This window comes from Antechinus flavipes, chromosome 3 (assembly GCF_016432865.1).
Source record: "Antechinus flavipes isolate AdamAnt ecotype Samford, QLD, Australia chromosome 3, AdamAnt_v2, whole genome shotgun sequence".
Lineage (NCBI taxonomy): Eukaryota > Metazoa > Chordata > Mammalia > Dasyuromorphia > Dasyuridae > Antechinus > Antechinus flavipes.
The window spans coordinates 306022148-306265940 of record NC_067400.1 but is presented as its reverse complement, the minus strand read 5'-3'; the positions used below and the strand labels follow the sequence as shown (position 1 = coordinate 306265940).

Below are 243793 nucleotides of genomic sequence, written 5' to 3'. Positions count from 1 at the left end.
AATTTTAAAACCAAAATATTTGCATCATATGAAGTTTCTGAGTTACCTGTAATATGTTGAACTATTTTGTTTCTTAAACCTGAACACATTTTCTAACATTTCTAATACATTTTCTAACATATGTATACTTGACATTGAAGTCATTAAATACCAAGTATATGTTGATTAGATTTCAAGATTTCTGTCATGATTTTTGTATTTTTCTCTTCCTTTTCATTCTTGGTAATTGAGGTTCCATAAACTGGAACTGTCTCCCATGGTAACTTATTTTGTTTATGTCAAATTCATCATTGAATGCTCCAAGTTAGGATGATGAAGGAAGCTGTGAAATGATGATACTTACTGTTTTGGGGCACTTCTGATAACTTCCTTGTTTGACTCTTAATGGAGAACCTGGGTATCATATTTCATTTAGTGGCAATTTTTTTGAGATTTCTAGTTTCATTCATGACAAGCACATCAATATCAATATTGTGCCACAAGTACAAAGAATGAAATAATCCCTGCTTGCAATAGCTCTGCAAAGTTGAAAGGTGACCACCTCCTTCCCTCAGCCTCCAGCTCTCCTCTTGTTCATTATACCCTTATTCCAATTCCTCCTCCCAGCCTTCTTGACAATTAAAGGATTCTTCTGCTAGTCCTAGTATGTTCCTTTAATAATACACCAACCTCCTTTTTTGAGGGGCAGGTGCAAAAACCTCACATTTAGAATCAGTGATTAAACTGCTATTTATAAATGATAGTATCATTAAGGTTTCAATAGTGTCAATAGAGGACAGCAGAAGCCTTGTTCATTGCTGGCCGTATAGCCCCAGCAATGTCTAGCCATGGTACAAAGAATCAAGAGCAAGATAGAAAATAAGAATATAGATCGACAGTGTGAGATCCATCTAGCATGGGAGGTAGAAGAGACTTGCTGAAGCCAGTTGGTTTGTGAGATAAGTTGTAGCAGAGACAAAGGCAATCTTTATATTAATGCAGGCAGACATAGTACTAGGTAAGTTGGGTCAGAAGAGAGTAAAACTGAATATTGGCTTTGAGAAGCAGGTCCAAAATTGTAGTCAATGTAGGTTAAACATACAAAATATAGTTAAATAATGTGACAGGCACATAGCAACCAGTCTGTTAAGTATTTATGAAGTATTTTTAATTTCAGGCACTTTGCTAGGCTCTGGGGATGCAAGTACAAAGCATGAAATAATTCCTGCTTTCTAAAGGGTTGAAAGGTAACCATTCCCTTTGCCCCAAACTCACTGCTCTCCCCTTGTTTCTTGTACTGGTGCTTCAATTCTTCCTCCCAGCCTTCTTCTACTACCCCTGGTCCCTGACACAATTTGTTTATCTCAGGTACACCTTAAGGATGGGGATTTCATAGCAACTTCATGGCTTTTTGTAGACTGATGGGTGTCCATAGGAGTGAAAGAATTCTGATAAACTTCCCATTTGTTTTGTTTCCCCAACTCAGCTATAAGCCACAGAGGAACCTTATCTGAGATTTCTTTTACATTGCTTCCAGTGCCTGTCACAGTGCTTTATTCAGAGAAAATATCCAATAAATACTTCCTGAATGATTGAAAATGTTATAATCTTGTCATTTTTCTTCCATTTCCATGATGACCCTAAAAGTAGGGATAATAGCATCTACCTCACATTTGTTGTGGTGAGGATCAAATAAGTAAATGTATGTGAAGAATTTTTGCCTTAATGTGCTATTATAAATGCTAGCTGTTATTATTGTATACATTTTCATTTCATATTGGCTTTAGAATACTTAAAATTTTATAATTATTTTTGAATATAGATAACTCTAGCATCTACTCTGAAATATTTTCTATCTATACTTAGCCCTTTTTGAGAAGAAAGGAATTATTTTAAAGGCAGAGAGAATACTCTTACTTCCTGCCATCTGTTAAACTGGAAAATATCTTCTTAATACTAGTTTAAATGTGATTCCTACCCCCATCCCATTCCTCATCCCTTATTGTAGATAGCTTTTACGCAAATTGAGGGCTAAGAGCTAGGTAGAATGAATAACCTCTAAGACAAAAATTTCAAATTTTCATTTTCTTCCTATCAGTTTCAAACATGGATCAAGACAAAGAATCAGAAAAACATTATTATTCAGATTCCGATGAAGATGAATCCCCATCAGAGTGGGAAGAATCTGAAGAAGCTTCTGAAAGAGCTGACTACGCACCAGACCGTAGGAGTAGACGGGATGGGTTTGGGAGTGGAGTGTCACAGCATGGAGTAGTGTAGATAAATAATACTATTGTTGCATCATTTCCCATCATGACTTTGAGTACATCCTGATCAATTTTCTCTGTAGAGAAGTGAATTATCATGAACTAATACAAAGATCAATAACAGTAGCTTACATTTATGTAATGCTTTAAGGTTTGCAAATTTCTTTAGAGTATTATCTATTGTGATCCCCACAACAGCTTTGGGAATATAAATACTATTATTATTCCCATTTTACAGAAGAGAAAACTAAAGGGTCCCATAGCTATTAAGTGTCTGAAGCTACATTTGAATTCAGCTCTTCTTGATCTTAGGTTCAGGCTCTCTCTAGGTTACAAGCCTTAAGAATCACCAAGAAAGACTGGTGATGATTGCAGAAAAAAGATTCTGTTTCGTGTTGATGTTCCCTAAAAGATCCTAATCTCCCAGTTCTTCACTTCATATCCCATGATCTTTTCCACTCTACAATAATGATATTCACTTCTATGACTTTAACTATCACCTCTATGTTATATGTAAAAGTAGGAGTAATAGCATCTACTTCACATGGTTGTGGTAAGGATCAAATAAGTAAATGTATGTGCAGAATTTTTGTCTTAATGTGCTATTATAAATGCTAGCTATTATTATTGTCTCTAACCATTCTGTCTTCTCCACTCTCTTTCTGTTTTCTTCTAATATGGGTGCTCTCCAAGGTTCTGTCCTTAGCCTTTTCTCTTTTTTCTACATTCTCCCCCTTGGCAATATCATTCATTCTAAGGGCTTCAACTATAGTTCTATCCATATTCCAGTCCCACTATGCCTTCAGGTCTAAGTTTTTTGAGTTTTAGACCTGTTATCTCAACTTCCTTATTACACTCAACAAAATCAAAACCATGATTATTACTTTTATCCCTAAATCTAATCCTCCTCACTTCAAAATTTATGTCAGTGCACCTGGGATACCATGCTCAAATTTTTGTGTTGCCTTCCCTCTTCTTTATGTTCAATGAGACAGAAGAATATATTGATCATTAATTGTTGATTATTCAGAGTGCATGGTGATGCAAGTGCCAGAAATAGTAAAAGAAAGAGAACTAGGTTTATGGAGAAAAATAAAATAATAGCTTTTTATGTTCAAAATACATGCAAAGACAGTTTTCAACATTCACCTTTATAAAACCCATGCTCCAAATTTTTCTTCCTTATTCTCCTCCCCCCTAGACAGCAAGTAATCCAATATAGGTTAAATATAAAATTCTTCTACACATATTTCCACATTTATCACACTACACAAAAAAAACCAGATCAAAAAGGGGAAAAAATGAGACAGAAAAAAAAACAACAACAAAAAAAGGTGAAAATACTATGTTGTGATCTTCATTTAGTTCCTGTTTCTGGATGCAGATGGCTCTTTCCATCACAAGTCTATTGTAATTGGCCTGAATCACCTCATTTTTTAATACTTTTAAAAATGACTTTATTCAAGGAGTTAAAAATGGAAAATATTAACAAATAGAAAACACATGAAGAAATATAAACACTTAAATGAAAATTTTACAAATGATCTCTGAAATCAGGAAGACAGAGTTAAAAAATAACTTCAGATACCCATTAGCTGTATGATCCTGAACAAATCACTTAATGCTGCTTGCCTCAGCTTCTTCATCTATAAAATGGGGATAATATCTTTCTTTCAAAACTGTTGTGAGGATCAAATGTGAAAATGGTTTTGAACTTTTCATAATTCCTAGCACACAGTGCTATATAATTTTATTATATTATCATTATTATTATGAAACCCAGTGTAGGGCTAAGAGTAGCCTGATTCTCAGGCTTGGACCTTATCACATGTGAGATTGTGAAGGTACTATGTGTGTTCTGTAAGACTTTCTGAGGACTCCTAGGTTTTTTTTATCCTCAATTATTTTTTCATCTTTCAGAATCTGAATTTTCTGAAGATCAATTGCTTGAAGAAGCAGAAGATGAAGAAGCAGTGAAGAAAATTTCAGAGAGTTTCTTCTATGATTCTGCTCAGGTGTTTTCAGTTCCTTTTGTAACCCCAGACTCCAACATACCTTTAAATCTCCTCACATTGATGTATCCTGTCTAGCTGAAAATGTATAAAAATAGAGGTTTTTCCATTTGTTGAATACTTTTTTTTTTGAGGCAATCAGGGTAAATTGACTTGCCCAAGTTCACACAGGTAGTAAGTGTCTGAGGCTGGCAGGTCTTTCCTGACTCTATGGGCCTGTGCTCTCTCATTGTGCCATCTAGATGCCCCCATTTGTTGAATACTTTTTAAAAAGTGGCTTGCTAATTAGGGAATTTTAGTCAGGGCACATGGTTAAAATTTGTATTGAATAATTATTTTGCCATAGAGAAAAATAGAGCGAACAAAATCCACTCATTACATAATTGAGACAGTCTTTGTGTGCTTTGCTTTGAGGGAAACTAAAAGGTCCTCTTCCTTACCATATACTTTCTAAACTGTTGCTGAACTACTGGGTCTAAGATTCTCACTATGTTTTTAAGGTACTGAAAGTCATGTCTAAAATATAAATATGTTTTCTGGGAGGTTTAACATACTATAACCATTTCTAGTAAGAAATGTATTAGTAAAAATGTATGGAGAACCAGAAAGACATGGATTCTAGGCTAATTATGTCACCAATTTGTGATCAAGTCTTAAAATTAAATCACATTTTCTCTCTGATATTCCCTCAATACCTTATCTGGAAAGGGAAGGGGCTGTGTCAGATGAGTGCTTTCAGCTTTATGATTAGAAGTAAGAACTCATACTCCATGTCAGAATACTAAACCCCACTTGCCACTATTCCCCAGTCATCAAGGTAGGGATGAACAGAAGACCTCAACATCCAAGGATATTATTAGATTGTCTTATTGTGCCCTCCCATTGCTGACTTGTCACCCTGAAGCAAACAAAGTCTGTTTTCTCCACACTCTCAAAAGAAAATTTTTGAGTCTTAAAACCCTAGCCCCAATTTTTCAGTTTTTTTTTTTTTTAGCTTTACATCATTATAGTCTATATACAGTCAAAAGGAAAGTTTGTGCTAGAATCTCTAGGTGTCCATTTCACCACCATATTCAGAAAGTTTGGGGTTTCAAACCTTCAGGACCAGCTTCCAGATGTCTATCTTAGCCTAGCTTTAAAGTCAAGTTTCCTTGGCTGATTTTCCGCCTTATCACAACAGTGAATCAAGTTTCCCGACAAGGTTTCCACAAGGTGGTCAGTATTAGTCAAAGGGAATATTTGAGATTGAGACTGGAAGAAAAGGTTCTTAGCATAGCACATCAGGTATCTCCTTTGAAACATCTTTCTTATCCTTCAAAGGGGCCTTAAACCAATGTGTTTATCTCTACTTTCTTAATCCCTGTAGAAAGTGTACTTTCATTCAACCTTTGCAAAACACACCCTTTTCCCATTCCTCTAATCAAATTGGTCTCTATTCAGCCTTTCCCTTTCCTCTCTTCTCTGTGTCTTTTAAAAGTAAACTGAATCTGAGTTGAAAGTATTTGACTGTTCTAAACTGAAGTGATTACACTTCAGAGGGAATTCAGTAATTTACTTTGTGCACTTACATGAAGCCAAGACATAGAAACTCAATTAAAAAGAAGTCTCCTTCTTTTCCACTTTCCCTTCCCTTTCCTTTTTACTTTCTTTCCTTCCCTTTCTTTTTTTCTTTTTCTTTTTATTTATATATGAAAAAAACTTAGGCCCATGCTTTAATCATTTGGCTAAAGTCAAATAGGTGTGTGAGAGAGAAGAGCAAGAATTTGAATCCAGATCCCCTGATGCCATATGCAAATCTCTTTTCATTTTATCATGCTATACTGGGACTGTGTTAACTGTTGGGCAATAGAATCTCCAAAATCAAGGATTTGGTTTGGGTGGGAATAATGATTTAAGAACTAAATATAGACAATGAACAAACTGAAGTGGTATTTAGAGACGCAAGTCTGGAGAGATAATGAAGGCAGGGAAACTGTTGATGAAAATATCTAGATCTTTGTTTTAGTCCTATCACAGAAACTACTCCAGCTGCAGTCAGACCTAAACATCATGGTTTGAAGAATGTACTTACAAGCCCAAAAACAATTTTAGAAAGTGAGCCTTGCCCAAACCACCAGATAGATTGATAACATTACTTGAGACAGTGGAAACCTTTGAAGAAAAAAAAAAGGACCAGAAGCAGGAGATTCTAACAAGTCAAAAAGAATATTGCCTATGCTCTAAATAAAGATAAGAAGCAGTTATGGTAGAGTGCACATAGATGATAGGAAATTTAACAACATACCTTGTCTTCAGGTACTCGGTGGTGACTATGGAGACTCAAATTATCTATGGTATTATATATATAGGTGGAAGTGCTGTAGGCTCTTCAGAACAAATTGTTTACTTGTGGAAAAGTCAAGACTACTGAAGACCCTCAGATATTGACCTCTGTGAGTTAGCTGAAGCTGTGAATGATTCTATTGATAGTTGTTCAGATCCTGTTACTTAATTCTCAGAATGAGAAGGTTACAGAGTACAGGCCAATTTCTAGAGATCTAGAATGGCTTATAAAACAGGCTATAAAATGCTTTGTATATGTGTACCAGGGAACCAGCAATATACCCCTGCATATAATGGTAACCCTGTTGACATTCATAGACCTCAACCAAGATGTTGAGAACATCCAAGATCTCCATTTGTAAATAATAAAAAGACTTAAATTTCTTTAGTCCCATATGCACATATTTTATAGATCTAGGCAATGTTGCCAACCTATACCAAATGCAGCAAGTACTCTTTTTGCTGAAGATTATTGCACTGAAGGGCAGCAAGGTGACAAAGTGGTTAAAGTGCTGAGCCTGGAGTTAGAAAGGTGAATTTTTCTGACTTCAAATCTGGCATGATACACTTACAGTGGTATGATCTTGGGCAAATAACAAATCTGTCTGCCTTAGTTTCATCATTTATAAAATGAGCTAGAGAAGGCAATAGGAAATCACTCCAGTATCTTTGCGAGGACCCCAGATGGGGACATAAAGAGGAAAACACAACTGTAATATGGCTGAATAACACAGATTGCAAAGTTTCATATGAAAGCAGCAGTTTAAAAACGTTGCTGTTGATATGTTGAGTCCTATGATAGATGCCAGTCGGAGCAAGGGTAGTAGAACTAGTATACATTAAGAGAAGTCATAAATAAGCCAGAAAATACTCCAACCAGAAAATAAAGGCTATTTCCTGGAAATAAAACTGCACGTCAGGTTGGTCACCCAAAATTTCTAAAGAAAGCTGCTGAAGAGAAGTAACATTAGATGATTAAGAGTAAGAGAATTAGATTGCTTTGGGATTCATTCCCTAAAGGAGATTATTGTTTAAAAAACAAACAAACAAACAAACATGTATTGGTAGCTTTTGTTCACTTTAACTCCAAAGAATCTACCAACTCTGAGATGGGACTCTCAGGTCCTGCTTGTGAAAACTTGCATTGAAAAAAAATTTTTATGTGAAATCACCCCCTCTCCAATAGAATATATGTCTGAAATTTTATACAGTTGGAAATGGTAATTTTTATCTGAATAAGTACCTTGCTTTCTATCAGTAACAGAATAATGAAAGATGTTGCAGATCTGGAGACAGAAGTGAAATTGATTAATTCTTCCACTGCCACTATTTTTACTCAACTCAGTGTGAGTGTCTCATGATTCAGAGTAACCTTACAGGACTTTTACTGGGTTGATATTTGAAAATAACTGTGACAAACTGGTGGTACATAGAGGGAGGTAATGAGAATTTCATAAATTTAGCAAATCTGGGAGCAGGTGACAGAACATTGGAACTCCTGAATTATCTGCACAGTGACATTATTTTAAGAATAGCTACTATTAAATGTTGTAGTTATAACAATCATGTTGTTGAGGACCAAGAATGCTTTTTGTTGGATGACCCCGGACCAGCCAGGTGACCTAATCATAGTTCTTAGGATATATTTATGTCTTGTTAACCTCCAGCACCAAGTAACAATGGACTACATGAGGATGAAAGGGTTCAGCAACCTGAGAAGCAGCCATGTCTGTATTCAGGAGAACATTTTCTAGGGTAGCTACCTAATATAATCCTTTTGGAATTTGTGGATAATGATGCATTTAGTGGGAATTATGCCCCAAACCCTTCAAATTCAATCATTAATAAATTGATTCTGTGATTTTGAATGTGTAGGCAAATAGATTCTTGCTGATCCTTTATGACATGTTTGAAGCTAGAAACTGAGTATCATATGCTGCTGGTGAACCACACTGAACACTCTGAGGGCTACATTATTTTCACCTTTGACTTACCTCCTGATTAGTAATTGTTGGACCATTAATTGCTTATTGAATCAGGAAATCTGAATGCAGAAAGATATTTTGCCAATGCCCTCAATGACCCATAATCTCCTTCATGTATGATTGCCAAACAGAAGTTGGTTTCATCTCTGCTGGTTTGTAATCTTCCTATTTACAGTGCTGGTTAGTCTTAGGTTCAGTTTATTGGAACTAACATGGGCTTATTTGAATCATGCTTCCTCTTCTATATATAATCTCCATGTCTGCTGCAGCCTATGACCATCTAAAAAGTCCTGCTTTGAGGTCAGCACTGGCTGCCTCCCTCCCTTTAAGCATGTTGGTGATTGATAGGCAGCTGTAGTTCTGATTATGTCCATATGAACCATGACATCAAATACATGTGTGCAACAATAAATACTTTTATAATCAACACTCTATGATAGGTTTTAATTTTCTGTGTGTGTAAAGTCCATTGTTCCTTATCATCATCATTATCAATCTCAAGGGGTAGACCTTTGAGATGACTGGATTTAATCTACACCATTTTGGCAAAATGGTTTATATATTGTGTCACATCTACCTCACCTTGTATCTTGTATCGCTGTTGAGAATAAGGGTGTATGTAAATCTACTGCCTTAACTGAATCTGGGCAAATCCCTGCTTTGTACTTTGTCCAGAAGAGAACATGTTACATAGATATAGGGACAGCCATTAAAATTTTACTAAAGGATTTTATTTATATTATCCAGATGGTCAAATAAAAATTCTTTAGGGCCCTAAAAATCTACATGGGTTTCTCCAATTGCCTACGTCTTTCAAGAAAGACTTTGGAATCACAAGGTTTGGATATCTAGACACTGGAGTAGGAATTCTTGTGTTGCTTGGGATGTTTTTCTCAGATTCAAAGAACTGGGATGACAGGTGGATCTTTTAATTCCTTTTGGGATTTCCTGAACCCAGTTGGGGTATATTATAATGAAATAAATCATGTTTGGTCATGGGATGACCTTAGTTTTGATGATTTTTATTGACAACTCCTGTTTCAAAGGGGAAGGCTGTCTCTAGCATACTATTAGACCGAGGCCATGAACTTCATTGGAATTTTATCCCTCCCTGACTATTTATTAATTAGACCAGAGTAAAAGTAGTTCAGTGTTAACATTATCTACTCAATACGAGAAAGCATTTTTACCTGATGTCCATTCTACCTCCTCACAGTTATATAAACCACAGACCAAGAGTTTTTCAGTTGCTCAGCTACAGTATTTGAGAATCAAGAGGGTTACCAATGTATGCTTGAGGTTGAGATGTGTTGCTGCATGCCCTCATTCACTCCCACATAAAGCTGCTTATAGTTTCTTCCCCAAGCTACTATAGATCCATAAAGCCTGAATAGCCTCTGTGACATTTTTACCTTTAGGATTACTTAATAGAGCTAGAGGACTGTTAATAGCTCTCATTTGTAATTTTAGCTAACTCACAATGATGAACATTTCTTCTGAAGATTTGATCCTTCCACAAGTAAACAATCTATTTGGTGAACCAGGAATATTTGAACTATAGTACCATGGCTAATATGTTCCTTCATGCTCATCATTGAACAGTGTGACATGTGAACCATGAACTACTAGTTTTTTTAAAAATAGTATTTTATTTTTCTAAATACAAAGATAGTTATTAACATTCACCTTCTGGCTATAAATCTTTGATCCTCTGACCATGCAATTTTGAAAGTTAAAAATGATTTTGCCAAACAAAAGTTGAGTTCAGAGAGACAGAGAGACATAGAGTCAGAAAGAGAGGAGAGAAGGAGACAGGAAAGAAGGGAACAGAACTCATTAAAACATTACATTAATTCTTCGAAAATTGACTGGCTTAAATTCCCTTTCAGTCAGTCAGACACTTTCCCCTCAAATTCAATGCTCTTTTGACAGACAAAAGGAAGGGGTGGGGAGAGAGGCCAATTATTGAACAATTTAAAGGACCAGAGCTCAGATGGGGTTTTGCAAAGACTGATTAAAATTCTTTATCCCTGGAGGTGATAAATCAGGAAGGGATGTGAGTGTGCAAATTAATGGCAAATTTTCTTGAAAAGATGGAAAGAAACTGAAAGAAGACACCTGGCCTGGTAAGATCACAACTTATTCTTCTTGTCTTGGAGATTCCTTTTGAGGCATGTTGTCAGCCAAGAAGAATTTGACAAAGCTGAAATTTGACAAAGCACTGAGGTACAATGGAAACTTGGAAAGGCAGTAGTGCTTTGGCGGTCAAATCTTCCTTCTATCTGGATATAATGATGGACACTGGAAAGCAGGCAGGCTCAAAAAATTTTCTCCTAACCTTAGAGTATAAAGGGGATTCGTTTCAAAGCATGTAGACAATAGGTCTTACTTGAAACATTTGTAGATAATGGTGACATTATTAGTGAGGGGAGGAATTCCTTCATTGAAAAAATGGCCTGCCCATTCTCATCTGAGGTGAAGGCAATGATGTTACATGGTAAGTAAGTCTTGAATGGAGTTAGGGTCAATGATATCCTCAGGGGAAATTGGTGAGGCAATTAATGATGCCACTGGGCAAGTCTGGTTTAACTTTTAGGGATAGTTGTAGAAAGAACAGCATTTTGACATATTATAATTTTTTTACTACTATGATTTCTTCCACATTATAGAAGCTGACACAGTTTTAGAGAAAGAAAGGAAAATTTACCCATTTATTATCTGAAGAGACTAATTAATGATTAAAAAATTGAAGTTGTTTTTTTTAAAGGTGAATTCAAGATGACTTGGGGAAATAAAAAAAAAAAAGATGAAAAAGTATCAGTAAGATTTTTTTCTACCTAGAAACAAAACAAACCAAAAAGTATTTTCTTAGCATCATTAAATAAAACCTGAATGTTAAAGCAAAGATCAACCAGGCTGTTTTATTTTTATTTAGCAAAGGGAATAATTTATCAATTTGTCTTGTTAACCTATTTATTAGAAGGGTGGCTTGCCTACCTTGGCACTTGTATTTTCCTTGACAGTTTTGCTTTAGACATTCCTTTGGTTATGATTCCACCAGACGATCCAATCTGCATCTTCTGGACAGTCAAACTCTCGTTTTTGTAGCTGGCAACCAGTTAGTCTTCTTGGATTTAAGAAACTATGAGCAGAATTACCTCCGGAGCTCCAGTGGTAGAGGAATTGGTGCTGTTGCGGTATAGTTTTTCATAACTTTTTGGGGGTGGAAGGATATTCATAATTATTTGAATCCTTTAAACAACTGCTATTGTCTCCTATAATTCAAATCCAATCAAGAAACATTTATTAAGCTCCCACTACTGGGCAGCGAAGTGGTATGTTAAACAGTGTTGAGTCTGGAGTCAGGAACACTCATCTTCCTGAGTTCAAATCTGACCTCAGACAATTACTAGCTCTGTGATCCTGGGCAAGTCACTTACCCTGTTTGCCTTATTGTAAAGTGAACTAGAGGGGGAAAATGGCAAACCGCTCCAGTATCTTTGCCAAGAAAATCTCAAATGGGGTCATGAGTCAGAACTGAGTGAAAAATGATTGAACAATAATTATGCATCAGGCATTATGCTATTATTAAGCTTTTATTCTATGTCAGGAACTGTGCAAAATTCTTGACAGCAAGGAGGGGGTTGAAGTGAGGGAGAAAGGAAAAGAAAGAGAGAGAAAGAAGGAAGAAGAGAGGGAGGAGGATGGAAGGGAGGGAAAAAGAACAGTGGCAAACAAGTTTGAACAAATTGTGGGATATGATTGTGATATATTGTGCTATAAGAAATGATGAGCAGGTTGATTTTAGAAAAACTTGCATAAAATAATGAAGAGTAAAATAAGCAGAACCGAGAGAATGTTGTGTCCAGGAACAGAAATATTATTTACAACTTTGAGTGAGTAAGTCATTTGGACTCTTATAAATACCCAAATTAACTACAAAGGACATAGGAAAGATGTTATCTGTATCCAGAGAAGGAAATATATATATATATATACAATGAGATATATATCTATATGTGTATATGTATTATGTGAAAGTATAGATACATATATGTGTATACACACATTTATATATTTGTGTAGTCACTGACAATATATAGTCATTTTGGAGGCAGGAAAGAAGGAAAAATATATAACTTTATCATATATTTATTAGAAATAGCAAGTTGCACATAATAGATTTACACTTTTCTGTGTCTATGTAATTTTTCTGTGCTCATCAGTATTGTACACCAATTTCATGATGGCATGTTTGCATGGATGCTAAGTGAAGGATGCTGTCATGCTACCAAAGTAGAGGGTTGGTGTGAGACTTTTTGTTCACAGATAATTGCACATTCAGTGAAGCTTCTGATGATAAGATGCAATAGAGTATGGGCTGATTCTCTGCCACTTGTGCTAATTTTGATCTGAAAATCAACATTAAGAAAACAGAGGTCCTGCACCAGCCAGCATAGCACCATCCATACACAGAACCATTGTTCACAGTAAATGGAAAAACTTTGAATGCTTTGGATAAGTTTTAACTTACCTTAATAATATAATTTCCAGGAATGTCCACTTAGAAGATGAGGTTGTTGTTTGAATTTCCAAAGCTAGCTAAGCATTTGGAAAGTCCCTAAAGAAAGTGTTGGAGAAAAGAAGTATTGGGTTGCATACCAGGTTGAAGACCTATAGAGTCATTGTGCTGATTTCACTGTTCTATGCCTATGAAACCTATTTAATGTATCAGTGCCATGTCAGAAAATTGACCCATTCAGTTGATAAATGGTCAAAAGATATGAATAGGTAATTTTCATAAGAAGAAATCCAAGGGATCTGTAGTCTAAGGTACCATTTTACACCTATCAGATTGACTAATCTGACAGAAAAGGAAAATGACAAATATTGAAGAGGATATGGAAAACACTGATGTATCACTGTGAAGTTACAAATTGATCCAGTCATTCTAGGGAGCAATTTGGAACTATCCCTAATGGGTTATAAAACTGTGCACAGCACAGCAATTTCTACTTTGATTCAGCAATACTACTACTAAGTTTATATCCTAAAAACATCTCTTACTTTAAAAAAAAGGAGAAAGAACCTATTAGTACAAAACAATTTTTATCGGCTCTCTTTGTGGTGGCAAATAATTGTAGTTTGAAGAAATAACCATAAATTGGGGAATGGTTGAACAAATTGTAGTATAGAACTGTGGGGTTTGAATACAGACCTCTCACAAAATAGTCAATATAGAAATGTTTTTTAATGATTCCACATGATTAATATCTATCAGATCACTTACAATCTCAGAGAGGGGAGAGGAAAAGGAGAGAGTGAAAGAATATTGAACAGGCCTGAGAGAACTGTATCAGTGGAGCAACTATTTTAACTTTTACTGGCTTGATACAGCTGTGAGTCTGACTCACAATAGGACTGAAATAGCCCTAATACTCTCAGGGGTCCTCAAACTTTTTAAATAGGGGGCCAGTTCACTGTCCCTCAGACTATTGGAGAGCCGGACTATAATTAAAAAACAAAAACTTTTGTTTTGTGGGCCTTTAAATAAAGAAACTTCATAGCCCTGAGTGAGGGGGATAAACATCCTCAGCTGCTGCATCTGGCCCATGGGCGGTAGTTTGAGGACCTCTGCAGTCTGGATTGTACTCACAAGTGAGTTGTAAACACTCATCTATAATTCATCTGTGTTACAAGTTATAAATAGTTACAATTTATCTGTGAACTAACAGATGATAGGTACAATTCAGCAGAGAACCAGAAGATGACAGAAAAAACCTAGTAGAGAACTTATAAATGGCAATTCGTTCAGTAGAAAATTTGTAAATGTCTATAGCAATATAGCATCATACAGAATCAGAACATCATGGTTTATCAGAAAAAGGAATTCAGCAGGTGATATCAACAGTACATAGCTCAACAGAGATGGCAAAGTGCAATCAGTGGGAGAGAGTGCTTCCATGAGAAGTGAGTAGAACCTTTTTCTTTTCAGATATTAAATTAAAAAGATCTATTGATGATTTATCTTTTCACGGTAGTTATTTTACTTCCCTTTCCATTGTGATAAAACAACTTTTACTAAAGTGTGTGCTCTGTCATAAGAGCTAAATATTTTATTATTTGTTTTCTTATAGTTTCATAAGGTTTTCAATTACTCATAATTTGATTATCTTTTCCTGATTTTTTTCATTTGTGATATTGTAATGATATTGTGCAGTATTCCATGGTTCTACACAGATGATCTGGTTTTACATGTTCATTGTGGATAGGCCCCTCATGTGTGTTCTCTATTCATGCTCACTCTTCCAAATGATAGAATATATGTTTATAATAGTGTGTGTCACAGGTTTATAGGAAGAATGTTTTATTGATACTTGTCTTGATGTGTTATTTCAGTAAATGCTTTTGCTTTGAACAACTTGTGTTTGTGGAAGGTTAGAGAAATGCAAAAACATCATGAAGCCTTGCAAGTTATGATTTGGGGATAGATAGCAACTCCTATGGTACTTTGAACCCAAGATGTCTTAAATAATATTTTATTTTTTCCAATTACATGTAAAATAATTTTTAAGACATTCATTTAAATAAATTTTGAGTTCAAAATTTTCTTTCTCCTTCCCTAAAATGGTAAGCAATTTGATATAGGTTATATGTGTGCAATCATGTGAAACATATTTCCATATTAGTCATGTTATGAAAGAAGAAACAGGACCAAAGGAAAAAAATTCAAGATAAAAATAAAAGTATAAATAGCTTTGATATGCATTTAGACTCTCCCAGTTCTTTCTTTCTATGTAGATAGCATTTTCTATTGTGAGTCCTTTGGAATTTTCTTAGATCATGGTTTGCTGAGAAGAGCTAAATTATTCATAGGTGATCATCACACAACGTTGTTGTTACGTTGTACAACATTCTCCTAGTTTTGCTCATTTAAAATCACTTTGCATAACTCCATGTAAGTCTTTACAGGTTTTTCTGAAATTCACCTGCTCATCATTTCTTACATAAATATATATACATATATAGTATATATTCATATACCACAGCTTGTTTAACCATTCTTCAACTAATGGGCATTTCTTCAATTTCCAATTCTTTGTCAAAAGAAAAAGAACTGCTATAAATGTTTTTGTACATGTAGGTCTTTTTCCCTTTTTTCTTTTTGATCTCTTGGTGATACAGACTTAGTAGTGTTATTGTTGGATCAGAGAATATGCAATTTGATTGCCCCTTGGGCATAGAAGAACCTTAAGTTTCTAGGTGCTCATTCTGGACAAGAAGATGGTATTCCCATTGCTACAAATGTATTTTTTTTTTCTGTAAAGTTTCTGAAGAAACCTACAATTTTTATGCTAATATTTATTAGCATTAGCTTTGTTGCTTTGTTTTATATCCAGTTGAACATTAGCCGTGTCTTCTTCATTCAGCTTGTTTGCATTTGTCTGGAAAAGGAAAATTTGTCAGAAGTGGTGTTTTGGTAAAGAAGAATATTTAAAGGGACCAACCCCTTAGACAACATATATTGAAACCTATATTTTTACATAGAAAAATTTAACTTGACCTAGATATTGGGTCAGTTTATACTCCAATGTTATATAGTATTTAGTTAAACCACTAACTACTCACATCTATTTGCATAAAAGTACATATGTCAGCATGGCTGGCTATATGTCTAAGATAAAATCCCAAGCTAATATAACTTTAAAATCAATATGTTCATTATTGCTAACAAATATTTATGAAATGCCTATTTTTGTGCATGATCCTATAATTATACCTTGAATTGAGTGGAATTACTAATGTATTAAAATGACAATTGCATATAGAAGAATCTGATTCTGGTGGATTAATGAATTTTTTTTTACAGGTCCACCCAGACAAAACATACTTTTTAGTAGCTGAGAAAGGAACCTATCCAAATGTTATCATCTATGATTATCCTCTCCTGAGGCCCTACAGAATTCTCCGGGGTAAGTTCAGTGGAACTTTAGGCAGAACCCTGATCTAAATATTAAAGGTTACAGAATATAGCAGGAAATTTAATATTTTGCTCTTAAATATATTGCCTTTCATTCCCAACACAGGATGTCCAGAATTCTGTAATTTGACTTTGAAATATATCTACAGAAAAGTTTTAGTCCTACTTTCTATGTCTCTGTTACCTTGTTCCTCTTCTGTATAAGCTGATATATTAGTTCAGTGAATGCAACCAAAAATCTATGTTTTTCCAAATAAAACACAGTACTCTTCTAGTAAAAGTGAATCCTGTAATGCTTTCCAAAGCCACAGACAATGATTCAGATTATATGTAATTCTGGATAATACTTGGCATTTTTCCTCTTTCTCTTTCAAAAGAGATAATATTTGTAAAGTGCATAAGATATCTGGCATATAGTAAGTAATGAATAAATGCTAGTCCCTCTTCTCTAATATCAATAATCAAGAAATATGATTAATATGGTCATTAGGGAGATCCTGATTAAAAATGGCATAAATACAAATAATTTTCCTGGTGATATAGTATAAAAATATTTGAGATTTTTTTTCCTAATTACTATTCATTCTTCCAGGGGGGACTGAGGAAGCCTATGCATTTGCAAGTTTTAATTTTACTGGATTGTTGCTGGCTACTGTGGGTGGCTCTCCTGATTATACAATAACAGTGTGGAACTGGAAAGATGAACAGCCAATGCTGAGGACAAAAGCATTTTCCCAGGATGTTTTTAAGGTCACCTTCAACCCTGAAAATGAAGAACAACTTACTACAGCAGGATCAGGTCATATCAAGTAGGTTAAGTGCACGATACATCTAGCTCTCCGGGAAGACCAGTTAGGGATACCTTGTGAAAACTTCATCGAACTGGGATTTATTTTTCCAGTTAATCTTTGGGTTATTTTAAAATGTCTTATTTTTTCTGCTAACAGGCAACATGACTTTTAAAATTAGTCTTAGAATGTCATGGCAAGAAGTCATCTAATCAGCTCTTTATCTTCCAAGGAAGTCTTTACCATCTAAGATGTTTATTGATTACATTTATTAAATGTCTGTGAGCCATGCACTATGCTAAGCACTAGAGATACAAAAGTGATATAAATAATCCCAAACCTCAAGTAGCTTGCCTCATAATAGAGTACACAACATATACCTACGTATATATGTGTATGTGTGTGTTGTGTGTGTGTGTGTGTGTGTGTGTGTGTGTGTGTGTGTAGAATATATGCTCAATAAATACAAGGTCATGTTGGGAGAGGGCATGCTAGCAGTTGGGGGATCAAGGAAGGTGACATAGAGAAAACAATGCTTGAGCAGAGGCTTGAAGGAAACCAGGAATTATGGGAGGTAATGGGGAAGAGGGAATATATTCCAGGCACAGACAATCAGCTATTGCAAAGTCACTTAAACAATTATGTATGGGAAATAGTTTGTTTAGTAAAGCGGTTCTGCAGAATATATAGTGAGAAGAATGTGTAAGGAACCTGGAAAGTAAAGAAGGGACTAGTTTGTGAAAAGACTTAAATGCCAAATAAAGGAACTTCTTTATAATTCTAGAGGCAACAGGAGAAATAGGAATTTTCTGAGTGAAGATAGGGAGGTGATGTAATTATATCTGTTCTTTAGGAAAATATACTTTTTTAGGAGAAATCAGTATAGAGGATGGGTTGGAGAGGGAAGAGGTTTGAGGTAGGGACGTCAAATAGGAAGTTGTCTTCATAGTCTAGATGAAAGATGATGAAGTGTGCTGTCCAGCAAGTAGAATAAATGCAAGACATTCAGTGTCAAAAGTGACAACATTTTGTCAACTGAGTTGATATGCGAGATGAGATTGAGGAATCAAAGATGAAGGCCTGGAAGGAATCTATAACTACAATAAGGAAGTTCAGAAAAGGGATGTTTGAGAAAGGGGTAAAATTGAGTTTTGTTAGATGAGTTCTATTTTCAACATATTGCATTTGAGGTACTGATGGATATTTAGTTAGAAATGTGCAGTGGTAGAGTGTGAATCCTGGGCTCAGGAGAAAGACTTAGGCAAGAGAGGTAGGTCATCTACAAAGAGATGATCATTGAACCCAGCCCATGGTGGTTGGTGAGCTTTCCTAGTGAGAGGCCAGAGAGAAAAGAGAAAAGGGTAGAGTTTTGGACACTTTTTTAGTATTCAGGAAAGAAAAGGTCAGAAAAATGGGAAAACCAGGATCTATCAATGCCACAAAAACACAAAGAACAGTAAGTATCCTGGAGGAGAGGGTGGTCAGCAGTCAATAAACATTTATTAAGCACCTACTGTATGCCAGGGACTGTGCTAAATGCTAAGAATGTAAAAATAGGCAATAGACAGTCCTTGCCTTTAAAGAACTCACAGAAGGGAGGATTCTGGGAAGATGATGGAGCAGATTAGTAATTTCAAGCTCTCCAGATTTTCCCTATAAACAGAACATATTTGAGCCTCAGTGCAAACATGGGGGGGAGAAGGGAGGGGATTTGAGAAGACTTGGGGTAGAACAGGGGTTCTCCTGATACAACCCAAGAAGTTCTGAAGAAAGACGCCGGGCTGGGGTGGGAGGGGCTTAACCTGTCTGAAATGCAAATACTTTTGCGCTAGCTCAGCAGAAATACCTAGTGGGGACCCTTGGGGCTAGGTGGGTATGTCTTAAGCCTCAACAGGAACCACAGAGACTTTTATCTCCTGGACTGTTTGTGGAGTCAGAACCCCAGAAAGAGTGAACCTGGACTGATTGGGAATATCAGGCCTTGCTGAGACAAGGCCCCGGGGAAGAAGGAACAAATTCCTGGTGAATGCAGAGGCAGTGGGGTAAGGGCATTGCTGGCTATCGGCACTTGCAGGAGGATGTCCTCTTGGTTTGGGATTCCTGGTCAGAGGGAAGAGCTGAAGGGAAGCTTCCATAATTTTGAATGAGAAAAAATGGACATTTAGCGAACTTGTAGATTTTCAGGACTTTCTATCAATGAAACTGAACTTAATGAAAAATTTAATATATGCACCAATATGAAAGAGCAGTTTTAAGGAATTTAACTTGGATAAACTGTTTAAACATGGACCAATTATACATATATACATATTTTATATATGTATATATAGTGTATGTTTAAGATTCATAATTACAATAGGGTAACTCAAAAAAGATTGGCAGTTAAAGTAAAAATAGTAATCATGTTATATAAATGAGGTGCAGAGGAAGAATAGACACAGAGGCATTAGAGGGGAAGAGGAAGGCTCCTGTTCTGAAAACCCACTCACATCAGTTATGGGTTCAATAGGCAACATGACATATATACCATGACGGGTATGGATAGTATTTTCCAAAATCTATACAGAAATAATGGGGGAAGAGATGGGTGGATGGGGAAGCAAAGGGTGAAGGAAGAAGACAAGGAAAGAATCCTTGGGTGGGGGAGATTAAGAAATAGCAAGGCAAGTTATGGAGCAGAATCAAAGAAGCAGCAGGGATAGGAAAGATGTGTGTGTATGCATGTATGTGTGGGGGTTGTGTGTAAGTATGTGTATGTATATATATCTACATATGTATACATAAATATATCTTTTCTTAACTCTAGCTTGCTTGGAGGTAGTGGGGGGAATGAAAGGGGAAAAAAGAATAAAGTAAGTTAGGTGCACAACAGAGAACTGAAGAATAATTTACAAGGAAGTAAAAAAAGGACATTCATGAATATAATTTCTTCTACTAATAGATATATTCTTTCTTGATCTGCTAATTTGTTATATATTTTGAATCCTCCCTGATGTTCTGCTGGGCACATGATAATGTTCTCTTTTGTTTTGCTTTATTTTGTTTTGTATTTGTTTTCTGTTTTTCTTTTTTCTTACTCTCTTTTTTCAAATAAAATAAAATTTAAAAAAAATCTCACAATCTAATTGGGGATGAAAACAAATTAATATATACAAAGCTATCAGCAAAATAAATAGGAAACAAAAGAGAGGACTAGAATTGAGAGAGGTTGCGAAGATGGGATGTTAGTTGGAATTTGAAACTAGGAAAGGCAGAGATGGGAAAGGAGGACATTACAAACATGAGGGAAAGCCAGAGAAAATGCCTGGAACTAACAAGAGTGTCTTGTTCAGGAGTTTCTCCCGGAATGGCCAGGGGACCAGAGTCACTGAATGGAAGACTACATAGTGAAGAATAAATAAGGCTTTTTAAGAATAAGGGAGAGATGACCATATTTATAATTAACCCTAAGAGCTAAGAAAAAGATAAAGGAAATGAAAACTTCTAGAAGAACAGAAAGAATATCATATTCTTGAAGATTTGTTTGAAGTTAAAGAGGCTGGGGAAATCAAGTCACTAGGGGAAAAAAGAAGAAAAGTTAGCAGGAACCAAAAATATCAAGAAGATTGAAGGGTCAGACCAAGGCTACTATTATAAGCCCAGAATAAAGAAAAATCTACCTAAGAAATTTCTGTGGATTGAATGTAGAAAGGCAAATAGGTAACAGTGAAAATTTGGAATTTGCATCAGAAGATTTGAGTTCAGATCTCAACTCTGCCATTTATTACCTGTGGGACTTTGAGCAATCCACTTAATCTTTTTGGAGCTGAATTATCTAAATGCTAAAGTTCCTTTCCATTTCCAGTTTTTATCATTTAATGGATACCAACTGAATACAGAAGCTTCAAGAGGCTTTGTGGAATTCAGTTTATACTTGAAATCAAAAGATCAGATTGAGAGCCCCAGCAGAAATAGATCTTGATTCTGCAGGGACTAAGAAATGGAGTTAATGACTCAGTCTTGGAAGATGGAAATAAAATGAGTGAGTGAGAAGAATGCAAGGCATTGAGGGAAAAAAAATCAAAACAGGAAGTTGGAAGAATGATTAAGCAGTGGATGATGGAAAGGAATTCTTTTGGTTTTTAAAATCTAAATTAGTAACTAATTTTATTGAATAAATGGAAACTAGATACCTGTAAATCTTCTAATCTGTATAATTTATACTCTGAATTTTGCTGGAAATACTATAGAAATAGATATGCATTCTGTAATTAATTACTTGTGCATTTGACATACATACATACATTTGACAGAGCAATACAGGGATATACCAAAAGGAAGCGACTGTCCTCTCAATTACCTTTGTGATAGAAATGTTAACTCTCTATATATTTTTCTATTTGGGGGAAGGGTGTTTTTCTCTTCCTGAGAAATTCCAAACATGTAATTTTTGAAAAAGAAAATCACTTCTTCCCAATTTTTTGAATATCATGGAATGATTGTGGAAAATTCCAGAGAAATAGTAGAGTGTGGAGAGAGGAAGCCTTTTATTTTGAGGAAATACTAAGGATAGAGGGGGGAGAGGGCAATAAAACTCCTCATAGCACCTGCTTTTACAAAAATTGTCAGCCTGTGCCATTTGGAAAGTGATATAGATGGCAGCAGTTGTTTGGTCTTTAAAAATTCACTCTACAGCTAGAAAGCCCTCACTCAAATTTGTCTACTCAGCAGGAGAGCAGAAGCATGAAGCAAGAAGATGAAAAGACTGAACAGCAGAAGGGAATACAGACAAAAGCAAAGTACTGAGAAATTAAGTTAGCAGAAATGAACCCCATATTTGAAAATTGACATCAGCCTCATGACATTCAGGAGAAAATTACAGAAATAAATATGAAGGCTATTTAAACAACAGAATTGACTAGTAGTGACAAAAATCAGATTGTCATTGAACAGTTGTCTCAATCTTGCATTTATCTAGTAATCTTTTATGGTCTTAATTTATATGTGATCTTAATTTTTTTTTTTTAGAGGAGAGCGTTTTAAACTTTTGGTTCTAAAGTCAAGCTCTTTTTTGTAATCAACAAATAATAAAAAGTTGAGTTTTATAGTCTCTAGTGAATATATAACTGTGAAGATGTAAATCTGCCTCATACAATAATGTGTAAAAGTCTTGCCATTTTCATCTTATATTTTCATTAAGGACACCATTTGAAGAATGTGTAGATCAATTCTCAGTGATTTTATTGACATCAAAAAGAAAGGATAGGGATTGTTGTTTGCTGATGTTCTCTCAATCATCTTTTTGATAGAAATAGTATCTTTATATATATTTTCCCCATTTTGGGGAGTATTTTCCTCTTCCTGAGATTCCTTATAAAATGATCTTTCAGTGCTTTCAGGAATATTCTGCCTTCAATATCAACTTCCTCAGTTTGTAGTTGGCCTGGGGCAATCAGTCTTCCCAACTTCCTTAAAGGTATTATTTCCACTACTTCATATGGCAAACAGGTATTAAAAAGTATGAATGTCATGACACTATTGCTATTGGTAATGAAAATATATATAATTATAAAAACACTGAAAAATCTGCTCAATTTTCCTTTGCCAAGAAAAACCTTATCTTGCTCATGTAGAAACATGTCACAGCATAGAAGGAGAAAGTAAAAGACTTTATTGATGACCATTTTCACTAAAACTTTACTATCCAAACTAAAGTTTTCTGGCTTGCCTTTCCTATCATTTTAAGTGAAAGACAGAAATAAAGGGACTGAAGAAGGGAAGCAGCTATATTAAAATGTATTCTCTTCTTTAGTAAATAACAACAAGCTAAAATAGCCTTTTGGTGAATTATGGAGGTGGGGGTGGGGAATGGGAAGGGTGTTTGAAATAAGTAGTATTCAAACAGAAAAAGGACTCAAGATTGGACTGTTTTCAAAAATATTTTTTAACGTGATTATTAACAAAGATGGACGTTACAGTATATGAAGAAAAAAATTGAGTGTGACACTGAATTATTATAGTATAGCTTGCTTTTCAAAATGTATATCAAATTTTGCACAATAGTAACAAAACTGTCCTCATTCTGTCCCCTTATGAGTTTCCTTTTATTCTTTTAATTTATTTTTAAATACATAATTAATGTTATTTTTCTTTTGTATCTTTACCACTGTACACTAACTCTTCTCCCCAAATAGAAATCTTCCCTCATAACAAAAACGTATAGTCAAGCAAAATAATTCAACACGTTGATCTTGTCTGAAAATGTCTCATTTTGTACTTCTAGTCCATCATCTTTCTGCCAAGAGGTCATCACCAGTTTCTGAAGTCATGATGTTTACTGCATTGATCAGAGTTCTATAATCTTTCAAGGTTGTTTTCCTTTACATTATAGTAATCATTGTGTAAATTCTTTTGCTTCTTTTACTGTTTCTCAGTTCATAAAATTTTCCTATGTTTTTCCAAATTTGTTGTATTTCTTATTTTTTATGGTGTAATAATATTCCATTACATTCATATACCACAACTATTCCTCAATCAATGGGAGCCTAAATTATTACAATTTACAATAAATTATAATTACAATAAAAAAAAGCTTTACTATAAATACTTTTGTACATATAGGTCATTCTCCTCAGTCTTTTTTTAAAATTTCAATTTTATTTTATTTTATTTTTAGGCTCACATTCTCTCCCTCCCATCTACCAAACCCTGTTTAAAAAGTAAGAAAAACAAACCCCAATACAAATATGTATAATCAAACAAAACAATTTCCTACATTGGCTATATTAAAAAAAATTAGGTTTCAATATGTACATATGCACTTTAAGTCTATGACTTTTAGTGGAAGGGGTAAGTATGCTTCATCATCAGTCCTCTGGAATTATGGTTGGTCATTGTGTTGATAGAGTTTTTAAATTATTCAAAGTTGTTTGTCTTTACATTATTTTTATTATTATATAAATGTTCTCCTGTTTCTGCTCACTTCATTTTGCATCAGTTCATACCATTCTTCACAGATGAATGTTTTACCATCCCCTTCATCATTTCTTACAGTACCATCATATTCTATTGTACTCATATAGCATAATTTATTCAGCCATTCCCCAGTTGTTTATTTTCCTCAGTCTTTGAACCTGTGACTGTGCATGACTAGCAATAGTATCAATTAGTTCAAAGACTTTGTATAGTTTAGTGGTATTTTTTTCAGTTCCAAATTCCAAGTTTTCCAGAATGAATTCAAATCAATTCACATTTTTACTGTAGTATAACAGTGTTCCTGTTCTTTCATATTCCCTCTAGCAACAATTTTTCTTTCATTATTGTCTATGTGATAAGTATGTAACATGAAATCTGAGATGTTTTATTTTTCATTTCTCTTAGCAATTTTTGGAGTATTCCTGTCCTTTGAGAATTGAAAAACTGCTTTTTTTTCTTTTAAAATTATGCCAATTTCTTATATATCTTCAATACCAGACCTTTATTAGAGAAATTTTCTATATTTCCCCCAGTTAATTGCTTCTCCTCTAATTCTAGCTGCATAGGTTTGCTTGTTCTAAGGTTTTTTAATTAAATGTAATAGTAATTTTCCATTTTATTGCAGTGATCACTTGAAATTCTTGTTTAGTCAAGAATTCCCCTCCTGGCAATACTTAAACAAAGTTTCTCTTTCCTCTAATTAAAAAAAAAAATGACCTTTTAAAATTAAGTTATTATACATTTGGAAGGGACAGCTAGGTGACAGCGGATAAAATGTTGAATCAGGATTCAGGAAAACCTGAATTCAAATCCAGATTCAAGACAGTCACTAGCTATGTGACCCTAGGCAAGTCACGTTATTATATTTGCCTCAGTTTTCTCATCTGTAAAATGAACTGGAGAAGAAAATGGCAAACCATTTAAGTATTTTTGCCAAGAAAACCCCAATTCATGTCACACAGAATTAGACATGGTTGAAATAAGTGAACAAGAAAATCCATTTAAAACTTATTATGGTATTTATGGTGAAAGAGGCTGGTTTATAGAAAAATTCTTCCAGACCATTTTCTAGTTTTCTTTGCAGTTTTGATCAAATAAAGAGTTCTTATCCATTAATTGGTTTTTTTGGTTTAGTGAACATTGTGTTGCTGTTTTTTATTACTGCTAGGTCTTACCTACTCTATTCAGTTGATTGACTTTTCTATTATTTAATCAATACTGGATAGCATTGGTAAGTACTGTTTCATAGGATACTTTGATATCTGATAGTACTAGGCATTGGGATTCTTAATTTTTTTATTTCTAGAGATTAATTTTATTATTATTTTATATATTTCTATAATATAACCATTTGTTAGTTTGATTTCTGTGATGCTATGTAAATAAATTTAAATACTGCCATCAGTTTTATTATATTGGCACAATCCATCCATTAGCAATTAATAGCTTTCCAATGATTCAAATTTTCCTTTATTTCTATAAAGTGTTTTGTATTTATATTTATATAAACTTTGAGTATGTCTTAGTTGGTTTATTGCAGATATTTTAGATGTTTTATCATTTTTTGAATGGAATTTTTTTCTATCTAATATTGGATTGTGTAAATAATATATAGAAAGACTGAAATTTTTGTGAGTCTATTTTACATCATGTTATTTTTCTGATTATTGTTACAACTGATTGTTAGTTGAATCTTTAGAGTTCTCTAGTAGAATATCAATAAATTCTTCTTTGACTATGCTTATTCCCTCAGTTTTTTCTGTTATCTTATTACAACAATTAGTATTTCCAAGACTATATCAAATAAAAAAGAATAACATGACAATGGACATCCTTATTTTACTTCACCCTTAATGGAAAAGCTTCTGAAAGATTAGCTCCTGATTTTAGATGTATAACTACTTTCTTACATTTTGAATTTTTATTTCTGAATTTTTATAATCATGATTTTTGACTAAGGTTACTAGTCATATTTCTTTTAAAATACATTTTTTATTAATTAGATAGATAAAGTTTACTCTATGTAGTCAGAACAATATTTAACATATAGGCCAAACTAATTTTCCCTTAAAAGGTATTGAAACTATCTTAAAGACTTAACTTATTTGACTCAAGAGACCAAAGCTTGGGCTGTGGACATAGATTTCCAGGGGCTTAAGTACAAAAGCCAGGAAGAATTCCAGAGTTTTTCTCCTGAGCTTGATTGGTCAGAATAGCTAAAATAAAATCAGAGGAGCTTCACTCAGCTAAATCAAGGTTATAGCCTTGCTGAATATTCTCCTGTTACAGTTAAGTAAACCTCTTTTTATTAGATAGTCACAAGTATATTATTTCATTCAAACTCTGATGGAAATATCAGGCCTAGCCTTTCCACATTGAGGAAAACTGCATCTATTCCTGTGTTCTTTAATCTTCATTAAAAAAAAAAAAAAACGTAAATGAGAGTTTTGTCAAAAGCTGTTTCTGTTCCATTGCTATAATTTTATGTTTTTTATTTTTTCACATATGTGTCTTCAGAAACTCAGTAAAAGTGAATGGCATTATTTGGATGATGTTACTCATTAAGACCATATTTGATGTCTGAAAACACTCTAGAACCTGATTTCTTAACTCCTTTTTTTGTATTGTAGATGCCTTTGACACTTTAGGGAAGTGTCAGAATGATCAGAATAGTATTTTAAAGGCATAAAAAAAATACAAATTTGTATTATGAAGGAAACCAATTATCTTGAAATAGTTGTCAAGATATTTTTAAAAATTTGTGGATCTCCAGATTAAGAACCTTTGATCTAGAGCAGTAATCCTAAAAATTTTTTATTTCAGAACTTCGCTACATCCTTTAAAATTATTGAAGATCCGAAAGAGCCTTTACTTTGTTTATTTATTGATATTTTCCATATTAGAAATAAAAAGATAAAATTAAAATATTTGTATTAATTCATTAAAATAATAATATTCTCTTTACACATAAATAACATTCTAATGAAAAACAACTATTTTTCCAAAACAAATACATATATATATATAAAATCATTATTGCCATACCAGAGTTATACGGCTTAAAACACCAAAAAGCACCAAAACAAAACAAAAAAAATTATTGGAGTAGTGGCAATGTTTTTCTTTTCTTTTTTTGATAAATTTCTTTATAAATAGTTATCCTAGTAGAAGACAGCTAGATTCTTATATCTCTTTCTATATTCATGTGATATTATGTTTGGGTTGAAATAAATGAAGACAACCCACCTCCACACAGATATGTAGTTGGAAAACAAAGAAGTATTTTAATAGGCAAATAACATGTTAGTCTTGTTATGAAAATAATCTTGACCTCTCAGACCCTATCAAAGGTTTTGGGGATCCTTGGTGTCAGCAGATCACACTTAGAACTGCTGATCTAATTTTTACAGACCACTGATTCACTATCATCATTTTTATTCATTCCAAATCCTTGACCAAAGAGATCCTACATTTATATATGATGATGTCATGTTTATTGATATTTGTCAAATTCTTAAATATATATGCATATATTAAAAAAAAAACAACTAAAAAAGTGACCAAATATGATAGTATAATAGGGAACTGGCTGGTGAATACAACCACATTTGACATTTTCCATATCGCTAAATCTACTAGTTCCTCTCTTTTCAAATTGCAATTATTTCCAATGCACAAAACTCATGACCTAAAGCTCTTTCCTTACAATGACTAAATTTCAGATAATATTGGTGAAAGAAGACTCAAGTTTATCTAATCTATTGCTACCATGTTGCCCTGTAAGCAATAGGATTCTTTTATACTAGGAAAGGTTTTAAAAAAAGATATATACACATACATAAATGTATGTGAATACACATATACATGTGTATACACACCTAGACACACACATTTATCATAGCAAGGGAATAATTCTGATTGGACAGTATCCAGTACCTGTGTGTTTTTTCTGGAACTATCTATATTCTCCCTATATCTGTGAAATGAGTTTCCTTTGAGATTGATCAGTTTTTATAAAAGCTTCAATGTTATTTGCCAAAATTTCATTGTGAACTTGAATTTGAAGGGATATATAGTGATGTATAGAATCATATGTGAAATTTGTACCAGTATCCCAAATTGAGAAATTGAAGTATGGCTCTAGGATGGTGGAAAGTTCAGGATATAGTTAATAGAATTGGTGTCCTATCTCACAGGATTTGGTTAGAGGTAGGGCCAATTTTCTGATGGTCTAAAAATCTATCCTATGGATAGATCCATTCTACTGGATTTTCCTTTGTGAAATCTAAGTAGGTACAGAATGATATACACATGGGTAATCCTTACCCTTGCCCTTCCTTATTATTCATCCACATAAACAACTTTTAGAAATTTGAGTCTGTGCCATTCTAGTCTTCAGAATATGGAAGAGATAATTATCGCCTTAAATTAATTTTAATCTGCTTCTGACATGTATTAATTTGTGATCCTGGGCAAGCCATGTTCATCTCTCAGTGTTCAAGATAACTTTCTATGGCTGACATATTACTAGTATTCATTGGTGAGTTTCTTCAGTGTGAACTGCCTACATGAATGAAGTCATAGGTCCATATAAAAATAAGAAAATTTTGTACATTTGTCCAGTCTATACAACCTTTTAGATCCCAGTGATGTCATCTGACATATTTGCCTTCCTTCCAGCTTTATGGTGAGCAAAAATTTGATAATGGTGTAATTCATGTCTTCATCTAAGACATTACTTTATAAATCTTAAAAATGCTGTATGAGTACAAATTATTGTTATAATAAACTGACGCTGTATCTCCTGTGCCACCCCGCTGCCCTAATGGCACATTTAAATAGCACTTAACAGTTCAAAAATATATTCCTTATAACAACTCTATAAGATATATTGTACAGGTATCATTACTTCCATCTTATACATTAGGAAACTGAAGCTCAGAGATGTTGTCAATAAGTATCAGAGGCAGAATTTGAACTCTGTGTTCATTCTATCACAGTAAATGGGACTAAATTCATCTTCTACAATATTTCATTCCATAGAATTTCAAGCTGGAAGGGGCAATGGAGGTTACATTTTATAACCTCCTCCTTTCTTATTGAGATTGTGTCTACTAGAAGGTCACAAAGAGCAAGTACTCCATTGAATCATTAATATTCAATAATCCAAATATTGTTTGGTATAATTATTCACCTTGTTCTATATACAACTAACTATGTAGTTGCCATGTGCTTCTTTTTTCCTTTTTATCTATAAAGATATCTTGAGGAAGATTCTGATGAAGGAAGGATGGGGGGAATTCCACAGAAGTTATTCTCATTGGATTGATGGAGCATTTAGATCTCCTTCATCCAGGGGGCATTGCCCACAGATATGGACACAAAGGAATATATTTAGCTTAATTTTCTTATTTAACAGCCATTTAAACTTCTTTTCCTTTGGAATTTTTTAGAGGGAAAAAAACTTAAGAGGAAAAGTATATACAACAGAACAGGAATTGAACCACTGGTTTCATTTCAACCTGTCAGAATAAAATGCTATGAAAAGAAAGAATATTTAGTCTGAGAGATATTTGCATCCTGTTTTTTCTTTTCTTTTCTTTTTCTGTGTTTAGGTTCTGGTTAATGGCCTTAACATTCACTGGTCTCAAACTCCAAGGATTTCTGGGTAGATTTGGCAAAACAGCAGTGACTGATATAGAAGGTTATGTGGAACTGCCTGATGGGAAAGTAAGCACTATTTCTTGTGAACTTAATCAACGCTGCAGAAATAAGGAAGCCAATCAACTTCAAAATCTAAAATATTTATCTTTAGGTTTTCTTTAATATGAATTAATAAATTTTCATTGTAATAATCAGTGTGTACATACATATTATTTTCTATTCTTTCATTTAATATTATTTAACATAAGCATTTTCATGTATTAACATACTTGTGATTTTAAATAATGATCTTATTTTAAATAGTATATGTGATATAATATTCAATAATATTAATTTGCCACTCCTTCTGTAAGCAAAAGTGCTTATGTGTAAGAGGCAGCATGGAATAAGATAGAGATCAAACCTAGAAGTGAGAAAAAACCTGAATTAAAATTCTGCCTCTGGTTCATATTAGCTGTGTGACTATAGGCAAGTTACTCAAACTCTTAAATGTCCTAGTTAGCTTTCTAGAACATAAATTATATGGGTTGCTTATCAGCATTGCATCCAAGGTGTTTCTTGTTATTGCTGTTGTTGCTTCTATTCAATTGTGCCCCATTCTTTATGACCTGTGGACCAAACTGCCCATTGGGATTTTTTGGTGGCAAAGACGCAGGAGTGATTTGCTATTTTTCTTCTCAAATGGATTAAGGCAAAAAGAGTTAATTAATTTTTCCAGGGTCATACAGCTAATAAGAGTTAGAGACTGGATTTGAATTCAGGTTTACATGACTCTAGGCTCAGTACTCTATGCACTGAGCGAGCTAGATATAAAGGTTTTCTTATTAATTCACAGTAGTATAAATGATGATATAATGACTACTACTAATAGTGCTGCTGTTGTTGCTACTACTACTGCTATTTCTATTACCCCCCCCCCCCACTTTCAACAATAATGATAACAACAACAACCTGAAAGTCAGTGTTCTAGGTATGGGGAAGATATAAAGGTAAACAATATTTGATTGTCAATTACCAGGGAGCAGATTTTATCGTGTTTTTTTTAATTCTGTGGCTTCAACTTTTTTTTGCTTTTCACAGTAGCAAAAGAAAACAATTATTTATTAAGCACCCTATTGCATGCTAGATGTTTTACAAATATTACATCATAGGATCCTCACAACAACGTTGTGAGTTAGGTACTGTTGTTATCCCCCTTTTATAGTTGAGGAGACTAGAGCAGCTAGACATCAAGTGACTTCCAAAGCAAAACAATTAATAAGTGTCTCAGGCTGAATTTGAACTCATATCTTTCTGACTCCAAGCCCAGCACTTGATCTACTGTGCTACTTATGGTACTGTTAGGAATATGTTGTACAAATTATTTCTCTCCCCATTCCCCATCCCTTCCAGTGGTTCTCAAACTTTTGTTTTCAGTATCTTTATCCTATTAAAAATTATTGAGGATCTCTCCAAAGCGTTTTTGTTTTTCTGGATTATATTTATAGATATTTACCATATTGGAAATAAAAACTATTTTTGAATTTGTAGACCCTCTAAAAGGGTTTCAGAGATCCTCAGGATTCTCTAGACCATACTTTGAGAACCATTAAGGCTTATCCCTTTTCAGTTATTTAATTATATAACCTAGAGTGAAACTACTAAATCCAAGAAGATGAATTGTTTTGTAGCTAGCCCTCTGGAAAAAAATAAAAAGAAAATGTATAATATCACCAGCATCTTTGCCACTAAGAAATCACATCCTTTAAATTTATTTTTTATTTGTGTAATTGGTACCTTAAAGATGTTTTAGTTTGCATATCTTTTATTGCTAGTAAGGCTATGCAATTTTTTTTTTCATGTGATGAGTCCCAGTTTCTTCAGTGTATACTGTATTCATCTCCTTTGACCATGTAAAATTTAAAATTTGTTAATATATTATAGATTATATATCACATCACATTGTTTTATGGTTTCTATAAGAACCTGAATTCCCAATATGTTTTGTCTGTAGGCAAACTTATTCTATCAACTTAATGATTCAGTGGGCACTAGACTAGTCCCCTTAGTTTCTTCCTAAAGGGAAATATCATCCCTGTTGAACTGGACACTGACTCTCCCTTTCCTTCTTTTCTCCCTCTCCCTCTCTCTCTTCTTCTACCTCTTCCTTTCCTTCTCTTTTTCCCTCTCCCTTTCTCTTTCCTTCTTCTTCTCTCTTTGCCTCTCCCTCTCCTCTTCCTCTTTCCTTCCCTCTCCCTCTTCCTCTTCCTCTCCTTCTCTGTCTTCCTCTCCCTCCCTGTCTCTCTCACCCTCTCCTTTTTTCTCTTCCCCCGCCCCCGTCTCTGTCTCCATCTCTGTCTTCCTCTCCCTCTCCCTCTTTCTTTTTTTTTTTTTTTTTGAGTTCAAATCCGGTCTCAGACACTTAGCACTTCCTAGCTGTGTGACCCTGGGCAAGTCACTTAAACCCAATTGCCTCAGGAGGAAAAAACCATCAAAGACTAAAGTAAGGGACTCAATAAGGACAAACTTTATGTTTTATATATGGAAATGTCTAAGACTGTCATTCGTTATTAAGTAGTTGAGTATGATGTGATTTTAAAAAGCAAAACTGTATAGGAAAAGGTAAAAATGGTAATTATGTGTACAAATGAAATGTGGGAGGAAAAACTGACAGAATGAAATGGGGGGAGGAGGACTGATAATTCTGGAACCCAACTCATATCAGGAATGGGTTAAAGAGGGAATAATACCTACAAACATACATATACCTAGAAGGGAATAAAATTCTTCTAAATTTATAAAGAAATAAGAAGGTGAAGGAATAGGATAAGAGAGAGAGAGTAATAGAAGAGTGTGTAGATTAACAGAAATGGAATAACATATATATTTGAAAGACTATAAGAGTTTTCTAAAGGGCAAGGGGAAAGGGTAAGGGGAAAGGATACTAGAGGGGGCCAGTAACAGGAGGGCAGGGTAGTAGTTAGAAGTGCAGCAGATTAGATAGGAGGGTTTATATGCATGTATATATATTTTGCATGTATGTGTGCATATGTATATGTGTGTACATATGTAAATATATCTTGTCTTATTCTTGGGGGAAGGGAATAGGAAGAGGGAAAAAAGAATAAAGTAAAAAGTACACAGCAGACAACAAAAGAAAACCTTTAAGGAAGCAAAGAAAAGTTGAACAGTTCTGTACACAATGTGTAATATTTATATACAGGTTTTCTTGAAATGGAAATTTACTGCCTTATATTGAATTCTCTTACATTCTGCTGTGCATGTAGCAATTTTTTTCTTTAAAAAAACATAAAAAACAAACATGAAAAAAGAAAGAGAAAGAACTTTTCAAATAAAGAAAGAATCAAAAGGGAAGTATTGTGGTGGAAGGAAGTAGTTTGATTTTTATGGTGACACCTAGAAAACTATCTTGATTGGACCAATTCATTTGTGCAAGAAAATAATAATAAATCAGCTGAGCAAGAGTAGGGCTAGATCATCAAAAGAGGTGTTAATCAGACAATTTATGCTTGATGTAGTAGACAGTTGAGAATCTGAATAATTTTAAATAGAGGAGTTACAGATATTAGTCTGGTGGTCAAATGTAGAATGGATCAGAACAATTCTTAATTTTTTGGTATCAAGGATAGTTTTGATGATCCGAAAAAATGTCTGGAGAGACTCCCTTCTCAGAATAATGCTTTAAAATCATCAAATAAAATGCAAAATTTCAGTTAGAAGTGTGTGTGTGTGTGTGTGTGTGTGTGTGTGTGATGTAATTCCTCATCCCACATCTCAAGTTCAGTAATTCTTTGATATCTAATCACAGACCACTTAGAGTCATGCCAAAAAAAAAAAAAAAAAAAAAAAAAAGTCAGAAGTCAGAAAGGAGGTTATTTAAGCAATCTAGGCATAAGAGCTTGAATTAGGATGACAATGGAAATGGAAAAGAGGTTATGGACAGAAAAGACATTTTAAAGGATGGATTTACAGAACTTTGTGACTGACTAAATAAAACAAGTAGGGAAAAAATAAGTTAAATTGACACAAAAAGACCCCCTCGAAGAGAATAGAAAGGTATGCATGATGTGAGAGGTACTCTGAGCTTGCTCTTGATTTAAAATATGGCATTGGCTTTAGAGTAGGTGGTAGAGGACCATTGTTGGCATTTTATTTGTTACCTGGAGTTTCTTAGCTCAAACAAATACTCCAACCATTTACTAAATAACCTGTTAGTAGAATACTTTCTCAGAAATTATAATTTTCACCAAAGAATTTAGAAATAAAAATTTATTTCTTCTCCCCATGCCTGAAAGGTGCTCACAGGATCACAGTGGGGCAATTTGCTGCTCTGGGAGGGGGGTCTCATCAAGGTAGAACTTTGTCGACATGCAAGAAGAACCTGCCACATCGGCCCCATTAACCAGATAATGATAGACGAAGGAGAAATCATCACAGCTGGAGATGACGGATGCATTAGGGTGAGTTTCTTTGTGGATTTGAACAGAATCCTATTTTTTAAAACCTGCAATTCATCTCTTTTTTAATGATTGGAAATAAACAAGTAAGGTTGAATTTTTCTCAAAGATTGTTCTATAAATGGGGTGATATAAGATCAGATTCTCTTTAATTCTTATGTTCCTTGTCTAGACTTTTTTCAATCAGGTCTGACTCTTCATGACCCCATTTAGAGTTTTCTTGGCAGAGACACTGGAGTAGTTTTTTACCACTTCCTCTGCCACCTCATTTTACAGATGAGGAAACTGAGGCAAGCAGAGTTAAGTGACTTGCTCAGGGTCACACAACTAGTGAATGTCCAGGGCTGGATTTGATCTCAGGAAAACTCATCTTCCTTACTCCAGGTCTGGCACTCTATCCCCCTTATAATAAGAAACTGCCAAAAGGAACTGAGTGTGCTATATCATAGTCCTGAAATTTTCTTGGACAATTCCTGGTGATTTTTGTTGTTTTTTTTTAATCAGTAGCCTTGATATATTAAAGAATTCTATATACACACAATAAAGGCATTAAGAAAAAGCTTCATTAATAAAAAAAATAACAATATATTTTATATAGCCTTATATTAGCATTTATATATGTGCCAGACACTGTCTAAGCACTTTACAAATACTATTTCCTTTGATCTTTATATCCACCTCTCGAGGTAGATGCTATTATTATCCCCATTTTATAGGTGAAGACACTGAAACACGGGATAAGTAATTTGGCCAGTCACACAACTGATAAGTGTCTGAGACTGAATTTGTTCTCAAGAACTTCTTGATTCTCTGCTCAAGCATTCTGTGCACTGTGGCTCCCCCCAGTGTCCTGTTCTGAGAGGTTCATTTTCTAGAAGCAAGGATATCAGGGAATTTTCACTTATAGATATGGAAACTTCCTAAAATAGTTTACCACTTGTGTTTGACATAGTACTAGAAATTTTAGCTATAGCACTAAGGTATAAAAAAGTAATTGAGGTAATAACATAGGTAAAAAAGAAACAAGATTATCATTTTTACAGATGATACAATGATAGTATACTCAAAGAACCCAAAAGAGTAACAGTAATTCAATTACAAATAATTAAAACAATGACTGCTGGAAAATTCATCAGCATTTCTGTAATACATCAAGAAAAGCCAAAAGAGAGAGATAGCAAGAGAAATTCCAGGTAAAATAACTAAAGAATATGTAAAATACTTGGGAGTTTACTTACTAAAATATACACAGGAATTTTAGAAAGATAGCTACAAACCACTGTGGAAATAAAGACAGACCTAAATCATTGGAGCAATATTATTAACACATGAATAGACCTGGTTAATATAATAGGAATGGCAATATTATTTATTTAATGAATTACTTTAGAAGAACTAGAAAATGATTTATTAATAATAATCATAACATTAAATATTTAAATAAATATTATATTAATGAATAAATTAAAAATAAAATAATTATTAATATTATTATTATATGTAGAAAAGATCAAAATTCACATAGAGGCACAAAAGATAAAGAATCTCAAGGAAAAAAAAGAAAAAAAAAGTGGGAACTAAAGGAGGCTGGATAGCAATGCCAGATCTCGAGTTATACTACAAAGCAGTAAAACACAAAATAGTTCAGTATTGATTAAAAAATAGGGAGATTGCTAAGTGGAATAAATTAGGCACACAACATATAGAAGAAAAAATATCTAGTAGCTTGGTATTTGATAGACACAAAGATAGCATTTAATGGAATAAGGACTCACAATTTGATTAAAATGTGAGAAAACTGGACAACAATATGGAAGAAATTAAATTTAAACCAGCACCTTATACATTATGCCAAGAGAAGCTTCGTATGAATATGTGCCCTAGATATGAGACACATCATAAACGAGTAAAAAGTTAGCTACCTATTTATAGACAAAAAATTCATGACCAGTCAAGAGATAGAGAGGATCACAAAAATAAAATGTACAATTTTGTTTTGATTATATAAACATAAAAAAGTTCTTTAAAAGCTAAGATTAGAAGACAAACAATTAAATGGGAACAAATCTTTGCAGCAAGTTTCTATGATAAAGGTTTTATTTCTAAGATATATAAGGAAAGGATTCAAATTTATAAGAATATCGAGATACTCCTCAATAAATAGTTTAAGGATATGAATACATAGTTTTCAAGAGGGAAAAGACAAAAACTCCAAGCTAGCTATAGCCATATAAAAAAAATGCTCTGAATCAATAATAATAGAGAAATGTGAATTAAAATTGCTCTGAGGTTCTACTTCACATTCATCAGATTGACAAAGGTGACAGACATAAAAGGAAAAGGAGCAATGTTGGAGGAGCTGTGGGAGAAAAAAAACATGCACTGATATACTCTTTTTGTGGAAGTATGATTGGGTCTAAGCATTCTGAAAGGCAGTTTGGAATTATACATAAATAGTGCATGGTCTTTGATCTAGCTATACCAATGCTGGGAACCTATCACCTCAGAAATCAAAAAAAGAGGGAAAAGTCCTATTTGTTTAAAAATATGCATAGAGACTTTTTTGTGTATGTAATGGCAAAAAACTAGAGCCCAGAGATTGTGATCTATCATATTACCTCCTTTGATTAGGCTATGGTCAAGGCAACCAGTTATTACAGTCGTAAGCCAGCCTCTGGAATCCATGATCATCATCTGGACAAATTGTAGAATGTGAATACAATAGAAATGTCTTGTGCCACAAGGAATGAAGAAAAAGATGATTTTCAAAAGACATGCAAAAACTTATGAACTGATAGAAACAGTGAATGGAGCAAAACTAGAGGAACAATTTATACTATGAAATCAATATTATAATGAGCAATTGTAAAAATTTGATTGAAATGAAGAACGAAATGAGCAAAACCAGAACAATTTATAGAATTTTTAGAGTAACCAACACCCTAAAAACAAGCAGCTTTGAAAGCCATAAAAATTCTGATCAACCTTAATGATCAAACTTTTTATGAGTCCAGAGGATAGTAACCTAGTGAATTCCTAATTCCAGAGACTGAGAATGAAGCATGCTATCCATCTTCTAGAAGACAGTTGATGAACTTAGGTTGCAGAATGAGAGACATTTTTCTGAACATCGTCAAAGGAGAAAATTGTTTCATTTGACAATATTTGTTACAAGATTTTGTTTTGCTGCTTTTTCTTCCCAGTGGGGTGAGAGTAGAAAGGAAAGCAAATGGAATTCTGTTCAATTAAGAAAATAGAATTTTATTGAAAAAGAAGTTAATCAGAGGTTGTAGCTAAAAGGGAAAGGAGATTATTAAGACTTCAATTACAGAATATTAACAAGAAAACATATTTTAGAGGCTTTCTTCCTGATAAGACTTGGAAAACTAAAAGGACAGATCAAAGAAAAAGCTATAGAAAGAAATCTAGATCAATACTAAGTACAATATATTTTCAAAATCGTGAACTACAAGGTTCTCTTTCAAGCTGAATTTGGAGTGCAGATTTATTGTGATAAAACAATTTTTAAAAGTTCAAGCACTTGATTCCTATTTCTACTTTACTCTGACTTTTTAAAAAGTTGGGATTATCTTTTCCTGACTATGTGAATGTATAGAAATTATTGATAGATTAAAATATCCCCTTTTTCCTCTATTTTTTATTCTGCAAAGATATGGGACTTTGAGACAATAGATACTGCTGATGCTATTGATGAATCTGAAATGATAGAGATGGAGCCTATTAATGAATTGCAAGTAGGCAAGAATGTCAAGATATATTCCATGGTGAAAATATTTAAACCTGGGAATTCTATTTGGTATGCTCAGGTAAGAGCCATTCACCCTCTTAGGCTTTTGCATGTATTAGGTAGAGAAACTTGTTTGTGGTATCATTATTTGTCATATATCCCTTTGCTATGTTTGCTGCATTGAAATATTTCATTTATCCTAAGGAGGAAATCTCACTGGACGTTTTCCATCTTCATTGATGGAGATCAGCACCAGGAATCCATTCAGCAGATGATTAAGCTCAAATAATAATAATAACATTTACATAGCACTTTAAAGCTTGCTAAATGCTTTCTAATTATTATCTCATTTGATCTTCATAATGATTCTTTGAAGCAAGTGCTATTATTATTCCTATTTTACAATGAGGAAAATTGAGTCAGTCATAGATTCAATGATTTGTTCAGGGTCACACAGTCAGTAAATGTCTGAAATTGAATTTCAACTCAGGTCTTGCTGACTCCAGGTCCTGTGTTCTATCCACTGCACCATCTAGCTGCTTGTAATAAGAATTTTCTATAAGCATGGAATGAATTTTATCACCTATTAGAACAACACTTGCCAACCTGATCTTTAGGGAGACTATAAAAATTGAGTTGCATTACACAGTCCCCCAGCTATAGATTGACTGCTGGCTGTCTCAAGAACAAGAAGACTCAGCATGGGTTGTCTGTGAAGGAATCTCAGTTGAGAACCTTAAACCATTAGTCTGGATAGACAGATAAAAAGAGTGCCTTTGGGATAGATAACTTTTTGAGTTTCTAATAAATGTTTTTATTATTCTCTACATCAGAAACTTAAATGAGATTAAATATTCATTAATCTTGTAAAACTGAATTGAAGTAATTGAAAGTAACCTTGAAATAACCATGGAAGTACACTGTGATTCCCTGCCTATGGACATTCATTGTGGTTATGGAGGTTCCTATGGATACTCTATCAGTGGCTTCCTAGAGTTCTTTTTATTGTCAACTTAACATTTTCATCACAGCTAACTGGTTCCAGTAGAATGACTTCATTCCCTTCCATTGATTATAGGTATTAGCAGACTGTTTTGTTTATTGTGCAATTTAAATAGTCTTCAATTCTTATTTGCATTTGGAGAGTTAAAAGGAAATTGCTTTGATCAAAGTTTCAAACAGATTGTGATCAGCTAACTGCTTATATAAGTATTCACTTATGGTGGAAATGCTTTTTACTTTAAAGCTCTTTATATTAACTAAATTCATTAAAATCTTCATTTAAAAAAGTTTAATTAAAAAGTCAAATTGTTAGAAATATCTGAAAATATTTTGCTTTATTTCTTTAGGATGCAAATGGTGCTATATGGAAGTTGGATCTTAGTTTTTCAAATATAGTAAGTCTCCTTCCTTTGATTTTTTCCCCTTTTTTCATAACTAACTGCTAAGATTTTGAATTTTTTTAAAAAAGAAAAATTGTTGTTTGTTTTAGTGAAGTATTAGGTAGCACTTCTTTATGTATTGGTAATAGTATTCCCAGAACCTATTAGAAATTTCCTCATATAATAAAAAATGTGTTGCAAATGAGATTTTTGTGAAGTCCCACCCAATTTAAACTTTACTTCATGATTTATAGTGTTTACATATTTTATTTCTTCAGATAATATAGATATATTCTCATGGAGCATACCATTTAAAGAAATAATTTGATTATTTTTAATCCTTAACTTTTTAAATTTTATGATTGTAGGGGGAAAATTACAATATTTTCATCAAAGGAACATGTCTTACATTCTGGTATTTGTTTTATTTTTATTTTTTTCTGTTACTTTTTAGAAAAGTAATATCTAAATTCTTAAATATTGAGTAATAGAAGGAATCCCATAATCTTATTGAGTAGAATGCGATTTTAGCAGAAAGTGGGGAGGGGCTAATTGGGTTACAAAATTAAGATGACAATTATTTCATTAAATCATCCATCTAAAATCTGAAGAAATCTCAGAGGACATCTAACCCAACCTTCCTCTTCCCCCATTTTTATAGATGAGAAAATTTAGGCAAGCAGAAGTTATGGCTTTCTTGTAATAATTGGGACAGTACTTTGGGAGAGATCACTTTTTGAGTTTCTAATAAATGTTTTTGTTATTCTCATCAGAAACTTAAATGAGATTAAATATTCACTTTAGTAAAAATCACTCTAGTAAGAATTAGAGATCTCTATTCCTCTGATTCCAAAGCCAGTACTAAACTAACTTTTTTTTTTTTAATGAAATGGCACATCTACATTTTCAAACTGGTCTTTAATTCCTTATTAACCTAACTTTCAGTTCTAGAAATGGTTATTTCTGTGGTTTTTTTTTAGACCCAAGATCCAAAATGCCTGCTTTCTTTCCACACTGGACCTATCACCGCCATGGCTGTTTCTCCCTTCACTTACCTCATGGCCACTACATCCCAGGACTGTATGTATGAGTATTCTTTCCCATCAAAGTTATTTTTAAAAATTTGATGATTTTTCTGAAAAAAAAAAGCCACAGTTTTATGGTTAGTCAAAAAATGTTCATGAGATAGTCACTGATTACATTGCCTTTATTGGAGGTAAAGAGAATTTCTGGGATTGCTTGCAATACAGAATTCAACAGCTTTGGTTTTCAAAAGAAATTAAATTCAGTCAACATACAGTCATTTGTGACAGACACTGTGACTGGCATTTAGGATGCAAAGACCAAAATAAAATGGCCCCTGTCCTCTAGGATTTATTACACAAGGGGAATTGGGGTGTGTGTGTGTGTGTGTGTGTGTGTGTGTGTGTGTGTGTAAAACACCAAAATATATACAAGGGGATTTCAGGTTCGAGGTCCTAGCAGCTAAGGGATAAGGAAAGATTTCATGGAAGAGATAGTTTTTGACCTGAACATGGAAAGAAGGTAGAGATTCTATTAAAGATGAGGAAGGAGTGTCTTACAGAAATGGGACACAGCCTGGAAAAAAGCATAGAGACCAGAAGTGTAATGCCATATGTCAGCTTGAAAAGAAGGGCAATCTGGTTGGACCAAAGAGAATATTAAAGTGGGGAGTGAAATGTAATAAATACAAGTTGCAAATGCAAATGGAAAGACAGGCTGAAGCTAAATTGTAAAGGACTTTGAGTGCTAAACAGAGGAGTTTCTATAGAGATTTACTGGAACATCTTGAATAAAAACTTGGCCTGGTCACACTTTTGGTTTGGAAATAAATATCTTTGACAAACAAAGGATGGATTGGAAGAATCTTGAGGCAGGATATGAATTAGGAGATCCTTCTTCTTCCTTTTTAAAACAATGGAGATTAAATGACTTGCCCAGGATCAGACAGCTAAGTCTGAGGCTCAGTTTGAATTCAGGTTCTCCTGTCTTCAGCTGGTATTCTATCTACAGGAAGCTCTTTCAAAATCTCAGGCAACAGAAAGACTTACATGAACTAACTGATGCTGAGTGTAGTGAGCAGAACCAAGAGAACATTGTACATGGCAACAGCAAGAGTATATGATGACCAATTGTAATGGACTTGGCTCTTCTCAGCAATTCGGTGATTCAAGACTTGGGCCGCAAAATGCCATCTGCATTTAGAGAGAGAATTATGGAGGCTTGTAGAGGGCCAAGTGTACTTGAACAAGTAATTTTACAACAAGGTGTTAAGTTAGTGGAATTGAGATAATGATTTTCTAATTTATATGTACTTAGTATCTCAATATAAGTAAAAGCAGTTTAATAAGTACAAGGATAGACGAGGAAGGAAACAACCCAATTCTCAGGTGTTTCAGAAAAGCCTTTCCATGGGAGGTAACACTTACAACCTGTGAGCATTGGTAACCCATTAACCATGGGTACCACTCCTGATTTCTGGCTTGCAGGGCTTTCTATGAAATGAAATCATATTTGTAAAGTGCTTAGTACAGTTCCTGGAACATAGATGGCACTTAATCAATGCTTTCCCCCATCTGCATAAGCAATGAACTGAGATCCTTCATTAGTTGGTACAAAGTATGCTGAGGGCAAAGATGCAAGGTAAAAATACTTCAAAAAGGGCTATTTATTTTTAGTTGTTAGTTTTTCATGAAATCTCTGTCACTTAGTTAAGAATCATTATCATTTAAAAAAATTAGTATACATAAGCTAATTCATTCTCTCTCTCTCTCTCTCTCTCTCTCTCTCTTTCTCTTTCTCTCTTTCTCTTCTCTCTCTTTCCTCCCCCCCAGGTACAATACGCATCTTTGACTTTGCTGCTAAACTTTATTTGACCGAGATGCAGTTCAAAGAAGGAGGAACAGCCCTCCTTTGGGCCCCCCGAGTGGTAAACTTTCTTGTTAAATGGACTCAAGCAGGATTGGTTGCCCTTACAATATACAAAGAGACAGTGTGGGAGAGACAGTAGGGAGAGAACTGGGTTCAGAGTCAAGTAGCCCTAAATTCAATCTCTAACATATATGTTTTAGGTATATGTATATGTATATGTATATATATGTATATGTATGTGTATGTGTATGTATATAATGTAATATGTAAACCTATGCACATACATGTATGCATAAGTGTGTGTGTGTGTGTGTGTGTGTATGTAAATAGGTCACATTTATATCTATATACAGATAGTGGATAGAATAGCAGGCTTGGAGTCAGGAAGTTTGTGAGTTCAAATCTAGCCTCAGTTATTTGCTAGTTCTGTGACCCTGGGCTAGTAGAATCAAATTCAAATAGAAGTGGAGGCCATTAATCTATCAAACTGGCAGTAAGAACACCTCCTGAAGTACACAATTCCTTTTCTGAGGACTCCCATAGCTATCTAGACTAGGTACCTAGTCACATTACTTATTGTGCTTTACAAGATATTTTCTTCACAAAAAGTCTATAACATAGTTATTCTGGACATTATCCCCATTTTATAGATGAGGAAACTGAGGCTTATAGAGGATACCTAATGATCCCACAGCTGGTGCGGACTTCACCCGAAGTCTATCTGGTTCTGGGGCCACATCCCTATTACACTCTTTACTGCATTTTGGGGGGACTAATCCGGTCCTTTGTCATACTTTATCTCTCACCCTGCTTCTGAAAACTTGGTCAGAAAGCAAAGATTCAGATGTTGTCACGGCTATCCAGCATCTAGTAAGGAAGCAGGATGTGGCCCGGGAGTAGGAGTTAGTTGCTAGGAGATAGAAGGCTTATCTATCTTGATAAGAGACTCCCCAGTATAAAGTGAAAAATCACTGGACAGCATCTGGGGGAGGATGGTGGAAGAGTCCCCTTGTCGTGACTGCTGCCTTCTATTCATTTCTAAGGTAAGCTACCAAGGAGGACTCATTATTGCAGGCTTTGAAGACGGGGTCATTCGCCTTCTTGAACTTTTTGATCCCAGTGGACTTGTTATTTTTGCTGGGAGGAAACAGGTGAAGGGCGCCCAGCTACGATTGAGGCAAGCTCTTAAGCCTCATACAGAAGCTGTTACTGCACTAGCATATGAACAGAATGGGGAGGTCCTAGCCACAGGGGTAAGCAAAATGTTTAAAAATGTAATATTTCTAATGGAAAGTCTACAGCTAAGCTACTAATATTCACTAATCTCATTGTATAATCCTGACTAAAATAATAATAGTAATGATGATGATAACAATGATAGCTAGCATTTGTATAATGCCTACTATGTGTCGGCCATTGTGCTAAATGTTTTGCTAATCTCATCTTATTTTAACAACAATCCTGGGAGGTAGATGATATTATTCAACCCATTTTATAGTTGAGGAAACTGAGGCAAGCAGAGGCTAATGATTTGCCCAACATTATACATATGTTGACTCTTGTGATTCTCACAACTACTTAGGAGGTGGGGTAGATATTATTATTATCAACAGAGAAGCACATTTTTACAGATGAGGAAACTGAGGCACCAAAGAGTTAAATGATTTGCCCAGGATCACTCAGCAAGTATGTGCCTGAGGATGTTTCAGGCTGATTTGGAACTCAGACCTTTCTGAGTGTAAGCCACTTGTACATATGTACATATGTCCCATAGAGCCAGCTCACTGAGGTCTTAGAGTGAATGAAATTAATAGACTAAATCTTTCTGGATCTATTCTTCCTTCGAATTTAGATTTCCCACTAAAGATTAAACTGGCTTTTGCTACTTGGATTATAGTGTTACCTTTTATTTCGAATGAATAGATTTTTTTTTTCAGCTGAGAATCACAAAAGAGACTGTTAACACAATTAATACGCATGCTTTTCGAGAATAATTTATTTCTTAAAGAACTGCTGATATGTCAATTGTCTAAGTTCTTTATGCAACAATAAAGAGAGCATGTCATAGAATCTTAGGGTTGGAAGGGATCACCTTGCAGGTTTTCTAGTTGAATTTTCCATAGAATGAAAGAATCTTCTGTTCCTCATCTCAGATTTCTTAGACGAGTTCTCAAGTCTCTTAAAATTCTGATCATGCAGGCTTTTCTTGAGCGTTTTCAGTGATAGGAAATTCATTCTTACAGAAGCCAGCCTATTCTATTTCAGACAGCTGTAACTGTTAGGAAGCTTTTCCTTGATTGCAAACCAAATCTATCCACTTTCCTATAATTCTCATTTGCTGGTCTTAGTTCTTCCCTCGATTTTTGTGAAACCAATTAAGCAATGAAAACATCATTCAAAAGTGGATAAATGTGTCCTTGCAAAATGTCTTTATTCACTGCAAATATATATTTAAACTAACAACTGTATTTTTGCTGATTTTCTTTTCACAGAGTAAAGATAAAACTGTTTTCTTCTTTGTTGTGGACCAAGAGTATGAACCAATTGGTTATATTAATGTTCCTGGGCCTGTTACAAATTTAACATGGACTCCAAAATCTCATGTAAGTTAATGAGTATATTTCTTTTTCCAAAAATCCTATTTGAATAGAGGAAAGGGAGGTGGGTCTGATGAAGAAAGCTTTGAATCTAGAATCTGTTACTTTACACTAGAGTGAAGACCATCTGGCCTCTGGGCCATATAAGGCCTGTGAAATCATTTGGTCTCACCCTGCCAAGGCAACTGCAGGTGATGATGAGCTGAAAGCTAGCTCCAACAACCTCTGATTCTTGAAACTGATAATTTTGCATGGACAGCTAATGATTTTATAAATATCCAGATGGCCCTTGGCAGAAAACCGTTTGGAGGAAAACAGTTCCTCACCCCTGCTCTACTTTGACTTAATTGGGTTACTTAACTGAAAAATAGAGGCAACGATACTCACCAACACAAAGAAATATTAGAATTTTTGAATTAGTATACAAACCGCTTTGAACAATTACTTGAGAGAAATATTGTTTATCTCAGAGACCTCTGTCATTCCTTTGCTATTTTTCTAATTCATAATTAGGTGAATTAGGTAGAAATAATAAAATTGCCATAGGATTGGTTGTTGCTGAATGATGTCTTCTCAGTCACCTTGCAGAGGGTTGTAACAATGGAAATGTTTTCTGTGTTCTTTTCTATTCTCATTAATTCTTCTACTCTGAGATATCTTGAAAGTAGATCTCTGAGCATCTTTAACATTATATCATCTTCAAAATTTAATCCTTCTATATCTATTTGGTAGAATTCACATTCTTCCTAGCTTCATTGATTTCTTAAATATCATTTCCACTTTCTCATATAGTCCATCAAGTACCGAGATGTTAGAATTCCATACTGGTAGTTTAATTGTCATCAATGAGAATAAATCACAACAGAAATGTGATCTGGCAGATCTGTTGGATTTCACATTTATTTGTTAACAAAACAATTTTGCATGTGAGATACCTATCACAGATGAAATACCTTCCAGCTTTTAGGTATAGCAGTTTGTATATGTAAACAGCTTAATTTGAAATCACACCAAACTTCCTTTTTCTGCCTTGTGAGATAAAACTATTGATATTTTTCCATTATATATTTTCATAATGTTTTGTAATTGAGGTTATATTCTAAATTGGATCATAGACCCATGGATCTAGAGCTCAAAAAGATCTCTAATGTCACTTATTACAACCCCCTAAATTTTTCAAATGAAAGAATTAAAATCCAGTAAAGATAAGTGATAAGTCAAAGTCAGAGGTTTAACAATCAAATCTCTCCACTTGGCAGGAAGATCAGGCATTTTTGGCTGGCATTATTTGAGGCCTCTTTTGGCCTCCTCATTGCAACAACTATTTTAGGATGATTAAACTTCTAAGATAATTAATGATAACTAGAGGCAAGGTCTTCACTTTTTTCTGTTTTCCATTTTTAAAAACTTTTCTTTCTGATTTAATATTGTGTTTGAGTATTGCTCTAATCAATCAATAATCTAAAATTGTGCATTGATAAATGGTTCTGAAATGACTGAAATTAATAATCAATTCTTTACTGTTTGTTAAAATAAATTTCTCTTCCTTTCTTCCTCCCTCCCTCCCTCCTTTCTTTCCTTCCTACCTACCTTCTTTCTTCCTTTCTTCCTTCCTTCTTTCCTTCTTACTTCCTTCCCTCTTTTCTTCTTCCCTTCTCTTCCTTCCTTTCCTTCTATTCTCTTCCTTCCTTTCCTTCTTCCCTTCCTTTTCCCTTTCTCTCTCTCTTCCTCCCTCCCTCCCTCCCTTCCTTCTTTTTCTTTCACTGGATCTACCAAGACTTCAATCAATATATATAGGTATAGGTACTCTGAGTAGTCTGTGGATTTTTGGCCTCATTTATTTCTTGATCATGTCATATTATTTAAGAATTGAAACTGTTGAAGATCAAGCTATGTTTTGATGCAGTTTGAAGGGGCTGGTTAAGTTCTTCACAGAATTTCTCTACTTCTGTATCTTCATGATCTATTTATTTATGCTTATCATGATCACTGAAAAATCTTATGAACAAGTATCCCAGGAAATAGTATTTCTTGTTTCCTTAGGTTACATAATGAAACCAAAATTCCATTTGTCTATCTGAAAAGAATCTGTGTTTATTTAGTGGCACCTTCCTTATGTTTTCTGGTTTCATCTAATCATAGTGGTTGTTGTTCAGTTATGACCTACTTTTTGGGATCCCATTTGGAGTTTTCTTGGCAAAGAAACTATAGTGGTCTGCCATTTCCTTCTCAAGCTGATTTTACAGTTGAGGGAACTAAGACAAAGAGAGTTAAGTGTCTTGCCCAGGGTCATATAGTAAGTGTCTGAGGTCAGATTTGAACTCAGGTTCTTCTGACTCCAGATCTAACATTCTTATTTAATATGCCAAATAATTGTCCTCATTTTAATAGAAATTATGTTGAAAAAATTTATATAGAAATTTAATATAAATTTTTATATGAAAAATGTGAACTTATGCTGAAGTGATAATATATCTTATTGTATTTTAAGGTGTGATGGTACAAGTTAGCCAGGCTAATACTTTTGTGATAAGGTGTGATTAAAAAGTTTCTTTGTGTTTTTGCTTTTTTTATCCCTTCTAGGAAGAAAGTTTTCTCTTGATTTTGTGTGAAAATGGCTATGTCCTTGAAGTTCCTATTCCACCAATCAAGGATACAGAGTCTTTACCAACCTTTGAAATTAAAGACCTGCCTATAAAATATTTTCATTTCCTGAGCATCAAATCAAGGATCCTGGTACAGAATACCCCGGTGAAACATAATCTTGCTAGTTTCTCCCTTTTCTTTAAGGGACCAAATTTTGGTAAACTTGAATAGTTATCCTAATAGAAAGGATGGTAGCTGGCAGGATTTTCTGAAGAATCGGTGCCTTAGAATGATACTGCAAACTCTATCAGGGGTCCTCAAACTATGGCCCACGGGCCAGATGTAGCAGCTGAGGACGTTTATCTCCCTCACCCAGGGCTATGAAGTTTCTTTATTTAAAGGCTCACAAAACAAAGTTTTTGTTTTTACTATAATCTGGCCTTCCAACAGTCTGTGGGACAGTGAACACACCCTATTTAAAAAGGTTGAGGACCTCTGCGTCTAGATGGTCCTTTGATCCTTGTACTCCCTCAGATGCGGTGCCCTCCTCTACCTTTCATAGAGGAATTTTCAGACAGAGATTTTCAAGGGAGCTACCAAGGGATACCCAAGTTTTATGTGTCATCCCAAAGTTTTTAACTCTGACTCAGAACATATATGATCCTCCAGTCAGTTAGCATTAAATACCAGGCATTGTGTTAAAAAATATAGTCCCTCAAAAATGTGATGGAGGATAAAACAAGTAAAATATGAATAAGATATATCCAGGACAATATATACAAATCAGATATATATACAGAAGAAATAGGAAGTAATTAACAGAAGGAATGCACTAGAATTAGGAAGTGGCCCAATATTTACAGATCAGGGAGTTGTTCTTATTACTCATCTAGTGCAGGCTGGAAACCAGGGAGGCATATATTAATTTTACAGATGGGGAAACTGAGCCAAACCTGATGAAGTGATTTACTTGGGATTACACATCTATTTAGTAAGTATCAGATGGTGTCAGATTTTAACACAGGAAGATGAATCTTTTTGATTCCCCAGCTCCCTATCCACTGTGCCACCTACCTGAGGGTACTAGAACATAATTTTAGTAAAAGAAGTGTTTTTTTTTTTAATTCTCTGGCTCTGAGTGATCTATTGTACCTGATTCATGCTACCACCTCCATATCCTCATTGCAACAACAAAAACTTTGCTTTTGAAGCTGTATTAAAGTCATTAAAAAACTAAGGAGGATCCCCATCATGATATCCCTTTATTATTTTTGAAATGTGAATTATGAATAATTAAAAAAGATGCTTTACACTAAAGACTATTGTAATAACTTATATGAGACTTTTATCATAATTTAAAGAGTTAATATTATCTTCCATTTTTATTTATATGTCTCTAAAAGGGGGAAATTTAAGGTCCCTTGAGAATAATCCCTACCAATATAATGTGATATAGTATGTTATTATAGTATATATGATATGTACAATATGATATAGCTTATATATTTATATATTATTTGCATTTCTCTGATTAATAGTGATTTGAAGTGCCTTTTCATGTGGCTACAAATAATTTCAATTTCTTCATCTGAAAATTGTCTGTTCATATCCTTTGACCATTTATCAATTGGAGAATGGTTTGAACTGTTATAAATTTGAGTCAGTTCTCTATATATTTTAGAAATGAGGCCTTTATCAGATCTTTTGGATGTAAATATGTCTTCCCAGTTTGTCTCCCTTCTAATCTTGTCTGCATTAGTTTTGTTTGTACAAAACCTTTTAAGACTTAATATAGTCAAAATTATCTATTTTATGATCAATAATGATCTCTAGTAATTCTTTTGTCACAAATTCCTTCCTCCTTCACAAATCTGAGAGGTAAACTGTCCCGTGTTCTTCTAATTTGCTTGTAGTATCATTTTTTATGTCTAGATCATGAACCGATTTTAACCTTATCTTGGTATATGATGTTAGGGATGTTAGGTATGGGTCTATGCCTACTTTCTGCCATACTAGTGTCCAGTGTTCCCAGCAGTTTTTGTCAAATAGTGAATTCTTATTCCAAATGATGAGGCTTTTGGGTTTTTCACATACTAGATTGTTATAATCATTGGCTATTTTGTTCTGCGATCATAACCTATTCCGCTGATCAACTTCTCTATTTCTTAGCCAGTACCAAATAGTTTTGTTGACCCTGCTTTATAATATAGTTTTAGATCTGGTACAGCTAGGCCACTTTCATTTGATTTTCTCTTCATTAATTCCTTTAAAATTCTTGACCTGTTGTTCTTCCAGAAAATTTTGTGGTTTTTTTTCTAGTTCAGTAAAATAGTTTCTTGGGAGTTTGACTGGTATAGGACTAAATAAATAGATGAGTTTAGGGAATATTGTCATCTTTATTATATTTGCTTGATCTATCCACGAGTACTTGATATTTTTCCAATTGATTAGATCTTACTTTAGTTGTGTGGAAAACATTTTGTAGTTTTGTTTATATAGTTCCTGACTTGCCTTTGGTGGATAAGTTCCCAAATATTTATATCATCAACAGTTATTTTAAATGGAATTTCTCTTTGTATCTCTTGCTGTTGGATTTTGTTAGTGATGTACAAGAATGCTGATGATTTATGTGAATTTATTTTATATTCTGCAACTTTGCTTAAGTTGTGGATTATTTCTAATAGCTTTTTAAGTAGGATCTCTGGGATTCTTTAAATATATCATCATATCAATTGCAAAGAGTGATAATTTGGTTTCCTCATTACCTACTCTAATTCCTTTCATCTTTTTTTCTTCTTTTATTGCTAAAGCTAGCATTTCTAATACAATATTGAATAGCAGTGGGGATAGTGGGCAACCTTGTTTCACCCCTGATCTTATTAGGAATGGTTCTTGTTTATCCCCATTACATATGATTATAGCTTTTTTTTTTTTTTAAGTAGTGTCAGACCTCTAATAGGTCAGTCAGAATTGATTAGTTGATTGTATCATCAGGGATTACTAGTCAGTGGATCAGAGCCTCTGGTCATTTCCCTACTGCCTGTGGTACACAGACACTTAAAATGTTAGCAAACTGTGGCAGCTAGATGGCACAGTGGATCGAGCATTGACCCTGGAGTCAGGAGAACCTGAGTTCAAACAGGCCTCAGACACTTAACACTTACCAGCTGTGTGGCCTGGGCAAGCCATTTAACCCCAATTGTTTCACCAAAAAAAAAAAAAAAAAAGACTTCTGAAAAAAGGTTAGCAAATAAAAACTTGGGTAATAGGAGAAACTGCCTGCAAACTTTTATTTACTGAATACATTTACAGAATTTACAGAAGTATTCCACATGCTAGCCATCTGAAATGCTAGGAAAAAAAGCAACTATAGGTAGGCATTGCAAAGGTTCACAGATTAGAGAGCATAATCCTCTCTTCTTGCCATAGACATTTTTGGTGAGGGGAATGATATGGCCAGAAACAATCAAACTTCAAATGCTATTTGCCAACACTATCCCAATCTTCCACGAGTATTTCCAATCAGAAAGTGAACATAATTATAAATTTCAACTTTGATCATTGAATATAAATACTTGTGTTCATATTTGTATGCCATTTAAGTTTAATTCTCAAAAAGATACTTTATGTATGCAAGACTATGACAAAACTAAATAAAATCTCATATCCCAAACATGCATTCCATGCCAACTGCCTGTTATAACCTTTCTTCTAATCTGCATTACCCTATCTCAACATTCATTGAAAAGGCCTGAAAGGGAAAGGAGCAAAATAAAGAATTTTTATTCCATCCTGACCATTCTGTGGTTCATAAGTAGTTTGAACATTTTGGCTAGAATGAGACCATCCTTGCTGTAGAAATCACATATTTAAATTTGAAAACTCAAAGGACACAAAAAAGTGGGGATGCCTTGGTACAGGGGATATTTTCAAATGTATCCATACATTATAGAAAAATATCTTGTTTGCAGGCTGATATTTGAAATTTTTCCATTGCTGGAACTGAAAACATAAGTTCTGGAGACATGTTGTGGATTATTATTGTCTCATTACAATTGTGATGGGGATTTTTAATTTTTAATTTTTTTTGTGACGAGTCTTAAAGTATATGTAGTGATTAGCTTTTGATTAAAAACTATATCCAACCTTCCCCATATTTGACATAGAACCCTTGCAGATTTCTCTATAACACCAGGATCTGGGAGATAAAACAGAAATGGTTTGTTGGGGCTCCTTGTCACTTTTAATGGTACAGTGACCTACATGGTGGCAACTCCATTATCCTGCACATTATCCATGCACAGTAATAATGGTTAAAAAAAATAAAAATCATGTGATCAGTGAGATCTCACTAGACTTGGAATTTTTTCTTCACTTAATAAAATGCACATAGTTTGTACTTAGTAAACTCAGATTAATGGATGTAAACTGTGAGTTAGTTTTGTTCTCTTTCATTTTAGAGGGACATAGAGATTGAACGCAGAAGGAAAAAGAAGGAAGAGAAGGAGAGGGAAAAGGAAGAAAAAAGAAAGCTACAGCTTCAAATGAGGAAACAATTGGAAGAATCAGAAGGTGAAGAGGAAGGAGAAGAGGAAACCATAGAAGAGGAAGAAGAAGAGGTGGAAGAGCCCCTGCCTAGAATTTTTATTCCAGAGAAACCTTGTCCCATCCTCTGTGGATTTTACTCTGTACGAACAAGTTTCTGGATTTCTCTGGTAAGTTGTAAGGTTTTGTATTTTTCTGGTTCAGTCCTAACATAACATTGGAAGCTACTGTCTTCCAATACATTTTTAGTTTAGTATTTATGATTCTAACGTATAAATATATGTTAACCAACATCTAAACACCAAGAAAGTTAATTTATAATGCTACAGCATTTATTATTATGTTTATTATAAAGAGTAGCTAAGTGGTGCAGTGAGTTGGACTAGGAGTGAGGAAAACCTGAATTCAAATCCAGTCTAGACACTTGCTAGCTGTGTGACCCTAAATAAGTCCTTTAACCCTGTTTGCCTCAGTTTCCTTATCTGCAAAATGAGTTGGAGGAGGAAATGTCAAACTAGAATCTTTGCCAAGAAAACCCACAATGAAGTCGCAAAGAGTCAAATATGACTGAAATCACTCAGCAATTACAAAACTATAACTCACAGCAATTTTGTGTTATGGCCTTCAAAGATATATTGCTTAATCTTGCTAGTCAAAAAATATTATCTTCACTTGCCTTCAAGCAAGTTTTTATTATGATAGTTATGATTGTCAGCCAATAATAATTAAAATAATGATATAAAATGATAGTATGAACCACATTGTGTGTTATAAGAGTTTAACAATAATCCTTAATTGGATGCTTCAGAATTGTTGTTCAGTTGTTTTTTAGTCATGTCCAAATCTTCATGATGCCATTTAGGGTTTTCTTGGAAAAGATACTGGAGTGTTTTGCCATTTCCTTCTCCAGCTCATTTTACAGATGAGGAAACTGAGGCAAAAAGGGTTAAGCAACTAACCCAGGATCACACAACTACTAAGTCTGAGGCCAGATTTGAACTCAGGAAAATGATTTGATCTAAATTCAACCCCAGCACTTTATCACTATACCACCTACTTGCCTTCTTCTTCAAAGTATAAATCTAATCAATTATCATATAATAAATAACACATAACAAACAATTCCCATACTACATAAAACTGAATTTTTAAAAAAAGAAATCATTACTTTTTTTTATCCAACTCTGTTCAGTAAAGCAAACATTGTCCTAATTCTCAAGTCAACTAGGGCTAAAGATGAAAAAAAGAATTGTAGACAAATGTTAAATAAATAGTTGATAAATAATATATCAAGAAAGATTGACCATCATAAAGTTAAATTTACATCAGTAATGCAAACATGTTTCAGTATTGAAACATACTTGCAACAAACAGGAAACATAATAAATCAAAGGGATTTCTTATAGATAGGGAAGGCCTCAGAACATTTAATACTGGAGGGATCTCAGAAGTTCTCTAGTCTAAGCACCTTATTTTACAGACAAAGAATCTAAGACTCAGAGAGGTAACAGGTATTGTTCAGAGCTAGGATTTTGATCTGGGTTATCTTACTCATATCTAATGCTTTCTTCTTACTAAGTGCTTATGATATTGTACTGATCTCATCAAGTCAGATCTTTTATTATGTACTCATAATGTGCCAGGCACTGTTGTTAAGATAAAAAAAATCAAACAAAAAATTAAAGTTTTTGCTCTCAAGGAGCTCACAGTTTAAATCTAAAAATTTGTTTTAATAAGTAACAGAGAAGCAGAAGCTTTTTTTAGTGTATACTATAAAGCAAGGGTCCCATTCTCTCTTTGATTACTATTCTATGTAGTCTTGAGATACCAACTATAGCAATAAGCAAAACAAAAAATTGAAGAAAAGGCTTCAGTAAAGAGAATTACTATAGACCGAGGATATAAAGTAGACATTTTAAAGTCTATATTTAGGACTATATTTAAGTCACATATTCAAGTGACATATTCTCTATCCTTAACTCATTCACACACATAACACAGACAGAGACACAGAGACACACACACACACACACACACACACACACACTTATACACATGAGCATCTCCAAGTTGCCAATAATTACTCATGTCCAGTCTTTGGATCCAATGATTTCTCCAGGGTCTCTTTTGTCCTAAGGATACTACTGAGTCTCAGAACTAGGCCATTCATTTATCTTTATCTCCCAGAGCTTCATTATCACAGTCCTCAAAATTCTGATGTTGTTTTTTAGGATCTGGCTCAGAACCTACGGCCTTCAATTTCTCCAATTTCTTTATAGGCAGAGGTCAACTAGAACCATTTTCTATGTATCCCAGATCAAGTTAATCCTGAAGGCAATGGATTGCTTCTCCTCCCTTATGTGACAAAAATAACCATAACCAAAAATAAACACAATAAGGTACTTTCTCCTTGTTGTGTCCTGCTTTCTAGAGCCCCCATGTTGGAGTGGTTAAAACATACCATCTTAGTAGAGGAGTGATGAGGCAGGATTCCCCAAGATGGTGGAAAAATGAAGTCCGTTTATTCCAAGTTCTTTCACCCTTATATACCCTAATACCCTTATCTAACCAAAACAACACTGGGCATGCACCCAGTATATACTGTGCACGTGGGACCACATAAACAACTTGCTATTGTATGTAGTTTGCCACCAGATAATCTCTCTTCCACCTGCTAACACTCTGCTTCAATCTCAACACAAGCTGTCCCCACCCCCTGACTTCTCAGGAAGGCCGAGAGCCCTTAGGGGAGATGGGAGCTGAACCAGACATTATCAGCAGGTTCCCTCTGGGCTGAAGGGTCTTATATCTCACCCAGAGTTCCCTCACTGTCTGTGACCTTTTACACCTCCTAGTCTCCTTTATTTTCATCCATCCTTCCTTCCTTCCTTCCTTCCTTCCTTCCTTCCTTCCTTCCTTCCTTCCTTCCTTCCTTCCTTCCTTCCTTCCTTCCTTCCTTCCTTCCTTCCTTCCTTCCTTCTTTTCTTTTTTCTTCCTTCCTTCCTTCTTTTCTTTCCTCCTTCCCTCCCTCCTTTCTTTTTCTTTTTCTCTCCTTTCTTTCCTTCCTATGATGTAGCTTGATATCTGGTATTGCTAGGCCTTTTCATGTCTATTTTTTTCCCATCATTTTACTTTAAATTTAGCATCTTTTATTCGACCAATTTTGATTTATGTTCTTTAGTTTTGTAGTTTATAGTTTATAGTTTGATTGGCATTCTACTAAATCAGTAGTATCATCATTTTTTATTATATTGGAATAGCACAATCATAAATGATTGATATCTTAAGTATTTGTCTTCCTTTATTTCAGCAATGTTTTATATTTGCAGTCATATAAATCCTGAATATGTCTTGATAGATTCCTAATTATTTTAATTTGTTATTTTATGAATTTTCTTTTTCTTTCTCTTCTTGCTAGGTTTTTGTTAGTAATATACAAAAGGCCAAGGATTTTTCATGACAAATTTTGTATCCTGATTTGATTATTTCAATTAATTTTTTGTTTCATCTCCAGGATTCTTTAAGTAAACAATCAGAAATAATTTTACTTCCCCTTTGCTTTTTCTCTCAATTTCTTTTCCTTGGCTTATTTCCTTGGCCAGCATTTCTATAATTATGTTGACTAATAGAGAAAATGGGCATCCTTACTAAACTTGATCTTTTACTGGAAATTATTTCTCTATTACAAATAAAACCAGGTTCTGGTTTTAAACAGAGATGGGGCAGTTAGATGGTACATTGGATAGGACATTAGGCCTGAGTCAAATCTGGCTTCAGACACTGAGTGTGTGACTGTGGATTAGATACTTAACCTGTTTACCTTAGTTTCCTAATCTGTACAATGAGAATACGAATGGCAGCTACTCCCTAGGGTTGTTATGAGGATCAAATGATATAATAATTGTAAAGCACTTAGCACAGTATCTAGCTTGTAGTAAGTTCCATTTAAATGGTAGCTATTATTATTATTTATCATATTAAGGAAAAAGTCTATTGATTCTTATGTTTTTGTAACTTCCCAGAAATAAATTTTATACTTTGTCAAAGGACTTTTCTATTTTTTTGACGTAATTTTTGATGTGATTTTTGTCTGTCATTAATATGACCCCCAGACAAGTCAGTTAACTCTGTTTGCCTTAGATTCCCCATCTGTCAAATGAGCTGTAGAAGGAAAATCTCTGCCAAGAGAACTCCAATTTGGCCCATGAAGAATTGGGCACAACTTTATAAAATGACTTGACAACAATAAGCAATACCATCAATTCGCCAGGTTTTATATCATGAAAAGTAATATGTCCAAATTAGGAAGGAATGAGAAAAATCTTCACGATAAATTAAGAAGGAAAGAAAGATACTGAAAAAAATCTTCATGATAAACTTCAAGATAAAAATTTGCTATTTAAATTCTAGCAGGAACTGATGAACTTCTAAGAGTTAATCCTGGCAATTAAGTGTTCACACAAATAAGGCATTTTCAAAATAAACAACAGAAAGCATTCATAACAATAACAAAAAGTGTTTAAACTCTCTGATAATCAGAGAAATGTAAATCAAAACAGCCATCAAATTAGCAATGAGTTAAAAATTATAACTTTCAACTTTGGCACAGCTGCAGAAAAATAAGATGCAGTCACATTATTCACAGCTGCTACAGCTGTGGATTGGTTCCATGTCACTGAAAAAGGATGTGAAATTACAGAATAATATCTTTAAAGTTGTTCATGTATTTTGGACCAGTCATTCTTCTACTAAGGCTATAATTTAAGGATGTTACTGACAAGAAAAAAGAAAGCATATCTATATAAAATTATTACCAGAAATTACCTATGTGCCCAATGATTGGGGAATGGCTGATTCAATTATGGTATATTAACAAAATGAACTTTCAGTGCACCATAAAAAAGATCAATAAGAAAAATACACAGCAATTTGGGGATTTTTACACAAACTGAAGATGTAAATAGTGGGAAAACACAGCCACAAAATCTGAACAAGAATATGGAAACAAAGTTCAGAAAAGGATTCAGAAATAAACAGTATAACTTTGTTAGTACCTTGTTAAAGTAAATGTATACATTAAAAAACCCAAGTTGTAATAAATGTAGTTTGATGTCCCATCTGTTAACCCTTCTTTTGTTGTGTATTTCAGTTTAGTTCAGTTAACATGTATTCAATGCTTCCTATGTGCCAGGCATTGTACTACATGCCCAACTATTTGAAAGTGTTTTTGGTTATGGAAATTAATGGAAAATTTTTAAAAGTATCACAAAAGTCATATAACACTCATTCTTTTTGACAGGAGAAGATCTGGTACTGTTGTGAATGGAGAAAAAGTCAATCTATTGCCATAGAGTCCCTAACAGTCCCTCTTCCTTTGTGGAAAATTTGTTCCACTTGGGCCCAATAGAACTTATTCTATTGTGGTGGGGGGCATATTTTATCTCCCCATTCCATTGCTATCACTATCTGTTGTATTTGAATCTTAACAAAAGGGTAAACTGAGGCTGATTTCAAAGCAAAATAGCATTTATTAGCCATACTACTTATCAATAAATACATCAATGGATTGACTCCATATATGCCAAAGACCCTGAGCAAAAGAACAATTTCCCTTAAATAGGTTTTGAGGAGTACAACCTATTTAAGGGAAATTGTCCTTTTGCTCAGGGTCTTTTTTGGGGGGAGTTTTTGAGGAGTACAAAACACAGAATAGAACAGAATAAATGACATCATGGAATTATGATTGCTTGAAAGTTTGATAAAGGAAGCTAGTAATGATTCTCCTTCTTTCATGAGACTGAAAAGTACTTGTTGTCTGAGTGCAGGGGTGAGATAATGGCTTTTACAACTTTTATTAGTTTTGGACATCCATATACTGCAAATGGATTTATTTTATTACTAATCATTTTAAATACTTAAAGTCAACCATTTCTGCCATTGTTGTGATAATCTCAATGTGCCTTCCTTTTTCAGTTTTCATCACCCTCTTTCTGCCTTACCCCTCTCCCCCACTAAATTTTATGCCAGATATGTTTTAGATATATTATCATTTTGGGGGCATCTAAGTGACACAGTAGATAGAGTACTATGTCTGAAGTTAGGAACACTTATCTTCCTGAGTTCAAATCTAGCAAATCACTTAACTCTGTTTATCTCAATTTTTCATCTGTAAATGAGCTGGAGAAGGAAATGAAAAGCACTTTAGTATCTTTGCCAAGAAAATACCAAATGTGGTCACAAAAAATCAGACACAGCTGAATCAATTGCTCAAGGAAAAACACATATTTCCCTTCTTACTCCATCTCTTTTTAATTCTCATAGAAGTTTGTGAACAGAAATGCTCATCGTCATTGGACAGTCAGTAATAAGTATTTTGATCATTATTGTTCTTCTTTTATTGTAAGTAATGGTGATAGATAATGAACAGCATGAAAATAGCAGATGGCCTGGCAAATGGAAATAAAGTATTTGCATTGAATGTATTTATAAGAGTTTTATATAAAAGCTATCCAAGAAGCTAACACTCCTTGAAAGCGAATACTTTTTTTATTTTGCCTTTCTTTGTATTCCCAAGACTTAGGCCACTATAATAGGTACTTAACTGATGTGGTAGGTGCTTAACAAATGTTTGCTGACTTGACTGACACATAGTAGACATTTAATAGATACTTGTTGACCAGATAAATTCTTCCCTGATCACATGTGACTGAATGCATAGTCCTTTTTCCAGACTTACTTTTGCATCTCTTTTCTAGGGTGGGTATGATTCTGGTTTTCTCTATCACTGCAAGTTTCCAGTTGACTCAGAAAAAACAATAGAAGAGCAGAAAGATGAGCCCTTTGATTTTCGCTTTGTAGAAAATTCAGATGACAATCCCATTCGAGTTATCAGTTTCAGGTAAACAGATTTTTTTCCCTTTGGTGAGAGAAATGATTATTAAATAACAAATTATCAGGGAGATCCCTACCCTTTCCCCAAAACTCATCCTTACTATCTTATTTAAGTGGAGTTGTTGCTTCACCCAACTAAAAAACCTTAAAAAAATTTTGATGTAAGGTGAATTCTGACCCATTGTGTTCCATGAAGAAATGTTTGGGCAGAAAATGGTAGATACTTTGTCCACCCAAAGTGGGAGTGATTTAGAAGTAAGTGATGTGATCAAAGTCACAATCCCCCAGCCCCTCATTGGAATAGGTGCTCTTCTTATTATAATATTCATTCTGTCATTTCTTGTTAATCAATCAGAGTCAATTGCCACCTTCAGGAACATCCACTCTTCTGAAGGCATATAAGCATTCAGCAGGTCCCACAAGAGATCTTTGGTAAATTGAGAGTGTCATTGACTTCTTTTATTAATTATATACTAGCATGATGAATAAAATGATTAATTACCAGGAAATTATGTCACTTGAACTTTTTATACACCACACTTATAATAATCATTTTGTAATGAAAAGAGTACTTGAAATTTAGGAATAGAAGCCTGGATTGGAATCCTACCTTACTTATTAATGACCCATTTAACCTCGAAGACATTTCTTCTTATCTTTGAGCTTCAGTTTTCTCATCTGTAAAATAAAAATAGTCATTCCTTCAATAGTTACCTCACAGAAGTCTTTTAAGTGATGTAACAAATGAGAAAAAAATTTCATTAGCTGTAAAGTACTGGTTAAATATCTTTTTTTTCAGAGTTGGCATATATAATTTCATAGAATTGTGAAATCTCATTAACTGTTAAAGAGATCATTTTATTTTATTTATTTGCTGAGGCATTTGGGGTTAAATAATTTGCCCAGAGTCACACAACTAGGAAGTATTAAGTGTCTGAGGTCAGATTTGAACTCAGTTTCTCCTAACTTCAGGACTGGTACTCTATGCACTGTGCTACCTAGTTGCCCTGATCATCTTATTTTTTACCTATTGTTAGAGGTACTTTGACTAAAAATCAGTATTCTCAATAAGAAATGTGGTCGATTTTTGATCATGCTGCCAAATATAGAATAGGGAAGCATAAATAAATAAAAATGCATTTTTATTTATTATTTTATTCCATTATTTCCAAGTCCTCTCTTTACTAAGGGTAAAAGTAGAGGAAAAAAGGTACCTTGGTAATTCGCAAATATACTACCTAGGAACGTGGCCACATGGTGAACTTCTGGGAGGACACAGGGTGAGCAGATGAATGGGTTATGTCTAATCTGCATAAAAATCAATAAGATCACATCCATTGATCCTTTTGAGTTCATTAGCTAAGTGGCCTTTGATAGCGTCTTTAACCTTTTAGGAGCCTCAGTTTCCTCATCAGTGAAATGAGAATAGCCACACTTGCAGAATAGCCACAACTTGTAAGGTTGTCATGAGAAGGAGGATATATAGAATCAATTTACAATCCAGGAGAATGTTAGCTCATCCAACAGAATGCAACTATCTGTAGAATAAGAACTGTTCTTTAAAAAAAAAAAATCTCCCAAGTAGCCAGCATAGGTTCTTACACATAATAAGTGCTTTAAGTGTCTGGAAAATTGATGACCAGGATTAGTAGCTCAAAAGTCTCAGTTTTGTTCTCATTTTCCTATTTACTACTTCTCAATTTGGTTATTGTTAATATTTTCTTAATTCATTAGAAGATAAGCAATTTGAAGAACATCACTCAGAATGGTTTATTTTTGGTTTCTTTTCTAGCCTTTCCAAAATGATGATGTTTTGCGGGATGCAAAAGGGACAGATTAGGGTTTACATCCTAAAGAATAAAAGCTTAAAACTGACCGATATGGAACACTACTGGGACTACAGTATCCACGACAATGATTATGGACAAATCCAAGCCTTATATCCTAGCTATGATGACCGTTTTGTAGTGAGTTGTGGAGCTGATGGCAATATCTTTGTCTTTAATATCCTGTCTGAAGAAGAACTTGAGGAAGGTCTCAAAGCCACAGTGCCCCCTCCCAAGGTATGCAACCTTTCAAAAAAAATCTCAAACTCTTCTAAACTTTAGAGTTTCTTTGTAAAATAGAGTTAGTCTTTGCAGACTTTTACCTTAAGTCATTGGCATTGAGCATTCAGGTGATCTGATACAATACTGTTAGATTCAAATAGAAAGGGATCCATCCCCGTGGAGTTAGAAAACAACACATTAACATTATCTATGTTGTATTGTATTTTTTATTTATTTAAAAAAATTTTTTCCAATTACATTGTTAATCTGGATCAGAACTGCAGGCTCTGTGGTTGTGAATTTGACACTTCTGCTTTAATGGTAAGAGTCTTAGATGTAATATTATCAGAAAAACCTCAATTGAAATCTCAATTCAGAAACTTAGTAACTGTGTGACTATGGGCAAGTCACTTAAGCTCTCTGTGCACCTTCATTTTCTCTTCTTAAAAATTAAGATAATAGTGCTATTAACCTTAACATGGTTGTTCTGATGTTCAATGAGATATTGTATATAAAACATGTTAGGAAATCAGAAAGCTCTATATAAATACTAGCTGTTGTTATTGATCTACCACTAATTACCAGGGGAAAATCATACTACTTTTGTGGTTTTGTGAACTTATACATTGAGCTTCCACATTAAAAAAATGTTTTCCATATTTTCTTTTTAAAAATGAAAAAGTTTGCTGAGCACAAGTGGGGAGATACAATAAATTAAACTATTGCTATCCCAAGCAGCTGGCAAGAAATCTTGTGTAGTTCTAAGCCATGCATATTAACAAATTATTTTACTTTTCACAGAGTGGTATTGAATCAGAAAAACGAGCAGAAGATATTGAAGACCCAAATGCTTTTAGGTACCAAAGACATGACATCCAAGTGCTTTCAAACCCAATTTCTATACCTTATGAAAACAAAATGAATTTTTAAAAATGCACTAATTTTCTCATGTTTTGTTTCATTTTAACATCCATATTTCTTAACATGCTGGTTTTTGTTTTGTGTCTTCAGCATTGAGGGTGCCAGGCAAAAAAGGGAATATGACCAAATCATGAGGGAAGCAGAGGAAGTAAAGGCCCAAAAGAGGGAGAAGCTAAGTGAATTGAGGAGTGAGTTCGAGAGGTTACTGGTGAATAATTCTGAGTTACCAGAACACATGCAGCTTCACCGGACTGTAGGTTTCATGATATAGCCTATGATTATCTATCTGGGGGGAAGGAACTAGATATTTTTAGATTTCAACATAATTTGTATTCTAATAGATCCTTTTCCAATAATTTCAGAGATAACATTCATCAGTTAGTGAATGTTCAGTCAATAAGTATTTAATAAGACTGTTCTGTGTGCTAGATGTCTTAATTTTCAAGGTTGTGTCAACATTCCTCAAATCATAGAAAATTGCCTCGTCTCAGAGAGAGTCTCAGAGAGTTTAAATTGCTTATGGTCACAGAACCAGTGACTGCTAAAGGCTGAATTTGGATTCAGGTCTTCCTATTTACAAATTCAGCATTTTACTACATCATGCTATCTTTCTGACATAATAATAGTTATAAAGAAATGCTGTGGAGTAGTAGCTAAGGAGGTCATATCAAGAATCAGAAAGATTTGGATTCCAGTTCTATCCCTCAAAACATATAGATTGTGTGATCCTGGGTAATTCATTTAAATTCTCAGTGTGTCCAGGCAACTCTTGAAGATGATAAGTTGTAGAGAAAACATTTTTTCTCTGGCAAAAAAATTTCTACCTGAGGACTATTGACATTGATGAACTAATCCATCTGTTCAATGAAACTACACAAACAATTAGAATAGATACTAGTATAGATAGTTACTGAAGATGTATCTTGTAAATTCTAAAGCATTATATAATTGTAATAATTATTCCATATTATAATAATATCAAATTAGATATTCTATTATTAATCTGGAGAATAACAGCCAAATGGTTATAACAAAATTTCTTCTTAAAACATTTTGTAGGGGAGAAAACCCCAACAATCCATGTGATAGTTTGAGTTTTTCCATTTAAACCTATTCTTAAATTAAACTTCCATCATTATCCGTCATATTGTCTTGTTCATGTATTTCAGTCATATCTGCCCTGTTTAAGATTTTCTTGGCAGAGATACTAGAGTAGTTTTGCCATTTACTCCTTCAACTCATTTTGTAGATGAGGAAACTGAGACAAATGGGGTTAAGTGACTTTGCCAAGGGCCACACAGCTAACAGATTTGAACTCAAGAAGATGAGTCTTCTGGACTTCAGGACCAGTGACTTGTATACTATGCTACCTAGTTGCCACTTATATAAATCATATATTAATTTAAAATTTGTTATGCTATTCATACTAGTCCATCTAATATCATGCCCATATTTTTACTAAATAAAACTACCCAACCAATTATACTTGATAGTTTTTAAAGTATCATCTACTCAGGTGAATTCTTCATTAAGAAGCTATTTTTTTCTCTTTAACAAAAACTAACTAGAATTATGAGAAAATGGATCATCTCAATATGAGAGAATGTATGTATGAAATGTATGAAAGCTATCTACACAGATATACTTCCAACACGGATTTATGTTAAAATATTACCAAGAAAAAGTCCTATGTTGTATAAAAATATAGAAATGTTTTTGAAAATGATTAAAACGTTGTGTGCAAAGTAGTGTTTTTGTTATAATGGACACTCAGACTTTTAACTAGAAAAAGTGGATACATAATGAAGGTAAAACCCTGAAAATTGTGTTTAATGTAGTCCCCATATTTAGCAACATTCATGATAGTGAAACTCCATTCTCCATAGGAGTTTGATGTAGATACCAGAGTCCGAGAACAGACTGAACGAACGACAGTAAAGAAAATTAAACAAGTGGAAAGGGAACTTGCGTGGGAAAAAGAGAAACATCGACTTGCCCTGTTGAAATTACAGAAACGGTAAGATCCATATTGATTGTAAACTAACACACCATTGTAATGACTGACCATTTCTCTTCTCATTTCACCATTGTGGACTTCACGCAGTAACTCCTACTTTGATGGTTTTTTTCCTTCATTTCTCTTTCTCTCTTGAGCTTGGATTCCCTCACTCATTCAGCCTACCCATAGAGAAAGGCGTGTTTCCTCCTCTTCTCTTCCCTGCTGTTTCTGAAATCCATATCCAGCCTTTCTTTAAACTTTTTTTGAAAGGTGTTTTTAACATAATAACTATGAAGAAATATGCAGGGTTTGAAAATAGTGCCTCCCTCCAAAAATTTTCTAAAACTGAAAAACAACCTAGCCTTGCTATGATAACCCAAAACAGTGACCCCATTTGGGATTTTCTTGGCAAAGGTATTCTTTTTCCAGCTCATTATTAAATAGATGATGAACCAAGGCAAGCAGGGTTAAGTGACTTGCCCAGAGTTACAAGTGTTGGGGGCTGGATTTCAACTCATGAAGGCGAGCCTTCCTGATTCTAAACTCAGTGCTTTATTCACTACACCACCTAGCTGTCTAATAGTTTCTGACTTTTTGTTTGTTTTATTTTGTTTTTGAGAGACCATTGGGATTAAGTGATTTGCCCAGAGTCACATAGCTAGTGTTAAGTGTCTGAGGCTGAACTTGACTTCAGATCTTCCTGACTTCAGAGCCCATACTCTATCTACTGCACAATCTAGCTGCCCCTAGTTTCTGACTTTTTATGACTCTATTTGAGATTTCCTTGGCAAAAATTCTGGCATGAACCAGAAAGAGGATTATAGAGACTGAATATAATCCACAACATAGTATTTTCACCTTTTTTATTGTTTGCTTTTTTCTTATTTTTCCCCTTTTTGATCTAATTTTTCCTTTTAAAAAATAGCTTTTTATTTTCAAAATATGTACAAAGATAGTTTTCAACATTCACACTTGCAAAACCTTGTGTTCCATATTTTTCTCCTTCCCTTCCTTCTACCCCTTCCGAGAGAAAAGAATCCAATATGTTTTAAACATGTGCAATTCTTTAATTATTTCCACATTTATCATGCTGCACAAGAAAAATCAGATCAAAAAGAGTCCTTTTCCCTTTTTTATGATTTTTTTGGGATACAGATACAGTAGAGACACTGTTGGATCAAAAAGTATACAAAGTTTGATAGCCCTTTGGGGGTAGTTCTAAATTGCTCTCCAGAATGGTTGGATCAGTTCATGACTCCACCAACAATGTATTAATGTCCCAGTTTTCCCACATCCCCTCTAACATTTATCATTATCTTTTCCTGTGATCTTAGCCAATCTTTAGTGGTACTTATGAGTTGACTTAATTTGCATTTCTCTAATCAATAGCGATTTAGAGCATTTTTTATATGACTAGAAATAATTTTAATTTCTTCATCTGAAAATTGTTCATTTCCTTTGGTCATTTATCAATTGAAGAATGGCTTGCTTGTATTCTTAAAAGTTTGAGTCAGTTTTCTATATGTTTTAGAAATGAGGCCCTTATCAGAACCCTTGAATATAAAAGTTTTTCCCCAGTTTTCTGCCTCTCTTTTAATCTTGTCTTCACTGATTTTGTTTTGTACAAAAGCTTTTTAATTTAATATAATCAAAATAATCCATTTTTCATTTCATAATGTTCTCTAGTTCTTCTTTGGCCATCAATTCCTTCCTTCTCCACGTGATCTGATTTTTCTTGTTCAACATGATAAATACAGAAATATGTTTAGAAGAATTACACATGTTTAATCTATATTGGATGACTTGCTCTAGGGGAGGGGAGTGGGGGGAAAAGAGGGAGAGAAATTTGGAACATAAGATTTTGCAAGGTTAATGTTGAAAACTATCTTTGCACGTATTTTGAAAATTAAAAGCTATTATTAAAAACAAAAAAGAATAAATCTGAAGAAGAAAAAAGACAAAAGAGGAAAAAAAACTATCAAGTAAATACCATTGTAAAAAATACTGGCATACTCTGCCATTTCTATTCCAGCTCATTTTATAGAAGAGGAAACAAAAGCAAATAGGGTTAAGTGATTTGCCCAGGATCACACAAGTAGTAATTGTCTGAAGGTGGATTTATATTCAAGTCTTCCTAACTCCAGGCCTGATAGCATCAATGTACTGGGCCACCTAGCTGCCCAGAACTTCTTTAGTTTCTCCCTACTCTCTGACAAAAAAAACCACATTCATCTAGATGTTGTGCCTAATGTCAACACAATTTGAAACATTTCTTTTTTATTCCTTGGAACTGCATTCTATTGGAATTTATCCATCTATCTTTGGATCAATATTAAAAGAATACAGATTACCTTTAAATTCCTTCACTTTTCAAATGGTACTAATAGATTTTAAAGTGGAACAATGCTAATTTCACATAAGCAGGATTCTTTATATGTCAGTAGATGTTTTACACTGGGAGACTCCATGAGAAGTATCATCTTTTTATTTCTACATAGTAAGGTCACCTTGAGCCATTTTCTAACAGAGGCAAATAATGTTAAGTAATTTGGTCAAACATTGTATTCAGAAATATTCAGGACAGAAGGTTTACCCAAAGACAGGGGAAGGTCATTTGGCAGCTTTGTTGTGGAATTGGAATCATTTCCAAAGAGGGGTTAGGCTGGTTGGCCTTTAGGGTCCTTCTAATTGTGAGATTCTCTGAGGATGTTATCTGTGAACTCCTTAGATCCTACAAAGACACTTCCTTCCTAGTAGATGTCTGCCTCAGAAATCATCAAAGATTCCTTCTGCTAGATTAATAGAAGACAGTAAATTCCTTAAAGGCAGGAACTGTTAAATCTATTTTATTATTATATTCTATAATTTAAACAATAATATTTATTATTTCATATTTAATAACTAGCATCTATATTATACTTTTAGGATTTCACAAATATCACCTCATTTTGATCTCACAATTGTGAGAGGTAGGTGTTATTACATTTTACAGATGAAAAAACTGAGGGAAATGGAAGTTAATTGATTTACACAGATAAATGTGTGTCTCAGGTGGATTGGAAATAAAGTCTTTCTGACTCTGGTCCAGTGCTCTATCCACTCTGCCAACTAGCTGCTCTCTTTCTGTAGCTGTTCAGCAAATATTTTTTAATTGATTTCTCTAACATTGGATTAATAGTTGGTTATCTCTAAATTCAACATTGCAAAACCTTTTGTTCCAATTTTTCTCCCTATCTTCCCCATCCCCTCCCCTAGACAGCAAGTAATCCAATATATATGTCAAACATGTGCAATTCTTCTCTACATATTTCCATATTTATCATGCTGCACAAGAAAAATCAGATCAGAAAGGGGAAAAATGAAAAACAAAAAACAAAAAAGGAAGCAAACAACAAAAAAGGTTAAAAAATTATGTTGTGATCCATACTCAGTCCCCACAGTCCTCTCTCTGGGTGTAGAGGTTTTCTTCATGACTGAACAAATGGAACAGGTATGAATCCCCTCATTGTTGAAAAGAGCCATGTCCATCATATTTGATCATCGTGTGATCTTGTTGTTGTATACAATGTACTCTTGGTTCTACCCCCCTTCACCTAACATCAACTCATGTCTCTTCAGATCTCTCTGAAATTATTCTGCTGGTCATTTCTTACAGAACAATAATATTCCATAACATTCATATACTGAAATTTATTCAACCATTCTCCAACTGATGGGTATCCACTCAGTTTCCAGTTCCTTACAACTACAAAAAGGGCTGCTTCAAACAGTTTTGCACATCTGGGTTCTCTTTCTTTTTTATGATGTCTTTGGGATACAGGCCCAGTAGAGACTACCGCTGGGTCAAACGATATGCACACTTTGATGGCCCTTTGGGCATAGTTCCAAATTGGTTAGATCAGTTCACAACTCCACCAACAATACATCAGTGTTCTAGTTTTTCCATATCCCAGCAAGAAAGAAAGAAAGAAAAAAAGAAAGAAACAAAGAAAACTCTAAATGGAATTGGACATGACTAAACAACAATAACATAATGTGCTTTAGGAAATTTTAATGTGTCAAATGGCAAATAAAAGAAACAGAAGGAACTCTGTGTAACTTATTCATTTTAAATGGTTTTGTCAGTGAGTGTAGCTAGACTGGTACCCTGGATCATATCCCAAGTGTATGTAATCCAATGTGAGAATCTTTCTGTGTTGTCTCTGAAAGGAAGGAGAACAGGTCCTATGCTCTGAAACTAGCTGAATATGAAAGTTAATTCTCAGTGACCATAATACATTTTGATACATTTTGATCTTAGAATCTAACAGCAAGTGGCTATGATTTAACAGACACTGATTGAGCTGGAAATCTCAGAGAAACTCAGAAGGGCCAAAGATTGTTGGTGAGCTTTTTTTTTTTTTTTAAATGTGTTGAGACTTTAAAATTTAGTTTATAATTTGTAGGGCATTTTCAAGAAATTCCCTTAGATTCTTTTGTTCTTTACTGTATAAAAATATGTATATCTGTAATAGTTGCCAATTTTTTGCAATCATAAGTAGATGATGTAAATAAAATTTCCAGAAAGTTGAAGATTTTCCTTAAACACCAACACTTAATAAAAGTTTTAAATTACTTTTTGTTGGCCCTTCCATTTAATTGCTTTGTGTCTCTGGTTTAATTTATAGTTAAAAGATCATTATTGACATGATTAGTTTACACTAGTTAATGAGTCATTTGATGACAATTGTGTAATGAGTACTAATTGTTAAATTATTATTTGTGGATCCTGGGATGGGAACAGGACATTCAGAATTAGATCGCTGTGAAATATGATCTGAAGCTGGCTAGATAAAGTGGGTTAGATGAGTTTATAGTTACTTAGCCATCAAGATAGCTTAGCCCCAGGAAGAATTCCAAATTGAGGGAATTCATTCCCCTAAAGATTTTGGAGATCTAGTTCAAGAGATGCTGTTCTAATATGAAAATAATGATCTACCTGTTGGTAGGCAATATCAAAGTCTTAGCTTAGGCTGTATTATATTTTTGCTTCCAAAAATTTTGTTACTTGTCTTTTAACTGCTTGTTTTAAGTTTTTCCTAATTTCCTAGCTCCATGAAGTTGCAGTTCCTTGTCCTTATCCAATTCGGGTGTCTGCAATGTATCCCTGAATTTGTTGTTTGGGATAATATAGATATATTTTGGGATAATATAGATATATTTGTTTATCAAAGTATTGTCTATTCATTGTTATTTAGGTTATGAAAACAATGGGTCACAAAGAATGAGAAAAATGTGAAATGATTGCAAACTTTACACTTGAATAACAACAGGACAAACATTTCCTTTATTTTCATTTTCTAAGATTTCGAGATGTACTAGAATTTGACACCGTTATCGTCCATGCTATACAGACTGAACACAAAATTTCCACATATCGGCTTTTGAAACTCTCAGGGAAGTACACCAGAGCCAGGCAAATGAGTCAAGCAGATAGAAGAATAAGCAAGTTTGAGAGGAAAGAAAAAGAAGTATCTCTCAAGAAAGAGAGCCAAAAAGATACAGGTAATCTTAATGGAAGAACAGCATGTTGATTCTTTTTAAATTTGGATTTCAAACTTTTTTCTGTATTTGGTAAACAACTTTTGGTTGTGTCACCAAATCTACTTCAAGGTCAAGCTTTTGGTTCCTTCCTTCCATGCTAACAATTAAAAACAGAGTGCTGGAAGCAAAAGATCAGCAGTGATTAAAGATGTGGTATGGCTGGAAATGAGTAACTCAGTTCATCTAACAGTTTTCACTTCTAATTTCTCTTTCATGACCACTCCTTTATATACTGTCCTGTTTCCCTGCGTAAACTTAGGGAAAAAGTTTACTTTATGTCAAATCATAGAAATAGGCTAAGGATGTGAGATGTTTACATCAATAATCTGTTTTTCATCTTCTAATCCAGCAGTCAGCAAACATTTATTTTTTAAAATTTATGAATTATTTTCTAACAATTTTTTAAAATTTTGAGTTTCAAATCTCTCTTTCCCTTCTACCCTCTCCCTATTCACTGAGAAGGTAAGCAAAACAATATCAATTATACCTATAAAAACATGCATATTTCCCCCAAAATAAAAAAAAGTAAGTGACTTTTGTACTTATAATTTGCATTTAATTCAATTTAATTTAATTGCTGGAAGTGGACAGCACTTTTTTTATGAATCCTTTGGAATTGGGTTGGACGATTATATTGATCAGAGTAAGCAAGTCTTTCACAGTTAATCATTATTTCAACATTGCTGTTACTATTACACTCACCACTTGGTTATTCTCATTTTATACTACATCACACAGTTCATTTAGATTTTCTGCAAACATTTATTAGGCAATTACTGTGTGCCATGCATTGTACTAAGTTCTGGGAATACAAAGAAAGATAAAAATACCATCTTTGTTCTCAAGGAGCTCACATTTTAATGGGGAAGATACTATGTAAATAACTGTACATGAGATATATTCATTATAATTGTATGGTAATCTCAGAGGGAAGGCAATTGTTGAGGGGAGTGAGAAGGGAGGATCCTGGGAAAGGCTTTCTGCAACTGTGTTGAAGAAAGTCAGGGAAAGTAGGAGGAGGAGAGGAAAGGAAGAGAGAAAGCATTTCAGGCATGGTGATGGGAAGATGAAGGAACATTGAAATTTATGAGGAATAACAGAGGGCCAGTGTTACTGAATTATAGATTATGTGGACAGGAGTACGGTGTAAGAAGTCTGGAAATAAATAATTTTTGAAGGTCTTTAAATATCAAAAAGAGGACAGATAGATGGTATAGTGGATAGAGTGCCACAGTTACATTCAGGAAGACTCAACTTCCAAAGTTCAAATCTGGCCTCAGAAATTTACTAGCTTTGTGGCCCTGGGCATGTCACCTAACCCTATTTATCTCAGTTTCCTCATCTGTAAAATGAGCTGGAGAAGGAAATGGAAAACCACTGCAGCATCTCTAGCAAGAAAACCCCAAATGGGATCACAAAGAGTAGGACAGAATTAAAAATGAAACAACAAAAATAGATTTTTATATTGTGTCTTGGATAATAGGGAGCCCCTGGAATTTATTGAGTAGCAAGGTGAGACTTGCGCTTTCAGAAAATTGTCCTTAATCTTAATGTTCCACCTGCTTCCAGGGCTTTAACAGTGAGGATAAAACTATTTGGGTCATAATTACAAGAACTTTTCTTTCCTTCTTTTCCCAATCACCTGCTTCCTATGACAATGCACTCAATGAGTATTAAGTGATTTGGAAACAGGGAATGACAAAAATGTTCAAATAACATTACCAGCTGCTGATCAGGCAATTCTTTGTGACCAGTTTCCCTGAAAACAAGTGACTATCACTTTACTAAGACTAATTATAATCACCCTCCTTCAGCCAACAGTCAATAAAACAGTGACCTGTCATTAACTGTGAAATGACTTACCGAGTATCACACAGTTAATAAATATTTGAGGTGAGATTTGAACCTTCCCGCCTCCAACGCCAGTGCCCTATCCATTTATCATATTGCCTTTCATTTAAACCCTCAGAAGGGAGAATTTCCACAGATTCTCTGAGAGCAGCAGAATTCTGTGTTGACATTTGGCTTAAGGTTGAAAATGGAAAGATGACAACAAACAGAAAAGATTAATATCCCACTCCATCAATGAGTAGAGTATTACTCTCCTCCAATAAAGGAGAGAGTCCCCCTTTGGGAGTAGGGCCACAAAAGAAAAATGGAAGACATCTGATTATCATATCAAACTAATTTTACCATCAAGGACAGCAGAGCCGACATATTTGGACTTTTACATTATAGTTCAGAATGCACTCATAGGGGATAATAAATATGAGGAAAGCAGTTAGATTTAATGATAAAGGAGGTTCATGCTAGAGGCTACATAGTTGGCAACAGAATAAGGTGCTGAGAACTTGATACACTACATATATGAAGGAAGAAAAATACAGAAGAAAAATATAAGAAAAAGAGTCTCAGACCTGACTATTATCATAAAAAGACATCTGAGAGAACATCATTTTCTATAGACCTTCATATTCTACCTTCCTAGTTATGCAAAATCTTTGTATTAGTCACATACATATGAAGGCCTCCTCAATAAGAGTGTTAGTAGGGAAGAGGCGTACTTTCACAAACAATTCAATAAACCACATTATCATTTCATAATTGACTGAAAGATTTACAGATTATAAGATTGTGCTATGTTTATTGTTTATTGATTATGAAAATATATTTGATTCTACAGACCTGAAATTCTTAAAGTGGGGCTTGTGACCCTATATGGGATCTCATAAATGAATATGAGAACCCTAGAATTATGATTTATTATTAGTAAATATTTGATTTGTATACCTATTTTATCTATCTATATACCCGGGGTCATGTAAAAATGAAATGTCATTGCAAGAAGAAAAATTTAAGAAGCTCTGCTGTAGACCAGTGAGGAACTTCAAAAGCTTACTTCCAACATTCCTCAATTATGTATTAGAATAAATCAAAATTAATCAAAAGATATAACAAACAACTCTGTCCATCGACCTTCTGATCATGAACATCAATCAAAGCATAAGGCAGGGACATGTATCCTCATCAGAGATGTTCACCATTGGGATGGAACCTGTTCAGCACAGAGTCCAAATTGGATTTGTGAATAGTATGGATCTCCAGACATACCTATTTGTAGATTGCATTATGGTATTGTGTTTATCAAAAGATGAAGACATCAAAAGTCTCTGAAAGATCCATGAGCATCTGCTTCCACCATGAACACAGGAAGTAACCAAGTGAATAAAGAACATCTACTGTTGAGATTATGATTTGCAATTGGATAGACAACTTATAGAATTTGTTTATCAGTATACATATCTGGGACAGACAGTTCAGAGGGATTTTGAAATGAGGAAAAGGAGCTGAAGGAGAGAACCCAGAGTTGAACAGGAAAAGGAGAGGAGACTATATTACTTTTAAGAGACCATAGAATTCCATTAATTCTCTGAGCTTTCCCCAAAACAAAGGTCTATCTTTTTAACGCTAATATTCTGCTGAAGTTGTGTAGTTGAGAAACATGAAGCATAAGAGTCTCTGAAGAAGTGATGATGAATATCACATAGAAGGCAATGGAAAGTCTCACGGTAGGTGTAAGACAATCTTTCCTTCTCCTCCCTCCTTATTGCCCTCTGGTTACAGGCTTAAAGATCTGCTTCCTCAAAGTATACTCCAAACTTGGCCAACTCCTGCTGAAATCCTTTCTTTGAGATATGTAGAAGTATATATTTATATATGTGTGTATGTGTATACATAGACATGTATATAGGTACATGTGTGCATGTGTGTGCATATTTATAATATACATACAAATATATTATATATAGTTTCAGTTGCATCTGAGTCTTTGCGACTCCCATTTGAGATTTTCTTGGCAAAGATACTGGAGTGGTTTCCCATTTCCTTCTCCAGATCATTTTACAAATGAGGAACAAATAAGGCAAACAAGGTCACACTACCAGTGAGTGTCTGAGGCCAGATTTGAACTCAGGAAGATAATTCTTTTTGCTTTCAAGTCTAGAACTCTGTCCCCTGCACCACCCAACTGTGATATAGATAATGATGTTGATATAGATTGGATTATAGATATATAAAAAGACAGAAGGGTCTAATTCTTCCAAACAATCTTCAAATACTTCCCATGTATCACTTTTTGATTTTATGAGATGGCTTGAAGCACTTCCCTCTTTCCAGATTAATACCTGATTGGCCCTTAGTTTTCTACTTTGATTGATTGGGTCTACAACTCTATAGAGAAGTTGTGTTAATTGATAAAAGTACTAGGGAATAGAGCACCTTAATGATTATATTAATTGGAATTGTGGGATATAAAATACCTATCTTATAATATCCTCCAGAATTTTAATGAATATATTGGGCAGCCAAGTGGTATAGTATATAGATGCTGGGCTTGGAGTCAGTAAAATCTGAATTCAATCTGATCTCAGACACTTAACTTTGGGACCTGGGCAAGTCACTTCACCCTGTTTGCCTCAGTTTCCTGATTTGTAAAATGAGCTGGAGAAGGAAATGACAAATCCCTCCAGTATCTTTTCCAAGAAAACCCCAAAATAGGGTCATGAAGAATCAGACAGAACAGAAATTACTGAACAACTAATGAATATGTTGGAATTGGAACATTTGCAATTAAAATGCTTGATGGCTTCATTTTGTTCTTCATTGAAAAGATTTTTAAAATGTTTTGAACAGTGCCAGTCACTACTGGACCAGAGGAGATTTTTGCAGAAAAGGAAAAGAAAAAGCGATACAGGACCCTAGCTGATATCATGGTGGAAAACCAAATCGCTAAAATGAAAAAAATTATGATAAAAGCTGAAAAAGCCCAAAATAAGATTTTACAGCGGAGAAGAGAATGGGAGGAACTGTGAGTCTTATTTCAGAAACTCTATCATTCCATAAAAGGATGTTGCAAAAAAAAAAATTCCTTACTTTTTTTGGGGAAGGAAAGGGCAATGTAATTGGGGGTAAGTGACTTCCCAGGGCTACACAGCTAGTTAAATGTCTCTCTCTGAGGTCAGTCATATTTGAACTCAGATCCTCTTGACTCTAGGTCTGGTGCTCCATCTACTGCACCATCTAGCTGTCCCCCTACTTTCTATTGTTAAAAAAAGACAAAAAACATATAAAAATAATAGTAAATCAATAAACATTTACAAAGTGTTTACTATGTGCCGGGATTATAAAGGCTAATTCCTTCTCACACACACACACACACACACACACACACACACCCCATAAAATAAAACACAAAAATTTTAGGGCAGCTGGCAGCATTATAACATTGAGGATAGAATGTTTGTCCTTGAGTCTGGAAGACCTGAGTTCAAATCTAGCCTTAGATATTTTCTAGCTATATGACTGTGGGCAAGTCATTTCACCTCTGTCTGCCTCAAATTTCTAAACTTTAAGTAGGCATCCTAATGTCAACCATAATATCTGTAATGCATTTGACACAATGCCTAACACATAGCAGGTGCTTAATAACTGCTTATTTCATTAAATGCTTTTCATGATACAAACAGTTCCTGCCCTCAAGGAGCTTACATTCTAATGAAAAAGAAATTGTGTAAACCATGTAGTATGACACAGGAAGATAGATCAATTAGTTGATCTATAGATATACACAAATGTAAATGGGAAGTAATCTCAGTGGGAAGGTGTCAGGTTCAGGATTTATACCTAGTTTTTTTTATTCCAAGTCCAGTGCTTTTGTCCTGGACCATATTTAGTTTGTTTTTGTTGTTTAGTCTATTTTTCCTCTCCAATAGATACAAAAGTAAACCTGAGGATGATTATGAAGATCCCAAAGATGTACTGGCCATTAAAGAAGCCCAGAATAATATGGGTGACTTCAACCTCAAGACTGCCCCAGACTACAAGATTCCTGAACAAATGCGCATAAATGCTGCCAAGAAAGAGGAGGAAATTGGGATTCTAGAAGCAATGGTACAGATTTTTTTTTTTAACTGAATGTTTTGAGTAAGGAATCTTTGCTTTTAAAAGTTTAACTATGACACTAAGTATTAAAGAGAACATAGGAGTAATAACTCCTGTTAATTTTAAGGTTCACAGAGCATTTTCCTCACAATCCCTATGAAATAGAAAAATATAAGTATGATTTTTCCCATTTTAGAGATATAGCTCAGAAATGGCAAAGTGACAGATTTGGTCAGGATAACATAGCTAAAAAAGTACTAAAGAATAGACTTAATTCTATTCAATGTCCCTTCATTGGCCTCGGATATAAGAAGATATAGTCAGAAAGCCCGGCTGAACCGTATCTAGTACATTTGGAAGAAATCTGTAATAGAGATGATAAAATATTTGAAAATACAGAGAGGTCAATTTTTAAGATACTTCAAAAAAGGGATCATAAAATTATAGATTTAGAGCTGGCAGGGGCCTCAGAAGTCATCTAGTCCAACAATGGGAGCCCAGAGAGATTAAGTCACCTAGGAACAAAGAGATACTAATAGGATTTGACTTCAGATACAGGATGTCCCAAAAGTTGTAGTACACTTTTAAGCTATTTATGCTTATTTAATTAATTTATTTAAAATAATAAAATCATAAAACATTTAAATACAATGTTTTTCCACTGTGACATAAAATATCAAATCATTGAAAAAAAATCACGTATAGCGTTATTTCTGCCCCCTTCCCTTAAGTGTATTTCAAGTGTATGTCAGCAACTACTTACCCATAGGCATGCTTTACCATCCCTAGAGAATCTTTATTAAAATGATGGTTGTTGTTTTGTTGTTTAGTTATTAGTCATGTCTAACTTTTTATGAGCCCACTTGGGGTTTTCTTGGAATGGTTTGCCATTTCCTTCTCCAGCTCATTTTACAAATAAGAAAATGGAGGCAAACATATGTTAAATGACTTGACAGCTAGTAAGTGAGATCATATTTGAATTCAAGACCTCCTGATTCCAAGCCAACTGCTCTATCCACCATAGCACAGTGGTTCCTACATGAATTAAGATTTACCTCAGTGAAAATAGAAGGAAACAGAATTTTTTTTCACAAATGATTTTTACAGTAAGTCACATACAAAGGTATAGAGCAGTGGTTCTCAAAATATAGTCTAGAGAATCCTGGGGATCTCTGAAACCCTTTTAGAGGGTCTACAAATTCAAAAATAGTTTTTATTTCCAATATGGTAAATGTCTATAAATATAATCCAGATAAACAAAAACGCTTTGGAGAGATCCTCAATAATTTTTAATATGATAAAGATATTGAAAACAAAAGTTTGAGAACCACTGGTATAGAGAATATAAGGTATATTGTATATATAATATAAGGTATATGTTCTATATTACACAAAGGTATAAGAAAATATAAGATCCCATGTATTTATGTTTGATGATTACCATTTCCCTTCCTGCCAAATTATTTTTAAATTAAAAGTTACCCTCCAGTATAGCTGAGTTAGGGGTGAGGTTTGCATAGGTTTGGAAGCTGGTTAGGGGAGCATTATGAAATGAGGATAGGTATAGTTTTATTGCAGATAAAATCCTCAGTTGACTATCTTGGAGAGGATGAGATGAAGCCTATTATTTCAAGTCTGCTTGAATGATCACCTACCTTTAGGATCATTGAACTGCTCCAACTTTGGACATTTTCACTTTAGGCTTAGCATCCCCAGTATCCTAAGTTAAAACTTCTTAAGCTGTGAATTGTGATCCCATATGGGGTCACATAACTGAATATGGGGGATTGTGAAAAATTTGACAGCAGTAAAAGGTATCAAGTATAATTATATGTGTACCAAAGAATTGTTTTAAAACAAATTTCTTCATGATTTATTATTAGCAAATATTTGATTTATATGCTGATTTTATATACCTGTATAACTAAGGTCACAAAAATTTCTCAGGCAAAAAGAGGTTCTTAGTGGAAAATGTTTAAGAAGCCCTGACCTAAGTGATTTGTCTGAGATAATCAGGGTGCTCTATGGTAGTCAAGATTAAAACCCAATTTTCCTTTTCTTCTACTTAGGGCTCTTCTTTCTTCATAGAAATATAAAGGTATATTAAAATTGTAACAGGAAGGTGACTGATTATACTTACCCTTTAAGAAGTTTATATGCTGTTTGAAGGATAAATTGGAGAAAGGATAGACTTGAAGCAGGAAGATGAATTATGAGACTATTGTAATCTCCTGTAAGAGGCAATGAGGATTTAAATGAAAGTGATAACTGTGTGAGTAAAGAGGATACAAGTGCAAGAAGAGATTTGAGGACAAAACTGGCATGTCTTGGCAACTAATTAAAAATGGGGAGTGGGAAGAAAATGAAGAAGAATGACACTGAAGTTTTAAAATAGAAGGATGGTAGTGTTTTTAACACTAAAGAAGTTTGGATAGAAGGAGGGGGTTCATGGGAAAAACAATGAATTGTACTTGTGAGAGAGAGAAAAAAAAGAGAAGGTGAAGAGAGAGAAAGAGAGAGAGAGAGACAGAGACACACACAGAGAAAGAGAAAAAGAGAGCGAGAAACAGAGAGAGACAGAGAAATAGAGAAAGAACAAGAGAGAGAGAGACAAAGAGACAGAGATACACAGAGAGAGACAGAGAGAAAAAGAGACAGAAAGAAAGGGCACAATATGAAAACTCACAGAAGATAGGTCCAGGAGTGTGAGAATTAAAAATAAATTGGTAATTAAGAGGATCATTGATGACTCAGGAAGTCCACTTTCTACTTGAGAGATGAGGTCAGAAGTCAAATTGCAAATTTTTGAGATGGAAATAAAAGAAATAGAAGTAGCATTTTTTCCTAATAGTTTGTCTGTGAAAGGAAAAAATGTAGAACCATAATTTGAGAGGCTGTTAAAGGTCAAGTGAGAGTTCTTTGATGATGGGAGATAAATGGATTGTATATTTGCAGGCAGCAGAGGAGCATTAGATAGGGAGACACTGAAGATAGAGGTGGGGAGGGAGGGCTATGATTCTGGGCAATCTTCTGGAGATTATGGGAGGGTATAGGATGGATGAAAAAAGCAAGAGAAGTTGACTTTGTTGAGAAAGGTTACCTTTTCATTAGAGACTGCAGTAAAGGAGGAGAGATATACAGGACTTTTATATTCTCATAAAACTTCAGAGACATCAGAGGGATGCAGGCGCATGTACACACACACACACACACACATACACACATCTCTTGGACTAAGAAATACAATAAAGAGGCAATCAGTAAGCAAAGCTGTGGGAGAACAAACAGGGGCCCATATGAATCCACTACATTATAGTGTCATTAGGAAGAAATTCCTTGATTGACGTGGGAGGCAAAATACATCCTTAGACTAGCTCTGTGACCCTGGATAAGGAACTAATCCTTGTATGTCTCATTTTCCTGATCTGTGAAATAGAAATAATAACATCTACCTTTTTTATTAAAGTTTTTTATTTACAAAGCATATGCATGGGTAATTTTTCAATACTGACCTTTGCAAAGCCTTCTGTTCCAATTTATTCCCTCCTTCTCCCCCACCCCTCCCCTAAATGGCAGGCAGTCCAACACATAATATATGCCCTCTTAAGGGTCTCTCTGATGATCAAATAAGATATGCTTCACCAGCCTTAAAACACTATATAAAGTGTAGCTATGATTATGATTACAATGTCTTAAGTCTACAAGGGAGGAAAAAAGTAAGATTAGTAGGGAAATAAGCCTGTTCACTGAAATAACATGACTTAAGCTAATTATGTTCCAAGACGATAATGTTTGACCTTACCATAGATAGGAAATCCTCTACTGTGTGACAATTTCTGTCACTGGGTTTACTTTTTCTTCTTGTTCCAGACTCACGAAAAGAAGTTTAATATGAACAAGTGCATCATATCTCTTCGAGATCAGAAAATTGCTGTTATTGAAGAGATCCAGTGCCTGGTACAAGAGTTGAAAACCATTCACTCCATCTTGCCTGAAAATAAACATCTTCCTATACCTGAGGTACCCCAATTACATCCTGAGGAAGTGCCAGAAAGAAAATACCAGTATGATGAAGAAATTTTATTGGAGTTTAAGCTAAAGCAGGAGGACAGACCTGTGGAGGAAGAGCAGAAAGAAGAAGAGCCAGAAGTTGTTAAGGGCTTTGCTGGAGGAATAACTAAAGCTACTCTCAGGGAAGCAGACTTGGGAAAGCAAGAATCTAAGATAGGAAAATTTCCTTTACTGACTTTACCAGAAGTTCAAAAGCCAGTGGAGTTTCCAAAGACAGAGCCAACTGAAGTGGAACTAGAGATCATGAAGAGGGAAGAAATCAGGAATACATATATGCAGCAACACTTAATCGACAGGGTAAGGGAAAAGGACAGTTATCTATGAAGAATTCTTCCCTAACTAGGGCTGGAGTTAAAAAAAAAAAAAACTTTTACTTTAATACTCTTCCCTACTCTCCCCTTTTTAGCTCTCTGAAATGTGCTTCCTAGCTAGGTAACCTGGGCCCCAGAATTTCTGCAGGAACAGGGAAAGGATTTACCACCCTACAGTTGTTTGTCAACCAGCTAAAAACAAAGCAACAGAAGAAAATGCAGTCAGAGTTAGTAGCAGGGATGCTTTGGACCACTTTTCAGGCAATCAGGATTCAAAAGTAATCAGATCTCTCCAAGGAACCTGACCAACATTATGTCCCCCCTCAAGCTCTATTCATAAGTTGATTATGTGATTAGTACCATAGGGTAATAGCAATATTTGAAATGTGTTCTGAACTACTTTCTCTCCTTGAGAAACATCTATTGATATTTTGAGTTGAGTTGAGTTGATACTGAATTCTATAATGATTTATTATTGCCAATCTATTTAAGTCTTTCCTCTGCTTGACTTTCAATGAAAGGTCTTCCAAAATCTGTTCTTACTTTCTCCCATATAAATTCTACAAAATTCTAGATTCACATGAAGGAAGATCAGAAGAATATTAATCAAGGGTGAAGTTAGGGAAGCATGGATAGAGTGGAGTTTTAAGTATTCATAAAGAACCAGTTTATAAGGATTAAAGGAAAAACTGGGGGATAGGAGACTGTGGTCAGAGAAAGTTTTTAATAGTATTTTATATGTATATATGTTATAATTTTTAATATTCATTTTTATAAAATTTTGAGTTCTAAATTTTTCTTTCTCCTCTCTCCTCTTTCCTAAAATAGTAAACAATTTGATATAGGTTATATATGTGTAATCATGTAAAACATATTAATCATGTTATGAAAGGAGAAACAGACTAAAAGAAAAATCATGAAAAAAATTGTGAAAATACTATGCTTTGATCTACATTCAGAGTCCCGATGGACTTCCTATGCATGTGGATAGCATTTTCCATCATGAAACCTTTGTAACTGTCTTGTATCATTGTATTGTGGAAAAGAATTAAGTCATTTCTATTTGATCACCACACAATGTTGTTAATGTGTACTATGTTCTGGTTCTATTCATTTCATTTTATGCCATGTAAGTTCATATATTTCTTTCTAGGCTTTTCCCCCCTGAAATTTGTCTGCTCATCATTGCTTATTGCACAACAATATTCTTTTACATTCATATATCACAGCTTGTTTAGCCATTTCCCAACTGATAGGCATCCCTTCAATTTCCAAATTTCTTGTCACAAAAAAGAACTGCTAAAATTTTTTTTTAACATTTAAGTCCTTTCCCTGTTTTATGATCTCTTTAATTTATAAACTTAGTAGAGATATTGTTGGATCAATGGATATGCACAGTTTGGTTGCCATTTGGGGCAAATTCCAAATTGCTCTCCAGAAATGTTGGAGCAGTCCACAATTTCACCAACAATTCATTAGAATCCTAATTTTCCCCATATTCTCTACAACATTTATCATTTTCCTTTTCTTTCATATTAGTCAATTTTATACATGTGAGGTGGTATTTGAGAGTTGTTTTATTTGCATTTCATAGAAAGTTTTTTAAGAATTTTGGATCATAGAAGAAGAAAAATTTAAGATGATGGGGAGATAAAAAGATGCCATTTGTAAGGTTCTTATGAATCTTAAAGGAAGAGAGTTTGTTGAATGATAGTGGCAGAGGAACTAGAAGTGACAATGAGGATCTAATATTATGTTTCCTCCTTTCCAGAATATTTCCTCTCCTCTAGAGTTAGTTACTCCTCCTCATCTAGTACTTCAACCACTTAAGTACTAGGCAGGAAATAAAGAAATCTAGGATAAAGAGGCATTTGTTAATAATAGCTTTAAGAAGCTGTAACATATAATAAGATATTATATATTATATATGTAATATAATGTAATAAGCTTCAATATTTGTTAATAAGGTCTTAAGGGAATAGGAGGGCAGAAAATGATGTGGATAGTGGAGGGGTAGTACTGAGAGAGTTAAGGAGAAGAGTATGAAAAAATAGGATGGGGAGAGGATATTTAGCAGATGTTGACTCTGGAATAAGTGCAAAGATAACTCTGGATAAGAGAAAAAGGAGTTAGAAATTTTTCTGCCATATAATGGGAACAATGACTGAACATGGAGAAAATATAATTTCTCACTGTCACTTGATTTCCAAAAGACCCTAGATATCATAGTTCTAAGATCCAGGTGGTTGAAAACAAACAAACAAATAAAAAACAAGTTGGTGATTAGGTCCCTGGGGACTTGGCTGAATTCATTCCATATAGCTGTTCTGTATCTTCATCGCAAAATAGCAGGGGATAGGGTACATCTATAACATACTTTATAAGTGGACAGTCTCTCACCTCTTGATCTCTGAGTCCATAGCATGTGTGTGTATAATTCACATATAATATATATTATATTAATATATTCTAATTTATTGTTGCTTTTGGCAAATAATCTCTTTCCACTTGATAAGTAAATCAGATGTTTGTTGTTAAGCACTTTCTGGGCTCTTTTGATATTCTTGTTGTAACAATTAGTTCACATTAATTAAACTTCCTGATAAAATTACAGTAGTTGGTATTGATGTCAGTTCTGTTGTCTCTTTTCCATTTTTCCTTTTTTTACATATGTTTTATAAATTGACTCAGATATTTTACATAGTTTTGATTTTTTTGAAAGATATTTTGTTTATCACTTCCTTTTGGTTTTTGTTTTTGCTGCATGAAAATGCTCATGATTTTGTCCATTTACTTGATCAAAAAGCTTGCTACTTTTTGAGTACTGTTATATCATAATTTTCTAATTAAAACATTAGGTTATCTACAGTTAAAGATAGTATCATTTTCTCTTTATTGATGTTTATGCCTTTAATTTTAATCTCTCATTTTGTGGCTATTTCTAGAATTTTTAGAACTCTGTCAAATTATCAACAGGAAAAAAAGCATCTTTACCTTGTCCATGTATTTCCTTGAAAGGCTTCTAGTATTTATTCATGTCAATTTATCATATTAAAAATAGCCTTTGTGTGCATGGTACAAAGGATAATGCACAGAATCTGCAGCCAGAGAACCTGAATATGAAGCTCAACTCTTCTACTTACTCCTTGAATAACAATAGATAAGTTTTTGACTTCTTTGGTCATCTGTAGAATGATGTGGTTAAATTCAGTGATGGCTAAGGTCCCTTCTCATCCTAAATCCTATAATCCTATGTTTTCAGGATTTGTAGTATAAATGAGTTTGGTACTTATTTTTTAAAAGTCTTCTCTGCATTTTGGTATAATCATGTATTGTTCTTCATTTGAATAATTTTGTCAATATTTTCCTGATGTTTACCCATTTTCCCTATTATAAATTCACTTAGGTTAGAGTGAATCTTTTTTAGAAACATGAATTAATGCACTTGTTTTGCTAGAATGTTTAGCATAATGAGAAAACAATAAAAGCTTTAGTTTAAAAAGAGGCATTAATTTACATTCCTATTTTTTTAGGGAAAAATATTGTCTTTTCTATTTTCTTTTACCTTTTCCCACTATTTTTTCATCTTTTCTCAATTTCAGATCAGAGAACTTATTATTACATTTGATGCAGAATTTCGTCTTCTGAGGCACCAGAAACTTAAATTAGATATTCAGATGAAGTTAGCTGACCTGCACCATATAACATTATTTCAAGAAATGCTTCTCCTCAAGAACTTTGAAAAACAAGAGAACATACTTCAAGAACGTGTTAATTCATTGGACAGAGAACAACAGGACATGAAAGTATGTATACGTTTTTATACTTTATGAAAGTATGTATATTTTAAGGAATTTAGTTTGATAATACTGTGTTAAAACCCCTGATCAACTAGGGATGGATAATCCAAATATTTTTATCTCTTTTTTCTCTTGCCTTTCCCTTTCTTTCTTTCCCTTCTCTGACTACTCCAACTGTTTTTTTTCCCCCACCTTCTTTTCTCCTTCCCATCTTTATGTATCATTCTCCTTAATTATTATACTTTGATTATTTTGGAGAGATAACTATTCAGGTCAAACTCCTATCCAATACTCCAACTCTAATTCTTGATATATCAGAAAACAATAAATCTATTTAAAAACATTTAATTTAAATATGAAACAGTGTAAATAATAAGAAAGTGAAGCAAGTAGTCAAAATATTTTTCATATTCCAATACATATTTCCTGCATCTCTGAGGGATTTATAATATAATTCCCCCTGATTCATTTAAAGCTCGCCAGCATTTCAGAAAAGCACAGCCATGTAGCTATGTGTATGTAAAGTGGTGTTTCTTGGAAGAGATATGGAGAATAGGTATTTGTTGAACTGCGATCTTTCTTGAAATGGACAAATGAAGGTTAAAGATGCAAGTCACAAAAAGTTAGTTGTAGAAATAAAACAAACCAACAGATAAACAAACATGGATAGGGAGAAGAAGAAAGCAGGAGAGATAATACCAGGGAAGGGATAGTCATGAGCAAAACAAATAATCTGATTCTTAAGGGAAGATTAAAAGGGGAAAAAAAGAGATGTTCATCAATTGAGAAATGACTGAACCAACATTAGTTTTTCAGTGGAATATTTATTGCTCTGTAAGATAAAGAAAGGGAATTCCAGAAAATTCTGGGTAGTATGAACAACAGCAGAAGTGACCAGAACAAGGAGAACAATTTATTCAATGATAATAGCATTGTAATAAACAACAACAACCAAATTGAAAGATTTAAAAGTTGTGATTGCTGCAATGACCAACAGTGCCTCCAAAGGACCTGTGATGAAGAGATATATTACCCATCTCTTGATAGAGAGGTGAAGGACACATGATGCTGAAAGAGATATACTTTTTTGGAATATCACTCCTGTGTGGACTCATTTTGCTTGGCTATACTTATTTATTACAAGTGCCTTTCCCTCTTTCTTCCATTATTATTTTTTAGGGGGAAATAACTGTGTAAGGAAAGGAGAGGTTAGCAGGAGTGAAATCCACAAAAAGTCAATCAACAAGTCTTTTTTTTTTAATATAGCTTTTTTATTTTAATAACTTTTTATTGATAGAACGCATGCCAGGGTAACTTTTTACAGCATTATCCCTTGCACTGACTTCTGTTCCGATTTTTCCCCTCCCTCCCTCCATCCCCTTCCCCAGATGGCAAGCAGTCCTTTACATGTTGAATAGGTTACAGTATATCCTGGATACAATATATGTTTGCAGAACCGAACAGCTCTCTTGTTGCACAGGGAGAATTGAATTCAGAAGGTAGAAATAACCCGGGAAGAAAAACAAAAATGCAAGCAGTTTATATTTATCTCCCAGTGTTCTTTCTTTGGGTGTAGCTGCTTCTGTCCATCTTTGATCAATTAAGGCTCTTTTTATCGAAGAGATCCACTTCCATCAGAATACATCCTCAAACAGTATCGTTGTTGATGTATATAATGATCTCCTGGTTCTGCTCATTTCACTCAGCATCAGTTCATGTAAGTCTCTCCAAGCCTCTCTGTATTCATCCTGCTGGTCATTCCTTACAGAACAATAATATTCCATAACGTTCATATACCACAATTTACTCGACCATTCTCCAATTGATGGGCATCCTTTCATATTTCCAGCTTCTCGCCACTACAAACAGGGCTGCCACAAACATTTTGGCACATACAGGTCCCTTTCCCTTCTTTAGTATCTCTTTGGGGTATAAGCCCAGTAGAAACACTGCTGGATCAAAGGGTATGAGCAGTTTGGTAACTTTTTGAGCATAGTTCCAAATTGCTCTCCAGAATGGCTGGATGTGTTCACAATTCCACCAACAATGTATCAGTGTCCCTGTTTCCCCACATCCCCTCCAACATTCCCCATTATCTTTCCCTGTCATTCTAGCCAATCTGACAGGTGTGTAGTGGTATCTCAGAGTTGTCTTAATTTAATATAGCTTTTTATTTACAAGCTACATGCATGGGTAATTTTACATCATTGACAATGGCCAAACCTTTTGTTCCAATTTTCCCCCTCCTCCCCACCCCCTACCCCAGATGGCAGGTTGACCAATACATGTTAAATATGTTAAAGTTTAAATTAAATACAGTATAAGTATACATGTCCAAACAGTTATTTTGCTGAACAAAGAGAGCCAGACTTTGAAATAGTGTACAATTAGCCTGTGAAGGAACTCAAAAATGCAGGTGGACAAAAATAGAGGGATTGGGAATTCTATGTAGTGGTTCATAGTCATTTCCCAGAGTTCTTTTGCGGGGTGTAGCTGGTTCAATTCATTCCTGCTCTATTGAAACTGATTTGGTTCCTCTCATTGCTGAAGAGGGCCATGTCCATCAGAAGTGATCATCATATAGTATTGTTGTTGAAGTATATAATGGTCTCCTGGTCCTACTCATTTCACTTAGCATCAGTTCATGTAAGTCTCTCCATGTTGGAATCCTTACTAACTGCTAACTAATTAGAGTTGATCTAATCTTACAAGAAGATGTTTTGGGCAGAACCTGAAACAAGGTACTAAGTAGAATTAATTAATACAAGGCTTGTGTTCACACCTTTACTCATTGGAGTTCAATAAATTCACACCTCCCTTGAAGCTCTTTGGGAGCATAAATAGAGCTTCAATGGGCCAGTCAAGGAAGTTCTTCAGAGTGAAGAAGCTACAAGTCGAGATTTCACCGGAATGACATGAAGAGTAGAGGTGGCTGGAGGCTGAAGAAAGCAGAGGCAGAGGCTGAAGGACCAGACCTTTGGATTTAAAGACATTCGGAGAGAGCTCTTGGAACCAAGCAGAGAGATAGGCCTCTAAGCTAACCGGGCTATATTGGAGATAATAAAAGATATGAACTTTTATCACCTGGCTGCGTTTTGAGAAGAAAAAGCTCACCGCATCTCCAGGCCTAATCAACGTCTTTATTAAAACTTACTATGTTTGAGTTACTGTGCAAGGCACTGACTATATAAAGACAAAAAATAGTCTAAGCTTTCAAAGACCTTTCGATCTACTGAAGATAAAGGGAGAAACATTAAAATATTTTTTAAAATTTACTGAAAGGAAGAGAAGGAAGTTCAAAAGGAAGCACAGATAAGCAGAACAATTTTGAAAGTCACATGGAATTCTAATACATATATATTTTAAAAGTAGACAGTACAAAATGAAGATTTACTCTTTTATATAGTCTTCTTTTATGTCCTGATATGGAAATTATTATTATTATTATTATTTAGCATTTAAGCTCAGAATAAAACATTTAAAGAAAAGGAGATATTTAATTTTTTAAGCAAATGTAGCATAACTTGATCCAAATTTGTGCTGTGCTCTTCCACATAGTTCCTTTGAAGAGCTAGCTATACATGTATTTCAACAATACTGCTAAACTGTAATAATACTGTAAAACCTTTTAAATCTGTTTTTCAGAACTGGTTATGAACTACATAGAAAAATAAGTCTCTGCTTTATTTTTCACACTTGTTAATAAACTTAACACTCTAGACCTATTTTAGAACTAATATGTGTCATTTTGGTGGGTAACAATCACATAAAAGAAGCATAAACTTCTTTAGGCATGTAAGGGAGTCTTTTTCTCCCTGAGAGGTTACATAGCATAGTAGTCTGGAGTTCTGAGTCAAAAAGATTTCAGTGCAAATTCTGCTCATGATACATATTAGCTATAGGACTCAAAGCAAATTACCTAATAGCTTGGTGTCCTTGGAAACTCTTAAGATAGTCAGCTGCAGCTTTTCATTGGCAGGAGTTCCTATGCTAGGAATTTTCCAGTGCTGATGATATCATAGATCTGGATCGAAACCAAACTACCAACCAACTAATAAATAACAAATATCACTCTCACTCTGAGGGAGTTAGGGTATGGCACCCCTTTGATCTGGAAAATCCAAGTAAAATTTCTTTACCCTTCCTTTGAACTAGAGATGTCTGAATTTTTCTTTTTCTTTTATGGGGTACTTAGAGTAATAAAAGATAAAATATATCTATATTATATAATACTATACATATATTGTATGCATTTCTGAGTTTCTAAATTTTTCCTGTGGTCATCTGCTGGCCTTTATATGTCATCTGTGGCTTTTACAAAACTCTCCCAAAATTTCCATTTAATTTCTTGTGTCAACCAGGACCTATTGAAACCATAATGAGGAAAGTCATGATAACTATAGATAAATAAAAAAAAGAACAAATAAATAGATAAATGAATAGATGACCATAAAATTCCCACTAAAATTTGTAATACACATGTGTCCCAAGTAACAACTACCAGTATCTGGTCCTGACAGATTAAAATTTTATTTTGTGGTTTGCTTTGTTGTTGTTATTGTTTAGTGGAAAATAAATGAGAACCTTGCAGAGATGGAAAATAGAAAGAATGAAATTAACAGACTTCAGGATCAAGAAAAAGCAATTTATGCCAACTTCCAGGCAACTCTTGGAGAAAATAACAAATTTGCATATTTCCTCATGAAAGTGTTGAAGAAGAATATTAAGCGTGTAAAGAAAAAAGAAGTGGAAGGAGAGGAGGGTTTGTATCAATCCTTTATAGGCTCTTATAGTTCAACATAGAAGTGGCTATCCTTTAAAATATTCTCATTTCTGTTGATATTTTTGAATTTTATATCATAATGATTTCTAAATTTGTATCTTTCCACTCCTCTATGCAGTGAGCCATTCCTTCTTACAAAGAATAAAAAAGAAAAGGACAAATAGTTCAGTAAAACCAACCAACACGGCTTGGTTTACAATATAGTTAACATTACAAATTCATTGTCAATCTCCCAACTCTGCAAAAGAGGGAGAAGGAAGATATACATTTTCTTCATTCTTCCTTGGTGATATTTAAATAACTCAGCATTTTCTTTTTCATTCCCTTAACACCATACTTGTCATTGTATGCATTGTTTTTTTTCAGATTCTGTTTATGTCATTGCATCCATTCCTACCCCCTGCCATGTGCTTCTCTGATTATTTCATGTTCATTTCTTACCCTTGCAGTAAAGGTGGTATAGTGTATAAGTAGGAGTTGGAGTCAGGAAGACCCAAGCTCAAATCTGGCCAGGACAAGTCACTTAATCCTGTCTGCCTCAGTTTCCTCATCTGTAAATGAATTAAAGGGAATGGCAAACCACTCCAGAATCTTTGCCAAGAAAGCCCCAAATGGGGTCACAAAAAGTCAAATGACTGAACAACACTATAATATCCCATTAATTTTATGCACCATGATTTTTCTTTAGCCATTCTCCAATTGTTGAGCAATTGCATTTCCAGTTTTTTTGATGCTATGATTATTTCAATATGTAGGAGAACATTTCCATCTTTGATATCCTTAGGGTATATGCCTAAGAATAGGATCTCTGGCTGTATGGACATCTCAGACATTCTCCTCCCAATCCTCCCATCTCCCCCTCAAATTTTTTCCAGCATGATTGGTCCAATTTCTAGCTCCACCAACACTGGAGTAGGGTGAGTAACTGTCTTATATTAAAAAGCAACAAAAGCATAAGATTAACGGAAGATGTTACTTTTTTTTTTATCATACACATTTATGCAGATTAGTAGAGTAGAAAGTGTATTAGATCTGGAGATAAAAGAACCCCAGACTGATCATTCCCTATGTGAGAGATCTTAGCTGTTACTTTACTTGTCCAGTCCTCATCTCCCTTGTAAAACACAAATACTTCAGAGAGTCATATATAGAAAAACTATATAGAGAAAGAAAATATAAATATATAAATATTAATATAAAATTTAACAATAATAAGAATCATATTGTAAGAGGGGAAAGGAATTCAGACACTTTCACAATAGTCCTGAAAGGTAGGTGCTATTTTTATCTCCACATTATAGATAAGAAACTGAGGCTGTGAGGGGGTGACTTTTGCAGTATTGCAGCTGGTAAGCAACTGAGATAAGATTTGAACTTATATCCTCCTGATTTCCTGATTTCTATTTACAAAAAGCTGCTTCCCATTATAATACTGGAGCACCCAACTTCTCAGGTCCAAATTATTTGAATACAATCAGTAATAAATCATAAACTTTTTTTTTCAAAAGGAAGAACATAATCAGACACTCCTATCAAACAATTCAATTTTGTTTTATTCTGCATCTGATTCCTGTTACTTAGGCCTTGGGATTTTGATCTTGACCTGCATTTTGACCCCATCTTTTGTTGATGTTGTTATTCTGAGTTGACACTGCCCCTCAACCTTACCCCCCTTAATTTTGATTACTTACTATGACTCTGATGAAGCATCTGAAGTAGCATGAAGTCATTTGGCTAGAATGCTGGGTTTGGAGTCAGGAATACTCTATTCAAACTGCTTTGGAAACCTGTTAGTTATGTGAAACTGAGCAAGTCACCTAGCCTTTTCTTGAACCTCAGAATTGTCATGTATAAAACCGAGAACATTTACCTTAAACGGCTGTTTTGAGGATCAAGTGAAATAATGGCTGTAAAAGTTTGTCAATCTATTGTTGACACACGTTCACTGTAGATAGCTAATAAAATTAACTTATCATTATTGTGATATATGTAATAATAATAACTATTATTATTATTTGTTATGTCATAGCTCTTGGTTACCTACTAATGGTTACTTTTGGAGCAACTTTATTTGTTTAAATATTGTCAAAAATGCTAGGAATTGAAGCTATGAATACTGCTGAAATGAATAGTTCAGATTTCATAGGATAGGCACAAGTCATGGATCCTAACAGTGACATTTTAAAAGTGGTGTTTATAGAGAGTATTCTGGCATTTATGCTTAGAATAGAATGGTGCCTGAAGAGACTGATAATATTATTTTTACAAATATAATAGAGAACTAGCTAATGAATGCTTATGGCTCATCTCTTTTAGGAAGTCTTTGATACTGCCATTAGTTTTTATAGGAAACACAAAAGGCATGTCCAAGACTTTCAGCCTATCTGAATATATTTCCTCTTGCACCTATACAAGTGTCCAAGCCTTGTTTATAGCCTCTAGTGAATAATACAAATCTGTGTTAGGTGATTCATTGGATATACTGTAAGGAAGAACTCAGTTCTTATCACACCTCAAGCACTTGCCGACTGTGTGACCTGAACCAATCATGTAATCTTTGTCTGCTTCAGTTTCCCTTTTTGTAAAATGGGCATTTTAATAATTGTGAGGGTAAAATGAAATATTTGCAAGGCATTTTTACAAGCTCTAAAGAACTATAAAATACTAGGTTTTATTATTGTTATTAATAAATATCATGACACATCTTGACACATTTTAACTGGGGTGGAATGATTTGATTTGACTGATTAATTTAATTAATCCTAACCTTACATAAGCAAGAATAATGAATCAGTATACTAATTTTACTTTCATTTAATTTAGGGGACAAAATAGGGATAAATGAATGAAAATACTTTGTTTTGTTTTTTTTTTTGTTTATTTTCTTAAATTCAAGGAATAGACAAGGCTTTGAAATTCTCCTTTGTAGTTGTTCCTAATAGATCTATTTTAAACTTGCTTTTAACAAAGATATATTTTTATTTCAGAAGAAGAAGAGAGTAGCCCAGAAGACAGTGATGAGGAGTCCAGTTTTGAAAGTAGTGAGGAGGAATCAGAATCAGAAGATGAAGCTTTTGATGAAAGCATGGGTTTAGCAAGTAAGTTATACCATATTAATTCCCATATTGTAATATGGTTGTACCATATTAATTGAATACAGCAATTATAGTCTGACCATATAATTCAACAGTTATTTTTAAGATAATAGCTGATAGGTATGTGTCCCAGTTGATAATTGATGGAAAGCTTTCCTAGCTGAATCACTTCTAGAAAAGTCTCAGTCTAAAGTTATTATTATTCAGCGCAAAGCAATTTAAAATATATATATATATATATATATATATATATATAAAATGAAAATTTGTATTTTTCCCAAAAGGACTATATTGTTGAGCACCTATTTGATTTCCTATATTGCTAATATTTTGGGTTACTTTAATTTGTACTCATTTTTCAGTAATCCTGGTTAATTGTACTCACTGTTGTTTGGTGAAATCAGCTCCAAAGAGAGGTCAAGTTCCTTAATGTTCTTGGTATGTGAATAATTTTAGTAAAGAAAAAAAATTATTTGATGTTCTAGGATATTTCATCTAGGATGTACCAAAAGTTTTATTATACTTTTAAGAGATTAAACTTTAAACTTCACTAATATTCTTGGGACATTTTATATAAGTTTCTAATAAATAGTCCTTGGAAAACAAGGGTTATCGGTATTTTCACGTGGATGAGGGGTTAACATAATTGTTATTATTGTCTATTCTAGGAGTGACTATAGTAGAATGAGCAGCAGGTCATTAAATGGAATTTCAAATTTCAAAATGGGCTAGATTCCTAGAACTTCTGAATTCTGTATCAAATAAGCCATCTTATGTACCTTTGTGTCTCAGATTGTGACCCAGCCCTTTATGAAATGACTCTTCAGCTTCGAGAGAAAAGGCTAGATATTGAAGAGGCCTTAACTGATGAGAAGAAAATACTCGAAAATCTCAGAAAAGAATATGAAGCAATGGGCAAAAAAGTACCATGTCTTCTTAACTTCTCCAACCTCCCTTTCTGATTATAGATTAACTTTTACTTTGTTGCCATGGTAGCCCTTACAAATAAAGGTTTTAGGTTTTAGATAGTTCTTCTTGGTTCATAGGAGAAAAAAGTTTTAAGGACAGAGTCAGTAGTTGTGTGGACTTTCTTCTTCCTTTTCTTTTTTTTTCCTGTCTTCCTTCCTTCCTTCCTTCATTCCTTCTTCCTTCTCTCCTTCCATCCCTTCCTTCCTTCCTTTCTTCCAGCCTTCCTTCTTTCCTTCCTTCCTTCCTTCTTCTTTCTTTTTTCCTTTTTCCTTCTTCTTCTTTCCTTCTTTCCTTTCTTCCTTCTGTTCTTCCTTCTGTCCTTCCTTCCTTTCTCCCTCCCTCCCTCCCTCCCTTCTTTTTTCTTTCTTTCTTTCTTTCTTTCTTTCTTTCTTTCTTTCTTCTTCTTTCTTTCTTTCTTTCTTTCTTCCTTCCTTCCTTCTTCCTTCCTTCCTTCCTTCCTTTCTTCCATCCTTCCTTCTTTCCTTCCTTCCTTTCTTCCATCCTTCCTTCTTTCCTTCCTCCCTCCCTTCTTCCCTTCCTCCCTTCCTTCTTCCCTTCTTCCCTCCCTTCTTCCCTTCCTCCCTTCCTCCCTCCCTCTCTTCCTCTCTTTCTTTCTTTCTTTCTTTTTCTTTCTTTCTTTCTTTCTTTCTTTCTTTCTTTCTTCCTTCCTTCTTTCCTTCCTTCCTTCCTTCCTTCCTTCCTTCCTTCTTCCTTCCTTCCTTCCTTCCTTCCTTCCTTCCTTCCTTCCTTCTTTCCTTCCTTCCTTCCTTCCTTCCTCCTTCTCTCTCTCCATTCCTTCCTTTCCTTCTTCTTTCTTTCTCTCTTTCCTCTCCAGAAGACTAGTGTGATGATTAAGTAACTTTGTTCTCTCCCTCTTCATTTCCCTCTGAGTAGTTCTGAAACAACCCCATTTCAACTTTATTCATATTCAGGTTTCTTTTTAGAAGAAACTACATCTCCTTTTCCAAAGGGGAAATTATTTGAAAACTGCATGTCTTACAAAAGATGAAGAATGTGCATTTTAATTCATCATTTGAATTCCAAGTTTTGTCCTTCCCTGATAGAATCATCTTTTCTGTTAGTCATTTCCCTCCAAGTTACAAATTAATTGAGTGTTATTGACCCCAAACTAAACAATGAAGTAGGTATCCTACAGAGATTTTTTTTTTCACCTTGATGTTACTCATGTGGGGAGGGACAGAGAGAGAGAGAATATACATTTATTAAGAATCAACAACCCTGGAGAGTAGGTAGTATTATTATTCCCATTTTACATTAGAGGAAACTGAGGCAGGCATAAGTTAGGTAACTTGTCCAGAGTAACACCGCTGATAAGTGTCTTATGGCCACATTTGAATTCAGGTCTTCCTGACTCCAGGTCCAGCAAGAAAGTCCAGAGGACATTTAGAACTTCTCTGATCCCTGATTGATGCCTCTGAGAACTGCAGGATATTCATAGATCCCTGGGGCATATGGATGAAAAGAAAGAACTATACATCAGAACTTAACGAAGAAAAAATTAATGGAATCTTTTCAGACTATCAAATGTAACCTTCCAAAAGAAGAACATTCAGTAAAGCTGACATGTTCTTATCGATCCTCTGTGATGGCCTGTTTATGAAATCCAGGATGAATTCTCTCAGAGGCAGCTAGTTGATAGAATTGTCTTTGGAATCAGGAAGACCTGAGTTGAAATTCTGCCTTAGATGCTTAATAGCTATTTGACAAGTCACTTTATCTCTCTTGCTCTGTTTCCTCATCTATGAATAAAGATAATATCAACCAAGTCACAGAGTTATTGGGAGAATCAGATAATCCATATAAAATAAAGGTTTAAACAATGTATAAATATTAGGGGTTGTTAGATTTCACTTATGATTGATTTCAGGCATGGTGACTTTCCACAGGTAAAAGTAGTGGCAGCCAATCTGGTAACAGCAGAAGATGCCCTTGAGGCTTATCAGCGGGAGAAGCAGCAAAGACTGAATGAACTGCTTGTGGTGATACCTCTAAAGTTACACCAGGTAATGGGCTACCCAGTTACATGGAAGGAAGGAAGGAAGGAAGGAAGGAAGGAAGGAAGGAAGGAAGGAAGGAAGGAAGGAAGGAAGAAAATCCACCTAATTACTGACTCTGATTGTCTATAAAACTTTTTTCTCCTATGAAAAGTTTGGGCTTGCATCTGCACTCTGAGCACAGTAAACTCAAGCTATTTCAAAAAGAGAGTCAGAGGCCACTAAAGGGAACATATCCCTACATTTCTGAGAATCCCAAGTCTGTTCGGATCAAATTCAATTTGATTCTACACATGTTTATCATGTGCCTACTTTGGGGAGAGCAGCATATCATAGTGGGAAAGAGGGTCAGCACGTGAGTCCAAAAGAACTTGCATCAGATCCTTTATCTGGCACATGCAGGTGGTATGACTGTGGTTAATCACCTAAAGTCACAGTAGTCCAAAAAATTTCCTTAAAATAGAAGTTTCAGAAAAGTTTCCAATCTGTATTGGAGGAAGTTTCCACATTTGGAATTCTCACCCTTATAAAAGTCTTGACCCTTTAAGAAATCTATGTGATACTATACTGAACAAAGAAATGCAAAGATGAAAAATAATACATTCCATTCCCTACAAGAAGTTGTAACAACATGAGGAAGATAGTGCATGAGACCAAGTGAGTATGTGTAATGTAAAGGTAGTGGGTTTAAGTGGGAAGTGGAGGTGGTCAGACGAGTGTCCTTGAGAACTCAAAGCTTTGTGATGATTATTAAAATGGTCTGGTATTGGATAAGAAACAGATTGGTGGGCTAGTTGTATAGATTAGGTAACACAATAAACAGTAGTGACTACAAATATCTAGTGTTTGGTAAGCCCTAAGGGCCAAGATTTTGGGACAAGTACTCACTATTTAACAAAATTTGTTGGGAAAACTGGAAAGCTCTTTAGCAAGAAACTAAGTATAGACCAACATTTCACACCTTTATAAAATCAAAAAGGGTGATATCCTGAGCAAATTAGGGGAACATGGAAGAGCTTATCTGTCAGACCTAGGGATAAGGGAAAATTTTATGACAAGACAAGAAGCAGAGAGCATTATGTAAAATAAAATGGATAATTTTGATTACATTAAATTAAAAGGGTTTCGCATAAACAAATCCAATGTCATCCAATGCAAGATTAGACAGAGGAGGAAACTGGGGAAGGGAAAGGAATTTACAGTATGTTGTTTCTAATAAAGGCCTTATTTCTCAACTATATAAAGAACTAAGTCAAATATATAAGAATATTAGGCATTTCTCAATTGATACATGGTCAAAGTATATGAACAGGCAGTTTTTAGAAGAAATCAAAGTTATCTATAATCATATGAAAAATTCTCTAAATCATTATTGATTAGAGAGATGCAAATTAAAACAACTTTGAGGTACCATTTCATGTCTATCAGTTTAGCTAATAAGACAGAAAAGAAAAATGACAAATGTTGGAAGTAAAAATTAAACCACTAATGTGCTGATGGGTGGAGTTGTGATCTGATCAACATGTTCTAGAAAGCATTATAGAACTATGCCCAAAAGGCTATAAAACTCTGCATACACCTAAACCCATCAATAGCACTATAAAATCTATATCCCAAAGAGATCAAAGAAAAAAAAAGACCCATATGCACAAAAACATTTTTGTGATGGCAAAAATTGAAAATTAAAGGATGCCCATCAATTAAGGAATGGCTGAACAAGTTGTGGTATTTGATTTTGATGGGATACTTTTGTGTTATAAAAAATGATGCTAAGGATGCTTTGAGAAAAAACCCTGAAAAACTTATATGAACAGATGCAAAGTGAAGTGAACAGAAGCAGAAGAGCATTGTACACAGTAACAGCTATATTGTATGATGTTCATCTCTGAATGACTTAGCTATTCTTAACAATATAATAATCTCCAAGATAGTTCTGAAAGGCATGATAAAAAATACTATCCATCTCCACAGAAAGAACTTATGAAGTCTGAATACAAAATGAAACATACTTTAAAAAACATTTTTTTCTTGGTTATTTATTTATTCATTCACTTATCCATCCATTTGTTTGTTTATTTAGGTTTGTGTTTACTATATGGCTAATATGAAAATATTTTTCATGATTGCACATGTAATCTTCCACAAGAGGGGAGATAGGAAGGAGAGAGGGAGGGAATTTGGAACTCAGAATTTTAAAAAAAGTTAAAAATTGTTTTTATTTTATTGGGAAAACAAACAAACAAACAACTCATTGCTTTGGAAATCAGCTTATCCTGCTTTTGGTTAGTTCTGCCACTGGAGGGCATCATGGGAAGGCAAGATGGTTGTCAAGTATTCCTGTTTTAGGGTTTATCCTAGATAAATTTAAAGAATCTTCCCAGTGCTAAGATCTATGGTGGAATGGTAGAAAGGACACTGGATTTAGAATTAGGAGTTCAAATACTTTCTCTAATACTTAATTGAAGTACAACCTTTAATCTCTCTGTAGGCTAAACCACTTTATTTGAGAAATGGAAATTTAAATAATGCTTACATTATCAGTCTTAAAGGTTGTTATAATCAAATTAGTAAAGAGATAGCAAACACTTGGTAAACCAAAAAGTATTATATAATAATTAGTTATTATTTGAATAGAGGGTGTAATAAATTTGATTTGAGACAGAATGGTCTGCAGCAGACAACCTCTTAGCTCATTTCCTTCAGGCATCTATGCACCTGAATGAAAAAGACAAAGGCTATAATCAGTTTATACCTTTTTTAAACCTTAAAATCACATCATAAGTCAATGTTTCTAATGTCCTGTTACTAAGAATAGGATTGTTTATTAAATCTATTTTATTGAACATAATAAACACTGTCTTTTGCCATCTGTCAGCCATATAAAGCAGTCACTAGGAAAAGTTATGCCCAGGTTACTTATGATGCCCTGTTAAAGGTGAGCCATTTCAATTCTGAGGATGCTATGACTTTCATTTTATATATCATCTTCAGTAAAGCCATAAAACAAACCCTCTCTTCTTTCCCCTTCCAAGAATCCCTTTCCTCCCTTCTTTCCCTCCCCACTCCCTCTGTCCCTTCCTCTCTTCCCCCCTCCCTCCTTCTCTCGTTTCTTCCCTCTCTCCCTCCCTCCCTCCCTTCCTTTTTTCCTTCCTTCTTTCCTTCCTTCCTTCCTCCCTCCCTTTTTTACCTTCCTCCTTCTCTTGCCTCCCTCTTTCTTTCCTCCCTCTTTCCCTCCCTTCCTTCCTTCTTCTCTCCCTTCCTCCCTTCCTCTTTTACTTTCCTCCTTCCCTTGCCTCCCTCCCTCTCTTTCTATTCAGTTTTTCTCTCCTTCTCCCAACTCCCACCATCTCTGTCTTCAATAGAATTGGCTTTAAACTGCATTAAACTAAGAGCTAGACTTTAAGATCATGACAAACAAAATTTATCATAATTTAGAAATAGTTTATTCTGTCAAAATAGAATCTTATTTTTGAAGAAATGGGCTTAAATAATGTATATTTGAGTAATTCTGGTTACCTTTGATCCTGCTTTATTGGCTTGAAGGTGAAATAAATTTTCTTAAGATTTTTCCACCTAAGGAAAAAATCAGCAATCTGGACCGTCAAGGAAAAGTACAGGATCTTCCTTTAATTATATTGTTTATATTCAATGCTAAGTGGCTCTCACCATAATCCCTTCAGTCCAAGTTTTTCTTCCAAGATTCTGGGGCCAAACCACCCATGCCTACCCATTATGAATATCCTCACATTAATTCATCACTGGAGGTTTTAACTATGACAATCCATCATTTAGATGTAGAACCAAATTTAGGTCTAGTTAGACACCTGTATAGCATTTTCCTACTATATTAGGGAAACATTTACCTTTAGTTTTTAACCAGAATTGGGACAAAAGTTTAGCGACTATAACAATCATATTAGGTACAGCCCTTATGGGAGATGAAATTTTGCTGTCCCTCCCTGACGCCCGTATAGAGTTGAGTGGTGAAGGGGAAAACCAAGATATAGCTATTGCTGCTCTCAGCCCCTGGCCTTGCTCTTTCATATTTCCTTAGTTATTCTCAGCTGCAGATGAGTATTTGCAGGGAGTTGTTCCTGGTCCTTTCTAATGCTGTAGTACTTTCCCCTAAGATTTTTCCCAATTTATCCTGTATTTTTTTTTTTTTGATTACACATTATTGTTTGCATATTATCTACCTTATCGGCCTATGAGGCAACACAGTGATCTGGAGTCAGAAAGACTTGAATTCAAATTTAGTCTCAGACACTGTGTGATTCTGAACAAGTCACTTGAACCCCTGTCTTAAGTTTTCTCACCTGTAAAATGGGGACAATAATAGCACCTACCTCTCAGGGTTATGGTGAGGATCAAATGAGATAATGAATGCCTGGCACATCCTAAGTACTTAATGAATGCTTATTCCCTTTTTTTTTTTTCCTCTTGCAGAAGTGACTGATGAATATCTTTAGGGAAGCCATTCCTGATCCTCCCTAATGCTGATGCCTTTCCCCTGACTTTATCTCCAGTTATCTTGTATATATTTTGTTTGTGCACATAGTTATTCCCGCATTAGATTGTGAGATCTTTGAGTCTAGGGACCTGATTGTTTTTGTTTTGTTTTTATTTTTCAATTTCTTTGCATCCCCATAGCTTAGCATAGTCTTTGATATACAGTAGAGGCTTAAAAAATTTGTTGAATCAATTCTGATGGACTTGGCTCTTTTCAACAATGAAGTGATTTAGGGCAATAGACTTATGATGAAGAGAGCCATCTACATCCAGAGAAAGGATTATGGAAACTGAATGTAGATCACAAATAATGTTTTCACTTTTTGTTATTGTTTGCTTTTTTCTTTTTTCCATTTTTTTCCTTTCTCATTTTTGATATCTGATTTTTCTTATGCCGCCTGATAAATGTGGAAATATATATAGAAGAATTGCACTTCTTTATAACCTATATTGGATTACTTGCTGCCTAAGGGGTTGGGGAGGAAAAGAGAAAAATTTAGAACACAAGGTTTTGCTTGGGTGAATGTTGAACACTATCTTCGCATGTATTTTGAAAATAAAAAGCTATTATATTTAAAAAATGCTTGTTGATTTACCCATGGCTTGTTAGAAGCAGTAGATATTGAAGAAAAGGAGTGTTTTGTGTTCTTTCAAATCATAGATTTTCGTAATACCTTTACCTGTCGTTTCCGGCAGATAGAGTGTGTGGAATTTGGAGAAATACCCCAAGACCTCTCCAACGCTTTGGTATTTTCTAATACTGCCCTGCAACGTCTGCAAGAAAGAATTGTACAGCTCCAAGAAGAGAACATAGAGCAACAAGAACTCAACAGAGATTGCCGGGAACGGCGCAAAAAGCTTATTTTTGAAAAGAGAGAGATGGCCAAAAAGATCAAAAGTGAGTCCCTTAGAGGATCCTGGCTTGAATCAAGAAACAATCAGGAACTTTGGGGATAAAAATGAAGAACTGGAAGCGACTTTCACTGACTCCCTAACATTCCCAATAAATACAAGTGCTTTAGATGGCAGTGATGATGAAAATGACTTGTTCTTCAGTTGTATTTGACCCTTCATTTGTGTTTTTCTTGGCAAAACAAAAACAAAAACAAAAACAAAAAAACTGGAGTGATTTGTTATTCCCTTCTCCAACTCATTTTATAAATGAGGAAACTGAGACAAACAAGGTAAAATAACTTGCTCAGAGTCACACAGCTAATAGCCTTCTGAAACTGGATTTGAATTTAGGAAGAGGAGGTTTCCTGTAGCATCTAGCTGCCCTTCTAACTCAGCTGCCCCTCGATTTCCCTTGATTTCCTTTACTTTTCCGACTACTCATTTTTTGTTTATTTCCTTCAGTGATTCCTTAAATCATTAACTTATATCCAAGGGTCCAGTTTTTGCCAGCCTATCAGAGCAAAACTTGGGCCAGGGACTCGTCAAAAGCACATATCCTGTATTCAGGAAGAGCTCCCATGATTTTAAATTTGTGCTCCAGCATCTGGGTCACGCTAAAATCCCTTCAGCTTCTTGTATGCTCAAGTTTCTGAGAAATTTTGGTTCCTGGCCTTTTCCTTTATACCCATTTTAATCCCCATTTGGACTCAGGTCTTCTTTATTAGATAGGAAGCTCTTTTCTTCTCGAGCTCAGTAAGGATCCTAATCCCTTGCACTGGCGAGCCTTATTATCCCAGTGGCCAATAATCAAATGATGTAGGATCAATAGTATCAGAACTTCTCTTTGTAATGATTATATTGTTCCAGTAGAGGCCTCCAGAGACCTCTGAGTAACCGTAGACCTCAGGCTCTGAAACCCATTTGCTACTTTTGCTGTTTTCCCCACAAAGGCCTTCTGTTGTCAAATCCTGTCGTTTCTACCTCCACTAATTTTCTCCTCCTCTATTCACACAACCACCACCCCAGGACTGGTGCTGACACACTTCTTATTTATTTTTATTTACTATTTTACTATTTAGCCTCAGGCAGTGGTTGGCAAATAGGTAGCAAATGGATAGAGTAACAGGTCCAGAGTCAGGAAAACTCCTCCTTATCTGTAAAGTGAGCTGGAGAAGGAAATAATAAAATGGAGTCATGAAGAGTCAGATAGGACTGTACAAGAACACATTGCATATCATGTACTTTCTGCCTTGGAAGGGGTGGAAAGAAATGAAATATTTTAAATAGAAAACCATCAGAACATGGAAGAGTATGATAGAGATCTAGGGGGAAGGAGAGCTTTTTAATGATAGAACAGAGCTCAGTAGAGGAAGAAAGCAGAGGAAGGTAGAGGGGTCTTATAGGGCTAAAGGGAGATGAAAGTGTGCAATGAAATAGCATTTTGGCAGATGACAACTGAATCAAAGGGATGAGAAGAACAGAAGGGAGGAATTTGCCAGTCATAGGATAAGGAAAACCACCAAATATGGAAAAGTTGATAGATTGTATTGCTCCCAAAGTTCTAATACAGCACCCTGTTCCAAAACTTTGATTCATTTATTTCCCCTTAAATATTTCATATTTATTTTGTGTATAGAGGCAGCATGGGTAGAGAGTCAGCCTTGAGGTCAGATACTGCTGCTATTGTTTAGTCATTCAGGCACATCTGCTTTTCGTGACCTTGCGGAGCCCTCTGATGCCATCCATGAAGATTTCTTGTCAAAAATATTGGAGTAGTGTGCCATTTTTCCTCCCAGTGGATTAAGGCAAAATAGGTAATGTGACTTTCCCAGCTAGTGAGTATTTAAATTTGAACTCAGATCTTTGTGATTCCAGGCCTACTACTCAATGAATAAAACATCAACCAAGATTTTGAAAGGATGTAAAGAACCACCTTTCCCTTCATTCTCTGGGCATTATGTATGGGCCAGATGGAGTTCACAGGACCAAATCCTGTGAGATATGTGCCTGAGTGTAGAGTTAAAGCTTTGCAAACTATATACAAAATCCTAGGCAGCTAAATGTCATGGTGGTGGATAGAGGACCAGGCCTGAACTCAGGAAGATTCATCTTATTGAGTTTAAATATGGCTTCAGATGCTTACTAGCTGTGTGACCCTGGAAAAGTCACTTTACCCTGTTTGCCTCAACTTCCTCAACTAAAAATGAATTGGAAAAGGAAATGGTAAAGCAGTCCAGTGTATTTTTTTTTTCAAGAAAACCCTCAAATGAGGTCATGAAATCCAACCCAACTGAAAAACAATTAGACAACAACATAAAATCCTAATTTTGCCCTAATTTGCCCTAAAAGGGCAAAGAAGAAAGTGAGTCAGTGTATGAGAGAAAAAGGAAGCAAGCTTCAAACAAGATTTTGAAAGGAAGTAAATGACAAATGCTAAAGAAAGTTGTAGAAGGAATTTAAATCCAAGTCCAGTGGCATATGAAAAGGCATGGAAATAGGAATTATGATAATACTAGTCGGGATTGATATAGCATTTTAAGATTTATGGAATTTTTTTTATATTTTGTCTCCATTCAAATCTCAGCAACAATCCTTTGAGAATTGTTATTCTGTTTCACAAATGAGGAAATTGTGGCTAAGACAGGACATATAATTTTCCCAGAGACATATAGTTAATAAAAGTTTAATGTAGGATTCAGATTCAGTGTTCTATCTAATGCATCATCTGGCTGTTTATTTGTTGCCAAATTCATTATGATGGCTAAAGGCTAAACTGGTCACACAAAATATTTTTGTCATTTCCTTGATATGAGTAATATGATATGAAATGGGAAAGATGAGAATAACTGGTTACTTGGCTATTTTCTTTTAGAAATGAAGGAGACAGTTACTCAGCTGATGATTGACAAGTTTGGGAAAGAGATAAATCTGGAAGCCCTTCAAACACTCTCCGTTAATAAAAAACTTGAAGAACTAAGGATCAAGAAAATGAAGAAAGAATTGGCAAATGCAAAGGAGATAAGGAACTGGGAGGTAATGTTCAAGAATGCTGCTCCACACTACCTATCTATCAGCTTTGGTTAAATAACTCCTGATCACTTTCCTTAATATTTGCATTTATCACAGGAAGGAAATTATGGGAACACCTGAGTCCTGGTGTTAATACTATAAAAGGAAGCATGTGGTGGCTAGAATACTGAGTCTGAAATCAGGAAAACATGCATTAAAATCTAACCTCCTGTGTGACTCTGGACAAATCACTTGATTTTTTTGCCTTAGTTTCCTCATTTGTAAAAAAAGGGATAATGATTGCACCAACTCTCTCAGAATTGTTATAAAGATCAAATGAGATAATATTTATAAAATATTTAGCACAGTGCCTAAATACATGGTAGCTGTGATGTGAATGGTAGCTATTATTATTATTATCTGTGGAGATAGCAAGGCAGTACCCATAGGCATATACCAATTTTTCTGCCAGAACTATCCATCCACAGGAATGGCACTTTCCCTGATAGTATTTGACATAGTCCTCATGTGCCTTTGAATAATAGTAATAGTTTTGGAGGATGATGAGGCAAGTATGGCCACATCAGCGGAACAAAATGGCTGTGGGTTGAGTTACTCAGCTGGTTCCTGACATATGCCTGGGTATCTGCCACTTTGTGCTCCAGGTGTGTTTCTTGGGAGGAGTCCTATGGACTATTAAGCTACCTGAGACCAGAGGCATAGAAAATACCAAAAGAACTGGCACTCATGGGTCTGTGTTTCTGTGGAGTCTAGAACAGTTGCATTCTTAGAAGTAATCACTTCCTTTAGGGGTGTCAATGGTTGCTCAATGATGCACACTGATGGCATCTAATGATGGGGACCCACTGAAGCTCGGTGACCCTGACATTTATTCTTGCACCATCTTCAAGATTCTTCATTTTTATTTCTCTCTTATTTATAATAAAGAGAAAAGGCAATAAATCCAGGGTGAATTTAATTGGAATCTAGATCCATCCCTAAAATTTCCTACTTCCTGGATTTCTTCAACAAAGAGAAGATCTAATTCAGTTCCAATTGACCAAGGATGGACAGAAGCAGTTACACCCAAAGAAAGAACACTGGGAAATGAATATAAACTGTTTGCATTTTTGTTTTTCTTCCCAGGTTATTTTTACCTTCTGAATCCATTTCTTCCTATGCAATAAAAAAACTGTTCAGTTCTGCACACATATATTGTATCTAGGATTTACTATGACATATTTAACATATATAGGACTGCTTGCCATATAGGGGAGGGGGTGGAGGGAGGGAGGAGAAAAGTCAGAACAGAAGTGAGTGCAAGGGATAATGTAAAAAAATTACTCAGGCATGGGTTCTGTCAATAAAAAGTTATAATTATTTTTTAAAAGTTCCCATTTCCTTCAATAAGTCATCATTTCTCTGAAAAATAGAAAAATATGATAGTGAAACTGACAAGCTTTTAAGAATCATAGAATCTTAAGGCATAGACATCATAGAGGTCATCTAGCTTATCTTTATATATAATACATTAATCTTCCTAATAGACTCTCTAACACACTAGTCACAGCTTTGGTTCAAAACTTTCTAGTGATAGGAAGGTTTTCTATTTTTTTTTATTTTTTAAGATAGCCTGTTTTATTGTTAGATAGCTTTGATTTTTCCCTAATAGTGGTATTTGTCTTTCTGTAACCAACTATTTCTGCCCTCTTCCACTTAAAATGTGGCTTAGGATTCACAGGAACACAGGAGGAAAAGCTAGAAAGGACCTTCTAGGATACTTGGGTCTCCTTCCTTAAGCAGACACAAGTTGGGATGGCCAAGGTCTCACACAGGCAGGAGCTAGTTGCTGCAGGATTTGAATCTATATCCTCTTGATCTAAGATTTGGGAAGTAGCACAGTCCAGTGGAAAGTATATTGGATTTAGATCAAAGGCATTGAGGCTGGTTTTAAAGTAGAATCTTCCTAATTTCAAGTCCAATGTCTCAACTCTAAGATGACCTGACCACTGATTCATCCCTACTGAGTTCTGAGCTTACGTCTCAGACACATCCCAGCTGTGTGATCCTGGACAAGAAATTTAATCATTCAGATCTTGCAGTCTGGATTTGGTACAAGGGAGATTATGTGAGGGAGAAGGTGTTTTTCAAGTGGAAAACTCTTATAGAGATAAGATGGGCAGGCCAATGACAATATCAATGTGAGAGGCAACAGGAACAATTGCTGAGTGTCAGATTTGCTCTTTCTGTAAGTTTGTTGTCGAAGTCTGAGCAGGTGTATTAAATAAGGAAGAAAGTATCAATGGTCAAGTTTGTTAGCCCAATAACAATGTATGTATAATCTATTTGAAAAAACAGATCTGTATGAACCACTACATAGAATTCCCAATCCCTCTATTTTTGTCTGCCTGCATTTTTGATTTCTTTCACAGGCTAATTGTACACTATTTCAGAGTCCAACTCTTTTTGTACAGCAAATTAACTGTTTGGACGTGTATACATATATTTTATTTAACTTATACTTTAACATATTTAACATATATTGGTCAACCTGTCATCTAGGGGAAGGAGTGGGGGGAAGGAGGGGAAAAGTTGGAACAAAAGGATTTGCAACTGTCATTGCTGAAAAATTACCCATGCATATATCTTGTAAATAAAAAGCTATTAAAAAGAAGAAAAAAAACAGGTCTAGTGGTCAGGATGTTTTTAGCTCAGTACTGCTAAGAAGGGCACATGCTACTCATTAAGTCATCTCTTCTCATCTCATCTCATCCCTTGTTTCCTTGACCATTTGTCATTTGATACAATTTCCATGCCTCTCATTGTCTTGGTTACCTTCCTTTGGGCACACTCTTGTTTGTCAATGTCTTATAAATTGTGATACCCAGTATATTCCAGAAGTGGTATTTGTGGCTGTTGAGTAAGACAGAAAGAGAATTGTTTGCAAGTAATTGAAAAGGGCTCCTTGTTTCTGAGTCACAAATGATGTCCCCAACCAATTTGTAGTAATCTCCTAAGTGCTAAAAACAAATGAAATGAACTCAAAAAACAAGAATAAATGAATGATGGGGACCCACTGGAAGCTCACACATATCCAGATGGGAAGCTCAGAACTCAGTACGGATGAATCAATGGTCTGGTTGTTCAGATAGAAATAGATGTGGAGAACACGAAACCTTCTATTTCTGTTTTTCAATAGATTTATGCCTTCATTGTGTTTAGGAATGATCAAACCATGAATGAATGACTCTTGTGGGCTTCCCTCCTCAGTGACTGGGGGTCACCTTTTGGAGCCTATTAAACTCTTTAGAATCTTTTGAGAAATGGAGAACCTTGCTTATGTGTCAGTAAGACATTTCAGATCTGAAGGACACTTAGGATGGGGCATTTATACAGTGTTTTAAGGTTTACAAGGCATTTTACAAATACTATCCCATTTTATCCTTACAACAACCATGACAAAGTAGGTACTATTATTATCCCCATTTTACAGATGAGAAAACCGATAAAATTTAGATCTGGTGAAATTTGTCTTTAGTCTCCTTTCACCATCACCTGTCCTCTTCTATTTTGTGAATCATTGCACTCAACCTCTATTACATTTCTCTCTCAAAAGTCACTATTGATTTCTTAATTGACAAATCTTTTCTCAATCTTCATCCTTCTGAACCTCTTTGCAGTCTTTGACACTGCTGTTCACCTTGTCCTGAATAGTATTTTCTCTGTAGCTTTTTGTGATGTTTCTCTACTTTCTTTTCCTACTAATTGTTCTTTGGTTATATTTCCTGTATTTTTATCCTGCCTGCTAACCTGTGCACTTTTCCCTCTTTATATAATTTTACTTGGTGATAGTATCAGCTCCCAAGGATTCTGCTACCATTTTGTTGCAGATGATTCTCAGATCTAGGCACTGAGCTCTGGTTTCTTTTCTGAGCACTATTCTCACTATCTGTTAGGCCTGAAGTATCCCATGTCATTTATTCATTCATTATTTGGTCATTCCTAAACATAATAAAGATCCCACATTACTGAATGCCTTTGGACATCTCAAACTAGATGCCCTGGAGGCATTTCAAACTCAATATATGCAAAAGGGAACATGTTATCTATTGAACCCCAAATCCTCCCTTCTCCCCAGATTTCTTAAAGACTGTAGAAAGTACCACTATCCTCCCAGGGATCCAGACTCCCATCTTAGTGTCATTTTTAACTCCTGCCTTGCACTCACTCCATGTATTCAATTAGTTATCAAATCATGTTATTTATGTATTCATACAGTATCTTTTGCATATCTCTCCTTCCTTCCATTCATACTGGGAACACTTTAGTTCAGGTCATTATCACCATTTACTTGAATTACCACATTAGCTTTCTAACTAGTTTCTCTGCTTCAAGTCTTTCCCCACTTCAATCTATTTTTCACTCAGCTGCCAAGATGATCTTTCTAAAGCATAAATCTGATCATGTCACTCATTCCCTAATGAACAAACTCTGCTGAAAATACTTTCAGCATTAAATGTTAAGTCCTCTATCTAGTATTCAAAGCCCTTTATAATTTGGCTTCTGGAAATATTGCAGATTTGACTCTCCATTCTTGTCTATGTGCCTCTACATCAGTTACTCCCATGACTAGAGGGTACTGCTCCCCAACCTCATCTTTTTAGTTTTCTTGGCTTCCTTAAAAACTCAGCTCCAATCCCACCTTCTGAAGAGAGCCTCTCCCAGTGATTTGCAAAGTCTTTCCCTTTAATACTAGCTTCATCTACTCTCTTTGTATTTTGCATATATCTAGTTCAGGAGTTGGGAACCTTTTTTCTGCCAAGAGCCATTTGGATATTCATTCTCAGGCCATATAAAATAATCAACATAAAAACTCAAGCAATGGGAGGTTGTTGTGTATAATTTTCAGCTCTTTATCATCTGCAGTTATCTTGGCAGGGCCAGACCAAATGATTTCATGGACATTATACTACTTGCAGGTTGAACAGTCCCCATTTCTGATCTAGTTATATAGATTATATATTATGTAATACATAATATTATATAGATTAAATATATTTTATTTATGATTATTTATAATTAAGATCAAAATACATATAATATGATATATTATGTAATCTACATAATATATAATATTACATAGATTAAAATGATATATTATTTTCAGGTAATTCACATTAGAATTTGTGAATATTTGGAGAATAGGGAACTTTCTGCCTTCCTGTATTTAGTTCAATTACCAAGTCTATACTTAATTCTTAATAAAGTGTTTGGAAAACTTTAAAGCACTATTTAAATGCTAGTTATTGTTCTTAGGTATTATTATTATTATTATTATTAGTTATGTTATACCATAGATTTGAAATGGCCCTCTAGAATTTTAGAACTGAAACTAGTCCACCCTTTCACTTTAAGAAGGGAAAATGAAGATTCACAAAGATTAATAAATGATTAAGCCTGGGTTCAAATATGCAATTAGGAAAAAACCAGAACTGAACCTAACACCCATGGTATATAGCTGAATTTTTTTTTTACCTCCTGACACATAAAATCCAGGCTTTATATGCTGCATTCCACAGTTAACATAATTTTTTTATATATATAAGTAAATTGCTAATTCACTTAGGTCTCCACCCAGAGAATATTAATCATTTTTATATTTTCAGATCACATTTCTCAAAGCTTTAGAACAGAAAGGGGATTAGAAACTGTCTAGTCTAACTCCCTCTTTTTAAAGATGGAATCTACTTCACTGAGGTACAAAGAATTAAAATGATTTGCTCAAGATTATACAATTTGTATGTGTTAGAGACAAGACTTGAACTCATGTTCAAAAGCAATACTTCTTCCTTGTTGCTTCTCTGAAGGCCATTTAAATATATGTGTGTATTGTCTCATACCTATTTCTATTCCTGAATATACTTATTTTATGACCTTTCCTAAAATCAAACCAGATGGCATGAGTTTGTTTAGTCATTTTCAGTTATGTCCAATTCTTCGTGGCTTCATCTTCTTGGCAAAGATATTCCTTCTCCAGCTCATTCTATAAATGATGGACCTGAGGCAAACAGGTTAAGTGACTTGCCCAGTCACACAGCAAGGAAATGTCTGAGGCTGGATTTGAGTCCTCCTGACTCCAGGCCCAGCAGCTCTATCCACCATACCCGGCTGCCTGGGACATGAGAGTATTCCTTATTCATTTTCCTAAGTGCATTGACCTCTTCCATTTGCATTGTGATTTTTGTAGTTCACATCTGATTATGTCTCCCATTCTTTCCAGCTCTTTTTTACTTACTTTCTTTTCTGTCTTCTTGATATTCCAGGAAAAGGTTTCTAAAGTGCGCTGGGACCTGATGATGAAGACGAAGGAACACACTAAGAAACTTCAGCAAATGAATGAGTTATGTATTGAAAAGCAGAAGCTCGAAAGCCGTCTGAATACACTGCAAGCTCAGCAGGTATGCTTCTGCCCTAGTGTTGCTTGGCACTCTGTTGGCATCTTTGAGTAGAATCCAAAGGGTTGGTAAGTCTGCTGGTGACTGTTGAATGCAGGGACACTTTACCTTCTCTTTGGTACTCTCTCCTCCTTGACTTTTCAGTCATATTACTGAACACAAGGATGTCTTCCAGCATTCTTTCCTAGGCACTACTACTTTCTCGATACCCTCTCTCCACAGAACTCACTATCTCCATGGATTTAATGGTTCCCCTAGGCACATATGTGTATATATATATATATACTATATATATGTAGCATATATCTTTATATCTAGTATATATATAAAATCTATATATCTAGTACATATATATATACACATATATATGTATGTATATATATGTGATATATATATAGTATATATTTAGCCATAATTTCTCACTTAAACTCTAGTCCAAAATTACTTATGATCTCATAATAGCTCTAACTTAATATGTCCCAAATGGAACTTGTTATCTTTCCTCCCAAAATCAGCTTTTTTCCCAACTTTGCTACTTTTGTCCATTGTACCACCATCCTTGCTGATATTGTGGTAACCAGGTCCATATTATACATATAATTTATCTCCAGTAGAAGGAATTGGAACTATTGGGATTTTTTTTTCCTTTTATTCCTTTATTTGTTTAGAAGACATTACCTTACAAAGCACATTAATAAATGTTTGTTGGATAACATATAAATTGGCAGCTTGTGAATTGTTGAAAACTGAAGATCACCTGTTTAAGACAAAGTCCCTGTTTTCAGAGAGTTTAAATCTATTTGGAGGTGGGAAATGATGCATAAATATGTTGAGTTAAATAGTAGTACAAGAAGAACCCCTTGAGAGCAAAAATTACGTTTTTGCCTTTCTTTATAGCTGAGGACTTAGCACAATGCCTCATACATAGAAAGTGATTAATAACTGCTTTCTGACTGACAATCCACTCTAGCAATTTAAGAAGACTTATTAGCTGCAAATTAACGGCTATAGATGTTCAGAGGAAGTTAAGATCATCATTTCTGGCTTAAATTCAAGGAAACCTTTACTGAAGAGAAATAATAATTCAAATTGAGACTTAAAAGAAGAGAATTTGGATGGAGGGAGGGAAGGAGCAAGTGCTTTAGGAGAAGTGGTAATAGGTAAGGTAAAGATGAACTGACAGGTGAAAAAAAAACCCTATAGTACCAGTTGTGTTCAAGTGATGAGCGTGAGGTCAACTTATGGGGAAACTTGCAGTTTAGACTTTCATCCTATAGACAGTAGGGAAATAATGAAAGTTTTTCAGCAAAGTAGGTAGTACCATCCAAGCAGTATTTTAGAAGGATTAGCACCTACTAAGGTGCCTTGAATGAAGTGAAAGCTCAGCAAATATTTATTAGTTAGAAGTAATTAGTCTGGGGCATTGGATAGGATAAATTAAAAAGCTGACTCTTCTTGAATACAAGAAGAGTTAGAGGAGGCTTTTAAAGTAGGCTACACAAACAATGATAAGGGCTAGAACAAGGTGTTTATGGTTGAACAGAAATGGCCATATTCTCTCTGGTAAATGAAATCCAAATAAAGTTCTTTTATTTGTTAATGTAAAATTAAGGATCATACTTCAAATGAAGGATCATTAGATTATGACTGTCAGCTGGGGGAGTAGGAGGTTCAAAGTATCATTATCAGAAATTATAAAGTTGGGAATGTATCATTGTTAACAGGATTATCTAATTCCAATAGACTTGTCATGGAAAGTGACATCCATATCCAGATAGAAAACTATGGAGACTGAATGTGGAAAACATCACCTTTTGTTGTTGGTGGTGGTTTGCTTGGTTTTTTTCTTTTGATATGAATTTTGTACAGCATGACAAATATGGAAATATGTTTAGAATTGCACATATTTAACCTATATTGGATTGCTTACTTCTTGGGGAGAAGAGGGAGAAAATTTTGGATACAAGATTTTGCAAAGGAGAATGTTGAAAATTATCTTTGCATGCATTTGGAAAAATAAAATATTATTTTAAAAAAGAGAGAGAGAGAGAGGGTCATTAGATTAAATCAACAAGCATGTTTAGAATGCTTATTATTTGCCAAGCACTCTGCTAAGGATTAAAAAAAAAATCTCTGCTTTCGAGGGGCTTATAGTCTCATGAAAAAATCACTAGATACTTACAAGAAATACAGGACAGATGCAAGGAATTCTCAAGAGGAGAAGTCACTAGTAGCTAATGAGAGTGAGGATGATGAAGAATCTAATGTGAGATTGGATATTATTCTTTAAAAAGGTAGGGGAACTGAGAGGAAGAGAATTCTTGGTATGGGGAGAAACCAGTAGAAAAAGCACAGAAATATATTAGGGGAGTACATTTAAAATTTTATTTAAAACAAGTGTCTGACTGATAATTATCCAAATTTTCCAACTCAGGACTAGGATATTTTATTAGTGTCATTTTTATATATACAATGTCCCTTAATTTGTCTTTATGTTTATAAGACTCTTTAACTAGGGATGTTGTTTTGTTGAGTTGTTGTGTCTGCCTCTTCATAACCCCATTTGGGGTTTTCTTGGCAAAAGTACTAGAATTATGGATTGACATAACACTTTCAAAATATTGTTTTATTCTTTTAGTAACCCTGGGAGGAAGTTATTATTATCCCCATTTACAGATGGAGAACTTGAGGCAGACATAAGATCATACAAGTGTTTAAGAGCATATTTTAACTTGGGCCTTTCTGAGGCTCTATCCATTATACTCTGAAAGATATTTCTTTTTAGATAGATCCCTCAATTTAAGACTCTATTTATCTGTTAGGAAGGCTCTTTTGTTAAGTGGTAGAAGAGAGAAAAAAATTATCATTTTTCAAATGGGAATAAATCAGATAGAATGTGGTTTTTTTCCCCCCAACAGGGCAATGCCTTCCAGGGTCTTCGGAAAGCAGACATTTTGGCTAGGGAGAAGATCACCGAACTGATCCAAATCCAGGCTGAAAAGATTCTAGCTTTGAAGGAAGAAATTGCTATCTTGCGCAGGAAAGGTGGTCTTATCCTCCCACCAATTAATAATCCCCATTAAATAAAAGTGTACCTTATTAATTGCTGTTTTCCTATCTATCCTCTCCAAGTATATCACTAAGACTTGTTTCTCCTACCTGATGATATCTGTAAGGGAAAATGTATGTACATACACACACACATACACACACTCATCCAAATAAAAGGGGATCAGTCTTGTTTGTTAAAATTTATCATGTCCTATCTACATGCTATTCCTTGAAAAAGCTCGAGGCCCAGATTCCAGCTTGAGAGTCTCCCATGCAGAATCAGCAGCTAAAGTCATTCTGGATAAAAGTCCCAAACAACAGCTCTTTTAAAGTTTAATAAGCAAGAAAAATCAGCAATGTGTGCTTCCTCTTCCCAATCTCATCTTGGGAAGATAGATCTGAACATTTCATAAATAGATCTTTCTGGTTCTTCATATATTCAGAAAAGATGCTTTAAGAAACACTTAGAAAAGATATGGATTCATTTTCCTGAAGAGTTTTTATAAATGATCAAACTAAAGGTTAGAGAGAAGACTAAACATTTATTTAGAAGTTACGTGTTTGTTTTTACAGAGCTATGTAGCCACAGATTATTGAATCTGGAAGGTTTGTTAAAAGTACTGTACACATTTTAGTCTGTTCTCCTGGTCATACCATGAAAAAATCACTTCCTGTTGTACCAAATTCAGCCGATCTGTTGAGTTGGATTTTTTTTTCCTCCATTATGTGTTATGATCAACCATGTTTAGCTCTCACAGAGGATGTGCCTAATATATGTTTTCCTTTCCTTTTTTCCTAATGGGCACTTGGGATTATCCCTGGTAGTTGTGAAAGTTGGAAATAAAAGGTTGCTTCTGTACCCAGTATGTGTCTGTTGATAATCTCTCTTGCTTTTTTCTTCTCAAACTGCGGCTTTAACCCGGTACACTTCACTGGATGGGATTCCATATGTCTCTCCAGTATGTTAAGGAACATATACATTTATTTACAAGTGCATAAATATATAAATATGGCTGTAATAGAAAAATAAATACCCATTTTTCTCTGTCTCTTTAAAACAATGTAGTCTTTTCAGGGAAGTGGCTTTAGCCTAAATTGTGGGAGGTGGAGTCTCAAAAGACACATGTATTGGTGGGCTGGATGAGAGTCTCCTTCCAGGGTCCTGTCCTAAATAGGTGCCTGGGGGGTGGTGAGGACACCATTCTCCTCCTCTGACTTGCAAGGAGTGAGGGCTATCCACTTCTTCAACTGGCACGAGACCCAGGCAGCAAGGTGGACCTAAGGTGAGAAAAGGAAGGAAAATTAAAATCCAAGCACTAAAAAGAATCAAAGTGTAGCCTGATAAATTATTCCACCTATCAGTAATAGAAGACAGTTAATCTGGCCCTGAAAGGTCAGATTTGCATGTAACATAAATCTTGTTTGTTATATATTCCAAAATGATCTTCCCCAATTAGCCATTTCATAGATGTAGAGAAAGAGCCACTATTATCTGGGACATACCTAAATATTTCTGTGGCAGAAGGAACATATTCCCAAACTCAGGAGCAAAGGCTTTTTTGAAAAAAACAATTCTGAAGAAATCCTAGCAACATTTTAACAGCTCCTAGCCCCAGAGGGCTCTTTCTCTCCCAAGCTATTCACATCCCCATGATTAATTATTCCTATTTGACATTTAATTATCCCCAAGCCAAAGGGATTTCATGTGAAGCCAACTTCAGCCTTTTTATAATATCATGTCCAAAAAAGTACCAAAGGACTCATGATGAAGAACACTATCCATCTTCTGACTGAGAGGTAATGGACTAAAGACACTGATTTCTGGACATAAGCGATGTGCAAAATTGTTTTGCTTGGCTATACCTATTGTTGAAACTTTTTTCTTTTTTTTTTTTCAAATAGGAAGGGATGGGAGGGAAAGAAAATAAGTGCTTGTTAACTGAAAAATAGAATTAAGTTTAAAAAATAATAATCTCCAAGCTGGGTAAGGCCTGTGTCCTGTACATTATTCAGAAGCATGCTATAGCTACTCAATAAAATGATAATTGGCAATATTCCCCAAGTCCCCAACTTTTACTAAATCCTTTGGAAGACTAGGCCAAAGAAAGCAGAAATAGGAATGGCTTTAAGGAACTTGAAGAAAAGGCAGCACAAAGAGTTATTATTATGTTATTTGTAAGACTTTGGCTCCTGTTTCACTGATTAATGTAAACCTTATTCCTTAATTAAGAAACAAGACACAACAGGGCAGTGTATTTGTGGGTGATTAGAGGCTGCCTCAATGTGAGAAAAGGCAACAGTAATTTGATAATAACCCTGAAACTCGTAGTCCAGGAGAGCTTCCTACTTTGCTGCCATGGGATGTTTCTGTTCTTACTGGTCAGCATGGCCCAACACCTGCAGTGTTACAATATGATCTACCTGGAACTCCCCCTCTGCACTTCTTGCCAGAGTTCCACCCCTTTTCTTCCATTTCCTCTCAGTTTAAAAGCTATGGAGAATGCCCCACTATATCCTATCAAGGATAGAACTTTACTCTGCCACAGACCTGGATGAAATGGAGAGTCCCACAGTCCTTCCCGCCGAGGGCTTTCAGATGTATTCCTTATCCCTGACTGGCAGATGGCAGCCGGTTGTTCCTGAAGATGGTAGCATTCATCATGGGACTGAAGCAGCTGGTGAGTGGAGTCATCTGGGAGAGTGTACAGGAAGGTGTTCTCTTCAGGGCTCGAGTCAGGTTCTCTATGAGGCGAAAGAACAAGCGTGAAGGTGAGGCAAGGTATGGATTTTCAACCTTAGTACAATTCTCTTGTCCCCTCCTCCTTTGGGCATCCTTTGTTCCTCAAGCACTTCTTAAATGTCTGCTACTCTGTGGGCACGTACACCATAGGTATAACACTGGAGATATAAAAACAAAAGCAAAAAACAAACCCAGATTCTGCCCTCAATGAGCTTACATTCATTCTATCAGGACAAGACCTTGGAAGGTTCATTATCCATTTTCAAGGGAAAGCCAGTATAAGAGAGGATTACTTAGCTATTCATAATTCATATATCATATCATTGTGTTTACTATTAAACTCCAATACGGTCATCTTGGTTTTGGATAATTATACAAGAAATTCCACCCTCAATGAGCTTACATTTATTCTATCAGGACAAGATATTGGAAGGTTCATGTATCCATCATTATCAAGGGAAAACCAGTATAAAAGAGGATTACTTAGCTATTCCTAATTCATATGCCATATCATTGTGTCTGCTATAAAATTTCAATATGCTCATCCTGGTTTTGTGTAATTACATAGTAACATGGCAAGGGCACTTTCCACAGCATTTGGGAGGATGCATGAATATATCTGAGCTACCCAGAGGACACACAAGCTACATGTACATTGGACGCACCTGCCCTATAGGCAAAGGAAAGTCTTTAGGAAACCATCACAAGCCAGGTAACACAGAGAACCGGTGTCCTAGAGTGGCAGAAGCATTTGAATTGCAAACAATTTGACAGTTATTTTGGCCCTCAAAAATGGCTGTTCTGAAAACTTGGGGAGTTTTGAAATTGAGTAAACTAAGAATTCTTGGCTTCCATCATGTCGGTTTCAGGAAGCAAAATGGCAGGATGGGGTGGTTACCTCATTGGTTGGTGGCTTTTCTCATGTCCATTCCCAAGGATTTTTCCTTGCAGCAAGCTGCTGTTATGATCCTGCTGTTAAAAGATGAGAAGACAAGACAGTCTTAGAGAATCTGGGATTCTTTGCCCCATCATCAAGATCTAGTCTCAGTATGAAGATAGTCTGGGATTTAAAACATGGGCAAAACCCGATTGAGTCCAGTTAGGTTAGATGAGGAGGTTGGGGGCAACAACCAGCCCTCCACAGTTCCACTTAGTTGGTCTAAAATGCACCCTAATCACCTCACACAAATTCAGTAGGTGTGAGTTACCTGCTGAAGTTCACCTGGGCTGTACTCTTGAGTTTTCACACCTGGACAGCCCAGGCCGGCTGAGGGACAGGCCCCCTTGACATGTAAACCATTGACGTAGGGCTGTCCGTTGATGTAGGGCTGTCCGTTGGCTCGTGGGGCGGAGATCCCTCTCAGAGGCACCATGGTGTACTGGCAGGAGGAAGGCAGCAGCGCCGTGCTAGGGAAAGCCAGGTCGGCAGTTTGCTCTGGAAGGAGAATTGAAGAGAGATGTATTCTCAGACTGGGGAACACGGGACAGCTTGGGGGCCTCCTGCATAAGCTTCATAATGAGTCTTCCAGTGGAACTGCCGGCCACAGTGACAGAAAGGGAGTAGGAGCTGGCATTTCTCCCAGAGATACAGAGGGGGAGTTCCCCATTTCCTCCCAGGAATGCCTCATTATTTTCTCCCACCTTCCTGGCTTCCTTCTTCATGTCAGTGAAGACAAGGTGAGGCAGCTTGGGGTCAGGGAGAAAACAGGCTTTCCCTGTGTCTGTTGTAGTTTACACACATGGATTATGAGGGCTGACCAAAGGTAATGGTTGAATAGACAAAATAAGAGCAGAACTGATTTAGAAAGAAAAAGGCAGCTGGTGTTGTCAAAACAGAGAGTAAAATCAGAAGCTTGAGCCAAGAGAAATAAGGCAAAGACAAAAGCATTGCGGATTGGAAGAACACAGCTTTACATTATCAAATCAGCTTAATTTATATTATTAGGGTGGGTTGGTTAATTAATAGGGTGGGTCACTCAGTCAGTCAACAATCATTTATTAGGCCCATAATATGGGCTTTAATCCCTTATTATGCAATCCCATATTAAGCATTTATTAAGGACATACTATATACGTGTTAGACCCTGGATTAAGGACAAGGGATACAAAATAAAGGCAAAAATATGAGCCTTGTCCTCCGGTAGCTCACATTCTAATGGAGCTGGGGTCTCAGTCATCTTTATCTTCTTATAAGGTTTCTGGGGGACCCGACCCCTGGAACAGAGGTGTACAAAGGCCCGATCAGCTCCCAATGGGCTGCACAGCACTGCCCATCCTGGTCCCTCACTACTGCCTGGGCAGCTCTTTAAGTCCCTCTGGCTTCCTAGCTTAGCACAAGTAATCCCCATCTTGCCCATAGAGTCACTTACTTTGTTTGGACCATGCTCTCCATAAACAGAAAGGTATGAAGGCCACGATGATGAGGACGATTGAGCCCAAGACTACCCCCACGATCAGGTAGGGCAAATCACTGGAGCGAGCCACCATAGCTCCAGGGCCCCCAGGACGCTCCCCTGGGTCTGGGGGCAGTATTGGTGGGGGGGCCACAGTAGGGGGCAGGAGCCGGCCTGGCTGACCAGAAGGCTTTCGGGCTGCAAAGAGATTTTTAAAAAAATCAATCATTGTTCTTGGATATTCACTCACCATCAGTCAGAATGTTCTGTGGGTATAGATGTGGATTAACAGGGATCAGGTTCCTATGGTTAGGTCACATTCAGGGCTGTGCTGAAGCCGGGCCATACCAGCTTCTGGGAGCTTATAGTTACACTTTCAGTGTGAACATTCACACCATGGAACATGACCAGTAAATCAGGACTTGATTTGCTGTTTTGCTGATTCTCTAGACTTAAGAAAGCAATGTAGAAAATGTTAATAATGAAAGTTAAATACGGTGGCGCAGTGGATGCAGTGGTTCTCAAAGTATGGTCTAGAGACTCCTGGGGATCTCTGAAACCCTGTTAGAGGGTCTACAAATTCAAAAAATAGTTTTTATTTCAAATATGGTAAATGTCTATAAAAATAATCCAGATAAACAAAAATGCTTTGGAGAGATCCTCAATAATTTTTCAATAGGATAAAGATACTGAAAACAAAAGTTTGAGAAGCACTGGGATAGAGCACCAGCCCTGAAGTCAGGAGGACCAAAGTTCAAATCTCAGACACTTCACACTTCCTAGCTGTGTGACCCTGGGCAAGTCACTTAACTTCAATTGCCTCAGGGAAAAAAAGTTAAATAAGTATGTCATAAGTATATTTCCCCCTCTGGAAAGCTGGTTATTAAACATTTACCAGGAAACCTCTGGTCCCAATATTCTTTAAGAATGTGTCCAAATTTTGTAAGCAATGTGAGTAGCTGAATAGAAATTTCAGTATTTGAGAAATTTGAAACTTGTGTTTCACATTGGGATCTCAGATTTTTTGCGTCCAGCAATCCAAAAATGATGAACTGGGAATGATGCAGTTAGCACAGCAACTGAATGGTGATGGGCATTCAAACTACATGAGGGCAAATAAATAGGAGTGGTGGACCTTTTGCCCCCCACACCAGTCAGAGAAGAACAGTAAAAGCCACCAAAGAACTGGCAGGGGAGAATTTACACAACGATTCTCTATGAGCAGCAAGAGAGCTGGAGAATCTTCAGTGAATATACAGATCATCATCTACACAGTTTACTTAGTAGGTTAATATGGGGGAGCATCAGCGAAACAATGATTGGAAAACAATCAAACAGTGATTGGAAAACAGTCCTGGGGAATGGTAAGCTTCGGGTTTCAAGTTCTGGGTCATACTATTAGATAGTTAAAGCTACAGCACGGCACACCAGCTTGAGGAGGACAAAATACTGGACTTAGTGACAGGACAAAAGGTCCTTTTCCTGGCTTCCATTCCTACTTTCCTTACCAGCTCCTGATTTCCTCTGCAAGTGTTATTTATGTGCTTTGTCTCACTTTCTCCATCTGTAAAGTAGTGATAATGAAACCTTGTCCTGGGATGTGAGAACTGATCCATTGCTCTTGGCTCAACATCTATCAGCTCAAAATCACTGGGAGTTATTATTATTCTCAGCAGCTCCTAACATAGGTCACAGGATGTATTCCAAAAGTTCACCTCTAAGTCCATCATCTGGTATTCAGAATGCATTTTCCCATAGAAACAATGATACATGATCATGTTTCCAAATCAGTCCACAAGACTATTTGACCCTTAGTGGTACAGGCTTAATAGCAATATTCAAAGGATAGTTTGTATGGAAAAATGCATTCCAAATTCCAACTTAGGATGCTATGAGCACATCATCCTTCTCCTCCAGTCAGGAGTTCACTGAAAGCAAATGCAGGGGAGCTGGGGAAAACAGTCCAAGTCTCAACATGTGGATAGAAAAGATACCTCTATGGATCAAATCTCTAATTCCTCTGGTATCCTGAATTGGGGAGGGAGAAAACAAGCCTGTATCAAGTGCCCAGTAAGTGCCGGGCACTGTGCTAAATGTTTTATAATTATTATCTAAATTGATCTTCACAAAAAGCTTGGGTGGCAGGTGCTCCTTTTGTCCCCATTTTACAGTTGAAGAAAACTGAGGCAAACAAATTAAGTGATTTGCCCACAGTCTCTCAGCAGTAAGAGTCTGAGGCTGCAATCGCCCCCACCAAGCTGCCTCACTTTAGAACTGCAGCATGACAGATTGATTGCTTTTTCTCTGCAAATGACATCATGTATGCAAAGCACTCTATAAACTCTGATGTCCTCCAGAAATGCAATGGAGTTATTGTTCAGTTGTGTCCGGGGACCCCGTGGACCACAGTACTCCTAGCTATGGGGTTTTCTTGGCAAAGATACTGCAGTGGTATGCCATTTTCTCCTCCTGTGAATTAAAGTAATTCTGCTTCACATAAATCTAATTTACAGGCAAGTCAAGGCATCCCCCTGTGATGTCATTGGTCCTCTTTGAAAAAAAAACACATAAAAATGAAGGATGAATAACATTAAAAAAAAGAGAGAGAAAGATGTTGCATGAGTCTGGATTTGAATTCAGATCTTCCTGATTCTAGACCCAGCCCTCTACTCAGTGGGCCACCTAGCTGCCTATTGAAATGCAAGCACTAAGAATTATGAGATGGTGAAGGATGGAGTTGGACCACAGAGAAGAGAAGTACCTTTGGTTTCACAGATCATCACATTGCTGAATTCGCTCTCTCCACCCTCATTGAAGCATTGCATCTTAATGTCATAAGAGGTCTCTGGCTGCAGGTGGCTGATGGAGTGCCAGTAGCGGTCCCCTAGGGAAAAAAATATGCTTCATAGTCACAAGGTGAGCCACAGCTATTCATGGGTTCTAAATGGAGTTTCTAAGCCTTTCCCCAAGGTAACTCGCTACTCTATTAAACAGCACAGGTGTCCGAGGCAGGGTCTGTGTATCGCTACCAATTCATGCAATGAAGTCACAGATAGAGATCATTAAAAAAAAATGTAAAAAACAGATAGAGATCATAAGACAGGGCACTGGAATCATAGCTTTAGAACTGGAAGAAACCCTTTGTGTGTCTCTGTAGGTAACACTTCTGTTTTACAGAGGAGGAAACTGAGGCTCCAAGTAGTTGATAGACTTGCCTCAGGTATGTGATGGAAATGGGATCTGACTTGGGTCCTCAGACTCCAAATCCAGGGATATTTCCTTTCCCCCCAGTTCCATGCTGCCTCTTCCTCATGGAAGCAGCCCAGCCTCATGCTCTCCATGATCCCAAGCTCTGGGGATATGATGATACCAGTTATCAAAAGGATCTATATCTAAGAAGCTCATTACTGCAAGCTGAACATTTTATATGCTTTTCGTGTGTATGTCTGAGGGAAAAATCTAACCACTAATCACCTTTTGGAGGCTTACCTTCTACTACATCCTTCTTGTAGTCACTGTCATTGTCACTGTCTGTGGGGCGATAGTAGATGTAAAAGCCATGGATCGGGGTGTTGTTGTTGCTGGCTGATTTATACTAGAAGGAAAGGAGGAGAAACCAGCTATTAATGGAACAGTCAGAGCAAACTCCCTGTTGTTTTGGAAACTTCTCTTCAGGGCTGAGCTTCATTCCTTCACATGGAATATGGCTTTATAAAGTTTTCCCCACCATAGTTTTTCTACTTCTAGAGTAGAGTTCAAAACGATGTGCTTCTTGAAAAATGCTGCAGAAATTTCATTCTGTCCCCAGAGATGGTTCCTTACGTGTGTGTGTGTGTGTGTGTGTGTGTGTGTGTGTGTGATCAAAGAAGTGGGGATACTTCTATCACCATTGTTTGCCTCCTGAATGGTAAATTCCATGTATTACGGGGATTTAGAGACTTTGGTTACTTTTTGGAGGTCTATCAGACAAGGTTTGCAAGATATATTCTATTGTAGATGCTATTACATAGGGACCCCATATTTTCTCCTTAGATCAGCTAATTCTCAATCCCAATTAGGGTATAATACAAGAATTTAGGAGTAGCCTGAGAAATCAAAAAAAGTTTTAGAAAATTTTTGGAAATTACTTCTGGCAGGAGACAGCACACTAAGGATTAGAAATTAAAAATCCATCTCATACAAGAAGTAGCAAGAGACTATTCAAGAAGTTAGTATAAACCCTAAATTGGGAAATGAGAGAATAAGTTTTTCCAGTAGTTTAAACATTCTTAAGTCAACTTCCACCCCTTTCATGAAAAATGAAAAAAATTTTTTTACAAAATAAAAAAAATTTTTTTGGATGAAATAGAACCAAGTTGCTGCTTACCACCCACTTCAGCATGATGGTGGTCTCATTGACAGCATCAGTGAAGGTGATATAGGGCCCTGTAACAGGCCTCTCATACACACGGTTACTGTATCCTGATACCATATAGGGTCGGGAAGCAGCGCTGGGCTCACTCTCTCCTAGGATGTTCAGAGCACGGACGCGAAACTTGTATGAGGTACCTGATGGGAAAAACAAACTCACTGGAGCAAGATGCTTGGGATCATGCAATCCCCACTTCTTTTGTAATCTAAAACTCAGACTTGGATGATTTTTTCCCAAGCTTTCCTAACTCATCAATCTAAGATATCAACTGACTGCTCTCCCTATAATTCTAAAAAAATCTTAAAGGCAATAAGGCAACCAATATATCAATAGGCATTAATACCAGGTAGTATTCTAGGTACTGGGATATAAATAAAGGGACAATGTAGAGGGAGAAACATCAAGATTTGTCAACTGAGGAGGAGTTGAGATAATGCTGAAATTACAAACGAAGGAGTCTTAAAAAATGGGGATGCCTTCAAAACAAATAAGGAGGTTTGGGAGGGGGAGGGTCTGGGGAGAAAAATAAGTGGACATACTGAGTTTTGAGATATCTCTGGGAATCCAGTTGGACCTGGTCAATAAAAAACTGATAATTCAAAAGGAAGGAGGAAGAGGAAATGAACATTTATTAAGTAACATCTATGTGAAAGATGTTAAATGCTTTACAAGTATTATCTCATGTGATTTTCATATGGGACATAGGTTCTAGGATTAACCCTATTTTGAGGAAACTAGAGCACACATGTTAAATGACTTGCCTAGGGTCATAGAGCTAATAAATATCTGAGGCTAGATCTGAACTCAGGAGTTTCTCTCTTAAAGCCAGCTTAAGGTATGGATAGAAGCCCAGGCTGAAAGCTTCTTCCTGAGTTCAAACCTGCCCTCAAACCTTCCTAACTCTGTGATTCTAGGCAAGTCACTTAACCCTGTTTGCCTCAGTTTCCTCCTCTGTAAAATGAGCTGGAAAAGAAAATGGCAAACCATTCCAGTTTCTTTGCCAGGAAAACTCCAAATGAGGAAACAAAGTTGTTCAAAAATGAAAATGACTGAACAATAACAACTTCTCATTTCCAGGTCCAAAGCGCTCTCCATCTAGTGTGCTTCAATGTTCTTTTGTCTCTCCTCTGGACTAATAGAGGCCTATCACCCCAAATTGTAAAGAGACTTTTTAAAAATACTCAGATCAGATTAGGGTGAGAAAGGACATTTTGTTTTCTAAGAGGATTCCATAACATTCAGGCAAAACAGAATTATGGGATTTTAGATCTACAGATAGAAGGGACCCCAGAAACTATCTAATACAATTTCCTCATTTTACAAATAAAGAAATGGAGGAAAGTTAAGTGAAAGTTGTGACTAGATCACTAAAGTAGTTAGCCTCAGAAGAACAAGTTGAACTCTAGAACCAGTGTTATCTCCACTGAGGTATCTCAGAAGACAGACTGAAGCAAAGGCATTTTTATTTGCTTCTGTCCTTTTCCTAATAATAATTTTGTGATTTATAATTATTATTATTTTTCAGTCCTGTCGTTTTATGATCCCATTTAGTTTTTTTTTTTTTTTTTTGGCAAAAACACTGGAATAGTTTGCCATTTCCTTCTCCATTTCATTTTACAGGTGAGGAAACTGAAGCAAACAGGATTAAATTACTTGCCCAGAGTCACACAGCTAAAAAGGCTCTGAGGCAGATTTGAACTCAGGTTTTCCTAATTCTAGGCCTGTTGTTCTATCTTCAGGGGTCCTAAAGCCAAGGCCCGTGGGCCAGATGTGGCAGCTGAGGACATTTATCCCCCTCACCCAGGGCTATGAAGTTTCTTTATTTAAAGGCCCACGAAACAAAGTTTTTGTTTTTACTATAGTCCGGCCCTCCAACAGTCTGAGGGACAGTGAACTGGCCCCCTATTTAAAAAGTTTGAGGACCCCTGTAATCTATCGACTACACCACCTAACTGTGCCCCCCATGATAATAGCTAATATTCACATAACACCTTAAAGTTAGCAAAAAGCATTAGATATGCCATCTTATTTAGTTTTCAAGGAGATACTATTAGGTTAATAGGTAATTATAAGGTAGAGGGTTACCAACAGAATAGGGTAGCTTTCATCAGAGCAAATCACCTGGTGCTCTGGAAAGCTGGCATTTTTGTGGGGCTGAGCTTGCCTGGCCCAGCAGACACTTATAAGCCATGTTTGTTTAACTGAACTGACCCCTCGTGACTCCATTCTCCCTACCTTTTTCCAGGCCTGTGATCTCCACTGACAGCCGAGAGGGAGGGATGGCGCTGGTGGCCAGAATCCAGTCCCCCACTTTCTTGAGCTTCTTGTATTCCACTCGGAAGGACTGAATCGGGAAGCCACCATTTCCACGGGGAATCCAGGTCACATACACAGACGTCTCAGAGGCCATGGAAATGGTGGGCCGGTCTGGGGCTTCTGGCGCTAAGGGAAGGGACAAGAAAAAGGTGAGAGAAATTACTCTTCACTGGCATAACTGTAGACTTCTGAGTTGGAAGACCTTAGAAACAAGTTTATCAAAATGAAAACTAAGTGATAATAATAGGCAGTAATTGATAACTTTTATAAAATGTCCTAAGGTTTACAAAACACTTTTCCTATATTTTCTTTCTTACAACAACATGAGGGAGGTGCTATTATTATCTACATTTTATAGATGAAGGAACAGAAGCTAAAGAGCTTAGGTGAAAGCCAGCAAGAGTATGAGATAGGATTTAAACTCAGGTCCTCCTAACTGACCATAATACATCAGTCAGAAGGCATCTGATAAGGAATGGGCTGGGTATATATCAGCTAGTTGGCAACTGTAAATAAGAGGGTTGTAAATTTACATGGAAGAATTCCCTTTATAACACCTCTGACAGGAAATACTATTACTGTCTACACATAATTCCATTGATAACTGGAATAGATTGGCTTAAAACAGAGCAGGACCCTTTCTCAAAACTTGAGTAACATGAGAAGGAGGAACCAGGTCCTTCTACCTCTGCTCTCATCCAGCAGATATCCATCATCCCAATTTCCAGAGAGTAGAATAAAAAAGGAAATATTTTTATATTTATATTTCTAATACACATTTCTAATTTATTTAAATACTTTCCTCCGGTTCCCCACCTCTCTCCTAAGGAGCATTTTGGGACAAGGTTTTGCAGAATCATGGGCCCTTATTATAAAAGACCCAGCAACCTAAAACAACAAAATGGGGCTCTGGGACTGTGAGTCCAATTTGCCTACTTCCTCTTCCCACTGTATATGACTGAGACTCTCCTGTCTCCTTCCCCTCCCCAGCTGTCATTGGCAGAGGCTTACGGGAGAGGCGGCTGTTGTCTAGCTGGTTGTTACTTTGGGTGCTGGCACCTGGATCGTCCCTCTGGATCTGCTGCTCCTTGCTGGCAACAATCTCAGGTTTGGGCCTCCGACCTGCATTAAAAAGGGGTCAAGTTTTGGGAGGAAGGGAGAGCGGTACATCTGTGTTTGAATCTCACAAAGGTGTTACTCTGAAGAAGTGCTGGATGTTCTAAGAAGCTGATGTAAATATAAGGATGGGAAGCAGGAGAAAAGTGGTCAATTCAAGGCCTGGTGCAAAGGGAGCCTGATGTCCTATCTGAACATGCACAGTGTTTTGCCGCTACATTCCACCACACTGAGACCCCTCAAGTTCAACTTTTTCACTTAAGGTTAGCAACAGGAAAAAAAGGTTCTATTTTTACTCAGTTCTGGCGTAGTAGCCAATCAAAAAGTCGCCTCCAATCCCAGAACAAGGGTTAAGGGGATAAGAAACAGTCATAGAATACTTGTGCATGCCTTGAACCCTGAACCCTAAACCCATGGGCAGAACCCTTCCCTTACACAAGAGTATCAGCCCAGAGCGAGGGGAGATTGCAAGAGGCAAAAATCCTGCTCATGGCTATACTCTAGGAATGGTACTTTCATTAGCCAATACCCTGTAAAGAAATAATAACCAATGTTGTAAAAAATTCCTCAATTAGCACCTCAAATCAAAGATTCTTTCCTCTCTCTCTCAGACACAAACATACACTTATTTTATTTTAAATTTATGGAATAAAACATTTCTATAACAGTATAATAAAAAAGATTATTATACATAAAAATGAAAATTTATTATGTACAACTTGCTATTCCTTTTAAATATACAAAAAAGTTATCTTATAAATTTATTTTTTTCTCCCCCCCCCATCCTGGAAAGGATTGCACAAATAGGTGTATATGTATGTGTGTATATGTATACACACACACACACACACACATATATACATATATGTATACACTTATTCTGTACAAATTCCTACTTTCAGTTTTTTCTTTCTTTCTTTCTCTGGATGAAGATAGCCTCTTATGTCCTTTATAGTTAATCTGGGTGTTTATAATAGTCAAAATGACATTCATTCAAAGTCATTTTTAAAACAATATTGTTGTTATTATGTACAATATTGTCTTGTTTCACTCATTTCTCTCTCTCTCTCTGAATTTTGTAAATTACATATATATAAATATATGTCTGCATACATATGCCACATATACCTATATAGTAGGTGCTTAAATCTTTTGGGAGGAATTGTTTTAAAGCATGACAATTTTATGATGCTGCTTTACTTCTAGCCCTTTATAGTAAAGAAAGGGGAAACAGTCGGATTTAAAGCTCTGTAGAAAATTATAAAACCAGCAATGGAAACAAGATATCCCATCAATCTGGGGACTACATTTGGCAAAGCACATGAAGAGGGTAAGTAATTAACAACACAGATCCCACAAATAGAAATACCAACTATACAGAAAGGGAACAGCCAAGATTTTCATGAGAAGGGAGGGAAAGAGAAATTCCTCCCTCACATAGGGAAGAGCCCTTCATTAGTCCCCAGGGATGATGCCCCAAAGCTAGCAAGGGAGCATATAACAGTTACCAGTTCGAAATGTGACCATGGCTGTCTGTCCCTCCCCGGCACAATTGTAAGCTGCCATTTCAACTTCATACAAGCTTCCAGGATCCAATCTGGTCAGTGTCAGGCGGTGTTGGTTAGCTGGAATACCTGAGATGGTCCACTCATCAGAAGAATTTGTAACCTGCTGGAGAAAAGGACTTACTTAAGGTCTGGTCTTTTCTGAGGTTTCTTCTAAGTGCCTTTTGGAGTGAAAGAACTCACTAAGGAAAAAGATAGGATTGCAGGGATTTCTTGGAAAGGAATAGTAGAGAAAGGGGGATAATGATCACAGTCAGCAAGGTCCTGTAACAATTTTCATAGAAGCAGACTCAACCTATGAAAAATTATCTTACTGTTATTTTATAACTAAAATAGTTTAGAAAATCAGAGATCTGACACTACGCATGTAATCTGAACATACCAACTTTTCTCTAAACCAGGGCTTCTTAAACTTTTTCCACCCGTGACCCTTTTTTGCCCAAGAAATTTTTCCATGACTTCCATCTCAAATCTGAGCCGAGATATTTCTGGCTGCTTTTGTGCATGCACCAGTGCAAAGTGTGCATGTTGTGTATTCAGAATTAAGGTTGCAGTGAAGTCATACAATACAATACAGGCAAACACTGTCACAAACACCTCGGATTCATTATGTGCTTAATTTTGAATTCATTTTTGGTCAGTGGGTTCAAAAACCTTTTTACTATTGTCAAATTTTTCATGAATCTCATATGCAGTAATGTGACTTCTTTTTGGAATCACAAGTTTTGCTCTAAACTATCTTATATCGAGCTGCCAAAATAGTTTTTCCTAAAGTATAGGTCTTAGATTGTCACTTTCCTGTGACTTCTTTTCAAGAATAAAATTTAACCTGATTCAGACTAGTTCCAATGATCTTGTGATGAAGAAAGCCATATACATCCAGAGAGAGAACTGTGGGAATTGTGGTTCACAACATATTATTTTTACTCTTTTTGTTGTTGTTTGCTTGCATTTTATTTTCTTTCTAATTTTTTCCAGTTTGATTTGATTTTTCTTGTGCAGCAAGATAATTGTATAAATATGTATGCATATATTGGATTTAACATTTATTTCTACCATGTCTATTTGCCATCTAGGAGATGGGGAAAGGGAAGGGAGGGAAATGGGACACAAGGTTGATGTCGAAGAATTATCCATGCATATGTTTTGAAAAATAAAAAGCTTTCATTAAAAAAATAAAAAAGAATAAAATTCAACCTCTTTGCCTTGATTCTTTACAATTTGGATCTAGATTTTCTTTCCAGGCATTTCATACCACTCCCCTTAATAATCTAATTGTGTGATCTTGGGCAAGTCACTTACCAGCTAATCTTAATGTAGCTCTTACTATGTGCCAAGTATTATGCTAAATGCATTATGATCATTCTCTCATTTGATCCTTACAACAACCCTAGGAGATAAGTGCCATTATTATCCCCATTTTAAAGAAGAGGAGACTCGAGGCAGATAAAGGTTAAGTGACTTGAGCAGAGTCACATAGCTAGTAAGCATCTGAGGCCAGATTTGCATTCAGGCCTCATAATTCCCAACCCAGGGCTCCATCCACCATGCTATCTCACTGCTCCTAGACTTCAGTTTCTTTACTTATTATTAAAAAAAAGAAGTTGGATTAGATGATCTCCATGGCTACTTCTGTTCTAGATTTCTATGATTCTATATGGTCTACATCCCATCAAAATGATCTAATTGCAAACATCAGAATTCAGCATTTCCTCTTCTATTTCCTATGCCTAGAATGCCTATGTGGTGCTACTTGAGGCAGTAAGGCATAGCACACAGAACACTGGACTTAGGATCAGGTAAATCAATTTAAAATTCTCAGTCATTTACTAGCTGTGCAACTCTGGGAAGACTGTAACCTCTCTGAGCCTCAATTTCCTCATCTGTGATTTGAGGAAGTTGGACTTCATAGCCTGTTAGACTCCATTCCAGCTCTAAATTTACAATACTTTGAATTACCGAAAGTGAGGGATTTCTACTGAAAAGCATAGTCAGAATTTGCCAAGGAGGAAATGACTGGTAGGAAAAGACTTTTATCCCCCAGTGTAATATTACCAAAGAACAAAGCCCACCATTCAAGGCACAAGGATGTTTTAGGCTGAATATCAGTTTTTCTTCATTTGTGCCAAAAGGGTGAGGTTTTCATAAGCTGAGAATCCCCAGTGGTGTTGGAAATCCAAACACGGTAGCACAGGGAATGTGCAAGATGGACCGGGAAAGGAAACGTGCTACACACGTGTGAAAAAGCAAAACCTGTCAGGATGATTTCAGTTTCCTGTTGTGGAGGGGAGCATGGAAAAAGAAAACCTAACGTGTTCACTCTTGTGTTTTTCAACTTTTTGTCCGTCATAATCTTAGACACAAAGACTCTCAAGAAAGAAACTTTGTTTCTGCCTTATCAGTAACTGTTAAGAACTCTAGGAGCACCTGAGCCTTTGCAGCCCAAGAGAGGATCCCCAGAGCCCCTCAGAGCTGCTTCTCCGGCTTCCCCTGATCCCCTCAATCTTTCCCTCTCAGTCCCCATACTTTCCCTGGGCTCAGCAATAAAAAAAAATTAATGTCAAGGTAATTAGTCACTGTCAAACACGACAAGAAGATAAATTGTCAGAGTGCTGGCATTTCCAGATCACCAGAGCCTGGTCCCTGCCAGTGTATTGCTCAGTGGGACAGCTTTGGTGGCTACATAAATACATTAAAAATATTATCCTTGTCAACCTCAGGTCTTTTTGCTTGGGGACCAGGGGAATTTTGTTTCCTCCTCTCCTCCTATCCATTTAGTATAGTCCTATGAGAGGGAGGAGTCCAATTACACAGGAAAAGGAATTCTGGGGCACCTTCTTCTATGCAAAACTGCCTTTTTTTGAGACTTTTGTATTTGTTTTCTCATTAGTCTGATTGCTGCAAGGCATTGACTTATTAGGGGTTAATAGGATGATGCATTTCTGGGCACCTAAAAAGGTGACAATGCTGTTCAGTCATTTCAGTCATGTCTAATTCTCTGTGATCATATTTAGGGCTTTCTTGGCAAATTTTTCCTTTGGAAACCATAGTTTGGGACCAAAAGGACAATGTGATGTTTTGGAAAAAGCACTGAATTTGGAATCAGGAGGATTTAAGTTTAAATCCTGACTCTGCTAGTGAGCAAGCTATTACTTCCCTGTGCCTCAGTTTCCTCAGCTATAAAATGGTGACCTCTATGGTCCCTTCCAACTCTTTTCTATATAATCATTGCTACTCTGCAGATACTCTAGCAATGTCAAACTATTGCTATTGAAGTGGTTTGTCATTTCCTTCTTTAGCTCATTTGACAGATGAGGAAACTGGGGCAAAGTGACTTAGCCAAGGTTAAACAGTTAGTGTCTGAACTCTGTTTCAATTGATAAATGATGGACAGAAGCAGCTACACCCAAAGAAAGAACACTGGGAAATGAATGTAAACTATTTGCATTTTTGTTTTTCTTCCCAGGTATTTTTACCTTCTGAATCCAATTCTCCCTGTGCAACAAGAGAACTGTTTGGTTCTGTAAACATATATTGATTGTATCTAGGATATACCGCAACATATTTAACATATATAGGACTGCTTGCCATCTAGGGGAGGAGGTAGAGGGAGGGAGGGGAAAAATCTGAACAGAACTGAGTACAAGGGATAATGTAAAAAAAAATTACTCTGGCATGGGTTCTGTCAATAAAAAGTTATTATATTAAAAAAAAAAACAGTGTCTGAAGCTGAATTTGAACTTAGGTCTTTTTGACTTCAAGTCTAGTTCCTTTATCCACTGAATCACCCGGCTGCCCGAATGTAATCTCCTTGCCTTAAGTCTTCTCACTCCAGTCTATCTTATACTCAGCTACCCACCCAATTTCCCTAGAATGCAGGTCTGAGCACATCAGTCACTTATTTAATAAACTTACTATATCATTAGCCTATTAATAAATCTTCCTATCACTTACAAGATCAAATATAAAATTCTAGGGCAACCTAGTCTTTTCTTACCTTTCCAATCTTCTTTTAATCTGGCATTACCCTTACCAGCTATATTATCCTGGGCAAGTCACTTTTTTGACTTAGTTTCCTCATCTATAGAATGAGCTACTAAGTGCCTGAGGCTGGATTTGAACTCAGGAAGATGAATTTTCCTAACTCCAAGTCCAGTTTGCTATTCATTGCAACATGTACCTGCCCCTTACTACTCCAACCAAATGTGTGTGTAAACAATTTGTGTGTATATAGTTGCTTGCCTATTGTACTGCCCATTAGATTATAAGCTCCTTGAAGGCAGGGATCATTTTTGGTCTTTTTTTTTGCATCCTCAATTATTAGTATATTGCTTGAAATTAATAAATGTTGACTTCTTCTGAAGAGGAAAAAGTATCATTAAGTGGAGAACTTGCTGAAAAAGTTTTTCAAGAAAATGCTTGTTCTCTTAAGAAAAAAAGCAAGAAATGAGAGGGGGAGAAAGGGAGAAAAATTTGGAACATGAAATTTTGCAAAGGTGAATGTTGAAAACTATATTTGCATATATTTGGAAAAATAAAATACTATTTAAAAAAAACAGGAAAGTTGTGTACATAGAATGAAGACAAATGTTCTTATGGATTCTTAAAAAGAAAAAAAAACAACTAGAAAACAATGGAAATCTCCTCTGAAGACAAATAGTTATCTTTAAGTAGTGAATATATCTTCAGCCTTACTGTGTTGATTATAATTAATACTCCAGAAAGTTGGGATAGCCTTCAAGTGGCAAACTTCAGTGAGGATGAGATGGATCGGCATAGATGTAATAATATACTTCTACAAATGAGTCAAATGGCTTTCTCCCCAAGGATCTGCTGAATATTCCCTCGACAGAGAGTCTGCTATTGAAAGAGGAATACTTGAGGTCTGAAATAGTACAGTCAGTTTATATTTTACAATACCTGCTGGGCAGCGGTAGAATTAAAATTCAATTCCAAAAATTGTGGAAGAACACTTTAAACTTTCATAGAAAACACACTTAAAACAACTGGCTTGTGTTTTTCTGTCTCCAAGGACAGTTTGCCATTGCTAGAATATCAGCAGAATACTAATGATTATACAGTCAAGAGTTAAAAGGGATCATAGAGATAATCTAATCTAATGTAACCATTTTATAGATGAGGAAACTGAGGTACAAAGAAATAATAGTTTGCTCATTAACATAGGCAGGATTTAAACTTAAGGTCTTCTGATTCTAAATTCAGTGCTCTTTCCAAAATATCACATTGTCCCTTTGATCTCAAACCATCTAGAGTGGTTTCAAAGGGGAAAAAATATGATTATTAACAGATGTTGACCTAATAATAATAATAATAATAATAGTACATTTCCCTGTGTAATGTTGTATGGATTTACACAATAGTTATAATATACGATTATAATAAATTGTAGTATGTCACTTCTGGGAAAAATAAAAGTTTTGAGTAGACTAAAAACACGGCTCTTTTCTGAGTTTATTAGACATTCAGGTGGCTGCTCCTTCATAATTGTGGTACCCTAGCCAACTACAGCTCTTTTGACTGATAAGCATCAACAGTTTTGAAAAACATTAATTCTACTTCCCAATTTTCTGTTGAGGGTGCCATATTCTTCCTAGGTTTGTAATTTCCATATCACCTTTCATTTTTAGCATCTCTCACAATGACACCTTTTCTCCACCCACACAGCTACCCCTAATATGGTCCATATCCTGATAGTCTGGTTGTTTGGGTTCTGGCGGGGCGAAGAAGGTTGGGATAGTCTTCAAGTGGCAAACTCCGGTGGGGATGAGATGGAGATAGATGTAAGAATATACGACTCCAGAAAACTCCCTGTCTGTGAAACCTTGTGGGGTTCTGAGCAGGTACTTAAGACAAGGGAAAAAATTGGTTGTCAAGTTTCTTATAGCATCATTGATTTTAGAAATCTTTAGAAAGAGGGCATCATTGATTTTAGAAACTCCCCAGCAACAAAGCCGGGGTGAGTCCATCTCCACCTCAACACTGCGAGGTGGGCAGATGGACCAGGAGAACCATACCTTGCGGTGTTTCACCAGGTAGTACAGGATTGGGGCTCTGTTGCCACTTTCATGCCGAGGTCTCCACACCAGCTCATAGTAGTCTGTCTTAGATGTCCTCGGAGAGCTGAGGATGATGGGAGCCTCTGCCGGAGACACCTGCCCCTTGGCAGTGGGGCACTGTAGGGAGGCAGGCAGGGTTGTTGGCCGAGGCCTCAGAAGTGTCCTGTCAGGGCTGCTAGGCCTAGCAGGTGGTGTGGGAGACTGAGCTGATCCAAACTTGGCCTCTCGCCATGGTTTCAGGGTTGTTCCTAAAAACAAAAGAGAAAAGTAGATGCGAGGAAGAGCCATTTTAAACGCACCTACTTGCCTGAGATTGTTAGAACTTGCCTTTACTGGACATATTTGCTTGAAAATAGAGAAAAGAATCAAAGGGAACCAGGAGACTTGGAAAGTGAGACTTTGAAGCTGTGATATGGAAAATAAAAATTATAATAAATGAATATCAGTCATATGTGACTTTTCATGACCCCACAGACTATACTATCCATGGGGTTTTCTTGAAAATAATCTAGAGTAGGCGTTCATATTTTAAAACCTATGTTTGCCATTTCTTTCTCTAGCTCATTTTCATACAAGGAAACTGAGGTAAACTGGATTAAGTGACATATTCCAGGGTTACACATAAACTGAAGCCAGATTTCAAGTGAGGTTTTCATGGCTCCAGGCCCAGCTCTCTGTGCACTCTGGTGCCAGTGAATTATACTAATCTGTACTATGCTCCTCTGTAACTAAATAACACCCAGATTTCTGCACTGTCCAGTCAGGCTCCTTCCTAAGATGGGAAGGAGTGTTATGATACTATGTCACTGGAGAAGGTGTGTCTGAAATGCTTTCCTTAGACAGCCCAAGTTACAATGCACAGATTGTGTGGCTCATATGATTCATGAGTATTTGTAGCAAAAGGTTCTTCTCTCTTTCCTTTTAAGATGATAGACGCCCAAATATTAAAATTCACCAAATTTAGATTAAAGTGTATAAAAAGCCTAATGTGTCCACAGCACTGTACTAGATCCTAGAAGAGTTATAAAGATCAATAGAAACCTATTTCTGTCTTTACAGAATATGTAATTTTTAAAGCTATATATCAAAAGACATGAGTTCAAAAACCAGGTCTTTCATTTAGTACCAATGTGGCCTTGACTCAGTTTTCTCATTGGTGAAATGAGGAGGTTGGAGTAAATAAAGGTCCCCTCCAAATTTACCTCTATGATCCCTTTCCTCACAAAAACACTTAACCTTGTCCAGCATTAATAGGGAGTAATTAGAAAGGGACTGAGGAGTGCCATTATTCTTTAAGAGTCATTACTATGGAATGCTCAGAAATTTTTGTCCTATTCTATTGAAGTAATGAATAGAAGTAAGTCGGGGCAGCTAGGTAGTATAGAGTGTAGAAGCTGAGTTCAAATACGGCCTCAGACACTTACTGGGTGTATAACCACAGACATGTTATCTAACCCTGTTTATCTCAATTTCCTCATCTGTCAAATGAGTTGGAAAAGAAAATGGCTAAGAAAACTCTAAAAGGGATCATGCAGAGTCAATTGAAAAATTATTAGGCAACAATAACAATAGGTTGAGAATAGTGTGAGCTAAGTCTGTAGGACCACAAGAAATTAGAAATCAATACGATGATCAATTCTGATGGACATGGCTCTTTTCAACAATAAGATGATTCAGTCCAATTCCAGTGGTCTTGTGATGAAGAAAGCCATTTACACCCAGAGAGAGGATTGTGAGAAATGAGAGTGGATCACAACATAGTATTTTTGCTTTTTTTATTGTTGTTGTTTGTATTTTATTTTCTTTTTCATTTTTTCCTTTTTGATATGATTTTTCTTGTGCAGCAAGAAAATTGTATAAATATGTATGTATATTTTGTATTTTTGCCACGTTTAACATATATTGAATTGCTTGCCATTTAAGGGAAGGGGTGGGGTGAAAAGGGAGAAAAATTGGAACACAAGGTTTTGCAAGGCTTAATTTTAAAAAAATTGTGCATGCATATGTTTTAAAAATAAAAAGTTTTAATTAAAAAAAAGGAATTAGAAATCAGCTGAAAGTAGATGGGAATGAGCAAAACAACACTTTCCTCATGATGCCTTTCCCGCTCAAACTGATCAGTACCTTCCTTATACCATTCACAGCAGTTATTATCTGTAAAATGCATTTTTCAGAATTTGAGATTTATATGCAATTCAATTGTCTATTGTAGGCTGTCTCATATTGGTTTCTAATTACACACACACACACACACACACACGTTCTTTTTCCATTAATCTTGAATTATTCATGCATATAATTCTCCTTTTTACATCAAGATCCCCAAACCTCCTCAAAATGATGATTAGCTTTTAACTAACACTTGTTTAACTACATTAAACTGAGGAGATTGGTTATCTTTTCTTTACTCTACAAAGTTAAAAGTAAGCAATGAATAAAATAGAGATGAAAATGGTGTAGCCAAAAGCAGATGGGATGTTTTGGACCAACTCACCTGGCCGGGCTGTCTTCAGCTGTGCCATAGCCTGGGCACTTCCAACTTCATTCTCTGCCATGCACTGGTACACCCCATCATCCTCAGGACCTACGCTTACCACCCGTAGGGCCTTACGGGAGAGACGCAGACGCTGGCTGGAGGCAAGGGGCACAGCATTTCTCAGCCAAAGCACTGAGGGCTGAGGATTCCCCCGTACTTCACAGGTAAATTTGGCGCTCTGCCCCCATGGGATGATTTGCTGGGATAGTTCCATGGTGACTTCAGGGGGCTCTTCATGGGGGGAAAAGGAAGATTACAATGGTTACAAGAAGAAGAAATCTGCTACTTCTCCCTATGCTTTAAACTGAATGATATTGGAAAAGTTAAAAGAAGCTGGCTCTCATGAAAACTTTGTTATACTCTGATTCCAGAGTTCCTACTCTGCTACTTGTTCACTGTACAACCTGAGGACCTGACAATGTGAGCCTAATTTCACTCATCTGTGGAGGGGAATAATAGTACAAGGAAGGGAAAAGACAAAAATGAAGGTGGAACTCACCAAACACTTGGACATTGTAGAGTATGACTGCCGCTCCTGGCTCTCCAACTCCATTGTCTGCCATGCATCTGTAGCTTCCAGAGTCCTCCTCACTGGTAGTATCAATTAGGAGATTGCTGAGCAGGAAGCGGGTTTTGTTGTAGCCCACAATATTGGATCCATCCTTAGCCCAGGTGACTCTTGGAGGAGGGATTCCACTAGCCACACACTCCAGAATAAGGCTCTGGCCCTTGGTCACAATGATGGTCTGAGCCTCTGGGGGGTAAATTATCCGGGCAGCTTCAGCAGTAGAGCCTGAGATGATAGAGAAGAGAAAACAAAAGCACAGAGTCTGTAACCTACTGTTTTCCAAAAGAAATAGATATAAAGTCAGTAATGTTGTCCCGGTAAGACTTGAGAAAATCAATCTTGAAACACTATCCCAATTGTTAGTAACAAACTCTCGGCATCTGAGCCACCTGAGATTGTATTCCCAGGGAAAGCAGAGGTCAGTCCTGAACCTCCAGCCCCAGGAAAAAACGTGAGTGTACCATGACTATCCTCACAGAGCTTCTGACTTAATAAGCACTGCATCAGAGGACCTGGTTTCAGAATTCCACTTTGCTCCTGACTAATACTAATACACTTGGAAAAGTCATTTAACTTCCTACTACTTCACTTCTGTGAAATGAGAGCTTGGATCAGGTAATTTGTAGAAGAGGGTCTCATTTTTTTTTCTTATGGATCTCTTTGATAATCTGATGAAACTTATAGACTCCTTTACAGAATAATGTTCTTAAATGCATAAAGTAAAATATATGGGACTACAAAGCAGTCCAATTTTATTCCCCACCAGCTGTTCTGCTTGATCCTAACTCTATAAACATCATCTCCCTGCCCCTCATGATTCTTGCTGTTCAGTCATATCTGATTCTTCATGACTATATTTTGGGGCTTTCTTGGCAAAAGTACTGGAAGAATTTGCCATTTCTTTTTCCAGTTCATTTCATAGATAAGGACATTGAGGAAAATGGGATTAAGTGACTTGTGCAGGGTTACTTAGCCAGTAAGCATCTGAAGCCAGATTTGAATGTCTCCCTGTCTCCAACCTGGCTTTCTGTAGTCCGTCGTGTCACTGAATCTCATCATGAAGAATCTTTAACTTTGGTACTCATTACCTTTTCAATATCCTCAATGGCACAAAAAATTCCCAAAACTTCCTTTTATAGACAGCTCAGAACTTCTCTAAGTTCCTTGAGAGTAGGGGCTCTTTCTTTTCCTTAGCACCTAACACAGTATCTGGTTTATAATAAATGCCTGATAAATGTTTTAGTTGATTATTGACTACTGACTACAGTTACCAAAAATGTAAGTTTTTTTTTTAAGTTCACAGAACTTTGGTCAAAACTCCTAATAAGAAATCCAACTTTATCTTTCTGATGCTATGATCTTGGTCCTCATGAAACATAGATAGTAAGCTTTTCTAATTTCTAATGCTGTTTTAAAATCCCTAGTAAGATCTCCAGCTTTATCTTTCTGATCCTATGATCTTGGTCCACATGGAACATATATAGTAAGCTTTTCTAATTTCTAATGCTGCACAAGAGTAATTGGAACAAGGACTGAGAAACATAAGTCCATTATAAACTTTTTCATTTCTTCTACGTAGGCATAGCAACAGGGGAAAAAAATGGAAACTTTTTGTTTTGTGTATAACTACTACTCTCCTCCTTCCCTGAAAAAGATATCTATGAATTTCTGGTAGTATGATGGGAGATGCTGGCTCCTTATTACAGCTCCCAGAAAAGAGGTGCAAAGAGTGAACTGTTTTAGGAAGAGGTTCAAAATACAGCCTCTCACTGGGAACATGGCTTCTTAAAGATGAAGGCATTGATAAAAAAAACCCAAAAAAACAAACAAGCCCTCTAGCCTCTCAATCTTGGAACACTGAGCCTACATTGCTATCTGTGGCTTTCTGAGGAGTGCCATTCTTTGCCTACTGAGACAGGATTGCAGAAAAAGGAGAGAATAAGTTCTCAGGCTCCTTCCCTTTTCCTTCCCTCTTCAAAAGGTGAAGCATTCCCCATCCCCAGAAGAACCAGGTTCTCTTACGTCGCACACGAAGCCGATCGCTGGAGACAGAAGTTTTCACTTCCTGAGTCACAGGATTATATGCAGCACACTTGTACATCCCTTCATCTTCCTGGCTGGCATTGACAATCTGGAGGTTTCCTGATGGCATGATCAGGTAATTGTCTGTCAAAGAGACAAGAAACAGATAGGACTTCAATTCATGAGTTTTGCTTTGAGCAAGGCAAAGCACATTTTTAATCTCTCTATCATAGACCTAGAACTAAGAGGGACTTCAGAAATAATCTAGTCATTTGACAGATGAGAAAACAGAAGCTCAGGAAGATGATCAAAGTTCCACAGATATTAAGCACTGGATGCAGATCTCAATCCACAGCCTTTGACTCCAGTGTTTTATCTATTTGACCAAATTGTCCCTCTTTTTTCCCAATCTGTTCCAAATAGGGAAAAGTTGAAAAGGCAATAAGAAAACTCAATAATTACATCTGATTCCCTGGAATGAATCTTCTAAAAATGGAGAAAAGGGAGAACATGTAGTGTAGTTAAAAAAAAAATAGACCACTGGGAAAATACATGCCCTGCTCACTTCACAGAGTTGTGGCAAAAATTAAATGAGATAATGAATGTGAAATCACTTTGAAAAACAGTAAGTGTTATAAAACACCCTACCAGTCATGCCTGGGCCAGCTCAAATGCCATTTCCTTCATGAGTCCTTCTCTGAAGCCCTTTGCCAAAATGATTTCTCCCTTCTATGTGCTTCTATAGCGATTCCCTAGTAATGCTCCTCCAGAATTACCACAGACTCTATTTTATATCACAACTACTTAAATACAAGCATTATTTTCCCCGACTAGAATGTAAACTCCTTAAGGGTAGGGTCTAATTTATCTTTGTATGTCTGCCAGCATATCATCTTATCTTTGTATCTTTACCACCTCAGCATCTTATACAAAGCAAGCATTTAACAAACATTTGTTGCATGAATGGATGTAATTTAAGCCATCATTGTTATGTCAGCTCAGTGAAACTCTGCTTTTCTTAAAACACCACCCAGAGGAAGCTTATTCTTTAGGGTTCCTTTCTCTCTGGGATGTGGGCAGTGGACCCCCAGTCTGGCGTGATAAGGTTTAATTAACCAGGGGCAGATTCTCCTATTCCTTGACGACCCAACTGCCACTGTGGCTTTCAGCGTCTTTCTGTAGGTGAGATACTGACTTGTCAGTTCCCTCTTTGTTTTGCTTTTCTTCCCGGGGAGAGGGCTTTGTCCCTGCAGCTCCAGACAAGCCACACCAGGAGACATGTGGGAGTGAGGCAACAGCCCCAGGTGTACTGGTGTTAACAACAATTCAGTGAGGTGAATGGGGTTCCTATAAGTTTTCTGGGGCTGGAATAAGCTTTGGGGAGAGGTCTGGCTGTCTAGCTTCCGCTGGTGGCAAGAGAGAATTAAAACTCTTCCTCCCCTCATTCCCTGCCTGTGCCCATCCCATCCCCATCTTAGGAAAAATACATACATATGCAGACACTCATATACACACATATACATAATTCACAATACATATATATGTACAATACAAATGTACACACACCATATATGCATACATACATATACCGATATATATATATATACACACACATGTATCATGTGGATATATAAGTAAATATTACATACAAATATATTATATATATATATATATGGAAAGAACTTGGTAATAAGGTGAATAAAAGCCACTAGGAATCTTGATCATCTTTCCCAAGAATTTTTTCATAGAATAGGCCATTTTTACAAACAAAGACATCTATCTTGGCTTGTGATAGTCTGTATCTCCCTATTTCTCTGAACTGACACTCAATTAACCAACAAGAATAAAGACCTGCCATGTGCCAAGCATTGTGCCGGGCATACAAATGCAAATGTGAGACAATCTCTGCTCTCAGCAACCTGCCAGTCTACTCCAAGGAGACTTATCTTTGTGTCCAGATAAGTAAACACAGAATTTATAGCTAAAGAAGATTACACAAAGATTTGGGGGATGATAGGTGAGGGGAGACCAAGAATTCAGGAACGACTGCTTAAAAGAAGTGGCCCTTGAACTGACCCTTTCCCAGGGACAAAGGTAAGGAAGACAGCACATTCTAGGCATAGAGGAGAGTCTGTGTGGTTTGAAGAAGCCAGAATTGCCACAGGAGGAAATGGCGTTTATGTCTCTACTACATATACCCTCTTCACTGTGTTATGTGGCTGGCAACCAGGATTTCTCCTGGAGACTGTTTTAGTTTTTTCTTCTATTCTGTAAGGCCCTTAGGGTCACATCATGGCAGCAAAGAACACTGCATTTGGGGTTCCATTACTCATCTTCGTTCTATGGGGCCTTAAACCAATTATTTGTGCTTTTCAGTCCCCAGTTTTCCCATTTATAAAATGAGAAGGTTGAATTAGATGGTTTTTAAGGTTTCACATTACTCTATAAATTATAATCCTATAATGATGGCTATGTGGCCGATGGGAAGTTATGAGGCCCAATATTCTATCCAGTATTTCACTTAGGTGCCTCTAAGATTAACAAAGAAAGAACAATCCAACATATCAGAAACGATTGGCAATGATATTCAAGAAACTATCTTTTGCCCTTTCTTTGTATCCCTAGTGCTTAGTACAGTTCCCAGCACAGAATAAACACTTAATAAGTGCTTATTGATTGATTGGTAGTAAAAAAAAAATAGAAACAAAATGAGTGTATCGATTGGGTAATGGCTGAAATTGTGGTATATGAATATAATGGAATATTATTGCACCATAAGGAACAATGACTTATGAAGGATTCGTGGAAATAGGGAAAGAGTTGCATAAAGTGATACAAAGGGAAGAAAGCAGAAACAAGAGAAGTGAGTCAAGACACACAATGATGATAATAATGTCAAGGGTAATAATGAAGGGCATAAGACAATCTCTAGATTTAGAGAACTGATAAGGAAACACATCTTCCTCTTAGTAAAGAAGGGCTATTATGAACAGGGGGCTTAGTGTATCTTGTCAGAAGTAGATGCAATGTCAGAAGGCTTTGTTTAAATGGTTTTTCTTCATTACAAAGAAAGTTTGTGAGTGGGTGTGTGTGTGATTGTGTGTGTGTGTGTTAGGGAGGGAGTGCTCAGCATCATTTTAGACAAGTCTATCCATGTTTCAGTGAATCCCTCATATTTGTTGTTCCTTATGGTGCAATAATATTCTATTACATTCATATACCACAATTTGTTCAACCATTACTCAATTGATACACACCCATTTTATTGCCATTTTATCATCAATCAATCAACAATAATTATGATGTAAAAACAAAAAGAAAATAATAAAGTTCTTAAATAAAATAAAAGGAATGATCGTGAAATTCCAGCAGCTGTGAAGAAACCAAAAACTACTTCAGGGAAGGAGCTTTCCATGGTGTGAAGAAAGGGCCCTATATTTGTTTGGCACCAGAGAACCTAGTTTTGAATCCTAGCTCTGTTTTTTTACTATTGAGACAAATCAGTTCATATCTCTCTCATTTCTTATAAAAATTATGAGTGAAAAAGATAGATCTATGTCCTACCATCCTACAAAGAAGTTGGATTCATTTCCAAGCAATAATCTCTAACCCATGAGAGACGGCTAAATTTGGGAGGGAGAGAGAGATAGCATATATTAGGAAATAGCAGATATTTTCCTGGTTGGAGGCTTTGAGATGAATGGAGAAAATCCATTTAAAAAAGACCACAAATCCATCACTGTCAGAACTGAGAAGGATCAAATGACAAATGTAGAGATATTCCTCAGGATTGCCAAATGGTGAGATATTTTTTGGGAAAAAGTTAAAAAAAGAAGATAAAACATGAGTTCTCTGGTCAATCAAGGGATGGAGTTTTCAATTCAGTTGAACACCTACTGTATTCTAGGCTGAGAATTAACATTCAACTACAACAAATAATCCTGTTAAGGAGGAATACAACATGGGAGCAGCTAAGTAAACACAAGAAAGACTGAAGAGAGAGAAGGCACTAGAGAGGTTAAGAACAAGAGGTCAAGGAAGTGATATGTGAGCTGGGCAATGAAGATAAGCCCAGGATTCTAAGCAGTAGAATTGAGGAAGAAATGTACTTGAAGCATAAGGGGATAACAATAGCCATGCTGAGTTTGATTAAATTTAGAGTGCATGAGGAGAATAAGCATCAATAGTATAGAAAAGGAAGCCAGAACCAGTTTGTCTTTTTGTCCTAGGGACAACAGAGAGCCAGCCAAGGATTCTTGAGTACAAGAATGACATTATTAGATCTGAGTTTTTAGAAAGACAATTTGGGCATCTGTGTGAAATATGAACTGGAGATGGGAGAGACAGGAAGTATTGAATTAAATAAATTCCAACAGCATATTCTAGGGACAATGAAATTCACTCTAGAGACTGGGTGGAGAGACATCTTCCAATGGTTTAAGGATCTGGGGAAGTAGGAGAAAAATCAGTACTGAGATCAGGATTTTATTTAGACAACTTAAGATAGACCAGTGGTAGGAAATGAATGTAAACTGTTTGCATTTTTGTTTTTCTTCCCGGATTATTTTTACCTTCTGAATCCAATTCTTCCTGTGCAATAAGAGAACTGTTCGGTTCTGCACACATATATTGGATCTAGGATATACTGTGACATATTTAACATGTATAGGACTGCTTGCCATCTGGGGGAGAGGGTAGGGGGAAGGAGGGGAAAAGTTGGAACAGAAGTGAGTGCAAGGGATAATGTTGTAAAAAATTACCCAGGCATGGGTTCTGTCAATAAAAAGTTATAATTATTAAAAAAAAAAAAAGATAGACCAGTGGTTTGCTGACTGAGGCAGTTAATAATTTTTACTAAGCACCTTGGGATTTGCTTGGTAAAATTTGGCCAAGCTCCCCTGTATCCAGTAGAGGCCAAATTGACCTGGAAAGCAGAATTAGCCAAGCAGAAGACAAATTGAGCCTTCCTTAAGCTGGGATACCTCAGGCATTTCTTGTAGTATTCACTTGCTAAACTGGCAATTCCCCTTGCTATGCTACAGAACCAGCTCAGACTGGCTCATATCAACCCCCAGCCCAGTGACCAAATTTGATACAGCCATAATATGCCTTCTGAAAAACAGCCCAACCCAAGGATAACCTAAGATCACTGTGATTACTCTTACCCTCTGACCTATGATTTTATCTTGATAACTTGATTAGACCACTAAGTCCTTGTGATTTTTGTCTTTATAACCTCTGCTGCCTAAACCCACCCTGAGATCAGTTCTAATTGTGCTCTCATGTATACATGTATATAGGTCTGCTTTCTCAGGAGTAATAAATCCACAGATAGAATCTAACTCTTGTTTTTCTTTCTTAGACTAAACGTTGAAAAAGGGTGATGGAACTTTAGGGACCTGAGTAAAAACCCCAGGAAATACTAGTAGTTTGCTATCCTTCCAACCTCCCCACTACTCACCTCTAGAGGCTTCCAGCCATTCCTGTTTGACACTGTAGCGAACCTGGGCTTTTGGATGACTTTCTGGAAGGTCACAAGCAATGACAGCTGTATTCCCCTCATCCACTTCAATAATATGTTGACCATCAAATTTGAAGTCCTGGAGATCTATGAAAAGAAGGGGAACTGTTTGGTTGGGTTGTTAGAAGTTGTAAACATTAGAGAAACTTTATAAAAAGTCCAAATCTAACTCTTGATTTTTTTTTCTGGAATATTTTTATAATCAGATTATATCACATTTTAAGACATATGGCAGGAAGTCTGAGTTTGAGGTTTGGAAGAATCATCATTTACTATCTACAGAAGTTCACAGGGTTACATGCATTGAACCTTATTATTTAAGGAGAACTCCCCTAGGTACAATTAAGCTTAGCTGATGGGGAGGGCAGAGAGGATATGAAGGGGGTAAATCAGGAGACTTGACACCTACACTAGATATCTGCCTTTTCCATTATATAGATCAGAAAGGAAGGGAATTGGCCTTTTTTTTTTTAACTTCTTCCCCCAAAAGTATTTTTAATCATGTTGGAAATGGTCTGTTTCCTAAAGCATTCATTGCCATGTGGATTAGATAAACCCACAGAGTTTAAATTAAAAAACACACACACTACAAAATAAAAAGTAGGATGAGCCCTCTTCTTTGGGCTATGCTGGAATACATTTCCTCAGCTCTTCTCCCAGGTTATAACATAGAACGTTATCAGATCTGAGACTGTGCTCAAGTTACAACCAGGATACTAGTTGAATTATTATTATAATTGTGATATCAATGATGCAATAATAGCTCATATTTCTATTGCACTTTATGCTTTATAAACCCATGTGCACACATTATCTCATTTGAGCTTTGTAAAAATCTTGGGAGATGAACATAGGAAACAGTATGATCTCCTTTTTATAGCTAAGAAAATTGAGGCTCAAAGGCTCAGTGTTAAGTTGCTCTCCCTTCCCCCACCTCCAAGATTAAATTGTTAATAATTTGCAGAGTTAGCAATTAAACCCTGGTTTTCCAGATCCAATGTTTTTCCTATTATATTAGGGCTACATAGAAAATGATCTCAATCTTGACACATGTGAATAGTACAATCTGCATGGATGAGCCCTGTCCTAGGAGAGATAGAAAAAGTATAGAGATCCTCTAAGGCACAGAGAGTGAAAGGGCAGGAAGAGAAGACCAGAAAGGGTAAACTGGCCAGTATATATTACTTTTGGTTTAATCAAATGGAAGCAACAGGCGTATAAAGGCTGGATAAAGGACAATCAGGCTTTTGTGCAAGAGAGAAAATGGGGTTCATCTGGGGGAAAGTGACAAGTTTGTGTAAATATCTCTTAAAAGATTATGATGAAATGAGGAAGAATAGGAGCAAATCCTCAAATCAAAATAAGTAGAAAACGAATCTTTGGTGACATCTCTTCTTATCTTTTTAAAAAAATGAGACTAAGGTTTAAAGAGATTCCACAGGGAATCCATGTGATACACACACACACACACACACACACACACACACACACACACACACACCTGTTTTCTCATCTCAAAATAAAAGAAACTAACTCACAGTCATCAAATAACATGTCAAGTGCTATGCAAAACTTAAAAGTTTTCAATCTCTTAACTCTTCCTCTCCCTTCCTTTACCTTTTATTTCCCATTTCCTCCAAGAAAGATTTTTGATGTATTAAGGGTATTGTTTTTTCCCACCACATTACCACAAGCCTTCTTAGATTATGAGAAGCAATATCATTAGAAGTTATTGTGAAATGACTGCAAGACACTACCCGCTTTTGTTGTTTTTTCCCCTCTAGCTCTAGAGAAGGCAATAGGCAGGCATAAAGTCATATCTCTCACCAAAGAGCCCATTTAGGGTTTTCTTGGCAAAGATACTGGAGTGGATTTGACATTTCCTTCCCCAGTTGATTTGATAGATGAGGAAACTGAGGAAGAGTTAAGTGACTTGGCCAGGGTCACACAGTTAGTATGTGTCTGAAGTCAGATTTGAACTCAGAAAGATAAGCCTTCCTGATTCCAGGTTGAGTACTCTTTTCACTGCCCCACTTAGATGCCCCAATACCAAAAAATAATTACCAAATTCAGGCACTACACAAAGCAAAGAGATCAGACCACTAGGATTTCTTAGGTAGTTTTCCACTTAGAAGAAATGTCATAATCTGAAGAATATTATCCTTCCTAGATAGAATAGAAATGCATTTGGGTTTCTGAACTTCAATCCCTGCCCCTTTGACTTGAGTATACTTTACACTGTGCAGCAAAACTCAAATGGCCTTTAAGGTTCCCATAACTATTGTGGTACCTGACTTTGTATAGTCCTATCCAAGTCTGGCTAAATGTGACTATTTTTACCAAAGTTTTACTCCGGTGCCTCATTGGGACATTAATGTGATTCTGTTTTCAAAGGTCATGTCAGTAAAGCCCAGATTCTAGCAGATTTGACAAAACTGGAAAGGCTTCAAGTATGGACCTGATAAATAAATGTATGACGTCACTAAGTTCAAACAGGATCATCACACGTTGGACTTGACCATTGAAACTTCTGAAGGAAGTGTACCAAGTCAGCTCAGAGTGGTGATCAGCATCAATGAGGGGAGGGCTCACACTGAGGAAAGCCTAAATTCTCAAAATATTGAAGCAAGGGAAAAAATCCACATCTAACTTTAGTTTTGGTAAATAGGCAGTCAGTCGATAAATATTTATTATGCACCTACCATGTGCCAAGCATTTTGCTAAGTGCTGGAGATACAAAGCAAAGTTGAAAACCAATCTCTGTTGTCAAGAAAAGCTTCTCATAGAGATAAATGAGATGACAAACCTAGAGTTGGAAAGTCACTTAATCAAGACGAATTATTTTACAGATGGAGAAAGTAAAGTCCAAAGAGATTACTAACTTGCTCAATACCACACAAGATGAACTCAGAAACATTTACTCCAAATCCAATTCTCTTTCCACTCTACAATCCTACTCCTCCACTGTGGATTAGGGTAAGAGAGAATGCATTGCCATATATAGGATTTGAGGAGACAAGGATAATGACAAGTTGCCTAAATTAGCACTTTGTATTTCTCTAATGTACTTCAATTATAAATAGCTCCCTTCTATTAGACTGTAGGCTCCTTGAGGACAGCGGACATGTCTTAATTAGCTTCAATGAATTGATCCATAATGCTGGAGAGCTTTTCATCTTAGGAAATGGAAGGCCATATTTAGAGATAAGGATGACCTGAATAATGAAAAATTAAAGAATGGCCCTTGCTCAAAGTATTCTAGTGAAATATCTGGAATGTCATTTTTTCAAAGCAAATGAAATTTTTTTTTAAAGCAAAGATACTAATCCTCTTTCAGGATGGTGCAAATAGTATATGCTAAGTTGGAAAGTTCCTAACAAAGAAAGTTTTGAATTACTGAAGGCTTACTGGCATCTGAAACATTCCTTAATAGCTAAGAAGAACTCTCTTTCATGATCTGATGGCAGGATTGTGTTTTTTTTTCTTTCGTGTAAATGTTCCAAAGAAATTTGCTTGGAGCAAAAATAAATTTAAACTAGAAATGTGCAACTGAAATGAATTTTGGAACTAGGGTCATCTCCACCTTAACAATGTAGTACTTACTAACACATTGCAATTAAAGGCTTTTACTGAGACTGGAAGAACCATCTGACCATGCAAATTCTGGTAGAGGGGATCACTCAACAGATCATGCATGCTGTGCTTCATGGGAGAGCCAAAAACATAGAAAATAGCAATCATATCTTTCTATAATCCATCTCCATTTCTTTTGCATTGTTCAGGACAATGGAGACATCCGTTTAGATGGGGAAGTACTAAAGTTTGCCTTACAAATGAAAAAAAAGAAAAGAAAAGAAAGAAAACTGGCCCTAACATTCTGGTGTCACAATGTCCATAACAGTCAGGGCAGATAGATACTCTAACTTGGTTTGTCCGTATGTGCCATCTAGCAGGCTAGCTTTCCAAGCTTAAAAAAAAAAAAGTCATCAATACAATAATCATTTCACCAGGAAAAAAGAAAAGTTCCCATTTGGCTGCCTAAGTTAAACCTTAAAGTTTTTCTAACTGATGAAAGGCAGAGTTAAAGTGATTAGCAGTGTACCTTCCCCCCATTTTCTAGAGTTACAGGGAGAAAAGGCAAACAGAGGAGGGACAGGGAAGTGCCTCAGAATATATGACTGTGTCTAATCAACCATAGGGCAGATGCAGTTGAAGAAAGAAGTTGAGGTTGGCAGCATATTAGAAAAACCAGGCTTTAGCCCAAAAGTCTGCTATGCTGTTTGACCAGTACAGCCTCTGTCCTCACTCAGGCTACCATCCTGGGGAATAAGACCAGCCTTTAAAAGCAAAAATAGGGATGGCAAGCTGTTGCTATAGAATGATGGGTCAGACCTTCATGGAGAAATCATCTGATCTAACACCTGCCTCTGCTACCATACTGGTACATTTGAAAAATCCATTAGAAAGAATGTTTTCCCAGCATTAATCTCTTTTTTTCCTCTCCACCTCCGTCCTTTGCATCCTCCCTTTGTGCATTCTGCCAGCTCCATTTATTAACTAGTCCACATTAATCAAATGGTTACATGTCATCTTATGTTGGTTTTTCAATACTTAACACATGGCATGTATCATAGCAGTTTTTTGGGACCATCTCTTTCTTTGTTGTGGTTGCTAATATTTATCAGGGACACACAATGTGCTGGGCATTATATTGGCATAGTTCCTACCCTCTAGGAGTTTACATACCAAGGTGACATGACATATATATCAAAGTACAATTATAGTTGAACTCCCAATTTCACAGGGTGAGGTCATACTGATTCACATGTGCATGCTTTGTACAGCATGAAGAATGTTTCAATTTACATGATACCCTGGTCCACATTTGCATAGGATACTAGGCACAGGAAACCCATGGAGAAGTGCCAACCTTAGCAGTGCCACATGAATAGCTATCCCTATCAAAGCTATATTACTACAGAACATATGAAATTTAATCTTTAGTAGTATGGCTAAGTAGCCAGATAGCACAATACTTTGGAATAGGAAGAATTGCATTCAAATTCTGCCTTTGACATTTATGAGATTTATGATCTTGAAAAAGTCACTTGATTTCTTTTATGTTTCAATTTCGTTGTCTGTGAAATGGCTTCTATGGTCCACTTCAATTCTAAATTAGGATTAAATATTTAATTAAGACTAAGAAGTCTGTGGCAACCTATTATGTTTAAAAAATTTTTTAAAATGAAATGTGGTTATTAAGTCAAGAAGCACTAATTAAACAAACACTAAGTTCTGGAAACTGTGCTAAATGATGTAAATTTAAAGAAAATTCAAAAGATAAAGCTCTTTGCCTTTAAGGAATTCATAATCCAATGGGGAAGATGATATGCAAATGATGATGTAGAAACAAGATAGATGCAGGATAAGTTAGAGATAATAAACCTAAGCCATGGGTTCATATCCTTCAGTTTTCATTAGATTGAATAGTGGATACTCAGTTCATTAATTGTCTCATTTTCGTACTGCCATCTTTTCTTCTCTTTTCTACCATTTTCACATAACAACATTAATAGATTTTTTTTTTTTTTTTTTTTTTTTGCCTTTTGGATGGGAGGGGGAGACATTTTATCTCTGAAGACATAATGGAGCACAGTGGATAGAGTGTTGGGCTTAGGGTTGAGACCAGGTCTCAAAAGGTTGTCTCTGACATTTACGTGTCCAGACTCAGAACCAGGCACTTAACTCTCATGGGTTTCAGGTCCAAAGGATTTATTTGCTAAGTCCCCTGTTGCTACTTAAGATTTAACTGTGTCGCACAAACTTAGTATCAATTCACTTTTAAAACTTAATTTCCTTTTTACTTCCTGTCTCCCTCTAGGTTTACCCCTTCCTCTCTAAGAACTGAGTCAAAGTTCATTTCTAGACAAGGAACAAACCAGTACCAGAAAAAAGCCAGCATCATCTTGACGCTGAAAAGCAAACAGATGTGACTCTTTCTGTATTAGCTCTGAATCCTTATGATGACCCTGGCTTCCCATCCTCCCATCCTTCACTAACACTCTGATCTTCCGGCCGCCCCCTCTGCTGCCCATCTCTCCCGCCATTCTTGTTTCTGGTCAGGTATGGATCAGATCCACCAAGCTGCGGTGTCACCACAAGGGGCTTGTTGGGCAATGCTGTCTGGACTGGGAGGCAGTAACATTGCCCAAGGCAAGTTTCTCTGTTGACTGATAGTTCTATCCCCCCACCGACACGGGCTTCAGGCAGCAACATGTCTGTTCAGGGACTTGCCAGGTTAGGAACCATGGGAAGGCTTCCCATGAAGGTTTCCATTACTGGAAACATTGTTTTCGTTTTCCTCCCAGGTCCTTACAGACCCCTTCTGCAGAATGCCAATGGTACTGAATCCTAGAACACTCTAAGTGAGGGCATATAGCAAATTGTAATGAGAAAATCAACATGACTGGGATTCAGAGACAGATGGGTCCATCCATGTCTGATTTTCTATGTGGTCATCTAAATATATGAGCATTTCACAAGTTCTTCATGCTTCAGTTTTCTGATCTATAAACTGAGGATAATATCACTAGATTCAGCATGATATAGTGAATAGATCCAAGAAACACCTGGGTTAAAAATCCCACTGTAGATATTTACTAGCTGTGTGATCCTGGACAAATCACTTAACGCCTCTGTGCTTCAGTTTTCCTAACTGTTAAAAAAGCAAGGATTGAACCTTATGGCCTTTCAGCTCAAAAACTTGACCCTGTGAATAAAGATGAACATGTCAGAGTATTATTGTGCTAAGTGAACACACAGCAATAGTCACCCTGATGGCGGATGCTGAAAAAACTACAGTTAAAATAAAGGCTTGAATTTAAAGCCAGTTAGGTATTATTTTCTTTAGGGAGTGTGTAGGAAGTGGTTAGGATGGAGTTTCAGAAAGCTCATGTCTCAGCATAATAGTAGATAGAACCTCAACTTGGAATCAGGAAGACCTGTGTTCAAAGCCTTCCTAAGTTATCTAGCTGCATGACCCTGGGCAAGTCACTTAAGTGTTCATGCCTCAGTTTTGCCACCTGTAAAATGAGGGAACCAAACAGGTTCCATACATCAAGAAAAAATGATTTCCCAATATGGGGAAACCCTCATACTTGTACTATCTATATCTTAGTTGCAAGTCTTAGAAAGCTGTCTCAAATTGATAAATTTTAGTAACTTTTTCAAGATCACAGATACTAAATATAAGGTATGAGATCTGAATTCAAGTTTTCATATTTCCAAGACCAGCCTAGCTACCTCTTTAAATAGGTTCCCCAAAGCCAAACCCCCCTCCCCCCATTATTCATGGTCATGTGTAGACATCATCACTATGTCAGGGCAGAGTAATCAGCAGGAATGTTCAGAAAACAGGGATCAGCTGCAGGTGGTGATGATGCTTCACCTTGTGTGGATAGAAGGCTACTTTCATGTGAATTTTCTAAACAGCTCTGAAGTTACCAAGACAATATTAATTCTAGAGTTCTACCCTGACAGTCATGGAAATGTAACTCATTGTCGATCAAACTTTCTGATTAAGGAATGGCTTTCTTGCCTACTTACTGGTTTCTTCAAATTAAAAAGAGAAAATTCTTGTTAATCTGATAAACTTTCCTAGAGCCAAAACATACTCTGCACTGTGCTTGAGGCAAAACAGAATCTGCGTGACTATGGTCTAGTCACTTAATCTCTGTATGCTTCGTTTTCCTTATCTATAAAATTAGGATAATAAGAACACCTACCATCCAGGATTGCTGTGAGAATAAAGTAAGATAATATTTATACAGTTTTTTGGTGAACTTTAAAGCATATATAAATGCTAAATATTGGATATATACATTTTGCTGAGGCAATTGGGGTTAAGTGACTTGCCCAAGATCACACAAGTAGGAAGTGTTAAGTGTCTAAGGCCAGATTTGGACTCAGGTCCTCTGACTTCAGGGCTGGTGCTCTATCCACCGCACCACCCAGCTGTCCCTGCTAAATATTATATTAACTTGTACTTAGTGAGGAGAACCAAGAGAACATTGTACACAGCAACAAGATTATGGGATGATCAACTGTGATGGACTTGGCTCTTTTCAACAATGAGGCCATTCAAGGCAATTCCAACAGACTTATGATGGAGAGAGCCATCTGCATTCAGAGAGAGGACTATGGGGTCTGAAAGTGGATCACAACATAGTATTTTCAGCTTTTTAAAATTGTTGTTGTTTGCTTGCTTATTTTTTTCTTTCTCATCCCCCCCCCCCCTTTTGATCTGATTTTTCTTGTACAGCATGAAAAATGTGGAAATATGTTTTTAAAAAAACTTGCTCTTAGATCTGAATAGTGAAGAAAACTTGGGAATGCAGGAGAAAAGAGAAGAAGACAAAAGAAGGAGAAGGAAGAAAACTTCCCTTTTTTTACAGGGAAGTTTTTTTTTTTTTTCCCCAAAGTCATAAAATGATTTGCAAGGAGCTCACTTGATATTTCAGAAATTTCTTGGCTTCCTTAAAGTAAAAATAATTTTAAAAGGCAGAATAGAGAACTAAAGATGTAATTAATCTTTTAAGACAAGTCAAGGACGAGAGCCATGTTTCCACTGGGTATTGAAGCCAAGTGAAGGTTAACTCTTAATGCAAAAGATATTTGCAGGATATCTTGTTCATCTGACTCTGAGTGTTGCTATGAGATGGGGTTGGTCAGCAAGATGGAGAGTTTCTTTTGGATTTGATCAAGGAATGAAATGAGTGGAAAAAATATACTTAAGAGAAAAAAAAAGATGAAAAAATGTTTTTCTTGCCTGAAACCCACATAATACATGTTTCTCTGATCACCCAAATATAAGCTATAAACTTAGCAGTGGGAAAATGAATGTGCATCCTGGTGGTCTGGATTAATCATGGTCCAAACTGGATCCTGGTGTGGCCTTAAGCAATGCTGGCAGGGATTGTGCATAAAAAGAAAGAGAAAAAAATAGAAATGGTGAATCCTGAGATACTCATATAGGCACATAAGGAGCAGAAAAGAGACAAATACTTCAGCCAAGCAATCTGCATGGGGAGTTTAAGAGAAGTATTATTCAAAGAATACAAGAATTGGTGTACTGGGTTAAACCATTGACCAACAACAATAATTAGCTTTTATATAACTCCTTAAGGTTTGCAAAGTACTTTGTCTCACTTAATCCTTACAAATACCCTTGAAAGACAATGCTATTAATATCCCCATTTTGCAGATGATGAAACTAAGTCCGAGAGAGGTAAAGTGATTTGCCAGATGCCAAAATATATAAGGTAAGACTTAAACTTGTCATTTGTCTCAAAGTTCAGCATTCCATCTACCATACCACACAACATACTTTCATCTATTGGCACTAATGTATGCTTTGTATTCCAAGAGTGTATTACCTGCTATAAAAGTACTTTTAAAATTTATCCTCAATTTACCTGATACAAGCTTTAAGATAAGGCATTTGATTTCAATGTATTGAGACTTGGTAAACAACTCTGTGTTTACTCTCTATACTTTTCAAATTTTCATAAGCTTTTACCAAATCTTTTCTCAGTCTTCATCTTCTCACAATGCAGTATCTTTCTCTTTTTGGGATATTATCATTGTTTTTAGCCTGGTCCTGATAAAGCAGCCCTTCCATCAATCTGATCGTTTCTATTAGTTCTTTCTAGTTCTCTTTATATTGGATGGGCTCTTTCTAATGACAACGTATGCATTTTTGTTGGTCACCAGTTCTACATTCTTACTCATGAGTTCCTTTGAAAATCCCATATGGATGGATGTGATCTAGTCCTGATCAACAACCAATTCATCAATCATATCTAGACCATCTGATGTACTTAACATTATTTCTTCTAATGCCTCTCCTTTGCTACTTATCTCTGAACAATGAGGGATACTGGGAATCCCTCTAACATATTCTCTAATACATATTAAGACATATTACTCATTTTAGTATATTTGCTATCTCTTTTTCATCTCTGTATAACTGAGCTTCTAATCTTCCTGTTAGTACTCATCCCACCCCAAGCCCAATTGCTTTCACTTAGGTGAGGTTCCCACTCTTAACCTACTCCCAACCCTCCAAGGTCTTTAGTGGTGATTGCTCTTTATGTTTAGATTGGACTAGTTGGCATTTTCCATCTCTCAAATTCTGGCTATGCTGATTATCAAGTGTAGATCAGATTCACAAAGCTGTGGTAATCACAAGAGGTTTAATCAATATTCAACTAATTATTGAACCAGTTTTCTAACCACTGATGAAAACAATAATCATAAAGATCCTTATTGTTGTTGAAATTCCTTGCACGGTACTTCTAGAATTCTTTTTTGGTCCAATTCCTATCTTGGATCTGATTTATCCTTCTCTGGGAGTTCTCTGTTCTTTTAGAGTATAGACACTCTTAAGGGTTCAGTGCAGAATATCTACATGCTAAGGATACATATTGATATGATCGGCCACAATTGTAAATGAAGGACTGGAAGGGTAGCACAAGACTTTCCTTCGTAGAGAAAAATCACCAGAAAGATTTTGAGCAAAGGTGTCCGGCTGGTGAAGCTCATTCCGATTCTGTCTCTTACTCTAAAAAGAGATTATACCAGAAAAGTTTAGGAATTTTTTTTTTTTTTGTTTGAAGATGTCCTGATCACACCATGTCATATTTCAACTAAATATCAATAAATTTGTCTAAGTATAGCTGCTAATATTATCTCCAGCACTAGAGTTCACCAGGGACATAACTCCCTTCAGATGGCTAACTCAGGAAAAGCCACCTGTGTTTTCATTCTTCCCTCAACACCTCCGCCCTCCTGCTGTCCCCTACCCCCACCTTGGCCCATCATCCCCAGAACAAGCTTCCTGGAGAAGTCAAGGCCAATAGACAAATGTTTTCTCAATATTCAGCTGATGTTTCCCTTCTGTTTTATCAAGGGAGTTACTGACAGGATGAGATTTGTAGCAGGAGGAATGGGGAGCATGTGAGAAGAAAAGAAAAACTAAATTTCTTTTCTAGTTTGAAAAGTTCTTGTTAGAGAAAGATGGAAGAAATGCAGGCAAATTATAGGAGTAGGTGTGGGATGGAAAGATATGTGTGTATGTGTTTGTGTATGTGTGTACAGATAATATATATTTTTTCTTCCTAAAAGTAGATTAAAAATCTAACTGAAGTCATTATGCAAATTAAAATTTTTCATCTCTGTCCTGAGCAACATGGACATTAACAGGCTGGAAATAACTCATACATTTCAGTTCTAAATGTGTAGGATGGTAGACAAAAAGCTAAAATACCAGCTTAGGCTTTAGAAAAAAAGAAGAGGAGCATCACAATGCTTTGTGTCTGGAATTCTAAACAGGAATATAGTGGTGACTACCAGCCTTTAAGTTGCTAACTTCCTCAACTCCTCAAATATGTGAACCTAGAACTAGGGACTTTGGAAAATTACTCTTTCCTTAACAGGAACTGAAGAATTGGTTAAATAAAGACTAAGGCAGGGATTCTTAACTTTTGTTTGTATGTCACACTTTGGCAGTGAAGCTTGTGGATTCCTTCCTAGAACAATGTTTTTAAATGCATAGTCTTACAAAGGAAATCAATTTTATTAAAATAAAGGTGTCTTTTTCCCCATCCAAATTCAAGGACCTTCTGAGATCTATCCATGGATCAATGGGGGGTCCATGGACCTTAGCTTAAAAACCACTGACCTAAAATAAAAATAAATATTTTGAGAAGAACTATGGAAGGAATTTAGGGAATATGAGATACATTGAGGATCCAGACATATTAGGAAGGTAAATATGTTCTCAGTGTTACATATTCTACAACAAGTGATTCCAAATTAAGTATTGACATCCTGCCTCCCTATAAAAATGTACCTAAACCATCCCAAATAAACAAGGGACTAGGAAGGATATGGAAAAGGAAAATAAAAAACAATAGATAAAGGCAAATCATTCCATTATTAAATGTTGCTACAGAAGAAATACAACCCTTCTTAGCTACCCCTTCCAGCTCAGAGACAAGATTCAGAAGACTTTTCCAGAGACTCTGCTTAATGGCATTCACAGGCAGCAAAGCTGCACAAAGAGAAAAATGTTCTTCAGCTTGATGACTTTACTGTCCTGTGGGCTCAGGGTCAGTTTGTCTGACCAGAAGAGTGACAGACATAACTGGCAAGTTAGCAGCTTGATGAATTGGACAAACTAAATTCTACATGCTTGTCTATCCCTATTGAATGGGGAAATCACAGTGCCCCTGATTGAGGGGTGTGGAATTTTTCCTGAGTAAGAGGCTATCTGTAAAGAAGCTACTGAATCCATGAGAATCAAATCTATTTCTTTCCATATTTGTTCACTCTCTCTTCTCTTCCCCCCCACAAATATGCCAGCCATTATGAGAAAGAATGTCAGTATGGTGTAGTCAGTAAGTCAACATTTATTAAACACCTGTGTACCAAGCACTGTATAACTATGTAGACATGGAGCCAGAAAGGCCTAGGTTCAAAGATCAATTGGACATTTTTTTGACCACGTTGGGCAAATAAATGTCATTAAACCTCTCCGTTTTTCTTTCTTTTTTAAAATGGCATTCCACTTTTTATTTATTTATTTTTGCTGAGGCAATTGGGGTTAAGTGACTTGCCCAGGGTCACACAGCCAGGAAGTGTTAAGTGTCTGAGGCCAGATTTGAACTAAGGTCCTCCTGACTTCAGGGCTGGTGCTCTATTTATTACACCAACTAGCTGCTCATACAAGTTGTCTATTTTTTTCAACAAACCTCTCCATTTTTCAATTCATACTCATTAAAAAAAAAAAAAAAGGAGATAATTGGACTCATTGGCTTTAAAGGCTTTTATAGCTCTAAAATCTATAATCCATTGGTTATTTTATCTTATGTTTTTAGAAATGGAGGGATACAAAGAGCCAGAGAATGTTGTGTTAAAAAGGGCTCTTACAGACCATCTCTAGCCCATCTGTCTCTTTACAGATAGAAAGATTCTTGTCATACAGTTATTTTACAATTTTGTCTGACTCCATTTGAGTTTGTTTGTTTGTTTGTTTTTGACAAAGATACTGGAGTGGTTTGCCATTTTCTTTTCCAACTATTTTACAGATGAGGAAATAGAAGTAAGCAGGGTTAAGTGACTGGCCCAGGATCACACATCTAGTCAGTGAGGACAGATTTGAACTAAAAAAGATAAACCTTCCTTATTTCAAGTCTGGTGTGCTATCTAACTAGTGCTATAGCACATTGCCACCCAGTCACCCAGTTAGGGAAACAGGGGCCCATTAAAATAAAATCAAAGCAGCAAAATACCTCACACAGAGTAGGTGTGAATAAACATTCACTGAATGAATGCATGAAATGAAATGGAAAGATGAAGAATGAAAATCCCTAGACAACTCCTTTTCCCCAACTCACAAAGAGCCTTTTGATGTCTGGTCACAGGTTATAAACAGGAAGTGAGAAAAGAAAATGCTGGGAGAAGTGGTCCTGACCACTACTGACCTGTCTTCTTTTTACTCAATCTCCTATACCTAATAACCACCCACTGTGGGATGGGGAGAGGTAATGAGGATTTTTTTTTTTCCCCTAGAGGTAGATTAAAAATCTGATTGATTCAGATGATCACTGATGCTGAAAAACTGATAACCAGGGATTACAATTCTGGTTTCCTTTATTCTCAAAGGCCCTATAGGAAGGGAAAGAAGGCCCAGGAATAAACTTTATACCCTTAATTATATTCAGGCTTCAGGTTGAAGGCACTCTGTTAGCCAAGTATCTCCAACTGTAAATGAGATCCCTGAGGACTGACTGGGAGGCAAGCTACTAACATGGCAGAGGAATGAATTAATTCAGAGATATCTTAGTTTAGCTCTTGGGATCCTAGGAAAGGCTAATGGAGTTCAGACTTACCAGACCAAATATCTGTATGAATTTACTGAGGTCAGTGACCCACATTGCAGAGACCTCTCCTGGGGGGTGGGGGTGGGGATGGAGAAAGCAAGGTTATTTGGGCTGCCAAACTCCTGAATCCAGTCTTACAACCCACCCATCACCACCCACAATTAACTCCAGTGGCTGTGGGAACCCAGCGCCTACAAAGGACAAATAAGAGAATTAAAGAATTAAAAAGGCACTAACTTCAAAGGCAGGTTAACAGAGCTAAGTGTCTATGTTTCCTAAGACGAAGGATTAAGTGAATGAGGAGAAAGGGAGTGAAGTGATGAAAACAGAAAAAAAAAATTCAAAGAGGAAGAATTCTGGAGCTTCAAATGGGTAGCTAAGAGAAAAAAGGATGAAATTTAACAAGGGACTGATATCATATCTAAAATAAAATTCATAACAGAGACATCAATAAAGAAGTGGAATAAGATCCTCAAAGGGGGACAAATGGAGCAAAAGCCACATGTTAACTGAGTTCAAATGCCACCTAAGTGATCTGAGGCAAGTCACTTAATTCTCTGGACCTCAGTTTCCTCATCTGTAACATGAAGCTTTTGGCCTAAATGGCCTCTAAGCCCCTTTCCAGTTGAGCACTCATGATCCTATGATCTTGTGGAATATGGCAAACTTAAGTGTTAGACTATATAGAGTCCCTGATTTCTTCTCCCCCACTCTTCAAATTCTTAGAACTCTTCTGGAACAGGTCAAACAGGAGGAGAATTTAACTGAACCTATTACTCTGGAAACATTCTGACACAAATTGCTAGGGAGGAAACTCTTCTACCAGAAAGGGATTGTAGACAGGAGCCTTGGCTTCCAGGTCACCTGGAGCCCTCTGTGTCCCTCAAGAGGTAGGCAGTGGGCAGTGCACTCCCAGGTAGACTTGAACAATGATGACTTTGTTTGCAGACACAGACATTGGAGAGGCCAAAGGAAAAAGAAATCTTAAATGATGTATGTGTGTGCGTGTAAGCATGGTGCTTTCCTTCTTTTCTCTAAATGAAAACCATGCTTTTGGTAATCCCATCTACCTCTCAGCCTCCCTCATACATCAGCCCACCGGCAAAACACAGCCCCCATTCTGCTCTGGAATGTGCACTCAGAAACTTAATCTAACTGCTGAGTCCTGGCCAAATCCCCCAATGGCATCAGCCCAATGACAGCAACCCCCCCACCCCCCCACCCCTCGTCTTCCCGCCACCCCCACTCCTGCCTTCAAGCTTAGGAGGTATAGTTCCACTCCACTGATTCCCTCTTCTCCATTACAGAGCCCTCCCTTCTCCCCCCTCCAATCCTCCCTTTCTCTCTCCAGCTCTCTTCTACCCTTCCAGCCAGGCCTAAACATTTCACTTCTGATTAATGTCTAAATGACAAGCCAATAGTTCTTGGCTTTAAAACAAAACTAGCTCTGCCTTTGCACAAGCCTCTCCTTTTCTCCTTCTGCCTTTTTGAATAGCTCCCAAACCCTTTCTTTTGTCCCCTCCCGCCAATTGCAGATCCCTCCAGGCACCAGTGAAAAGAAACTGCAGGGCATTTTGTTTTTTAAATGACGGTTGTAAATTTGCCTCTCTCCACAGGGATACACCTTGAAGCAGAAGGGGCAATTCACATTAAGATCTCCTCCCCAGCCCTTCCTCTAACTCTCACTTCACCTCAAACAAGCAACAACAAAAGCAACAATCTAGTAGTGAAAGTGGCCAGATGGATACATATGGGGATTTCTGAAATAAGTATCCCACCAGGATACACATTAACAATTAAGAGGTGAGCTAATCTTTTTGATTTCTGATGGTACTATTGCTACATAATACCTCCATTGGTTTGAAGATTGTTACCTTTGCTACAGAGCTTCTTAATCTGGATTCCATGAACTTGTTTTTGATTTTTATAGTCTGATAACTATAGTTCAACATAATTGGTTTCCTCTGCAGTTTATTTAATGTTAAAAACTTTATTCTGAGAAAGCGTCTGAGAAAGGTGGCAGATTCCTAAAAAGGTCTATGACACAATCCTAATTGAAAAGTTATTTCTCATCTAAGCTTCATAAGCTACAGATAAGAAACTCTTCTATTCCCTACTATGTCATATTTGTCCCATATAGGTATGGTTTATTACCTGTCCCCTTCAACCCCTCTGCCTGCCAGTGAGAGAATTTCTCTGTATTTCTCTATCCCTTATAGGTACACATATACCCTAAGATTTCTCTCTAGCATAAGTACTTGGCTACCTCTCATCAGGAGATACAAGCTTATTAAATATAGATATAAATATAAATGAATTTCTTTCCATGTACAAAGCTGTGGCTACACCCTTGATGCAAATGTATGAGGCTCTTGCCATGTATGTGTGTGTGTGTGGCCCCCAAGACACATCTCCCGCTCAGTATCAGTTCTTGACAGGAGACAGCAGTGTACACACCCTTCCTTTTTGCCGAGAGAAAGGGCAGGGCAGCCTGACAGTGTTCCAAGAAAGCTGGGATGTAGCCTGAAGCCTCCCTTCTGCATTCCGGTGGAGCACGTACAGGGGTTAGTGAGTAGGATGGGAAGAGTGGGGTGGGTGGAGAGTCAATAAGACATCCTTTAGCTTCAGCTCCTCTTCTATGGGTTTCCTAGTTTTGAATCCCTTTCTCCTGATGACTGATGGATCCCACTGCAGTACCCAGGAATATGTAGATGGTTTTAAAGTAAGATACCTTTACTATTTCCAGAAATTCTTATGGACAACAAAACCCTTATCATGTTAATTTAATTTGTCCAACTTCTTATCCATTCATTCATTTATTTGCTAATTTATTTAGTATCACTTCTAATATATGCAGACAGACAATTAGTGATTTTCTGATATGACCATGATGAAGATGATGGTGCACCCAGAAACCCAAAGCAGAAATGTGTACAATAATAGGACACCCTTGGGACTCTTTCATGAAGCTACAAGTTGCCAAGTTTAGCATGGACGAACTTGATACTTTTAAAATGGAAAAGATTCAAAAGCCCTAACTCTCAAACTGTAGTTTGCCTGTCCTCTTAAGTCTCATTTCCAGCAAAAGGGCAGGTCCTTAAAATGTGGTGAATTTTCTCTGGCTAAGATATTTCTTTGCAGCCTTATCCCTGTACCCTCCTGGTAGCTACAAAGGAGAATGTACATTAAATAGTTTGCAAACTTTGAAGCCCTATACAAAGGCCCAACTGATGTTATCAGTAGCCTTCTTACTCTACTAACTCCTCTTTTTTCTCTATGTCTGTTAACATTCTTCAGAATCATATATCGATGGTTCAAGGTGTTTGGTAGTCTTTCCTCCCTTAAGGGAATGCAAGAGTTTAGGCAAGTTCTGCAGTTAAGGGAAATCTGTTCAAAACAGACATGACCCTTGGGACAAATGATATATATAAGAGTTGGTTGGAGTGGGATGGAGAATAATATTTTCATGTACAGTAATAGACAGTAGTTCACTTTCAAGTCATTTCTAATACTATTAGCACATTCAGGAGCTCACTGAAAGCAAGGAAATCCATTCATAACTAAGCATGTGTCTCTAATGAACTAGGACCCAAGTGCTTATGGTAGGGAAGTACAGGGGAGATATACCAATACTTTCCCCTCATCCTCTCTCCTCTGCCCGCAAAAACACAATTTAATCTGTGAACTGATGGTTACAAAGGATTTCTAAAGTAAGCCAGCAATAGAATCTACCATTCAATAGGTCAAAGACAGAAGTAATCCTCCAGAGTTCAAAGAGCAATTCTGAAGATGAGAAAAAGATCACAGAATTGTCATTTTGGAGAAAAGTAGAGTAGTCTACTACTTATAATACTACTACTATAGTACTACTACTTATAATAAGGATTATTCATCTTACGTATGGATTGTTTTGGAATTACAGGACAATAGGTCAGGAAAAAAACCAAATATGTCACCCAGGAAGGGTTTTAAATTTTTACTACTGGCCATTATTGCTAGCCCTAGGAGGAGCCCCTATAAGTCTTCAGGATATTTTTAACAAAATATTTTTATATGTCATTGAGGAAGGAATTTTCAGCATTAAATATAAATTCATACATAAAAAATTAATATTTAATAAGTGCCTGTTATATCCCTTCCCTGAGTATATTATGTCATAGGGCAGGTGCTTATTCTGGTTAGTCATAATTCTGCTGAATGCTTGTCATTTTTTGGAAAAACCAATTGATGCTACCTCAGTTATCCAGAGACAAAGGAGAGACCAATGGCAAAGAGACAGAAAATGGACTAATGGCAGAGAAGGAAACATAGATTGATGGTACTCACTGGCTAGCGTCACTGTGGCAGGTACACTGGCAACTGCCCCTGCAGGCATCCGGGCCACACACTGGTAACGACCCACAGTGTGGTTATTGAGAGCAGTAATGACAAGGGTTCCCCGGGTGATGAGGATCCCCAGAGCATCATCTGAACTGTTTAATTCCTTCCCATTCAGCCTCCAAGTGATGTTTACCCATGGTGGTTCCACAACACAGCCTAGAATCACAGGGCCCCCATGTTTTTGGACGGTGGAAGTGGGCTGGACGGTCACCTGAGGGACCTCACCTGGAGGAAGAAGAGGAAATCCTGGATTAATCTCACAGAGGGATCAAAAGCTAAGTCCTTTATGGATTAATAATCCACATCACAATTTTCCCCATCGTGCTTTTGACATAGTGCAGGTTGACATAAGAAATTAAATGAGAATGTTGGGAATTTTGTAGAAGTTATAGATATGTGAAAGCCAGAAGACGACACAGAAAAAGTTTAGAAACTCAGAAATGCATAAAATCAACAAATTTTATTTTTCAATATCCAGACTTCTCTGCTAAAAAGGGAGGACCAAAAATTTTTACATGGATTTTCTAGATTGTGGGAGCACCATACTCCTAACCTTCATGATGTAGAAGTGATAACTTTCCTTGGTCCTTGCAAAACAATTGAATTATTTTTCAAACCATTCAAAGATTTCTGTGATTTCTATTCTCGAGCCTTAAGAAGCAAAGGTGGAGGGACTTTATGCAGATATTTGAAAACAAAGACACAAAATGAAGCAGTATGTTTGTATTATTACTTCTCTCCATCTTACATTTTAGGTAAGTCTGACTAGACCAGTGGAAGTCATGCCCTTCTCTGAAAGCCCTTCTAAAAGATTTCTTGTGTATTTCTTGAGGTTTGCATTTGATGGTAAAGGAAAAGTAGGGGAATACCAGCAAGGCAGGGAAGAAATTGGGAAGGAAAGGACTTACCCAAATTACCAAAGCAGCTAGCTGCAGCCAAGATGAGACAAGTGATGGTGATGGCTGGTCTCTTCCTTCTAGACATCATTGTCATCCCATGCAGCGCAGTCTGTCACAGAGGGACAGAGGCAAGGTTCCCATAAGCCGCCCTAGGTCACTTAAGGAGAAGCTGCTAGTTCCTGTAGTCCTTTAATAGAAACAAGATTTGGGAAAAGGAAGACAAAAAAAAAAAAAAAAAACTATGTTAGGAGCATCCCATCTGTGATGACTTGCCCTCTTCTTAAGCTACTGCCTCTTCTCTGCCACTTGCTATCCATACAATTCTTGTTGGCAATGACATTTGTGGTGAGAAGAGAGGGATTATTTGAAGAAATGCTCTCCCCTATCTCTAATTTAGAAAGACTTTTGTTAAGTTATGCTTTTTGAGTCAGGTATTTAAGTCCTGGGGCAGCCAGGTGATGCAACGATAACTATGCTAGCCCTGGAGTAGGAAGGATCTGAGAGGATCTGAGTTCAAATCCAACCTTGGACACTTACTAGCTGTCTGATTTTGGGCAAGTCATTTGATCCTGTTTGCCTCAGTTGCCTCATTTGTAAAGTGACCTGGGAAAGGAAATGGCAAACCATTCCTGTATCTTTGCAAAAAACAAACCACCAAATGGGGTCATGTAAAGTTAGACATGACTAAAATGACTCAACAACAACAAACTTGAATCCTGGAAGATAGTTTAATAAATTTAATTATGTCACACATGCTATCTGTTTAAAGATAAGGCTTAATATTATATACTACTACACATACTGTGGTTATTATTGCTAGCCAAGGATCATACAAAAGCGATGTGAAAACAATAAATAATGGTTATTATATTAGAAAATGTTCCTAAAGTTCCTTGGTCCTCCGAATAAACATGAGCATTTATTAACCATCTACTGTGTGCCAGGCACTGTACAAGACAATGGGGAAACCAGGCAAAAAGGGAAACAAAAATGATTCCCTCCAAAAAGCTTTCACTCTCGTAGGGAGGTAAAACGTGTGGAGATAAGTAGGCAAAATTAACTTCAGGAGGGAAAAAGCACTAATAACTAAGAGGAAGCAGCAAAGGCTTCTAAAAGGATGTGGTATGAGATTTGAGCCTTGATGGAAACTAAAGACTCTAAGAAGAGAAATGAGAAAGGAGTATATTCTAGTGAACAATCCTTTCCAATAAATGCATATTGTAGCCAAACTTTCCTTCTAGCAAAGATCATTTTTTTCATTCTTCAAAGGATTTAATCACACATTGTTCATTTCCCTTTTCAAAGACATCTATCTGTACTTAAGAGTCAGAAAAGACTCAGATTCAATCCCACCTTTGCTATCACATGTGACCCTTATTAGCTAAAAAGGCATTTAGCTTCTCTAAAACTCAGTTTCCTTGTCTCTGAAATGGAAGAAGAATGCCTATAATATCTATTTGGGCTGTTTTGAGGATCGAACAAGATAATGTATGGTAAGTGTTTTGCAAATCTTAATTATAATATAAATAGAATTCATTATTATTGTTATTACTATAGAAAGGCAGCTTGATATAATGGGTAGAGAAACATAGGAAGCACTGGATTCAAGTCCGAGTTGTGACATATCATAACTATGTAAAACTAGGTATTGAAGGAAATTTCTAAGTGCAAAGGAGTTGCTGACCTACACTAGTGGAAGGAGTTTCTTTACCTGGAAGTTACATTACAAAATGAATCATAGGTTTAATCTATAATGATAATGTTTATTATTATTCCTCCAGGTGTCTAGGATGTTTTTTCTTCCTTCATAAAAGCTATTTTTTTGTCAGGGTACTAGTTCTCTCACCTGTAGTTTTTTTCTCCAGAACCATATTCCTATGATTTTTAAAGTCACTATAACTTAACATATCTTAGCCAACTTCTCTTCTGCTGGTAGTCTTTAATTTTTCCCCACTCTGCTTTTTATTCTGTCTCTCTCAGGCAATGGTTCATTTATACAAAAGTTAAACCACAAATCAGTATATCATACATTCAAATGTATACACACAGAGAGACATAGAGAATCACAACATGCATAATCCTATCACAGGAGAAAAATCAAGTGAGACCTTTCCCCTCTTAACTATAGTTTTCTTTAACAAATTACAGAACATTACTATGGCAACAGTATATATTATCACACAAATAAACAAACATGGAAAGGAATATTCTAGGAGGTAGTGGTATAGCTTTCAGCTTCTTAAGCTGTGATTCTCACCTCATATAGAGTCTTGTAACTGAATGTGGGGGATTTATTATCAGTAAATGTTTGATTTGTATACTTACTTTATATACCTATGTGCCTAGGATCACAAAAAATCTCTTGGAGGAAAAGGGATTACCAGTGGAAAAAGTTTAAAAAGTTATATTTAGCTGAAAAAAAGTTGGGTTAAAATTCCACTTTAGATATGCACAGGCTATGAGACCTAGATAAGCCACTTAACTTCTTCTCAGTACCTCAGACAACTCTTTAAACTATACATTTCAGAACAACTGGGTATCTAAGTTTCTTCCCTCAGAGTTCTCTACAACAGTGAAATCTCTGTTTTGGTACAAACAAATCCCAAGATTTTTCTTACCAAAGGACAGAGAATTGGGCACTTAAGTACTTACTGGGTTTTATGGACTAATGAAAGAAACTATGAATTACTTCTCCTGTGAAGTGTTTATATTAGCCATCAGTTATTGTTTCAGGTGTTCTGCACTATATCTTGTAATAAACTTTAGAAAACAATTCAGGCAGCATTCTGATAGCCCAGTTAGTAACTACTTTTGCTTGAACCACATGAATCATCAATCTTTAGTGTGGATGTAGAATTCATCATTGGAGTTAAAACATTTTCTCTTTTGCCTGTTTCCCTCTTCTCCAATCTCTCCAATGGCTCTAACTTCTTTCGGGATTATTTCCCCCACTTCTTAGCTTTCTTTCAAGGGGTCCTGACACTCCAGGGTCATGACATCAGATACCTTTATGATTCCTCCCCACTACACAATGTAATTCCCCAGACCCTCACAATGACACCTCTCCAGGGAGTGCAGTTTGATAATGGGCAAGTTCCTTTTAGGCCTCCATCAATGAGACTTAAATAGAAAGCAGTCCTTCCTACAAACAGATACCATAGTATGGACCCTCAAAACAGTAGCATAAAGAAGAACCAGTGTATTTTCTGTGTATTCTAGTACCCAGAAGCAGGCCAGAAGATCCTAGGGGTTGAGAACTTTGGAATTCTGCACTTGGAATTCAAGACAGGAATGACATAACAAGATGTGGTTTAACGTATATTGGACTACTTGCCATCTAGGGGAAGGTATGGGGGAAGGAGGAGGAATTGGAAGGTTTTACAAGAGCTAATACTGAAGAATTGTCCATACATATGTTCTGGAAAATGAAAAGCATTAATAAAAAACGTTTAATAGAAACAAATTTAAGAAAAAATAAAAATACTAGAAAGTAAAAACAACAACAACAACAAAAACAAGGATGAGAATTGGTGAGACAGATAGTGAAGGTCACATGACCTTTGGGAGCCAATTTAACTCTGGTCCAGTTAGTAAAATACATCTGTTATCACTTTCCTTCCAAAAGGATACCCATTTCACTCTACTGTGTTTTCTCTACTGCTGTCCAATTAAGAACATGTTAATGGGGACAGAACTGATGTCTGAGAGGTAAATCTGCCAAAGCCTTCCTTCCATCCTACTCTCCTTTTAGCTTCCTGTCAGTATAATGACATTAGTCCTTCACTCAACTGCCTTCTCCCTTCTTTTCTTAGCATTTGCATATCAAGATTCTATTGGCCTTTTAACCTTCCTTCTCATCTGCCTCCAACTGAGTTGTTCTTCACAACACTAGGCTAGAATCTCTTAACTTATTAAAGCTGGAAAAACAAACGAATGAAAAAAAAAAAAAACAACAACACTATAGATTAGGTAATACCAGCCACAAACCAAGAATCATCAACCTGTAAAACACAGAGGGCTTCCAGAAGGCCAAGCAATGTCCCCCGAGGGTACCACTAACCCTAAAGAGTACTTAGAGAGAAAGGAAAAAAAGAAGAAAAAGAAAAATAAAGGGAAGAAGTAGAGAGGAAAGAGAAAAGAAAACTTAGAAAAGCTAACATAATCATACAAAACCAGAGTGTTCCAAAAATCTTAGTGCAGTTATATAAACTATTAAAGCTCAAAGACTATTAAAACTTAAAGCTGTACTATAATTTTGGGGACATTCTATATTCAAATAGTACTTTATAGTTATAGTTACCTATACTTGGAGTATAGTTCCCACAACTCCGTAAGATAATTAGTGTAAATTTTGTTATCTCCATTTTATAGTAAAGGAAACTCTCATTAGAAGGTCAAGTGATTTGTCCATGATCACAGAATTCCATTCAATTAAATAAAGAAAATATTTATTAGTCTCTATGTACCCAGACTCTTTCTCCATTTAAAATTCCAATCAGTTGTCAAGCCCTATTCGCCCATAAAAATCTCTCTCACCTCTATTCCTATCTTTCCAATAATACAGCCATTACCCTGTTAGGCCCTCATGACCTCTTGACTGGGTTATTAGACTAGCATCCTAAGTGTCCTCCCTGCTTCTGATCTTTTCCATTTCTAATCCATTTTTCACATAAATCTCTAAACACTCATCAGAAGGGAAAAAAGGATCTTAGCATGTCTTATGTTCAAAAACCTCCAGAAAAAAAGAAAGCTGCAGAAATCCCACATTACTTTTAGGAAAAAATATAAAGGACTTAGTCTGGTATTTTAAGACTCTATAATCAGGCTCTAATGTATACATTGTTATACTTATTTCATGCCAGTCCCTTTTATGTACTCCAGCCAAACTCAACTACTGCTTCTTCATTTCCCACTTACATGCAATTGTATAAGCTATTGCCCATGATTAGAGTTTACTTCTTCATCTCTACAAATTCTGGTCTTCTTTCCAAGTTCAAGTCAAGTGCCATCCCCTCTGTGAAATTTCCCCTGATCCTGCTAGTTATTACTTTTCTCCCCATTCTTAGGTTTTCCTAAAGTACTTTGTCTACTTTCACCTTCATTCCTTTCTCTGTATTATACTTTTCTGTGTTCATGTAAACTCCAGTGGAACATAAGTTTCTTGAGGGCAGAGACTATTTCATATTTTCCTCCTTTGTGTCTCTACTGCCTATCTCTCATCCAAGGACACTCTAAAGTTTTCTGAAGAAATTTGGAACTGATTTCCTGACATGAGAGACACTGGCAAAGTACTGCTCTGCATAGCATGCCCACATCAAAGAAGGTTCCATGCTCTGTGAGCAAAGCAGAAGTGAATAATGTGAAATGCACAAGTTTAAAGATATCTACACTCCAAATGTTCATGTGCCTGACTTGTAATAGAACCTCCTGATTCACTTGGTCTGATCAACCTGTCAGACACACTGTACCTTGATTCCAACATGGTGATGTCATTTTGATCCTCTGAGAATGAAGGACAACAATCAACCAACCAAGAAATCAACCTAATACTTATTCAATTGAGTTATTTTTGAAAGAATTCTACAAAAATCTTGATTAATTTGGGACTAATGGCAAAATAAAACCAGAAAATTAAAAAATCCTCCTTTTCAGTAATGCAGATAATTTACTATTCTTTTACTATCACAGAATGCAATACTTCTATGCCATGGTTTTGACCTTTTTGAATTCTTGCAACTGGACAAAAAAATCATCCCTTAGTGACTATTTAGAAAATGATTCTCTCTCAGCTTTGTGAGGCTGGTTCTCAGATAATAGATATAGCATCTACTTCCAGGCAGAATTGACATGGAAAAATGAGATGATTGGTCACCTTGTCCAGGACTCTCTCCCTACACCATAATACTCTTTATAGACTATCTAAATGAAGTCTTCTACTTTGAAATCATAAAAACAAAGAAGGAAGGACACTTAAATAATGTTTTCCATGTTCAATGACCAGATTCAACCTGTATATGAATACCTACCAAAATATCTCCCAGTTTATTTCCCAAATCCTAAAATCATGTAACATGAGCAATTTACAAAATATTATGGTAAAATTCAGTTTTTTATTTTTATTTTTTTTTTTTTGAGGTGAGGGAAGGAGTTAAGATGGTGATTGGGCTTCTTTCTCATTTCACCAAAATGGAAAATTCTGGGTAATATTCTTGAAATATTAAAGTTGAATAATAAAAATAAAAAAATAAAGTTGGGCAACCGTGTGTTGGATGATAACCATTATACTAGCCATAATAGAAAGCAAACACACTGTTTTATTACCTGCCTTGCCTTCCCTCCCAAATGGTGGTAGTGTATCTGTTGTTCAAAAAGGGGGAGGAAGGAAAAAAAGGGAAGAAGGGAGGGAAATAGGCAGACTTCAAAATAAAATTCTTTCACATTAAGTAGAAATAACAATTTCCTGTTGGTAGGTGAAAGCTTTAACTCCTTTAACACAGTCCAGTAAATCAAAATGCCCTGTTATTAGCAGAATCAAATTAGTGAAAACTGTCAGTGGAGTGTGGCTAGATTGAATTCTTTATGGTCTAAAATCTGACAGTTAATTCATCCATTCCGCTTCTTGGATAAGAAAAGTGACATACAGGGAGACTAGATATATAGAAGGAAAAAAATCAAAATGGGAGGGAGGGAAGGAGAAGGGAAGTGAAGAAGAAAGTAAGCTAGAAGAGGGAGGGAGAGAGAAGGAAAGAAAGAGAAAGAGAGAGAGAAGCAAAAAGAGCTTTTCATAGTGCTCTGTGTATGTATAAGCAGAGTATAAAATGGTTAGATATTCTAGTAGATATTTCTCCAGAAAAGGCTCACCAAGTATTTGGTAGATTAGTTAAGGAGCTCACAGTTTAGTGGGTCTAAATATGTCTGTATAGGCTAACATTATAGGAAATTTATGCCAAATAAATCAATTAAACAGAAAAATTTCAAGAGAAGTCTTGTATTGTTTCAGGCACACACAAATGTGTGTGTGGATGTATGTGTCTCCATATATATATATTCATATAAAATCCATAGTAACCTCACTATACATACATACATACACACACACACACATATAATTTTTGTGTGTGTGTGTGGGGAACTATGGATTATCCAGATAATTGCCTCAGCTCTCCATTATGCTTCACACACATAGAGTAACTCAGCTATAATTTCAACTTAATGGGGATTTTAGGTGAATAGTTTGTTTCTATTAAGTCCCATGGAAGATGATAACATCTATCTCTCCAACCAAAGTGTCTGCAATGTGAAATAATTGAAGCTTAAAAAGCACCCTGTAAGAAAAGAAACTCCACATGAGTTTAAGGCAGTAAAGAGGAAAAGTTGAAAAAGACAGAGAGATGTGAAAGTTCTTAGCTCAGAAGAAGGCTGTAACAAAGGTGTTTGGGCTATAAAATTGACTCAAGTTTTACTGAGGAAATTCAGCGCAGGCCCCCTCCTGCTTAACAAGAACCAGCCAAACGATTCCCATCACTTCCGCACCCTCTATAATTTATATGGTTCAAAGTGGAAACAGATTCTGTTTCTGCTGCCAACCACCTTTGTGCTCCTAACTGGGCAACAAGTAAGAATGTAACTTAGGGAAAACAGGTATGAAAACAAGGAGTTTTCTACAACACAGCAGCAAGGCACCTATGAGTTTCATTATTTCTCCCATGTGACATTTGGGTAAACTGAGGCATTAGAGGTCAGGTAACTTATCTCAAATCACCTAATGAGTCAGAAAAGGACAGAAACCGAAGGTTGCCAGCCTCACAGCCCATTTGGTGATTGTGTAGCTTTTAAAGAAATCTTAGAATTGTTAATACTACATTTACCAGTTCTTTGGGTCTGTTTAAAATGGTTTGGGCAACATGTAGTGATGGAAAAGTCCCCAAATTTGGCAGGCCCAATGATAGTGATAACTATATCCTTCATATTCTTGGTAATTGCAGGAAATGGCACAAATTTAGAAATAACAAAATAATGAGCAAGTGAGGATATAAATCTTTAAAAAAAATTTCAGTCTTCAATTTTCCATTAAAAAAAAATCAAAAGTAAGGAGAGGGAATGTATCCTTGAAATGAAGTCCTCATTTAGGACTATTCAACTTGCCAAGTTCTGAAACTTAAATCAAAGCCATTTTGGAGGATTAACTCAACACATACACATACAAAAAGTGTCTGAGAAGTTTAACTGCCGACACACACTTTCTCTATGAATCAACTCCCGCCAAAGAGACATTTATGAAACTTTCCAAAATCAACAACAAAACACACTTCTGGGTTGAGACCAAGTATGAGAAATTTTAGCCTCAAAGTATTTATTTTTGAAGAAAGTTACAAACATCTGAGAGGAGATCTGCAGCAGGGAAGCAAACACTAGGTTCACCTTCTCAGCAGCATAATTCTTGTAGGCTGATTGGGATCCTAAGGGAGACTGTCTTATAGGGCTACAATCATATGACATGTAAGTAAGACTTTTATCTTATTGCTCAGCCATGGAGCTATTCACCTAATTTCAAGTATGGAATAAGACGACTTCCTTTTGGTTTGGCCATGACATCAAGTGAAGTCACGAGTATAAAAGGAAAATCATCCTGGCTTGTTCTGTGATCTGACTCAGTTTCCTTATATAAATCTACAATCTTCTCACTTGTTAAATGACATAATTAGTGGTACCTATCTCCTATCTAGTAAAGGGAAATGATTTCTATAAATTGTATTGTTTCCTGGAAATCAGACCACTCACCCTCCCCATCAAAAACAGTCCTGAAAAATCATTCCTGTAATGAATGCCCATTACATAGACTGGACCATTTTAAGCAAATGCAGTAGGGGCTGACTGAGCCACTCACAGCCTTATTACAAGTTCTAGATTGCTGTAGAGAGGTCCAGAGTATCACCTAGCTTGCATTTATTCTTGAGAAAGAAGGGGAAAGTTAGCCAAGGAATAATTTATGATCCTATAACAAAGGTACAGCTAACACCAGTAAGTAGTCCAAGTTACTGAGCTGTGCATAGTACAAGGTCCTCTTTCAGATTTCCCTAAGAAGAAACCATCTGCCCCAGGGACTCCAGAGAATCAGGGCTGCAACTCAGCCTCCGCTTGGCATCCACTGGCAACAGCCATGTGCCAGGTCACAGAAGTGAGGTCTGCCCATGATCCCAGAGGCCAGAGGAGAGTAACCATACGTGGCTTCTGGATAAAGTGAAGGTCTCTAGGTGGTTTCCTATCTATCCTTCAGTAAAGTTAGCCTATCCCTTGTCCACTTCCATCCAGAGAAAATTTACAAATAAACAAATCCAAATAAATCCAAGGGAGAACTCAAAGCAAATTTTATTTCATTGTTTCACACACCACTGTTGGAAGCCGACATCACTAAACTGATATAAAAACATATTTTAAAAATAAATAAATTTATTGCTAAACTACAAAAACAACTACTTTTCTGTGACGACATCCCTCACCCCCACCACCTAATTTCTTTTCCCTCTCCCTCTCTGCTCCCCACCCCCTCCCCAGCAATGCCATATAAATTCAATTTGACAACCCTGCTAATTGGATAAACGAAGCTCCTACTCTCGGAGAAGGCCCGTTCTCTTTTCTTTTCTTGTTTTTGGAGGGCTCCAAACAGGGTGATTGTGTTCTTCTTTAACATGAATTCCATCTGCTTTATTTCTCTCTCCCCATTCAAGATTGCTCTTGAATATTTATGAGCCTCTCTCCCCACTCCCCACCCCCAACCTCTTTTTACTCTACCTAACTTTCCCTCTCCCTTCACTCCCTCTTACTCATCCCTCCCTCCTTCCCCCACCTCCTTCTCCTTTTCCCTCCATCCTCCTCCTCCTCCCCATCTCTCAGTGCCGGGACAATAACCTTCCAAATGGCCCCCCCTCCTAGCTTTAGATAAACACAAGCAGTGTCAAGTGTGAGGAGAAGGGGGGGAGGGGGTTCAACTGCCAGTCAAGCCCCCAGCCTTCAATGAGACCCAGAGGCCTACCCTAATCTGCTGCATGCTTGCCATATGGGGGCTGTGTTGCCCCGGGAAACACTAACAGGCAGAACGGAGCTTAATAGAGTCCATATTCATTGTAATGCAGTGAGATAGCTCAAGGCACTATTGCCCCTTCGGTCTGTTTTCATTCTTCTGTTCCCCACTTTCTTTCTTTTTTTTTCCTCCCTTTTTCTTTCTTTCTTCCTTTCAAAAGGACAAGGCCCCTGGAGAGCGCTAATCTGGAGAGGCTGGGGCTTGGAAAAGGATGGTGTTTGGGGTGGGGAGTAAGGGTTAGGGGGTGGGGAAGGCCAGGGCTAGAGGTGGGGGTGGGGCAGCTGTGGAGTGGAGGGGGAGAAGCCGGGGTGGGGAGGGGCGTGTGGTAACGAAACTGGGCTAATAAGCATGCAGCGGACCCAGCTGTCAAGAGGGTCACAAAGCAGCTAGCTACCTTACTCTTAGAGCCCGACCAGGTCAGCTAGAAGGAGAGAGAATGCATGTGGATCTGTGCGTTTAGGTGCAAGCCCCTGAGGATGTGTATCTGCTCAGTGTCTTTCTGCCGCGGCGATACTTAGGTGTTCCTCCTCTTGTGGCAAGATTGAAGTCTTAGCTTCTCAGAAAATCAGCCCACCTGAGACCATATCAACTCTGCTTGATGACACTCTTGTGCCATCTCTAAAATCCAAGCATCATAGCCTCCAGATTCAAGAAATCACCACCAATCGAGTTAGTAAAAATATAGTTAGTTAAAAAAAAAAAAATCTAGAATCTTTCTAAGGTTGCAGAACAAGAACGATCTAGACCTGACTCTTACCAGATAATTGTTCAGCCTCAGGTCTTTTCAGCTTTTTTTAGTTTCAATCTACCAAACGGTGATGTTACACTAAATGATTTTTAAGATCATCTCCCTGTTCTGAAACTCTATGACCTATAAAAAGAGATTCCTGAGTACTGATCAAAAAGTGAATTCACTCCGTCAGAATATTTCTAAGGGTACAGATTGAGCAAGATCACAGTTAGGAAGGCCTGAGTTCAAATATATCCTCACACACTTATTAGCTGTGTGACCCTGGGCAAGTCACTTAACCCCATTTACCTCAGTTTCCCCATCTGTAAAATGAGCTAGCTGGAGGAGGAAATGGTAAATCATTGCAGTATCTTTGCCAAGAAACCCCCAAATGGGATTGCAAAAAGCTGGACAACACTGGAACAACAATAGTGACAACAATATTTCTAAGGGTAGAAATGACAGACTTTGAGCAAGATGATTGTCAGGAAGGTCCGAATTCAAATCTGGCCTCAGACACTAGTATTTAGGTGACCTGTCACTTAACCTGTCTGCCTCAATTTCCTCAACTGTAAAATGGGAATAACAATAATACCTTTCTCTTAAGATTGTTATGAGGAGCAAATGAGAGAGGAGAGAGAGATTTGTAAAAATCATTTACTACAATGCCTAGCACGTAGTAGGTACTATATAAATGATTATTCCCTTCCCTAAACTGATTCTAAAACTTCTTCTTTTTCCCTTTCCCCCTTTTTTGGCCCCTGGACTAGACATTTCTTCTTGCCCCCTTACCATCACCAGCATGCCATACAGATTGTATCCATCTCCCTAGTCCAATTCCCATAACATCTCAATTAGAAACAGAAAATAGAGGGACTAGAGAATAATCTAATTCAGCCTCGTACAGAAACCAAGGTCTAGCAAAGAAAAGTCATTCATTGAGAGAATTATTGGCAGAGAGGGGACTAGGGACCAGTTCTTCCAGTCCAGCACTATGGTGCCACAGGTGCCAGCTCAAAATAACGGTAAGGCTGATCCTCAGGGATCTCTGGAAGGCTTAGGGCACCATCTTGGTTTCAATTGTTCTTTTTTCCCTGTTATAGTTTTCATGCAACAGAACTTGACCTGGAAAGGTTGTGCATGTATACAAGGATAAGATTAGAGAATGGATTTGGGATTTCATTGTTATAGGGAAAAAAGCTCTTTCTGTCAATGCAGGTCATGAATACCTTCTCTGCAACTCAAGTCTTAGAGAATTGCCTAGAACACGGAGAGGTTAAATGATTTGCCCAGGATCACAGATAACATGGGAGAGGTGACCTGAACCCATATCTTCCTGGTTTCAGGGAGACTGAACCCACATTTTCCAGAGAGATCAGGTTTCTACCTGCTGTACTATTACATCTATGAAAAATAGCATGCAAAGAAGTTTAATTCCTCATAGCAACAATACAGAATCCCAGCACCATTAACCTGAAGAATCACAAAATACAACTATATTTGCCTGATCTCAGAAAACAATGGATTTGAGAATCAGGAGAGCTGGGTTCTAGTCCTGTTTCTCATTGTATGATTTGAGGCAAGCCATAACCCTTGGATTCTTATATCTTTATCTGTGAAGAAGGAGAAAAATAATGTTTGTTGAAGGAAAAATAAATAAAATAAAAGGGCTCTCTGGAAAGAAGAAAAGAAAAAAAAATCCTCTTACTCATTCTTCATGTCCAAGATGCAGAGTTTTTTATGAAGATCAAATAAAATAATTCATAGAGAGTCTTATCTTACTTAAAAGTGATAATATTGGTAAAATTTGTCATGATGGCCTTTTTCAGTCCTCTAAACCTGGAGTCAATATCAAAGTCTGAGGTTCCATTAATATTAATTGCTTCCTTATTAAGGTCCTCAAAGATCCTCATTCTCCACTCCCCAAAACAGAAAACAAAAATAACTCATGTAGGTGATTGGCCACAGGGCATAGAGAATAAAGCAAAATTTAAAAAAAAAATCATTTCCTTCTTTGCTATAGAAAGACTCCATCTGCAATTCATCATTGACTAATCCATTCCCTAGCAGTCTTCTACTTTGGGGCTGTCTATTAGAGTGAGACAGAAACTCTGTAGAGAAAGATTTAACAGGAAAATTACTCACTGAGCTCAGAGAAATAGCAGATACACAGAAAAATAGTCTTGCAAAGGGTTAGTTATGATTATATTCACTAGAACAACAAAGTTACCCTCTGTTAATATTCAGGGGCTGCCGCCACTTCTATTTCCCCAAATGGCCCCTACTATCTTGTGTGATTCCCCCTCTTCCATTCCAAAGCTCAGGAGACTAAATATGCTAAGCAATTTGGAGAATAAGTGAATGAGGCTATAGGAATAAGTAAGTGTACATGTGGGTAAAAAGAGTGGGAGTATGCTAGTCTGAGCATGAATGAGTGTGTATGAGGAGGTGTGAATAAGAATGAGGAAAAGAATTTAACTGAATGGCAACCTATAAGTAACACAATTTAGTTCATGAGCTTAATCAATGTTTGTTAAATTGAATTGTTTAGACGGTTGGTTCATAAAGTCATACACAGATGGTGCCTTATAACTGAAAGGAGCCTTGAAGGTCCCCAAATCCACCCCTTAATTTTTTTTAGATATCAAAATTAAAGGTCAGAGAACTTGTGCTTTGCCTAAAGTCACTCATGTAGTAAGTAGCAATAAACCCTAGTTTCCAACTCCAGAAACTTCACCAAGAGATTGGACATAGAGAAGGACACACAAAGTCTCTCTTAGGTTAAACAATTTTGGCCTAAGGTTAAAAAAAATAGATTATTAAATTTCAGTGTGACCACTTATACCTCAGAAATCAGCAAATGCTACAGATTATAATGACTGTTTTTTTGACTGGCTAGGCTTGAGAAAGTGATGGAGACAAAGTTAATAATTCAAACAAAACCTAAAAGTGTATCAATTTTCCCCTCAGGGAGCTGTTCTTAAACATTTACTAACATCTTTCTGGTTAAAGGCAATAGAACTAAAAATATGTTGACAAAAAACCCCTCATTTATTCTCAAAGAACAAGTAGTGTGACCACGGGCTTTGTTTCTTATTATCCAAGGGACCTTACTAGTCATTGTGGATAGCCCCAGGAAGAGGGAGAAGGACCAAGGAGGGCCTCTGATAGGACTCATCTCCCTGGCAGATGTGGCTGTGGGTTGGGATTTCATTCAAGGGGTTTCTTTTGTTTTCCTTCACATCTTCTTCCCAAAAAACAAACACTAAACTAAGCTGGAGGCTTTAGGTTTCCTGCAGACACAGGGTTGAAGACGCATCAAGAATAAGATAGCAAAGGCTGCCAAACAAACGCAGCTGGAATGAGCTTGAGGTTAGTTAGAAGGCAGGAAGAGAAGGCAGGCAGGAGGGAAGTGAAAGGGGAAAAGACAGCAGCAAGGAAAGGAGGTGATCCATTAATGTGGGAATGGAGGTGGGAGAGAGGGGATACAGAAGATCTCTAGGACAGGTTTTTGTTGTTATTGTTTAACATACTGTATATTAAAGAGTTCCTGCTTTTACTCCACCATCTTGCCTCCATTTCCTCAGTACAGTAAAGAGTTAACAAATGAACATATTCTCTAAAAAAGGGCTTATGGGCAAGTCAATAAACATATATTTAGTGCTAAACACCGGGGATACACAGAAAAGTAAAAATCATCCTTGCCCTCAGGGAGCTTACAATCTAATGAGAAAGTCAACATGTAAACAATTATGTACAGACAAGATACATGCAGGACAAATTAGAAGTAATTTCAGAGGGAAGATTAACATCAAGGGAAACCTTACATCCAGTGAAATTTTCAAAGAATATTAAGGAAGCCAGTGGGCAGCCAGATAGAGTACTGGACTTGGATTCAGGAAGACTCATTTTTGTGAGTTCAAATCTTGCCTTACATACTTATTAGCTGTATGATCCTGGGCAAGTCACTGTTTGCCTTAGTAAGGCATCTGTAAAAAGAATTGAAAAAGAAAATAGCAAACCACAACAATATCTTTGCTAAGAAAACCCCAAATGAGGTTGTGAAGAGTTGGACATGACTGAAATGATATCATTTGATTCTCACAATAATCCCAGGAGGCAGATATTATTATACCCATTTTACAAATGTGAAACAACTGAAGTAAACAAGGAATTAAGTGATTTATCCATGTAGCTAGTTAAGTCTAAGAGTCCAGATTTGAACATGGGTCTTCTAACCATAATCCATTTGATTTTTCTATTATAGAAAACTCTTTTCTGTCTACAGATCAGCAACTGTTCTCCACTTAATTAGCACTTGATACACTGAGAGAATTAATGGCACATCCAAGCTCATCGCACCAGTATGTGTCAGAGCAGGCTATGAACCTCCTTCATCCTGACTCCAGACTGGCTCTGTTCCCCACCATATCAGGCTACCTCATTTTGTATTTGCCATTTACTTTAGTTATTTTTAATTTTTTTTTTGGGGGGGGCAAATATTGCTTTTAAAATCATCACGAGGGGCAGGACCTGAGTTCAAATTCAGCCTCAGACACCTAACACTTCCTAGATGTGTAACCCTGGGCAAGTCTTAAGCCCAATTGCCTCAGGGGGGAAAAAAATCCCTCATTTTTCTGAGGGTATTATTTTCTAAGGAAAGAGTGCCTGATGTGCAGGTGGGTGACTAAGGCAGACTCTCACAAGCAGCTGAGCTCTCTGGCAGCTTGATTTTTAAATACAAGTGCCCTCTCTGAGAGCAAGACTTGCGAGAGTCCCTCTTTTTTGGTTATTGGTTCATAGGTGGAATTTACCAGCTCAGGAAAATCTGCATCACTCATCTAGTCCCTAATCTCACTCTAAGAAATGGAAAGTCTTTCTCAAGTGATTAAAAAAAAAAACCTAGCCAATTAAGCATCCACTATCCAAATTAATAGTAATTGATATTTCTAAAGCATTTTATTTCTGAAGTGCTTTATATAACTTTTCTCATTAGTGTCTCACAACAGACCTAGAGAGGGACAGACATTGTGTAAGTGATGAAGAGCTGATCGCTGAGTCAAGAAGGCCTCGGTTGATTTCTGCCTCTAATAACCTGGACTCTTTGACCTCTGGATAAGAAAGAAAGAGGAAAGAAACTGAAAGGGAAGAGAAGAAAGAAAGAAATGGAAGAAGAAAAGAAAAAGCAAGACAATTGCCTCCAGGTGATTGTCTAAGTCTAAGTTGTCCCCAGAAGCTAGCCATCTCTGTGAAATCAAACAAGACAAAACAAAACCCCCAAACCCAACTGAAGTTAAGTATTATAGTATTGTTTCCCCATTTTACAGATCAGGCAGCCAAAGCTCTGAGAGGTTAAGTGATTTGGCCCTAGTCATACAACTTGTCACTTTCTGAGGTGGGGGATTTACAAAGTTAATGTAATGGGCAGCCAAGTGAGACACAAGTGTGAGAAACATGGTCTCCAGCTGTCTGGGGCTTTCAGACTAGCATGGAAGCATACAGGTGCAACACAATAAAAGGTAGAATGAGATACGGGAAAAGGGAGATGGGAAGTGTTGAAGTTTAGACGCTACAGAAATTACTTCTGGCTGGGAAAGAATATGATAAACTTAGTTAGACCTATGGTATATTCTTGATCTTTCTGGACTTCAGTCTCCTTTGTAAAATAAAGGAATTGGAATAGAAGACTTCCAAGATTCCTTCTTGACCCATAAGCCTATGAACCAAATAAGTTCATTTTCCTTTTGCTACTGTAGATTTAAAGTAGTTTGATCTGAGTGTGAGAATATCATGTTAATAAGCAGGTAAAACTTTGAAACACAGCATAATAGTCTCAAAAGTCAACTGATGATAATCATTAAGAAGATATATAGATGTCAATTAGGATGAATCTTTTGAATAATTAAGATCAATGGGGCCACTAATATTTTTTGATTAAATATAGGACCTATCTAACTTTACTCCTAAGATAGATACTTAAGAAGTCTTTAGAAAAGTTGTTGTTGAATCATTTTTCAGTTCTCTTCAACTCTTTATGATCTTTTTGGGATTTTCTTGACAAAGATACAAAACACAAAATTTGTCATTCTCTTCCCCAGGTCATTTTACAGATGAGGAAATGGAGGCAAACTGGGTTAAGCAACTTGCTCAGGGTCACATGCTAATATGTGTTTGGCTTTGAATGCAGGAAGATAAATCTTTCTGACTCCAGGTCCAGAACTCTATTCATTTTGCCAAAAATTAAACACACACATATGTATATATATTTTGTATATACATATATTATTTACGTATAAATATATTATACACACGTGTGTGTATGTCTGCATATATGTGTATTATGCTATTTTATATTATTCTATTTATTGGGGGAGATGAGAACTGCAATGCATACAGCTTAAAAAAAATCCGGTATCAACCTAGTCCAAAATTAAATTAAATAAAAAATTGTATTCTTAATTTAAAATTATTTTTAATTTTTTAAAAATTAAATTAAAAACTAAAGCAACTTTATTTCTAATTGAGAGAAAATTAAAATATCCCACTCATTTAAAAATTAAGAATCGAGACACAAAACTATTTTGCAATAAATACAAGCCAGTAATTTTTAAAATGCTATGAGTTTGTAATATGGCTAATTAAGAGATGTTGGGGAGAAAACATCATCTCTTTGTGAATAGGAATTTTTTTTATTGTGTGTGGATTCCCGGTGCCTAGTATATAGTAGGCATTTAATAAATAATTGTTGACTGAGAAAAGAAGAAAAAAATTGGGAGAAAAAAGGATTTAGAATGACTTGCGCATAAATAAAAAGATACAAATACATAGATATAGAAGGAGAGGGAAATGGTATTCATAATAGGAAAGGCTCAGACTTTGGAGTCAAATTTGAGTTCAAATCTTTTGTCACTCACTACCATGTGATCATTTCTCTTCTCTGGGCCTCAGTTCCTCATCTATAGAATGAGGGGAGGAGGAGTTTGAACTGGATGACCTCTAAGACCACTTCTCACCCTAATTCTTAAGATCCTACCAGATATGTCATCTAGGTGAGGGAGGCCTGCATACAACCTTACATAAATAAATTGCTTTTCCAAAGAGATTACCTACTTCCAATGCATCTAGTATATATGCAAAGTAATTGCTAGTTTGTTTGTTTTACCAGCAGAGTCCTCTATTAGAATATGAGCACCCTGAGGTCAGGGATTACTATTTTGTCTTTCTTAGTATCTTCTGCATTTAGCACAATGCCTGGAATTTAGCTAGTGGTTAAATTAGTTTGTAGACTTGCAAGAACCCCTAAGGCCTGCTAAAGCTCTGACTGGCAGAGCCCCAAATAATTTACTAATTCTTCTTCTTAAATCAACAACAGTAACAATCTTATAGGTCCTAGGAGGGGAAGAAAATTTTGCCAGAGGTTTGGTTTTTTTTTTTTTTTTAAATGAAGTAATTTAATTCTACTCAACAGTCTGAAGCACTAGCATTGTTGAACTCCTTTTTTTCCATAAAGAAAAACTCATAACTTCCTACTTTGAAAAATGAGGAGGATCACACCTCATTTAACAGAGAAAATATGATCTACTTTTATTCAATAACATCTCCATCTTCTGAGCTTTTAAGGTAGGTAAATTAAAGACTTCAAGTAATATTGCATTTTAACGAGCTCAAGAATAAATGGTGTTTATACAGAAAGCTAGATAAAATTCAGCCAAGAGCTAGAGTTTCTCTACCCCAACCTGATATCCATACTAGAAAACTAATGTAATCCTCAATAAAAATATCTTTGTATAAGACTCTCCACATTAGTTGGGATTGATTACTCAATGCTCCTTGCTTTTGAGGAGATGAAATTGGCAAAAAAGAAGAGAGATTTTTTTTTTTTCAGGCTTCCAGCGTTGGGAAAGAAGATGGGATTCCAGATTCTCTCCAGTTAGAAAGATTCGGGGAAGAAGCAGACACGTAATACAGGTTGCACTAACAAACATTAATCGATGATCGGTGTTTTGTGATAGTAATCCTTGAATCTGGGGTAAGACTAAGTGTTTCCCAATCTTCCTCCATCACCATTTAACACTACCTACGCTAATAGCACCTCGTTGCCCCTCAGGGACCTAAGATGTTGCAAAGAACACTTGCCCCACCCTTCACTCCATCCTGATGATGATAATGATGATAATTTCTTGGTTGTGTTCCTGCTTGTTCACATACAGGGGAAAATAACAATCAGAGCTCAAGCCATTTGGGAAAAGAAGTTGAAGTATGTTCATTTAATTTACAGAAACTGATTTAATATAACATAAGTAGATTCATCTCCTACTGAAGAAGCAAAACTTCCATTTGGAGTTCCTTTTAAATTCGATTCAATTCTTGATCAAAGGCCCAATATATCATTTTGTCACTCCTATATTTTTAATGATTTAATGAAAATACCTGTCTTTCTTTATCAACAAATATAAGGAATTAAAATGCAAGTTGGATCAAGAATAGAATAACAGTAACAACATTTCTACTGTTAGAGGCAACAAGGTGGTAGAAGATCTGAATTCAAATCCAGCCAATTGGAACTTTATCCTAGAACAGACACAGAAAATAATACTAGATAGGAAATTTGGCAGGAAGTTGGAAGGAAGAGTCAATTGTGCTTTAAGGAGGGCAGGCAATTCACAAAAATAGCCAATGTAACAAGCATCAATGTAACAAGACCCCCATGTTGACTATACAGGCAAAATTATATAAACAAAGCTGTTCCAGTAACCAAGAGTACTTGAGGCAAAACATAAAATCTTAACACTTTGTTGCTCAAGAAGGAAAGGAAAAAAGGAATGATCACTAAAAATAAAAAAAAAGTAATCAATTCTTTAATAACTGGGAAGCTATATCTTATACTATGATTCCCATAACCAGGCTTTTCATTAGCCCAGATAACTTATAAATTGGAGAAACAGCCTCATTATACAGACTACAGTAATGTACAATCACCACAATACACAGAAGTATAGTACTCTGTTTTTAAAACAACAATGTGTGTGTGTGTGTGTGTGTGTGTGTGTGTGTATGCATAAGGTATTTGCCCCATATGGATAAAGGCTCACATGAAATTATTTTTTAAAAGGTATATTATATGTAAATATGTACATATGCATACATACATATATATATTATACACATACACATATTCTACTCTGAGGAATACAGAAAGCAATAGATAAATGGAAGAGCTTAACAACTCTCAAGTTTTTAATCCTTAAGCAGAAGAGGAGTAAAAGGAAATGAATGGGCATTATGAGCATGGAATCATGAAGACTCATCTTCCTGAGTTCAAATCAGGCTATAGATACTTACTAGCTGTGTGAACCCTGGACAAGTCATTTAACTCTGCCTCAGTTTTGTCATCTGTAAAATGAGCTTGAAAAGGAAATGACAAACCATTCCAGAATCTTTGCCAAGAAAACCCTAAATGGAGTCACAAAAAGTCAAATACAACTGAAAAATGAACAACAAATTCTATGAGACTGGATAGAAATATTCAGATTTGAAAATAGCTATCTTTATCAACAAGGTAGCAAAAACTAATGCAAGCTAGATCAAGAATAAAACAACAGTGATAACATTTCTACTGATGGAGGCAGCTAGGTGGTATTGTACATAAAGCAATCAGTCTAGAGCAGTGGTTCTCAAACTTTTGTTCTCAGTATCTTCATGTTGTTAAAAAAACTATCGAGGAGCTGTTCAAAGAGTTTTTGTTCATATAGGTTCTATTTATAGCTATTTACTATATTAGAAATAAAAAATAATTTTCAATTTGTCAACCCTCTGAAAGGGTTTCAGGGACCCCAACAATTCTTTGGACTATACTTTGAAGACCATTGGTCTAGAGTCTAGAAAACCTGAGTTCAAGTCATGTCTCAGACACAAGCTGAGTGATCCTGAGTATGTCATTTAACTTCTGTTTGTTTCAATTTCCCCATCTGTAAAATGAATATAGTAACAGACTTCCAAGGTTTTTTTGGAGGATAAAAAGGAAATATCTATAAAGTGCTTTGGAAGCCTTAAAGTCCTATAAAATACTTAATAATACACTTAGGTTTTGAAGTACTTTAAATTAATTATATCATTTGATCCTTATGATAATTCCATGAGCTAAGTATTGTGGGAATGTTATTTCCATTACTATAATTAAGGAAAGTGAGGCAAATAGAGTTTAACTGACCCACCCAAGGTCATATAGCTAGTATCAGAGATTAGAAACCAGGACCCATTTGAGTTTTGATGTGAGAGGGAATGGACTATAAAACTTTCCCAGACATTTTATATTACCTTGACCTTGACTTCATCACTGCATATCACCGAAGCTGATTTCACACTTAGGGAAGCAGTACAGTATTATGGAAAAAGCACAGATCTGGTTGGGTAAATCATTTAATGTCTCTGGGCCTCAGTTTCCCCATCTAGAAAATGAGTGGGATTGGACTAGGTGACCTCTAAGTTCTTTTCTAACTAAATCTACAAGTTCTTAGCCTCAGTTTTAATTCAAGTTCTGCTACTAACAGTGTGGCTTTGAGCAAATGATTTCCTCTATTTTAGCCTCAGTTTCCTCATCTGGAATATGAGGAACTCAAATGAGATGAGTTCAAAGGTCCCTTTAGCATTGACATTCTGTTGTTTTATTTTTTTTCCAAGGAATTCAGCATCTGGTCAGAAGCTGCTGGAGACAGAGACTAGAGAGTTTCTGCAGCAAGCTTGGACTTTTTAGAGCAGGGGAAGGCATCCAGTCTCTGGGATTCCTGTCACCATCTCCCCTCAGGGAGTTTGGTTTGGAAGACTAATGTGGTTCTCATTCAGGGACTGACGCAGCTCTTATTGTAATATCCAGACCACGAGGCTCAGAAGAGGAAAAGGATGGCAGAAGTTATAGAGCCAGAGGGTTCTAAATAAGAGAAAGTTAAAAAGGTAGTGGAGACAAGAGAAAAATCAAAGAACAATATAGGGGATGGCAGGATGGACAAACTATAGCCTTTGACACTGCAGAGAGAGAAGACATAAGTGGAAAAGGAAGATTGAACATTTGCTTTTAAAGCTCTCTATTTTTCTGTGGCCCCCTAAGCCAGTTAAGCAATGCAACTATTGACTTTAATTAACTTACTCCTTGACATCATTCCTTGTGAGAAGCAAAAGACGTCAATCCCACACCGCATCCATCCCCACCCTTTCCCCAAGGCTCAGAAACAGGTTCTGGATCTCCTGGCAGATTCAAAACAGTCAGAATGTTAGAACTCAGAGAAAAAGCTTAAAAGTCACATAAACCTCTGATTCTTAAGGAGTCCATGGTTAGATTTTAGAGGATCCATGAATTTAGATGGTTTTGAAAAAAAAGTTATAACTTTATTTTCATCAACCTTTAGCTGAAATTTAGCAATTCTTCCAGTTTAAAAAAAATCATAATTTTGTAAAGGGGTTCACAAATTTCACCAGATTTCCAAAGGGGAGTGAAACAAACAAAGATTAATTAATAAGCCCTTGAGTTAGTTCAGTGAATGAGAAAATGAGTCTCAAAGAGGTGGAATGATTTTTCCAACAAGTCACAACTTAGCTAGTGGCAGATCACAAAGGAATGAAAAAGCTTTTCTTATGAACCCTTATGAATCCCAAATTTTATCCATATCCAGTACCTCTGGTCATATCCACTAGGAAAAAAAAACAATTAACATCATTCAAGGACAAAATCCATCCTCAGTCAAGGACTCAGATACATATGATTATAAAAGCTATCATTTACGTACTTTATTTAAGTGCATTTAATCCTTACAATAACTCTAAAAGATAGGAATTATTATTTTTTTTTACTTTGTTTTTACTCTCTAAGTTTCAGAAAAGTTAAGGGACTTGGCTAGGTCATGCAGCTACAAAGTGTCTCATGCAAAATCCCTAATGAAGGATTTCCTGACTCTACCCCCAAAATTCTATCTACTTTGATACCTACCTGCCCTATAATTGGTCCTTGAATCCGCCAGAAGCATCTTCCCATTGCCATCTCATGGAGTCATTTCCAGACATGACACATTTTCCTACTTTTATGGTTTAGACTGAATGTGGCTTTTTCCTGTCCCAGGAAAGTTATGTCAAGGGTTATATCTAGCCATGGAAATTCTTCCTTTTATGTAGCCAAAATTTATTCTGTGAAGCATATTCACTGGTCTTAATTCTGCTCTGTGCAGTTAGAATCAATCTAATCCATCTTTCACATACTAGCCTTTTAAATATTATAAGTTACTGAGTATATGGGTAGTTAAATATCACAGTGACTAGAGGATTGGGTCTGGAGTCAGGAAGACCCAAATTCAAATCCATCCTCAGACACTTAATAGCTGTGTAACCCTAGGCAAGTCACTTAATCCTGTTTGCTTCAGTTAAGTCATCTGTCAAATGAACTGGCAAACTACTCTAACAATCTTTGCCAAGAAAAACCCAAAGTGGGACACAAAGAGTCAAAGATGACTAAAAACTATTCAAAGATGCTCAACAGTGAGTCTATAATTCCCTTTGTCTTTTCTTCTGAATAAATTTGCCCAGCTCCCACACCAATTTCCATGGAGGTATTTTAGTGGCGAATTTAAGTTTGATCTAAGGAAAGATTTCCTAATAATCAGTACAAATCAGAATCCAGAAATAGAACAGGCTGCTATAGAAAGTTTCCCCTTTATTGGATGTATTCAGGCAGAAGCAAAATGATCACTTGTCAGGGAATTCTGTGATTCTATGATTCATTTGGCATGATTTAATAACCCTTCATTAATCTACTTTTTTCACATCTTAACATGCTCCATTTTGTTCTTAAATCATGATATCTAGAATTGGGTCCAACTTTCCAGATCTTATCTGAATACCATCAGGTACAATGAAATTATAATCTTCTCCTTTTCCCCCTTCTATTAATAGAATAAATCACTATATTTGTGATTTCATCAGAGTGAGGACTCGCTTTACCTTCATGGATAGAGCCTCCACACCTTAGTAGACAGAATCATGAATTGTTATGACAAAAAATTTCATCAGCTAGTAGCCTTTTAGCAAAGGGCCCTTCCAAACTTAACTAAGCAAGTTCTCATATGACAGATACAGTAGATCTCAAGGCCCATATTCAAGAGTTTTCTAGCTTTTCTTCTACTATAACAGCCATTAAGAAACTAATATCACCTTCATACCATAATGAAGCATCCAAAACTTTCCAAGAAACACGTTATTACTAATTTTTAAAAAATCTATCCATTGGATTGCAGAAAGCATTGAGATCAAAACTTTAAAAAAAAACTATAGACTCAAATGGAAGATGGTCTAGGGAAAGGAAATGTGTTATGAGTTATAATTCTGTTTCAAAACCTGGGAGGAAGATTAAAGTATAAGTAGTTGACCTCTTTTTTCTTCTAGACACTCCCTTCTAAGTCACAGTCTAGATGTAAGGAAGCTTTCAAGTAAAAAAAGAGTAACATTTTCAGGACCATTCTCCTTTCCTGATCTAGACTCTTATACACCTTAGGATCATTCTACAGGAGGAAGCCAAGGGCACGCATGACTTAGACAATTTGTCCTTGCACTGTGTGCTCTCTTTAGATTTGGGAAGAAGAAAAAATTAAAATCTAAATATGTACTCCTCTCCCCCAAATCTTCCTTCAGATAGCAATGTATTCAACCAAATAGTGCTGCCCCATTGGGAAGAAGTTTCTCCAAGTACTTTTAATTCCAAACTCACATAATTCCTATTTAGACCAAACTGAAGAGCACCTGCTAGCCAAATCCCCTAGCTTTGTTAGCAGGTTTGATCTCAGAAATTCATCCAAAAAAGTGTATAGTTAAGCAGGAATGTTCAAGCAACCCTTCCTTTCTCTTCATTCTGATTATGTCTCTCTTGCTGTTTCTCAAGTCCCTTCCTCTCCAGGTCTAGATATTCACTGCTTTTTTCATATGTACAGGAGATCTAGAGCTCTTCTCCCCACTTCTCCCCACCTCCCCCTCACACAACTAGCAATAATAAAACCAACAGCTCCATTTTCTCACTCACTCTTTTCCTCTACATCCCACTCCCCCTTCACTGCCTCTCCTCAGTTCCCTATCCTAGAGAAACATTTAATTCTATCTGGATTCTCCTTTTCCTCATTCTAAAAAAAAATCTCTTAAACTTTTAAACAAATAAAAATGTTGAGATCTGAAGTTTGTTGCTGACTTCTGGCTCCCTTCTGCCTCCTCTCTTTTCAGTCTTATGGCCAAGGCCAAAAAGCTGGCATATGCATGGAAAACAAACACATGGAGCCAAGCCAACTGGGTTTGGCATAATTTGTTTATAAAGAGAATAAAGTATAAGGAGAGAGGAGAAGAGTGTTGAAGGATGAAGCGTAGTGGAAGGACGATTTCAACCACATGTTTTGCTACTCTTCCAGTAGTATGCAAGCATCTGCCGCTTGCATTTTCAATTTGTCCTATTGACTTAATTCAGCCAATGTTTGAGTGCCCTCCACTGTAATTCCAAAGTACACTAAGAAGATGGAAAAATGAGGTGTGATTCTGAAGCAAAACCTCAATAAAGACCAAATGAAAGTAAAGAAGATCCAAAGACAGAGGAGCAATTAGAAAAAAACAAGGGCTTGTAAAGGTCTGCCTGTGGGATGATGATGATGGTGACAGCAGTGGTACTTGTCAACTATATATAAAAGACTTTTTCATTTGGTCTGGCTATTTTCCTCTCAGGTATGCCATAAGAACTTTGGTAGTGGTTTTTCCACCTGGCAAATAAGAGTGGTTTTAGGAAGATAGTAAGTGACATACATTCACTATACAAATAAATATTACCCAATAATATAATACAACCACAGATATTCGGAATGCCCACTGGCCTGGGTTGTCTCATTTCTCTACTGGTTCACTCTCTCTCTGACTCAATCTTGAGGATAGTTGGAAGGGACCTCAGTCTTTCAGGGGTCACTCAGTCCAACATCACCCCACCTAAACATACTGTCATGTACCAGTAAGTGGTCATCAGTCTTTGTTTGAATACTTTCTGCTGAAGAGCCAGTCTTCCTTTAATTTCAACATTCTGTTGAACCCACAAACTTGTTCCCTAAAGTAGCAGATTCAAACACTAGCATCTCAACCAAGAACAAATAGCCTCAGGGATGGGCTTCCATGAAGCTGGTGGTGAGGTCACCACTAAAATAGATATTCTAGAGAGACAATGTAGTATAAGGCAGTGTTATCAGACTCAAATAAAAATGATCCTTACAGCTGCATACTGACAAATCTACATTTTCTAGGTTGTATTTTTTATATTTTCTTAAACATTGTCCACTGCACTTAGGAGTTCTGCTTGCTCATGCAACCTGCAAGCCTTGTGCTGGAGGTCACTTGGAGTTGGTAAGACTAGGATTTGAATTCTGCCTCATATATTCAACTACCTGTTTGATCTTGGTTAGATCACTTTGATACCTCCCAGACTCAATTTCCTTATCTATAGATGGGGATGGGTCGTGAGAATTAAATGACAAGATATTTGTAGGCACTCTGCCAACCTTTAAGTGCTTTATAAATGCTAGCTATTTATTGTTGCTGTTATTATTATTATACATCTTGCAAACATGAAAGTATGTAAATGTCTTTTGTTATTATTCTGCAATACAAGATGGTAGCTTTTCAACAAGCCCAAAGTATACTGTTTATTTTGTAATCAAGACAAATGTGCAATTGAGCAATCATCCCTAATATCTCTACCTTTGAAGTCCAGATCAAGAAGCAGCAACAGTTTCAATTGGCTAACAACAAAGATCTGTCTTTCTTTCTTTCTTTCTTTTTTTTTTTTTTTTTGGTGTTTCTAAGTATAAAAAATACCTTAGAATATCAAAAGAGGACTTTGGCTACCTTACCAGCGACAGCATGATTGAGAAAAATATACTTTTTGATTCAGATGCAACAACTGCTTTAGGCAACCTTACATTAAAATAAATAAACAAATAAACAAAAACCTTTCCCTTGCCTAATTTTTATAAACCATTTTTGGATAGCAATCTTCAATTAAAAAATAGATCATTCTTTTAAAAATTATAATTTAATATTTTCCAAGAAAGATGCCTTTAGGAGAAAAAAGGTTGTTGTTGGTTTTTTTTTCCTATTTTCCCCTCTGGCCTGTTCTATATTTCTAATTTGGAGTTCTTTTCCTTTTCTCTAGCAAATTCTACCTGGGAGCAAATCTCGAAGAGAAAAATCCCCCAAATGGCAGCAATAGGAATTAGTCCAGTCTTCAAAGAGCCCCCTTTTTGGGGTAACCCAAATAACCGTGTTATTTACCTCCCAAAGATTAGGGCTGCATAATGGATCTCATGATATTCAAGGATGCTAAAAATTAATGTCTCAACTTTCTAGGAAAAGGGAAAGAAGGGAGACCTTTCCCAGAGTGCCCCCCCAAACTGATTTGGAGCATGATAAAAACCCAGAGCTACTAACACAATCCAAAAACTTAGGGAATTCTCACAGAACCAATCAAGAGATAAAACAGGTGTGAGGTCTTCAGGGGTCCCTCTTTTAAGGGACAATCCAATGAGCAATCTAAAAGATCACTTTCTTGAGACAATTTGGCACAATGGCCTTTAAAAAATCTATAGCTTTAGAACACAAACAGTTAACAGCCTGAGTCTTCTTTGCCTTCCCCAAGGAAGACACTGTTGGCCAGACTTCCATCCTGAAAGTGACAATCTTCAATTCTCCACCCCACCCAAGCCCCTAAATCTCAGGATCTCTTCCCTCCTCCTCTCAACCCTCCCACTCCTTGGAATAGGAGGCAGCAGCGTGCTGCCCAGCACATTCCCAAACGGGTTTCATCTTGGTCCAGATTCATCTTGTTTGTTAACTCTTGCCAAGAAGAAAAAATTAAGAAATATGTATGTATTGGAGGAGGGCAGGCAGACGAAATACAGGATGGGGCTGGGTTGTTTTTATAAATGTCAGTTGTTCGTGGATTGGAGAAGGAGTTGTGAATGGGGAAAGTGGTTCTCCCCCTGCATCGGCCCTCATCCCTTCCCCTTTATTTCAGATTAATCATGTATTTGGATTCTGTTTCTTGGAACTGTGCTCCTGCAGCCAGTGGTCCTACAAGACTTGCTACACTCTCTGTGTCTTACCTCTCTTTCTCTCCTGTGACCTTGCTGCTCTCTCTGGAGGGCTTAATTCCAAGGGGAGGGGAAGGAAATGTCTCCTATGTCCCTGGGTGCCGCCTCCCTTTTCCTCTTTTCTTGTTCTACCCATTCCTTTGCCAATCCCATGATGACAAAAAGAGGTTCTTTTTGTTGTTGTTGTTGTTATTCATGATGGGAGCAGAAAAAGAAAAATCTGGCCTTGTTACCATTGGGAAAGAGAAATTCTGAAGATGAGTCTGTTTTCTCTCATCTTCTTTTCCTGTTTACCACAACAAACAAAAACAATACGTGGAATTGCATTTTGCACATTGGTAGAGTAGCCAGCTTTCAGGCTGACTGGGGAGGGCAAACCACTAACTTGTGGCCGCCCAGATAACTGGGTTTGGAGCTAGGGCAGTTATTGCTCGGATTCCTCTCCACCACACTGAAGGGAAAGCTGTTCTGATCCTAAAGACACTTGGTTCATGACCAGGAAGTCTGTCTTTTTCTGGTCCCTGTGTCATGGCTCTCGTTCCTAGGTAGGATTACCTGCAGCCTGGAAATATAATCATCTCTCTACCCTTACCTCTGGGGCAGCTAGATGTGATGATGAGCTCAAGAAGTCTCTTCCTGAATCCAAACCCTTTCGTAGCTGTGTGATCCCGGATAAATCACTTAACCCTGTTTGCTTCAGTTGCTTCATTTGTAAAGTAACTTTATTTGACTTTTCAAACTAAAAGCAGCTGAACAACATGAAAATCTCCACACCAGCTAGTGCATACTAGTTGCAGATTTCTACCAGGGCTTGATGGTAAGAGGTACTTTTATTTACACATGCTTACTCAGATAGATTGAGGACCAATGTAACAAGATGGTAAAAATCTTAGTTTTGTTCCTCAGCTCCATGTTTTCAGGAAAAAAACTATATATATTGCACCTTGTGAACTTAGGCACACCTATCTTCTCCTTTTTCTTAAGAACAGAACAAAACAAAACAAAAAATAATAAATGGAGATTATTATTACTTTAGATTTAAATAGATACATATGTTAATGTGAACTTAATTCAGAACTTCTCTAACTTGCCCCCAATCTCCAATCCGGCAAAGCTCCCTCAAAATTAAGCCAATGGAAGCTGTCAGACAGGTTTCAGAGGGTGCCCATTTTCTGGAGGGAAAAGGTAGAACAGGTACCTGTTTCTTTGAACTTCCCAGACAATCCTGTGCCCAGGGCAAAGAAGACAGCTCCACACCTCGAATTGGAGTCTGCTGCCCAGACAGAGAAGGAGACCTGAGGATTATATCTTCTCATTGCCCAGAAGGCATACGTGAGAGGAATCTGTCTGTTCAGAAGAATGGTGTTGTTTCGAATGCCATCCAACTCTTTCCTGGAGCTTTTCAGCCCAGAAATCCTGACCTCTTGAACTTGAGCATATTTCGCCAGTCTACCTATGTCCCTAGTCTCTGGTTTAGCACCTCTCTCATCTCTGAATGATTGAAAGCAAAGGCAAGATGGTACAAGAACACTGAGCTATTAGAAGATCTAAGTTCTTTATTATTATTATTATTATTTGGCAAGGCAATTGAGGTTAAGTGACTTGCTTAGGGTCACACAGCTGGTAAGTGTTAAGTGTCTGAATCTGGGTCTAAACTCAGGTTCTCCTGACTCCAGGGTCAGTGCTCTATCCACTGCACCATCTAACTGTCCCTCTTTATTATGATTATTAGTTTTAGATCTAAGTTTTATTTCCACTCTTTGATTTTTTCTCTCATTTGTTGTATGACTCAATCAAATCTTGTCATCTTTTTTCAGCCTCCATTTTCTTATCTTTTAAATGAGGACGTTTGACTAAAATTGAATTCTAAGGTGCCTTCCAATTCTATGAATCACTAACTTCTTTGAAAAATCAACTCAACCACCTCTTCATTTCAGGAGGAAATGACATATCACCATAACCTCCTCCTCCAATGCCCCTGCTTGCCTCAGGACAAACTCAATTCTCTCAGGGTATGCAGAATGACCTGTTAACCTAATTTGAGAAGCAGGAAACCTAGATTGGAAACTGCTTAAAGGCAGGACATGTGGATCCAAAAAGATCTTGGAGATAACCTAGTCCAACCTCCTTATTTTATTTCATAAAATCCACACCTTCTTTAGTGTGAGTACTCTTGTCCACTGGGGCCACAAGGAGAGCTACATAACTCAGTAATCAGAATGCTGAGCCTGAAATTGGGAAGATCTGCGTTTCAAATCACTTTCTTTGTGACTCTGGAGCAAGTCACTTCACCCCTGCCTGCCTTTATTCACTAGACAAGGAAATGGCAAACCACTCTAGGGTCTTTGCCAAGAAAACCTTATGGATACTATCAGCATCCTATGGTCCATAGTATCAGGAAGACTCAGACACACCTGAACAACTCTAGCCACCAACATATATCACAGTATCCTTCATGCTTGAGTTGCCATATCCCCAAAAGAAAAAAAAAATCATTTTTGGTGGCCAGCTCTCTTCTTCAGATTCTTCTGGGCTTATTCTTAGGCAGTAACCATACAGGCTGATGTTGGGGGCTGAGAAGAAGCTATTAGAGCTTGCAGGCCACTGAAATAGGCTTTGAGAACCCAAGACCATATTCCCATGATGATGGGGCATTAGGATAGGATTCTAGTTGAGGTTATTTTATACATGAAGAAATTGAAATCCAGAAAAGTAAGCTTTTGTACATCAAGATGGTATTATCTACTTACTTCTAATTCCACTTCTTGACCTATATTTTTCCACTAGACCCAGATGGCTCTAAAGGGAAAACTGAGGCAGGTGATCTTGCACAGCCCTCCTTCCCTTAAATCCAATTCACTTGATGTCATGGTATCCCTCCCTGATGTTTTGGTCCTCTTCCAGAAGGAAGGACAAAAAACAACAATCTACTTCCTCATAGTCCTTGTTAAAGCTACACTATTGGATATCTAGGATATTCAGAATAAATACAGTTCATAAAATACCCCAAGTTTGATTCACAACCTCATCATGTCCATATTATCATATGGTACTTCTGTTGTTTCATGTTGTGATGTGATTCCCATTCTTGATTCTGGGCATACATTGGCAGACCATGATTGCTTGAAGTCTTTGTAGGATATAATCAAAGGTGTCATTTAATAATGTGTTTCCCTGGCATCAGGTCATCCCTGGATTTCAAGAAATCAGGCTAGAAGATGGTCACCTTCAGATTGGAACATGTAAGGAAACCAGAGAAGCAGAGATTAAATGGTAACCTTCCCCAAAGGGAACAACTAGATCAGGGCCCCTCCTCTAGAGACTTACAAAGTCAAAGAAAGGGAGTTGGCCCTAGCACTCCAGTTAACTCCCCATGTGGGGGAAATTAGTTCTGCCTGCCTAAAATTCCACTCCAATTGGACACAATGTTCTTTGGTTTCCTGCCTTTAATAGATATAAAGCATAGCTATCCAGAGCTCAACATGTTCCCCATGGGGAACATATTTGGTTGCTATTGCCCTTCTCTTTAAAATGGGGGTCTCCCCTTATTTTCTAAAGACCACTACTAAGAACAAGTGCCAGGGAAGTACAAGTGATATGATCCAATTCAACAAGTATTTATTAAGTGTTGGAAACATGGAGACAAAAATGAAATAGCTCCTTCCCTCGAGGAGCTTACATTCTCCTAGAGATCATAAGTTGGATTCGTATGGGTGGGCAGCCTCCACTGAAAGGCTATTCCATCTAATGCTTATATGCAGGAATATGCTACATAGGCAGCCTGAGAGAGCCTATTATTACATTTTCAGTGTGTATATTTATATTTCTTAAATCAGCAAAGACTACAAATCATTGATTAATTAATAGATTAATTGACTGGATTAAGAAATTATGGAAGAAAATGTTAATAATACAGATTAAATTGAAAAGCATATCATGCAATACTGTTTTTTTCAGGGGGGAGGGCAGTTGATAAATATTTGTCACTCCACAGCTATGTAAAATATGCCATTTTATAGTTACCAAGCATTGTAAGAACAATGTTTCATTTCACTGTTTTTACCACTATGTGCCAATGGTAGCACGAGTATGCATTAATTTCATTTGTAGGCTGAAACAAGCCAGTAATATCACATTCACTCGAAAATGGCAGCAATAGGACTATCTTTGCACTGAACTACAAGGGTCCCCAATTATTCCCAATTCTATCTACTGTGGTTCCCATTATACACACATTTACTTTCCCCCTCCAAACAAGAATCAACAATATAAGGGCTTTAGAAGTTATCTTGAAGACTTTAAATAACTCAGTAGGGTGGGAAAGGACATATAGTCAGAGGATTTGGGGTGTCTCTGTATTTGCCATCTATTTCTTATGGGACCCTGGGTGGGACCTCAGTTTTTTCATCTGTAAAATGAATACTTCTAAGATCCCTCTAAACTTAAAATCGTTTTTTTTTTTTTTTCCTGACTCCTTTGGACTTCACGAGGTATAAAGCAATGATACCTGGTGAAGGTAACAACTTGTGGATATAATCTCAATATTTGATAATGGTGTCTCCTCTAGTAAATTTCACAGTTTATCCCTTAATTTCTCATTGTTTAGTGGATGTTATCATTGCTTTAGAGAGATGTAAATATTTATGAGAGTAGGGATCCCATTATATATATTTTTTCTCCTCAGAATCTAGTATTGAACAAAGAGGACCTTTCAGAAATGTTTGTTGAATGAATGAATGAGTGGATTATAACTTTCATGAGCAAAAGAATCATGTCTTATGCAATGAAGTGATGCACACTGAGCCTCCTAAATTACTTAAGATTTGGATGAGTTTTATTTCTAATATTTTTCTTCCTGAGTTTTATTTTGATTACTGTTTTCCTCTGCTCAGAATAAGAATTGCACACATGGCTCCACACAGAATGAAGGTTCTTACACTAGACTACTTGTAGATGCCACAAGAAAGGTAACTTTAGTTTTGAGTCTGATGATGCATCACCATAGAGATGCCTTTGCCCACTTAAGCCTCTAGGTTCTTAGGGAGACTTGCATAGGACAAAGATGCCCATTAAATTTCCAGACTGATTTTTCTAAGAGATGAGATAACTTGACGAAGTCTCCAAACTGAAGGGAATAAAAAGATATTCCACAAAAAATCCCATTATCTACCTGTCAAAAGAACCAACCAACAGAACTAAGATCCTGTTAGCAATAGGAGCAATACACGGAATAGAAAGTTTCAACTGAAAAATATCCATGGAATTTGTAAATTTAAATTGAAGTCTGTTCATTACAATGGTATTAGAAGAAATATAATACTGGCTTTCTTGACTTTCCAGCCCTCCTCAATACTGTTGAAGGTAACTGAGCCTTTCTTTAGCTAGAATGCCAGAGATTTAAAAAAAAATCTTTCATTGCTATCATTAATCTTGCTGTTGAAATGAAAAGTTACTGAGTTTGGAGGTCAAGGATGTGAGTCCAAGTCTTGTCTATGTTGCTTTTGAACTGTGTGGCCTTGATAAGACATGAACCTTTCTCTGAATTTGGTTAAAAGAAGAGCAGGTTGGGGTGGTCAAGTTTGACTCTAAGGTCTCGTCATTTCTAAATCTATGATCCATGATCTACACAAAACCTTCTATCTGTTTATTGCCATGTGAGTGAAATGATGGAAGGTCTTCAGTGCCAAATACCCAGTGAGTCTTGATTTGGGAAGGCTACTAGAAGAAAGGGTTCACTTGCAAGCCACAAAAATGCCTTAAGCCCCACGTGGTAGAAAAATCCTTTATACCAGGCACCTTGTTCATTGCATAATAGAATAAAGGACTCATTTCTTTCCTTCTCCCAATATGGATGCTATTGGAAAAAACTACTATTTTTAAAAGGTGTGATTTCCAGGGCTTGACAATCATGGATTACATGTGTGGGACCTGACAAAGAACATGGAAGGGCTGAAAGGGGTAGCAAATGGCTCACTCCTATATTCCTTCACTCTGGATTTTACATGTATCTGACTTAAAGAGAGAAGTAAAAAAGATTCTACACAGCTGAAAGAGGGAAAAAGGTCCATGGGCTCCTCCCTTCTCTTTAAATTTAGGAGTAGGAGGGGCCCTCCTCAGCCAGAAGGGAAAAAGGCTCAGTGCAGCGAATGTACTGTTGGCACTCCCAGATGTGGGACACAAACGACAGGGCAGTTCTGGGAAGCCCAGACAGAAGGAAACTACAAAGCAGGAGCCAAAATCCTTGGGCAGCTAGATGATAAAGGGGCATTCACTCACCACAGACACTTTTGTGGCTCCATTCGTGCCATGGGGGGAGAAATCCAAGTACACGCTCTTCTTTCCCTCTCTGCTTGTCCCCCATCTGTGACAGGGGGATGGATGAGGGTGGTTTGTGTGTGTGTGTGTGTGTGTGTGTGTGTGTGTGTGTGTGTCAAATTTTAAAACTGGAGGAGGCTGAGGCTGTGCTCTTGGGATCTGCAGCACAGATTCCTTTGACTACTACAGATGTTGGTTTGGGGAAGTACAGTTCTATATTCCTTGCAATTTTTTTTTTTTTACCTTTGATGTTGGCCCAAGTCCCCCTCTTTTTCTTCTTCTGCTCTTCCCTCCCCAGCTCCTAAATCTAGGAACGTCTTTTTTGTTATGTGCCAGGAGTGATTTAAATGGGATTTGAGGCCAGTCTCACTTCCCCTACTTTGACTGGACTCCAGTGGATCTGTCACTGCTCTGAAACTCAGCTGGACTTCTTCATCTTCCCTGCCTCCCACTCCACACCAGAGGTCTACAGAGGCCAGATGTACTACAGATGGGAGGCTGGGGGAGAGTGATGAAGGCAATAATGATGGTGGACCCTTCTGGAAAACTTGACTGGATGACTGAGATACTGGAGAAGGTCAGGTCCACATGTTAGTATTTTTAACAACCTCCCCTCCCCCCCAACTTCTTTCATAATGCTAGGTATAGTAGGCACCGAAGTAATAATAATAACAATTGCTAGAAAGGCAGGTTGACTAAGTGAATAGAAAGCTATGAGGGCTGGACTTAGAGTATGGAGTTGAGTCAGAAAAATTCCCTGAGGCAATTGGGGTTAAGTGACTTGCCCAAGGTCACAGAGACAGTTGGGTGTCTAAAACCACATTTGAACTCAGGTCCTCCTGACTTCAGGGCTGAGCCAACTAGCTGCCCCTCTAGTTCTACTTTGAACACATCCTGACTGTGAGACTCTAGACAAGCCCCTAACCTCTTCATACTCCTGAGCAACTATCTAAGAATATAATTAGAGAGCTGGTACCAATCTACATTGGTTGAGAGAATTTCTTCATTAGGAATTCCTACACTGATGAAATCAAAAGTTAGGTTAAAAAAAGTAGAAATTATAATAATTGTTATATTGTATATGACTTCTATTATGTTCATTACAGTGTCCCATTAACTGGGACGCACAACACAGTTTTGGGGGTCTTGTTGAAGGCCCCCCAGAAGATCAGAAAAAGAATTTTCTAGGGTAGTGATTGTTCTGTTTCTCGGAGCTAACATCTCATTAGTTTAAATTTGGATTCTTAATATCTCATTATACATACATACACATAAAAACACACACTTTAAAAAGTTTTTAGGTTACAGAAAGATTCATTTTTAAATAATGTTAATTTTGTTCTGTGCTGAGAATTTCAGAACCTTCCTCTCTTTAGCACATTAAAGAACTTCTGAGAATATGTGAATACAAGCTAGGTGCAACTCTCTAGTGGCTAGATGATGAGGCATGTGACCTGAGTGTCCATGGTCATGTACAAAAACAACTGAGGTGATTTAGCAGCAGTTGGCCATTTCTTCTCACATGGTTTTTACTTACTGCTTCAGATACTGGGTTTGAGAATTTTGAAAATTCAACTCCATATTTCTTGAAAAAAAACCTGTCAATCTTCTCTTTTACTTCAAGACACCCTCTTCTCTTTATTTCTTCCCTTTTAAGTTCCTTTCTCTACCTTCTCCCCTACCACCTTCTTCTTCCTTTTGACTCCTTTGGGATCTATGCCAGAGTCCCCATCCAATCACCCACCCATACCCATGGATATGGTTTAGTTTCTTAAATGGTCAGGAGTCCCTGGAACAGGACTCTTGCTCCCTTTCCAAATCAGGTCTCTTTTTCCCAGGTTGATTAAAACTACTTACATCTTTTATCTTTTCATTTTTGAAAAGAGGTGTAACTGAAAGCCTTATGAGACTTCTTCTAATCCTTCTCACAGTCTTGTCATAATATCAGAACTTCTACAGATAATAATCTTTCTTTTTTTGGTAATAACTCACTGTTTGAGTCCAAGGATTAATTCAAAAGCAGTAAATAAGGAATTTGATTCAGATGGATTTCTGGAAGCTTCCAAAACCTCTTCAATACGTGGCCCTGACCTTATAAAATCCAAACCAAAGCAATAGAGGGTAGAGAGATCCCAGGTACTGCTTAGGAAAACTGTGACCAGTTTCCTAAACTCTCCTCTCCTAGCTCAGCTTATCGCAAATTCGATGAATCTGCAGGCTTTCTAGGTAAACAAAAGCTTTTACCTATATTATCTCATATCCTCACAACACTTCTCTAAAGTAGTTTGAGCAAGTCTTATTTTATGGATGTGAAAAGGAAGGCACAGGCACTTTTTCAAGGCTACCAATTAGACAAGGACTTATACCTGTGATCAAAATCAAAGTTTCTCTAGTGCTTTCTTGAATTAGATTCCCTGACGTATGTAGCAAGAGATGAAAGGTTCCCCAATGTCTTTTCAAGCTAATCCCCATATTCAGGTAAAGAACTGTTTGTTTTCTCAGTTTATAAAATCTTTTTTCTCTTATTATCCTCTGTTTTCCTGGATATCTCAGCTTTTGTCAGTCCCAAGCAAATAGGCTCTGATACAAACTGTAACTTGCTCTATGGGAAGACATTTTCCGCAAGATATTGTGCTTATCACCCTATTCCTTTTGACTCATGGAATTATGTGTTGGACCAAACACTATTCAGCCCAACCTCTGGCCTCTAACACTCCTCTTGGCTACACTTGTTGAGGCTTCAGGATTTGGGGTAGGGCTAAGGAAGGGATGGGATACTTTAGGACAAGAAAGATGGGAAATAGCTCCTGCTTCAGCAGGAGGCAACTTCATCTTCTAGTTTAGGTCTACTGCTCCCCTACCCTTATTTCCAAACCCTACGAACATATAATAAATAATGTGTAAATTAAAAACATTCCAATGTTTAAATTCTGGTGTCCTTCCCTATCCTACCCCTAACCTTCTCAAATCTGACAAAAAGTTCTTTTATGCTATGTGCTCTATAAAGGAAACATTTTTAATGGACAGGCATCTTTAATGGACTACATTTTGTAATGTTCTCCTCTCCTCCTAGCTCTGCCTCCAGTTATTTATTGATACCTACAACCAACTAGAAGAGCTATGGTAATCCAGTAGCAGTTGGGAACTGGACTTGTGATTTCATTAGTAAAGGGAATTATCAGATGAGAAAACCATTTTTATTAAGGGAGGTCATCAATTTTTCTACAATTTAACAGTCTTAAAAATTGTCTATGGCATTGAGAAGTTAAGTGATTTGCCCAGAGTAACACCGCCATAAGCAGAACTGGAACCCAGTCTTCCTGAATTCTAGGTTACGTCTCCATAAAAATACTCCTTTTCTTTTCTCTTCTTTCCTTCCTCTTCCCTCCCCTTTTCTTTCCTGCTTTCCTTCCTTGCTTCCTTGCTTCCTTCCTTCTTTCCTTCCTATCTTCCTTTTCCTTCCTTCTTTTCTTTCTTTTTCTCTCCCTCGTCCTTCCTTCCTTCCTCTTTCTTTCTTTCTTTTTCTTCCTTTCCTCTGTCCTTCCTTCTTCTTTCCTTCCTTCCTTCCTTCCATTCATCTCTTCCTACTACTACCCTTAGAATGCTTCTACAGAAAGCCCTAATTCTTGCCATGCAAACCTGCTTGTCACAGCTGCTCCTTCCTTTCTCAAGGTAATTTTTCTTGCCTTGCTGCCTCTTCTACTGACTAGTAAATGACTTTATTGAGCTGAACCCACCTCCACTGCTCAGACTTTGATTAGAGGGGCTACTCTCTCTGCTTTGCCAGTGATTCATGGTATGAATTGAGCAAACCACTTAACCACTCTGTGGGCTTCCTTCTTGTCAATAGAAAATAATAAGTCCTCCCTTCATGAATGATGTGAGGATGAAGGGTGCCTGCTGCTAACCTGATTTTGCCCTCTCAGAAGGAAGGCACCACATAAATACAAAATATTATCACAGAAATTGGCTCTTCATGGAAAAGTCCACAAAAATGAAGAACAAAAATAAACTCCACATCACATCTCTTTTAAGAAACCTGTTAAACTATTTTCACTTGTATACAAGACTGTGGTATAATACCCCTACAGTTTCAACGTGAGAACACTGACATCCAGGAGAAACAGAAGAAAACAGAACCCAAGAGTTCGAATTAGAGAGTCACCTTGCTTAGAAATATGAGATTACACCCTTTCCTCCCCTATGGGAGAGCTTAATGCCCCCATGGCTTCTTTTGCCTTCGTCAAAGACCACCCAGGGAAACTTCCTGGCAGAATGCCACCGTCACAGAGGCTGAAGCCAGACCGAACTTCAGGGCGTCTATCACTACAATAGAATTGTATGCAATAAAGGAACTGGACTGTGGAGGATTTTACCTGGCCCTCATATATTTTCTGTCTTTTTAGATGAAAAGACCAAATTCTTAAAGCATCAGTGGTTAACACTGATCACTTTAAGTGTGGCTACAACTGATGAAGTTGGACTTAAGATTCATACAACTCTAACTCTGTTCTGTAACTTTAGAGCAACTTCTTATGTAATATCCTGCCTACAAAACATCTATTCATATTAAAAAGGATGCCCATTACTTATGCTGTAACATTAGTCTAAAAAAAAAAAAGTGGTGTGTGTGTAAAGCATTAAGCTGTACTATTGAATAACAAAAATTCTCTCTTATAAGATTCATTTTATATAGTATTAGCAATTAGAGAGGAAGAAACAAAGAGAGAAGGACTGGGTGGGGAGGGAAAGAGAGAGAGAGAGAGAGAGAGAGAGAGAGAGAGAGAGAGAAAGAGAGAGAGAGAGAGAGAGAGAGAGAGAGAGAGAGAGAGAGAGAGAAAGAATTTGTGAAATAATTAAGAGTTCTTGATTTAATAGAAAATGAATAAACCCAATCGTACTCCCAATTACCTATAAAACACATTTAATAAATCTGATTAAATTCAAAAAATATTTAAATTCAGACTAGAATAGAAACTTCATTTAGAGGTATGCTGGAAAAAGACAGGTAGATCTCTTGATTCAGTTAAGAAGTGATGGATTACAGGCATTGAATGAGGTATACATATTCACATATTGCCAATATTATTAAGTTTTTGTTTTTGTTTAAGTACTTTGTTGCAAGGAAATATTCTATTGGGCGCTACACTGGGTCTTGATAAATGACAGCAACTTTTTTTTAAAAGTATAAATAGAAATCTTTAAGATTTTGTGTTTTGTTTTGTAGCCAGATAAGACTAAGGAAGCACAATAAAGGTTGAAGGTTTACTTCTATTGACCTGAGTCTCACGTTTCAACACAGAAATGAAATATTTTATATTCCACTAAGATCAGGCTTTTCACACAAAGACAGAACAAATTGAAAATTTAAGAGAGAAGCTAAAACATATGGATTATCCCTAAATTGTCACTTGGGACATCCAACATCCTGCGTGCCTTATCATCCAGGCAGCAGTCCTAGGTTACAACTACATATCCCCAATTTAAAACTAGAGTTTTTGATTAGAGTGACCATAAGAAGATTAGTTAGGTTAAAACTGATAGCTGTCATCTTATAGTCTGTTTCTCTCAGTGAAAAGTCAAGAGAAAATGTTATATGGAAAAAGGGTATTTCAAATCAGATTACCTAAAGGGCACAGGATTGTAGGTCACAAAAGTCCTTTTAGCTGTCACCCTGTCAAAAAGTACAGAGCCAAACTGACCTTATAGATAATAATGCCTGTTGACCCAAGCTTGGAGCAATAGAAGAACTAGGAATCTAAAATGAAAGATTATTATTAGCAGGACCTCTAAATTCAAACTGAAGTGCTGCTTGCTATAGAGTCGCTAGAGGAAAGTACAATATCTTCATTTCATGGCTTTGCAGCTATAATCCAGAATTTGAGACAACAGTATTTGAAAAATCTTTTTTCTTTTCTGCTAAAAGTGATAAAATGACTAATATTAAGCAAATTTTTTTTAAATCACAGGATTTAGAATTGGAAAGGACTATACACCCTCATTTTACTGATTAAGAAACTGAGGCCCAAAGAAATGAGGTGCTTTGTCAAGTGGCAGACTAGGATTCAAAGAGTTCCCTTCACTATTTAAAAAAAACATATTTAAAGTTTTTCAAAGTCAAAACCTCACTATCAAGACTTGTAAGTTGCAATAATTAGTAAAAGACACACCTCCCCCTCCTCACTCTTCTTTTGCCATGAACTTCTTCCAATCACCTAGGTTGAAAAAGGTGATGTCATCCTCATTCTTAATCCTAATTCTTAAATTCCTAAATCTTAAAATCCTCAATTCTTAAATTAGAAATTTAACCAAAATTCAGATTCCAAAAACCCTCTTGAATGTAGGTCATTCCAATTCTAACAAACCTAAACCTCAAAGCCACCTTGAATTTAGGACCTAGAGATAAGTTGCCAACTAGAGAAGATTGAGTATTTCAGAGAGTAAGGTTGAATATTTATAAAGGCAGACATAAAAGAATATGTAAAATCTGACACATTTTGCTACTTTCTTTGAACTTCATTTCCATAACAATTAGGTCTTTCATTTTGGTTCCTTTAATATTCTATACTAGTCTCAAGTATTTAAAATTTCTATCTAGTTCCATAGTCAAAGGTTAATGGAAAGATGCAAGATGCATATAAGCAGGTTGTAAACATATTAATAATGATGACTTTTCCCAAATGCACTGGAAACCTCTCACCTTGTTCAGTGTTGCCAAAGGATTATGGGAAAAGAACATTTCTCTAAAATATTACTCTCTGGTTACCTCCCTAGCAAGAGCATTTGCATTACACTTGATGCAAACCAGACTCATCTTCCCCTGCCCAGAACTTAAAGCTTCTTTTTGCTGACTCCTAGGAATGTGGAGACTTTCTTCAACTGACATTTCAGTTGGGTGGACTTTCTGCTAGTGGATTTGGAGTTTCTGCTATGATATCTCTCTTAACCCCTCCTTCACTTCCACCCCCATGGACAACTCCATTCCAAACATCAAAGGTTTCCTTTGAAGATAAAGCCAAATTTGCCATTAGGAAAAGACAAATGATTTCCCAAACTGCATTTCAGAAGATGGGAAGAAGCCGGAGTTACTCTGTGTTTTCAAGATAAACACTGCATAGTATGTCATACCACAAGGCACTCTATATAATACCACTGACTTGAGACATAAATCTGTGTCATTGGTGCTCTCAGCAACACCAGGCAAGAGCAACTGGTTCCCGTCACTGAAGGCCCACCAAGGCAGCATATTGAGGCCAGAAACATTGGGATTATGATGTTGGCGGAGAAAGGCCATACCTGCAACTTTGGAGCTTTGGTGAGCAAAGATTAGAAGCACTAAACTGGACATTTGGAACTATGGACAGAATCCCCAAAACTTGATTCTTTCAATCCCAGTTAAAAGCCTTTTTTAAAGTATGCATTTTCCCCCCAATAATGCTTTTCTTTTAAAAGAAAAATGGGAGACTTAAAGGAAAATGAACTATGTATCTACACATTTGAAAAGTGTATTATAACTTGTAACATTCAAGCAAACAGTGATACTTAGCTATAAATATTACAAAACAAACAACAACAATAGTAAAAATAAACTTACCTGCTGTCTTTTATTCCTCTTCTTTATGTCTATTCACTGTCAGTAAGAGTGATGAGAAAATGTCAAGATCACAGGTTCCAGGAAGTTTGTTCTGGAATTTAGGAAAGAGAAAGTTCTCTCATCTTCTCTCCATATAATGAAGCAATCAAATACTTGACTGATATTTGTGTGTGTGTGTGTGTTTTTTAAGGTACTCGGCCATGAACTTCAATTGGAGTTATTTTCTACAACCTCATTTTATATAAATGATAAAACAAAAGAAAAAGGTCTTGCTGAACCCCTGAGTTTCCAGTTTCTAGGTTCATTGCTTTGCAAATGTGAGTGAGGATGGGCCTGAAATAAATATTTGATCAAGCACTTAACGGCCTAGAGGGAAGCAAGGGAGGGAGAAAAAGCTGGAGTTCAAAATCTTATAATAATATGAATGTTAAAAATTGCCTTTATAATGTAATTGGAAAAAGCAAAATACCATTTAAAAATTAATTCAGAACATACAACTAATTTTAAAGCTGGTTAAGAAAATCATTGTTAGCATTTAGATGAGCAATCAATAGTGGCATATCAAACACCTGGAGTTGAATTTTCATCCTTTCTTGGAACCCTTTACCACAAAGCAATTCTCTTCTGAGCATACAAATCTCTGTAATCCTTTGGTTCCCAATAAATACTTATTGAGCGCCCACTATATGCAAGATAAGTGATTGTGGGCAGCACAAGACTAAGACTCATCTGGTCTCAACATTTGCATACTATGATCAGAACAATAATCTCTAGCTCATCTTTTAAAAAAATCTGACAACATATTCCTCAATCCATACCCACGGGAGAGAAGTATGTTTCCCCTATAGGTTCCCTAAATTCAAGATCATCTACCGATCAGAGTATTAAGGCTGTTTTCCTTTTACATTGTTTGCCCTTCTTTCTAAGCCCACTGTAAAATCTGTGTGAATGTTGATTAAGTTATTTCATGAGTAAAATCTCCTGCTGATTAATCCTTATGCTACTCAAGTCACAAACAGGTTGCTGAAGGGATGAGGTCCAAAATACACAGATAAAGCCTTTTCAAAACTCATTCCACAGAAGGAATGGAATCTCCCACACTCCCTACAGCCAGACTAAGTAAGTCCCATAAAACTCTAACTGATAAAACCAGATAGCACATAGGAAGTGACAAAAGAGCAAAACTAGCACTATGTGCTCCTGGAGTTCTGAGATGAGTCCCAGGCTTCTTGAAGGGTTGAGGAAATGATAGAAGAATTCACAATGGAGAGGAGATCTGGGCTGGTCCTTGAAAGTTAAGTAGGCTATGTGTAAGTGGAGAAGAGGGGAAAGGACATACTTGGTAGCATATACAACACATTTAAAGGAAAACAGCAGAAAGGTTTCCCATCTTCAGTCTCACTGAAGCAAAAGATTCATATCAAGGAAATTGGGAACCAGAAAAATTGGGAACAGGTCTTAATACCAGGTCAAGGTGTCTGGATAGTTACCTTGTAGGCTATGGGAAGACTCAAAAGATTTGGAATGGGCAAGTTTCATGATGAAAATGGTTCTAGGAATGTGAGTCTGATGAAGGACTGATCTGAGGAGTAAGAGAGTTTATGAGTTAATCTGATGCATTAATTCAGACAAGAGGTAACAAGAACCTAAACTAGGTTGGTGATGGTAGGAATGGAAAAGAGGGGAGTGATTTAAGGAATGTGACATAGAAAGAATGGAAAAGAATTGATGACTGATTGGGCATGGGGGGAGGGGCAAGAGAGAGGGAGGAGTCTAAATTGTATTATCCTCATTCTACAGAAAAAAGATTCAGGAGTACAACAGTTCAGAGGTCTTAACCCAGGGTGAATGGGAGTTCACAGGAAGAACCAGGTCTCAAATTCAGGTTTCCCAATATTTGGGGTAGTGTCTCAGAGCAGTCATAAGAGGTAAACTCCAACTTACTCCTAATGAGCTCAACACTATCCTCTCTTCCTTGACATTACCATGTAAGAGGATTCCAAAGATTGATGTATCTGTATATCAATGGATAGAGCACCAGCCAGGACTCAGGAGGATCTGAGTTCAAATGTGATCTCAGACACTTAACACTACCAAGCTGTGTGACCCTGGGCAAATTACTTAAACTCCAATTGCCTCAGCAAAAGAAAAAAAGGAAAAAAAAAAAGATGTATATGATCATGAAAGCAATTTGTAAATAGGATTTCATATTTAAGGTGTTTATGTCTATACTATACCAAATATTTAGTTTGATGCTATAAATTTGAGAAATACTTATTCAAATGATGTTTGAGGTTTGAATTGCTCCCCAAAATAGAAAATAAGCTTAGTATTATAAATGAGATTCAATTCACCTTGTAAATTTCCAGTATCATAAGGACAGTAAACAATGTTTATACTTTACTTGATATATACATTCAAGTATTTACTATGTTGATATATTTACTGTATTTATTGTATTGATATATTATACTTCATATTTAGCTATTAATTATGAATCTTTGATTTTAAAACACAATAGAGATACTTCAAGGTTCTGGGAACCCAGGTATACTCTGCTTTATTTAATGGAAGAGTAGCTTCCCAGAGAAGTTCAACATCACAAAATTAGCTCAATTAATGATTTTTTTCCCCCCAAGTATTAGTCACAGAAATGATGATTAAAAGAAAATATCCTTAAGCCAAGAAAGGGAATGTGCCACTGGGACAAAGGTATGAAGAAAATACACTTTTTGTGCAAGGATTTCCCCAATATTAACCTTTTCCTAATGCACCCAATCAAGTAGGATGCGAGTTACATTACCAAATGAACCAAGGTTTACAACTCCTGTGGAGTCCTGGGGTTTGAAGATAACTCAGATTCTGAAATCCAATTATACCACTTTGTTCTTGTGTAACCTTATCAATCTGAAGCCTATAAGCACTTGACAAAATTCAGGACAAATATGTCCCAGTGCTCTAACATGAGAGGCAAAGAGAGCTACAGTAATTTTTTTTTTTTTTTTTTTTTTTTACCCAGCATCACTAGCAGAATTGGGATTTGAACTCTGCTTTTCTTCTATCCTGTGGGATGCTGTGACCACCAGATTCACCTCTTGCCCTCATTTTTTAACCACTGTGGTGTTTGTGGGGATGTCAGCTGAATTATTTCATGAGTAAAATCACCTATTGATTAATTTTGGAGCCATATAGGCCACAAACAAATTGCTGAAGGATTGAGGTTCAAAACACTTTAAAAAGCACTTCAAAGTGGCAAAATAAGGAAGCTATTTCTACCCATTTCTATTAGGTAGTGGGATCTCTTATATTGCCAGACAAAGTTAATTCAGCCAATGAGAAGCTAAAGAACTACCCCTATATATATTTTGCACTTGTTGCTATACTATAAAGACTAGTTGTACCTGTCCTCAATAGAAAAGCCTGGGACCAAAGGTTAGTGTGTTTTTTGCTGCATAAAGCTCTCTTCCAATGTTTTTTTTTCCCTTTAAGAATGAGGGACAGAAAAATTTGAAGTTTAAGTTGTCAAACTTCACATTTCATTTCATTGTTTGTTGTCATGAGGGCAACCCCTATCTCCTTAAAGGCCTGTTTCACTCTTGATATTGCAACAACCATATATAATTGGAGAAAAGAATATAATGAAGTAGTTCTGATTTTTAAATTATAGTTTACATGCATATTCTCCCTTCTAAAACTCAGGGATTGAGACCTTAACCCTACTCCTACTCACACTTCATAACAGTCATTGCTAATCTCAAGAAGCTCCATTATTAGTATGGGAGTCTTCTTTCATTTATGTAAAAGCAATTGTAAATCCTCAAAAACACTCTTGGAAACCTCTCCACTCAGAGTCACTTTGAAACTCGATAAGTTTAAAGAATATAAGCTGCTAAAAATGAGGTTCTTTCCCTAAAAGACATCCCCCACCCCACCAGAAAAGACATTATATGTGTGTGTATGTGTGTGTATATGTGTATGTGTATATTGCTGATGAATCTCTGCCCACTAGAAATGAAGACTGATTTATTGGCTGTAAATGGAAAGATCAAAAGGCCATGAGAGAATTGTAGTGCAGTTAAGGGACTAGTCACCAAGTAAATCAGAAATGTTAAGACTTCTAGAGAGAGGCAGGTTGGCTTAGTGGATAAAAGGCTAGTACTGGAATTAAGATAGACTTGGGTTCAAGTTCTACTGGGGGGTAAATTAGTTGGATGATGGCTGACCAGTGGCCCAAGCAACTAACAAAGTTTCAGAGGCATTGATGAGCTGGATCAATGAAGGAAGTTTCTATACTGGGAGTTCCCTTCCCCCCCAAACACAAAAGAACTTTAAAAATTATGTTAATTAATTAGCCAATGCTTGCAAAGTTATCCTTGGTACACAGAAGGGCACAAGAGACATTAGGATAGGCACAAGGATAGTAGTCTTAATAATATCAATTTAATGGAAAGCTATTTCCAAACTCAAAGAGGTAATTTTGAGTCACTGTGGGACTGGGGATTTGTGCAAAGAACAAAACAAATTTTAACACACAAACAAGTTGCTTTTTGGAAAATCTTGGTGTATGATTTTAGTATTCTTAATCAAATTCCTCTAGGAGTCCTTGTTTTCCTTAATGGTGCTTTAAAAAAAAGAAAAGAAAAGAGACCACTCCTTACATTCAGTCTCAGGCTTGCTGACTATTCTCCTCTCACCTCTCAAATTTCTCCATCATCTTAGAAAGATATATATGCACGACCACAAGTTAAGCACCCATAAGTGCTCTCCACGAACAAAATAGCAACTGTTTTCCTTCTTTACTCACTCCTCCCCAATGCCCTCTTCTCCACCTCTCCTACTTGTTCATTTCTATGATCTTCTTTCAATGACCAAAACAAAATCCACTAAGAGCCTACAAAAGCAAAACTAGTAGAAAGCAAAATGCATACACATATTCCACGCCAACCTTTCTCCACATTCTCCAAACCTGCACCCTTCTCCCATCCTTCAATGCCATCCTCGTCCCAAATACACACACACACCCTACTCCTGGGAGTTTCTCCAATATTATCTCTTCCCTTCAATCCTCCCGGTCCTGCCTTTCCATTCCTTTTCTTTTTAAAACAATTTCTTTCAATTTATACATTAATCACCCTCATTTCTGCGAGGGGCTAAAGTGGAAAAGTTTTGTGGGTAAGTGGTATCCAGCGGCCTGGAGTAGGGAAGCCGAAAGAATTGTTGTAAATCTTCGGAGAAGTTGGGGGAAAGCAGCGGCAGTGGTTGGAGGAGCCAGTCCTTAGGCCCTCGGTTGGTTTGGCCCGGGAGTGCTGAGTGAAATCAACGAGCTGCCGGGTGAATGGGGAGACCTAGGGGGAGATCCCGGGGGATACCGACGGAAGAACGCTTCTCGGTCCCTGCTCTCGATCACGGCGCCTTTACGCAGACCCCAGCCTTCGCGGACAAGGTTACGGGGCGGCCTCGGACAAACTTTTTTCCCTCGGACAAACTTTTGCAATCTGCCTGGTCCTCGATGCTCAAGGCTCCAGCATCCAGGCACACAAAGATCTGTGGCTGCGGCTCGCCAGGCAACTTCCCAAACTCAGATCCCAGCCTCCGGCCAGACCAGAAATTCACATCGTTCCGGATCTCGAGAATCAATTCCTTCTCTCCCCAAGCAGCAACCCCTCCTTCCCCAATAAAAAGCTCGACTCTCCATCCTACACTTCACTCCGGCAAAACAAAACAAACCACAAACAAAAACATCCAGGCGAGACTTTTTCTTTTCTTTTCTTTTCTTTAAAAAAAAAAAAAAAAAAAAAAAAACTTCTTTGAGATTGTTTTACTCACCTCTAAAGCAGCGGGTGTTGAGAAGTGGAAACTTGGAACCCAGGGCCAGGGCTCTGGGATGGCAACACACACACACACACACACACACACACACACACACACACACACACACACCTCCAAATGAGGAGAGAAAATCACTGGAGCAACAAAGACAATCTGAAGTTGAGAATTTCCAGGCCGGATGGTTTGATAGGAAGTGAGCAAAGGAGGGTTTGCGTGGAAGTCTAAGTGTGTCGGGTGATGGGTTTGGTATTCAGGAAAGAAGGAGGAGGAAGAAGCGGTGGCAGTGTCGGCGGGAGGAGGAGGAGACGGAGGAGGAGGAGAAGGAAAGAGGCATTGCGATGAGGGCACCCGGACCCTCCATATGGAAGGAGGTTTTTTGGATGACTGAACTCTCAAACAATTCCTTCTTTCGCTACTCCAGCTTTGGAGCCTCCCATTCCCCCCGCGAGGAGGAGGAGGAGGAAGAGGAGGAGGAGGAGACAGAGAAGAGGGGGGAGGAGCAAAAAAGAGGAAAGAAAAAAAAATTAGTCCTGGAAAGGAAACAGAAGGAAAAAAAAAAAAAAAAACAACTGGTGTCCTAAATAGTTGGTCAATTTCTCTCTAAAGTACCGAACTTTTGTTATCTTTTTTCCTCAAATCTTTCTATAGTTTTTTTTTTTCCCTCCTCAGTTTCTTCCTCAAAAGCAACTTTCAACCTCCAGCTTTCTCCTATTTTCCTTCTCTCTTCTATTTCCAACTCTCTTCTTAGCCTCATCTTGGGAATTTCTGATGTTTGCCCCCCTACTCAGTTTTTCATCCTTTCCCCCCACTTCTTCGATTCCTTCTTAGATCCCTTCCCTACTCTGCAAAAATTGTGGTTAACCGGTTAGATACAAAGTTGCTATTATTAGGGAAGGTGTGTGTGGCCAGGGATAGAAAGAACCAAATCAGAGAATATAATAATTGAAAATCCCTGGTAAGACTCATCAGTCCTGGCCCTTCTCCCTTCCACCCCTTGTTCTGTGGAGAGGGAGGCTGCAAAGGCTCAAAGTTGAAAGCTCCCTGACCTGGTTTTATTCATCATCCAGGGGATAAGGGAACAGCTGCAAAGGGAAAGGATGGATTTGAGGAGGGGGCAATTTCTGAAGGAGACACATCTCCCCCCACCACCACCCTTTTTAATTATTAGCTTGATCCCAGCCAAAATATTGAGACAGGAAATGTTTCAGAACTGTGTGGAGCCAAATGATCCCATAATCAGCTGCAGTATTGGTTTCTCCTCTCTAGGGTAAAATCATAGAATGTGTTAGCCTAGAACTGGATTTTGGAGACTATCTAATCCAACTTCCTCCTTTTAGATGATGAAACTGAAATGGAGTGACCTTTTAAAAGTCATACATCTTGTAGTTGGTAACAGAACTGAGATTTCTAATAAGTATAACTAATACTTATGTAACACTGTAAGGTCTTCAAAGGGCTTTGCAAATATCTCATATGATCCCTACAACAATCCTGTGAAGTAGATGCTATTTTTATCCTATTTTACAGTTGAAGAAATTGAGGCAGGTAGGGATTAAGTTACTTGTGCAGATTTTCATGGCTACTAAATGCTTTTAGGTCTAACTCCCAACACAGATGTTTCATGTGTCATCTCTGTCTTAATTAGGATTTCATTTTAGGTAAAAAAGTCAAAAATGGCAGTAAATGTCTAAACTTGATTTTGCCATTCAGGCCCCAAGCAAGTCAAATACTTTTCTGGATCTCAGTTTTCACATCCATGTAATATGGAGATAGTTATGCTATTTAATCCTACACGTTTTACAGAGTTCTAGTAAGGCCCACATAAGATCAAATAAATGAACATTTTTTGTTAAAATAATATCATTAAATGTTATCAACAATATTATTAACAATACTATGCTTTTTCCTTAATTATCTAGGCAAATCATATAGATACTAGTTTTTTTGTCTTGGTTATCTAGATACTTTTTGTTATATATGCCTGGGTGCTTGAAAACATCTTAGCTGGAGATCTGAGAGTGAGAAAAAATGCATAGAAAGATTGTTCTATTTGTTATTTTTATCTGTATCTTGTTGAAGTTTTCTTGGCAAAAATGCTAGAGTAATTTGCCATTTCCTTTTTCAGCTCATTTTATAGATGAGATGACTGAGGCAAACAGGGTTAAGTGACTTATCCAGGGTCAAGTAGCTAGAAAGTTGGATTTGAACTTAGGAAGATGACTTTTCCTGACTCCGCACTTGGCATTTTATCTGCTGTGCCATCTAGCTGCCTAAAATTTTTGTTGTTGTTATTGTTCAATGTTGTCCAACTCTTTGTGACCTTATTTGGGACATTCTTGGCAAAGGTAACAGAATGATTTGCCGTCTTTTTCTCCATTCATTTTACAGATGAAGAAACTAAGCAAGCAAGGTTAAGTGACGGTCTCTGATGGTCACATGACTAGTAAGTGTCTAAAGTCCCATTTGAACTCAGATCCTCCTGACTCAGCACTATCGAATGAGCCTCATAATCCATCTAGTATTAACTAATAAATCACTAGGTTTCATAGAACAGAAAGTATCTGAACTTGGCTTTAAAGGTCTTGAAGAATTTCAACAGTTCCTTGAATGTAGATATTTAGTAAATGTTTACTGAATTGGACCAGGCAAGGATAAGAAGGAAATCCTTGGAGGAATGGACTCTTTAGTTTTTTTTATCATCTAGTACCAAGCTTGGCTTAAATGTGTGAATCCATGATGGTGGAAAAATTGAAAATGGGATTTGAGAATAGATATTTTGTCTGGCAAATCAAAAATGTAAAGAATTGGGGAGTGAGGCAAGGCTGAAAACTGTGAAATTGTTGAGAGTTTTAAATGCCAGGCCCAGGAGTTTATTGCCAGACAATGAAGGAAATCTTTAGAACAGAGATACAGTATGTTTAGATGTGAGAGAGAAGATTTGCTAAGACTGTTACAATTATCTATCAATCTATCAATCATCTAGCTATCTATCCATCTAACTACCCACATCTATTTATCTATTCAACTACCTATAGTTTATCTAACTATCTATCTCTATATCTATATTAATCTATCTACTATCTTTTTATTTACCTACATCTCTCTGCCTAACTACAATCTATCTACCTATCTTTCTATCTACCCACATGTATCTCTACCTACTATATTTATCTATTATCTACTATCTTTCTAATTACCTACATCTATCTTTGTCTAACTACCACTATCTATTTATATTTCTATCTCTCTATCATCTACTATCTTTCTATATACCCACATCTTTGTCTTCCTCCCTCCCTCCTTCCTTCTCTCCTTCCCTTCTTCTTTCCCTCCTTCCCTCCCATTCTCTCTTTCTTTCTCTCTATTACCTACTTTTTCTATCTAATCCACATCTATCTATCTATCTATCTATCTATCTATCTATCTATCTATCTATCTATCTATCTATCATCTCTGCTCCTAAATTGGGAAGGAATGTCTTTGCTCTTTCTATTGACCCTTCTCATGAGTAGAAGTGATAGTGTTAGCCAAGAAACTCCAATGAAAATAGTTCTCAATGTAAGAGACTTTTTATTAAGAAGATACTTAGTATTGGTAGCTTTGCTCTCAGTTGTACATGCCTGGGCAGTGTATCTTCACTCTGAACAATTCCCAGAACAGCTTGTTGGGGGAGTATGCAGGGTTGTAGGGAAAGCCCTGTGACATCGACAAATGCCATCTTTTTCTTAAATCATGCAAGCTTTCTGTTCTAACCCCACTAAGTATTTTTGTTGTTGTTTTTCAGTCATGTCAGACTTTGGTGACCCCAAGCACTCTACTATTCACAGAGTTTTCTTGGCAAGATTACTTGAGTGGCTTGCCATTTCCATTTCCATTGTATTGAGGTGAATGGAAGTCAAGTGATTTGCCCAGAGTAACACAGCTAATAAATATATTAGGCTGAATTTGAACTCAGGTTTTCTGGACTCTAGGCTCATGGCTCTAGCCACTGAACCACCTGGCAGCTTTTCTTCCCTAATTTCTCCAATTATACATAATCAGGAAAATTTTGGGGAAAGTTAAAGAAAATGCAACTTACCAAATAGGGACCAGTACAAATTAGTGGATGTTTACAGAGGCAAATTTTGGTTCAAGGTAAAGAATTAGAGTTATCCAGATAAAGGCAGATGTGATATAAGTTTCATGTCCCTGCAGGTCTTCAGACAGAGACTGGATGCCCAGCTATTGGGGATGTCATCCATAGGATTCATGAATTGGGTAGGAATTGGACTTAGTGACCACTCAGGCCCATTCCAGTGTGAAAGCTGTTATTCTAATTTGGGTTTCAATATGCAGCTATCAGAAAATAATTTTTAAAATTTATCTAATCACTTTTTTAAGTGAAATATTTTTTTTTCTAAATTTAAACACTAAGACAAACATTTCCATAGAGATTGCAGAACAAGAGAGCATTGTACATGACCTATGAATGTCAATGAAATCAGGCTATAGGCAACAAGCATTCATACTATATGCAAGGCATATGCTGAGCCTGAAGAATATACACACAAACAAAATGAAAAATAGTTTCTACCTTTGATGGGCTTACAAATAATGGGAAGAAAACACCTATAAAGGAACTGAAAAGGAGGAAGAGGAGAAATTCTACTGATGCTGAGCAATGGGAATGAGATTGGTGGGTAAGTCTTAGTTGAAAAGCACAGCCAGAAAGGAGTAAAGTATATCCAGCCTGGGCCTGTTCCCAAAAAGGAAGCAACATAAGCAAAGTTCTTTACAAATCATATGTATATATATATATATATATTATATATATATATATACACACATACAAATGTATACATATATACACATACATGCATATGTATGTATATACACACATAAATGTTAGTTATTTAAAGTTTGCTTTAAATATATATATGCATATATATTAATTAAACTGAACATATTTTTAAAACTTGTCTTGTCAGAAATTAATTTAAAACTTTTGGCTTTGTATTACTTTTGAAAGAGGAAAAAAATTATAAAACTTCAAGTTTTGCAGAGATCTGTCCTGAATGAAGGAGGGAAAGAGTGAGGAAAGAGAAAGAAGGTTGTTAAAGTAGAAAATGAGTTAGTTTATTTTTTAAATCCAGATTTTAGCAGCACTAAAATATCTGAGAGGAAAGTTGAGAGGATGGATTAGGAATTTGCAAAATGTAGGGCCTCTACATCTATCTAAGCACTGGTGCCACTGTAATGAGGACTCTTCTGTTCTTCATTGGGAATCCAGAAAAACATATTCTCAGGAAGGATAAAAAAAGGAACTATAGTTTTTTGGCAATTCTTTTTAATTCTATCATTAATACCACTACATATTATTGCAAGTGATAAAATAACATAGTAGGCATCCAATTAGGGCACATGTACCACAAAAAGATCAAAGACAGAAAAGTTTCACATATCTAATTTTTCAAAGTAGTTCTTTCTAAGGTAGCAAAAAAAGCTAGAAATAAAGAGGGTGTCCCTTAAATGAGGAATAGATTAATGAACTGTGGAATAGGAATATAATGAAATAGTCTTGTGCTATAAGAAATGACAAAGAAAAAAATGAAAAAAATGACAAATAAGAGAAATTCAGAGAAAAATGGGAATACACATGAAATAATACAGAGTGAAGAAAGTTGAACCAAGATAACTATATTCACAGTGACTAAAGTCATATGAATTTTTTTAAAAAGTCAAATTAATACAATGACCAGTCTGGGAAGTAGATGACAGAGGTGGGGGAGTATGAATGCTGAATGTTAAACACATACAACACAAATACACACACACTGACACACAATGGCAGAAAATGGCTAGAGGCATCAACCTCACTGCCTGGAGGTAACGACTCTTAAATATGATCAGATTAAAATATAATTGAGAAAAAATTTAACAAAATAAATACAATAATGTTAATTTGTGTTTTTCTCTATTAATGTGAAGCAGGCAGGAATCAATTTCTATCTGAATTTGACACTATTGGCTTAGAGTATGTTGGGAAATGAGTTCTATAAAAATAATTTGTTTATTAATAGTATTTTATTTTTCCCAATTATATTTAAAGACAATCTTTAACATTCTTTTTTTTTTTGCTGAGGCAATTGGGGTTAAGTGAATTGCCCAAGGTCACATAGCTCAGAAGTATTAAGTGTCTAAGGCCATATTTGAACTCAGGTCATCCTGACTTTAGGGTTGGTGCTCTATCCACTGAGCCACCTAGCTGCCCCAACATTCATTTTTACAAGATTTTGAATTCTATTTTTTTCCTCCCTCCTCCTCCTTCCCCTTCCTAAAATGGTAAGCAATTTGATATAGGTTATATATGTGTAATCATAAAATAAAGATTATTTAAAGGGCCTTAAAATAAAGGAAAAACAGGCACTCTAATAACTCAAGTTGACTTTTCTATATTGCCTTCTTATCAAGGCCAAGAATGCTGCTCTCTTCTTATTATTTTTGTGACATCAGCTAAACTCTGCAGATGGGAACATTACTTAACTCCTTTTTCATTTCCTTTCCCCTTTTAGCTTCAGACTTTCCCTTTATTTCCCTCCTGAATCATCTTTTTGCTTCTTTTCTATCATCAGCATTTTTTTTCCAGATTTCCCTTTGAAAACCTAATGTTCTTACTGACACATAATTCTGGGCTGAGATCCAGTGAGCCCCAAAAGGACAGAAGGCAAAATACTGTGCCAATGCATTCACCTCGGGGAGAATGACCCATCTCCCTGTTCCTTCTCTGCCCCAAGCATCCCAATCTCTATTCCCAGGATTGCCTTTCCTGTCTTGTTTAGATTGTAAAATTTACTTGGCAGGGACCATTTCCCTAGATGAGCATCTGTAGCATCACCAAGGGCAGTGCTGCTGCTTCAATAGATGTTTATTGTTTTTTATTATTGCTATTATTAGTAGGATTATTGTTATTATTATTATTACTACAACAGTGTTGTTACAACATTACAACCCTGAACTCTCCCTCTTTTGCCTGAGGGTGGCTGCACTGTGCTTGTCTAAGTTCTCCCTTCATTTGCCATTTGAGATTTTAGCCGACTCCCTGGCTGCTCCAGACAAGTTGAGAGAAGTCTCAGGGCCATGTTTTCCCCCTTCTGCTGATTTTCTCCTTGAGAGTAGTTGAACGGGCTCTCTAGCATCTTGCTCCTGTCCAATGCTTAGAGTATTATCACAAGAAAAGGGACCCTCAGGATGGAAGCTGTGAGCACTGTGAGAATTACAGAGCTGATTTTTTCTTCTCTTTTTTTTCCCATTCTGGAAAAGAGAGATTTCCCAGTCTTTAATCTGGTCAGGATTTCAATAAAGTGTCAGGAAAAGAATAGAAATTGGAGTAAGAAAAGAGCTGAGAGTTATGACAGGAACGAGATAAGTGATATAAAAAGATGTTTCCTGATTATACTCCTATGTATATTATTTTGTGACTGCAAGGGATTTCTATGAAAATATCTTTGTAGATCCACAGAATGTTAGAGCTGGAAAGGCCCCTAGAGATCATCTTAGTCCAGAGTTTCTTAACTTTTTTTGTATGACATGTACACCTTTTGTAATCGAGAAGGTCTTCTATAGATCCCTTCTGAGAAGAACCCCTTCTCAGAAGTGTTTTTTAAGACACATGATAAAATACACAAGATTACAAGAGGAAACCAATACCTGGAAATATTATTAAAGTTTTTTTTAATTATAACTTTTTATTTTTAAAATAGATGCAAAGATAGTTTTCAATATTCACCCTTGTAAAACCTTGCGTTCCAAACTTTTCTCCCTCCTTTTTCCCCTCCTTCTCCCCTAGACAACAAGCAATTCAATATAGGTTAAACATGTGCAATTATTCTATTATGTATTTCCACATTTATTATGCTGCACAAGAAAAATCAGATCAAAAAGGAAAAAAAATGAGAATAAAACAAAAAGGAAGCAAACAACAATTCAAAAGGTGAAAATACCATGCTGTGATCCACATTCAGTCCCCAAAATCCTCTCTCTGGGTGTAGATGATTCTCTCCATCACAAGTCTATTGAAATTGGTCTGAATTACCTCATTACTGAAAAGAGCTACATCCATCAGAATTGATCATCACACCATCTTATTGTTGCTGTATACAATGTTCTCTTGGTTCTACTCACTTCATTTAGCATCAGTACATGTAAATCTCTCCAGGTCTTTCTGAAATCATCCTGATGATCATTTCTTATAGAACAATAATATTCCATAACATTCCATAACATCCTAACTTATTCAGCCATTCCACAACTGATGAGCATTCACTCAGTTTGAAATATACTTATTAAAAATATTGTCTCATTTGACCTATGAACAACACTGGAAGGTGGGTACTGTTATTAAATATCCATTTTACAAATGAGGAAACTGAGGCAGGCAGAAGTTAAGTCTCTCCTTCAAGGTCACATAACTAATAAGGGTCTAAGGTAGAATTTAAACTCAGATTTTCTTGACTTCAGGTTCAGTGCTCTAGCCACTATAGCTGCACAGATAACAAGTGGCCCCCCAAGGGGGACTCCAACTTAGATCTTCTGACTCTGTCTCAATAAGTCATAGCAACAAGTATTTATTAAGTTCATATTATTTACTAGACACAGCTTCCAGAAGACCTTGATACATTGACATTAAGACTATAGTCCAAGTCCCAAGAGTAAGGAAGTCAGCTCAGTGCTTCCTTCAACTTCTCCTATGTTCAAAGAATCACAAAATTTGAATTTACACATGCAACTTGCATTTGCATGTTTGCACAGGAACCAATAAAGATGAAGTAAAAAATATAGCATTGTAACTAGACTTGGAAGGTTGATTAAAACTTGAGCAGAAAAAATGGTGGAGATCTTTGGGAACCATTCAATGCTGATGGAATAATGAGTAAAGGACAGCAAATTGCATGTATAAAGGATAGAGAGTAGTTCAGAGTAATTTGACTAATTTCTCTTGGAATAATTTCTAGATTTAAGTTGGGCACTTTGAAAGGTAAAGTACATGACAGTGTATTGGGGAATAATTTTAGAAAGGTAAATTGGAATCAATTGATGGAGATCCTTGAAGCCTCAGGAATTTGGAATTTATTATATATGGAGTAGTCTTTGAATGAGTATATATATATACATATATACATAAAAGAATAATACAGTCAGAATTATATCTTATGAAGATGATTCTGGCTAACCTGCTGAATGAATAAAAGAAGAAATAAGAGTAATATTGAAACAATTAGTAGAGAATGCAAGTGAATCCAAAATTAAATGTTAAATTACTGGGCTACCAGCACAATTGTAGATTTAGGCCCAATGCCTTCTACTTTACCAACAAGTAGAATTAACTAGAGTTTGTTTTTTTTTCCTAAGGCTAAAAACCATAGTGTAAATATTGACCATAGGTTATAATCTATGGGAATATTTATCAAAGAGAGATTGGCCTTAGACCTCCAACTGTTCATGGAAAGACATTACTTTGAATTGGAGATGAACCTGTGACATAGAAGTAAAAAACAAACAAAACAAAACAAAACATTACTTCAAAACAATTTTGGGGCTGTCCAACTAGATTGATCTGGTGTATCTCAGATGGAGGAAAAGAAGGATCCCTGTGTGCTAAGTTGACTTTGAACATAAAGGCCCTGCTCATCCAGGCTAGGGGATATCCTGAAGTTAGCTCAACCCCATCTGGTCCTACGTGAAAATCCCTACCTCTCTCCTCCCCCTTCACATGTTAGACTGAAAAACTGCCGAAGCTGGGGCTGCCTAGACTCCAGCTGTTTGATATTGTGCTGCTGAAGGCAGCAGGGAGGGCAGGGGGGCGAGAGATTCCAGATGAAAGCAAAAACTCAAAGAAAACTGGACCTCAGAGCTTTGATAAGAAACTCAGTGGGTAACAGGCTCAGTTAAATTTGCTCAGTCAGCCATTTAAGAAAGAAGAAGTTTCTCACACATCCTGTAAAGTGTTTTTTTTTTTCTTTAAAGCAATGGGATGCCTTCATGGAGAAGCATAAGCAAGTTGGGGAGTGGACAGGAGAAGTTAGAATGCCCAGACAGTGTTTCAAGACTTAGAGGTAGTTGGCTTGCTTATTTGCTTTGCCCCAGGGTTTATTTTGATTCTCCTTCATATAAAAATGAAAGTTCCTTTTTTTTTTTTTTTGAGTGTGGTAGAAATCATCATGTTATTTAAACCCCAAGGGACAAAATTCATTACAGTGACAGAAACATAGTCACTTCTACTTCATCTGATCCTACCTTACCTCACTGTGTTCTGAGGAAAAGTTGTGCTTAGGGAACAGTCTAACAACAAAAGAACAGTTAGGTAGCTCAGTGGATAGAGCATCAGAGCCTGGAGCAGAAAGATTCATCTTCCCTAGTTCAAATCTGCCCTCAGATACTTACTAGCTGTGTGACCCTGGCAAGTCACTTTACCCTGTTTGCCTCAGTTTCCCCATCTGTAAAATAAACTGGAGAAGGAAATGACAAATCACTCTAGTATCTCTGCCATGAAAACCCCAAATGGGGTCATGAAGAATTGGATATGATTGAATAATGACAAGAAAAACAAAGAAACTAAAGTTATCTTAGTGAATCAGAAAAGGATAATGCTGAGGGGCTTATGACCTTTACATAGTCTAGAAAGTCATTGTGGAAGTCAACAGAGGGAGCAAAGAGAAGAGACTAGTTTTGCTGAACCAGAGCAATGTGTGAGGTCAGTCAAGTCAGTCAATACCATTTATTAAGTGCTTACTAAGTGCCAAGTGACTAGCAGACAAGTCACATAGTGGATAGAGCTTTGGACTCGAATGAGGAAGACATGAATTCCTCATATACTAGCCATATGCCCCCAGGAAAGTCCTCTTTGCATCACTTTCCTCATCTTATAAAATGGGAACGATAGCATCCACCTCTCAAAGTTGTTGTGAGATAAGGTGAAGTGATATTTTTGAAGTGCTTAGCAGGCTTTTGGATGCTGTATAAATATTACATTATACTTATTTGGCAAGTACTCATTGTGTGAAGGACACCTTGAGGGAGAGACAGGAGTCTCTGTGTGCCAGGAAACCACTATCACCATCTCAACTATTACATCCCCATGGACTTCGACAAAGACATTCTAAAATCCTGAACATAAAAGTCTAGTTCATCACTCCTTCTACTTGGGTCCTGTAGTAATCCTAGAGTTTGGTATTGTGCTGCTGAAGGCAGAAGGAAGTACCAACTAGTACTGATGTCAAGTAATCCCCAAAACACTGGAGGAAGCAGCATCCTCCAGACTATGCCGGAGCGACTCCAACCACTATCATCCCTATGGAGATATAGCTTGACAACAGTTTCTGTAGGTATAGTCATGCATAGCTTTTAAAGGTCCAAGAAAGTTCAAACCATCCAAGTCCTTGTTACTGTTAAGTAATTCAAAAGCATACTGATACTATTTTATCAGTGGAAATAACTTAAAAGATGTATTAACCTTTTCTTTGCAACTGTACCCTAAGGACCACAGGACTTTTCCATCTGACCTGCAGTTGAAACTTTCTTTTTTTTCACATTTATTTATTTTTAATTTATGGAATAAAATAAGCATTTCTATAATAGAGTCCTTTATAGGTAGTTTGGATATTTATATTAGTAAAAATGACTTATTTACTCAGAGTTGTTCTTAAGACAATGTTGATATTACTACATACAATGTTTCCTTGGTTCTGCTTATTTCATTTTTCCTTATTTCGAGCAAGCCTTTCTGTGCTTTTCTAAGATTACTGAACTTATCATTTCTCATAGCACAGTAGTATTCCATCACAATCATATACCACAACTTGTTCAGCTATTTCCCCAATTAATGGGCAAATCCTTGCAATTTCCAATAGTTGGTTCATAGTTGAAACCTTCTATAGGTGTTATTTCCTCCATTAGAATTATTTTTATGTTTGTATCCCTAATACACTACTGTTCTTTACACACAGAATGCTTTTTCATTCATTCATCCATATATGTCAGGTACAAAAAACTGGGAACACAAAGGAAGGCATAAAAAGCTCCTACCCTCTGTTAGCTTATGTGGAAAACAACATGTATATTTTCAGTTATGTTCAAAATATATAGAGAATATATGGAAGATAAATTGAGACAGGAAAGTTTTAGTGGGGGAGAGAAGGAAGGAGAACATCCGAAAAGACCTTGATAGAAGGTGGGATTTGAGCTGATTCTTGGATTGAGCCAAGTAGAGGTAAAGGAAAGCAATGTATAATAAGGCTGAAAAGGTCAGGCAAGATCAGATTGTGAAAGGTTTTTAACCTGTTAAACAGAGGCGTTTCCTTGAGATTCTAGTGGCAATAAAGACCCCACTAAAATTTATTGAGTAGGAGAATAACATGTGCAGAATGATGCTTTATAAAAATCACTTTGGCAGCTGAGTGGAAAATGTAGTAGAGAGGATAGAGGGAGATAAATTAGGCTATTGCAGTGGTCCAGATCAGTGGGGGTGTGAGTGGAACTAGAGTGGTGGCTTTGTGAGCAGCAAGAAGGTGTTGGATGGAAGAAATGTGGAGGTAAAAGCAGCAAGAGTTGGAATCCAGTTAGATGAGTGGATATGGGAGAAGGGAAAATGAGAAGTCAAGAATGGGGCAGCTAGATGCATGTAAAAAGATAGCCAGGCTAGAGTCAGGAAGACCTGAGTTCCAATCCAGCTTCAGATATTTCTTAGCAGTGTGATCTCTCTCTACCTCAGTTTTCTCATCTCTAAAATGACAATAATAATAGTACTACTGCCCAGGATTGTTGTGTGGATCAAATAACACAATATCAGTAAAGCACTCTGTAAACACTGAACAGTCATCTGAATGCTAGCTATTATTATCAATAAGCTCTTAATAAATGAGATTCCATTTATATTCTAAGTGACGGCAGCATCCAGAAGTGGGAGTCGTCTATACGTGAATTGTGTACTAATAGGATTCAAGAAATAATAATGGAATATATAAACATACAAATAGATGGGTGAAGTTTCTACAGCTTTTCCAAGTAGGATAACTTTCTCAAATGTTCCAGCATGATGAGGGCTCTGATGGGACTGGGCTGTATATAGGGTTTGTTTTGGCTATAGTCAGCTTGTCAGTCTATGATGAAATGAAGGGCATTAGGAAAAAAACCCAAAAAACAACAGTCCACTGGCTCCACTATGGTTCCCTGAAGTTGTTCCATTAAATATTAATTTCTTAGGAGTTAGGAGTTTCTTAGGAGTATTATGGGAGGGGTTACAATTCAGCTAGTGATTTCCAACTCTTTCCAGTATGGAGATACCCCCCCTTTTAAATGTCAAAGAGTTTTATTTATCCTTAAATGACAATTGTACTATTAATATCTGCAGATTGAACAAATACAGAATGACAAAAAACTACTATGAGAACATTGGGTTTAGAAGTAGGAGATATGGGTTCTAATTCTAACTCTCATAGTTATTAGTCTTGTAATGCTGGATAACTCAGTTAACACCTCTTGACCTCTATTTCCTCTTCAGTAAAATGAAAGCTTTAGACTAGATGAATGGATAGGTGCATAAATGAATGAAAGGGTGGAAGAATGAATGAATGGAAAAAGATTTAATAATTAAGCACTGATGATACAAATATGGACAAGCAGGTCAGTCCTCAAAGTTGTTATTCAATGGTGTTTTACTCTTCAGGACCCCATTTGAGGTTTTCTTGGCAGCGATATCAGAGAGGTTTGTATTACTTTATCCCACTCATTTTACAGATGAGGAAAATGAGACAAACAGGGTTAAGTGATTTGTTCAGCCACATAGTGTCCGAGGGGAGATTTGAACTCAGGGAAATGAGTTTCTCTGACTTGAGGCATCTATAAACTAAGGCACATCTAGCTTCTCTGATAGTTCCTAGTCATTCTAAGAATCTTTCATCATATCTATCGAAAGGACATAGACCAGTAAGGTAGACAGCATAATAGACTTGGAGTCAAAGACGCATTTAAATATTGGTTCTACTATCAATATGACTTTAGGCTTCAATTCTCTTTTCTATAAAATGAGGCCATTGGGCTAGTTGATCTCCAAGTTCCATTTAAGTTCTAAATTGCTGATCCTATAAATTTATTTCATCAATCACTAGGATATCCATTACACATCTGAAAAATAGATATGTGAGAGAAATATTATTTATTCAACATATACAGAATTATCTTTTTTCCTCTCCTAATCCCAATACACATACACCATGATGACAAATGTACACATATGTGTATATGTATATATATTTGATATATACATAAGGGTATAGTTTTTCCCTATGTGACCTTGGGCAAAATCCTTAATCTCTTTGGGCCTCAGTTCATAGGCTCACAGATTTAGAAATGTTGTTCAATCCCTTCGTTTTACAAAGGAGGTAACTGCGGCCCACAGAGGTTTGAGTTACTTGCTGGAGAATATATATATATATATCCATATGTATATAGATCTCCATATATATAGTTAGTAAAATAATGAGTGTATATATATATATATATATATATATATATACACCTTTGATTACAGATATATTCATGTATGTATATATATATATATATATATATACACACCTTTGATTATAGATATATTCATGTTTGTATATATATACACACCTTTGATTACAGATATATTCATGTATGTATATATACACACACACTTTTGATTACAGATATATTCATGTATGTATATATTTATATATATTATATATGTGCATATTATACATCTGGATGCCTATGTATATGTATATATATATTATATATATGTATGTATGTATATATAAAGAGAAAATACTAGGGTCCATAAATTGAGAACTACTCTATTAAATTATTAAATTATTATAAGTTACCACCTTAGGGACCCAGCTCCAGGGGAGATGAAGAAAGAAACAATGACATTAGGAAGGAAAGAAGAGGAATCTCAAAAATGGGGGTGGGGAGGGGGTTAAAAGGTATCATAGCTTTACTTGCCTCACACTGGCTTGGTATTTGTAATTTGTGCTTGAATTGTGCACATTGTTTCGGATCTACTAAGGCCAAACAACACTTAGTTGACATTTCTTTCTCCCCCCTTCCCAATTACTCATTCACAGCTTGACAATCCAGGTAATCTAATTGCTTGTACCCACATGGATTCTTAAGATGACTGAAAACAGAAGATTTGACTCAATTGATTGAGTGGCTCCATGTAAACTCAGCCTGTCTCATAGAGATTTTCCATGTGTAACTTGGAGGCGATAAGACTGATGTATAGGCAATTATAAGGGATATCAAATACACAAACTATTGTAAAACACTTTGAAAAAAATATAAAGAGAAAATAATGTATAGCAAAGATAATTCAATTTTTATGGACATACCAAGTTAGTTGGAAACATTCAATTTCAGCTGATTCCTTGTGACTCCATTTGGGGAGGGGGTCACATATTTTGGCAGAGATATAGAATTGGTTTTCCTCTTCCTTCTCCAGATCATTTTACAGATGAGGAAACCAAGGCAAATGGTTAAATTAAATCACTTGCCAGAGTCACACAGCTAGTAAGTGTCTGAGGCCATATTTGAACTAGGGGGATGAGTCTTCCTAACCCCAGTCCTAAAGCTTTATCCACTGTGTCATTTAGCTGCTCTTAAAATATATCCCTCTATTTCAAATCTTCAACTCTTTCCCCAAAGCATTAGAAATCAAAATATTGTACTAGTGTGGTGATTCTCAGACTTTCCTAGGCTTAGACATATTATTCATGTGGCCTTAGAGTTAGAAAGCATTTTTAAGGACATGTAACCTAGCTCCCCTCATTTTATAGATGAGGGTAACATGGTGCAATGGAAAGAATGCTTAACTAGTAGTGAGAAAAATGGATTCAGATTCTGACTACTATTTACCCTGAGTTTCTGTGTGCTTACTCTGCAAATGAAGTGGCTCAACTACATAGTATCTAAAATCCCTTTCAGCTGTAAATCTAAGAATCTATGAATTAAGACCCAGAGAAGTTAAGGAAATGGTCATAGGTAGTTTGATCACATATAGGTCACAAATAGGTGACATAGACAAGTTAGAATTAGAATGTCTTCCAGCAATGGTCATCTATAATCCTAATCTCCAAGCCCATTGCATGCACGCACATATTTTCAAATGTATTTTTGATATACATATAGATAGCTTACTCATAAGCCATTCACCATTTTCCTTTTTTCAGTCACTCCATCCCTACCCTCACCCCTCGGGTCAAAAATTGCCAAATGGATGTATGAAAAAGCAAGAATGGAGACTGTAAATGTCTAGACCTCTAATTGTGGAAGAACCAACTTGTTCTTAAGGTTTCGAAACTGATCAACTTGTTCTACCATCCAAACATAATGAAATACATGATGGTTTTAAAGAAAAAAATATTTTTCAACTTCACAAAGACCGCAACTATTTGAAAATAAATCAATTTCGACAGTCGATCGTATTCCAGTATTCCATTAGGAATTGGAAAAGAAAATACTTTCTGAAAAAATACATTTTTGTTGTTTTGCTGGCCAGAATAATTTTCAATTAGTCTTTTTTTTTTTTTTTTTTTTTGCAATGTGACTAAGATGTGAGGTGAAGTGATATTTTTCTATAGTCTTGTGAGGACTGAGCGCATTAGAGCTGCCAGATCTGTGAAAACACAAAGTTGTTAATCATTGGCCTGTGTAAAACCTAGTACTTGGGCATCTCACTTGGAACGTGCTCTACCTTTTCTTGTTTTTTAAAGTGGCACTTAGAGCTAAAAAGACTATTGTGTGTCTGAATGAAAACACCAAAATGCTAGACCAGGAATGGGGTGTGGGCACCCTCTTATGTGGGCAACTGCCTTTTTGCCTAATTAATCCTTTCCTTGCAAGCCTGAACTTAACCTGTGAATTTCACATACCCTTGAGGAAATCTCAAGCAATGCTGACTCCAGACACTAAGGGGATATAATGGAAGGTTGTTTGTTAATAGCACTTAAAGCAGTGATATTTAATGGACTAGAAGGAAAGAGGAAAAGACACTGAGTTGTGTGTGTGTGTGTGTGTGTGTGTGTTTTTTAAAGAACAGATGATTCAGCAATATTTTTCCATTAGGACATCTTTTACAGGGAATGTCCAACTCCTAAAATCTCCAGCAGGGAACAGATAAAAGCTTACATAAATAGACTTTGAGGATTGTAAAACTCTTTATATGTTCTATTTTATTTGATCCATATGATAATCTTCTGTGGTGGGTGCTATTATTATCCCTATTTTGCTATTATTGTTCAGTCATTTTAATTGTGTCTTACTCTTTGTGACTTTATTTGGGCTTTTCTTGGCAAAGATATATAGCTATGATTTGCCATTTCCTTTTACAGTTCATTTGACAGATGAGGAAAACGAGATAAACAGGATTAAGTGACTTGACTAGGGTCACACAACTAGCAAAAGTCTGAGGTTAAATTCGAATTCAGGCCTTCCTGACTCCTGCTCCCAAGCTCTATAATAATTCAGTGGTCCTCAAACTAAGGCTCACGGGCCAGATGCGGCAGCTGAGGACGGTTATCCCCTTCACCCAGAGCTATGAAGTTTCTTTATTTAAAGGCCCACAAAACAAAATTTTTGTTTTTACTATAGTCTGGCCCTCCAACAGTCTGAGGGACAGTGAACTGGCCCCCCATTTTAAAGGCTCGAGGACCCCTGCTTCTACTGCTTTACCTAGGTACCCCACAAGTTCCTTGACATTCATGCAAAAGCAAGGCAGTGGAAAGCCATTTGAATTGTGGAGAGTGTATGAAGGAAGTGATATAAAACATAAGATTGGAAAGGTAAGTAGCAATCATATTGTGGAGAGTTTTTCATTCAAAGCTGAAGATATTTTTATTTGGTCATAGAAACTACAGAAAAGTATTAATATTTTTGAAAAGGAGAATACCCTGTTTCAGATCCGGGTTTTAGGAATAACTGTGTGGCAAATGGATCTGAGAGCCAAAACTGTTCAGGTACAGAGAAGACTAGATAACTTCTGAGCTTCCTTCTAATTCCATGACACTATGCTAGAACTGATGCCCTACAAGATCCTTAGATCACGAGAAATCATCTTGGGCCCAGAGCTGTGGGGTCAGCCCAGCCCCTCCTATTGCCATCCTCTCTCTCTTAAATCAGCCTCCTTAAGAGTAAGTGAGGTAGGTGGGGCAGCTCTGGTTTAAAAAAAAAAAGATAAATACCATTCTGGGAAGAGGGATGGTGGTAGAGCAGGGGTTAGTGGGCAAACCTGCTCTGGCTTGTTGGGAGCCTCCACAATTGAAAAAGAGAGAGTGGTGGAAGGAATGGTGGTTGGGGGCTAAACCACTGGAGAAATCTGTGCAAGAATTTCTATCAGCACATAGACAGAAATTTCCAAACCTGCCCTCAAAGAACGAACATGATACAGGCAGCCCACTTAAGGCACATCTCATTTAAGCCCATACTGACTAGCAGGGGCTACATTTTAAGTGGGTCACTCTATACCATGGGAACTTAATTTAATCAGCTTCTCATCCCTGTGGGCAGGATATTAGATACTCTAGATACTTAATCCTTTGACTGAATGTCTCTGAAACCAGGCTTCTGCCTCATGTCAGAAATGGAGGGGGTGGGGATGAATGCCCAGGAATGAGACTTTAAGGCAAAGTTGAGGGATGATTTTTTTTTTTAATTCTGCTGTTTTCAACTCTGACAAGTCACTCAAGGTCTATGTACCTTCGTTTGTCCATCAAAGAGGGTGGATAATAATCACTTGTCCCTCTCAGCCTATACACGATGACAAAATAAGCAAATCACGAGAAGTTGGTATCTCATGGGTAAAATGCTAACTCAGGAATACCTGAGTTCAAATCCTAAATCAGATAGAAACTATCTGATCTGGGCAAATCTCTTAACTTACTTCACAACCTCATAGAGTTGTGAGGGTTAAGCCTATATATATATACATATATATCTATATGTATATATATATATATGTGTATATATATATATATAAAATATAGTATTTTGAAAATCTTAAGGCACTATATATAAGCCAGCTCTTATTTTTGTATGTATATATATATATATATATATAATTATTATTATTATTATTATTGTTATTACCATCACATATCTACTTGTTTCATCTGGGGATGAAAATAGCATGGTGAAAAACAATTTGTTCCCATTAGAAATATCTTTCATTAAGTGATGTTAGAATGTTTTACTACTAATAATGTCTGCATTTGGGCACCCATTTTAAAGGCAGTGAAATTGAGACACAGATTGAATAAATGACTTTCTCCAGAGCTTATACCAAGATAATGACTGAACAGAGACTACAACTTAGCTTCTCTGATGCTCTGTTCTAGTGACGATCTGATGGCTCTCCTTCACTGGAATTCTATCTATACTTTTTCCTTCTGTTTCTGGATCTTGTTTGCATTTTTTCTGCCTTGTTCTCCCCAAATTCCAGATTCTGGCTCTGACTTGTGACTGAACTTGAGCTTTTCCAGTAATACTTTTTCCTTTTTTACAAATGAATTTATTTCTTGCTGTCTGTCTCAAATTCTGGGTGTTTTTTTTTTTCTTTCTATCCCCACCTCCCTCCCTGTCCATTGCCCACATCCTGAGCATGAATGCAGGCTGGATTAATCCAGCACAGAACACATTGTCTGTGAGCCATGAAAGGCTCACTAAAGCGTGCAGTGGTGATAAAAGGCAGCCCTGATGGACTCTGTCAGGAATCCCTCAGAAACACAGAGGGGAAAAAATGTGCTAACCCCTATCCTGGCTCCAGGCCTCTGGGCCCCACAAAAGGGACATACCTAGAAAAGCTAAGAGGAAAAAAGTGGTGAAACTTGTAAGTCTCCTTCCTATACCCAGAAAAATGTCATCCCACCTCATCTCCTCCGCCCCAGCCCCAAAGCCAATTTTCTCAGGCTCTATACCTGACAGGTCTTGGGTTAAAGGCTTGGGGCAGCTATAAACTTTGGTTTAAGCTTCTGTCTGCCAAAGGAATCTGGGCATCTGGGAAAAGGAGATTATTTTACATATTTCTGGCTTGCAGATAAAGAGAAAGATCAGAGATGGAAAAAATTCCTCTGGTACCACATCTAATCTACTGTCCAGCCACTGAAGAATTATTTCTAGCATTTATTGTTGTCGTTAGAGCCAGATGAAAAGGAATCCACATAATATTTTTTGTTCTCTACCTGCACTAGGAGACAGATTTTTTTTTTTTATGTAGGACAAAGAGAAGTATAATTTTGATAATTATCTAGTGCATCTGGCTCTCATCAACTACCATTAGGGAAAGCTCAGGAGTATTCTTTTGGTCCAGATTGACTCTTCATGTTGATCAAATTAATGCCAATTCTTTATTTCATTTTGTTCTATGTAGATACAGCTGTAGGTAAAGTAAGGATGGGTATGTAAATGAAATTATTCCCAAGGCTTATTCGTTCTCAGTTTTTAATGTGGTTCCATTACATTTATTCATGTTCTTTGGTGTTTCCCTGTATGATTCCTCTCCCCTGAATGCTTACAGGTTTGTGAGGCTTTTTTGATTGTTATCTTTATTCAACTCACTTTCTCTTTATTCAGCCCTTAGTGCTACACGGTTAATTCTTTTCATCTTTCTGCATTGGTTACTCATTTTCTTATTTGTCTGATTAGCCTAGCCTGGCTACCAGCTTAGCTGCTAATTGGGCCTTATTTAGATAACAAAGGTCTGGCCTCCTGTTTAAAAAGGTCTTAAGCTACCTGGAAGCCTGTTCTCAAGCTCTCTACTATTAGCATATTAGCCTGGATTCATTTATCGTGTTCAGGGATTGATACCTGAAGGGATAAATTGAAAGCCTGGAGAGTCCTAATAAGGAAAGCAAAGCTTAGATTTGGGGATCATTAAGACATTATCACTGGCTGGGGCAGACATAGGTAGGGTAAGGGCACCTGGGGTGGGAGTAGGAAGAAGGCACAAAGTTACAAGGAGAGTAATCAACCTCACAGTTTTGCCCAGGATATACTTTCTCCTTTCCGTCTTTAAAAATCTCAGTTAGGGAGGAGAGAATTTTTTTTTGTTTGTTTTTCAGTCGTGTCCAATTCTTTGTGACCTCATTTCAAAGATATTATAGTAGTTTGTCATTTCCTTTTCTGGCTCGTTTTAGATAAAGAAAATGATGCAGAATTAAGTGATTTGCCCGGGGTCGCACAGCTAGTATCTGAGGCTAAATTTGAACTCTGGGTTCCCTGACTGATCCTTATTAGCTCTGGTTTTATGGCCCTAGAGCTACTGGTTTGCTAAACAGGCTTACTGGCTGGTTTCTAAGGGAGGAAGCTAATTTTTGTCATGTACTCTAGTAAGTGGAAAAAGCAGCACAAGTAAGTATGGCCATTGGTATACTTCATGGGAAAAGATGCAATGGCTGAAAGTCTTAATATACTATATCAATTATATTAATAAAATAATTAATCATATTAATGTTACTAATATGATATAGCTAGCATTTATATAGCAAGCTAAGATTTGCAAAGCACTTTGCAATCATTATCTCATTGAATCTTCCCAATATTACTGGGAAATAGGGGCTATTATGACCATCCTCCCCCAATTTTACAGTTAAGGAAATTGAGGCATAAGTTTAAGTTTTGCCCAGAGTTGTACAACTACTAAATTTAAACTCAAATTACCACTTGCGTTATTACTCTTACTCCAGTTCTAGTATTTCAGCCATTGTGCCATCCAGTTGTTGTAAGGCAGAAGTTCCAAAAAACAAAAACAAAACTCAGAGTTCTATGAAAATAGAATGACTACCTTGTTTGGTAGTGAGCTTCTTGCCACTGGAGGTCTTGATGCAAAAGCAGGAAGATGAGATCACTTTTTTGGGGTTATTATAGGGTATTCGTGCATAGAAAAGAGAGATGACCTTTGAAATTCCTTTTTATTTGGGGTTTCTTTAATTCATGGAGAAGACAGAGGGAGAAACCAAAAGAATAGACAGTCTTTTTTCCTTACTTTTTTTCAGAAGAAAGAGTTACTATTTTGTATTAGGTCTTTTTAGTATTATTGTGCATTATTTGCTAAAGTTCTTGTGCCTTTGAAGTTCTTATCTCTTGGTATTTGAGCTGTGGATGAATGCATTGTTATCTAGGAGAAAGTGCAAAAAATTCAGTCTCTCTGACTAGGAACAACCAGTCTAACCAATATTTTTTTTGACGCAGTTGCACTGACTGTTTGAGTCCCCTCTGTAGCCTGAAGGAAATAGGGCTAGAGGTGGAAAAGAGATAAGAAGTAGTTCCTCTGAGAAGGACCCACATGTGCCAAAATGTTTGTGGCAGCCCTTTTTGTAGTGGAAAGGAAACTGGAAATTGAGTAGATGCTTATCAATTGGAGAATGGCTGAATAAGTTATGGTATATGACTGTAATGAAATATTATTGTTCCATAAGTATTGATGAGCAGACTGATTTCAGAAAAGCCTGGAAAGACTTATCTGAACTGATGCTAAGTGAAGTGAGCAGAACCAAGAGAACATTATACACAGTATTAAGATTATGTGATAATCAACTGCCATTGGCTTGGCTCTTTTCAACAATGAGGTGATTCAAGGCAGTTCCAATAGACGTATGATGGAAAGTGCCAGCTGTGTTCAAAGTGAGAACTATGGAGATTGAATGTGGATCAAAACATAGTATTTTTTACTTTTGTTATGTTAGCTTGTTTTTTTTTTTTCTTGTGGTTTTTTTCCCCTTTTGATCTGATTTTTCTTGTACAGTATGATGAATATGGAAATATTTTTGGAAGAATTGCACATATTTAATCTATATTGGATTGCTTACTGCCCAAGGGGAGGAAGGGAGAAAATTTTGGAACACAAGATTTTGCAAAAGTGAATGCTAAAAATTATTTTTGCATGTATTTAGAAAAATAAAATATTATTAAAAATAAAATACTATAAAAAAAGAAATACTATTAAAAATACTCTCTGCCATTCTTGCCCAAGGTTAAAGTGCCCTTAAAAAGTCCACTTTGTGAAGGGTACTAGAGGAGCATAGATTTCAGAGTTGGAAGAGATCCGAGAGCTTCAATTTCCTCCTTTTATCGAGAAGAAACTGATGCCCAGAGAGATTGCCAAGGATACACAGCTAATAAGTGACAAAGCTTAGATTTGAACTCTGGTCTTCTGGCCCTAAGATTCTCTGTACCTGTGCCAAGTCTGCCTTCGAAAATGGAAGGATAGAATCAGGCTGACTCTTTTCAGGGACTGGGTAAATTAGAGCCTGGGAACATGTGGAGTCTAAAATAGGGTGTCAGAATCACATAAAAATGGGGGCCATTATACATGAAGAACCCTCCTGGCTGCACATTTATTTACTTTTAAAATGTAATGTTATCTATCTTTTATTGTATTTTTGTTAAGTATTTCCTATTTAAACTTTAATCTAGTTTAGGCCAGTTATTTGTTGGCCACCTTTGTTCTAGATGGCCTTGGGTCTGTGACTTTGGTTTTTAAAAAACATTTTGATAACTTTATTTCAACATAATTAGTTTCCTTTGTAATCCTATTTTATTTTATGCTCTTAAAAACATTATTCTGAGAAGAGGTACATAGACTTCATAAAGCAAAAGGAGCCATGAGACAAGCTGCTTTAGAGATAAAAATAGTGAAGCAGGAAGTAGATGATGGGGAAATGGATAACATGTGGAAGTAATGCAAAGATAGGATTGTGAGAGGGACAGGAGATGGGAATGCTGGTAATAGACTTCATCCTACTCTTTTTACTGAACAGCCTAAACAATGCCTTCCTCCTCACCCCACCCCCCCTCCAAGGTTTCCAAGGATATCAAGGGTCCAGACTGTTATCATACTCTGCTTTCGTCATTGTTTAGCTATATTATACATATTTAGTTCTTTTAATCTCTTCTCATAAATCACTCCCTTTGGCCCCTTTAAAAATCCTTTCCTAACTTGAAGATGCCCTGGAAAAGGAGAGTGGTTGGAAGAGTATAAGAGGCCCGCACCTATGGCCCAGGGGAGGGGAGGGTATCCAGAGGAGACCATTAGGCTACATGAAAAAGCCGGGAGTTTCCAGCTTTCTCTGAGGGGCAGAGCCAGTGTGCTGACTCCCTGACCAAGAGACATAGCCCAGAGAACATGGCAGCCGCCCCTGTTTATTTGAGGCTCGAAGATGACTGTTTGCAAGCCAAGTATAATCTTGCCTGATAAACATGTCAATTTTCTGTCTCAAACTTGGTGGAGACCGTTTGTCCACAGAATAAGAGTCAGTCTCTATGAATTTATGGTCCAAATTTTCCAGGGAACTCTAATAATATTTTGTATTCCTACGGCGCCTTCCTCTCGGGGAGCTTGGACACTGTGCAGTTGTGGAATGGAGGCCAGCAAAGTCTGATGGAAGAAGCCGAGTGAACACTGTTGTGAAAACAAAAACTAAATTCTTTGGCTTCTGGGCAGTGACCACGCCACTGACGTTCCTGAACATTCATAGAGAATTTGGCATTTGCAAAGCGATTTATCATAATTTGGTTCTGAGCTTGTGGAAAGCATTGTGCTCAATCTCCTTCCCACCACATTTTACCAGTAGTCCCAAAGTTACACAAAGGCTAAGTGACTTACAAATCTAATCGAGGACACAAGAAGGGCTTGGAATTAATGTACTAATAATAGCAGCTAACATTTGTATAGTACTTATTTAAAATATGCCGAGCTTTGTGCTAAAAACTTTACAATTATTTTCTAATTTGATGCTCAAAATAGCCATGTAGAATGCTATTTTTATTCATATTTTATAGATGAGAAAACTGAGGTAGATAGATTGAGTGACTCACCCAGATAGTAAGGTTGGATTTGAACTCAGGTACTTCTGTCTGTCTTCAGGACCAGGTTCTCTATAGAAAAAGAAGTTTAACATTCTTCACCTTAGCTCAGATGCTACCATCTTCAGTTCTTTCTCAAATGAATACTCCATCACCTAGCATCCTCCTGGAAAGCACAGGTCACTCACTGAGACTGCCAGCTCTAACTAGCTGTGTGATTATGGGCATACCATAATCTCTGAATTTCAGTCTTCTCTCCTATAAGATGAGGGCGATAGTAATGCTTGCAAGGTCTACCTTTTGGAGTTGTTATGAAGACTGTGCTTTATATATCTAAAATGTTTTAGAAATCCAAGTTGTAATTATGATACTGAAGTAGACTGTTTTTGTATGCAGACTTTAAGAAACATAAATGAATTTAAGGTAAGGACTGGACCTGATTTCATTGGCATAAAAAACTATTGGATTATGAAATTCTCTCTGCAAATGTCCAGGGAGGTAACTGGATCTCAAATTTTCAGCCTTTGAGTATTGTCTAGAGCGGAGAAAAATGACTTGCTCAGGACTACATAAGCAGGATGAACCAAAAGTAAGACCTGAAATCCAGTCTTCTGACTCCCAGGTCTATTCTAGCTATTGAGCCAGGGGTCCTCAAACTTTTTAAATAGGGGGCCAGTTCACTGTCCCTCAGACTGTTGGAGGGCGGGACTATAGCAAAAACAAAAACTTTGTTTTGTGGGCCTTTATATAAAGAAACTTCATAGCCCTGGGTGAGGGGGATAAATGTCCTCAGCTGCTGCATCTGGCCCCCAGGCCATAGTTTGAGAACCCTGTAAAAAACCCCATGCTGCTAAATGAATGAATGAATGAGCAAATAAAGAAACAAGCAAATAAAATTAACAAAATCCAAATGCTACCCATTTGAGGAAGAATTGAAATTGGTAACATCAGAGTTAATGTCAGATGTCAGACCTTTTTCCTAACACTTTTAGTGAAGGTTTTTGAATACCAGGCTATGGATTTTGCATTTTATACTGACCATTGTAGGTATTTGAATGATAGGAAGATATTTAGATTGATGTTTTAGGAATATTGATTTGACAGCTATGTGGACAGTGGGTTACAGGGGTGAAAAGACTAGAAACAGGAGACCAACTCTTAAGAGTCATCCAGGTGACCTCTTTTATGAGTCCAAACTAGATAAGCTCTATGTGTAGAGAAAAGACCGATGAAAGAGATTTCTTATTGGTAGAATCAATAAGTCCTCGCAACTGATTGGGAATGGGTGATGTGGGAGAGGAAAAAAAGTCAAGGACTGCCCTGAAACTGCAAACCAGGTTAACTGGAAGGATTAGTAGTGCCATCAACAGAAATGGAGAAATTTTGTAGAGAGGTACATTTGGGGAAAATATGTGATGAAATATGCTAACCTATTATCATGTTATATATGTATATATAATTATCATATTACAATAATAAACTTTTTGAATAATAATTTTATTTTTCCCAAATACAAGTAAAAACAAATTTAACATTAATTAAAAAAATTTTTTTGTAGCTCGAAATTCTTTTCTTCCTTCTCTTTCTCCCTCCCTTAAATGGTATGCAATTTGATGTAGGTTATACATATATAGTCTTACAAAACATATTTCCCATATTAGTCATGTTGAGAAAGAAGACACAAACAAAAAAAATCCCATAAAAATAAAATTTAAAAATAGTATGTTTCAATTTGTTGTCAGATAATATCAGTTCTTTCTCTGGAGGTAGGTAGCATTTTTCTTTTTCTTTCTTTCTTTCTTTTTTTTTTTTTTACATTTTCTTTTAAAAAAAAATAAGTCCCAATATTTAATTTATTTATTTTTAATACACAGAAGGCTTTTTCTGTCCAAAATCTATTGGAATAGCTTTAGATCACTGAACCACTGAAAAGAACCACGTTTTTCATAGTTCATCATCGCACATTATTGCTGTTATTGTGTACAATGTATTCCTGGTGTGTTTGTTTCATTCAGCATCAGTTTGTGTAAATCTTTCTATAATTGTCTTGTTCAACATTTTTATAGAACAATAATATGCCATTATTTTCATATACCATAACTTGTTCAGTCAGTCACCTATTGAAGGACATCTACTTATTTTCCAATTCTTTGCTACCACAAAAAGAGTTGCTACAAATATTTTTGCACATGTGGGTTCTTTTCCCTCCTTGGGATACAGACCCAGTAATGGCACTGTTGGGTCAAAGGATATGCACAGTTTTACAGCCCTTTGGCTTTCCAGATTGCTCTTCAGAATGGTTGGATCATTTTACAACTCCACCAATAATGCCTTAGTGTCCTAATTTTCCCACATCTCTTCCAATATTTGTCATTATCTTTTCCTGTCATTTTAGCCAATCTGAGAGGTATAAGGTGGTACCTCAGAGTTGCTTTAATTTGCATTTCTCTGGTCAATAGTGATTTAAAGCATTTTTTTATATGACTATAGATGGCTTTAGTTTTGTCAACTGAAAATTGTCTTCATATCTTTTGACCATTTATCAATTGGGGAATGACTTGTATTTTTAAAAAATTTACACAGTTCTGTATGTATTTTAGAAACGAGACCTTTGTCAGAAATACTGGGCTGTAAAGATTTTTTCCCCCAACTTTGTACTTCCTTTTGTAATCATGTTTTTGTTGGTTTTGTTTGTGCAAAACCATTTTAATTTAATGTAATCAAAGTTGTCCATTTTGCCTTTCATAATGTTCTCCAGTTCTTCTTTGGTCATAAATTCCTCCTTTCCCCAAATATCTGATAGATAAATTGTTCCTTGGTCTTCTAATTTGTTTATGATATCATCCTTTATGTCCACATCATGTACCCATTTTGATCTATTTTGGTATGGAGTGTGAGATGTAAATCTATGCTGTTTGACATTATTTTTCAGTTTTCCCAGAAATTTTTGTCAAATAATGAGTTCTTATTCCAGAAGCTGGAGTTTGAGGGTTTATCAAATATTAGATTACTGTAGACCTTGATTATTATGTTATGTATATCTAATCTATTCCACTGAGTGGATGGCATTTTTCATTATGAGTTCTTTGGAATTATCTTGGATCATTATACTTCTGAGAATAGCTAACTCATTCATAATTGGTGCAGTATCATTGCTTCAATGTACAATGTTTTCCTGGTTCTGCTCACTTCCTTTGCATCAGTCTGTGTAAATTATAGTAAAACTTGCTGTGAATAACCAAAAATAATATCACTTTTGAAGCAATTTTTATTGTTTAATATGACAGTAATTTGATCTAAACTTTTTTAGTGGAAACTCAATATGTTTTTATTCCACTGCATTTTAAATTGGTGTTGAATGTATTTTTTTTTAATGCTTCTACAGAATCTTCTCCTTAACTCATCTCCTTTAGGAACACTTCCAAGTTACAGTGCTTCCCTTTCATTTCAGTTACCTGAAATCCTCTCTGCATCAATATATATAAGTGACTCATTTCTAACTCCAGTGGTGAGATAGCTAATTGTTAAAATTTCTATGTGAGCATTTACATTTCAAATTCTCCAAATCATGACTTGATTTGTTGTTTTGTTAGCTCTCTAGTCTTAAGAAATGATGGAGAAAATATTACTAATTCAGGTTAAATTTAAAAGTGTTTCATGTACATTTCTCCAGAGTTAAACATTTGTTAGTACACTATTAACTCCATGTTAATCTGCACTTACACATTTGTGAGCATTTATATATCTTCTTTAAATGGGTATGATCTGTTTTCCTACTTAATATGCAAATTTATTAAATGCGATAAATAGATTTTAATATTTATCCATTCTATCTCCATATTACCCAATGTATCTGCCTATGATGGGTGATTTAATTAGCTACAACAGAGTGATTCAGTTCTCCATTCTTCATGATATCTTCATCAAAAGGTAGGATGCCTCTTTAAGTTTCATTTTTTGGTTGTACTATCATTTTTTAACTAGTGTAAGACTCTTTGTGACTCCAGTTAAAATTACTGGATACTGGAACAATTTTCCATTTTCCATTTTCTTCTCAAGCTCATTTTATGGATGAGGAACTGAGGCAAACAGGATTAAGTGACTTGCCCAGGATCACACAGATGGTAAAATGTCTGAGGACAGGTCCTCCCAACTCCAGGCTTGCATTCTGTCCACTGGACTACCCAGCTCCAAGTCTTACTTTCCTCCTCTATTAAATAAGTAACACTGTAATCGCCCTGCCTACTTCCCAGTGTTGTTGTGAGGTGGGCACTTGATACACTATGAGCCTGTCTAAATAGCTGGAAATATCCTTAGAGTCCATCTTGTCCAACCTTCTCATTTTGAGATCTGGGGAGGTTAATTGACTTGTGCAAGGTCACACAAATAAAGGCAAAGCCAAGGTGTAAATGTGGGTCCTCTGATTCTTAATCTGTTCTCTTTTTATTACATCACACTGTCTCCTCAATAAATGTAAGCTGTTATTATTAGGATGTAAAAATCATTATCCATATGTAAAAAAAAAACAACCCTGTTATTATAATTGTTGTTGTTTAGTCCTGTCTGACTCTTCATTACTCCATTTGAAGTTTTCTTGGCAAAGATACTGGCTCGGTTTGTCATTTCCTTCTCCAGCTCATTTGACAGATGAGGAAACTAAGGTAAACAGAGTTAAGTGACTTGCCCAGCGTTACATATCTAGCAAGTGTCTGAGGCCAGATTTGAACTCAGGAAGATGAGGCTTCCTGGTTTTCAATCTGCTGTGCCACTTACCTTCCCTGTTATTATGATTAGCATAATGCTATTGATAAGGTTTAAGACAGCTCAGACCTTAGGAGATATTTAGCACAGTAGCACAAAGTAGGTATATAATAAATGCTTATTATTGATGTGATGTGGTAGAAAGCCCATTGAACTACCTCTCAAAAAACTTTGTTCAAATCCTGGAATTGTGTATCATTGACTGTATACTTCTTGATATTTCATGTGACCTTCCTGTGCCTCACTTTCCTTATCTGTAAAATAGTCGTAATTAAATCTGTCATCACAGCAAATTCAGACTCACTGATCTTGTGTTCATCATTTCTATTTCCAGGACTACTATTTGTAAAATGATAATTCATCCCAGGGTGTTATAAGAATCAATCCAATAATCTAAGAAATATTTATTAAGATCCTACTATGTGCCAAGTACTGTGCTAAATGCTGGGAATACAATTTATAAAATGAAAGATACTCCTTACCCTCAAGGAGCTTACAATCTAATTGGAAAAGATTAAATTAAAAAAGGGAATAGGGAAAGGGGACAGTGAAAAGGATATCAGGTAGCCAGGTAAGGGATGCAGAGCAAAGTGAAGTCCAAAGTCCAATTTCTTCCCTTTGTAAAGAAGGGCACTGGAACCCCACCTCTAGTCAGGGGAAAGAAGGGTGAGGTATCAATCAAGGCTTGAGTTGGAAGCATGATGTTCTTGTTATTTGTTTTCCATTCTGCAAGAGGACCATGACATCAGGAAGGAGATGCTAAGACATGCAAGTGAGTTGGATTTAAGGGAGGGAGGGCTGTGCAAGGTCACCTGTCTCATCTTCCCCTCCAAAGCTCTCTGGGTCCAGTGGCCAGATACAGATCAGGAGGACTGGAAATGATTCTGGATGCAGTGGGAGTAAGCTAAAGTTTTCAGTCGGTCTCAGTTTGACAGAGGTTCCTCCCATTCAGTGATTAAGGCTAGATAGCAATAGAGACAAAGAATCTTGTCTTTTACCAAGTTAAAAATAATCTAAATGAATAAACGAATAAGCAAGCAAATAACTAGATAGATGAAAAGATAAATACATCTGGGAGACTAGAAGAGATGGGCTTAACCTGGGAGGAGCATCTGATTCTTAGCTATGAAGCCAGGCAGCTGAGCAGCAGGATTTAGAGCTGAAATTTAGAAATTATCCACTTCAAAACCCATCTTTTTAACAGATGAGAAAAATTGAGGTTCCCAAAGATCTTCAGCCATTGCCCATTCACACTGGTGGTGGAAGGGTAGATTTGTGCAGCTGATCCAGGAGTAGACTCGGGGTCAACTGCAGCCTCTCATACATAATGGCTCCATGATTCTAAGGAAATAAGTGTTGCTCTAAGAGACCCAAACAACTATTTAAGACTATATAATTGAATGGAAGTTTCCCATCTGCATTGGTAGAGAGCTTCCCCTCATTAGTATTGCCCTATAACAATTTAACCAAGACCCTCTATAAACTTTAAATCTTTGGCACTTTCCAGAATAGTATAGCTGACTTACTATGAATATATCTCTGAGTCTGAAGTCAGGAAGATCTGAATTCAAATCCATCCTTACTATCTATGTGATCTTAGACATTTTATTTAACCTTTGTCTGCCTCAGTTCTTCATCTACAAATTAGGGATGACAATTGTAGAACCTATTTTTCAGGGTTGTTGTGAGGAACAAATGAGATAGTATTTGTAAAGGACTTACATAGAAAGTGCTATTATAAATGCTATTATTATAATTTATGTTTTAAAAAGTGCTCTGTTGAAGCAACACTTATATTGTTACTCCTTTCTGCATCATAACTTTCCCCATCATGGTTTCCTTCTATCACAGGTTGGCATAAGAAATTAAATGGAATTTTTTTTTGAGTTTGTGGAAGCCACAGATGACACGTGAATGATACAGAAAAAGTTTATAAACTCAGAAATGCTTAAAATGCATATACTGTTATAGATAATATTACATTTATGGTATATATTTTATTGCTTAATAATATAAGTGAACTAAACAATTTTTAAAAAATTAAATGTGTATCTGCAATCAAAGAGATAATCATGGAGACTGAATGTGGATCAAAGTATAGTGTTTTCACCTTTTAAAAATTTTGTTTGCCTTTTTTTTCTCATGCTTTTTCCCTTTTGGTCTGGTTCTTCTTGCACAACATAACAAATATACAAATATGTTTAGAAGGATTGTACATGTTTAACATGTATTGTATTGCTTGCTATTTTGGGAAAGGGGGTGGCAGGGGAAGGAGGGAGAAAAAAATTTGGAACACAAAATGTTACAGAAAGGAATGTTGAAAACTATCTTTATATGTATTTGGAAAAATAAAATATTCCTGAGCAAGGGGAAAAAATGAAATATATAGGAAAAGAACTGCTGTTCTATACACTGGTATGGGGATGCTGAGCCTGTTTAGAGCAATCTCTCATGTAACATCACAGTGGTGATCTTTGCATCTCCATTTTCTTGCATCTTGTATTCTTTAAATTGCAGAGAAGGCCAACAAATTTTGTTCAGGTCACTGTGGCATTGTGCCCCTAATCTCTGTGATGTAGAAGGGATGAGTGTAATTGTAAACAACTGATTTTCAAATCTTATCTCAAATGACTCATTTCTGTGTCTAAGGCTGACGTGACTGGGAGAACATTCCTTGCTAGGCAGAATCAGCCAAGTGAGAGCATTACCAAAAGGTCCACTGCTCCATCTTTATTCGTTTGCATTGATTTCAGCAGCTGGAGAAGGACTTGTGTAGAAAATCAGAGCCATATGTTGTTCCCTATATTGGGCATTAAGTGTGGCTCAGAATAATAGGATCCAGTCACCTCTGTGGCAAACTTTCAAGGTGCAATCAAGTCTGCCCCTGGACCAGATTTTAAGGAATGTTCCCTTCACTTGCCAGAATTCTCAAGACCCCAAATCTGATACAGAGTTCCAGTGAAATTTTCCATCCATCTTTCTTTCCTTGGATACCTGTCTCCCAACTCTCAGATCCATTCAAATGCCAATACCTCATCATACCTGCTTGTTTTTTTAAATATATAGAAGTGTCTATCTAAAATCCTGCCAATTCTTCAATCTGAATCATTCAGATCAGATACTGACTCTTAAAATGAAACAAATAGAATCTTGGTTTTGGAGGTAGAACCATCATAATATGAAAAATCCAAGGCTTCAAAATTAATTGAAAGGTTTAATAGGAAAGGAAAGAGGAATCCTACAACCATAGCTTCAATGCCATGAAGTTCAAAAGTGCAAAGGTGACAAGGACCCTGCTCCCCATTACAAGGGTCTCCAGAGTTCTATTCTGAACTTCTTTGAGTATGTATGGAAGTGGAAGAAAGAATATCACTGGAGGGTTTCCATCAACGTTCCTTTCTACTCTCTCTCTCTCTCTCTCTCTCTCTCTCTCTCTCTCTCTCTTTCCTCCCCTACTATCTTAGGAGCTAGAGATGGCAGGTTGCAAGGGT

General features: G+C 36.5%; 2 protein-coding genes and 1 long non-coding RNA gene across 6 annotated transcripts; 1 reads left to right on the top strand and 2 right to left on the bottom strand.

The window, feature by feature from the left end:
- Positions 1–232: 232 nt before the first annotated feature.
- On the top strand, positions 233–113367 carry CFAP44 (cilia and flagella associated protein 44). Of its 2 annotated transcripts, XM_051985300.1 has the most exons (34): positions 233–1226; positions 2078–2203; positions 4167–4323; positions 11600–11762; positions 16436–16538; positions 17139–17355; positions 29904–30018; positions 34248–34412; positions 38081–38236; positions 39507–39554; positions 40520–40619; positions 42395–42489; positions 43475–43684; positions 44924–45034; positions 47612–47764; positions 52075–52329; positions 58915–59057; positions 60843–61113; positions 61900–61955; positions 62110–62272; positions 63906–64036; positions 69363–69562; positions 74294–74468; positions 75373–75550; positions 79412–79909; positions 83526–83729; positions 88290–88485; positions 91494–91604; positions 92394–92524; positions 94478–94594; positions 99791–99992; positions 102861–103021; positions 109321–109455; positions 112371–113367. In XM_051985300.1, exons 2-34 carry the CDS (start codon positions 2086–2088, stop codon positions 112533–112535), a joined length of 5403 nt encoding a protein of 1800 aa, XP_051841260.1. In that variant the 5' UTR covers positions 233–1226; positions 2078–2085; the 3' UTR covers positions 112536–113367. The 2 variants fall into 2 exon arrangements, with proteins under 2 accessions (XP_051841260.1, XP_051841259.1); XM_051985299.1 differs by lacking the exons at positions 233–1226; positions 2078–2203; positions 4167–4323; ... (2 more) ...; positions 17139–17355; positions 47612–47764 and having other exon boundaries at positions 29502–30018.
- LOC127554070 (uncharacterized) lies at positions 15917–58990 on the bottom strand. Its single transcript, XR_007951887.1, has 3 exons — positions 58896–58990; positions 40595–40674; positions 15917–16010 (listed from the first exon to the last, which is right to left on the bottom strand). It is a non-coding gene; the product is annotated as an uncharacterized LOC127554070 (long non-coding RNA).
- BOC (BOC cell adhesion associated, oncogene regulated) lies at positions 113026–210770 on the bottom strand. Of its 3 annotated transcripts, none has more exons than XM_051985301.1 (20): positions 210684–210770; positions 204858–204948; positions 163000–163177; positions 162038–162316; positions 143709–143855; positions 138248–138391; positions 136157–136450; positions 135616–135888; positions 133080–133369; positions 126988–127150; positions 125375–125485; positions 124283–124489; positions 122003–122184; positions 121126–121231; positions 120398–120520; positions 117613–117834; positions 116452–116678; positions 116142–116215; positions 115052–115245; positions 113026–113781 (listed from the first exon to the last, which is right to left on the bottom strand). In XM_051985301.1, exons 3-20 carry the CDS (start codon positions 163082–163084, stop codon positions 113594–113596), a joined length of 3309 nt encoding a protein of 1102 aa, XP_051841261.1. In that variant the 5' UTR covers positions 163085–163177; positions 204858–204948; positions 210684–210770; the 3' UTR covers positions 113026–113593. The 3 variants fall into 3 exon arrangements, with proteins under 3 accessions (XP_051841261.1, XP_051841263.1, XP_051841262.1); XM_051985303.1 differs by having other exon boundaries at positions 116142–116212; XM_051985302.1 differs by having other exon boundaries at positions 126988–127147.
- Positions 210771–243793: the final 33023 nt, after the last annotated feature.

What these genes read in the sequence shown, in the direction of transcription:
- CFAP44 (XM_051985300.1), top strand. Translation starts at nt 2,086, where the DNA reads ATGGATCAAGACAAAGAATCAGAAAAACATTATTATTCAGATTCCGAT. An exon ending in CAAGTTTCTGGATTTCTCTG is followed by an intron (nt 52,330 to 58,914) that starts GTAAGTTGTAAG and finishes TCTCTTTTCTAG; the next exon opens with GGTGGGTATGATTCTGGTTT. An exon ending in AGAGAGCCAAAAAGATACAG is followed by an intron (nt 69,563 to 74,293) that starts GTAATCTTAATG and finishes TGTTTTGAACAG; the next exon opens with TGCCAGTCACTACTGGACCA.
- BOC (XM_051985301.1), bottom strand. Translation starts at nt 163,084, where the DNA reads ATGACAATGATGTCTAGAAGGAAGAGACCAGCCATCACCATCACTTGT. An exon ending in GCTGAAGACAGCCCGGCCAG is followed by an intron (nt 133,370 to 135,615) that starts GTGAGTTGGTCC and finishes TTTTGTTTTTAG; the next exon opens with GAACAACCCTGAAACCATGG. An exon ending in ACCTGGTGAAACACCGCAAG is followed by an intron (nt 127,151 to 133,079) that starts GTATGGTTCTCC and finishes CCTTTTCTCCAG; the next exon opens with CAGGTTACAAATTCTTCTGA.